We start from the raw sequence: 282,975 nt of genomic DNA, 5'->3' as shown, positions 1-282,975 counted from the left end.
TCTGGGTTTCTAGGACCTAGCTGTCTGGGTTTCTAGTACCTAGCTGTCAGGGTTTCTAGTACCTAGCTGTCTGGGTTTCTAGTACCTAGCTGTCTGGGTTTCTAGTGCCTAGTTGTCTGGGTTTCTAGTATCTAGCTGTCTGGGTTTCTAGTTCCTAGTTGTCTGGGTTTCTAGTGCCTAGCTGTCTGTGTTTCTAGTGCCTAGCTGTCTGTGTATCTAGTACTTAGATGTATGTGTTTCTAGTGCCTAGCTGTCTGGGTTTCTAGGACCTAGCTGTCTGGGTTTCTAGGACCTAGCTGTCTGGGTTTCTAGGACCTAGCTGTCTGGGTTTCTAGGACCTAGCCCTCTGGGTTTCTAGTACCTAGCTGTCTGGGTATCTAGTACCTAGCTGTCTGGGTTTCTAGTACCTAGCTGCCTGGGTTTCTAGTACCTAGCTGTCTGGGTTTCTAGTACCTAGCTGTCTGGGTTTCTAGGGCCTAGCTTTCAGGGTATCTAGTGCCTAGTTGTCTGGGTATCTAGTACCTAGCTGTCTGGGTATCTAGTACCTAGCTGTCTGGGTTTCTAGTGCCTAGCTGTCTGGGTATCTAGTACCTAGCTGTCTGGGTATCTAGTACCTAGCTGTCTGGGTTTCTAGTACCTAGCTGTCTGTGTATCTAGTACTTAGATGTATGTGTTTCTAGTGCCTAGCTGTCTGGGTTTCTAGTTCCTAGCTGTCTGGGTTTCTAGGACCTAGCTGTCTGGGTTTCTAGGACCTAGCTGTCTGGGTTTCTAGGACCTAGCTGTCTGGGTTTCTAGTACCTAGCTGTCTGGGTTTCTAGTGCCTAGCTGTCTGGGTTTCTAGTGCCTAGCTGTCTGGGTTTCTAGTACCTAGCTGTCTGGGTTTCTAGTACCTAGCTGTCTGGGTTTCTAGGACCTAGCTGTCTGGGTTTCTAAGACCTCGCTGTCTGGGTTTCTAGGACCTAGCTGTCTGGGTTTCTAGGACCTAGCTGTCTGGGTATCTAGTACCCAGCTGTCTGGGTTTCTAGTACCTAGCTGTCTGGGTTTCTAGTACCTAGCTGTCTGGGTTTCTAGTACCTAGCTGTCTGTCTATCTAGTACTTAGATGTATGTGTTTCTAGTGCCTAGCTGTCTGGGTTTCTAGTGCCTAGTTGTCTGGGTTTCTAGTGCCTAGCTGTCTGGGTTTCTAGTGCCTAGTTGTCTGGGTTTCTAGTGCCTAGTTGTCTGGGTTTCTAGTACCTAGCTGTCTGGGTTTCTAGGACCTAGCTGTCTGTGTATCTAGTACTTAGATGTATGTGTTTCTAGTGCCTAGCTGTCTGGGTATCTAGTACCTAGTTGTCTGGGTTTCTAGTGCCTAGTTGTCTGGGTTTCCGGGGCCTAGTTGTCTGGGTTTCTAGTGCCTAGTTGTCTGGGTATCTAGTGCCTAGCTGTCTGGGTTTCTAGTACCTAGCTGTCTAGGTTTCTAGTGCCTAGCTGTCTGGGTTTCTAGTGCCTAGTCGTCTGGGTTTCTAGTGCCTAGTTGTCTGGGTTTCTAGTGCCTAGCTGTCTGGGTTTCTAGTGCCTAGTTGTCTGGGTTTCTAGTACCTAGCTGTCTAGCTTTCTAGTGCCTAGTTGTCTGGGTTTCTAGTACCTAGCTGTCTGGGTATCTAGTACCTAGCTGTCTGGGTTTCTAGTACCTAGCAGTCTGGGTTTCTAGTACCTAGCTGTCTGGGTTTCTAGTACCTAGCTGTCTGGGTATCTAGTACCTAGCTGTCTGGGTTTCTAGTGCCTAGTTGTCTGGGTTTCTAGTACCTAGCTGTCTGGGTTTCTAGTACCTAGCTGTCTGGGTTTCTAGGACCTAGCTGTCTGGGTTTCTAGGACCTAGCTGTCTGGGTTTCTAGAACCTAGCTGTCTGGGTTTCTAGTACCTAACTGTCTATGTATCTAGTACTTAGATGTATGTGTTTCTAGTGCCTAGCTGTCTGGGTTTCTAGGACCTAGCTGTCTGGGTTTCTAGGACCTAGCTGTCTGGGTTTCTAGGACCTAGCTGTCTGGGTTTCTAGGACCTAGCTGTCTGGGTTTCTAGTACCTAGCTGTCAGGGTTTCTAGTACCTAGCTGTCTGGGTTTCTAGTACCTAGCTGTCTGGGTTTCTAGTGCCTAGTTGTCTGGGTTTCTAGTATCTAGCTGTCTGGGTTTCTAGTTCCTAGTTGTCTGGGTTTCTAGTGCCTAGCTGTCTGTGTTTCTAGTGCCTAGCTGTCTGTGTATCTAGTACTTAGATGTATGTGTTTCTAGTGCCTAGCTGTCTGTGTTTCTAGTGCCTAGCTGTCTGGGTTTCTAGTACCTAGCTGTCTGAGTTTCTAGTGCCTAGTTGTCTGGGTTTCTAGTGCCTAGTTGTCTGGGTTTCTAGTGCCTAGCTGTCTGAGTTTCTAGTACCTAGCTGTCTGGGTTTCTAGTGCCTAGTTGTTTGGGTTTCTAGTGCCTAGTTGTCTGGGTTTCTAGTACCTAGCTGTCTGGGTATCTAGTACCTAGCTGTGTGGGTTTCTAGTACCTAGCTGTCTGGGTTTCTAGTACCTAGCTGTCTGGGTTTCTAGTACCTAGCTGTCTGGGTTTCTAGTACCTAGCTGTCTGGGTATCTAGTACCTAGCTGTCTGGGTTTCTAGGACCTAGCTGCCTGGGTTTCTAGTACCTAGCTGTCTGGGTTTCTAGTACCTAGCTGTCTGGGTTTCTAGTGCCTAGCTTTCAGGGTATCTAGTGCCTAGCTGTCTGGGTATCTAGTACCTAGCTGTCTGGGTATCTAGTGCCTAGTTGTCTGGGTTTCTAGTGCCTAGTTGTCTGGGTTTCTAGTACCTAGCTGTCTGGGTATCTAGTACCTAGCTGTGTGGGTTTCTAGTACCTAGCTGTCTGGGTTTCTAGTACCTAGCTGTATGGGTTTCTAGTACCTAGCCCTCTGGGTTTCTAGTACCTAGCTGTCTGGGTATCTAGTACCTAGCTGTCTGGGTTTCTAGTACCTAGCTGCCTGGGTTTCTAGTACCTAGCTGTCTGGGTTTCTAGTACCTAGCTGTCTGGGTTTCTAGGGCCTAGCTTTCAGGGTATCAAGGGCCTAGTTGTCTGGGTATCTAGTACCTAGCTGTCTGGGTATCTAGTACCTAGCTGTCTGGGTTTCTAGTGCCTAGCTGTCTGGGTATCTAGTACCTAGCTGTCTGGGTATCTAGTACCTAGCTGTCTGGGTTTCTAGTACCTAGCTGTCTGTGTATCTAGTACTTAGATGTATGTGTTTCTAGTGCCTAGCTGTCTGGGTTTCTAGTTCCTAGCTGTCTGGGTTTCTAGGACCTAGCTGTCTGGGTTTCTAGGACCTAGCTGTCTGGGTTTCTAGGACCTAGCTGTCTCGGTTTCTAGTACCTAGCTGTCTGGGTTTCTAGTGCCTAGCTGTCTGGGTTTCTAGTGCCTAGCTGTCTGGGTTTCTAGTACCTAGCTGTCTGGGTTTCTAGTACCTAGCTGTCTGGGTTTCTAGGACCTAGCTGTCTGGGTTTCTAAGACCTCGCTGTCTGGGTTTCTAGGACCTAGCTGTCTGGGTTTCTAGGACCTAGATGTCTGGGTATCTAGTACCCAGCTGTCTGGGTTTCTAGTACCTAGCTGTCTGGGTTTCTAGTACCTAGCTGTCTGGGTTTCTAGTACCTAGCTGTCTGTCTATCTAGTACTTAGATGTATGTGTTTCTAGTGCCTAGCTGTCTGGGTTTCTAGTGCCTAGTTGTCTGGGTTTCTAGTGCCTAGCTGTCTGGGTTTCTAGTGCCTAGTTGTCTGGGTTTCTAGTGCCTAGTTGTCTGGGTTTCTAGTACCTAGCTGTCTGGGTTTCTAGGACCTAGCTGTCTGTGTATCTAGTACTTAGATGTATGTGTTTCTAGTGCCTAGCTGTCTGGGTATCTAGTACCTAGTTGTCTGGGTTTCTAGTGCCTAGTTGTCTGGGTTTCCGGGGCCTAGTTGTCTGGGTTTCTAGTGCCTAGTTGTCTGGGTATCTAGTGCCTAGCTGTCTGGGTTTCTAGTACCTAGCTGTCTAGGTTTCTAGTGCCTAGTTGTCTGGGTTTCTAGTGCATAGTTGTCTGGGTTTCTAGTACCTAGCTGTCTGGGTTTCTAGGACCTAACTGTCTGGGTTTCTAGTACCTAGCTGTCTGGGTTTCTAGTACCTAGCTGTCTGGGTTTCTAGTGCCTAGTTGTCTGGGTTTCTAGTACCTAGCTGTCTAGGTTTCTAGTGCCTAGTTGTCTGGGTTTGTAGTACCTAGCTGTCTGGGTATCTGGTACCTAGCTGTCTGGGTTTCTAGTACCTAGCAGTCTGGGTTTCTAGTACCTAGCTGTCTGGGTTTCTAGTACCTAGCTGTCTGGGTATCTAGTACCTAGCTGTCTGGGTTTCTAGTGCCTAGTTGTCTGGGTTTCTAGTACCTAGCTGTCTGGGTTTCTAGGACCTAGCTGTCTGGGTTTCTAGGACCTAGCTGTCTGGGTTTCTAGGACCTAGCTGTCTGGGTTTCTAGTACCTAGCTGTCTGGGTTTCTAGTACCTAGCTGTCTGGGTTTCTAGTGCCTAGTTGTCTGGGTTTCTAGTACCTAGCTGTCTGGGTTTCTTTTGCCTAGTTGTCTGGGTTTCTAGTGCCTAGCTGTCTGTGTTTCTAGTGCCTAGCTGTCTGTGTATCTAGTACTTAGATGTATGTGTTTCTAGTGCCTAGCTGTCTGGGTTTCTAGTGCCTAGCTGTCTGGGTTTCTAGTGCCTATTTGTCTGGGTTTCTAGTGCCTAGCTGTCTGGGTTTCTTGTACCTAGCTGTCTGGGTATCTAGTACCTAGCTGTGTGGGTTTCTAGTACCTAGCTGCCTGGGTTTCTAGTACCTAGCTGTCTGGGTATCCAGTACCTAGCTGTGTGGGTTTCTAGTACCTAGCTGTCTGGGTTTCTAGTACCTAGCTGTCTGGGTTTCTAGTACCTAAATGTATGTGTTTCTAGTGCCTAGCTGTCTGGGTTTCTAGTGCCTAGTTGTCTGGGTTTCTAGTGCCTAGTTGTCTGGGTTTCTAGTGCCTAGCTGTCTGGGTTTCTAGTGCCTAGCTGTCTAGGTTTCTAGGACCTAGCTGTCTGGGTTTCTAGGACCTGGTTGTCTGGGTTTCTAGTGCCTAGTTGTCTGGGTATCTAGTATCTAGCTGTCTGGGTTTCTAGTACCTAGCTGTCTGGGTTTCTAGTACCTAAATGTATGTGTTTCTAGTGCCTAGCTGTCTGGCTATCTAGTACCCAGCTGTCTGGGTTTCTAGTGCATAGCTGTCTGTGTATCTAGTACCTAGATGTATGTGTTTCTAGTGCCTAGCTGTCTGGGTTTCTAGTGCCTAGTTGTCTGGGTTTCTAGTGCCTAGTTGTCTGGGTTTCTAGTGCCTAGCTGTCTGGGTTTCTAGTGCCTAGTTGTCTGGGTTTCTAGTACCTAGCTGTCTAGCTTTCTAGTGCCTAGTTGTCTGGGTTTCTAGTACCTAGCTGTCTGGGTATCTAGTACCTAGCTGTCTGGGTTTCTAGTACCTAGCAGTCTGGGTTTCTAGTACCTAGCTGTCTGGGTTTCTAGTACCTAGCTGTCTGGGTATCTACTACCTAGCTGTCTGGGTTTCTAGTGCCTAGTTGTCTGGGTTTCTAGTACCTAGCTGTCTGGGTTTCTAGTACCTAGCTGTCTGGGTTTCTAGGACCTAGCTGTCTGGGTTTCTAGAACCTAGCTGTCTGGGTTTCTAGTACCTAACTGTCTATGTATCTAGTACTTAGATGTATGTGTTTCTAGTGCCTAGCTGTCTGGGTTTCTAGGACCTAGCTGTCTGGGTTTCTAGGACCTAGCTGTCTGGGTTTCTAGGACCTAGCTGTCTGGGTTTCTAGGACCTAGCTGTCTGGGTTTCTAGTACCTAGCTGTCTGGGTTTCTAGTACCTAGCTGTCTGGGTTTCTAGTACCTAGCTGTCTGGGTTTCTAGTGCCTAGTTGTCTGGGTTTCTAGTATCTAGCTGTCTGGGTTTCTAGTTCCTAGTTGTCTGGGTTTCTAATGCCTAGCTGTCTGTGTTTCTAGTGCCTAGCTGTCTGTGTATCTAGTACTTAGATGTATGTGTTTCTAGTGCCTAGGTTTCTGGGTTTCTAGTGCCTAGCTGTCTGAGTTTCTAGTACCTAGCTGTCTGAGTTTCTAGTGCCTAGTTGTCTGGGTTTCTAGTGCCTAGTTGTCTGGGTTTCTAGTGCCTAGCTGTCTGGGTTTCTAGTACCTAGCTGTCTGGGTTTCTAGTGCCTAGTTGTTTGGGTTTCTAGTGCCTAGTTGTCTGGGTTTCTAGTACCTAGCTGTCTGGGTATCTAGTACCTAGCTGTGTGGGTTTCTAGTACCTAGCTGTCTGGGTTTCTAGTACCTAGCTTTCTGGGTTTCTAGTGCCTAGCTGTCTGGGTTTCTAGTACCTAGCTGTCTGGGTATCTAGTACCTAGCTGTCTGGGTTTCTAGTACCTAGCTGCCTGGGTTTCTAGTACCTAGCTGTCTGGGTTTCTAGTACCTAGCTGTCTGGGTTTCGAGTGCCTAGCTTTCAGGGTATCTAGTGCCTAGCTGTCTGGGTATCTAGTACCTAGCTGTCTGGGTATCTAGTGCCTAGTTGTCTGGGTTTCTAGTGCCTAGTTGTCTGGGTTTCTAGTACCTAGCTGTCTGGGTATCTAGTACCTAGCTGTGTGGGTTTCTAGTACCTAGCTGTCTGGGTTTCTAGTACCTAGCTGTCTGGGTTTCTAGTACCTAGCTGTCTGGGTTTCTAGTACCTAGCTGTCTGGGTATCTAGTACCTAGCTGTCTGGGTTTCTAGTACCTAGCTGCCTGGGTTTCTAGTACCTAGCTGTCTGGGTTTCTAGTACCTAGCTGTCTGGGTTTCTAGTACCTAGCTGTCTGGGTTTCTAGTACCTACCTGTCTGGGTATCTAGTACCTAGCTGTCTGTGTTTCTAGTACCTAGCTGCCTGGGTTTCTAGTACCTAGCTGTCTGGGTTTCTAGTACCTAGCTGTCTGGGTTTCTAGTGCCTAGCTTTCAGGGTATCTAGTGCCTAGCTGTCTGGGTATCTAGTAGCTAGCTGTCTGGGTATCTAGTGCCTAGTTGTCTGGGTTTCTAGTGCCTAGTTGTCTGGGTTTCTAGTACCTAGCTGTCTGGGTATCTAGTATCTAGCTGTCTGGGTTTCTAGTACCTAGTTGTCTGGGTTTCTAGTGCCTAGCTGTCTGTGTATCTAGTACCTAGATGTATGTGTTTCTAGTGCCTAGCTGTCTGGGTTTCTAGGACCTAGCTGTCTGGGTTTCTAGGACCTAGCTGTCTGGGTTTCTAGGACCTAGCTGTCTGGGTTTCTAGGACCTAGCTGTCTGGGTTTCTAGTACCTAGCTGTCTGGGTTTCTAGTACCTAGCTGTCTGGGTTTCTAGTACCTAGCTGTCTGGGTTTCTAGTGCCTAGTTGTCTGGGTTTCTAGTATCTAGCTGTCTGGGTTTCTAGTTCCTAGTTGTCTGGGTTTCTAGTGCCTAGCTGTCTGTGTTTCTAGTGCCTAGCTGTCTGTGTATCTAGTACTTAGATGTATGTGTTTCTAGTGCCTAGCTGTCTGGGTTTCTAGTGCCTAGCTGTCTGGGTTTCTAGTACCTAGCTGTCTGAGTTTCTAGTGCCTAGTTGTCTGGGTTTCTAGTGCCTAGTTGTCTGGGTTTCTAGTGCCTAGCTGTCTGGGTTTCTAGTACCTAGCTGTCTGGGTTTCTAGTGCCTAGTTGTTTGGGTTTCTAGTGCCTAGTTGTCTGGGTTTCTAGTACCTAGCTGTCTGGGTATCTAGTACCTAGCTGTGTGGGTTTCTAGTACCTAGCTGTCTGGGTTTCTAGTACCTAGCTGTCTGGGTTTCTAGTACCTAGCTGTCTGGGTTTCTTGTACCTAGCTGTCTGGGTATCTAGTACCTAGCTGTCTGGGTTTCTAGTACCTAGCTGCCTGGGTTTCTAGTACCTAGCTGTCTGGGTTTCTAGTACCTAGCTGTCTGGGTTTCGAGTGCCTAGCTTTCAGGGTATCTAGTGCCTAGCTGTCTGGGTATCTAGTACCTAGCTGTCTGGGTATCTAGTGCCTAGTTGTCTGGGTTTCTAGTGCCTAGTTGTCTGGGTCTCTAGTACCTAGCTGTCTGGGTATCTAGTACCTAGCTGTGTGGGTTTCTAGTACCTAGCTGTCTGGGTTTCTAGTACCTAGCTGTCTGGGTTTCTAGTACCTAGCTGTCTGGGTTTCTAGTACCTAGCTGTCTGGGTATCTAGTACCTAGCTGTCTGGGTTTCTAGTACCTAGCTGCCTGGGTTTCTAGTACCTAGCTGTCTGGGTTTCTAGTACCTAGCTGTCTGGGTTTCTAGTACCTAGCTGTCTGGGTTTCTAGTACCTAGCTGTCTGGGTATCTAGTACCTAGCTGTCTGTGTTTCTAGTACCTAGCTGCCTGGGTTTCTAGTACCTAGCTGTCTGGGTTTCTAGTACATAGCTGTCTGGGTTTCTAGTGACTAGCTTTCAGGGTATCTAGTGCCTAGCTGTCTGGGTATCTAGTAGCTAGCTGTCTGGGTATCTAGTGCCTAGTTGTCTGGGTTTCTAGTGCCTAGTTGTCTGGCTTTCTAGTACCTAGCTGTCTGGGTATCTAGTATCTAGCTGTCTGGGTTTTTAGTACCTTGTTGTCTGGGTTTCTAGTGCCTAGCTGTCTGTGTATCTAGTACCTAGATGTATGTGTTTCTAGTGCCTAGCTGTCTGGGTTTCTAGTGCCTAGTTGTCTGGGTTTCTAGTGCCTAGTTGTCTGCGTTTCTAGTGCCTAGCTGTCTAGGTTTCTAGGACCTAGCTGTCTGGGTTTCTAGGACCTAGTTGTCTGGGTTTCTAGTGCCTAGTTGTCTGGGTATCTAGTATCTAGCTGTCTGGGTTTCTAGTACCTAGTTGTCTGGGTTTCTAGTGCCTAGCTGTCTGTGTATCTAGTACCTAGATGTATGTGTTTCTAGTGCCTAGCTGTCTGGGTTTCTAGTGCCTAGTTGTCTGGGTTTCTAGTGCCTAGTTGTCTGGGTTTCTAGTGCCTAGCTGTCTGGGTTTCTAGTGCCTAGTTGTCTGGGTTTCTAGTACCTAGCTGTCTAGCTTTCTAGTGCTTAGTTGTCTGGGTTTCTAGTACCTAGCTGTCTGGGTATCTAGTACCTAGCTGTCTGGGTTTCTAGTACCTAGCAGTCTGGGTTTCTAGTACCTAGCTGTCTGGGTTTCTAGTACCTAGCTGTCTGGGTATCTAGTACCTAGCTGTCTGGGTTTCTAGTGCCTAGTTGTCTGGGTTTCTAGTACCTAGCTGTCTGGGTTTCTAGTACCTAGCTGTCTGGGTTTCTAGGACCTAGCTGTCTGGGTTTCTAGAACCTAGCTGTCTGGGTTTCTAGTACCTAACTGTCTATGTATCTAGTACTTAGATGTATGTGTTTCTAGTGCCTAGCTGTCTGGGTTCCTAGGACCTAGCTGTCTGGGTTTCTAGGACCTAGCTGTCTGGGTTTCTAGGACCTAGCTGTCTGGGTTTCTAGGACCTAGCTGTCTGGGTTTCTAGTACCTAGCTGTCTGGGTTTCTAGTACCTAGCTGTCTGGGTTTCTAGTGCCTAGCTGTCTGGGTTTCTAGTGCCTAGTTGTCTGGGTTTCTAGTATCTAGCTGTCTGGGTTTCTAGTGCTTTTTTGTCTGGGTTTCTAGTGCCTAGCTGTCTGTGTTTCTAGTGCCTATCTGTCTGTGTATCTAGTACTTAGATGTATGTGTTTCTAGTGCCTAGCTGTCTGGGTTTCTAGTGCCTAGCTGTCTGAGTTTCTAGTACCTAGCTGTCTGAGTTTCTAGTGCCTAGTTGTCTGGGTTTCTAGTGCCTAGCTGTCTGGGTTTCTAGTACCTAGCTGTCTGGGTTTCTAGTGCCTAGTTGTTTGGGTTTCTAGTGCCTAGTTGTCTGGGTTTCTAGTGCCTAGCTGTCTGGGTATCTAGTACCTAGCTGTGTGGGTTTCTAGTACCTAGCTGTCTGGGTTTCTAGTACCTAGCTGTCTGGGTTTCTAGTACCTAGCTGTCTGGGTTTCTAGTACCTAGCTGTCTGGGTATCTAGTGCCTAGTTGTCTGGGTTTCTAGTACCTAGCTGTCTGGGTTTCTAGTGCCTAGTTGTTTGGGTTTCTAGTGCCTAGTTGTCTGGGTTTCTAGTACCTAGCTGTCTGGCTATCTAGTACCTAGCTGTGTGGGTTTCTAGTACCTAGCTGTCTGGGTTTCTAGTACCTAGCTGTCTGGGTTTCTAGTGCCTAGCTTTCAGGGTATCTAGTGCCTAGCTGTCTGGGTATCTAGTACCTAGCTGTCTGGGTATCTAGTGCCTAGTTGTCTGGGTTTCTAGTGCCTAGTTGTCTGGGTTTCTAGTACCTAGCTGTCTGGGTATCTAGTAACTAGCTGTGTGGGTTTCTAGTACCTAGCTGTCTGGGTTTCTAGTACCTAGCTGTCTGGGTTTCTAGTACCTAGCTGTCTGGGTTTCTAGTACCTAGCTGTCTGGGTATCTAGTACCTAGCTGTCTGGGTTTCTAGTACCTAGCTGCCTGGGTTTCTAGTACCTAGCTGTCTGGGTTTCTAGTACCTAGCTGTCTGGGTTTCTAGTACCTAGCTGTCTGAGTTTCTAGTACCTAGCTGTCTGGGTATCTAGTACCTAGCTGTCTGGGTTTCTAGTAACTAGCTGCCTGGGTTTCTAGTACCTAGCTGTCTGGGTTTCTAGTACCTAGCTGTCTGGGTTTCTAGTGCCTAGCTTTCAGGGTATCTAGTGCCTAGCTGTCTGGGTATCTAGTACCTAGCTGTCTGGGTATCTAGTGCCTAGTTGTCTGGGTTTCTAGTGCCTAGTTGTCTGGGTTTCTAGTACCTAGCTGTCTGGGTATCTAGTATCTAGCTGTCTGGGTTTCTAGTACCTAGTTGTCTGGGTTTCTAGTGCCTAGCTGTCTGTGTATCTAGTACCTAGATGTATGTGTTTCTAGTGCCTAGCTGTCTGGGTTTCTAGTGCCTAGTTGTCTGGGTTTCTAGTGCCTAGTTGTCTGGGTTTCTAGTGCCTAGCTATCTGGGTTTCTAGTGCCTAGTTGTCTGGGTTTCTAGTACCTAGCTGTCTAGCTTTCTAGTGCCTTGTTGTCTGGGTTTCTAGTACCTAGCTGTCTGGGTATCTAGTACATAGCTGTCTGGGTATCTAGTACCTAGCAGTCTGGGTTTCTAGTACCTAGCTGTCTGGGTTTCTAGTACCTAGCTGTCTGGGTATCTAGTACCTAGCTGTCTGGGTTTCTAGTGCCTAGTTGTCTGGGTTTCTAGTACCTAGCTGTCTGGGTTTCTAGTACCTAGCTGTCTGGGTTTCTAGGACCTAGCTGTCTGGCTTTCTAGAACCTAGCTGTCTGGGTTTCTAGTACCTAACTGTCTATGTATCTAGTACTTAGATGTATGTGTTTCTAGTGCCTAGCTGTCTGGGTTTCTAGGACCTAGCTGTCTGGGTTTCTAGGACCTAGCTGTCTGGGTTTCTAGGACCTAGCTGTCTGGGTTTCTAGGACCTAGCTGTCTGGGTTTCTAGTACCTAGCTGTCTGGGTTTCTAGTACCTAGCTGTCTGGGTTTCTAGTACCTAGCTGTCTGGGTTTCTAGTGCCTAGTTGTCTGGGTTTCTAGTATCTAGCTGTCTGGGTTTCTAGTGCCTAGTTGTCTGGGTTTCTAGTGCCTAGCTGTCTGTGTATCTAGTACTTAGATGTATGTGTTTCTAGTGCCTAGCTGTCTGGGTTTCTAGTGCCTAGCTGTCTGGGTTTCTAGTACCTAGCTGTCTCAGTTTCTAGTGCCTAGTTGTCTGGGTTTCTAGTGCCTAGTTGTCTGGGTTTCTAGTGCCTAGCTGTCTGGGTTTCTAGTACCTAGCTGTCTGGGTTTCTAGTGCCTAGTTGTCTGGGTTTCTAGTATCTAGCTGTCTGGGTTTCTAGTGCCTAGTTGTCTGTGTTTCTAGTGCCTAGCTGTCTGTGTATCTAGTACTTAGATGTATGTGTTTCTAGTGCCTAGCTGTCTGGGTTTCTAGTACCTAGTTGTCTGGGTTTCTAGTGCCTAGTTGTCTGGGTTTCTAGTGCCTAGCTGTCTGGGTTTCTAGTGCCTAGTTGTCTGGGTTTCTAGTACCTAGCTGTCTAGCTTTCTAGTGCTTAGTTGTCTGGGTTTCTAGTACCTAGCTGTCTGGGTATCTAGTACCTAGCTGTCTGGGTTTCTAGTACCTAGCAGTCTGGGTTTCTAGTACCTAGCTGTCTGGGTTTCTAGTACCTAGCTGTCTGGGTATCTAGTACCTAGCTGTCTGGGTTTCTAGTGCCTAGTTGTCTGGGTTTCTAGTACCTAGCTGTCTGGGTTTCTAGTACCTAGCTGTCTGGGTTTCTAGGACCTAGCTGTCTGGGTTTCTAGAACCTAGCTGTCTGGGTTTCTAGTACCTAACTGTCTATGTATCTAGTACTTAGATGTATGTGTTTCTAGTGCCTAGCTGTCTGGGTTCCTAGGACCTAGCTGTCTGGGTTTCTAGGACCTAGCTGTCTGGGTTTCTAGGACCTAGCTGTCTGGGTTTCTAGGACCTAGCTGTCTGGGTTTCTAGTACCTAGCTGTCTGGGTTTCTAGTACCTAGCTGTCTGGGTTTCTAGTACCTAGCTGTCTGGGTTTCTAGTGCCTAGTTGTCTGGGTTTCTAGTATCTAGCTGTCTGGGTTTCTAGTGCCTAGTTGTCTGGGTTTCTAGTGCCTAGCTGTCTGTGTTTCTAGTGCCTATCTGTCTGTGTATCTAGTACTTAGATGTATGTGTTTCTAGTGCCTAGCTGTCTGGGTTTCTAGTGCCTAGCTGTCTGGGTTTCTAGTACCTAGCTGTCTGAGTTTCTAGTGCCTAGTTGTCTGGGTTTCTAGTGCCTAGCTGTCTGGGTTTCTAGTACCTAGCTGTCTGGGTTTCTAGTGCCTAGTTGTTTGGGTTTCTAGTGCCTAGTTGTCTGGGTTTCTAGTGCCTAGCTGTCTGGGTATCTAGTACCTAGCTGTGTGGGTTTCTAGTACCTAGCTGTCTGGGTTTCTAGTACCTAGCTGTCTGGGTTTCTAGTACCTAGCTGTCTGGGTTTCTAGTACCTAGCTGTCTGGGTATCTAGTGCCTAGTTGTCTGGGTTTCTAGTGCCTAGCTGTCTGGGTTTCTAGTACCTAGCTGTCTGGGTTTCTAGTGCCTAGTTGTTTGGGTTTCTAGTGCCTAGTTGTCTGGGTTTCTAGTACCTAGCTGTCTGGCTATCTAGTACCTAGCTGTGTGGGTTTCTAGTACCTAGCTGTCTGGGTTTCTAGTACCTAGCTGTCTGGGTTTCTAGTGCCTAGCTTTCAGGGTATCTAGTGCCTAGCTGTCTGGGTATCTAGTACCTAGCTGTCTGGGTATCTAGTGCCTAGTTGTCTGGGTTTCTAGTGCCTAGTTGTCTGGGTTTCTAGTACCTAGCTGTCTGGGTATCTAGTAACTAGCTGTGTGGGTTTCTAGTACCTAGCTGTCTGGGTTTCTAGTACCTAGCTGTCTGGGTTTCTAGTACCTAGCTGTCTGGGTTTCTAGTACCTAGCTGTCTGGGTATCTAGTACCTAGCTGTCTGGGTTTCTAGTACCTAGCTGCCTGGGTTTCTAGTACCTAGCTGTCTGGGTTTCTAGTACCTAGCTGTCTGGGTTTCTAGTACCTAGCTGTCTGAGTTTCTAGTACCTAGCTGTCTGGGTATCTAGTACCTAGCTGTCTGGGTTTCTAGTAACTAGCTGCCTGGGTTTCTAGTACCTAGCTGTCTGGGTTTCTAGTACCTAGCTGTCTGGGTTTCTAGTGCCTAGCTTTCAGGGTATCTAGTGCCTAGCTGTCTGGGTATCTAGTACCTAGCTGTCTGGGTATCTAGTGCCTAGTTGTCTGGGTTTCTAGTGCCTAGTTGTCTGGGTTTCTAGTACCTAGCTGTCTGGGTATCTAGTATCTAGCTGTCTGGGTTTCTAGTACCTAGTTGTCTGGGTTTCTAGTGCCTAGCTGTCTGTGTATCTAGTACCTAGATGTATGTGTTTCTAGTGCCTAGCTGTCTGGGTTTCTAGTGCCTAGTTGTCTGGGTTTCTAGTGCCTAGTTGTCTGGGTTTCTAGTGCCTAGCTATCTGGGTTTCTAGTGCCTAGTTGTCTGGGTTTCTAGTACCTAGCTGTCTAGCTTTCTAGTGCCTTGTTGTCTGGGTTTCTAGTACCTAGCTGTCTGGGTATCTAGTACATAGCTGTCTGGGTATCTAGTACCTAGCAGTCTGGGTTTCTAGTACCTAGCTGTCTGGGTTTCTAGTACCTAGCTGTCTGGGTATCTAGTACCTAGCTGTCTGGGTTTCTAGTGCCTAGTTGTCTGGGTTTCTAGTACCTAGCTGTCTGGGTTTCTAGTACCTAGCTGTCTGGGTTTCTAGGACCTAGCTGTCTGGCTTTCTAGAACCTAGCTGTCTGGGTTTCTAGTACCTAACTGTCTATGTATCTAGTACTTAGATGTATGTGTTTCTAGTGCCTAGCTGTCTGGGTTTCTAGGACCTAGCTGTCTGGGTTTCTAGGACCTAGCTGTCTGGGTTTCTAGGACCTAGCTGTCTGGGTTTCTAGGACCTAGCTGTCTGGGTTTCTAGTACCTAGCTGTCTGGGTTTCTAGTACCTAGCTGTCTGGGTTTCTAGTACCTAGCTGTCTGGGTTTCTAGTGCCTAGTTGTCTGGGTTTCTAGTATCTAGCTGTCTGGGTTTCTAGTGCCTAGTTGTCTGGGTTTCTAGTGCCTAGCTGTCTGTGTATCTAGTACTTAGATGTATGTGTTTCTAGTGCCTAGCTGTCTGGGTTTCTAGTGCCTAGCTGTCTGGGTTTCTAGTACCTAGCTGTCTCAGTTTCTAGTGCCTAGTTGTCTGGGTTTCTAGTGCCTAGTTGTCTGGGTTTCTAGTGCCTAGCTGTCTGGGTTTCTAGTACCTAGCTGTCTGGGTTTCTAGTGCCTAGTTGTCTGGGTTTCTAGTATCTAGCTGTCTGGGTTTCTAGTGCCTAGTTGTCTGTGTTTCTAGTGCCTAGCTGTCTGTGTATCTAGTACTTAGATGTATGTGTTTCTAGTGCCTAGCTGTCTGGGTTTCTAGTGCCTAGCTGTCTGGGTTTCTAGTACCTAGCTGTCTGAGTTTCTAGTGCCTAGTTGTCTGGGTTTCTAGTGCCTAGTTGTCTGGGTTTCTAGTGCCTAGCTGTCTGGGTTTCTAGTACCTAGCTGTCTGGGTTTCTAGTGCCTAGTTGTTTGGGTTTCTAGTGCCTAGTTGTCTGGGTTTCTTGTACCTAGCTGTCTGGGTATCTAGTACCTAGCTGTGTGGGTTTCTAGTACCTAGCTGTCTGGGTTTCTAGTACCTAGCTGTCTGGGTTTCTAGTACCTAGCTGTCTGGGTTTCTAGTACCTAGCTGTCTGGGTATCTAGTACCTAGCTGTCTGGGTTTCTAGTACCTTGCTGCCTGGGTTTCTAGTACCTAGCTGTCTGGGTTTCTAGTACCTAGCTGTCTGGGTTTCTAGTGCCTAGCTTTCAGGGTATCTAGTGCCTAGCTGTCTGGGTATCTAGTACCTAGCTGTCTGGGTAACTAGTGCCTAGTTGTTTGGGTTTCTAGTGCCTAGTTGTCTGGGTTTCTAGTACCTAGCTGTCTGGGTATCTAGTACCTAGCTGTGTGGGTTTCTAGTACCTAGCTGTCTGGGTTTCTAGTACCTAGCTGTCTGGGTTTCTAGTAACTAGCTGTCTGGGTTTCTAGTACCTAGCTGTCTGGGTATCTAGTACCTAGCTGTCTGGGTTTCTAGTACCTAGCTGCCTGGGTTTCTAGTACCTAGCTGTCTGGGTTTCTAGTACCTAGCTGTCTGGGTTTCTAGTACCTAGCTGTCTGGGTTTCTAGTACCTAGCTGTCTGGGTATCTAGTACCTAGCTGTCTGGGTTTCTAGTACCTAGCTGCCTGGGTTTCTAGTACCTAGCTGTCTGGGTTTCTAGTACCTAGCTGTCTGGGTTTCTAGTGCCTAGCTTTCAGGGTATCTAGTGCCTAGCTGTCTGGGTATCTAGTACCTAGCTGTCTGGGTATCTAGTGCCTAGTTGTCTGGGTTTCTAGTGCCTAGTTGTCTGGGTTGCTAGTACCTAGCTGTCTGGGTATCTAGTACCTAGCTGTGTGGGTTTCTAGTACCTAGATGTCTGGGTTTCTAGTACCTAGCTGTCTGGGTTTCTAGTACCTAGCTGTCTGGGTTTCTAGTACCTAGCTGTCTGGGTATCTAGTACCTAGCTGTCTGGGTTTCTAGTACCTAGCTGCCTGGGTTTCTAGTACCTAGCTGTCTGGGTTTCTAGTACCTAGCTGTCTGGGTTTCTAGTGCCTAGCTTTCAGGCTATCTAGTGCCTAGCTGTCTGGGTATCTAGTACCTAGCTGTCTGGGTATCTAGTACCTAGCTGTCTGGGTTTCTAGTACCTAGCTGTCTGGGTATCTAGTACCTAGCTGTCTGGGTATCTAGTACCTAGCTGTCTGGGTTTCTAGTACCTAGCTGTCTGTGTATCTAGTACTTAGATGTATGTGTTTCTAGTGCCTAGCTGTCTGGGTTTCTAGTGCCTAGCTGTCTGGGTTTCTAGGACCTAGCTGTCTGGGTTTCTAGTGCCTAGCTGTCTGGGTTTCTAGTACCTAGCTGTCTGGGTTTCTAGTGCCTAGTTGTTTGGGTTTCTAGTGCCTAGTTTTCTGGGTTTCTAGTACCTAGCTGTCTGGGTATCGAGTACCTAGCTGTGTGGGTTTCTAGTACCTAGCTGTCTGGGTTTCTAGTACCTAGCTGTCTGGGTTTCTAGTACCTAGCTGTCTGGGTTTCTAGTACCTAGCTGTCTGGGTATCTAGTACCTAGCTGTCTGGGTTTCTAGTACCTAGCTGCCTGGGTTTCTAGTACCTAGCTGTCTGGGTTTCTAGTACCTAGCTGTCTGGGTTTCTAGTGCCTAGCTTTCAGGGTATCTAGTGCCTAGCTGTCTGGGTATCTAGTACCTAGCTGTCTGGGTAACTAGTGCCTAGTTGTTTGGGTTTCTAGTGCCTAGTTGTCTGGGTTTCTAGTACCTAGCTGTCTGGGTATCTAGTACCTAGCTGTGTGGGTTTCTAGTACCTAGCTGTCTGGGTTTCTAGTACCTAGCTGTCTGGGTTTCTAGTAACTAGCTGTCTGGGTTTCTAGTACCTAGCTGTCTGGGTATCTAGTACCTAGCTGTCTGGGTTTCTAGTACCTAGCTGCCTGGGTTTCTAGTACCTAGCTGTCTGGGTTTCTAGTACCTAGCTGTCTGGGTTTCTAGTACCTAGCTGTCTGGGTTTCTAGTACCTAGCTGTCTGGGTATCTAGTACCTAGCTGTCTGGGTTTCTAGTACCTAGCTGCCTGGGTTTCTAGTACCTAGCTGTCTGGGTTTCTAGTACCTAGCTGTCTGGGTTTCTAGTGCCTAGCTTTCAGGGTATCTAGTGCCTAGCTGTCTGGGTATCTAGTACCTAGCTGTCTGGGTATCTAGTGCCTAGTTGTCTGGGTTTCTAGTGCCTAGTTGTCTGGGTTGCTAGTACCTAGCTGTCTGGGTATCTAGTACCTAGCTGTGTGGGTTTCTAGTACCTAGCTGTCTGGGTTTCTAGTACCTAGCTGTCTGGGTATCTAGTACCTAGCTGTCTGGGTTTCTAGTACCTAGCTGTCTGGGTATCTAGTACCTAGCTGTCTGGGTTTCTAATACCTAGCTGCCTGGGTTTCTAGTACCTAGCTGTCTGGGTTTCTAGTACCTAGCTGTCTGGGTTTCTAGTGCCTAGCTTTCAGGGTATCTAGTGCCTAGCTGTCTGGGTATCTAGTACCTAGCTGTCTGGGTATCTAGTACCTAGCTGTCTGGGTTTCTAGTGCCTAGCTGTCTGGGTATCTAGTACCTAGCTGTCTGGGTATCTAGTACCTAGCTGTCTGGGTTTCTAGTACCTAGCTGTCTGTGTATCTAGTACTTAGATGTATGTGTTTCTAGTGCCTAGCTGTCTGGGTTTCTAGTGCCTAGCTGTCTGGGTTTCTAGGACCTAGCTGTCTGGGTTTCTAGGACCTAGCTGTCTGGGTTTCTAGGACCTAGCTGTCTGTGTATCTAGTACTTAGATGTATGTGTTTCTAGTGCCTAGCTGTCTGGGTTTCTAGTGCCTAGCTGTCTGGGTTTCTAGGACCTAGCTGTCTGGGTTTCTAGGACCTAGCTGTCTGGGTTTCTAGGACCTAGCTGTCTGGGTTTCTAGTACCTAGGTGTCTGGGTTTCTAGTGCCTAGCTGTCTGGGTTTCTAGTGCCTAGCTGTCTGGGTTTCTAGTACCTAGCTGTCTGGGTTTCTAGTACCTAGCTGTCTGGGTTTCTAGGACCTAGCTGTCTGGGTTTCTAAGACCTAGCTGTCTGGGTTTCTAGGACCTAGCTGTCTGGGTTTCTAGGACCTAGCTGTCTGGGTATCTAGTACCCAGCTGTCTGGGTTTCTAGTCCCTAGCTGTCTGGGTTTCTAGTACCTAGCTGTCTGGGTTTCTAGGACCTAGCTGTCTGTCTATCTAGTACTTAGATGTATGTGTTTCTAGTGCCTAGCTGTCTGGGTTTCTAGTGCCTAGTTGTCTGGGTTTCTAGTGCCTAGCTGTCTGGGTTTCTAGTGCCTAGTTGTCTGGGTTTCTAGTGCCTAGTTGTCTGGGTTTCTAGTACCTAGCTGTCTGGGTTTCTAGGACCTAGCTGTCTGTGTATCTAGTACTTAGATGTATGTGTTTCTAGTGCCTAGCTGTCTGGGTTTCTAGTACCTAGTTGTCTGGGTTTCTAATGCCTAGTTGTCTGGGTTTCCGGGGCCTAGTTGTCTGGGTTTCTAGTGCCTAGTTGTCTGGGTATCTAGTACCTAGCTGTCTGGGTTTCTAGTACATAGCTGTCTAGGTTTCTAGTGCCTAGTTGTCTGGGTTTCTAGTACCTAGCTGTCTGGGTATCTAGTACCTAGCTGTGTGGGTTTCTAGTACCTAGCTGTCTGGGTTTCTAGTACCTAGCTGTCTGGGTTTCTAGTAACTAGCTGTCTGGGTTTCTAGTACCTAGCTGTCTGGGTATCTAGTACCTAGCTGTCTGGGTTTCTAGTACCTAGCTGCCTGGGTTTCTAGTACCTAGCTGTCTGGGTTTCTAGTACCTAGCTGTCTGGGTTTCTAGTACCTAGCTGTCTGGGTTTCTAGTACCTAGCTGTCTGGGTATCTAGTACCTAGCTGTCTGGGTTTCTAGTACCTAGCTGCCTGGGTTTCTAGTACCTAAATGTCTGGGTTTCTAGTACCTAGCTGTCTGGGTTTCTAGTGCCTAGCTTTCAGGGTATCTAGTGCCTAGCTGTCTGGGTATCTAGTACCTAGCTGTCTGGGTATCTAGTGCCTAGTTGTCTGGGTTTCTAGTGCCTAGTTGTCTGGGTTGCTAGTACCTAGCTGTCTGGGTATCTAGTACCTAGCTGTGTGGGTTTCTAGTACCTAGCTGTCTGGGTTTCTAGTACCTAGCTGTCTGGGTATCTAGTACCTAGCTGTCTGGGTTTCTAGTACCTAGCTGTCTGGGTATCTAGTACCTAGCTGTCTGGGTTTCTAGTACCTAGCTGCCTGGGTTTCTAGTACCTAGCTGTCTGGGTTTCTAGTACCTAGCTGTCTGGGTTTCTAGTGCCTAGCTTTCAGGGTATCTAGTGCCTAGCTGTCTGGGTATCTAGTACCTAGCTGTCTGGGTATCTAGTACCTAGCTGTCTGGGTTTCTAGTTCCTAGCTGTCTGGGTATCTAGTACCTAGCTGTCTGGGTATCTAGTACCTAGCTGTCTGGGTTTCTAGTACCTAGCTGTCTGTGTATCTAGTACTTAGATGTATGTGTTTCTAGTGCCTAGCTGTCTGGGTTTCTAGTGCCTAGCTGTCTGGGTTTCTAGGACCTAGCTGTCTGGGTTTCTAGGACCTAGCTGTCTGGGTTTCTAGGACCTAGCTGTCTGTGTATCTAGTACTTAGATGTATGTGTTTCTAGTGCCTAGCTGTCTGGGTTTCTAGTGCCTAGCTGTCTGGGTTTCTAGGACCTAGCTGTCTGGGTTTCTAGGACCTAGCTGTCTGGGTTTCTAGGACCTAGCTGTCTGGGTTTCTAGTACCTAGTTGTCTGGGTTTCTAGTGCCTAGCTGTCTGGGTTTCTAGTGCCTAGCTGTCTGGGTTTCTAGTACCTAGCTGTCTGGGTTTCTAGTACCTAGCTGTCTGGGTTTCTAGGACCTAGCTGTCTGGGTTTCTAAGACCTAGCTGTCTGGGTTTCTAGGACCTAGCTGTCTGGGTTTCTAGGACCTAGCTGTCTGGGTATCTAGTACCCAGCTGTCTGGGTTTCTAGTACCTAGCTGTCTGGGTTTCTAGTACCTAGCTGTCTGGGTTTCTAGGACCTAGCTGTCTGTCTATCTAGTACTTAGATGTATGTGTTTCTAGTGCCTAGCTGTCTGGGTTTCTAGTGCCTAGTTGTCTGGGTTTCTAGTGCCTAGCTGTCTGGGTTTCTAGTGCCTAGTTGTCTGGGTTTCTAGTGCCTAGTTGTCTGGGTTTCTAGTACCTAGCTGTCTGGGTTTCTAGGACCTAGCTGTCTGTGTATCTAGTACTTAGATGTATGTGTTTCTAGTGCCTAGCTGTCTGGGTTTCTAGTACCTAGTTGTCTGGGTTTCTAATGCCTAGTTTTCTGGGTTTCCGGGGCCTAGTTGTCTGGGTTTCTAGTGCCTAGTTGTCTGGGTATCTAGTACCTAGCTGTCTGGGTTTCTAGTACCTAGCTGTCTAGGTTTCTAGTGCCTAGTTGTCTGGGTTTCTAGTGCCTAGTTGTCTGGGTTTCTAGTACCTAGCTGTCTGGGTTTCTAGGACCTAACTGTCTGGGTTTCTAGTACCTAGCTGTCTAGGTTTCTAGTGCCTAGTTGTCTGGGTTTCTAGTGCCTAGTTGTCTGGGTTTCTAGTACCTAGCTGTCTGGGTTTCTAGTCTCTAGTTGTCTGGGTTTCTAGTGCCTAGTTGTCTGGGTTTCTAGTGCCTAGCTGTCTGGGTTTCTAGTGCCTAGCTGTCTAGGTTTCTAGGACCTAGCTGTCTGGGTTTCTAGGACCTAGGTGTCTGGGTTTCTAGTGCCTAGTTGTCTGGGTATCTAGTACTTAGCTGTCTGGGTTTCTAGTGCCTAGTTGTCTGGGTTTCTAGTACCTAGCTGTCTGGGTTTCTAGTACCTAGCTGTCTGGGTTTCTAGGACCTAGCTGTCTGGGTTTCTAGAACCTAGCTGTCTGGGTTTCTCGTACCTAACTGTCTATGTATCTAGTACTTAGATGTATGTGTTTCTAGTGCCTAGCTGTCTGGGTTTCTAGGACCTAGCTGTCTGGGTTTCTAGGACCTAGCTGTCTGGGTTTCTAGGACCTAGCTGTCTGGGTTTCTAGGACCTAGCTGTCTGGGTTTCTAGTACCTAGCTGTCTGGGTTTCTAGTACCTAGCTGTCTGGGTTTCTAGTACCTAGCTGTCTGGGTTTCTAGTGCCTAGTTGTCTGGGTTTCTAGTATCTAGCTGTCTGGGTTTCTAGTGCCTAGTTGTCTGGGTTTCTAGTGCCTAGCTGTCTGTGTATCTAGTACTTAGATGTATGTGTTTCTAGTGCCTAGCTGTCTGGGTTTCTATTGCCTAGCTGTCTGGGTTTCTAGTACCTAGCTGTCTGAGTTTCTAGTGCCTAGTTGTCTGGGTTTCTAGTGCCTAGTTGTCTGGGTTTCTAGTGCCTAGCTGTCTGGGTTTCTAGTACCTAGCTGTCTGGGTTTCTAGTGCCTAGTTGTCTGGGTTTCTAGTATCTAGCTGTCTGGGTTTCTAGTGCCTAGTTGTCTGTGTTTCTAGTGCCTAGCTGTCTGTGTATCTAGTACTTAGATGTATGTGTTTCTAGTGCCTAGCTGTCTGGGTTTCTAGTGCCTAGCTGTCTGGGTTTCTAGTACCTAGCTGTCTGAGTTTCTAGTGCCTAGTTGTCTGGGTTTCTAGTGCCTAGTTGTCTGGGTTTCTAGTGCCTAGCTGTCTGGGTTTCTAGTACCTAGCTGTCTGGGTTTCTAGTGCCTAGTTGTTTGGGTTTCTAGTGCCTAGTTGTCTGGGTTTCTAGTACCTAGCTGTCTGGGTATCTAGTACCTAGCTGTGTGGGTTTCTAGTACCTAGCTGTCTGGGTTTCTAGTACCTAGCTGTCTGGGTTTCTAGTACCTAGCTGTCTGGGTTTCTAGTACCTAGCTGTCTGGGTATCTAGTACCTAGCTGTCTGGGTTTCTAGTACCTAGCTGCCTGGGTTTCTAGTACCTAGCTGTCTGGGTTTCTAGTACCTAGCTGTCTGGGTTTCTAGTGCCTAGCTTTCAGGGTATCTAGTGCCTAGCTGTCTGGGTAACTAGTGCCTAGTTGTTTGGGTTTCTAGTGCCTAGTTGTCTGGGTTTCTAGTACCTAGCTGTCTGGGTATCTAGTACCTAGCTGTGTGGGTTTCTAGTACCTAGCTGTCTGGGTTTCTAGTACCTAGCTGTCTGGGTTTCTAGTAACTAGCTGTCTGGGTTTCTAGTACCTAGCTGTCTGGGTATCTAGTACCTAGCTGTCTGGGTTTCTAGTACCTAGCTGCCTGGGTTTCTAGTACCTAGCTGTCTGGGTTTCTAGTACCTAGCTGTCTGGGTTTCTAGTACCTAGCTGTCTGGGTTTCTAGTACCTAGCTGTCTGGGTATCTAGTACCTAGCTGTCTGGGTTTCTAGTACCTAGCTGCCTGGGTTTCTAGTACCTAGCTGTCTGGGTTTCTAGTACCTAGCTGTCTGGGTTTCTAGTGCCTAGCTTTCAGGGTATCTAGTGCCTAGCTGTCTGGGTATCTAGTACCTAGCTGTCTGGGTATCTAGTGCCTAGTTGTCTAGGTTTCTAGTGCCTAGTTGTCTGGGTTTCTAGTACCTAGCTGTCTGGGTATCTAGTACCTAGCTGTCTGGGTATCTAGTACCTAGCTGTCTGGGTTTCTAGTGCCTAGCTGTCTGGGTATCTAGTACCTAGCTGTCTGGGTATCTAGTACCTAGCTGTCTGGGTTTCTAGTACCTAGCTGTCTGTGTATCTAGTACTTAGATGTATGTGTTTCTAGTGCCTAGCTGTCTGGGTTTCTAGTGCCTAGCTGTCTGGGTTTCTAGGACCTAGCTGTCTGGGTTTCTAGGACCTAGCTGTCTGGGTTTCTAGGACCTAGCTGTCTGTGTATCTAGTCCTTAGATGTATGTGTTTCTAGTGCCTAGCTGTCTGGGTTTCTAGTACCTAGCTGTCTGGGTTTCTAGTGCCTAGCTGTCTGGGTTTCTAGGACCTAGCTGTCTGGGTTTCTAGGACCTAGCTGTCTGGGTTTCTAGTACCTAGCTGTCTGGGTTTCTAGTGCCTAGCTGTCTGGGTTTCTAGTGCCTAGCTGTCTGGGTTTCTAGTACCTAGCTGTCTGGGTTTCTAGTACCTAGCTGTCTGGGTTTCTAGGACCTAGCTGTCTGGGGTTCTAAGACCTAGCTGTCTGGGTTTCTAGGACCTAGCTGTCTGGGTTTCTAGGACCTAGCTGTCTGCGTTTCTAGTACCCAGCTGTCTGGGTTTCTAGTACCTAGCTGTCTGGGTTTCTAGTACCTAGCTGTCTGGGTTTCTAGTACCTAGCTGTCTGTCTATCTAGTACTTAGATGTATGTGTTTCTAGTGCCTAGCTGTCTGGGTTTCTAGTGCCTAGTTGTCTGGGTTTCTAGTGCCTAGCTGTCTGGGTTTCTAGTGCCTAGTTGTCTGGGTTTCTAGTGCCTAGTTGTCTGGGTTTCTAGTACCTAGCTGTCTGGGTTTCTAGGACCTAGCTGTCTGTGTATCTAGTACTTAGATGTATGTGTTTCTAGTGCCTAGATGTCTGGGTTTCTAGTACCTAGTTGTCTGGGTTTCCAGTGCCTAGTTGTCTGGGTTTCCGGGGCCTAGTTGTCTGGGTTTCTGGTGCCTAGTTGTCTGGGTATCTAGTACCTAGCTGTCTGGGTTTCTAGTACCTAGCTGTCTAGGTTTCTAGTGCCTAGTTGTCTGGGTTTCTAGTGCCTAGTTGTCTGGGTTATTAGTACCTAACTGTCTGGGTTTCTAGTACCTAGCTGTCTAGGTTTCTAGTGCCTAGTTGTCTGGGTTTCTAGTACCTAGCTGTCTGGGTTTCTAGTACCTAGCTGTCTGGGTTTCTAGTACCTAGCTGTCTGGGTTTCTAGTACCTAGCTGTCTGGGTTTCTAGTACCTAGCTGTCTGGGTTTCTAGTACCTAGCAGTCTGGGTTTCTAGTGCCTAGTTGTCTGGGTTTCTAGTGCCTAGTTGTCTGGGTTTCTAGTGCCTAGTTGTCTGGGTTTCTAGTACCTAGCTGTCTGGGTTTCTAGTTTCTAGTTGTCTGGGTTTCTAGTACCTAGCAGTCTGGGTTTCTAGTGCCTAGCTGTCTGGGTTTCTAGTGCCTAGTTGTCTGGGTTTCTAGTGCCTAGTTGTCTGGGTTTCTAGTACCTAGCTGTCTGGGTTTCTAGTCTCTAGTTGTCTGGGTTTCTAGTTTCTAGTTGTCTGGGTTTCTAGTGCCTAGTTGTCTAGGTTTCTAGTGCCTAGTTGTCTGGGTTTCTAGTACCTAGCTGTCTGGGTATCTGGTACCTAGCTGTGTGGGTTTCTAGTACCTAGCTGTCTGGGTTTCTAGTACCTAGCTGTCTGGGTTTCTAGTACCTAGCTGTCTGGGTTTCTAGTACCTAGCTGTCTGGGTATCTAGTACCTAGCTGTCTGGGTTTCTAGTACCTAGCTGCCTGGGTTTCTAGTACCTAGCTGCCTGGGTTTCTAGTACCTAGCTGTCTGGGTTTCTAGTGCCTAGCTTTCAGGGTATCTAGTGCCTAGCTGTCTGGGTATCTAGTACCTAGCTGTCTGGGTATCTAGTACCTAGCTGTCTGGGTTTCTAGTGCCTAGCTGTCTGGGTATCTAGTACCTAGCTGTCTGGGTATCTAGTACCTAGCTGTCTGGGTTTCTAGTACCTAGCTGTGTGTGTATCTAGTACTTAGATGTATGTGTTTCTAGTGCCTAGCTGTCTGGGTTTCTAGTGCCTAGCTGTCTGGGTTTCTAGGACCTAGCTGTCTGGGTTTCTAGGACCTAGCTGTCTGGGTTTCTAGGACCTAGCTGTCTGTGTATCTAGTACTTAGATGTATGTGTTTCTAGTGCCTAGCTGTCTGGGTTTCTAGTACCTAGCTGTCTGGGTTTCTAGGACCTAGCTGTCTGGGTTTCTAGGACCTAGCTGTCTGGGTTTCTAGGACCTAGCTGTCTGGGTTTTTAGTACCTAGTTGTCTGGGTTTCTAGTGCCTAGCTGTCTGGGTTTCTAGTGCCTAGCTGTCTGGGTTTCTAGTACCTAGCTGTCTGGGTTTCTAGGACCTAGCTGTCTGTGTATCTAGTACTTAGATGTATGTGTTTCTAGTGCCTAGCTGTCTGGGTTTCTAGTACCTAGTTGTCTGTGTATCTAGTACTTAGATGTATGTGTTTCTAGTGCCTAGCTGTCTGGGTTTCTAGGACCTAGCTGTCTGTGTATCTAGTACTTAGATGTATGTGTTTCTAGTGCCTAGCTGTCTGGGTTTCTAGTACCTAGTTGTCTGGGTTTCTAATGCCTAGTTTTCTGGGTTTCCGGGGCCTAGTTGTCTGGGTTTCTAGTGCCTAGTTGTCTGGGTATCTAGTACCTAGCTGTCTGGGTTTCTAGTACCTAGCTGTCTAGGTTTCTAGTGCCTAGTTGTCTGGGTTTCTAGTGCCTAGTTGTCTGGGTTTCTAGTACCTAGCTGTCTGGGTTTCTAGGACCTAACTGTCTGGGTTTCTAGTACCTAGCTGTCTAGGTTTCTAGTGCCTAGTTGTCTGGGTTTCTAGTGCCTAGTTGTCTGGGTTTCTAGTACCTAGCTGTCTGGGTTTCTAGTCTCTAGTTGTCTGGGTTTCTAGTGCCTAGTTGTCTGGGTTTCTAGTGCCTAGCTGTCTGGGTTTCTAGTGCCTAGCTGTCTAGGTTTCTAGGACCTAGCTGTCTGGGTTTCTAGGACCTAGGTGTCTGGGTTTCTAGTGCCTAGTTGTCTGGGTATCTAGTACCTAGCTGTCTGGGTTTCTAGTGCCTAGTTGTCTGGGTTTCTAGTACCTAGCTGTCTGGGTTTCTAGTACCTAGCTGTCTGGGTTTCTAGGACCTAGCTGTCTGGGTTTCTAGAACCTAGCTGTCTGGGTTTCTCGTACCTAACTGTCTATGTATCTAGTACTTAGATGTATGTGTTTCTAGTGCCTAGCTGTCTGGGTTTCTAGGACCTAGCTGTCTGGGTTTCTAGGACCTAGCTGTCTGGGTTTCTAGGACCTAGCTGTCTGGGTTTCTAGGACCTAGCTGTCTGGGTTTCTAGTACCTAGCTGTCTGGGTTTCTAGTACCTAGCTGTCTGGGTTTCTAGTACCTAGCTGTCTGGGTTTCTAGTGCCTAGTTGTCTGGGTTTCTAGTATCTAGCTGTCTGGGTTTCTAGTGCCTAGTTGTCTGGGTTTCTAGTGCCTAGCTGTCTGTGTATCTAGTACTTAGATGTATGTGTTTCTAGTGCCTAGCTGTCTGGGTTTCTATTGCCTAGCTGTCTGGGTTTCTAGTACCTAGCTGTCTGAGTTTCTAGTGCCTAGTTGTCTGGGTTTCTAGTGCCTAGTTGTCTGGGTTTCTAGTGCCTAGCTGTCTGGGTTTCTAGTACCTAGCTGTCTGGGTTTCTAGTGCCTAGTTGTCTGGGTTTCTAGTATCTAGCTGTCTGGGTTTCTAGTGCCTAGTTGTCTGTGTTTCTAGTGCCTAGCTGTCTGTGTATCTAGTACTTAGATGTATGTGTTTCTAGTGCCTAGCTGTCTGGGTTTCTAGTGCCTAGCTGTCTGGGTTTCTAGTACCTAGCTGTCTGAGTTTCTAGTGCCTAGTTGTCTGGGTTTCTAGTGCCTAGTTGTCTGGGTTTCTAGTGCCTAGCTGTCTGGGTTTCTAGTACCTAGCTGTCTGGGTTTCTAGTGCCTAGTTGTTTGGGTTTCTAGTGCCTAGTTGTCTGGGTTTCTAGTACCTAGCTGTCTGGGTATCTAGTACCTAGCTGTGTGGGTTTCTAGTACCTAGCTGTCTGGGTTTCTAGTACCTAGCTGTCTGGGTTTCTAGTACCTAGCTGTCTGGGTTTCTAGTACCTAGCTGTCTGGGTATCTAGTACCTAGCTGTCTGGGTTTCTAGTACCTAGCTGCCTGGGTTTCTAGTACCTAGCTGTCTGGGTTTCTAGTACCTAGCTGTCTGGGTTTCTAGTGCCTAGCTTTCAGGGTATCTAGTGCCTAGCTGTCTGGGTAACTAGTGCCTAGTTGTTTGGGTTTCTAGTGCCTAGTTGTCTGGGTTTCTAGTACCTAGCTGTCTGGGTATCTAGTACCTAGCTGTGTGGGTTTCTAGTACCTAGCTGTCTGGGTTTCTAGTACCTAGCTGTCTGGGTTTCTAGTAACTAGCTGTCTGGGTTTCTAGTACCTAGCTGTCTGGGTATCTAGTACCTAGCTGTCTGGGTTTCTAGTACCTAGCTGCCTGGGTTTCTAGTACCTAGCTGTCTGGGTTTCTAGTACCTAGCTGTCTGGGTTTCTAGTACCTAGCTGTCTGGGTTTCTAGTACCTAGCTGTCTGGGTATCTAGTACCTAGCTGTCTGGGTTTCTAGTACCTAGCTGCCTGGGTTTCTAGTACCTAGCTGTCTGGGTTTCTAGTACCTAGCTGTCTGGGTTTCTAGTGCCTAGCTTTCAGGGTATCTAGTGCCTAGCTGTCTGGGTATCTAGTACCTAGCTGTCTGGGTATCTAGTGCCTAGTTGTCTAGGTTTCTAGTGCCTAGTTGTCTGGGTTTCTAGTACCTAGCTGTCTGGGTATCTAGTACCTAGCTGTCTGGGTATCTAGTACCTAGCTGTGTGGGTTTCTAGTACCTAGCTGTCTGGGTTTCTAGTACCTAGCTGTCTGGGTTTCTAGTACCTAGCTGTCTGGGTTTCTAGTACCTAGCTGTATGGGTATCTAGTACCTAGCTGTCTGGGTTTCTAGTACCTAGCTGCCTGGGTTTCTAGTACCTAGCTGTCTGGGTTTCTAGTACCTAGCTGTCTGGGTTTCTAGTGCCTAGCTTTCAGGGTATCTAGTGCCTAGCTGTCTGGGTATCTAGTACCTAGCTGTCTGGGTATCTAGTACCTAGCTGTCTGGGTTTCTAGTGCCTAGCTGTCTGGGTATCTAGTACCTAGCTGTCTGGGTATCTAGTACCTAGCTGTCTGGGTTTCTAGTACCTAGCTGTCTGTGTATCTAGTACTTAGATGTATGTGTTTCTAGTGCCTAGCTGTCTGGGTTTCTAGTGCCTAGCTGTCTGGGTTTCTAGGACCTAGCTGTCTGGGTTTCTAGGACCTAGCTGTCTGGGTTTCTAGGACCTAGCTGTCTGTGTATCTAGTCCTTAGATGTATGTGTTTCTAGTGCCTAGCTGTCTGGGTTTCTAGTACCTAGCTGTCTGGGTTTCTAGTGCCTAGCTGTCTGGGTTTCTAGGACCTAGCTGTCTGGGTTTCTAGGACCTAGCTGTCTGGGTTTCTAGTACCTAGCTGTCTGGGTTTCTAGTGCCTAGCTGTCTGGGTTTCTAGTGCCTAGCTGTCTGGGTTTCTAGTACCTAGCTGTCTGGGTTTCTAGTACCTAGCTGTCTGGGTTTCTAGGACCTAGCTGTCTGGGGTTCTAAGACCTAGCTGTCTGGGTTTCTAGGACCTAGCTGTCTGGGTTTCTAGGACCTAGCTGTCTGGGTTTCTAGTACCCAGCTGTCTGGGTTTCTAGTACCTAGCTGTCTGGGTTTCTAGTACCTAGCTGTCTGGGTTTCTAGTACCTAGCTGTCTGTCTATCTAGTACTTAGATGTATGTGTTTCTAGTGCCTAGCTGTCTGGGTTTCTAGTGCCTAGTTGTCTGGGTTTCTAGTGCCTAGCTGTCTGGGTTTCTAGTGCCTAGTTGTCTGGGTTTCTAGTGCCTAGTTGTCTGGGTTTCTAGTACCTAGCTGTCTGGGTTTCTAGGACCTAGCTGTCTGTGTATCTAGTACTTAGATGTATGTGTTTCTAGTGCCTAGATGTCTGGGTTTCTAGTACCTAGTTGTCTGGGTTTCCAGTGCCTAGTTGTCTGGGTTTCCGGGGCCTAGTTGTCTGGGTTTCTGGTGCCTAGTTGTCTGGGTATCTAGTACCTAGCTGTCTGGGTTTCTAGTACCTAGCTGTCTAGGTTTCTAGTGCCTAGTTGTCTGGGTTTCTAGTGCCTAGTTGTCTGGGTTATTAGTACCTAACTGTCTGGGTTTCTAGTACCTAGCTGTCTAGGTTTCTAGTGCCTAGTTGTCTGGGTTTCTAGTACCTAGCTGTCTGGGTTTCTAGTACCTAGCTGTCTGGGTTTCTAGTACCTAGCTGTCTGGGTTTCTAGTACCTAGCTGTCTGGGTTTCTAGTACCTAGCTGTCTGGGTTTCTAGTACCTAGCAGTCTGGGTTTCTAGTGCCTAGTTGTCTGGGTTTCTAGTGCCTAGTTGTCTGGGTTTCTAGTGCCTAGTTGTCTGGGTTTCTAGTACCTAGCTGTCTGGGTTTCTAGTTTCTAGTTGTCTGGGTTTCTAGTACCTAGCAGTCTGGGTTTCTAGTGCCTAGCTGTCTGGGTTTCTAGTGCCTAGTTGTCTGGGTTTCTAGTGCCTAGTTGTCTGGGTTTCTAGTACCTAGCTGTCTGGGTTTCTAGTCTCTAGTTGTCTGGGTTTCTAGTTTCTAGTTGTCTGGGTTTCTAGTGCCTAGTTGTCTAGGTTTCTAGTGCCTAGTTGTCTGGGTTTCTAGTACCTAGCTGTCTGGGTATCTGGTACCTAGCTGTGTGGGTTTCTAGTACCTAGCTGTCTGGGTTTCTAGTACCTAGCTGTCTGGGTTTCTAGTACCTAGCTGTCTGGGTTTCTAGTACCTAGCTGTCTGGGTATCTAGTACCTAGCTGTCTGGGTTTCTAGTACCTAGCTGCCTGGGTTTCTAGTACCTAGCTGCCTGGGTTTCTAGGACCTAGCTGTCTGGGTTTCTAGTGCCTAGCTTTCAGGGTATCTAGTGCCTAGCTGTCTGGGTATCTAGTACCTAGCTGTCTGGGTATCTAGTACCTAGCTGTCTGGGTTTCTAGTGCCTAGCTGTCTGGGTATCTAGTACCTAGCTGTCTGGGTATCTAGTACCTAGCTGTCTGGGTTTCTAGTACCTAGCTGTCTGTGTATCTAGTACTTAGATGTATGTGTTTCTAGTGCCTAGCTGTCTGGGTTTCTAGTGCCTAGCTGTCTGGGTTTCTAGGACCTAGCTGTCTGGGTTTCTAGGACCTAGCTGTCTGGGTTTCTAGGACCTAGCTGTCTGTGTATCTAGTACTTAGATGTATGTGTTTCTAGTGCCTAGCTGTCTGGGTTTCTAGTACCTAGCTGTCTGGGTTTCTAGGACCTAGCTGTCTGGGTTTCTAGGACCTAGCTGTCTGGGTTTCTAGGACCTAGCTGTCTGGGTTTTTAGTACCTAGTTGTCTGGGTTTCTAGTGCCTAGCTGTCTGGGTTTCTAGTGCCTAGCTGTCTGGGTTTCTAGTACCTAGCTGTCTGGGTTTCTAGTACCTAGCTGTCTGGGTTTCTAGGACCTAGCTGTCTGGGGTTCTAAGACCTAGCTGTCTGGGTTTCTAGGACCTAGCTGTCTGGGTTTCTAGGACCTAGCTGTCTGGGTATCTAGTACCCAGCTGTCTGGGTTTCTAGTACCTAGCTGTCTGGGTTTCTAGTACCTAGCTGTCTGGGTTTCTAGTACCTAGCTGTCTGTCTATCTAGTACTTAGATGTATGTGTTTCTAGTGCCTAGCTGTCTGGGTTTCTAGTGCCTAGTTGTCTGGGTTTCTAGTGCCTAGCTGTCTGGGTTTCTAGTGCCTAGTTGTCTGGGTTTCTAGTGCCTAGTTGTCTGGGTTTCTAGTACCTAGCTGTCTGGGTTTCTAGGACCTAGCTGTCTGTGTATCTAGTACTTAGATGTATGCGTTTCTAGTGCCTAGCTGTCTGGGTTTCTAGTACCTAGTTGTCTGGGTTTCTAGTGCCTAGTTGTCTGGGTTTCCGGGGCCTAGTTGTCTGGGTTTCTAGTGCCTAGTTGTCTGGGTATCTAATACCTAGCTGTCTGGGTTTCTAGTACCTAGCTGTCTAGGTTTCTAGTGCCTAGTTGTCTGGGTTTCTAGTGCCTAGTTGTCTGGGTTTCTAGTACCTAACTGTCTGGGTTTCTAGTACCTAGCTGTCTAGGTTTCTAGTGCCTAGTTGTCTGGGTTTCTAGTACCTAGCTGTCTGGGTTTCTAGTGCCTAGTTGTCTGGGTTTCTAGTACCTAGCTGTCTGGGTTTCTAGTACCTAGTTGTCTGGGTTTCTAGTACCTAGCAGTCTGGGTTTCTAGTGCCTAGTTGTCTGGGTTTCTAGTGCCTAGTTGTCTGGGTTTCTAGTGCCTAGTTGTCTGGGTTTCTAGTACCTAGCTGTCTGGGTTTCTAGTCTCTAGTTGTCTGGGTTTCTAGTTTCTAGTTGTCTGGGTTTCTAGTGCCTAGCTGTCTGGGTTTCTAGTGCCTAGCTGTCTAGGTTTCTAGGACCTAGCTGTCTGGGTTTCTAGGACCTAGTTTTCTGGGTTTCTAGTGCCTAGTTGTCTGGGTATCTAGTACCTAGCTGTCTGGGTTTCTAGTGCCCAGTTGTCTGGGTTTCTAGTGCCTAGCTGTCTGTGTATCTAGTACCTAGATGTATGTGTTTCTAGTGCCTAGCTGTCTGGGTTTCTAGTGCCTAATTGTCTGGGTTTCTAGTGCCTAGTTGTCTGGGTTTCTAGTGCCTAGCTGTCTGGGTTTCTAGTGCCTAGTTGTCTCGGTTTCTAGTACCTAGCTGTCTGGGTTTCTAGTACCTAGCTGTCTGGGTTTCTAGTGCCTAGCTGTCTAGGTTTCTAGGACATAGCTGTCTGGGTTTCTAGGACCTAGTTGTCTGGGTTTCTAGTGCCTAGTTGTCTGGGTCTCTAGTGCCTAGCTGTCTGGGTTTCTAGTCTCTAGTTGTCTGGGTTTCTAGTTTCTAGTTGTCTGGGTTTCTAGTGCCTAGCTGTCTGGGTTTCTAGTGCCTAGCTGTCTAGGTTTCTAGGACAAAGCTGTCTGGGTTTCTTGGACCTAGTTGTCTGGGTTTCCGGGGCCTAGTTGTCTGGGTTTCTAGTGCCTAGTTGTCTGGGTATCTAATACCTAGCTGTCTGGGTTTCTAGTACCTAGCTGTCTAGGTTTCTAGTGCCTAGTTGTCTGGGTTTCTAGTGCCTAGTTGTCTGGGTTTCTAGTACCTAACTGTCTGGGTTTCTAGTACCTAGCTGTCTAGGTTTCTAGTGCCTAGTTGTCTGGGTTTCTAGTACCTAGCTGTCTGGGTTTCTAGTGCCTAGTTGTCTGGGTTTCTAGTACCTAGCTGTCTGGGTTTCTAGTACCTAGTTGTCTGGGTTTCTAGTACCTAGCAGTCTGGGTTTCTAGTGCCTAGTTGTCTGGGTTTCTAGTGCCTAGTTGTCTGGGTTTCTAGTGCCTAGTTGTCTGGGTTTCTAGTACCTAGCTGTCTGGGTTTCTAGTCTCTAGTTGTCTGGGTTTCTAGTTTCTAGTTGTCTGGGTTTCTAGTGCCTAGCTGTCTGGGTTTCTAGTGCCTAGCTGTCTAGGTTTCTAGGACCTAGCTGTCTGGGTTTCTAGGACCTAGTTGTCTGGGTTTCTAGTGCCTAGTTGTCTGGGTATCTAGTACCTAGCTGTCTGGGTTTCTAGTGCCAAGTTGTCTGGGTTTCTAGTGCCTAGCTGTCTGTGTATCTAGTACCTAGATGTATGTGTTTCTAGTGCCTAGCTGTCTGGGTTTCTAGTGCCTAATTGTCTGGGTTTCTAGTGCCTAGTTGTCTGGGTTTCTAGTGCCTAGCTGTCTGGGTTTCTAGTGCCTAGTTGTCTCGGTTTCTAGTACCTAGCTGTCTGGGTTTCTAGTACCTAGCTGTCTGGGTTTCTAGTGCCTAGCTGTCTAGGTTTCTAGGACATAGCTGTCTGGGTTTCTAGGACCTAGTTGTCTGGGTTTCTAGTGCCTAGTTGTCTGGGTCTCTAGTGCGTAGCTGTCTGGGTTTCTAGTCTCTAGTTGTCTGGGTTTCTAGTTTCTAGTTGTCTGGGTTTCTAGTGCCTAGCTGTCTGGGTTTCTAGTGCCTAGCTGTCTAGGTTTCTAGGACCTAGCTGTCTGGGTTTCTTGGACCTAGTTGTCTGGGTTTCTAGTGCCTAGTTGTCTGGGTATCTAGTACCTAGCTGTCTGGGTTTCTAGTGCCTAGTTGTCTGGGTTTCTAGTGCCTAGCTGTCTGTGTATCTAGTACCTAGATGTATGTGTTTCTAGTGCCTAGCTGTCTGGGTTTCTAGTGCCTAATTGTCTGGGTTTCTAGTGCCTAGTTGTCTGGGTTTCTAGTGCCTAGCTGTCTGGGTTTCTAGTGCCTAGTTGTCTCGGTTTCTAGTACCTAGCTGTCTGGGTTTCTAGTACCTAGCTGTCTGGGTTTCTAGTGCCTAGCTGTCTAGGTTTCTAGGACATAGCTGTCTGGGTTTCTAGGACCTAGTTGTCTGGGTTTCTAGTGCCTAGTTGTCTGGGTTTCTAGTGCCTAGCTGTCTGGGTATCTAGTACCTAGCTGTCTGGGTATCTAGTACCTAGCTGTCTGGGTTTCTAGTACCTAGCTGTCTGTGTATCTAGTACTTAGATGTATGTGTTTCTAGTGCCTAGCTGTCTGGGTTTCTAGTGCCTAGCTGTCTGGGTTTCTAGGACCTAGCTGTCTGGGTTTCTAGGACCTAGCTGTCTGGGTTTCTAGGACCTAGCTGTCTGTGTATCTAGTACTTAGATGTATGTGTTTCTAGTGCCTAGCTGTCTGGGTTTCTAGTACCTAGCTGTCTGGGTTTCTAGGACCTAGCTGTCTGGGTTTCTAGGACCTAGCTGTCTGGGTTTCTAGGACCTAGCTGTCTGGGTTTCTAGTACCTAGTTGTCTGGGTTTCTAGTGCCTAGCTGTCTGGGTTTCTAGTGCCTAGCTGTCTGGGTTTCTAGTACCTAGCTGTCTGGGTTTCTAGTACCTAGCTGTCTGGGTTTCTAGGACCTAGCTGTCTGGGGTTCTAAGACCTAGCTGTCTGGGTTTCTAGGACCTAGCTGTCTGGGTTTCTAGGACCTAGCTGTCTGGGTATCTAGTACCCAGCTGTCTGGGTTTCTAGTACCTAGCTGTCTGGGTTTCTAGTACCTAGCTGTCTGGGTTTCTAGTACCTAGCTGTCTGTCTATCTAGTACTTAGATGTATGTGTTTCTAGTGCCTAGCTGTCTGGGTTTCTAGTGCCTAGTTGTCTGGGTTTCTAGTGCCTAGCTGTCTGGGTTTCTAGTGCCTAGTTGTCTGGGTTTCTAGTGCCTAGTTGTCTGGGTTTCTAGTACCTAGCTGTCTGGGTTTCTAGGACCTAGCTGTCTGTGTATCTAGTACTTAGATGTATGTGTTTCTAGTGCCTAGCTGTCTGGGTTTCTAGTACCTAGTTGTCTGGGTTTCTAGTGCCTAGTTGTCTGGGTTTCCGGGGCCTAGTTGTCTGGGTTTCTAGTGCCTAGTTGTCTGGGTATCTAATACCTAGCTGTCTGGGTTTCTAGTACCTAGCTGTCTAGGTTTCTAGTGCCTAGTTGTCTGGGTTTCTAGTGCCTAGTTGTCTGGGTTTCTAGTACCTAACTGTCTGGGTTTCTAGTACCTAGCTGTCTAGGTTTCTAGTGCCTAGTTGTCTGGGTTTCTAGTACCTAGCTGTCTGGGTTTCTAGTACCTAGTTGTCTGGGTTTCTAGTACCTAGCTGTCTAGGTTTCTAGTGCCTAGTTGTCTGGGTTTCTAGTACCTAGCTGTCTGGGTTTCTAGTACCTAGTTGTCTGGGTTTCTAGTACCTAGCAGTCTGGGTTTCTAGTGCCTAGTTGTCTGGGTTTCTAGTGCCTAGTTGTCTGGGTTTCTAGTGCCTAGTTGTCTGGGTTTCTAGTACCTAGCTGTCTGGGTTTCTAGTCTCTAGTTGTCTGGGTATCTAGTACCTAGCTGTCTGGGTATCTAGTACCTAGCTGTCTGGGTTTCTAGTGCCTAGCTGTCTGGGTATCTAGTACCTAGCTGTCTGGGTATCTAGTACCTAGCTGTCTGGGTTTCTAGTACCTAGCTGTCTGTGTATCTAGTACTTAGATGTATGTGTTTCTAGTGCCTAGCTGTCTGGGTTTCTAGTGCCTAGCTGTCTGGGTTTCTAGGACCTAGCTGTCTGGGTTTCTAGGACCTAGCTGTCTGGGTTTCTAGGACCTAGCTGTCTGTGTATCTAGTACTTAGATGTATGTGTTTCTAGTGCCTAGCTGTCTGGGTTTCTAGTACCTAGCTGTCTGGGTTTCTAGGACCTAGCTGTCTGGGTTTCTAGGACCTAGCTGTCTGGGTTTCTAGGACCTAGCTGTCTGGGTTTTTAGTACCTAGTTGTCTGGGTTTCTAGTGCCTAGCTGTCTGGGTTTCTAGTGCCTAGCTGTCTGGGTTTCTAGTACCTAGCTGTCTGGGTTTCTAGTACCTAGCTGTCTGGGTTTCTAGGACCTAGCTGTCTGGGGTTCTAAGACCTAGCTGTCTGGGTTTCTAGGACCTAGCTGTCTGGGTTTCTAGGACCTAGCTGTCTGGGTATCTAGTACCCAGCTGTCTGGGTTTCTAGTACCTAGCTGTCTGGGTTTCTAGTACCTAGCTGTCTGGGTTTCTAGTACCTAGCTGTCTGTCTATCTAGTACTTAGATGTATGTGTTTCTAGTGCCTAGCTGTCTGGGTTTCTAGTGCCTAGTTGTCTGGGTTTCTAGTGCCTAGCTGTCTGGGTTTCTAGTGCCTAGTTGTCTGGGTTTCTAGTGCCTAGTTGTCTGGGTTTCTAGTACCTAGCTGTCTGGGTTTCTAGGACCTAGCTGTCTGTGTATCTAGTACTTAGATGTATGTGTTTCTAGTGCCTAGCTGTCTGGGTTTCTAGTACCTAGTTGTCTGGGTTTCTAGTGCCTAGTTGTCTGGGTTTCCGGGGCCTAGTTGTCTGGGTTTCTAGTGCCTAGTTGTCTGGGTATCTAATACCTAGCTGTCTGGGTTTCTAGTACCTAGCTGTCTAGGTTTCTAGTGCCTAGTTGTCTGGGTTTCTAGTGCCTAGTTGTCTGGGTTTCTAGTACCTAACTGTCTGGGTTTCTAGTACCTAGCTGTCTAGGTTTCTAGTGCCTAGTTGTCTGGGTTTCTAGTACCTAGCTGTCTGGGTTTCTAGTACCTAGTTGTCTGGGTTTCTAGTACCTAGCTGTCTAGGTTTCTAGTGCCTAGTTGTCTGGGTTTCTAGTACCTAGCTGTCTGGGTTTCTAGTACCTAGTTGTCTGGGTTTCTAGTACCTAGCAGTCTGGGTTTCTAGTGCCTAGTTGTCTGGGTTTCTAGTGCCTAGTTGTCTGGGTTTCTAGTGCCTAGTTGTCTGGGTTTCTAGTACCTAGCTGTCTGGGTTTCTAGTCTCTAGTTGTCTGGGTTTCTAGTTTCTAGTTGTCTGGGTTTCTAGTGCCTAGCTGTCTGGGTTTCTAGTGCCTAGCTGTCTAGGTTTCTAGGACCTAGCTGTCTGGGTTTCTTGGACCTAGTTGTCTGGGTTTCTAGTGCCTAGTTGTCTGGGTATCTAGTACCTAGCTGTCTGGGTTTCTAGTGCCCAGTTGTCTGGGTTTCTAGTGCCTAGCTGTCTGTGTATCTAGTACCTAGATGTATGTGTTTCTAGTGCCTAGCTGTCTGGGTTTCTAGTGCCTAATTGTCTGGGTTTCTAGTGCCTAGTTGTCTGGGTTTCTAGTGCCTAGCTGTCTGGGTTTCTAGTGCCTAGTTGTCTCGGTTTCTAGTACCTAGCTGTCTGGGTTTCTAGTACCTAGCTGTCTGGGTTTCTAGTGCCTAGCTGTCTAGGTTTCTAGGACATAGCTGTCTGGGTTTCTAGGACCTAGTTGTCTGGGTTTCTAGTGCCTAGTTGTCTGGGTCTCTAGTGCCTAGCTGTCTGGGTTTCTAGTCTCTAGTCGTCTGGGTTTCTAGTTTCTAGTTGTCTGGGTTTCTAGTGCCTAGCTGTCTGGGTTTCTAGTGCCTAGCTGTCTAGGTTTCTAGGACCTAGCTGTCTGGGTTTCTTGGACCTAGTTGTCTGGGTTTCTAGTGCCTAGTTGTCTGGGTATCTAGTACCTAGCTGTCTGGGTTTCTAGTGCCTAGTTGTCTGGGTTTCTAGTGCCTAGCTGTCTGTGTATCTAGTACCTAGATGTATGTGTTTCTAGTGCCTAGCTGTCTGGGTTTCTAGTGCCTAATTGTCTGGGTTTCTAGTGCCTAGTTGTCTGGGTTTCTAGTGCCTAGCTGTCTGGGTTTCTAGTGCCTAGTTGTCTCGGTTTCTAGTACCTAGCTGTCTGGGTTTCTAGTACCTAGCTGTCTGGGTTTCTAGTGCCTAGCTGTCTAGGTTTCTAGGACATAGCTGTCTGGGTTTCTAGGACCTAGTTGTCTGGGTTTCTAGTGCCTAGTTGTCTGGGTTTCTAGTGCCTAGCTGTCTGGGTATCTAGTACCTAGCTGTCTGGGTATCTAGTACCTAGCTGTCTGGGTTTCTAGTACCTAGCTGTCTGTGTATCTAGTACTTAGATGTATGTGTTTCTAGTGCCTAGCTGTCTGGGTTTCTAGTGCCTAGCTGTCTGGGTTTCTAGGACCTAGCTGTCTGGGTTTCTAGGACCTAGCTGTCTGGGTTTCTAGGACCTAGCTGTCTGTGTATCTAGTACTTAGATGTATGTGTTTCTAGTGCCTAGCTGTCTGGGTTTCTAGTACCTAGCTGTCTGGGTTTCTAGGACCTAGCTGTCTGGGTTTCTAGGACCTAGCTGTCTGGGTTTCTAGGACCTAGCTGTCTGGGTTTCTAGTACCTAGTTGTCTGGGTTTCTAGTGCCTAGCTGTCTGGGTTTCTAGTGCCTAGCTGTCTGGGTTTCTAGTACCTAGCTGTCTGGGTTTCTAGTACCTAGCTGTCTGGGTTTCTAGGACCTAGCTGTCTGGGGTTCTAAGACCTAGCTGTCTGGGTTTCTAGGACCTAGCTGTCTGGGTTTCTAGGACCTAGCTGTCTGGGTATCTAGTACCCAGCTGTCTGGGTTTCTAGTACCTAGCTGTCTGGGTTTCTAGTACCTAGCTGTCTGGGTTTCTAGTACCTAGCTGTCTGTCTATCTAGTACTTAGATGTATGTGTTTCTAGTGCCTAGCTGTCTGGGTTTCTAGTGCCTAGTTGTCTGGGTTTATAGTGCTTATCTGTCTGGGTTTCTAGTGCCTAGTTGTCTGGGTTTCTAGTGCCTAGTTGTCTGGGTTTCTAGTACCTAGCTGTCTGGGTTTCTAGGACCTAGCTGTCTGTGTATCTAGTACTTAGATGTATGTGTTTCTAGTGCCTAGCTGTCTGGGTTTCTAGTACCTAGTTGTCTGGGTTTCTAGTGCCTAGTTGTCTGGGTTTCCGGGGCCTAGTTTTCTGGGTTTCTAGTGCCTAGTTGTCTGGGTATCTAATACCTAGCTGTCTGGGTTTCTAGTACCTAGCTGTCTAGGTTTCTAGTGCCTAGTTGTCTGGGTTTCTAGTGCCTAGTTGTCTGGGTTTCTAGTACCTAACTGTCTGGGTTTCTAGTACCTAGCTGTCTAGGTTTCTAGTGCCTAGTTGTCTGGGTTTCTAGTACCTAGCTGTCTGGGTTTCTAGTACCTAGTTGTCTGGGTTTCTAGTACCTAGCTGTCTGGGTTTCTAGTGCCCAGTTGTCTGGGTTTCTAGTGCCTAGCTGTCTGTGTATCTAGTACCTAGATGTATGTGTTTCTAGTGCCTAGCTGTCTGGGTTTCTAGTGCCTAATTGTCTGGGTTTCTAGTGCCTAGTTGTCTGGGTTTCTAGTGCCTAGCTGTCTGGGTTTCTAGTGCCTAGTTGTCTCGGTTTCTAGTACCTAGCTGTCTGGGTTTCTAGTACCTAGCTGTCTGGGTTTCTAGTGCCTAGCTGTCTAGGTTTCTAGGACATAGCTGTCTGGGTTTCTAGGACCTAGTTGTCTGGGTTTCTAGTGCCTAGTTGTCTGGGTCTCTAGTGCCTAGCTGTCTGGGTTTCTAGTCTCTAGTTGTCTGGGTTTCTAGTTTCTAGTTGTCTGGGTTTCTAGTGCCTAGCTGTCTGGGTTTCTAGTGCCTAGCTGTCTAGGTTTCTAGGACCTAGCTGTCTGGGTTTCTTGGACCTAGTTGTCTGGGTTTCTAGTGCCTAGTTGTCTGGGTATCTAGTACCTAGCTGTCTGGGTTTCTAGTGCCTAGTTGTCTGGGTTTCTAGTGCCTAGCTGTCTGTGTATCTAGTACCTAGATGTATGTGTTTCTAGTGCCTAGCTGTCTGGGTTTCTAGTGCCTAATTGTCTGGGTTTCTAGTGCCTAGTTGTCTGGGTTTCTAGTGCCTAGCTGTCTGGGTTTCTAGTGCCTAGTTGTCTCGGTTTCTAGTACCTAGCTGTCTGGGTTTCTAGTACCTAGCTGTCTGGGTTTCTAGTGCCTAGCTGTCTAGGTTTCTAGGACATAGCTGTCTGGGTTTCTAGGACCTAGTTGTCTGGGTTTCTAGTGCCTAGTTGTCTGGGTTTCTAGTGCCTAGCTGTCTGGGTATCTAGTACCTAGCTGTCTGGGTATCTAGTACCTAGCTGTCTGGGTTTCTAGTACCTAGCTGTCTGTGTATCTAGTACTTAGATGTATGTGTTTCTAGTGCCTAGCTGTCTGGGTTTCTAGTGCCTAGCTGTCTGGGTTTCTAGGACCTAGCTGTCTGGGTTTCTAGGACCTAGCTGTCTGGGTTTCTAGGACCTAGCTGTCTGTGTATCTAGTACTTAGATGTATGTGTTTCTAGTGCCTAGCTTTCTGGGTTTCTAGTACCTAGCTGTCTGGGTTTCTAGGACCTAGCTGTCTGGGTTTCTAGGACCTAGCTGTCTGGGTTTCTAGGACCTAGCTGTCTGGGTTTCTAGTACCTAGTTGTCTGGGTTTCTAGTGCCTAGCTGTCTGGGTTTCTAGTGCCTAGCTGTCTGGGTTTCTAGTACCTAGCTGTCTGGGTTTCTAGTACCTAGCTGTCTGGGTTTCTAGGACCTAGCTGTCTGGGGTTCTAAGACCTAGCTGTCTGGGTTTCTAGGACCTAGCTGTCTGGGTTTCTAGGACCTAGCTGTCTGGGTATCTAGTACCCAGCTGTCTGGGTTTCTAGTACCTAGCTGTCTGGGTTTCTAGTACCTAGCTGTCTGGGTTTCTAGTACCTAGCTGTCTGTCTATCTAGTACTTAGATGTATGTGTTTCTAGTGCCTAGCTGTCTGGGTTTCTAGTGCCTAGTTGTCTGGGTTTCTAGTGCCTAGCTGTCTGGGTTTCTAGTGCCTAGTTGTCTGGGTTTCTAGTGCCTAGTTGTCTGGGTTTCTAGTACCTAGCTGTCTGGGTTTCTAGGACCTAGCTGTCTGTGTATCTAGTACTTAGATGTATGTGTTTCTAGTGCCTAGCTGTCTGGGTTTCTAGTACCTAGTTGTCTGGGTTTCTAGTGCCTAGTTGTCTGGGTTTCCGGGGCCTAGTTTTCTGGGTTTCTAGTGCCTAGTTGTCTGGGTATCTAATACCTAGCTGTCTGGGTTTCTAGTACCTAGCTGTCTAGGTTTCTAGTGCCTAGTTGTCTGGGTTTCTAGTGCCTAGTTGTCTGGGTTTCTAGTACCTAACTGTCTGGGTTTCTAGTACCTAGCTGTCTAGGTTTCTAGTGCCTAGTTGTCTGGGTTTCTAGTACCTAGCTGTCTGGGTTTCTAGTACCTAGTTGTCTGGGTTTCTAGTACCTAGCTGTCTAGGTTTCTAGTGCCTAGTTGTCTGGGTTTCTAGTACCTAGCTGTCTGGGTTTCTAGTACCTAGTTGTCTGGGTTTCTAGTACCTAGCAGTCTGGGTTTCTAGTGCCTAGTTGTCTGGGTTTCTAGTGCCTAGTTGTCTGGGTTTCTAGTGCCTAGTTGTCTGGGTTTCTAGTATCTAGCTGTCTGGGTTTCTAGTCTCTAGTTGTCTGGGTTTCTAGTTTCTAGTTGTCTGGGTTTCTAGTGCCTAGCTGTCTGGGTTTCTAGTGCCTAGCTGTCTAGGTTTCTAGGACCTAGCTGTCTGGGTTTCTTGGACCTAGTTGTCTGGGTTTCTAGTGCCTAGTTGTCTGGGTATCTAGTACCTAGCTGTCTGGGTTTCTAGTGCCTAGTTGTCTGGGTTTCTAGTGCCTAGCTGTCTGTGTATCTAGTACCTAGATGTATGTGTTTCTAGTTTCTAGTTGTCTGGGTTTCTAGTGCCTAGCTGTCTGGGTTTCTAGTGCCTAGCTGTCTGGGTTTCTAGGACCTAGCTGTCTGGGTTTCTAGGACCTAGCTGTCTGGGTTTCTAGGACCTAGCTGTCTGTGTATCTAGTACTTAGATGTATGTGTTTTGTAGTGCCTAGCTGTCTGGGTTTCTAGTACCTAGCTGTCTGGGTTTCTAGGACCTAGCTGTCTGGGTTTCTAGGACCTAGCTGTCTGGGTTTCTAGGACCTAGCTGTCTGGGTTTCTAGTACCTAGTTGTCTGGGTTTCTAGTGCCTAGCTGTCTGGGTTTCTAGTGCCTAGCTGTCTGGGTTTCTAGTACCTAGTTGTCTGGGTTTCTAGTGCCTAGTTGTCTGGGTTTCTAGTACCTAGCTGTCTGGGTTTCTAGGACCTAGCTGTCTGTGTATCTAGTACTTAGATGTATGTGTTTCTAGTGCCTAGCTGTCTGGGTTTCTAGTACCTAGTTGTCTGGGTTTCTAGTGCCTAGTTGTCTGGGTTTCCGGGGCCTAGTTTTCTGGGTTTCTAGTGCCTAGTTGTCTGGGTATCTAATACCTAGCTGTCTGGGTTTCTAGTACCTAGCTGTCTAGGTTTCTAGTGCCTAGTTGTCTGGGTTTCTAGTGCCTAGTTGTCTGGGTTTCTAGTACCTAACTGTCTGGGTTTCTAGTACCTAGCTGTCTAGGTTTCTAGTGCCTAGTTGTCTGGGTTTCTAGTACCTAGCTGTCTGGGTTTCTAGTACCTAGTTGTCTGGGTTTCTAGTACCTAGCTGTCTGGGTTTCTAGTGCCCAGTTGTCTGGGTTTCTAGTGCCTAGCTGTCTGTGTATCTAGTACCTAGATGTATGTGTATCTAGTGCCTAGCTGTCTGGGTTTCTAGTGCCTAATTGTCTGGGTTTCTAGTGCCTAGTTGTCTGGGTTTCTAGTGCCTAGCTGTCTGGGTTTCTAGTGCCTAGTTGTCTCGGTTTCTAGTACCTAGCTGTCTGGGTTTCTAGTACCTAGCTGTCTGGGTTTCTAGTGCCTAGCTGTCTAGGTTTCTAGGACATAGCTGTCTGGGTTTCTAGGACCTAGTTGTCTGGGTTTCTAGTGCCTAGTTGTCTGGGTCTCTAGTGCCTAGCTGTCTGGGTTTCTAGTCTCTAGTTGTCTGGGTTTCTAGTTTCTAGTTGTCTGGGTTTCTAGTGCCTAGCTGTCTGGGTTTCTAGTGCCTAGCTGTCTAGGTTTCTAGGACCTAGCTGTCTGGGTTTCTTGGACCTAGTTGTCTGGGTTTCTAGTGCCTAGTTGTCTGGGTATCTAGTACCTAGCTGTCTGGGTTTCTAGTGCCTAGTTGTCTGGGTTTCTAGTGCCTAGCTGTCTGTGTATCTAGTACCTAGATGTATGTGTTTCTAGTGCCTAGCTGTCTGGGTTTCAAGTGCCTAATTGTCTTGGTTTCTAGTGCCTAGTTGTCTGGGTTTCTAGTGTCTAGCTGTCTGGGTTTCTAGTGCCTAGTTGTCTCGGTTTCTAGTACCTAGCTGTCTGGGTTTCTAGTACCTAGCTGTCTGGGTTTCTAGTGCCTAGCTGTCTAGGTTTCTAGGACATAGCTGTCTGGGTTTCTAGGACCTAGTTGTCTGGGTTTCTAGTGCCTAGTTGTCTGGGTTTCTAGTGCCTAGCTGTCTGGGTATCTAGTACCTAGCTGTCTGGGTATCTAGTACCTAGCTGTCTGGGTTTCTAGTACCTAGCTGTCTGTGTATCTAGTACTTAGATGTATGTGTTTCTAGTGCCTAGCTGTCTGGGTTTCTAGTGCCTAGCTGTCTGGGTTTCTAGGACCTAGCTGTCTGGGTTTCTAGGACCTAGCTGTCTGGGTTTCTAGGACCTAGCTGTCTGTGTATCTAGTACTTAGATGTATGTGTTTCTAGTGCCTAGCTGTCTGGGTTTCTAGTACCTAGCTGTCTGGGTTTCTAGGACCTAGCTGTCTGGGTTTCTAGGACCTAGCTGTCTGGGTTTCTAGGACCTAGCTGTCTGGGTTTCTAGTACCTAGTTGTCTGGGTTTCTAGTGCCTAGCTGTCTGGGTTTCTAGTGCCTAGCTGTCTGGGTTTCTAGTACCTAGCTGTCTGGGTTTCTAGTACCTAGCTGTCTGGGTTTCTAGGACCTAGCTGTCTGGGGTTCTAAGACCTAGCTGTCTGGGTTTCTAGGACCTAGCTGTCTGGGTTTCTAGGACCTAGCTGTCTGGGTATCTAGTACCCAGCTGTCTGGGTTTCTAGTACCTAGCTGTCTGGGTTTCTAGTACCTAGCTGTCTGGGTTTCTAGTACCTAGCTGTCTGTCTATCTAGTACTTAGATGTATGTGTTTCTAGTGCCTAGCTGTCTGGGTTTCTAGTGCCTAGTTGTCTGGGTTTCTAGTGCCTAGCTGTCTGGGTTTCTAGTGCCTAGTTGTCTGGGTTTCTAGTGCCTAGTTGTCTGGGTTTCTAGTACCTAGCTGTCTGGGTTTCTAGGACCTAGCTGTCTGTGTATCTAGTACTTAGATGTATGTGTTTCTAGTGCCTAGCTGTCTGGGTTTCTAGTACCTAGTTGTCTGGGTTTCTAGTGCCTAGTTGTCTGGGTTTCCGGGGCCTAGTTTTCTGGGTTTCTAGTGCCTAGTTGTCTGGGTATCTAATACCTAGCTGTCTGGGTTTCTAGTACCTAGCTGTCTAGGTTTCTAGTGCCTAGTTGTCTGGGTTTCTAGTGCCTAGTTGTCTGGGTTTCTAGTACCTAACTGTCTGGGTTTCTAGTACCTAGCTGTCTAGGTTTCTAGTGCCTAGTTGTCTGGGTTTCTAGTACCTAGCTGTCTGGGTTTCTAGTACCTAGTTGTCTGGGTTTCTAGTACCTAGCTGTCTAGGTTTCTAGTGCCTAGTTGTCTGGGTTTCTAGTACCTAGCTGTCTGGGTTTCTAGTACCTAGTTGTCTGGGTTTCTAGTACCTAGCAGTCTGGGTTTCTAGTGCCTAGTTGTCTGGGTTTCTAGTGCCTAGTTGTCTGGGTTTCTAGTGCCTAGTTGTCTGGGTTTCTAGTACCTAGCTGTCTGGGTTTCTAGTCTCTAGTTGTCTGGGTTTCTAGTTTCTAGTTGTCTGGGTTTCTAGTGCCTAGCTGTCTGGGTTTCTAGTGCCTAGCTGTCTAGGTTTCTAGGACCTAGCTGTCTGGGTTTCTTGGACCTAGTTGTCTGGGTTTCTAGTGCCTAGTTGTCTGGGTATCTAGTACCTAGCTGTCTGGGTTTCTAGTGCCTAGTTGTCTGGGTTTCTAGTGCCTAGCTGTCTGTGTATCTAGTACCTAGATGTATGTGTTTCTAGTTTCTAGTTGTCTGGGTTTCTAGTGCCTAGCTGTCTGGGTTTCTAGTGCCTAGCTGTCTAGGTTTCTAGGACCTAGCTGTCTGGGTTTCTTGGACCTAGTTGTCTGGGTTTCTAGTGCCTAGTTGTCTGGGTATCTAGTACCTAGCTGTCTGGGTTTCTAGTGCCTAGTTGTCTGGGTTTCTAGTGCCTAGCTGTCTGTGTATCTAGTACCTAGATGTATGTGTTTCTAGTGCCTAGCTGTCTGGGTTTCTAGTGCCTAATTGTCTGGGTTTCTAGTGCCTAGTTGTCTGGGTTTCTAGTGCCTAGCTGTCTGGGTTTCTAGTGCCTAGTTGTCTCGGTTTCTAGTACCTAGCTGTCTGGGTTTCTAGTACCTAGCTGTCTGGGTTTCTAGTGCCTAGCTGTCTAGGTTTCTAGGACATAGCTGTCTGGGTTTCTAGGACCTAGTTGTCTGGGTTTCTAGTTCCTAGTTGTCTGGGTCTCTAGTGCCTAGCTGTCTGGGTTTCTAGTCTCTAGTTGTCTGGGTTTCTAGTTTCTAGTTGTCTGGGTTTCTAGTGCCTAGCTGTCTGGGTTTCTAGTGCCTAGCTGTCTAGGTTTCTAGGACCTAGCTGTCTGGGTTTCTTGGACCTAGTTGTCTGGGTTTCTAGTGCCTAGTTGTCTGGGTATCTAGTACCTAGCTGTCTGGGTTTCTAGTGCCTAGTTGTCTGGGTTTCTAGTGCCTAGCTGTCTGTGTATCTAGTACCTAGATGTATGTGTTTCTAGTGCCTAGCTGTCTGGGTTTCTAGTGCCTAATTGTCTGGGTTTCTAGTGCCTAGTTGTCTGGGTTTCTAGTGCCTAGCTGTCTGGGTTTCTAGTGCCTAGTTGTCTCGGTTTCTAGTACCTAGCTGTCTGGGTTTCTAGTACCTAGCTGTCTCGGTTTCTAGTGCCTAGCTGTCTAGGTTTCTAGGACATAGCTGTCTGGGTTTCTAGGACCTAGTTGTCTGGGTTTCTAGTGCCTAGCTGTTAGGGTTTCTAGTGCCTAGCTGTCTGTGTATCTAGTACCTAGATGTATGTGTTTCTAGTGCCTAGCTGTCTGGGTTTCTAGTGCCTAGTTGTCTGGGTTTCTAGTGCCTAGCTGTGTGGGTTTCTAGTGCCTAGTTGTCTGTGTTTCTAGTACCTAGCTGTCTGGGTTTCTAGTACCTAGCTGTCTAGGTTTCTAGTGCCTAGTTGTCTGGGTTTCTAGTACCTAGCTGTCTGGGTTTCTAGTACCTAGTTGTCTGGGTTTCTAGTACCTAGCTGTCTGGGTTTCTAGTGCCTAGTTGTCTGGGTTTCTAGTACCTAGTTGTCTGGGTTTCTAGTGCCTAGTTGTCTGGGTTTCTAGTGCCTAGTTGTCTGGGTTTCTAGTGCCTAGTTGTCTGGGTTTCTAGTACCTAGCTGTCTGGGTTTCTAGTCTCTAGTTGTCTGGGTTTCTAGTGCCTAGTTGTCTGGGTTTCTAGTGCCTAGCTGTCTGGGTTTCTAGTGCCTAGCTGTCTAGGTTTCTAGGACCTAGCTGTCTGGGTTTCTAGGACCTAGTTGTCTGGGTTTCTAGTGCCTAGTTGTCTGGGTATCTAGTACCTAGCTGTCTGGGTTTCTAGTGCCTAGTTGTCTGGGTTTCTAGTACCTAGCTGTCTGGGTTTCTAGTACCTAGCTGTCTGGGTTTCTAGGACCTAGCTGTCTGGGTTTCTAGAACCTAGCTGTCTGGGTTTCTAGTACCTAACTGTCTATGTATCTAGTTCTTAGATGTATGTGTTTCTAGTGCCTAGCTGTCTGGGTTTCTAGGACCTAGCTGTCTGGGTTTCTAGGACCTAGCTGTCTGGGTTTCTAGGACCTAGCTGTCTGGGTTTCTAGGACCTAGCTGTCTGGGTTTCTAGTACCTAGCTGTCTGGGTTTCTAGTACCTAGCTGTCTGGGTTTCTAGTACCTAGCTGTCTGGGTTTCTAGTGCCTAGTTGTCTGGGTTTCTAGTATCTAGCTGTCTGGGTTTCTAGTGCCTAGTTGTCTGGGTTTCTAGTGCCTAGCTGTCTGTGTATCTAGTACTTAGATGTATGTGTTTCTAGTGCCTAGCTGTCTGGGTTTCTAGTGCCTAGCTGTCTGGGTTTCTAGTACCTAGCTGTCTGAGTTTCTAGTGCCTAGTTGTCTGGGTTTCTAGTGCCTAGTTGTCTGGGTTTCTAGTGCCTAGCTGTCTGGGTTTCTAGTACCTAGCTGTCTGGGTTTCTAGTGCCTAGTTGTCTGGGTTTCTAGTATCTAGCTGTCTGGGTTTCTAGTGCCTAGTTGTCTGGGTTTCTAGTGCCTAGCTGTCTGGGTTTCTAGTACCTAGCTGTCTGTGTATCTAGTACCTAGCTGTCTGGGTTTCTAGTATCTAGCTGTCTGGGTTTCTAGTGCCTAGTTGTCTGGGTTTCTAGTACCTAGCTGTCTGGGTTTCTAGTGCCTAGTTGTCTGGGTTTCTAGTACCTAGCTGTCTGGGTTTCTAGTGCCTAGTTGTCTGGGTTTCTAGTATCTAGCTGTCTGGGTTTCTAGTGCCTAGTTGTCTGTGTTTCTAGTGCCTAGCTGCCTGGGTTTCTAGTACCTAGCTGTCTGGGTTTCTAGTACCTAGCTGTCTGGGTTTCTAGTACCTAGCTGTCTGTCTATCTAGTACTTAGATGTATGTGTTTCTAGTGCCTAGCTGTCTGGGTTTCTAGTGCCTAGTTGTCTGGGTTTCTAGTGCCTAGCTGTCTGGGTTTCTAGTGCCTAGTTGTCTGGGTTTCTAGTGCCTAGTTGTCTGGGTTTCTAGTACCTAGCTGTCTGGGTTTCTAGGACCTAGCTGTCTGTGTATCTAGTACTTAGATGTATGTGTTTCTAGTGCCTAGCTGTCTGGGTTTCTAGTACCTAGTTGTCTGGGTTTCTAGTGCCTAGTTGTCTGGGTTTCCGGGGCCTAGTTTTCTGGGTTTCTAGTGCCTAGTTGTCTGGGTATCTAATACCTAGCTGTCTGGGTTTCTAGTACCTAGCTGTCTAGGTTTCTAGTGCCTAGTTGTCTGGGTTTCTAGTGCCTAGTTGTCTGGGTTTCTAGTACCTAACTGTCTGGGTTTCTAGTACCTAGCTGTCTAGGTTTCTAGTGCCTAGTTGTCTGGGTTTCTAGTACCTAGCTGTCTGGGTTTCTAGTACCTAGTTGTCTGGGTTTCTAGTACCTAGCTGTCTGGGTTTCTAGTGCCCAGTTGTCTGGGTTTCTAGTGCCTAGCTGTCTGTGTATCTAGTACCTAGATGTATGTGTTTCTAGTGCCTAGCTGTCTGGGTTTCTAGTGCCTAATTGTCTGGGTTTCTAGTGCCTAGTTGTCTGGGTTTCTAGTGCCTAGCTGTCTGGGTTTCTAGTGCCTAGTTGTCTCGGTTTCTAGTACCTAGCTGTCTGGGTTTCTAGTACCTAGCTGTCTGGGTTTCTAGTGCCTAGCTGTCTAGGTTTCTAGGACATAGCTGTCTGGGTTTCTAGGACCTAGTTGTCTGGGTTTCTAGTGCCTAGTTGTCTGGGTCTCTAGTGCCTAGCTGTCTGGGTTTCTAGTCTCTAGTTGTCTGGGTTTCTAGTTTCTAGTTGTCTGGGTTTCTAGTGCCTAGCTGTCTGGGTTTCTAGTGCCTAGCTGTCTAGGTTTCTAGGACCTAGCTGTCTGGGTTTCTTGGACCTAGTTGTCTGGGTTTCTAGTGCCTAGTTGTCTGGGTATCTAGTACCTAGCTGTCTGGGTTTCTAGTGCCTAGTTGTCTGGGTTTCTAGTGCCTAGCTGTCTGTGTATCTAGTACCTAGATGTATGTGTTTCTAGTGCCTAGCTGTCTGGGTTTCTAGTGCCTAATTGTCTGGGTTTCTAGTGCCTAGTTGTCTGGGTTTCTAGTGCCTAGCTGTCTGGGTTTCTAGTGCCTAGTTGTCTCGGTTTCTAGTACCTAGCTGTCTGGGTTTCTAGTACCTAGCTGTCTGGGTTTCTAGTGCCTAGCTGTCTAGGTTTCTAGGACATAGCTGTCTGGGTTTCTAGGACCTAGTTGTCTGGGTTTCTAGTGCCTAGTTGTCTGGGTTTCTAGTGCCTAGCTGTCTGGGTATCTAGTACCTAGCTGTCTGGGTATCTAGTACCTAGCTGTCTGGGTTTCTAGTACCTAGCTGTCTGTGTATCTAGTACTTAGATGTATGTGTTTCTAGTGCCTAGCTGTCTGGGTTTCTAGTGCCTAGCTGTCTGGGTTTCTAGGACCTAGCTGTCTGGGTTTCTAGGACCTAGCTGTCTGGGTTTCTAGGACCTAGCTGTCTGTGTATCTAGTACTTAGATGTATGTGTTTCTAGTGCCTAGCTGTCTGGGTTTCTAGTACCTAGCTGTCTGGGTTTCTAGGACCTAGCTGTCTGGGTTTCTAGGACCTAGCTGTCTGGGTTTCTAGTACCTAGCTGTCTGGGTTTCTAGGACCTAGCTGTCTGGGGTTCTAAGACCTAGCTGTCTGGGTTTCTAGGACCTAGCTGTCTGGGTTTCTAGGACCTAGCTGTCTGGGTATCTAGTACCCAGCTGTCTGGGTTTCTAGTACCTAGCTGTCTGGGTTTCTAGTACCTAGCTGTCTGGGTTTCTAGTACCTAGCTGTCTGTCTATCTAGTACTTAGATGTATGTGTTTCTAGTGCCTAGCTGTCTGGGTTTCTAGTGCCTAGTTGTCTGGGTTTCTAGTGCCTAGCTGTCTGGGTTTCTAGTGCCTAGTTGTCTGGGTTTCTAGTGCCTAGTTGTCTGGGTTTCTAGTACCTAGCTGTCTGGGTTTCTAGGACCTAGCTGTCTGTGTATCTAGTACTTAGATGTATGTGTTTCTAGTGCCTAGCTGTCTGGGTTTCTAGTACCTAGTTGTCTGGGTTTCTAGTGCCTAGTTGTCTGGGTTTCCGGGGCCTAGTTTTCTGGGTTTCTAGTGCCTAGTTGTCTGGGTATCTAATACCTAGCTGTCTGGGTTTCTAGTACCTAGCTGTCTAGGTTTCTAGTGCCTAGTTGTCTGGGTTTCTAGTGCCTAGTTGTCTGGGTTTCTAGTACCTAACTGTCTGGGTTTCTAGTACCTAGCTGTCTAGGTTTCTAGTGCCTAGTTGTCTGGGTTTCTAGTACCTAGCTGTCTGGGTTTCTAGTACCTAGTTGTCTGGGTTTCTAGTACCTAGCTGTCTAGGTTTCTAGTGCCTAGTTGTCTGGGTTTCTAGTACCTAGCTGTCTGGGTTTCTAGTACCTAGTTGTCTGGGTTTCTAGTACCTAGCAGTCTGGGTTTCTAGTGCCTAGTTGTCTGGGTTTCTAGTGCCTAGTTGTCTGGGTTTCTAGTGCCTAGTTGTCTGGGTTTCTAGTACCTAGCTGTCTGGGTTTCTAGTCTCTAGTTGTCTGGGTTTCTAGTTTCTAGTTGTCTGGGTTTCTAGTGCCTAGCTGTCTGGGTTTCTAGTGCCTAGCTGTCTAGGTTTCTAGGACCTAGCTGTCTGGGTTTCTTGGACCTAGTTGTCTGGGTTTCTAGTGCCTAGTTGTCTGGGTATCTAGTACCTAGCTGTCTGGGTTTCTAGTGCCTAGTTGTCTGGGTTTCTAGTGCCTAGCTGTCTGTGTATCTAGTACCTAGATGTATGTGTTTCTAGTTTCTAGTTGTCTGGGTTTCTAGTGCCTAGCTGTCTGGGTTTCTAGTGCCTAGCTGTCTAGGTTTCTAGGACCTAGCTGTCTGGGTTTCTTGGACCTAGTTGTCTGGGTTTCTAGTGCCTAGTTGTCTGGGTATCTAGTACCTAGCTGTCTGGGTTTCTAGTGCCTAGTTGTCTGGGTTTCTAGTGCCTAGCTGTCTGTGTATCTAGTACCTAGATGTATGTGTTTCTAGTGCCTAGCTGTCTGGGTTTCTAGTGCCTAATTGTCTGGGTTTCTAGTGCCTAGTTGTCTGGGTTTCTAGTGCCTAGCTGTCTGGGTTTCTAGTGCCTAGTTGTCTCGGTTTCTAGTACCTAGCTGTCTGGGTTTCTAGTACCTAGCTGTCTGGGTTTCTAGTGCCTAGCTGTCTAGGTTTCTAGGACATAGCTGTCTGGGTTTCTAGGACCTAGTTGTCTGGGTTTCTAGTGCCTAGTTGTCTGGGTCTCTAGTGCCTAGCTGTCTGGGTTTCTAGTCTCTAGTTGTCTGGGTTTCTAGTTTCTAGTTGTCTGGGTTTCTAGTGCCTAGCTGTCTGGGTTTCTAGTGCCTAGCTGTCTAGGTTTCTAGGACCTAGCTGTCTGGGTTTCTTGGACCTAGTTGTCTGGGTTTCTAGTGCCTAGTTGTCTGGGTATCTAGTACCTAGCTGTCTGGGTTTCTAGTGCCTAGTTGTCTGGGTTTCTAGTGCCTAGCTGTCTGTGTATCTAGTACCTAGATGTATGTGTTTCTAGTGCCTAGCTGTCTGGGTTTCTAGTGCCTAATTGTCTGGGTTTCTAGTGCCTAGTTGTCTGGGTTTCTAGTGCCTAGCTGTCTGGGTTTCTAGTGCCTAGTTGTCTCGGTTTCTAGTACCTAGCTGTCTGGGTTTCTAGTACCTAGCTGTCTCGGTTTCTAGTGCCTAGCTGTCTAGGTTTCTAGGACATAGCTGTCTGGGTTTCTAGGACCTAGTTGTCTGGGTTTCTAGTGCCTAGCTGTTAGGGTTTCTAGTGCCTAGCTGTCTGTGTATCTAGTACCTAGATGTATGTGTTTCTAGTGCCTAGCTGTCTGGGTTTCTAGTGCCTAGTTGTCTGGGTTTCTAGTGCCTAGCTGTGTGGGTTTCTAGTGCCTAGTTGTCTGTGTTTCTAGTACCTAGCTGTCTGGGTTTCTAGTACCTAGCTGTCTAGGTTTCTAGTGCCTAGTTGTCTGGGTTTCTAGTACCTAGCTGTCTGGGTTTCTAGTACCTAGTTGTCTGGGTTTCTAGTACCTAGCTGTCTGGGTTTCTAGTGCCTAGTTGTCTGGGTTTCTAGTACCTAGTTGTCTGGGTTTCTAGTGCCTAGTTGTCTGGGTTTCTAGTGCCTAGTTGTCTGGGTTTCTAGTGCCTAGTTGTCTGGGTTTCTAGTACCTAGCTGTCTGGGTTTCTAGTCTCTAGTTGTCTGGGTTTCTAGTGCCTAGTTGTCTGGGTTTCTAGTGCCTAGCTGTCTGGGTTTCTAGTGCCTAGCTGTCTAGGTTTCTAGGACCTAGCTGTCTGGGTTTCTAGGACCTAGTTGTCTGGGTTTCTAGTGCCTAGTTGTCTGGGTATCTAGTACCTAGCTGTCTGGGTTTCTAGTGCCTAGTTGTCTGGGTTTCTAGTACCTAGCTGTCTGGGTTTCTAGTACCTAGCTGTCTGGGTTTCTAGGACCTAGCTGTCTGGGTTTCTAGAACCTAGCTGTCTGGGTTTCTAGTACCTAACTGTCTATGTATCTAGTTCTTAGATGTATGTGTTTCTAGTGCCTAGCTGTCTGGGTTTCTAGGACCTAGCTGTCTGGGTTTCTAGGACCTAGCTGTCTGGGTTTCTAGGACCTAGCTGTCTGGGTTTCTAGGACCTAGCTGTCTGGGTTTCTAGTACCTAGCTGTCTGGGTTTCTAGTACCTAGCTGTCTGGGTTTCTAGTACCTAGCTGTCTGGGTTTCTAGTGCCTAGTTGTCTGGGTTTCTAGTATCTAGCTGTCTGGGTTTCTAGTGCCTAGTTGTCTGGGTTTCTAGTGCCTAGCTGTCTGTGTATCTAGTACTTAGATGTATGTGTTTCTAGTGCCTAGCTGTCTGGGTTTCTAGTGCCTAGCTGTCTGGGTTTCTAGTACCTAGCTGTCTGAGTTTCTAGTGCCTAGTTGTCTGGGTTTCTAGTGCCTAGTTGTCTGGGTTTCTAGTGCCTAGCTGTCTGGGTTTCTAGTACCTAGCTGTCTGGGTTTCTAGTGCCTAGTTGTCTGGGTTTCTAGTATCTAGCTGTCTGGGTTTCTAGTGCCTAGTTGTCTGTGTTTCTAGTGCCTAGCTGTCTGTGTATCTAGTACTTAGATGTATGTGTTTCTAGTGCCTAGCTGTCTGGGTTTCTAGTGCCTAGCTGTCTGGGTTTCTAGTACCTAGCTGTCTGAGTTTCTAGTGCCTAGTTGTCTGGGTTTCTAGTGCCTAGTTGTCTGGGTTTCTAGTGCCTAGCTGTCTGGGTTTCTAGTACCTAGCTGTCTGGGTTTCTAGTGCCTAGTTGTTTGGGTTTCTAGTGCCTAGTTGTCTGGGTTTCTAGTACCTAGCTGTCTGGGTATCTAGTACCTAGCTGTGTGGGTTTCTAGTACCTAGCTGTCTGGGTTTCTAGTACCTAGCTGTCTGGGTTTCTAGTACATAGCTGTCTGGGTTTCTAGTACCTAGCTGTCTGGGTATCTAGTACCTAGCTGTCTGGGTTTCTAGTACCTAGCTGCCTGGGTTTCTAGTACCTAGCTGTCTGGGTTTCTAGTACCTAGCTGTCTGGGTTTCTAGTGCCTAGCTTTCAGGGTATCTAGTGCCTAGCTGTCTGGGTAACTAGTGCCTAGTTGTTTGGGTTTCTAGTGCCTAGTTGTCTGGGTTTCTAGTACCTAGATGTCTGGGTATCTAGTACCTAGCTGTGTGGGTTTCTAGTACCTAGCTGTCTGGGTTTCTAGTGCCTAGCTGTCTGGGTCTCTAGTAACTAGCTGTCTGGGTTTCTAGTACCTAGCTGTCTGGGTATCTAGTACCTAGCTGTCTGGGTTTCTAGTACCTAGCTGCCTGGGTTTCTAGTACCTAGCTGTCTGGGTTTCTAGTACCTAGCTGTCTGGGTTTCTAGTACCTAGCTGTCTGGGTTTCTAGTACCTAGCTGTCTGGGTATCTAGTACCTAGCTGTCTGGGTTTCTAGTACCTAGCTGCCTGGGTTTCTAGTACCTAGTTGTCTGGGTTTCTAGTGCCTAGTTGTCTGGGTTTCTAGTATCTAGCTGTCTGGGTTTCTAGTGCCTAGTTGTCTGTGTTTCTAGTGCCTAGCTGTCTGTGTATCTAGTACTTAGATGTATGTGTTTCTAGTGCCTAGCTGTCTGGGTTTCTAGTGCCTAGCTGTCTGGGTTTCTAGTACCTAGCTGTCTGAGTTTCTAGTGCCTAGTTGTCTGGGTTTCTAGTGCCTAGTTGTCTGGGTTTCTAGTGCCTAGCTGTCTGGGTTTCTAGTACCTAGCTGTCTGGGTTTCTAGTGCCTAGTTGTTTGGGTTTCTAGTGCCTAGTTGTCTGGGTTTCTTGTACCTATCTGTCTGGGTATCTAGTACCTAGCTGTGTGGGTTTCTAGTACCTAGCTGTCTGGGTTTCTAGTACCTAGCTGTCTGGGTTTCTAGTACCTAGCTGTCTGGGTTTCTAGTACCTAGCTGTCTGGGTATCTAGTACCTAGCTGTCTGGGTTTCTAGTACCTAGCTGCCTGGGTTTCTAGTACCTAGCTGTCTGGGTTTCTAGTACCTAGCTGTCTGGGTTTCTAGTGCCTAGCTTTCAGGGTATCTAGTGCCTAGCTGTCTGGGTATCTAGTACCTAGCTGTCTGGGTAACTAGTGCCTAGTTGTTTGGGTTTCTAGTGCCTAGTTGTCTGGGTTTCTAGTACCTAGCTGTCTGGGTATCTAGTACCTAGCTGTGTGGGTTTCTAGTACCTAGCTGTCTGGGTTTCTAGTACCTAGCTGTCTGGGTTTCTAGTAACTAGCTGTCTGGGTTTCTAGTACCTAGCTGTCTGGGTATCTAGTACCTAGCTGTCTGGGTTTCTAGTACCTAGCTGCCTAGGTTTCTAGTACCTAGCTGTCTGGGTTTCTAGTACCTAGCTGTCTGGGTTTCTAGTACCTAGCTGTCTGGGTTTCTAGTACCTAGCTGTCTGGGTATCTAGTACCTAGCTGTCTGGGTTTCTAGTACCTAGCTGCCTGGGTTTCTAGTACCTAGCTGTCTGGGTTTCTAGTACCTAGCTGTCTGGGTTTCTAGTGCCTAGCTTTCAGGGTATCTAGTGCCTAGCTGTCTGGGTATCTAGTACCTAGCTGTCTGGGTATCTAGTGCCTAGTTGTCTGGGTTTCTAGTGCCTAGTTGTCTGGGTTGCTAGTACCTAGCTGTCTGGGTATCTAGTACCTAGCTGTGTGGGTTTCTAGTACCTAGATGTCTGGGTTTCTAGTACCTAGCTGTCTGGGTTTCTAGTACCTAGCTGTCTGGGTTTCTAGTACCTAGCTGCCTGGGTTTCTAGTACCTAGCTGTCTGGGTTTCTAGTACCTAGCTGTCTGGGTATCTAGTACCTAGCTGTCTGGGTTTCTAGTACCTAGCTGCCTGGGTTTCTAGTACCTAGCTGTCTGGGTTTCTAGTACCTAGCTGTCTGGGTTTCTAGTACCTAGCTGTCTGGGTTTCTAGTACCTAGCTGTCTGGGTATCTAGTACCTAGCTGTCTGGGTTTCTAGTACCTAGCTGCCTGGGTTTCTAGTACCTAGCTGTCTGGGTTTCTAGTACCTAGCTGTCTGGGTTTCTAGTGCCTAGCTTTCAGGGTATCTAGTGCCTAGCTGTCTGGGTATCTAGTACCTAGCTGTCTGGGTATCTAGTGCCTAGTTGTCTAGGTTTCTAGTGCCTAGTTGTCTGGGTTTCTAGTACCTAGCTGTCTGGGTATCTAGTACCTAGCTGTGTGGGTTTCTAGTACCTAGCTGTCTGGGTTTCTAGTACCTAGCTGTCTGGGTTTCTAGTACCTAGCTGTCTGGGTTTCTAGCGCCTAGCTTTCATGGTATCTAGTGCCTAGCTGTCTGGGTATCTAGTACCTAGCTATCTGGGTATCTAGTACCTAGCTGTCTGGGTTTCTAGTGCCTAGCTGTCTGGTTATCTAGTACCTAGCTGTCTGGGTATCTAGTACCTAGCTGTCTGGGTATCTAGTGCCTAGTTGTCTAGGTTTCTAGTGCCTAGTTGTCTGGGTTTCTAGTACCTAGCTGTCTGGGTATCTAGTACCTAGCTGTGTGGGTTTCTAGTACCTAGCTGTCTGGGTTTCTAGTACCTAGCTGTCTGGGTTTCTAGTACCTAGCTGTCTGGGTTTCTAATACCTAGCTGTCTGGGTATCTAGTACCTAGCTGTCTGGGTTTCTAGTACCTAGCTGCCTGGGTTTCTAGTACCTAGCTGTCTGGGTTTCTAGTACCTAGCTGTCTGGGTTTCTAGTGCCTAGCTTTCAGGGTATCTAGTGCCTAGCTGTCTGGGTATCTAGTACCTAGCTGTCTGGGTATCTAGTACCTAGCTGTCTGGGTTTCTAGTGCCTAGCTGTCTGGGTATCTAGTACCTAGCTGTCTGGGTATCTAGTACCTAGCTGTCTGGGTTTCTAGTACCTAGCTGTCTGTGTATCTAGTACTTAGATGTATGTGTTTCTAGTGCCTAGCTGTCTGGGTTTCTAGTGCCTAGCTGTCTGGGTTTCTAGTACCTAGCTGTCTGGGTTTCTAGGACCTAGCTGTCTGGGTTTCTAGGACCTAGCTGTCTGGGTTTCTAGGACCTAGCTGTCTGGGTTTCTAGTACCTAGTTGTCTGGGTTTCTAGTGCCTAGCTGTCTGGGTTTCTAGTGCCTAGCTGTCTGGGTTTCTAGTACCTAGCTGTCTGGGTTTCTAGTACCTAGCTGTCTGGGTTTCTAGGACCTAGCTGTCTGGGTTTCTAAGACCTAGCTGTCTGGGTTTCTAGGACCTAGCTGTCTGGGTTTCTAGGACCTAGCTGTCTGGGTATCTAGTACCCAGCTGTCTGGGTTTCTAGTACCTAGCTGTCTGGGTTTCTAGTACCTAGCTGTCTGGGTTTCTAGTACCTAGCTGTCTGTCTATCTAGTACTTAGATGTATGTGTTTCTAGTGCCTAGCTGTCTGGGTTTCTAGTGCCTAGTTGTCTGGGTTTCTAGTGCCTAGCTGTCTGGGTTTCTAGTGCCTAGTTGTCTGGGTTTCTAGTGCCTAGTTTTCTGGGTTTCTAGTACCTAGCTGTCTGGGTTTCTAGGACCTAGCTGTCTGTGTATCTAGTACTTAGATGTATGTGTTTCTAGTGCCTAGCTGTCTGGGTTTCTAGTACCTAGTTGTCTGGGTTTCTAGTGCCTAGTTGTCTGGGTTTCCGGGGCCTAGTTGTCTGGGTTTCTAGTGCCTAGTTGTCTGGGTATCTAGTACCTAGCTGTCTGGGTTTCTAGTACCTAGCTGTCTAGGTTTCTAGTGCCTAGTTGTCTGGGTTTCTAGTGCCTATTTGTCTGGGTTTCTAGTACCTAGCTGTCTGGGTTTCTAGTACCTAGCTGTCTAGGTTTCTAGTGCCTAGTTGTCTGGGTTTCTAGTACCTAGCTGTCTGGGTTTCTAGTACCTAGTTGTCTGGGTTTCTAGTACCTAGCAGTCTGGGTTTCTAGTGCCTAGTTGTCTGGGTTTCTAGTGCCTAGTTGTCTGGGTTTCTAGTGCCTAGTTGTCTGGGTTTCTAGTACCTAGCTGTCTAGGTTTCTAGTGCCTAGTTATCTGGGTTTCTAGTGCCTAGTTGTCTGGGTTTCTAGTGCCTAGTTGTCTGGGTTTCTAGTACCTAGCTGTCTGGGTTTCTAGTATCTAGTTGTCTGGGCTTCTAGTGCCTAGTTGTCTGGGTTTCTAGTGCCTAGCTGTCTGGGTTTCTAGTGCCTAGCTGTCTAGGTTTCTAGGACCTAGCTGTCTGGGTTTCTAGGACCTAGTTGTCTGGGTTTCTAGTGCCTAGTTGTCTGGGTATCTAGTACCTAGCTGTCTGGGTTTCTAGTGCCTAGTTGTCTGGGTTTCTAGTGCCTAGCTGTCTGTGTATCTAGTACCTAGATGTATGTGTTTCTAGTGCCTAGCTGTCTGGGTTTCTAGTGCCTAATTGTCTGGGTTTCTAGTGCCTAGTTGTCTGGGTTTCTAGTGCCTAGCTGTCTGGGTTTCTAGTGCCTAGTTGTCTCGGTTTCTAGTACCTAGCTGTCTGGGTTTCTAGTGCCTAGCTGTCTAGGTTTCTAGGACATAGCTGTCTGGGTTTCTAGGACCTAGTTGTCTGGGTTTCTAGTGCCTAGTTGTCTGGGTTTCTAGTGCCTAGCTGTCTGGGTTTCTAGTGCCTAGCTGTCTGTGTATCTAGTACCTAGATGTATGTGTTTCTAATACCTAGCTGTCTGGGTTTCTAGGACCTAGCTGTCTGTGTATCTAGTACTTAGATGTATGTGTTTCTAGTGCCTAGCTGTCTGGGTTTCTAGTACCTAGTTGTCTGGGTTTCTAGTGCCTAGTTGTCTGGGTTTCTAGGACCTAGCTGTCTGGGTTTCAAGTACTTAGATGTATGTGTTTCTAGTGCCTAGCTGTCTGGGTTTCTAGTACCTAGTTGTCTGGGTTTCTAGTGCCTAGTTGTCTGGGTTTCCGGGGCCTAGTTGTCTGGGTTTCTAGTGCCTAGTTGTCTGGGTATCTAGCACCTAGCTGTCTGGGTTTCTAGTACCTAGCTGTCTAGGTTTCTAGTGCCTAGTTGTCTGGGTTTCTAGTGCCTAGTTGTCTGGGTTTCTAGTACCTAACTGTCTGGGTTTCTAGTACCTAGCTGTCTAGGTTTCTAGTGCCTAGTTGTCTGGGTTTCTAGTACCTAGCTGTCTGGGTTTCTAGTACCTACTTGTCTGGGTTTCTAGTACCTAGCTGTCTAGGTTTCTAGTGCCTAGTTGTCTGGGTTTCTAGTACCTAGCTGTCTGGGTTTCTAGTACCTAGTTGTCTGGGTTTCTAGTACCTAGCAGTCTGGGTTTCTAGTGCCTAGTTGTCTGGGTTTCTAGTGCCTAGTTGTCTGGGTTTCTAGTGCCTAGTTGTCTGGGTTTCTAGTACCTAGCTGTCTGGGTTTCTAGTCTCTAGTTGTCTGGGTTTCTAGTTTCTAGTTGTCTGGGTTTCTAGTGCCTAGCTGTCTGGGTTTCTAGTGCCTAGCTGTCTAGGTTTCTAGGACCTAGCTGTCTGGGTTTCTTGGACCTAGTTGTCTGGGTTTCTAGTGCCTAGTTGTCTGGGTATCTAGTACCTAGCTGTCTGGGTTTCTAGTGCCTAGTTGTCTGGGTTTCTAGTGCCTAGCTGTCTGTGTATCTAGTACCTAGATGTATGTGTTTCTAGTGCCTAGCTGTCTGGGTTTCTAGTGCCTAATTGTCTGGGTTTCTAGTGCCTAGTTGTCTGGGTTTCTAGTGCCTAGCTGTCTGGGTTTCTAGTGCCTAGTTGTCTCGGTTTCTAGTACCTAGCTGTCTGGGTTTCTAGTACCTAGCTGTCTGGGTTTCTAGTGCCTAGCTGTCTAGGTTTCTAGGACATAGCTGTCTGGGTTTCTAGGACCTAGTTGTCTGGGTTTCTAGTGCCTAGTTGTCTGGGTTTCTAGTGCCTAGCTGTCTGGGTTTCTAGTGCCTAGCTGTCTGTGTATCTAGTACCTAGATGTATGTGTTTCTAGTGCCTAGCTGTCTGGGTTTCTAGTGCCTAGTTGTCTGGGTTTCTAGTGCCTAGTTGTCTTGGTTTCTAGTGCCTAGCTGTCTGGGTTTCTAGTGCCTAGTTGTCTGTGTTTCTAGTACCTAGCTGTCTGGGTTTCTAGTACCTAGCTGTCTGGGTTTCTAGTACCTAGCTGTCTGGGTATCTAGTACCTAGCTGTCTGGGTTTCCAGGACCTAACTGTCTGGGTTTCTAGTACCTAGCTGTCTAGGTTTCTAGTGCCTAGTTGTCTGGGTTTCTAGTACCTAGCTGTCTGGGTTTCTAGTACCTAGTTGTCTGGGTTTCTAGTACCTAGCTGTCTGGGTTTCTAGTGCCTAGTTGTCTGGGTTTCTAGTACCTAGTTGTCTGGGTTTCTAGTGCCTAGTTGTCTGGGTTTCTAGTGCCTAGTTGTCTGGGTTTCTAGTGCCTAGTTGTCTGGGTTTCTAGTACCTAGCTGTCTGGGTTTCTAGTCTCTAGTTGTCTGGGTTTCTAGTGCCTAGTTGTCTGGGTTTCTAGTGCCTAGCTGTCTGGGTTTCTAGTGCCTAGCTGTCTAGGTTTCTAGGACCTAGCTGTCTGGGTTTCTAGGACCTGGTTGTCTGGGTTTCTAGTGCCTAGTTGTCTGGGTATCTAGTACCTAGCTGTCTGGGTTTCTAGTGCCTAGTTGTCTGGGTTTCTAGTACCTAGCTGTCTGGGTTTCTAGTACCTAGCTGTCTGGGTTTCTAGGACCTAGCTGTCTGGGTTTCTAGAACCTAGCTGTCTGGGTTTCTAGTACCTAACTGTCTATGTATCTAGTACTTAGATGTATGTGTTTCTAGTGCCTAGCTGTCTGGGTTTCTAGGACCTAGCTGTCTGGGTTTCTAGGACCTAGCTGTCTGGGTTTCTAGGACCTAGCTGTCTGGGTTTCTAGGACCTAGCTGTCTGGGTTTCTAGTACCTAGCTGTCTGGGTTTCTAGTACCTAGCTGTCTGGGTTTCTAGTACCTAGCTGTCTGGGTTTCTAGTGCCTAGTTGTCTGGGTTTCTAGTATCTAGCTGTCTGGGTTTCTAGTGCCTAGTTGTCTGGGTTTCTAGTGCCTAGCTGTCTGTGTATCTAGTACTTAGATGTATGTGTTTCTAGTGCCTAGCTGTCTGGGTTTCTAGTGCCTAGCTGTCTGGGTTTCTAGTACCTAGCTGTCTGAGTTTCTAGTGCCTAGTTGTCTGGGTTTCTAGTGCCTAGTTGTCTGGGTTTCTAGTGCCTAGCTGTCTGGGTTTCTAGTACCTAGCTGTCTGGGTTTCTAGTGCCTAGTTGTCTGGGTTTCTAGTATCTAGCTGTCTGGGTTTCTAGTGCCTAGTTGTCTGTGTTTCTAGTGCCTAGCTGTCTGTGTATCTAGTACTTAGATGTATGTGTTTCTAGTGCCTAGCTGTCTGGGTTTCTAGTGCCTAGCTGTCTGGGTTTCTAGTACCTAGCTGTCTGAGTTTCTAGTGCCTAGTTGTCTGGGTTTCTAGTGCCTAGTTGTCTGGGTTTCTAGTGCCTAGCTGTCTGGGTTTCTAGTACCTAGCTGTCTGGGTTTCTAGTGCCTAGTTGTTTGGGTTTCTAGTGCCTAGTTGTCTGGGTTTCTAGTACCTAGCTGTCTGGGTATCTAGTACCTAGCTGTGTGGGTTTCTAGTACCTAGCTGTCTGGGTTTCTAGTACCTAGCTGTCTGGGTTTCTAGTACCTAGCTGTCTGGGTTTCTAGTACCTAGCTGTCTGGGTATCTAGTACCTAGCTGTCTGGGTTTCTAGTAACTAGCTGTCTGGGTTTCTAGTACCTAGCTGTCTGGGTTTCTAGTACCTAGCTGTCTGGGTTTCTAGTGCCTAGCTTTCAGGGTATCTAGTGCCTAGCTGTCTGGGTAACTAGTGCCTAGTTGTTTGGGTTTCTAGTGCCTAGTTGTCTGGGTTTCTAGTACCTAGCTGTCTGGGTATCTAGTTCCTAGCTGTGTGGGTTTCTAGTACCTAGCTGTCTGGGTTTCTAGTACCTAGCTGTCTGGGTCTCTAGTAACTAGCTGTCTGGGTTTCTAGTACCTAGCTGTCTGGGTATCTAGTACCTAGCTGTGTGGGTTTCTAGTACCTAGCTGCCTGGGTTTCTAGTACCTAGCTGTCTGGGTTTCTAGTACCTAGCTGTCTGGGTTTCTAGTACCTAGCTGTCTGGGTTTCTAGTACCTAGCTGTCTGGGTATCTAGTACCTAGCTGTCTGGGTTTCTAGTACCTAGCTGCCTGGGTTTCTAGTACCTAGCTGTCTGGGTTTCTAGTAACTAGCTGTCTGGGTTTCTAGTACCTAGCTGTCTGGGTATCTAGTACCTAGCTGTCTGGGTTTCTAGTACCTAGCTGCCTGGGTTTCTAGTACCTAGCTGTCTGGGTTTCTAGTACCTAGCTGTCTGGGTTTCTAGTACCTAGCTGTCTGGGTTTCTAGTACCTAGCTGTCTGGGTATCTAGTACCTAGCTGTCTGGGTTTCTAGTACCTAGCTGCCTGGGTTTCTAGTACCTAGCTGTCTGGGTTTCTAGTACCTAGCTGTCTGGGTTTCTAGTGCCTAGCTTTCAGGGTATCTAGTGCCTAGCTGTCTGGGTATCTAGTACCTAGCTGTCTGGGTATCTAGTGCCTAGTTGTCTAGGTTTCTAGTGCCTAGTTGTCTGGGTTTCTAGTACCTAGCTGTCTGGGTATCTAGTACCTAGCTGTGTGGGTTTCTAGTACCTAGCTGTCTGGGTTTCTAGTACCTAGCTGTCTGGGTTTCTAGTACCTAGCTGTCTGGGTTTCTAGTACCTAGCTGTCTGGGTATCTAGTACCTAGCTGTCTGGGTTTCTAGTACCTAGCTGCCTGGGTTTCTAGTACCTAGCTGTCTGGGTTTCTAGTACCTAGCTGTCTGGGTTTCTAGTGCCTAGCTTTCATGGTATCTAGTGCCTAGCTGTCTGGGAATCTAGTACCTAGCTATCTGGGTATCTAGTACCTAGCTGTCTGGGTTTCTAGTGCCTAGCTGTCTGGGTATCTAGTACCTAGCTGTCTGGGTATCTAGTACCTAGCTGTCTGGGTTTCTAGTACCTAGCTGTCTGTGTATCTAGTACTTAGATGTATGTGTTTCTAGTGCCTAGCTGTCTGGGTTTCTAGTACCTAGCTGTCTGGGTTTCTAGGACCTAGCTGTCTGGGTTTCTAGGACCTAGCTGTCTGGGTTTCTAGTACCTAGCTGCCTGGGTTTCTAGTACCTAGCTGTCTGGGTTTCTAGTACCTAGCTGTCTGGGTTTCTAGTGCCTAGCTTTCATGGTATCTAGTGCCTAGTTGTCTGGGTATCTAGTACCTAGCTGTCTGGGTTTCTAGTGCCTAGTTGTCTGGGTTTCTAGTACCTAGCTGTCTGGGTTTCTAGTACCTAGCTGTCTGGGTTTCTAGGACCTAAGTGTCTGGGTTTCTAGAACCTAGCTGTCTGGGTTTCTAGTACCTAACTGTCTATGTATCTAGTACTTAGATGTATGTGTTTCTAGTGCCTAGCTGTCTGGGTTTCTAGGACCTAGCTGTCTGGGTTTCTAGGACCTAGCTGTCTGGGTTTCTAGGACCTAGCTGTCTGGGTTTCTAGGACCTAGCTGTCTGGGTTTCTAGTACCTAGCTGTCTGGGTTTCTAGTACCTAGCTGTCTGGGTTTCTAGTACCTAGCTGTCTGGGTTTCTAGTGCCTAGTTGTCTGGGTTTCTAGTATCTAGCTGTCTGGGTTTCTAGTGCCTAGTTGTCTGGGTTTCTAGTGCCTAGCTGTCTGTGTATCTAGTACTTAGATGTATGTGTTTCTAGTGCCTAGCTGTCTGGGTTTCTAGTGCCTAGCTGTCTGGGTTTCTAGTACCTAGCTGTCTGAGTTTCTAGTGCCTAGTTGTCTGGGTTTCTAGTGCCTAGTTGTCTGGGTTTCTAGTGCCTAGCTGTCTGGGTTTCTAGTACCTAGCTGTCTGGGTTTCTAGATTCTAGTTGTCTGGGTTTCTAGTATCTAGCTGTCTGGGTTTCTAGTGCCTAGTTGTCTGTGTTTCTAGTGCCTAGCTGTCTGTGTATCTACTACTTAGATGTATGTGTTTCTAGTGCCTAGCTGTCTGGGTTTCTAGTGCCTAGCTGTCTGGGTTTCTAGTACCTAGCTGTCTGAGTTTCTAGTGCCTAGTTGTCTGGGTTTCTAGTGCCTAGTTGTCTGGGTTTCTAGTGCCTAGCTGTCTGGGTTTCTAGTACCTAGCTGTCTGGGTTTCTAGTGCCTAGTTGTCTGGGTTTCTAGTACCTAGCTGTCTGGGTATCTAGTTCCTAGCTGTGTGGGTTTCTAGTACCTAGCTGTCTGGGTTTCTAGTACCTAGCTGTCTGGGTCTCTAGTAACTAGCTGTCTGGGTTTCTAGTACCTAGCTGTCTGGGTATCTAGTACCTAGCTGTGTGGGTTTCTAGTACCTAGCTGCCTGGGTTTCTAGTACCTAGCTGTCTGGGTTTCTAGTACCTAGCTGTCTGGGTTTCTAGTACCTAGCTGTCTGGGTTTCTAGTACCTAGCTGTCTGGGTATCTAGTACCTAGCTGTCTGGGTTTCTAGTACCTAGCTGCCTGGGTTTCTAGTACCTAGCTGTCTGGGTTTCTAGTAACTAGCTGTCTGGGTTTCTAGTACCTAGCTGTCTGGGTATCTAGTACCTAGCTGTCTGGGTTTCTAGTACCTAGCTGCCTGGGTTTCTAGTACCTAGCTGTCTGGGTTTCTAGTACCTAGCTGTCTGGGTTTCTAGTACCTAGCTGTCTGGGTTTCTAGTACCTAGCTGTCTGGGTATCTAGTACCTAGCTGTCTGGGTTTCTAGTACCTAGCTGCCTGGGTTTCTAGTACCTAGCTGTCTGGGTTTCTAGTACCTAGCTGTCTGGGTTTCTAGTGCCTAGCTTTCAGGGTATCTAGTGCCTAGCTGTCTGGGTATCTAGTACCTAGCTGTCTGGGTATCTAGTGCCTAGTTGTCTAGGTTTCTAGTGCCTAGTTGTCTGGGTTTCTAGTACCTAGCTGTCTGGGTATCTAGTACCTAGCTGTGTGGGTTTCTAGTACCTAGCTGTCTGGGTTTCTAGTACCTAGCTGTCTGGGTTTCTAGTACCTAGCTGTCTGGGTTTCTAGTACCTAGCTGTCTGGGTATCTAGTACCTAGCTGTCTGGGTTTCTAGTACCTAGCTGCCTGGGTTTCTAGTACCTAGCTGTCTGGGTTTCTAGTACCTAGCTGTCTGGGTTTCTAGTGCCTAGCTTTCATGGTATCTAGTGCCTAGCTGTCTGGGTATCTAGTACCTAGCTATCTGGGTATCTAGTACCTAGCTGTCTGGGTTTCTAGTGCCTAGCTGTCTGGGTATCTAGTACCTAGCTGTCTGGGTATCTAGTACCTAGCTGTCTGGGTTTCTAGTACCTAGCTGTCTGTGTATCTAGTACTTAGATGTATGTGTTTCTAGTGCCTAGCTGTCTGGGTTTCTAGTACCTAGCTGTCTGGGTTTCTAGGACCTAGCTGTCTGGGTTTCTAGGACCTAGCTGTCTGGGTTTCTAGTACCTAGCTGCCTGGGTTTCTAGTACCTAGCTGTCTGGGTTTCTAGTACCTAGCTGTCTGGGTTTCTAGTGCCTAGCTTTCATGGTATCTAGTGCCTAGTTGTCTGGGTATCTAGTACCTAGCTGTCTGGGTTTCTAGTGCCTAGTTGTCTGGGTTTCTAGTACCTAGCTGTCTGGGTTTCTAGTACCTAGCTGTCTGGGTTTCTAGGACCTAGCTGTCTGGGTTTCTAGAACCTAGCTGTCTGGGTTTCTAGTACCTAACTGTCTATGTATCTAGTACTTAGATGTATGTGTTTCTAGTGCCTAGCTGTCTGGGTTTCTAGGACCTAGCTGTCTGGGTTTCTAGGACCTAGCTGTCTGGGTTTCTAGGACCTAGCTGTCTGGGTTTCTAGGACCTAGCTGTCTGGGTTTCTAGTACCTAGCTGTCTGGGTTTCTAGTACCTAGCTGTCTGGGTTTCTAGTACCTAGCTGTCTGGGTTTCTAGTGCCTAGTTGTCTGGGTTTCTAGTATCTAGCTGTCTGGGTTTCTAGTGCCTAGTTGTCTGGGTTTCTAGTGCCTAGCTGTCTGTGTATCTAGTACTTAGATGTATGTGTTTCTAGTGCCTAGCTGTCTGGGTTTCTAGTGCCTAGCTGTCTGGGTTTCTAGTACCTAGCTGTCTGAGTTTCTAGTGCCTAGTTGTCTGGGTTTCTAGTGCCTAGTTGTCTGGGTTTCTAGTGCCTAGCTGTCTGGGTTTCTAGTACCTAGCTGTCTGGGTTTCTAGTGCCTAGTTGTCTGGGTTTCTAGTATCTAGCTGTCTGGGTTTCTAGTGCCTAGTTGTCTGTGTTTCTAGTGCCTAGCTGTCTGTGTATCTAGTACTTAGATGTATGTGTTTCTAGTGCCTAGCTGTCTGGGTTTCTAGTGCCTAGCTGTCTGGGTTTCTAGTACCTAGCTGTCTGAGTTTCTAGTGCCTAGTTGTCTGGGTTTCTAGTGCCTAGTTGTCTGGGTTTCTAGTACCTAGCTGTCTGGGTTTCTAGTACCTAGCTGTCTGGGTTTCTAGTGCCTAGTTGTTTGGGTTTCTAGTGCCTAGTTGTCTGGGTTTCTAGTACCTAGCTGTCTGGGTATCTAGTACCTAGCTGTGTGGGTTTCTAGTACCTAGCTGTCTGGGTTTCTAGTACCTAGCTGTCTGGGTTTCTAGTACCTAGCTGTCTGGGTTTCTAGTACCTAGCTGTCTGGGTATCTAGTACCTAGCTGTCTGGGTTTCTAGTACCTAGCTGCCTGGGTTTCTAGTACCTAGCTGTCTGGGTTTCTAGTACCTAGCTGTCTGGGTTTCTAGTGCCTAGCTTTTAGGGTTTCTAGTGCCTAGCTGTCTGGGTAACTAGTGCCTAGTTGTTTGGGTTTCTAGTGCCTAGTTGTCTGGGTTTCTAGTACCTAGCTGTCTGGGTATCTAGTTCCTAGCTGTGTGGGTTTCTAGTACCTAGCTGTCTGGGTTTCTAGTACCTAGCTGTCTGGGTCTCTAGTAACTAGCTGTCTGGGTTTCTAGTACCTAGCTGTCTGGGTATCTAGTACCTAGCTGTCTGGGTTTCTAGTACCTAGCTGCCTGGGTTTCTAGTACCTAGCTGTCTGGGTTTCTAGTACCTAGCTGTCTGGGTTTCTAGTACCTAGCTGTCTGGGTTTCTAGTACCTAGCTGTCTGGGTATCTAGTACCTAGCTGTCTGGGTTTCTAGTACCTAGCTGCCTGGGTTTCTAGTACCTAGCTGTCTGGGTTTCTAGTAACTAGCTGTCTGGGTTTCTAGTACCTAGCTGTCTGGGTATCTAGTACCTAGCTGTGTGGGTTTCTAGTACCTAGCTGTCTGTGTTTCTAGTACCTAGCTGTCTGGGTTTCTAGTACCTAGCTGTCTGGGTTTCTAGTACCTAGCTGTCTGGGTTTCTAGTACCTAGCTGTCTGGGTATCTAGTACCTAGCTGTCTGGGTTTCTAGTACCTAGCTGCCTGGGTTTCTAGTACCTAGCTGTCTGGGTTTCTAGTACCTAGCTGTCTGGGTTTCTAGTGCCTAGCTTTCAGGGTATCTAGTGCCTGGCTGTCTGGGTATCTAGTACCTAGCTGTCTGGGTATCTAGTGCCTAGTTGTCTAGGTTTCTAGTGCCTAGTTGTCTGGGTTTCTAGTACCTAGCTGTCTGGGTATCTAGTACCTAGCTGTGTGGGTTTCTAGTACCTAGCTGTCTGGGTTTCTAGTACCTAGCTGTCTGGGTTTCTAGTACCTAGCTGTCTGGGTTTCTAGTACCTAGCTGTCTGGGTATCTAGTACCTAGCTGTCTGGGTTTCTAGTACCTAGCTGCCTGGGTTTCTAGTACCTAGCTGTCTGGGTTTCTAGTACCTAGCTGTCTGGGTTTCTAGTGCCTAGCTTTCATGGTATCTAGTGCCTAGCTGTCTGGGTATCTAGTACCTAGCTATCTGGGTATCTAGTACATAGCTGTCTGGGTTTCTAGTGCCTAGCTGTCTGGGTATCTAGTACCTAGCTGTCTGAGTATCTAGTACCTAGCTGTCTGGGTTTCTAGTACCTAGCTGTCTGTGTATCTAGTACTTAGATGTATGTGTTTCTAGTGCCTAGCTGTCTGGGTTTCTAGTACCTATCTGTCTGGGTTTCTAGGACCTAGCTGTCTGGGTTTCTAGGACCTAGCTGTCTGGGTTTCTAGGACCTAGCTGTCTGGGGTTCTAGTACCTAGTTGTCTGTGTTTCTAGTGCCTAGCTGTCTGGGTTTCTAGTGCCTAGCTGTCTGGGTTTCTAGTACCTAGCTGTCTGGGTTTCTAGTACCTAGCTGTCTGGGTTTCTAGGACCTAGCTGTCTGGGTTTCTAAGACCTAGCTGTCTGGGTTTCTAGGACCTAGCTGTCTGGGTATCTAGTACCCAGCTGTCTGGGTTTCTAGTACCTAGCTGTCTGGGTTTCTAGTACCTAGCTGTCTGGGTTTCTAGTACCTAGCTGTCTGTCTGTCTAGTACTTAGATGTATGTGTTTCTAGTGCCTAGCTGTCTGGGTTTCTAGTGCCTAGTTGTCTGGGTTTCTAGTGCCTAGCTGTCTGGGTTTCTAGTGCCTAGTTGTCTGGGTTTCTAGTGCCTAGTTGTCTGGGTTTCTAGTACCTAGCTGTCTGGGTTTCTAGGACCTAGCTGTCTGTGTATCTAGTACTTAGATGTATGTGTTTCTAGTGCCTAGCTGTCTGGGTTTCTAGTACCTAGTTGTCTGGGTTTCTAGTGCCTAGTTGTCTGGGTTTCCGGGGCCTAGTTGTCTGGGTTTCTAGTGCCTAGTTGTCTGGGTATCTAGTACCTAGCTGTCTGGGTTTCTAGTACCTAGCTGTCTAGATTTCTAGTGCCTAGTTGTCTGGGTTTCTAGTGCCTAGTTGTCTGGGTTTCTAGTACCTAGCTGTCTGGGTTTCTAGGACCTAACTGTCTGGGTTTCTAGTACCTAGCTGTCTAGGTTTCTAGTGCCTAGTTGTCTGGGTTTCTAGTACCTAGCTGTCTGGGTTTCTAGTACCTAGTTGTCTGGGTTTCTAGTACCTAGCAGTCTGGGTTTCTAGTGCCTAGTTGTCTGGGTTTCTAGTGCCTAGTTGTCTGGGTTTCTAGTGCCTAGTTGTCTGGGTTTCTAGTACCTAGCTGTCTGGGTTTCTAGTCTCTAGTTGTCTGGGTTTCTAGTGCCTAGTTGTCTGGGTTTCTAGTGCCTAGCTGTCTGGGTTTCTAGTGCCTAGCTGTCTGGGTTTCTAGTGCCTAATTGTTTGGGTTTCTAGGACCTAGTTGTCTGGGTTTCTAGTGCCTAGTTGTCTGGGTATCTAGTACCTAGCTGTCTGGGTTTCTAGTGCCTAGTTTTCTGGGTTTCTAGTGCCTAGCTGTCTGTGTATCTAGTACCTAGATGTATGTGTTTCTAGTGCCTAGCTGTCTGGGTTTCTAGTGCCTAATTGTTTGGGTTTCTAGTGCCTAGTTGTCTGGGTTTCTAGTGCCTAGCTGTCTGGGTTTCTAGTGCCTAGTTGTCTCGGTTTCTAGTACCTAGCTGTCTGGGTTTCTAGTACCTAGCTGTCTGGGTTTCTAGTGCCTAGCTGTCTAGGTTTCTAGGACATAGCTGTCTGGGTTTCTAGGACCTAGTTGTCTGGGTTTCTAGTGCCTAGTTGTCTGGGTTTCTAGTGCCTAGCTGTCTGGGTTTCTAGTGCCTAGCTGTCTGTGTATCTAGTACCTAGATGTATGTGTTTCTAGTGCCTAGCTGTCTGGGTTTCTAGTGCCTAGTTGTCTGGGTTTCTAGTGCCTAGTTGTCTGGGTTTCTAGTGCCTAGCTGTCTGGGTTTCTAGTGCCTAGTTGTCTGTGTTTCTAGTACCTAGCTGTCTGGGTTTCTAGTACCTAGCTGTCTGGGTTTCTAGTACCTAGCTGTCTGGGTATCTAGTACCTAGCTGTCTGGGTTTCTAGGACCTAACTGTCTGGGTTTCTAGTACCTAGCTGTCTAGGTTTCTAGTGCCTAGTTGTCTGGGTTTCTAGTACCTAGCTGTCTGGGTTTCTAGTACCTAGTTGTCTGGGTTTCTAGTACCTAGCTGTCTGGGTTTCTAGTGCCTAGTTGTCTGGGTTTCTAGTACCTAGTTGTCTGGGTTTCTAGTGCCTAGTTGTCTGGGTTTCTAGTGCCTAGTTGTCTGGGTTTCTAGTGCCTAGTTGTCTGGGTTTCTAGTACCTAGCTGTCTGGGTTTCTAGTCTCTAGTTGTCTGGGTTTCTAGTGCCTAGTTGTCTGGGTTTCTAGTGCCTAGCTGTCTGGGTTTCTAGTGCCTAGTTGTCTGGGTTTCTAGTACCTAGTTGTCTGGGTTTCTAGTGCCTAGTTGTCTGGGTTTCTAGTGCCTAGTTGTCTGGGTTTCTAGTGCCTAGTTGTCTGGGTTTCTAGTACCTAGCTGTCTGGGTTTCTAGTCTCTAGTTGTCTGGGTTTCTAGTGCCTAGTTGTCTGGGTTTCTAGTGCCTAGCTGTCTGGGATTCTAGTACCTAACTGTCTATGTATCTAGTACTTAGATGTATGTGTTTCTAGTGCCTAGCTGTCTGGGTTTCTAGGACCTAGCTGTCTGGGTTTCTAGGACCTAGCTGTCTGGGTTTCTAGGACCTAGCTGTCTGGGTTTCTAGGACCTAGCTGTCTGGGTTTCTAGTACCTAGCTGTCTGGGTTTCTAGTACCTAGCTGTCTGGGTTTCTAGTACCTAGCTGTCTGGGTTTCTAGTGCCTAGTTGTCTGGGTTTCTAGTATCTAGCTGTCTGGGTTTCTAGTGCCTAGTTGTCTGGGTTTCTAGTGCCTAGCTGTCTGTGTATCTAGTACTTAGATGTATGTGTTTCTAGTGCCTAGCTGTCTGGGCTTCTAGTGCCTAGCTGTCTGGGTTTCTAGTACCTAGCTGTCTGAGTTTCTAGTGCCTAGTTGTCTGCGTTTCTAGTGCCTAGTTGTCTGGGTTTCTAGTGCCTAGCTGTCTGGGTTTCTAGTACCTAGCTGTCTGGGTTTCCAGTGCCTAGTTGTCTGGGTTTCTAGTATCTAGCTGTCTGGGTTTCTAGTGCCTAGTTGTCTGTGTTTCTAGTGCCTAGCTGTCTGTGTATCTAGTACTTAGATGTATGTGTTTCTAGTGCCTAGCTGTCTGGGTTTCTAGTGCCTAGCTGTCTGGGTTTCTAGTACCTAGCTGTCTGAGTTTCTAGTGCCTAGTTGTCTGGGTTTCTAGTGCCTAGTTGTCTGGGTTTCTAGTGCCTAGCTGTCTGGGTTTCTAGTACCTAGCTGTCTGGGTTTCTAGTGCCTAGTTGTTTGGGTTTCTAGTGCCTAGTTGTCTGGGTTTCTAGTACCTAGCTGTCTGGGTATCTAGTACCTAGCTGTGTGGGTTTCTAGTACCTAGCTGTCTGGGTTTCTAGTACCTAGCTGTCTGGGTTTCTAGTACCTAGCTGTCTGGGTTTCTAGTACCTAGCTGTCTGGGTATCTAATACCTAGCTGTCTGGGTTTCTAGTACCTAGCTGCCTGGGTTTCTAGTACCTAGCTGTCTGGGTTTCTAGTACCTAGCTGTCTGGGTTTCTAGTGCCTAGCTTTCAGGGTATCTAGTGCCTAGCTGTCTGGGTAACTAGTGCCTAGTTGTTTGGGTTTCTAGTGCCTAGTTGTCTGGGTTTCTAGTACCTAGCTGTCTGGGTTTCTAGTACCTAGCTGTCTGGGTATCTAGTACCTAGCTGTGTGGGTTTCTAGTACCTAGCTGTCTGGGTTTCTAGTACCTAGCTGTCTGGGTTTCTAGTAACTAGCTGTCTGGTCTTCTAGTACCTAGCTGTCTGGGTATCTAGTACCTAGCTGTCTGGGTTTCTAGTACCTAGCTGCCTGGGTTTCTAGTACCTAGCTGTCTGGGTTTCTAGTACCTAGCTGTCTGGGTTTCTAGTACCTAGCTGTCTGGGTTTCTAGTACCTAGCTGTCTGGGTATTTAGTACCTAGCTGTCTGGGTTTCTAGTACCTAGCTGCCTGGGTTTCTAGTACCTAGCTGTCTGGGTTTCTAGTACCTAGCTGTCTGGGTGTCTAGTGCCTAGCTTTCAGGGTATCTAGTGCCTAGCTGTCTGGGTATCTAGTACCTAGCTGTCTGGGTATCTAGTGCCTAGTTGTCTAGGTTTCTAGTGCCTAGTTGTCTGGGTTTCTAGTACCTAGCTGTCTGGGTATCTAGTACCTAGCTGTGTGGGTTTCTAGTACCTAGCTGTCTGGGTTTCTAGTACCTAGCTGTCTGTGTTTCTAGTACCTAGCTGTCTGGGTTTCTAATACCTAGCTGTCTGGGTATCTAGTACCTAGCTGTCTGGGTTTCTAGTACCTAGCTGCCTGGGTTTCTAGTACCTAGCTGTCTGGGTTTCTAGTACCTAGCTGTCTGGGTTTCTAGTGCCTAGCTTTCAGGGTATCTAGTGCCTAGCTGTCTGGGTATCTAGTACCTAGCTGTCTGGGTATCTAGTACCTAGCTGTCTGGGTTTCTAGTGCCTAGCTGTCTGGGTATCTAGTACCTAGCTGTCTGGGTATCTAGTACCTAGCTGTCTGGGTTTCTAGTACCTAGCTGTCTGTGTATCTAGTACTTAGATGTATGTGTTTCTAGTGCCTAGCTGTCTGGGTTTCTAGTGCCTAGCTGTCTGGGTTTCTAGGACCTAGCTGTCTGGGTTTCTAGGACCTAGCTGTCTGGGTTTCTAGGACCTAGCTGTCTGTGTATCTAGTACTTAGATGTATGTGTTTCTAGTGCCTAGCTGTCTGGGTTTCTAGTACCTAGCTGTCTGGGTTTCTAGGACCTAGCTGTCTGGGTTTCTAGTACCTAGTTGTCTGGGTTTCTAGTGCCTAGCTGTCTGGGTTTCTAGTGCCTAGCTGTCTGGGTTTCTAGTACCTAGCTGTCTGGGTTTCTAGTACCTAGCTGTCTGGGTTTCTAGGACCTAGCTGTCTGGGTTTCTAAGACCTAGCTGTCTGGGTTTCTAGGACCTAGCTGTCTGGGTTTCTAGGACCTAGCTGTCTGGGTATCTAGTACCCAGCTGTCTGGGTTTCTAGTACCTAGCTGTCTGGGTTTCTAGTACCTAGCTGTCTGGGTTTCTAGTACCTAGCTGTCTGTCTATCTAGTACTTAGATGTATGTGTTTCTAGTGCCTAGCTGTCTGGGTTTCTAGTGCCTAGTTGTCTGGGTTTCTAGTGCCTAGCTGTCTGGGTTTCTAGTGCCTAGTTGTCTGGGTTTCTAGTGCCTATTTGTCTGGGTTTCTAGTGCCTAGTTGTCTGGGTTTCTAGTGCCTAGTTGTCTGGGTTTCTAGTACCTAGCTGTCTGGGTTTCTAGTCTCTAGTTGTCTGGGTTTCTAGTGCCTAGTTGTCTGGGTTTCTAGTGCCTAGCTGTCTGGGTTTCTAGTGCCTAGTTGTCTGGGTTTCTAGTACCTAGTTGTCTGGGTTTCTAGTGCCTAGTTGTCTGGGTTTCTAGTGCCTAGTTGTCTGGGTTTCTAGTGCCTAGTTGTCTGGGTTTCTAGTACCTAGCTGTCTGGGTTTCTAGTCTCTAGTTGTCTGGGTTTCTAGTGCCTAGTTGTCTGGGTTTCTAGTGCCTAGCTGTCTGGGATTCTAGTACCTAACTGTCTATGTATCTAGTACTTAGATGTATGTGTTTCTAGTGCCTAGCTGTCTGGGTTTCTAGGACCTAGCTGTCTGGGTTTCTAGGACCTAGCTGTCTGGGTTTCTAGGACCTAGCTGTCTGGGTTTCTAGGACCTAGCTGTCTGGGTTTCTAGTACCTAGCTGTCTGGGTTTCTAGTACCTAGCTGTCTGGGTTTCTAGTACCTAGCTGTCTGGGTTTCTAGTGCCTAGTTGTCTGGGTTTCTAGTATCTAGCTGTCTGGGTTTCTAGTGCCTAGTTGTCTGGGTTTCTAGTGCCTAGCTGTCTGTGTATCTAGTACTTAGGTGTATGTGTTTCTAGTGCCTAGCTGTCTGGGCTTCTAGTGCCTAGCTGTCTGGGTTTCTAGTACCTAGCTGTCTGAGTTTCTAGTGCCTAGTTGTCTGGGTTTCTAGTGCCTAGTTGTCTGGGTTTCTAGTGCCTAGCTGTCTGGGTTTCTAGTACCTAGCTGTCTGGGTTTCTAGTGCCTAGTTGTCTGGGTTTCTAGTATCTAGCTGTCTGGGTTTCTAGTGCCTAGTTGTCTGTGTTTCTAGTGCCTAGCTGTCTGTGTATCTAGTACTTAGATGTATGTGTTTCTAGTGCCTAGCTGTCTGGGTTTCTAGTGCCTAGCTGTCTGGGTTTCTAGTACCTAGCTGTCTGAGTTTCTAGTGCCTAGTTGTCTGGGTTTCTAGTGCCTAGTTGTCTGGGTTTCTAGTGCCTAGCTGTCTGGGTTTCTAGTACCTAGCTGTCTGGGTTTCTAGTGCCTAGTTGTTTGGGTTTCTAGTGCCTAGTTGTCTGGGTTTCTAGTACCTAGCTGTCTGGGTATCTAGTACCTAGCTGTGTGGGTTTCTAGTACCTAGCTGTCTGGGTTTCTAGTACCTAGCTGTCTGGGTTTCTAGTACCTAGCTGTCTGGGTTTCTAGTACCTAGCTGTCTGGGTTTCTAGTACCTAGCTGTCTGGGTTTCTAGTACCTAGCTGCCTGGGTTTCTAGTACCTAGCTGTCTGGGTTTCTAGTACCTAGCTGTCTGGGTTTCTAGTGCCTAGCTTTCAGGGTATCTAGTGCCTAGCTGTCTGGGTAACTAGTGCCTAGTTGTTTGGGTTTCTAGTGCCTAGTTGTCTGGGTTTCTAGTACCTAGCTGTCTGGGTTTCTAGTACCTAGCTGTCTGGGTATCTAGTACCTAGCTGTGTGGGTTTCTAGTACCTAGCTGTCTGTGTTTCTAGTACCTAGCTGTCTGGGTTTCTAGTAACTAGCTGTCTGGGTTTCTAGTACCTAGCTGTCTGGGTATCTAGTACCTAGCTGTCTGGGTTTCTAGTACCTAGCTGCCTGGGTTTCTAGTACCTAGCTGTCTGGGTTTCTAGTACCTAGCTGTCTGGGTTTCTAGTACCTAGCTGTCTGGGTTTCTAGTACCTAGCTGTCTGGGTATTTAGTACCTAGCTGTCTGGGTTTCTAGTACCTAGCTGCCTGGGTTTCTAGTACCTAGCTGTCTGGGTTTCTAGTACCTAGCTGTCTGGGTTTCTAGTACCTAGCTGTCTGGGTTTCTAGTGCCTAGCTTTCAGGGTATCTAGTGCCTAGCTGTCTGGGTATCTAGTACCTAGCTGTCTGAGTATCTAGTGCCTAGTTGTCTAGGTTTCTAGTGCCTAGTTGTCTGGGTTTCTAGTACCTAGCTGTCTGGGTATCTAGTACCTAGCTGTGTGGGTTTCTAGTACCTAGCTGTCTGGGTTTCTAGTACCTAGCTGTCTGGGTTTCTAGTACCTAGCTGTCTGGGTTTCTAATACCTAGCTGTCTGGGTATCTAGTACCTAGCTGTCTGGGTTTCTAGTACCTAGCTGCCTGGGTTTCTAGTACCTAGCTGTCTGGGTTTCTAGTACCTAGCTGTCTGGGTTTCTAGTGCCTAGCTTTCAGGGTATCTAGTGCCTAGCTGTCTGGGTATCTAGTACCTAGCTGTCTGGGTATCTAGTACCTAGCTGTCTGGGTTTCTAGTGCCTAGCTGTCTGGGTATCTAGTACCTAGCTGTCTGGGTATCTAGTACCTAGCTGTCTGGGTTTCTAGTACCTAGCTGTCTGTGTATCTAGTACTTAGATGTATGTGTTTCTAGTGCCTAGCTGTCTGGGTTTCTAGTGCCTAGCTGTCTGGGTTTCTAGGACCTAGCTGTCTGGGTTTCTAGGACCTAGCTGTCTGGGTTTCTAGGACCTAGCTGTCTGTGTATCTAGTACTTAGATGTATGTGTTTCTAGTGCCTAGCTGTCTGGGTTTCTAGTACCTAGCTGTCTGGGTTTCTAGGACCTAGCTGTCTGGGTTTCTAGGACCTAGCTGTCTGGGTTTCTAGGACCTAGCTGTCTGGGTTTCTAGTACCTAGTTGTCTGGGTTTCTAGTGCCTAGCTGTCTGGGTTTCTAGTGCCTAGCTGTCTGGGTTTCTAGTACCTAGCTGTCTGGGTTTCTAGTACCTAGCTGTCTGGGTTTCTAGGACCTAGCTGTCTGGGTTTCTAAGACCTAGCTGTCTGGGTTTCTAGGACCTAGCTGTCTGGGTTTCTAGGACCTAGCTGTCTGGGTATCTAGTACCCAGCTGTCTGGGTTTCTAGTACCTAACTGTCTGGGTTTCTAGTACCTAGCTGTCTAGGTTTCTAGTGCCTAGTTGTCTGGGTTTCTAGTACCTAGCTGTCTGGGTTTCTAGTACCTAGTTGTCTGGGTTTCTAGTACCTAGCAGTCTGGGTTTCTAGTGCCTAGTTGTCTGGGTTTCTAGTGCCTAGTTGTCTGGGTTTCTAGTGCCTAGTTGTCTGGGTTTCTAGTACCTAGCTGTCTGGGTTTCTAGTACCTAGCTGTCTGGGTTTCTAGGACCTAGCTGTCTGGGTTTCTAAGACCTAGCTGTCTGGGTTTCTAGGACCTAGCTGTCTGGGTTTCTAGGACCTAGCTGTCTGGGTATCTAGTACCCAGCTGTCTGGGTTTCTAGTACCTAGCTGTCTGGGTTTCTAGTACCTAGCTGTCTGGGTTTCTAGTACCTAGCTGTCTGTCTATCTAGTACTTAGATGTATGTGTTTCTAGTGCCTAGCTGTCTGGGTTTCTAGTGCCTAGTTGTCTGGGTTTCTAGTGCCTAGCTGTCTGGGTTTCTAGTGCCTAGTTGTCTGGGTTTCTAGTGCCTATTTGTCTGGGTTTCTAGTGCCTAGTTGTCTGGGTTTCTAGTGCCTAGTTGTCTGGGTTTCTAGTACCTAGCTGTCTGGGTTTCTAGTCTCTAGTTGTCTGGGTTTCTAGTGCCTAGTTGTCTGGGTTTCTAGTGCCTAGCTGTCTGGGTTTCTAGTGCCTAGTTGTCTGGGTTTCTAGTACCTAGTTGTCTGGGTTTCTAGTGCCTAGTTGTCTGGGTTTCTAGTGCCTAGTTGTCTGGGTTTCTAGTGCCTAGTTGTCTGGGTTTCTAGTACCTAGCTGTCTGGGTTTCTAGTCTCTAGTTGTCTGGGTTTCTAGTGCCTAGTTGTCTGGGTTTCTAGTGCCTAGCTGTCTGGGATTCTAGTACCTAACTGTCTATGTATCTAGTACTTAGATGTATGTGTTTCTAGTGCCTAGCTGTCTGGGTTTCTAGGACCTAGCTGTCTGGGTTTCTAGGACCTAGCTGTCTGGGTTTCTAGGACCTAGCTGTCTGGGTTTCTAGGACCTAGCTGTCTGGGTTTCTAGTACCTAGCTGTCTGGGTTTCTAGTACCTAGCTGTCTGGGTTTCTAGTACCTAGCTGTCTGGGTTTCTAGTGCCTAGTTGTCTGGGTTTCTAGTATCTAGCTGTCTGGGTTTCTAGTGCCTAGTTGTCTGGGTTTCTAGTGCCTAGCTGTCTGTGTATCTAGTACTTAGGTGTATGTGTTTCTAGTGCCTAGCTGTCTGGGCTTCTAGTGCCTAGCTGTCTGGGTTTCTAGTACCTAGCTGTCTGAGTTTCTAGTGCCTAGTTGTCTGGGTTTCTAGTGCCTAGTTGTCTGGGTTTCTAGTGCCTAGCTGTCTGGGTTTCTAGTACCTAGCTGTCTGGGTTTCTAGTGCCTAGTTGTCTGGGTTTCTAGTATCTAGCTGTCTGGGTTTCTAGTGCCTAGTTGTCTGTGTTTCTAGTGCCTAGCTGTCTGTGTATCTAGTACTTAGATGTATGTGTTTCTAGTGCCTAGCTGTCTGGGTTTCTAGTGCCTAGCTGTCTGGGTTTCTAGTACCTAGCTGTCTGAGTTTCTAGTGCCTAGTTGTCTGGGTTTCTAGTGCCTAGTTGTCTGGGTTTCTAGTGCCTAGCTGTCTGGGTTTCTAGTACCTAGCTGTCTGGGTTTCTAGTGCCTAGTTGTTTGGGTTTCTAGTGCCTAGTTGTCTGGGTTTCTAGTACCTAGCTGTCTGGGTATCTAGTACCTAGCTGTGTGGGTTTCTAGTACCTAGCTGTCTGGGTTTCTAGTACCTAGCTGTCTGGGTTTCTAGTACCTAGCTGTCTGGGTTTCTAGTACCTAGCTGTCTGGGTTTCTAGTACCTAGCTGTCTGGGTTTCTAGTACCTAGCTGCCTGGGTTTCTAGTACCTAGCTGTCTGGGTTTCTAGTACCTAGCTGTCTGGGTTTCTAGTGCCTAGCTTTCAGGGTATCTAGTGCCTAGCTGTCTGGGTAACTAGTGCCTAGTTGTTTGGGTTTCTAGTGCCTAGTTGTCTGGGTTTCTAGTACCTAGCTGTCTGGGTTTCTAGTACCTAGCTGTCTGGGTATCTAGTACCTAGCTGTGTGGGTTTCTAGTACCTAGCTGTCTGTGTTTCTAGTACCTAGCTGTCTGGGTTTCTAGTAACTAGCTGTCTGGGTTTCTAGTACCTAGCTGTCTGGGTATCTAGTACCTAGCTGTCTGGGTTTCTAGTACCTAGCTGCCTGGGTTTCTAGTACCTAGCTGTCTGGGTTTCTAGTACCTAGCTGTCTGGGTTTCTAGTACCTAGCTGTCTGGGTTTCTAGTACCTAGCTGTCTGGGTATTTAGTACCTAGCTGTCTGGGTTTCTAGTACCTAGCTGCCTGGGTTTCTAGTACCTAGCTGTCTGGGTTTCTAGTACCTAGCTGTCTGGGTTTCTAGTACCTAGCTGTCTGGGTTTCTAGTGCCTAGCTTTCAGGGTATCTAGTGCCTAGCTGTCTGGGTATCTAGTACCTAGCTGTCTGAGTATCTAGTGCCTAGTTGTCTAGGTTTCTAGTGCCTAGTTGTCTGGGTTTCTAGTACCTAGCTGTCTGGGTATCTAGTACCTAGCTGTGTGGGTTTCTAGTACCTAGCTGTCTGGGTTTCTAGTACCTAGCTGTCTGGGTTTCTAGTACCTAGCTGTCTGGGTTTCTAATACCTAGCTGTCTGGGTATCTAGTACCTAGCTGTCTGGGTTTCTAGTACCTAGCTGCCTGGGTTTCTAGTACCTAGCTGTCTGGGTTTCTAGTACCTAGCTGTCTGGGTTTCTAGTGCCTAGCTTTCAGGGTATCTAGTGCCTAGCTGTCTGGGTATCTAGTACCTAGCTGTCTGGGTATCTAGTACCTAGCTGTCTGGGTTTCTAGTGCCTAGCTGTCTGGGTATCTAGTACCTAGCTGTCTGGGTATCTAGTACCTAGCTGTCTGGGTTTCTAGTACCTAGCTGTCTGTGTATCTAGTACTTAGATGTATGTGTTTCTAGTGCCTAGCTGTCTGGGTTTCTAGTGCCTAGCTGTCTGGGTTTCTAGGACCTAGCTGTCTGGGTTTCTAGGACCTAGCTGTCTGGGTTTCTAGGACCTAGCTGTCTGTGTATCTAGTACTTAGATGTATGTGTTTCTAGTGCCTAGCTGTCTGGGTTTCTAGTACCTAGCTGTCTGGGTTTCTAGGACCTAGCTGTCTGGGTTTCTAGGACCTAGCTGTCTGGGTTTCTAGGACCTAGCTGTCTGGGTTTCTAGTACCTAGTTGTCTGGGTTTCTAGTGCCTAGCTGTCTGGGTTTCTAGTGCCTAGCTGTCTGGGTTTCTAGTACCTAGCTGTCTGGGTTTCTAGTACCTAGCTGTCTGGGTTTCTAGGACCTAGCTGTCTGGGTTTCTAAGACCTAGCTGTCTGGGTTTCTAGGACCTAGCTGTCTGGGTTTCTAGGACCTAGCTGTCTGGGTATCTAGTACCCAGCTGTCTGGGTTTCTAGTACCTAGCTGTCTGGGTTTCTAGTACCTAGCTGTCTGGGTTTCTAGTACCTAGCTGTCTGTCTATCTAGTACTTAGATGTATGTGTTTCTAGTGCCTAGCTGTCTGGGTTTCTAGTGCCTAGTTGTCTGGGTTTCTAGTGCCTAGCTGTCTGGGTTTCTAATGCCTAGTTGTCTGGGTTTCTAGTGCCTAGTTGTCTGGGTTTCTAGTACCTAGCTGTCTGGGTTTCTAGGACCTAGCTGTCTGTGTATCTAGTACTTAGATGTATGTGTTTCTAGTGCCTAGCTGTCTGGGTTTCTAGTGCCTAGCTGTCTGGGTTTCTAGTGCCTAGTTGTCTGGGTTTCCGGGGCCTAGTTGTCTGGGTTTCTAGTGCCTAGTTGTCTGGGTATCTAGTACCTAGCTGTCTGGGTTTCTAGTACCTAGATGTCTAGGTTTCTAGTGCCTAGTTGTCTGGGTTTCTAGTGCCTAGTTGTCTGGGTTTCTAGTACCTAGCTGTCTGGGTTTCTAGTACCTAGCTGTCTGGGTTTCTAGGACCTAACTGTCTGGGTTTCTAGTACCTAGCTGTCTAGGTTTCTAGTGCCTACTTGTCTGGGTTTCTAGTACCTAGCTGTCTGGGTTTCTAGTACCTAGTTGTCTGGGTTTCTAGTACCTAGCAGTCTGGGTTTCTAGTGCCTAGTTGTCTGGGTTTCTAGTGCCTAGTTGTCTGGGTTTCTAGTGCCTAGTTGTCTGGGTTTCTAGTACCTAGCTGTCTGGGTTTCTAGTCTCTAGTTGTCTGGGCTTCTAGTGCCTAGTTGTCTGGGTTTCTAGTGCCTAGCTGTCTGGGTTTCTAGTGCCTAGCTGTCTAGGTTTCTAGGACCTAGCTGTCTGGGTTTCTAGGACCTAGTTGTCTGGGTTTCTAGTGCCTAGTTGTCTGGGTATCTAGTACCTAGCTGTCTGGGTTTCTAGTGCCTAGTTGTCTGGGTTTCTAGTGCCTAGCTGTCTGTGTATCTAGTACCTAGATGTATGTGTTTCTAGTGCCTAGCTGTCTGGGTTTCTAGTGCCTAATTGTCTGGGTTTCTAGTGCCTAGTTGTCTGGGTTTCTAGTGCCTAGCTGTCTGGGTTTCTAGTGCCTAGTTGTCTCGGTTTCTAGTACCTAGCTGTCTGGGTTTCTAGTACCTAGCTGTCTGGGTTTCTAGTGCCTAGCTGTCTAGGTTTCTAGGACATAGCTGTCTGGGTTTCTAGGACCTAGTTGTCTGGGTTTCTAGTGCCTAGTTGTCTGGGTTTCTAGTGCCTAGCTGTCTGGGTTTCTAGTGCCTAGCTGTCTGTGTATCTAGTACCTAGATGTATGTGTTTCTAGTGCCTAGCTGTCTGGGTTTCTAGTGCCTAGTTGTCTGGGTTTCTAGTGCCTAGTTGTCTGGGTTTCTAGTGCCTAGCTGTCTGGGTTTCTAGTGCCTAGTTGTCTGTGTTTCTAGGACCTAGCTGTCTGGGTTTCTAGTACCTAGCTGTCTGGGTTTCTAGTACCTAGCTGTCTGGGTATCTAGTACCTAGCTGTCTGGGTTTCTAGGACCTAACTGTCTGGGTTTCTAGTACCTAGCTGTCTAGGTTTCTAGTGCCTAGTTGTCTGGGTTTCTAGTACCTAGCTGTCTGGGTTTCTAGTACCTAGTTGTCTGGGTTTCTAGTACCTAGCAGTCTAGGTTTCTAGTGCCTAGTTGTCTGGGTTTCTAGTGCCTAGTTGTCTGGGTTTCTAGTGCCTAGTTGTCTGGGTTTCTAGTACCTAGCTGTCTGGGTTTCTAGTCTCTAGTTGTCTGGGTTTCTAGTGCCTAGTTGTCTGGGTTTCTAGTGCCTAGCTGTCTGGGTTTCTAGTGCCTAGCTGTCTAGGTTTCTAGGACCTAGCTGTCTGGTTTCTAGGACCTAGTTGTCTGGGTTTCTAGTGCCTAGTTGTCTGGGTATCTAGAACCTAGCTGTCTGGGTTTCTAGTGCCTAGTTGTCTGGGTTTCTAGTGCCTAGCTGTCTGGGTTTCTAGTGCCTAGTTGTCTGGGTTTCTAGTGCCTAGTTGTCTGGGTTTCTAGTGCCTAGCTGTCTGGGTTTCTAGTGCCTAGCTGTCTAGGTTTCTAGGACCTAGCTGTCTGGTTTCTAGGACCTAGTTGTCTGGGTTTCTAGTGCCTAGTTGTCTGGGTATCTAGAACCTAGCTGTCTGGGTTTCTAGTGCCTAGTTGTCTGGGTTTCTAGTGCCTAGCTGTCTGGGTTTCTAGTGCCTAGTTGTCTCGGTTTCTAGTACCTAGCTGTCTGGGTTTCTAGTACCTAGCTGTCTGGGTTTCTAGTACCTAGCTGTCTGGGTTTCTAGGACCTAGCTGTCTGGGTTTCTAAGACCTAGCTGTCTGGGTTTCTAGGACCTAGCTGTCTGGGTTTCTAGGACCTAGCTGTCTGGGTATCTAGTACCCAGCTGTCTGGGTTTCTAGTACCTAGCTGTCTGGGTTTCTAGTACCTAGCTGTCTGGGTTTCTAGTACCTAGCTGTCTGTCTATCTAGTACTTAGATGTATGTGTTTCTAGTGCCTAGCTGTCTGGGTTTCTAGTGCCTAGTTGTCTGGGTTTCTAGTGCCTAGCTGTCTGGGTTTCTAATGCCTAGTTGTCTGGGTTTCTAGTGCCTAGTTGTCTGGGTTTCTAGTACCTAGCTGTCTGGGTTTCTAGGACCTAGCTGTCTGTGTATCTAGTACTTAGATGTATGTGTTTCTAGTGCCTAGCTGTCTGGGTTTCTAGTACCTAGTTGTCTGGGTTTCTAGTGCCTAGTTGTCTGGGTTTCCGGGGCCTAGTTGTCTGGGTTTCTAGTGCCTAGTTGTCTGGGTATCTAGTACCTAGCTGTCTGGGTTTCTAGTACCTAGCTGTCTAGGTTTCTAGTGCCTAGTTGTCTGGGTTTCTAGTGCCTAGTTGTCTGGGTTTCTAGTACCTAGCTGTCTGGGTTTCTAGTACCTAGCTGTCTGGGTTTCTAGGACCTAACTGTCTGGGTTTCTAGTACCTAGCTGTCTAGGTTTCTAGTGCCTAGTTGTCTGGGTTTCTAGTACCTAGCTGTCTGGGTTTCTAGTACCTAGTTGTCTGGGTTTCTAGTACCTAGCAGTCTGGGTTTCTAGTGCCTAGTTGTCTGGGTTTCTAGTGCCTAGTTGTCTGGGTTTCTAGTGCCTAGTTGTCTGGGTTTCTAGTACCTAGCTGTCTGGGTTTCTAGTCTCTAGTTGTCTGGGCTTCTAGTGCCTAGTTGTCTGGGTTTCTAGTGCCTAGCTGTCTGGGTTTCTAGTGCCTAGCTGTCTAGGTTTCTAGGACCTAGCTGTCTGGGTTTCTAGGACCTAGTTGTCTGGGTTTCTAGTGCCTAGTTGTCTGGGTATCTAGTACCTAGCTGTCTGGGTTTCTAGTGCCTAGTTGTCTGGGTTTCTAGTGCCTAGCTGTCTGTGTATCTAGTACCTAGATGTATGTGTTTCTAGTGCCTAGCTGTCTGGGTTTCTAGTGCCTAATTGTCTGGGTTTCTAGTGCCTAGTTGTCTGGGTTTCTAGTGCCTAGCTGTCTGGGTTTCTAGTGCCTAGTTGTCTCGGTTTCTAGTACCTAGCTGTCTGGGTTTCTAGTACCTAGCTGTCTGGGTTTCTAGTGCCTAGCTGTCTAGGTTTCTAGGACATAGCTGTCTGGGTTTCTAGGACCTAGTTGTCTGGGTTTCTAGTGCCTAGTTGTCTGGGTTTCTAGTGCCTAGCTGTCTGGGTTTCTAGTGCCTAGCTGTCTGTGTATCTAGTACCTAGATGTATGTGTTTCTAGTGCCTAGCTGTCTGGGTTTCTAGTGCCTAGTTGTCTGGGTTTCTAGTGCCTAGTTGTCTGGGTTTCTAGTGCCTAGCTGTCTGGGTTTCTAGTGCCTAGTTGTCTGTGTTTCTAGGACCTAGCTGTCTGGGTTTCTAGTACCTAGCTGTCTGGGTTTCTAGTACCTAGCTGTCTGGGTATCTAGTACCTAGCTGTCTGGGTTTCTAGGACCTAACTGTCTGGGTTTCTAGTACCTAGCTGTCTAGGTTTCTAGTGCCTAGTTGTCTGGGTTTCTAGTACCTAGCTGTCTGGGTTTCTAGTACCTAGTTGTCTGGGTTTCTAGTACCTAGCAGTCTAGGTTTCTAGTGCCTAGTTGTCTGGGTTTCTAGTGCCTAGTTGTCTGGGTTTCTAGTGCCTAGTTGTCTGGGTTTCTAGTACCTAGCTGTCTGGGTTTCTAGTCTCTAGTTGTCTGGGTTTCTAGTGCCTAGTTGTCTGGGTTTCTAGTGCCTAGCTGTCTGGGTTTCTAGTGCCTAGCTGTCTAGGTTTCTAGGACCTAGCTGTCTGGTTTCTAGGACCTAGTTGTCTGGGTTTCTAGTGCCTAGTTGTCTGGGTATCTAGAACCTAGCTGTCTGGGTTTCTAGTGCCTAGTTGTCTGGGTTTCTAGTGCCTAGCTGTCTGGGTTTCTAGTGCCTAGTTGTCTCGGTTTCTAGTACCTAGCTGTCTGGGTTTCTAGTACCTAGCTGTCTGGGTTTCTAGTGCCTAGCTGTCTAGGTTTCTAGGACATAGCTGTCTGGGTTTCTAGGACCTAGTTGTCTGGGTTTCTAGTGCCTAGTTGTCTGGGTTTCTAGTGCCTAGCTGTCTGGGTTTCTAGTGCCTAGCTGTCTGTGTATCTAGTACCTAGATGTATGTGTTTCTAGTGCCTAGCTGTCTGGGTTTCTAGTGCCTAGTTGTCTGGGTTTCTAGTGCCTAGTTGTCTGGGTTTCTAGTGCCTAGCTGTCTGGTTTTCTAGTGCCTAGCTGTCTGGGTTTCTAGTACCTAGCTGTCTGGGTTTCTAGTACCTAGCTGTCTGGGTTTCTAGTACCTAGCTGTCTGGGTATCTAGTACCTAGCTGTCTGGGTTTCTAGTGCCTAGTTGTCTGGGTTTCTAGTACCTAGATGTATGTGTTTCTAGTGCCTAGCTGTCTGGGTTTCTAGTGCCTAGTTGTCTGGGTTTCTAGTGCCTAGTTGTCTGGGTTTCTAGTGCCTAGCTGTCTGGGTTTCTAGTGCCTAGTTGTCTGTGTTTCTAGTACCTAGCTGTCTGGGTTTCTAGTACCTAGCTGTCTGGGTTTCTAGTACCTAGCTGTCTGGGTTTCTAGGACCTAGCTGTCTGGGTTTCTAGTGCCTAGTTGTCTGGGTTTCTAGTACCTAGCTGTCTGGGTTTCTAGTACCTAGCTGTCTGGGTTTCTAGTACCTAGCTGTCTGGGTTTCTAGGACCTAGCTGTCTGGGTTTCTAGAACCTAGCTGTCTGGGTTTCTAGTACCTAGCTGTCTGTGTATCTAGTACTTAGATGTATGTGTTTCTAGTGCCTAGCTGTCTGGGTTTCTAGTGCCTAGCTGTCTGTGTTTCTAGTGCCTAGCTGTCTGTGTATCTAGTACTTAGATGTATGTGTTTCTAGTGCCTAGCTGTCTGGGTTTCTAGTGCCTAGCTGTCTGGGTTTCTAGTGCCTAGTTGTCTGGGTTTCTAGTGCCTAGCTGTCTGGGTTTCTTGTACCTAGCTGTCTGGGTATCTAGTACCTAGCTGTGTGGGTTTCTAGTACCTAGCTGTCTGGGTTTCTAGTACCTAGCTGTCTGGGTATCCAGTACCTAGCTGTGTGGGTTTCTAGTACCTAGCTGTCTGGGTTTCTAGTACCTAGATGTATGTGTTTCTAGTGCCTAGCTGTCTGGGTTTCTAGTGCCTAGTTGTCTGGGTTTCTAGTGCCTAGTTGTCTGGGTTTCTAGTGCCTAGCTGTCTGGGTTTCTAGTGCCTAGCTGTCTAGGTTTCTAGGACCTAGCTGTCTGGGTTTCTAGGACCTAGTTGTCTGGGTTTCTAGTGCCTAGTTGTCTGGGTATCTAGTACCTAGCTGTCTGGGTTTCTAGTACCTAGTTGTCTGGGTTTCTAGTGCCTAGCTGTCTGTGTATCTAGTACCCAGATGTATGTGTTTCTAGTGCCTAGCTGTCTGGGTTTCTAGTGCCTAGTTGTCTGGGTTTCTAGTGCCTAGTTGTCTGGGTTTCTAGTGCCTAGCTGTCTGGGTTTCTAGTGCCTAGTTGTCTGGGTTTCTAGTACCTAGCTGTCTAGCTTTCTAGTGCCTAGTTGTCTGGGTTTCTAGTACCTAGCTGTCTGTGTATCTAGTACCTAGTTGTCTGGGTTTCTAGTACCTAGCAGTCTGGGTTTCTAGTACCTAGCTGTCTGGGTTTCTAGTACCTAGCTGTCTGGGTATCTAGTACCTAGCTGTCTGGGTTTCTAGTCCCTAGTTGTCTGGGTTTCTAGTACCTAGCTGTCTGGCTTTCCGGTACCTAGCTGTCGGGGTTTCTAGGACCTATTTGTCTGGGTTTCAGAACCTAGCTGTCTGGGTTTCTAGTACCTAGCTGTCTATGTATCTAGTACTTAGATGTATGTGTTTCTAGTGCCTAGCTGTCTGGGTTTCTAGGACCTAGCTGTCTGGGTTTCTAGGACCTAGCTGTCTGGGTTTCTAGGACCTAGCTGTCTGGGTTTCTAGTACCTAACTGTCTGGGTTTCTAGTACCTAGCTGTCTGGGTTTCTAGTACCTAGCTGTCTGGGTTTCTAGTGCCTAGTTGTCTGGGTTTCTAGTATCTAGCTGTCTGGGTTTCTAGTGCCTAGTTGTCTGGGTTTCTAGTGCCTAGCTGTCTGTGTTTCTAGTGCCTAGCTGTCTGTGTATCTAGTACTTAGATGTATGTGTTTCTAGTGCCTAGCTGTCTGGGTTTCTAGTGCCTAGCTGTCTGGGTTTCTAGTACCTAGCTGTCTGGGTTTCTAGTGCCTAGTTGTCTGGGTTTCTAGTGCCTAGTTGTCTGGGTTTCTAGTGCCTAGCTGTCTGGGTTTCTAGTACCTAGTTGTCTGGGTTTCTAGTGCTTAGTTGTCTGGGTTTCTAGTACCTAGCTGTCTGGGTATCTAGTTCCTAGCTGTGTGGGTTTCTAGTACCTAGCTGTCTGGGTTTCTAGTACCTAGCTGTCTGGGTTTCTAGTACCTAGCTGTCTGGGTTTCTAGTACCTAGCTGTCTGGGTATCTAGTACCTAGCTGTCTGGGTTTCTAGTACCTAGCTGCCTGGGTTTCTAGTACCTAGCTGTCTGGGTTTCTAGTACCTAGCTGTCTGGGTTTCTAGTGCCTAGCTTTCAGGGTATCTAGTGCCTAGCTGTCTGGGTATCTAGTACCTAGCTGTCTGGGTATCTAGTGCCTAGTTGTCTGGGTTTCTAGTGCCTAGTTGTCTGGGTTTCTAGTACCTAGCTGTCTGGGTATCTAGTACCTAGCTGTCTGCGTTTCTAGTACCTAGCTGTCTGGGTTTCTAGTACCTAGCTGTCTGGGTTTCTAGTACCTAGCTGTCTGGGTTTCTAGTACCTAGCTGTCTGGGTATCTAGTACCTAGCTGTCTGGGTTTCTAGTGCCTAGCTTTCAGGGTATCTAGTGCCTAGCTGTCTGGGTATCTAGTACCTAGCTGTCTGGGTATCTAGTACCTAGCTGTCTGGGTTTCTAGTGCCTAGCTGTCTGGGTTTCTAGTACCTAGCTGCCTGGGTTTCTAGTACCTAGCTGTCTGGGTTTCTAGTACCTAGCTGTCTGGGTTTCTAGTGCCTAGCTTTCAGGGTATCTAGTGCCTAGCTGTCTGGGTATCTAGTACCTAGCTGTCTGGGTTTCTAGTACCTAGCTGTCTGGGTTTCTAGTACCTAGCTGTCTGGGTATCTAGTACCTAGCTGTCTGTGTATCTAGTACTTAGATATATGTGTTTCTAGTTCTTAGATGTATGTGTTTCTAGGACCTAGCTGTCTGGGTTTCTAGGACCTAGCTGTCTGGGTTTCTAGGACCTAGCTGTCTGAGTATCTAGTACCTAGCTGTCTGGGTTTCTAGTACCTAGCTGTCTGAGTATCTAGTACCTAGCTGTCTGGGTTTCTAGTACTTAGCTGTCTGGGTTTCTAGTACCTAGCTGTCTGGGTTTCTAGTACTTAGCTGCTTGGGTATCTAGTACCTAGCTGTCTGGTTATCTAGTACCTAGCTATCTGGGTATCTAGTACCTAGCTGCCTGGGTATCTGGTACCTAGCTGTCTGGGTATCTAGTACCTAGCTGTCTGGGTATCTAGTACCTAGCTGCCTGGGTATCTAGTACTTAGTTGTCTTTGTTTCTAAGGAGAGAAAAAAATACATCAGGAATGTTGAAATTGCACAAATGAAAATACATCATTACAAAATAATAATGACAAAATAGCTCTGTTATTCTCATGAGAACAGGTGAAGAGGATTTACATGATTATCACAGAGGCAGACTATAAAAATGTCACTCTGTTCAGGTCTGAGCTTGTTCCCTTTACCTGTGGAACTCCTCCGTATTCTCTCAGTAGTCACACTGCAGCGACGACAGTGGAGTAGTATGGTGAATATCGACCAGAGGAGGAGTGGAAGAGGGCGGTCAAAGGGGGAGAGGGAAAGGTAGAGGAGGTGACAGAAGGGGTCAGATCCTCAGCGACCCAGCAGGTTATGATGGGTTCGGGTCTCAGAGACCCAGCAGGTTATGATGGGTTCGGGTCTCAGCGACCCAGCAGGTGATGATGGGTTCGGGTCTCAGAGACCCAGCAGGTTATGATGGGTTCGGGTCTCAGCGACCCAGCAGGTTATGATGGGTTCGGGTCTCAGAGACCCAGCAGGTTATGATGGGTTCGGGTCTCAGCGACCCAGCAGGTTATGATGGGTTCGGGTCTCAGAGACCCAGCAGGTTATGATGGGTTCGGGTCTCAGCGACCCAGCAGGTTATGATGGGTTCGGGTCTCAGCGACCCAGCAGGTTATGATGGGTTCGGGTCTCAGAGACCCAGCAGGTTATGATTGGTTCGGGTCTCAGAGACCCAGCAGGTTATGATGGGTTCGGGTCTCAGCGACCCAGCAGGTTATGATGGGTTCGGGTCTCAGAGACCCAGCAGGTTATGATGGGTTCGGGTCTCAGAGACCCAGCAGGTTATGATGGGTTCGGGTCTCAGAGACCCAGCAGGTTATGATGGGTTCGGGTCTCAGAGACCCAGCAGGTTATGATGGGTTCGGGTCTCAGAGACCCAGCAGGTTATGATGGGTTCGGGTCTCAGAGACCCAGCAGGTAATGATGGGTTCGGGTCTCAGAGACCCAGCAGGTTATGATGGGTTCGGGTCTCAGCGACCCAGCAGGTTATGATGGGTTCGGGTCTCAGCGACCCAGCAGGTTATGATGGGTTCGGGTCTCAGAGACCCAGCAGGTTATGATGGGTTCGGGTCTCAGCGACCCAGCAGGTTATGATGGGTTCGGGTCTCAGAGACCCAGCAGGTTATGATGGGTTCGGGTCTCAGAGACCCAGCAGGTTATGATGGGTTCGGGTCTCAGCGACCCAGCAGGTTATGATGGGTTCGGGTCTCAGCGACCCAGCAGGTTATGATGGGTTCGGGTCTCAGCGACCCAGCAGGTTATGATGGGTTCGGGTCTCAGAGACCCAGCAGGTTATGATGGGTTCGGGTCTCAGCGACCCAGCAGGTTACGATGGGTTCGGGTCTCAGAGACCCAGCAGGTTACGATGGGTTCGGGTCTCAGCGACCCAGCAGGTTATGATGGGTTCGGGTCTCAGAGACCCAGCAGGTTACGATGGGTTCGGGTCTCAGAGACCCAGCAGGTTATGATTGCTTCGGGTCTCAGCGACCCAGCAGGTTACGATGGGTTCGGGTCTCAGAGACCCAGCAGGTTATGATGGGTTCGGGTCTCAGAGACCCAGCAGGTTATGATGGGTTCGGGTCTCAGAGACCCAGCAGGTTATGATTGCTTCGGGTCTCAGCGACCCAGCAGGTTGTGATGGGTTCGGGTCTCAGAGACCCAGCAGGTTATGATGGGTTCGGGTCTCAGAGACCCAGCAGGTTATGATGGGTTCGGGTCTCAGAGACCCAGAGCGACCAAAACTCTCCTGATAAACACTCAGTCATGACCAGAGGGCAGAGGAGAGGAGTGAGAAGCTTTGCGCGTGTGTGTGTGTGTGTGTGTGTGTGTGTATTATGCGTATTCTGTAGCTGTAGGCATACTACAGGTTTTTCCTATTGATGTCATCTTATTGTAGCTTAGCCTTAGAGTGTTATACCATTTTTATGAGATTTTTATACACAACCATACATCACCAAACTCAAACTTTCCATAAACAAGTTAGAGAATGACTGATGCAACATATTGCTGAATGGTGGAATTTTCCCCCCTATATAATCATACTAGTTTTGGCACCGAGGTGAAAGCTACTTGTCCTTAATTTTACCCAAGGGGCCGAGCTGCAGCTGACAGAGTCTGTCTCTTTGTATATTTCCTTTCTGAGTGTGTCTGTGCGTGTGCGTGTGCGTGTGCGTCTGTGTCTGTGTCTGTGTGTGTGTCTGTGTGTGTGTGTGTGTGTGTCTGTGCGGTGACAGTCAGCCCTCTGTTGTTGTGTGGAAAACAAACCTTCGGTCCTATTCTCTGGCTGCAGACACAACTGAGAGGAAACAATTCAAATTGTTTTAAAATAATAAGTTCTGCTAATATCTGTTGTAAATAAATATACATATCTCTGTGTCTATAGCTGTTATCTTCTTTTTTAGAATAATAAAATATAATGCTTTGATTTTCAGACATTAAATGGACAACACGTATTCTACTGCAGCGCTCTCCAACCCTGTATAAGGGCTCAGGGCCAGACCCAGATGCAGACACGGGAGGAAGATGGTTTGAGTGTTTGATATTTATTAGTACCAAAAGGGGAAGGCAAGAGAATGGTCGTGGACAGGCAAAAGATCAAAACCAGATCAGAGTCCAGGAGGGACAGAGGGGCAGGCAGGCTAGAGGTCAGGGCAGGCAGACTGGTCAGGCAGGCTAGAGGTCAGGGCAGGCAGACTGGTCAGGCAGGCTCGAGGTCAGGGCAGGCAGACTGGTCAGACAGGCTCGAGGTCAGGGCAGGCAGACTGGTCAGGCAGGCTCGAGGTCAGGGCAGGCAGACTGGTCAGGCAGGCTCGAGGTCAGGGCAGGCAGACTGGTCAGGCAGGCTCGAGGTCAGGGCAGGCAGACTGGTCAGGCAGGCTCGAGGTCAGGGCAGGCAGACTGGTCAGGCAGGCTCGAGGTCAGGGCAGGCAGACTGGTCAGGCAGGCTCGAGGTCAGGGCAGGCAGACTGGTCAGGCAGGCTCGAGGTCAGGGCAGGCAGACTGGTCAGGCAGGCTCGAGGTCAGGGCAGGCAGACTGGTCAGGCAGGCTCGAGGTCAGGGCAGGCAGACTGGTCAGGCAGGCTAGAGGTCAGGGCAGGCAGACTGGTCAGGCAGGCTAGAGGTCAGGGCAGGCAGACTGGTCAGGCAGGCTCGAGGTCAGGGCAGGCAGACTGGTCAGGCAGGCGGGTACAGAGTCTAGAAAACAGGCAAGGGTCATCCCGGAAGGACTAGAAAAAGAGAGAATAGCAAAGCAGGAGCACAGGAAAAACACGCTGGTTGACTAGAAACAGACAAGACGAACTTTCACAGAGAGACAGGAAACACAGGGATAAATACACCAGGGAAAATAAGCGACACCTTGAGGGGGTGGAGACAATCACAAGGACAGGTGAAACAGATCAGGGCGTGACACCCTGATCCTGGAGAGATCCCTTCCTGTAGGTTTTGCTCCATCCCCAGTTGTAACTACCTTGATTCAGCTTATCAACCAACTAATTATTAGAATCAGGTGCGCTAAATTAGGGTTGGAGTGAAAACCTACAGGATGGTATCTCTCCAGGAACAGGGTTGGAGAGCCTTGATCTTCATCACACAGTGTGGCTAGACGTTATACGACTCACGGTTCACTGGGAGAGAATGGTGAACACCGCCCCTAGTGGCAAAGGCTGCAACTGCAGTAACTCTAGACAAAGGCCAGCCTGGGTACCTGGCTGTCTGTTCCTGTTCAGCTTTGACCCATGTTACACTGTTGCCTTGCCAACAACAAGCTGGCGACAGCACAGAAAGGTGGCAGTCTATACAGACACAAAAGTCTAACAAAAGCTTGTATAAAGTTTACAGAAAACTCTGCAACTGGATCCTGGACTTCCTGGCGGCCAGACCCAGATGGTGATGGTAGGCAACAACACCTCCGCCAAGCTGATCCTCAACATGGGGGCCCTTCAGATGTCTGTGCTTTGTCCCCTCCTGTACTTCCTGTTAACCCATGACTGGGTGGCCACGCATGACTCCAACACCATCATCAAGTTTGCTGATGACATGATGGTGGTAGGCCTGATCACCAATGGCAATGAGACAGCCTACAGAAAGGAGGCCGGAGACTTAGCAGTGTGGTGCCAGGACAACAGCCTTTCCCTCAACATCAGTAAGACCAAGGAGCTGATTGTGGACTATTGGAGAAAGAGGGGAGAGCATGCCCCCATCCACGTCGACAAGGCTGTAGTGGAGCGGGCCGAGTGCTTCAAGTTCCTTGGCGTCCACATCACTAAGGACTTAACATGGTCGACACACACCCGCACAGTCGTGAAGAGGACACGACAGTACCTCCTCTCCCTCAGGAGGATGAAAGGATTTGGCATTGGCCCTCGGATCCTCAAAAAGTTCTACAGCTGCACCATCAAGAGCATCTCGACTGCAAAGCTCTATAGAGGGTGGTGCAGACAGCCCAATACATCACTGGGGCAGAGCTCCCTGCCGTCCAGGATCTCTATATCAGGCGGTGTCAGAGGAAAGACCAAAAAATTGCCAAAGTCTTCAGCCACCCGAGCCATAGACTGTTCACTCTGCTACAGTCCGGCAAACGGTACCAGAGCATCGGCTCTCGGACCAACAGGTTCTGAGACAGCTTCTACCCCAAGCCATAAGACTGCTAAATAGTTAATTAAAATGGTTACCTGGACTATGTGCATTAACCATATCTTGCACTGACTTTATGCACACTCACAAGACTGTATATACACACTATGCCTTCAGAAAGTATTCACACTCCTGTTACGCACGCCTCTGAGAAGAGGGAACGCAACTCCCTGCTACAACTCAACTCTCTGAAGTGCAAGAGGTATGGACCATAGGTGCGAGTAAGGATGACACAAAAGCAGAATTTACCGTTTACTAGAATTTATTTTCTTACACGGTAATATGGGGAAAAGGGGCTGGACGGAACCAAAGCAAAGAAAGTAAATATCAAAGTTCCCCCTCTCCTATCTAACCTGCCTACCCACTTAACTTACCTAACTCAACACCGCCTGGTGCCCTAACCAAAATACAGGGGGTGGTCCGCCCAGGTCTTACCTAGTGTGCCTAGACAGTAAATATACTACGGGTATATGTATGCCCTCGGGCCTCTTGCCTAAGCACTCCCAAAGTGCCTTCTCCTCCCCCCCCCCTGGGAACAAACGAAACAGAGTAATTATTAACGATTTCACAAACACTCACAAACACCGGACATAGAAAAACTGCTACCAACAACAACAGAACTACTACCAACAACAACAGTACATACCACACTTTATGATACACAACCAACACTATATCACAATCTAATTTTTCTCTCTCTCAATCTCCAAATCTCTACTCCTTATCTCATCTCTCTCCTCTCTCAATCTCTACTCTCTTGGGCAGAACACTGGCTTTTATCTTCAGGTGGCAATGGTGATTAGAGTCAGCTGCTTCTTGACGAGGGGGCGGGGTCAGCTCCAATCACCAATTAGCCTGGGGTTGACCAATCAGCTGGTTGGGGAGTACTTCAGGAAGCCATCTCCTGAAACACACACTCAAATACAAAACAGAACACAGAAACTGGGGAACGTAACAACTCCTTTAACTGTTCCACATGTTGTTGTTACAGATTGAATATATAATGGCTTCAATTGAGATTTTGTGTCACTGATCTACACACAGTACCCCATAATGTCAGTGGAATTTTGTTTGTAAATATTTTTTTATTAATAATGTAACACAACAAAATGTGGAATATGTCAAGGTGCACAAATGATTTCTGAAGGCACTGTACACACACTCACTCACAAACACTACACTGACACAAAAAAAACACACACATTGACATACACTACATACGTACACACACACACACATTCAGGCTCATATGCTGCAACTACTCTGTTCTTTATTTGACTCTTATTACTATCTATCCTGATGCAGAGTCACTTTACCTCGCCTTCATGTGCATATCTACCTCAGATACTGTACCTTGTACCCTGCACATTGATCTGCTACTGGTACTCTTGTGTATTTTATTCCTCTTATTTTAGGTTATGACTCCTAGTTTGTCTGGGTCGCGTGGGGACAGAGCGCTTCATTACTGAAGAGGACACAGAGACAGAGACAGGGTCCTTGAACGTCCTGCTGAAATAACTTCCATCAGAAAATGTTCCCACATACTTTTATTTCTCAAGTCTCTCACACACAGTTATGCCTTCAATGGTTCAATGGTCTAAAGGTATTCCAGTTCATTCGTGGGTAGACCAATTTTCACACATTTCACTGCACCTTAAGTGCCTTCAGAAAATATTCACACCCCTTAACTTAAAAATGTAATAAAAATCAGCCATTGAAAATCCCTTTGAGCATGGTGGAGTTATTCATTACAATTTGGATGGTGTATCATACACCCACCCACTACAAAGATAAAGGCATCCTTCCTAACTCAGTTGCCAGAGAGGAAGGAAACCGCTAAGGGATTTCACCATGACGTTGTGGCGACTTTAAAACAGTTACAGAGTTGAATGGCTGTGATAAGAGTAAACTGTGATAGGAAGACACTAAAATATATTCCGAAACATGCATCGTGTTGGCAACTAAAGCAATAATGCAAAAAAATTGAATACAAAGTGTTATGTTTGGGGCAAGCTCTTCGAGGCTTACCCAGGAAGACTCACAGCTGTAATCACTGCCAAATGTGATTCTAACATGTACTGCATACTTATCTAATCAATATACACTGCTCAAAAAAATAAAGGGAACACTAAAATAACACATCCTAGATCTGAATGAATGAAATATTCTTATTAAATACTTTTTTCTTTACATAGTTGAATGTGCTGACAACAAAATCACACAAAAATTATCAATGGAAATCAAATTTATCAACCCATGGAAGTCTGGATTTGGAGTCACACTCAAAATTAAAGTGGAAAACCACACTACAGGCTGATCCAACTTTGATGTAATGTCATTAAAACAATTCAAAATGAGGCTCAGTAGTGTGTGTGGCCTCCACGTGCCTGTATGACCTCCCTACAACACCTGGGCATGCTCCTGATGAGGTGGCGGATGGTCTCCTGAGGGATCTCCTCCCAGACCTGGACTAAAGCATCCGCCAACTCCTGGACAGTCTGTGGTGCAACGTGGCGTTGGTGGATGGAGCGAGACATGATGTCCCAGATGTGCTCAATTGGATTCAGGTCTGGGGAACGGGCGGGCCAGTCCATAGCATCAATGCCTTCCTCTTGCAGGAACTGCTGACACACTCCAGCCACATGAGGTCTAGCATTGTCTTGCATTAGGAGGAACCCAGGGCCAACCGCACCAGCATATGGTTTCACAAGGGGTCTGAGGATCTCATCTCGGTACCTAATGGCAGTCAGGCTACCTCCACATGGAGGGCTGTGCGGCCCCCCAAAGAAATGCCACCCCACACCATGACTGACCCACCGCCAAACCGGTCATGCTGGAGGATGTTGCAGGCAGCAGAACGTTCTCCACGGCGTCTCCAGACTCTGTCACGTCTGTCACATGTGCTCAGTGTGAACCTGCTTTCATCTGTGAAGAGCACAGGGCGCCAGTGGCGAATTTGCCAATCTTGGTGTTCTCTGGCAAATGCCAAACGTCCTGCACGGTGTTGGGCTGTAAGCACAACCCCCACCTGTGGACGTCGGGCCCTCATACCACCCTCATGGAGTCTGTTTCTGACCGTTTGAGCAGACACATGCACATTTGTGGCCTGCTGGAGGTCATTTTGCAGGGCTCTGGCAGTGCTCCTCCTGCTCCTCCTTGCACAAAGGCGGAGGTAGCGGTCCTGCTGCTGGGTTGTTGCCCTCCTACGGCCTCCTCCATGTCTCCTGATGTATTGGCCTGTCTCCTGGTAGCGCCTCCATGCTCTGGACACTACCCTGACAGACACAGCAAACCTTCATGCCACAGCTCGCATTGATGTGCCATCCTGGATGAGCTGCACTACCTGAGCCACTTGTGTGGGTTGTAGACTCCGTCTCATGCTACCACTAGAGTGAAAGCACCGCCAGCATTCAAAAGTAACCAAAACATCAGCCAGGAAGCATAGGAACTGAGAAGTGGTCTGTGGTCACCACCTGCAGAACTACTCCTTTATTGGGGGTGTCTTGCTAATTGCCTATAATTTCCACCTGTTGTCTATTCCATTTGCACAACAGCATGTGAAATTTATTATCAATCAGTGTTGCTTCCTAAGTGGACAGTTTGATTTCATAGAAGTGTGATTGACTTGGAGTTACATTGTGTTGTGTAAGTGTTCCCTTTATTTTTTTGAGCGGTGTATATTAACTAGCAACAGAAAGCATTTATATACTGGCTATCTCTGAACCTCACTTAGATTATTATTTTGATGATACAGTGGTAGCAATATATGGTTATAACATCTACAGAAGAGACAGGAATGCAAATGGAGAAGTTATTGCTGTTTATATTCAGAGTCATATTCCTGTAAAGCATAGAGAGGATCTCATGTCAAATGCTGTAGAATTAATATGGCTACAGGTCACCTGCCTCACCTAAAGCATATTCTTGTGGGAAGTTGCTATAGTCCACCAAGTGCTAACAGTCAATATCTGGATAATATGTGTGAAATGCTTGATAATGTATGTGACATCAACAGAGAGGTATATTTTCTGGGTGACCTTAATATTGACTGGCTATCATCAAGCTGTTCACTCAAGAAAAAGCTTCAAACTGTAACTAGTGCCTGTAACCTGGTTCAGGTTATCAGTCAAAATGGCAGGGTATTTACAAACAGAACAGGAACTAAATCGTCCACTTGTATTGACCACATCTTTACTAATGCTGCAGAAATATGCTCTAAAGCAGTATCCACACCCATCGGATGTAGTGATCATATTATAATAGCCAAAACTGAAAGCACGAACCACGGCAAGGTGACTGGGAATATGGTCAAATACGAACAGTGTAGTTATTCCGTCTGAAAGGCAATTAAACAGCCAAAACATCAGAACAAAAACAAAGTGGAGTCGTAATTCAACAGCTCAGACATGAGACGTATGTGGCAGGGTCTACAGACAACCACGGATTACAAAGGGAAAACCAGCCATGTTGCGGACACCAACGCATTGATCCCGGACAAGCTAAACGCCTTCTTCGCCCGCTTTGAGAATAACACAGTGCCACTGACGCAACCCGCTCCCAAGGACTGTGGGCTCTCGTTCTCCTTGGCTGAAGTGTGTAAGACATTTAAGCGTGTTAACCCTCGCAAGGCTGCCAGCCCAGATGTTATTCCTAGCCGCGCCCTTAGAGTATGCGAGTATGCGCCCTTAGAGTATCGCCCCGAAGCACTCACTTCTGTCATCATGAAGTTCTTTGAAAGAATAGTTAAGGAACATATCAACTCTACCTTACCTGACACCATAGACCCAACTTCAATTTGCATACCGCCCCAATAGATCCACAGACGATGCAATTGCCATCGCACTGCACACTGCTCTATCCCATCTGGACAAGAGGAATACCTATGTAAGAATGATGTTCATTAACTATAGCTCAGCTTTCAACACCATAGTACCCTCCAAGCTCATCATTAAGCTCAGGGCCCTGGGTCTCAACCCCGCCCTGTGCAACTGGGTCCTGGACTTCCTGACGGACGCCCCCAGGTGGTGAAGGTGTGAAACAACACCTCTACTACGCTGATCCTCAACACAGGGGCCCCACAAGGGTGCGTGCTCAGCCCCCTCCTGTACTCCCTGTTCACCTATGACTGCTTGGCTACGCACACCTCCAACGCAATCATCAAGTTTGCGGACGACACAGCAGTAATAGGCCTGATTACCACAGCGAGGAGGTAAGGAACCTGGCGGAAAATATACCTTTCCCTCAACGTCAACAAAACAAAGGAGTTGATCGTGGACTGATGTGGATAGGGAGCACGCCCCTATCCACATCGGATGGACCGCTGCGGGAGAAGGTGAAAAGCTTCAAGTTTCTCGGTGTACACATCACTGACAAACTGTCATGGTCCACCACACAGACAGTGGATGCTGAAGACATTTGGGTGACACATAGGATGAAGATGTTAAAGAGTACCGGTGCCAGCACACACCTCTGCCTCACACCGATGCTTACTCCAAAGGGCACTGACTACTGCCTTCCTATGGCCACCCGAGCCACCATCCCATCATGGAACTGGCAAAGGATGTTGACAAATTTGCCTGGACAGCTAAATTTGAGTAGAATGCCCCATAGTAGTTTCCAATTTAGCTTGGCCCCTAAGACCCTCACAAACCTTTACAGATGCACAATTGAAAGCATCCTGTCGGGCTGTATCACCGCCTGGTACGGTAACTGCACCATCCACAACCACAGGGCTCTCCAGAGGGTGTTGGGTCTGCCCAAAGCATCACCAGGGGCAGACTGCCTGCCCTCCAGTACACCTACAGCACCCGATGTCACAGGAAGGCCAAAAAGATCCTCAAGGACTTCAACCACCGAGCCTGTTCAACCCGTTATCATCCAGAAGGCATAGTCAGTACAGGTGCATCAAAGCTGGGACCGAGAGACCGAAAAACAGCTTCTATCTCAAGGCCATCTGACTGTTAAATAGCCCTCACTAGCCGGCTACCACCCGGTTACTCAACCCTGCACCTTAGAGGCTGCTGCCCTATGTACATAGATATGGAATCACTGGTCACTTTAATAATGTTTACATATTGCTTTACTCATTTCATATGTACATACTGTATTCTACTGTATTTCAGTCAATGCCACTCCGACATTGCTTGTCCTAATATTTATATATTTCTTAATTCCATTATTTTACTTTTAGATTTGTGTGTATTGTTGTGAATTGTTAAATACTACTGCACTGATGAAGCTAGGGACACAAGCATTTCGCTACACCCGCAATAACATCTGCTAAATATGTGAATGTGAACAATACCATTTAATTTAATTTGATATTTAGGAAAACCATAGTTCCAAAGACTGGACCTAAAATAGTGTTGAAGCGATCATACAAGAGGTTTTGCAATGATTCCTACAGTATGTTGAAGAAGTGAAAACTATTTGTTGGTCTGTGTAATGAGGAACATCCTGACGCTGCACTTGAAACATTTATGAAATAACTTCTTCAGGTTCCTGACAAGCATGCGCCCACACAGAAACTGACTGTTAAAACTGCCAAATCCCCCTAACCAAGTGGCGCAATGGTCTAAGGCACTGCATCACAGTGCTTTAGGTGTCAGTACAGACCCGGGTTCGACCCCAGGCTGTGTCACAGACCCATGAGGCGGCGCACAATTGGCCCAGCGTCGTCGTCCGGGTTAGGGGAGGGATTGGCCCAGCATCGTCTGGGTTAGGACAGGGTTTGGCCCAGCATCGTCCGGGTTAGGCCCAGCGTCGTCTGGGTTAGGGAAGAGTTTGGCCGGCCGGGATTTCCTTGTCCCATAGCGCTCTAGCAGCTCCTTGTGGTGGGCCATGCGCCTGCAAGCTGACTTTTGGTCGCCAATTGGACGGTGTTTCCTCCGACACATTGGTGCGGCTGGCTTCTGGGTTAAGCGAGCAGTGTGTCAAGAAGCAGTCCGGCTTGGCAGGGTCATGCTTTGGAGGATGCTTCGCCTCTCCCGAGTCCATAGGGGAGTTGCAGCGATGGGACAAGACTGTAAGTTTGGCAACACAGCAGATTTGCAAACATACAGAAATCACATAACTAAACTAAACAAAAAGAAGGAGAAATTATATTATGGAACAAAGATAAATGATACAAAGCATGATAGTAAAAAGCTCTGGAGTACATTAAATGAAGTTCTAGGCAGAAAAGCGAACTCAGCTCCATCCTTCACTGAGGCTGATTGCTCATTCAGAACAAAAGCCTTTGATATTGTCAACCACTTAAATACATTTTTTGTTGACAAGATTAGCAAACTTAGGCATGACATGCAAACAACAAATGTTGAGCCTTCAAATTCATGCATAACGGACCAAATAATGAAAGACAAGCACTGTAGCTTTGAATTTCGCAAAGTTAGTGTTGAATAGGTGAAAAAATGATTGCTATCTATAAATAAGGACAAACCACCTGGAACCGACAACTTGTATTACTGAGGTTGGTAGCGGATTAGATTGATAAGAGCTGGGCAATATGGACAACAATGTATATCGCAATAAATTGCCTGAATTGATGCAATAATGATAAATAGAACGACAAGTTTATAATAATGTGCACCACAGTTTTTTTGTATTATCCTTTACTACTACGAATAGTTTGATGGTTGTAGCCATCCATTTTCCCATTAACAATCACCCATATTAACACATGTATTCCATTTCAAAAGTCACATTTCTCTATTAAAGGCTACTTATTATAATGAATGATATCAGAAAAATGCCTGCGGTAAGTGATTGGTATGGTCGGTGTCTATACATTTTGGTTTATCGTCCCAGGTCTATACATTGCTACTCCTATTTGCCACATCTTCAATCTAAGCCTAGAAAACGGAGTGTGCCCTCAGGGCTGAAGAGGCCAAGGTCATTCCGCTGCCCAAAAGTAGAAAACAGCAGATCAATTAGCCTTTTACTGGTGCATAGCAAACTTTTGGAAAAAATGACTGATGATTGGCTGAAAGAAATTGATAATAAGAACTGTTTTGTTAGACTTCAATGTAGCCTTTGATATCATTGATCAGAACATATTGCTGAAAAAATGTAGGTGTTATGGATTAACATCCTCTGCCTTATTATGGATGGACAGTTACCTTCCAATAGAACACAGAGGGTTTTCTTTAATGGAAGCCTCTCCAATGCGTACCGCAGAGAAGCCAGCTTGGACCATTATTGTTTTCTGTGTTTGCTAATGACCTTCCACTGACCTTGAATAAAGCCTGTGTGTCTGTGTACGCTGACGACTCAACAGTATACACGTTGGCTGCAACAGTAAGATAAATGATTGACATTCTTCACATAGAGCTCCAGTCAGTTTTAGAATGGGTAACTAGCAATAGGTTGGTACTAAATAGATATATCAAAAAACTAAAAGCTTAATTTTTGGGACAAATCCCTCACTCAACCCTAATCTGGATCTATTATTGAATACTGTGGCAATTGAGGAAGTTTTCATTTGACCTTTATATAAGAACAAATTCTTATTTACAATGACGGTCTAGGAACAGTGGGTTAACTGACTTGTTCAGGGGCAGAACAACAGATTTTTACTTTGTCAGCTTGGGGGTTTGATCTTGCAACCTTTTGGTTACGGCCCAACACTCTAACCAGTAGCCTACCTGCCGCCCAGGATGAAGAGACTAAACTGCTGGGTGTCACCCTAGATACAAAGCTATCATGGTCAAAACATATAGATTACTAAGATGGTTACTAAAATGGGAGGAGGTCTGTCCATGATAAGGCGTTGTCTCAGTCAACTAGACAGGTCCTACAGGCCCTAATTTTGTCGCACCTGGACTACTGTCCCGTTATGCGGTCAGGTGCGGCAAAGAAGGACAGAGGCAAATTGCAGTTGGTCCAGAACAGAGCAGCATGTATTGCACTTGGATGTACACGGAGGGCGAATGTCAATGACATGCATGTCAATCTCTCCTGGCTCAAAGTTGAGGAGAGATTGACTGCATCGCTATTGGTCTTGGTGGAAGGTGTTGAAGGTACCAAAATGTCTGTTCAAGCAGTTGCCACAAAGTTCGGACACTCATAGGCATCACACAAGACATGCAACCAGAGGTCTCTTCACACTACCCAGGTCCTGAACAGAGGCTGGGAAACGACAGTATTAAATAAAGCCATGAGTACATGGAACTCTCTGCCACACCAGGTAACTCAAACTAGCAATAAAATCTGATTAAAAAAAACAGATAAAAGAAAACCTTACGGCATGATGGGAAGTGTGAAGAAACAGACATTTTTATGCATTTTGTATTGTATTTTGCATTGTATGTATTTTGTATTATGTATGTGATACTTGGTTGGGATGCGACCATGATATGTGGTTGTCTTGCCTGACTATCTTAAGATGTATACACCAGAAGAAGTGTCTTAGAGGAGGAAGGGGAGGACCATCCTCCTCAGGGAAATAAAAATAGTGAAACATCAAAAAAGTTAGCCTTTTTAGATTAAAACTACACAAAATATATTAATGTCACCAAATAATTGGTTAAAATACACTGTTTTGCAATGAAGGTCTACAGTAACTACCAACAGCTAGCTTCCTTCCTCCTCTGTCTACATTGACTTCAATACAAAACCTAGGAGGCTGGTAGGCCTCACCCCCTTCCATACATGGTAATAATGACCACTTCCGGAGGACGTCCTCCAACCAATCAAAGCTTTTGCAGAATGAACTTGTTATGCTGGTGAATGAGGACCCAAAAGCGACTTAACAAAAACAGAGTCTTTATTCCAGTCTTAAACAAAACGGTACTCCAGGATATATCTTAGATGACACCTGCTCACACGCAGCATCTGATGAAGGCAAAAACACGACAGGGTGGAACCAGGACACAGAACAGCAAACATCAAACAAGAATCCGACAAAGACAGAAGCAGAAAACAGAGGGAGAAATAGGGACTCAAATCAGAGGGCAAAATAGGGGACAGGTGTGAAAGAGTAAATGAGGTCGTTAGGAGAAAGAGAAACAGCTGGGAGCAGGAACGGAACGATAGAGAGAGAGAGCGGGGGAGGGAGAGAGGGAGGAGGAGAGAGAGGAATAGAAAGAGGGAAAGAACCTAATAAGACCAGCAGAGGGAAGCACAGGGACAAGACATGAAGATCAAAGACAAAACATGACAGTACCCCCCCACTCACCAAGCGCCTCCTGGCGCACTCGAGGAGGAACCCTGGCGGCGACGAAGGAAATCATCAATCAACGAACGGTCCAGCACGTCCCGAGATGGAACCCAACTCCTCTCCTCAGGACCGAAACCCTCCCCATCCACTAAGTACTGTTGACCACGTCCCTGAGAACGCATGTCCATGATCCTCCGTTCCTTGTAAATAGGTGCGCCCTCGACAAGGACGGGAGGGGGGGAGGGAAGACGAACGGGGGCGCGAAGAAAAGGCTTGATACAAGAGACATGGAAGACAGGGTGGACGCGACGAAGATGTCGCGGAAGAAGCAGTCGCACAGCGACAGGATTAACGACCTGAGAGACACGAAACGGACCAATGAACCGCGGAATCAACTTGCGAGAAGCTGTCGTAAGGGAAAGGTTACGAGTGGAAAGCCACACTCTCTGACCGCGACAATACCTAGGACTCTTAATCCTACGTTTATTGGCAGCTCTCACAGTCCTCCCCGCAGACGAAGGCAGACCGGTACTAAAGTCTAAGGCGATCTGAGACCATGGTCGAGAAGGAATGGGAAGCGGTCTAAGACGACCGGCATGAGGAGAGTTACCTGACTTAGTCTGCGCGCAATCCGAACAAGCAGCCACGAAACGGCGCGTGTCCCGCTCCTGAGTAGGCCACCAAAACCGCTGGCGAATAGAAGCAAGCGTACCCCGAACACCGGGGTGACCAGCTAACTTGGCAGAATGAGCCCACTGAAGAACAGCCAGACGAGTAGAGACAGGAACGAACAGAAGGTTACTAGGACAAGCGCGCGGCGACGCAGTGTGAGTGAGTGCTTGCTCTACCTGTCTCTCAATTCCCCAGACAGTCAACCCGACAACACGCCCTTCAGGGAGAATCCCCTCGGGTTCGGTAGAAACCACAGGAGAACTAAAGAGACGGGATAAAGCATCAGGCTTGGTGTTCTTATTTCCCGGACGATAGGAAATCTCGAACTCGAAACGAGCGAAAAACAATGCCCAACGAGCTTGACGTGCATTAAGTCGTTTGGCAGAACGAATGTACTCAAGGTTCTTATGGTCAGTCCAAACGACAAAAAGAACGGTCGCCCCCTCCAACCACTGTCGCCATTCGCCTAAGGCTAAGCGGATGGCGAGCAGTTCACGGTTACCCACATCATAGTTGCGTTCCGATGGCGACAAGCGATGAGAAAAGTAAGCGCAAGGATGGACCTTATCGTCAGACTGGAAGCGCTGGGACAGAATGGCTCCCACGCCCACCTCTGAAGCGTCAACCTCGACAATGAATTGTCTTGTGACGTCAGGAGTAACAAGGATAGGGGCGGATGTAAAACGCTTCTTGAGGAGATCAAAAGCTCCCTGGGCGGAACCGGACCACTTAAAGCAAGACTTGACAGAAGTCAAAGCTGTGAGAGGGGCAGCCACTTGACCGAAATTACGAATGAAACGCCGATAGAAATTAGCGAAACCGAGAAAGCGCAGTAACTCGACACGTGACTTAGGAACGGGCCAATCGCTGACATCCTGGACCTTAGCGGGATCCATCTGAATGCCTTCAGCAGACAGATAATCATCGAGAGCCTTACGTTCGGGAGCCGACAGAGAGAATAATCTACCCCGAGGAGAAGTGGTCCCCGGAAGGAGATCAATACAACAATCATACGACCGGTGAGGAGGAAGAGAGTTGGCTCTGGACCGACTGAAGACCGTGCGTAGATCATGATGTTCCTCCGGCACTCCTGTCACATCACCAGGCTCCTCCTGAGTAGAGGGGACAGAAGAAACAGGAGGAATAGCAGACATTAAACACTTCACATGACAAGAAACGTTCCAGGATAGGATAGAATTACTAGACCAATTAATAGAAGGATTATGACATACTAGCCAGGGATGACCCAAAACAACAGGTGTAACAGGTGAACAAAAAATCAAAAAAGAAATGGTCTCACTGTGGTTACCAGATACTGTGAGGGTTAAAGGTAGTGTCTCATATCTGATACTGGGGAGAGGACTACCATCTAAGGCGAACATGGGTGTGATCCTCCCTAACTCTCTGAGAGGAATGTCATGTTTCTGAGCCCATGCTTCGTCCATAAAACAACCCTCAGCCCCAGAGTCTATCAAGGCACTGCAGGAAGCAGCCGACCCGGTCCAGCGTAGATGGACCGACAAGGTAGTACAGGATCTTGATGGAAAGACCTGAGTAGTAGCGCTCACCAGTAGCCCTCCGCTTACTAATGATCTCTGACCTTTAACTGGACATGACATGACAAAATGTCCAGCAGAACCGCAATAGAAGCAAAGGCGGTTGGTGATTCTCCGTTCCCTCTCCTTAGTCGAGATGTGAACACCTCCCAGCTGCATGGGCTCAGTCTCTGAGCCGATGGAAGGAGATGGTCGAGATGCGGAGAATGGAAGCCCCGCTAACGCGAGCTCTCTTCCACGAGCTCGGTGACGAAGATCTACCCGTCGTTCTATGCGGATGGCGAGTGCAATCAACGAGTCCACGCTGGAAGGAACCTCCCGGGAGAGAATCTCATCCTTAACCTCAGCGTGGAGTCCCTCCAGAAAACGAGCGAGCAACGCCGGCTCGTTCCAGTCACTGGATGCAGCAAGAGTACGAAACTCTATAGAGTAATCCGTTATGGATCGATCACCTTGACATAGGGAAGCCAGACCCCTGGAAGCCTCCTTCCCAAAAACTGAACGATCAAAGACCCGTATCATCTCCTCCTTAAAGTTCTGATAAACGTCAGAACACTCAGCCCTTGCCTCCCAGATAGCTGTGCCCCACTCCCGAGCCCGCCCAGTAAGGAGTGATATGACGTAAGCGATCCGAGCTCTCTCTCCAGAGTATGTGTTGGGCTGGAGAGAGAACACAATATCACACTGGGTGAGAAAGGAGCGACACTCAGTGGGCTGTCCAGAGTAACATGGTGGATTATTAACCCTGGGTTCCGGAGACTCGGAAGACCAGGAAGTAGCTTGTGGTACGAGACGAAGACTCTGAAACTGTCCTGAGAGATCGGAAACCTGAGCGGCCAGGGTCTCAACGGCATGACGAGCAGCAGACAATTCCTGCTCGTGTCTGCCGAGCATTGCTCCCTGGAACTTGACGGTAGTGTAGAGAGAATCCGTAGTCGCTGGGTCCATTCTTGGTCGGATTCTTCTGTTATGCTGGTGAATGAGGACCCAAAAGCGACTTAACAAAAACAGAGTCTTTATTCCAGTCTTAAACAAAACGGTACTCCAGGATATATCTTAGATGACACCTGCTCACACGCAGCATCTGATGAAGGCAAAAACACGACAGGGTGGAACCAGGACACAGAACAGCAAACATCAAACAAGAATCCGACAAAGACAGAAGCAGAAAACAGAGGGAGAAATAGGGACTCAAATCAGAGGGCAAAATAGGGGACAGGTGTGAAAGAGTAAATGAGGTCGTTAGGAGAAAGAGAAACAGCTGGGAGCAGGAACGGAACGATAGAGAGAGAGAGCGGGGGAGGGAGAGAGGGAGGAGGAGAGAGAGGAATAGAAAGAGGGAAAGAACCTAATAAGACCAGCAGAGGGAAGCACAGGGACAAGACATGAAGATCAAAGACAAAACATGACAGAACTGACATGTTGTCCATCCAATCATAGATGTAGGATCGGAGAACGAAGTGTGTTGTATTGGGATTGTACACAGAGCATTATGGGGGGTTCTTTTAGAAACGTGGTGGCATTGTTGGATAGAGATTAAGAGTGAAGAGTGATAGTTGAGCTCTTTGGGGACATTATTCCATTCAAATTCGTTTTTTCAAATTACAGGAGATGGAGGAGGTATACTATAAATTGCTTCTTGGGTTTAGAACTTTATTTTTGTGTCCAGTTAGTGCAATTTATTTAAAGTTGCCTTGCTAGCATCAGTTTTGGTGACAAAACAGATGGCACTGTGATAGACTGCATCCGATTTGCTGAGTAGAGTGTTGGAGGCTATTTTGTAAATTACATCACCGAAGTCAAGGATCGGTAGGATAGTCAGTTTTACGAGGGTCGTTTGGCAGCATGAGTGAAGGATGCTTTTCTGCGAAATAGGAAGGTGACTCTAGATTTCATTTTGGATTGGAGATGCTTAATGTGAGTCTGGAAGGAGATACAGAGAAGAGAGTCGGCCCGAGGATTGAACCCTGTGGCACCCCCATAGAGACTGCCAGAGGTCCGAACAACAGGTCCTTCGATTTGACACACTGAACTCTGTCTGAGAAGTAGTTGGTGAACCAGGCGAGGCAGTCATTTGAAAAACCAAGGCTGTTGAGTCTGCCGATAAGATTGCGGTGATTGACAGAGTCGAAAGCCTTGGCCAGGTCGATGAAGACGGCTTCACAGTATTGTCTTTTATCGATGGCGGTTATATCGTTTAGGACTGAGGTGCAGGTGCACCCATGACCAGCTCGGAAACCAGATTGCATAGCAGAGAAGGTACGGTTGGATTTGAAATGGATGGTGATCTGTTTGTTAACTTGGCTTTCTAAGACCTTGGAAAGACAGGGTAGGATAGATATAGGTCTGTAACAGTTTGGGTCTAGAGTGTCACCCCCTTTGAAGAGGGGGAGGACCGCGTCAGCTTTCCAATCTTTGGGGATCTCAGACGATACGAAAGAAAGTTTGAACAGGCTAGTAATAGGGCTTGTAAAAATAGCGGAGGATAATTTAAAAAAGAGAGGGTCCAGATTGTCTAGCCCAGCTCATTTGTAGGGGTCCCTATTTTGCAGCTCTTTCAGAACATCAGCTATCTGGATTTGGGTGAAGGAGAAATGGGGGAGGCTTGGGCAAGTTGCTGTGGGGGGTGCAGAGCTGTTGACCAGGGTAGGAGTTGCCAGGTGAAAAGCATGGCCAAAAATTCTTATTGAAATTCTTGATTATCATAGATTTATCAGTGGTGACAGTGTTTCCTAGCCTCAGTGTAGTGGGCAGCTGGGAGGAGGTGCTCTTAGTCTCCATGGACTTTACAGTGTCCCAGAACTTTTGAGTTTGTGCTACAGGATGCAAATTTCTGTTTGAAAAAGCTAGCCTTGCTTTCCTAACTGCCTGTGTATATTGGATTCAGAGATTAACAGAGAGCCTATGAAAACTAGACTATTTTTTCCATCTGATCAACTGCAGGCTACTAATAATAGCAGCTGCATACAGCCTGTGCGCCCTGTCCATCTGGTCAGGGTAAACTAATTGGTAACGTTATGTCTTTATAGTCCATTTGTGTGTCAGGAGAAAATTTGAATTTGATCAAATTCAGATTATATTCAAAATTGGGCTGGTTAGGCTGCCTATACGTTTTTAATCTGAAAATTATTACATGGAATGAATCAATCAACATAATAGTGATGGCAGATGTGAGTAATGTTTTTTACAAGGCCTGCATGATGCAAATATGCATAAAGCAAGCTCGGCCCTGTGAGTTCTATTGTCTATCACTTGTTGTCTGTGTCTGGGTAGAGGAAACCCAACCTAATCTAGTGTAAATATAATTGATATGAACAAGTAGAAGGTAGCTGCAGTTTGACGGGTTTTCATCCCCCCAGGGCCAGGAGGTTTTTTCAGGAGTTTTTTAAAAACCATGTGACTTGATTAGGACAAACTGGTCCCATCATAGCCCATATAAAACCTTTTACAACTGATTAATCACTGTCATACCTTATAGGGCCCAGAGTTTTCCTAGTGTAACAGTATAACTTTAAACCGTCCCCTCGCCCCGACACGGGCGCAAACCAGGGACCCTCTGCACACATCAACAACTGACACCCACGAAGCGTTGTTACCCATCGCTCCACAAAAGCCACGGCCCTTGCAGAGCAAGGGGCAACCCTACTTGAAGTCTCAGAGCAAGTGACGTAACTGATTGAAATGCTACTAGCGCGTACCCGCTAACTAGCTAGCCATTTCACATCCGTTACACTAGCTAGATTAACATATAAGGAAAAACTCCAGGCCCCAGGGGGGTAAACATTGCCCTGCCGCTCTGGGCCCTATGGTGCCACCAGTCTGCTTGCAGTTGTCAGTTATCATCAGGTATGTGGATGATCAGGGCTTTATTCAGGGCTACTTTGATGTGTCAAGTGTGCGAGATGTGCAGTCTGTGTTTGACTTTTTGAATTTTGAGATGTCTGAGTTCAAGTTCATAGAGAAACTCATTGTCCAAACCTACGATGGCGCAGCTGTAATGGAATGTATCTGCTATTTGTATTTACAGCTAAGTCCCTCTCCTGTTCCCTGATTAAGAGGTGATGACTACTCCACTCCACTACCATTGTCAACTTTCTCCTGACATGAACTGAAGCCACGACGTCTCAGATGCCCGCTCATCCATTGACACATTGAATGTTTCATTTTACATTTACATTTAAGTCATTTAGCAGACGCTCTTATCCAGAGCGACTTACAAATTGGAAAGTTCATACATATTCATCCTGGTCCCCCCGTGGGGAATGAACCCACAACCCTGGCGTTGCAAGCGCCATGCTCTACCAACTGAGCCACACGGGACCGTGTGGCTCAGTGTGGCTCCCCTCCAAACACTGTGAATACCCCTATCAATTTTCTCTCATTAGTGTATGTAGAGTCAATCACATACACAATCACATTATTACACATCAAAGATTTTACTCCTTGCTTAGACTAACTCATTCTTAGCTCTTTTGTCTAACTCTGTAGTGTCTTGTGTTATTGTTTCTTGTCTTCCCAGTAAAATCCTGTCCTCCACTGGTGAAGCCTCTGAACACCTCAACTCATGCCTCATATCCTCATTCAATCACTGCTGTGATCCCTTCCCAACACTGTGTAAGTAGCCCTCTCATTCCCATTCCCCATAACATTGTACTATAAATGTCTTTATTAAATGCTTTAGATCAAATTAATTAGTCTTTTGATGATTTTTAAAACACACTTTGTGGCCTCCGTGCGTTCCGCGCCTATACCGTGGGTCTCCCATCCACCTCAATTTTCAAGTCACCAGCCTCCACTGGAATACACAAGCAATGGGTTGCTCTGGATGGGAGCATCTACTAAATGGCTAAATTGTACTGTAAATGTAGTGCTATGTAAGTATATTTATGTACATTATATTATGTATTTTATTTGTGTTTCCTGTTCGGACCCCAGGAAGATTTAGCTGTTGCCTCGGTTTTATTTTTCATACATATTTTACAAGTGTTAGAAATGTTTTTCTCCACTTTGACATTAGAGAGTATTTTGTGAAAACCGTTGTCAAAAAAGGACGATGAAATCCATTTTAATCCCACTTTGTTACACAACAGAATTTTGGAAAAATCAAGGGGTGTGAATACTTTCTGATGGCACTGTATCCCTTGTGTTAAAAAAAAAAAACATTCCCAGCCAGTGCAAGCCATACTCGTCGCCAAACCCATTGGTTCCAGGTCATCTACAAGACCCTGCTAGGTAAAGTCCCCCCTTATCTCAGCTCGCTGGTCACCATAGCAGCACCTACCCGTAGCACGCGCTCCAGCAGGTATATCTCTCTAGTCACCCCCAAAACCAATTCTTCCTTTGGACGCCTCTCCTTCCAGTTCTCTGCTGCCAATGACTGGAACGAACTACAAAAATCTCTGAAACTGGAAACACCTATCTCCCTCACTAGCTTTAAGCACCAGCTGTCAGAGCAGCTCATAGATTACTGCACCTGTACATAACCCATCTACAATTTAGCCCAAACAACTACCTCTTTACCTACTGTATTTATTTATTAATTTATTTTGCTCCTTTGCACCCCATTATTTCTGTCTCTACTTTGCACTTTCTTCCAATGCAAACCAACCATTCCAGTGTTTTTTTAGTTTTTATTTTACTTGCTGTGTTGTACTCACTTCGCCTCCATGGCCTTTTTATATTTTTATTTATTTATACATATATCTGTTTGCCTTCACCTCCCTTATCTCACCTCACTTGCTCACATTGTATATAGACTTATTTATTTATTTTTTTCACTGTATTATTGACTATATGTTTGTTTTTACTCCATGTGTAACTATGTGTTGTTGTATGTGTCGAACTGCTTTGCTTTATCTTGGCCAGGTCGCAATTGTAAATGAGAACGTGTTCTCAATTTGCCTACCTGGTTAAATAAAGGTTAAATAAAAATAAATAAAAATGGGATTATACCCTGTACCCACCAGAGGGCAGCAATGGTGTACAGGAAATGAAGATGACTTCTCACTGAATCACTATAGAGTAGGACTGACTGCTGAGGGGCGGGTGTGTTTATGTGTAGTTTCTACATGAAGCCTTTACAGTAAGCAAGAGTTAGACAGTAAGAGAATGGAAGGCAGTGTGACTAAGCATAAAATAGCCTGGTCAAAGTTTTGTTGTATCAGGAGTCATGACAAATAGCAAAGTTAACCATTAACAATGCAAGAGCTCGACATGAGTTCACCTTTTAGCTTGATAGTGGAGGAGGGCTAGCTAGAGGACAATGAGATCATTGTTCAATGGAGAGATTAAGGAAATTAAGCTTTGACTACCTGCAGAGTCAGTGAACATAGCCATGCTATTGAGAAAGGCCGCCGTAGGCAGACCTGGCTCTCAAGAGAAGACAGGCTATGTGCACACTGCCATCAAAATGAGGTGGAATCTGTGCTGCCCTTCCTAACCTCCTGCCAAATGTATGACCATATTAGAGACACATATTTCCCTCAGATTACACAGACCCACAAGGAATTAGAAAACGAATCTAATTTTGATAAACTCCCATATCTATTGGGTGAAATACCACAGTGTGCCATCACAGCAGAAATATTTGTGACCTGTTGCCACCATGTAAATACAATACAATATGTAAATATTTATGTTTATTCATTTTCCCTTTTGTACTTGAACTATTTTCAAATCGTTACAACACTGTATATATGCATAATGACATTTGAAATTCCTTTATTATCTTGGAACTTTTGTGAGTGTAAAGTTAAATGTTCATTTCACTTTTGTTTATTATTTATTTCACTTGCTTTGTCAATATAAACATATGTTTCCCATGCCAATAAAACCCCTGAAATTGAAATTGAATTGAGAGAGAGAGGACCGAACTCTCCAGAGAGACATTTTATCAGCCAACCAGGGGGCAGCATTAACACAGAACACAGACATGTTTGAGAAGAAAGTTGAGGAGTTAACAGTTGCTCATCATGAGTGAAACATTGACATGCAGTTAGTTAACATAGTTATAAGAGCTTATACATGGTCATAAGGACTCATAAGGAGTTAATGCATGTTCGTAAGACATTCATGAATCATAGGGCTATATGTTTGTCAAACATTCAAGGTTTACTTCATCGTAAAACAGCATTAGACTTTTCCTTCCTCAAGAGGGTCGAGATAGTATCTCTACCCCCCCTCCTCCTCCTGTACTCAACCTCTGTCCAAACACTCCTCTTCCCTCTCGCTCTATCTACAAACAGCTAATAACTCCTCAGATTTCATAAACCACTTTTCTCCCAGAACTAACAGAACAGAAGTCACTTGTTTTTAAGAGGCCACTTCCATTCTCTCTCTCTTCCCCATTCTCTCTCTCTTCCCCTCTCTCTCTCTCTCTTCACCTTTCTCTCTCTTTCACTCTCTCTCTCTTTCACTCTCTCTGTCTTCCCCTTTCTCCCTCTCTCTTCCACCCACTCTCCTTTTCACTCTCTCTCCACTCTCTCTCTCTACTATCACTCTCTCTCTCTTCCACTCTCTCTCTCTCTTCCACTTTCTCTCTCTTCCACTCTCTCTCTCTCTTCCACTCTCTCTCTTCCACTCTCTCTCTCTCTCTTCCACTCTCTCTTCCACTCTCTCTTCCCCTTTGTCTCTCTCTTTCTTTTTCTCTTTCCGCTCTCTCTCCGACTGACAGAGAATCAGATTCCTTGCGTGAGACCATGGCATGAGGTCCAGTTGATTGTGATATAAAATTTCTCTATTTTCCTTTAAATGAATCCCTCATTCAGCCAGACCAATGGAGCTGCTCTATGGAGACAGGTAAGGTTACAGTCCTGGATTTACACTCACGCTTCAAAACATGCATCTCTTTTGGCACATTTTCCACCACAGAAGATTCCTGGTTTCGTGTTCCATCAGGTGACTGCTCATTTAGTCAGAACTCATTGGTAGTTTTAACCCAGAGGAAACTTCTCAACATAACTGTACTGTACTGCAGTTCTGATAAATGTAAGCTACGAGAAATCAAAATGAAAGCTTAATGTAAGAAATACAGGAAAAAGGAAAGAAATGAAGACAGAAAGAAAACAAACAAACAAGAGAAAGAAAGAAAACAAGGAAAAAATAAATAACAGCGAATCACATGGCTCTCTAGACCAAGGGGGTAGACTAGAGGACGAGTTTCTTAACAAACTGATCTAACTCCATTTGACATCCAGTAACATTAACCAAATGTATTTGACTTGTTTTACATTCTAGTTATTTTTCCATTTGATTGTCAAACTTTGGAGAATTTGAACCTGATCCTGTATGGAGTTAGGTAGATCCAAGTGGATTTCAATACTTAACTTCTAAGGAGGACCCCACTGAACCAAAACCTCCTCTTAACTACTAACCAAACTTCTAAACTAAAACATGAAGCTGCAACCTGAACTCCAAGGCTAGAAGTAACATAGTAAATCCGGGACACTCCAGTTAGTATGATATGTTACGTTTCGTATGGTAGGTATCAATTTATGGATGTCCATCATCCATTTCATATGATATGTTAAGAATTGCAATTCGTACAATATATTAGGAATTTGCAAAACTTGTGATATGTTACTAATTACAATTTGTTGTGGCTAACGTTAGCTAGGTGGCCAACGCTAACATTAGCTAGGTGGATAATTATAGCTAGGCTAGGGGTCAGGGGTTAAGGTTTGGGTTAGGAGTTAGGTTAAAAGGGTTAGCGCAGGGTATTCCCAAACTTTATTGACCCATGACTCCATTTTGATATCTGCATTTTTTATTTGGGGCTATGGCAGTCAATTCAAAAACATTCTAACGGTATTTTTGATTGTCTTCTCAACTCACCATCACATACTTTTAATGTGGGTCTATGACAGTCAATTGAAAATTAGTCTGACATAACGTCTCTTATCTCAACACCACTAATGAGATTGGTGTGCTTGATGCATGTTGGGTTGGACCTTCTCAAAGTCAGGGGGCGTGGTAGACAGTATCTGCTGTCACATCCAACCTGGATTGATATTTGGTTTTAATGCAGACGAGAGCACTGAATCCAGCTTCACACAGATGTGCTTTCAAGACACCTGGGAACTTAGAAAAATACAAGGTCAAATCATGACATCAGGGATCTTTAGGTCGGAAAGTCTGAGCTATAGAAAGAGCCCTGAGTTCTCGAGTTAGAATTCAGAGTCTGATAACTGTTAAAAATGATTTTTCCCATTCGGAGTTTGTTTCTTTCCGAGTTCCCAGTTCCGAGTTCCGAGTTCCCAGTTGTTCTGAATGCGACATTAATGCTCAGAGGGAGACGTCAGAAACCAAAACTACTCCGTAGAGACCCGTGAATGCGCTGTCTGCAGCATTCGGTCACATGACAGCTCAATCAGCTGTTAGTTTTGATTTACCAGCATATAAACTGAGCCAGGATCACAGTCAAACGGATTAGGAAGTAGGTCCCAAAATTGGAGGTGAGCAGTCATCACTCGTGTGGTACACTTACTGATGCTGTTTCCTGTTATTTTCTTTTCATTACACAGAGTCAACAAAGTCAGTTTTTTTTTTACATCCATTGAGAATGACAACAGTTCCTCTCTTAATTTGAAAAATCTTTCCAACACTAGCCACCAAAGCCTCAGTGTAAATCCACAGTTTTGAGAACAGGCATGCGCGTCGTGAACTTCTTTGATGTAGTTTACAATCGAAGTTACCTGCTGTAGTGTATCTCAGTTCTGTGCTCATCTCTTTTGCCGCCAGTTGATCTCAGTGTATGATACAATGGGAGAGGGAGACACATTCAAAACTAGAGTGCAGAGGCCTGCCCGCCGTCCCGCCATAGATGGAGCTCCATCTGTGCAAAAGCCCACCGTTCGATCCCATGGAATCTGTTCTTCATCAATATAACCATGCAGCACACTGAACATCCCCTGTGCCTTTTCATGCTCAGGAATCGTGAGAGAGAACAATATGTCCTTGTGAATAGCATCCCTCGACATGTATAGTAAACGAAAGTCAATGCATCTCGGCCCTCACAGCTAAAGTCCATTTGGTGAGTATAAGCTGAGGAGTTTTTGAGTCGTTCAATCAAAGGATGAATTCTTCGTTTAACAGTGTTATCTGAAAAAAGCTATTGATGTGACTTTCTTGTGCCTCTGCTTCCCCACACAGTGTTTTCACCGTATCAATTGCGGCCGGTAATATCAAAGTCTCTGCAATAGTGTAAGGTTTCATAGCGTACTGGGCCTAAACATTCACTGTGGGAATAATTAAAGTGCAACAGTCAAGTGCGGCCAATTCCCATGATCTAAGGGCGCTATCTTGTTGAATTTGATCTTTCAGATTTGAATAATTTAAATCTTTAAGGTTAACCACATTACAATGCTTTTGAGACACAAAGACGGTATTGTAATGTATATATAACGTTACACTACCGGTCAAAAGTTTGGACACACCTACTCATTCAAGGGTTTTTCTTTATTTTTAATATTATCTACATTGTAGAATAATAGTGATGCCATCAACACTATGAAATAACACATATGGAATCATGTAGTAACCAAAAAAGTGTTAAACAAATCAAAATATGTTTTATATTTGAGATTCTTCAAAGTAGCCACCCTTTGCCTTGATAGCTTTGCACACTCTTGGCATTCTCTCAACCAGCTTCATTTTTTATTTATTTTTTATTTAAACGAGGTTGGCTAGTTGAGAACAAGTTCTCATTTGCAACTGCGACCTGGCCAAGATAAAGCATAGCAATTCGACACATACAACAACACAGAGTTACACGTGGAATAAACAAAACATACAGTCAATAATACAGTAGAAATATAAGTCTATGTACAATGTGAGCAAATGAGGTGAGAGAATGGAGTTAAAGGCAAAAAAAAGGCCACGGTGGTGAGGTAAATACAATATAGCAAGTAAAACACTGGAATGGTAGATTTGCAGAGGAAGAATGTGCAAAGTAGAAAGGAGAAAAAGGGGTGCTAAGGAGCAAAATAAATAAATAAATACAATAGGGGAGAGGTAGTTGTTTGGGCTAAATTATAGATGGGCTATGTACAGGTGCAGTAATCTGTGAGCTGCTCTGACAGCTGGTGCTTAAAGCTAGTGAGGGAGATAAGTGTTTCCAGCTTCAGAGATTTTTGCAGTTCATTCCAGTTATTGGCAGCAGAGAACTGGAAGGAAAAACGACCAAAGGAGGAATTGACTTTGGGGGTGACCAGTGAGATATACCTGCTGGAGCGCGTGCTACGAGTGGGTGCTGCTATGTTGACCAGTGAGCTGAGATAAGGCGGGGATTTACCTAACAGAGACTTGTAGATAACCTGTAGCCAGTGGGTTTGGCGACGAGTATGAAGCGAGGGCCAACCAACGAGAGCGTACAGGTCGCAATGGTGGGTAGTGTATGGGGCTTTGGTGACAAAACAGATGGCACTGTGGTAGACTGCATCCAGTTTTTTGAGTAGAGTGTTGGAGGCTATTTTATAGATGACATCACCAAAGTCAAGGATCGGTAGGATGGTCAGTTTTACGAGGGTATGTTTGGCAGCATGAGTGAAGGATGCTTTGTTGCGATATAGGAAGCTGATTCTAGATTTAATTTTGGATTGGAGATGCTTAATGTGAGTCTGGAAGGAGAGTTTACAGTCTAACCAGACACCTAGGTATTTGTAGTTGTCCACGTATTCTAAGTCCGAGCCGTCCAGAGTAGTGATGCTGGACGGGCGAGCAGGTGCGGGCAGTGATCGAGTTGAATAGCATTCATTTAGTTTTACTTGCGTTTAAGAGCAGTTGGATGCCAGTTGTATGGCATTGAAGCTCGTTTGGAGGTTAGTTAACACAGTGTCCAAAGAGGGGCCAGAAGTATACAGAATGGTGTCGTCTGCGTAGAGGTGTATCAGAGAATCACCAGCAGCAAGAGCAACATCATTGATGTTTACAGAGAAGAGAGTCGGCCCGAGGATTGAACCATGTGGCACCCCCATAGAGACTGCCAGAGGTCCGGACTATAGGCCCTCCGATTTGACACACTGAACTCTATCAGAGAAGTAGTTGGTAAACCAGGCAAGGCAATCATTTGAGAAACCAAGGCTGTCGAGTCTGCCAATAAGAATGTGGTGATTGACAGAGTCGAAAGCCTTGGCCAGGTCGATGAATACGGCTGCGCAGTAATGTATCTTATCGATGGCGGTTATGTCGTTTAGGACCTTGAGCGTCGCTGAGGTGCACCCATGACCAGCTCTGAAACCAGATTGCACAGCGGAGAAGGTACGGTGGGATTCGAAATGGTCGGTAATCTGTTTGTTTACTTGGCTTTCGAAGACCTTGGAAAGACAGGGTAGGATAGATATAGGTCTGTAGCAGTTTGGGTCTAGAGTGTCACCGCGGCAGCTTTTCAATCTTTGGGAATCTCAGACGATACGAAAGAGAGGTTGAACAGGCTAGTAATAGGGGTTGCAACAATTTCGGCAGATAATTTTAGAAAGAGAGGGTCCAGATTGTCTAGCCCGGCTGATTTGTAGGGGTCCAGATTTTGCAGCTCTTTCAGAACATCAGCTATCTGGATTTGGGTGAAGGAGAAATGGTGGGGGCTTTGGCGGGTTGCTGTGGAGGGCAGTCGACCGGGGTAGGGGTAGCCAGGTGGAAAGCATGGCCAGCCGTAGAGAAATGCTTATTGAAATTCTCAATTATAGTGGATTTATTGGCGGTGACAGTGTTTCCTAGCCTCAGAGCAGTGAGGTAGTCACCTGGAAGGCATTTCAATTAACAGGTGTGCCTTGTTAAAAGTTAATTTGTTGAATTTCTTTCCTTCTTAACGCCTTTCTTAGGGCTATGCCCCATTTTTCTCCACTTCCGGACATGCCCAAAGTAAACTGCCTGTAGCTCAGGCCCTGAAGCCAGGATATGCATATAATTAGTACCATTGGAAAGATAACACTTTGAAGTTTGTAGAAATGTTCAAATAATGTAGGAGAATAGAGATGCAAGAGTAAGGTCATATTGAAAAGGAGCTCCCTGGATGCAATTCCTATGGTTTCCACAGGCTTCCACAGGGTGTCAGCAGTCTATGTTCAGGGTTTCAGGCTTGTAACTTCAAAAACGAATAAGAAATATCAGTTTTAGCAAAAGGACACAGTCTTAGAAATTCGTGTTTGTGCGAGCCATGAAGACAATACGCACCTGCTAAAATCGATTTCCTATTGAACATACTTCTTTCCGTAAGAAATATTATAGTTTGATTACATTTTAGGGTATCTAAGAGGTTTATAGAAACGTATTTTGACTTGACGAAACAAAGTTTAGGGGTAGATTTTCGGATTCCTTTCTCTGCATGTTGAACGAGTGGATTACTCAAATCGATGGCGCCAACTAAACTGACTTTTTGGGATATAAAGAAGGATTTTAACAAAACGACTCTAAGTGTTATAGCTGGGACCCTTTGAATGACAAATCAGAGGAAGATTTTCAAAAAGAAAGTGAATATTTAATCGTTATTTGTGAATGTATGAAACCTGTGCCGGTTGAAAAATAATTTGATGAGTGGCGCCGTCCTGAAACAATCGCATGGCATGTTTTTGCTGTATTAGCTACTGTAAATCGGACAGTGCAGTTAGATTAACAAGAATTTAAGCTTTCAGCCGATATAAGACACTTATATGTACATAAATGTTTAAAATCCATAATATTTATAGGGCCTCCCGGGTGGCGCAGTGGTCTAGGGCACTGCATCGCAGCGCTAGCTGCGCCACCAGAGTCTCTGGGTTCGCGCCCAGGCTCTGTCGCAGCCGGCCGCGACCGGAAGGTCCGTGGGGCGACGCGCAATTGGCCTAGCGTCTTCCGGGTTAGGGAGGGTTTGGCCGGTAGGGATATCCTTGTTTCATCAGGCTCCAGCGACTCCTGTGGCAGGCCGGGCAAAGTGCGCGCTAACCAAGGGGGCCAGGTGCACGGTGTTTCCTCCGACACATTGGTGCGGCTGGCTTCCGGGTTAGAGGCGCGCTGTGTTAAGAAGCAGTGCAGCTTGGTTGGGTTGTGCTTCAGAGGACGCATGGCTTTCGACCTTCGTCTCTCCCGAGCCCGTACGGGAGTTGTAGTGATGAGACAAGATAGTAATTACTAGCGATTGGATACCACGAGAAGGGGGTAAAATGTATTATTATTATTTTTTTTAAATCCATAATATTTATGATTATTTATTTGAATTGCGCACCCTCCAGTTTCACCAGAAGTTGTCCCGCTAGCGGGACTCTTATCCCTAAGAAGTTTTAATGCCTTTTAGCCAATCAGTTGTGTTGTGACAAGGTAGGGGTGATATACAGAAGATATTCCTATTTGGTAAAAGACCAAGTCCATATTATGGCAAGAACAGCTCAAATAAGCAAAGAGAAATGACAGTCCATCATTACTTTAAGACATGAAGGTCAGTCAATCCGGAACATTTCAAGAACTTTGAAAGTTTCTTCAAGTGCAGTTGCAAAAACCATCAAGCGCTATGATGAAACTGGATCTCATGAGGACCAACACAGGAAAGGAAGACCCAGAGTTACCTCTGCTGCAGAGGATACGTACATTAGAGTTAACTGCACCTCCGATTGCAGCCCAAATAAATGCTTCACAGAGGTCAAGTACCAGCCACATCTTAACATCAACTATTCAGAGGAGACTGTGTGAATCAGGCCTTCATGGTCAAATTGCTGCAAAGAAACCAGTACTAAAGGACACCAATAATAAGAAGAGACTTGCTTGGGCCAAGAAACACATCCAATGGGCATTTGACCAGTGGAAATCTGTCCTTTAGTCTGATCAGTCCAAAGTTGCTATTTTTGGTTCCAACTGCTGTCTTTGTGAGACGCAGAGTAGGTGAACGGATGATTTCTGCATGTGTGGGTCCCACCTGAAGCATGGAGAAGGTGTGATGGTGTAGGGGTGCTTGCTGGTGACACTGTCAGTGATTTATTTAGTATTCATGGCACACTTAACCAGCATGGCTACCACAGCATTCTGCAGAGATACACCATCGCATCTGGATTGTGTTTAGTGGGACTATCATTTGTTTATCAACAGGACAATGACCCAAAACACCTCCAGGCTGTGTAAGGGCTATTTGACCAAGGAGAGTGATGAGTGTTGCATCAGATGACCTGGCCTCTACAATCACCCAACCGCAACCCAATTGAGATGGTTTGGGATGACTTGGACCGCAGAGTGAAGGAAAAGCAACCAACAAGTGCTCAGCATATGGGAACTCATTGGACTCCTTGGAGACTGTTGGAAAAGCATTCCTCATGAAGCAGGTTGAGAGAATGCCAAGCGTGTGCAAAGCTGTCAAGGCAAATGGTTACTACTTTGAAGAATCTAAAATATATTTGTATTTGTTTACCACTTATTAGGTTACTACATGATTCCATGTGTGTTATTTCATAGTTTTGATGTATTCACTATTATTCTACAATGTAGAAAATAGTGAAAATAAAGAAAAACCCTTGAATGAGTAGGTATGTCCAAACTTTTGACTGGTACTGTGTATATATTTATATTCATCCGTATTTTGGAAATTCTCCCGACCCCTAGTTTGGGAACCGCCCGCTGGTTTAGGGGAAGGGTTGGCTAACATGCTAAGTAATTGTAAAGTTGTTTAAAAGTATTAAGTAGTTGCAACGTTTTTAATTAGCTAAAATGCTAAAGTTGTCTGTGATGAGATACAAACACGCAACCTTTGGTTGCTAAACGTTAGCGTTATACGTCCATCCATCCTACTTTTGTTTTTGCATTAAGTAAACTCTGTCTTATGTAACCATACCAAACGTAACATATCATACTAAAGAGTGTCGGATTTACATTTACTATGTTTCGTCTAACCTCTTACTCTAACCATGAACCTATATCCTAATCTTAGACATAACCCTAGATGTAGATTCAGAGCAGATAGCTCATGTACGATCTCAACAGGTCTTGTGAAATAGCTGATGTTGTCATTTCTGGCCATCTAGTGATTTCCATCTCTCCCTCCTCCACTTACAAGGGCTCTGATGGCAGCCATGTTTACTCTGTCAGAGCCAATCAGAGACGAGGCCAGGAGCGCGCTCTGAGGACACAGACACTGATAGTGGATGGGTAAGGGGCGAGAGAGAGAGAGAGAGAGAGAGTAATGCAGGCAGTTACATAAGGGTGTTGTGGGAACAGAGTCTCCTGAGAAAGAGTGATGAGGGAGAAGGAAGAGAAAAGAAAACAAACAGTGGAAACATGCTAACTAACCAGTATCAGCACTCTGGATGTGTCACGAACGTCGTAGTGAGGAGACCAAGGCGCAGCGTGATTATAATACATACTTCTTTTAATAAAGAAATATACTGAACAAACTAATACAAAATTACCGTGTCCACTATAAACACTGAGTGCAAACATGCAACATCACATAGACAATAACCCACAAACCAAACTGGAAAATGGCAACCTAAATAGGATCCCCAATCAGAGACGACGATAAACAGCTGTCTCTGATTGGGAACCTCTGATTGGCCACCATAGACCTACATATGCCTAGACTAACTACACACACCTAGACATACAGAAACCCTAGACAATACCAAAACCCCATAGATATATAAAATCCCCTAGACAAGACAAAACCACACATACCACCCTCGTCACACCCTGGCCTAACCAAAATAATAAAGAAATCAAAGATAACCAAGGTCAGGGCGTGACAGGATGCAAGTCAGTTAGTGTTAAAGTGGTCAGTGTTAAAGTGGCTGAAAGTTGGTCAGTGTTAAATCAAATCAAATGTTATTTGTCACAAATGCCAAATACAACAGGTAACAACCTTACAGTGAAATACTTACTTACAAGCCCTTAACCAACAATGCAATTTTAAGAAAAATATGTGTTAAGTAAAAAATAGATAAGTAAAAAATAAGAAAGAAAAGTAACAAATAATTAAATAGCAGCAGTAGATAACAATAGCGAGGCTATATGCAGGTGGTTCAGGTACAGAGTCAATGTGCATGGCCACCGGTTAGTCGAGGTAATATGTACATGTAGGTAGAGTTAAAGTGACTATGCATAGATAATAAACAGAGAATAGCAGCAGCGTAAAAGAGGGGATGGGGGGGTACAATGCAAATAGTCTGGGTGGCCATTTGATTAGCTGTTCAGGAGTCTTATGGCTTGGGGGTAGAAGCTGTTGAGAAGCCTTTTGGACCTATACATGGCGCTCTGGTACCGCTTGCCGTGCCATAGCAGAGAGAAGTCTATGACTAAGTGGCTGGAGTCTTGGACCATTTTTAGGGCCTTCCTCTGACACCGCCTGATATAGAGGTCCTGGATGGCAGGAAGCTTGGTCCCAGTGATGTACTGGCCATACGCACTACCCTCTGTAGTGCCTAGTGGTCGAAGGCCGAGCAGTTGCCATACCAGGCAATGATGCAACCAGTCAGGATGCTCTCGATGGTGCAGCTGTAGAACTTTTTGAGGATCTGAGGACCAATGCCAAACCTTTTAAGTCTCCTGAGGGGGGATAGGTTTTATCTTGCCCTCTTCACGACTGTCTCGGTGTGCTTGGACCATGATAGTTTGTTGGTGATGTGGACACCAAGGAACTTGAAACTCTCGACCTGCTCCACTACAGCCCCGTCGATGTTAATGGGGGCTTGTTCAGTTCTCCTTTTCCTGTAGTCCACAATCAACTCCTTTGTCTTGATCATGTTTAGGGAGATGTTGTTGTCCTGGCACCACACGGCCAGGTCTCTGACCTCCTCCCTATAGGCTGTCTCATCGTTGTCGGTGATCAGGCCTACCACTGTTGTGTCATCTGCAAACTTAATGATGGTGTTGGAGTCGTGCCTGGCCATGCAGTCATGAGTGAACCTTGGAGTACAGAAGGGGACTGAGCACGCACCCCTGAGGGGTCCCCGTGTTGAGGATCAGCATGGCGGATGTGTTGTTACCTACCCTTACCACCTGGGAGCGGCCCGTCAGGAAGTCCAGGATCCATTTGCAGAGGGAGGCGTTTAGTCTCAGGGTCCTTAGCTTAGTGATGAGCTTTGAGGCACTATGGTGTTGAATGCAAAGCGGTAGTCAATGAATAGCATTCTCACATAGGTGTTCCTTATGTCCAAGTGTGAAAGGGCAGTGTGGAGTGCAATAGAGATTGCATCATCTGTGGATCTGTTGGGGCAGTATGCAAATTGGAGTGTGTCTAGGGTTTCTGGGATAATGGTGTTGATGTGGGCCATGACCAGCCTTTCAAAGCACTTCATGGCTACAGACGTGAATGCTACGGGTCGGTAGTCATTTAGGCAGGTTACCTTCGTGTTCTTGGGCACAGAGATTATGGTGTTCTGCTTGAAACATGTTGGTATTACAGACTCAGACAGGGAAAGGATGAAAATGTCAGTGAAGACACTTGCCAGTTGGTCAGCGCATGCTCAGAGTACACGTCCTGGTAATCCATCTGGCCCTGCGGCCTTGTGAATGTTGACCTGTCTAGAAGGTCTTACTCACATCGGCTATGGATTCCTTGATCACACAGTCATCCGGAACAGCTGATGCTCTCATGCATGTTTCATTGTTACTTGCCTCGAAGCCAGCATAGAAGTAATTTAGCTCGTCTGGTAGGCTTGTGTCACTGGGCAGTTCGCGGCTGTGCTTCCCTTTGTAGTCTGTAATAGTTTGAAAGCCCTGCCACACACTGTAGTTGAAAGTTGAAAATTGGTCATTGTCAAAGTGGTCAGTGTTTAAGTCGTTGAAAGTTAGTCAGTGTTAAAGTTGGTCATTGTTAAAGTTGGTGGGTTTTAAAGTTGCTAAAATCAGTGTTAAAGTCGCTGAAAGTTGGTCAGTGTTAAAACCTCTGAAAGTTGGTCAGTGTTAAAGTAGTGGAAAGTTGGTCAGTGTTAAAGTAGTGGAAAGTTGGTCAGTGTTAAAATCTCTGAAAGTTGGTCAGTGTTAAAGTAGTGGAAAGTTGGTCAGTGTTAAAGTAGTGGAAAGTTGGTCAGTGTTAAAGTCACTGAAAGTTGGTCAGTGTTAAAGTCACTGAAAGTTGGTCAGTGTTAAAGTCACTGAAAGTTGGTCAGTGTTAAAATCTCTGAAAGTTGGTCAGTGTTAAAGTCACTGAAAGTTGGTCAGTGTTAAAGTAGTGGAAAGTTGGTCAGTGTTAAAGTAGTGGAAAGTTGGTCTGTGTTAAAGTCACTGAAAGTTGGTCAGTGTTAAAGTCACTGAAAGTTGGTCAGTGTTAAAGTAGTGGAAAGTTGGTCAGTGTTAAAGTAGTTGAAAGTTGGTCTGTGTTAAAGTCACTGAAAGTTGGTCAGTGTTAAAGTCGCTGGGTGTGAAAGTCACTGAAAGTTGGTCAGTGTTAAAGTCATTGAACGTTGGTCAGTGTTAAAGTGGTCACTGTTTAAGTTGATGAAAGTTGGTTAGTGTTAAATTCACTGAAAGTTGGTCAGTGCTAAAGTCATTGAAAGTTGGTCAGTGTTAAAGTCACTGAAAGTTGGTCAGTATTAAAGTGGTCACTGTTTAAGTTGATGAAAGTTGGTCAATATTAAAGTAGTTGAAAGTTGGTCAGTGTGATGTATTGTTGTCTCTACCTTCTTGCCCTTTGTGCTGTTGTCTGTGCCCAACAATGTTTGTACCCTGTTTTGTGCTGCTACCATGTTGTCCTGCTGCCATGTTGTGCTGCTACCATGCTGTGTTGTCATGTGTTGCTGAAGTGCTATGTTGTTGTCTTAGGTCTCTCTTTATGTAGTGTTGTGTTGTCTCTCATGTCGTGATGTGTGTTTTGTCCTATAACAACACTTCACTTCTCTAACCTGTCCTAAACAACACTTCTCTGACCTGTCCTGAAATAACTCTACATTTAAATTTTTAGTCCCAGCCCCTAAAAAAAGTCGGTCAGCGTGTCACGTCTACTCCTGCTCCTCCCCTCTGGCATTCTGTGATTCTGGGGTGCGTGCTGGTGGCAGGAAAGTCAGGCGCAGGGGAATGAAATTGGTATAAACGGAGTTATTTAATAAATGCTTACAAACTCCGAAAACCAACATACAAAATAAAGAAAGTGGGTAAAAACCCGTCGCAAACCATAACATACTTGGCACCAATACATACAACAAACAGTTCCCGACAAGGACATGGGGGAAAACAGAGGGAAAATATACAACATGTAATTTAGGGAATTGAAACCAGGTGAGTGTGAAAACAAGACAAAACAAATGGAACATGAAAAATGGATCGGCGATGGCTAGAAGACCTGTGACGTCGACTGCCGAACACCGCCCGAACAAGGAGAGGAACCGACTTCGGCAGAAGTCGTGACACATATTACTTCGCCAGAGTACCAACCACCGGTCCTGGGATTCATCGTTACGCACACCTGTGAGTCATTATGATTCACACCTGGACTCCATTACCTTCATAATTTCCTCCCCTTTATGTCACTCTCCCATGTTCACTCATCAGTTGGTATTGTTCTTGTGTATCGGCGTACTGCCTTATGTTAGTGTCGTGTTCTTGGTTTTATTAAAACGTTTCACCTGCACCTGCTTCTGACTCACCGCCCCATTCCACAGTGTTAAAGTCGCTGAAAGTTGGTCAGTGTTGGTCAATGTTACCTGTCTGTTGTAGCTGAAATACTTAAAGCCAAAATAGTAGAGTGTATATATTTTATCTCCAAATGAATTATACTTGTCACCAAAGGTAACATTTGGTACATAAGGGAGACAAAGTTGTATTGTTTAACACAGAAGCTTGGATAATCATCAAGTGGCATAATAATATGGCAATGGTGATCGCTACTATCTTTTACCATATGGTCAGCGTTAAAGTTAGTCGATGTTAATTGAAAGTTGGTCAGTCTTAAAGTATAATATGGTGATCACTATATTTAAGCATTTTTGTATATAGTCTGAGTACACATTTGCTCTAGTTAATATTATAGGATTAAGACAACAGTTAAGGCAACACACAAAACAAAAGGAAAGCAATTTGATTACATACAGCTGAGATGCAAGTCATTTCACATAACAGAACGTTTGCAAACATATGTGCATGAACATTATTTACCTGCTTCTCTGACCTGTCCTGAACAACACTTCACTTCTCTAATCTGTCCCGAACAACACTTCTCTGACCTACCCTGAACAACACTTCACTTCTCTAATCTGTCCTGAACAACACTTCTCTGACCTACCCTGAACAACACTTCACTTCTCTAATCTGTCCTGAACAACACTTCTCTGACCTACCCTGAACAACACTTCACTTCTCTAATCTGTCCTGAACAACACTTCTCTGACCTACCCTGAACAACACTTCACTTCTCTAATCTGTCCTGAACAACACTTCTCTAACCTGTCCTAAACAACACTTCACTTCTCTGATCTGTCCTAAACAACACTTCACTTCTCTAATCTGTCCTAAACAACACTTCTCTGACCTGTCCTGAACAACACTTCACTTCTCTAACCTGTCCTAAACAACACTTCACTTCTCTAACCTGTCCTAAACAACACTTCTCTGACATGTCCTGAACAACACTTCACTTCTCTAATCTGTCCTAAACAACACTTCACTTCTCTAACCTGTCCTAAACAACACTTCACTTCTCTAACCTGTCCTAAACAACACTTCACATCTCTAATCTGTCCTAAACAACACTTCACTTCTCTAACCTGTCCTAAACAACACTTCTCTGACATGTCCTGAACAACACTTCACTTCTCTAATCTGTCCTAAACAACACTTCACTTCTCTAACCTGTCCTGAACAACACTTCACTTCTCTAACCCGTCCTAAACAACACTTCACTTCTCTAATCTGTCCTAAACAACACTTCTCTGACCTGTCCTGAACAACACTTCACTTCTCTAATCTGTCCTAAACAACACTTCACTTCTCTGGACCGAGCCAGTTGGAGTAGAACTAGATTGCCTCTTGTCGCTGATCTAGGATCTGCTTTGACATCCCTACTTATGGTTAATGTTGGTATTTGGGGGAGTGGAGGCTGATCCTATATCTGTACTAAAGAGGCAACTTCGAGCCAGCCAGCACCAGCTACCCTCTGGATGACCATAACAAACAAAAAAACAACAGTGAATGAAAAATAAATGACAAATAATTTTAATTAATCACATCCAAGATAAATGATTAAATCTCATTCTCAGCCCTGAAGACAATGTTTACTGCATTTCCCATTTGTTTGGCAACACTAGGTTAGAGGGCAAAATTATATCAATGTGGAACATTTTCTAGTCTATCTTTTCAATGCACAAAGCCAGTCATATTGACAAGTCGTTACTGTAGTATCCTATTAGGCTCTTTTAAGGGCTGGATGAGTGAGACACACAAAGCAACATATTCTAAAGTGTTTCAGATATTATTTAGAAGTACATAGTCACTAGTTTGTCAAAACTGACAAAATGCAAACAATATGTGACAAAAAGAGCTACACAATGGTTATTTTCTACCCCTCTGCTCACCAGGGTTCCAATATAACATATCAAACTACCCCTCCTCTGCTCACCAGGGTTCCAATATAACATATCAAACTACCCCTCCTCTGCTACCCCTCCTCTGCTCACCAGGGTTCCAATATAACATATCAAACTACCCCTCCTCTGCTCACCAGGGTTCCAATATAACATATCAAACTACCCCTCCTCTGCTCACCAGGGTTCCAATATAACATATCAAACTACCCCTCCTCTGCTAACCAGGGTTCCAATATAACATATCAAACTACCCCTCCTCTGCTCACCAGGGTTCCAATATAACATATCAAACTACCCCTCCTCTGCTCACCAGGGTTCCAATATAACATATCAAACTAACCCTCCTCTGCTCACCAGGGTTCCAATATAACATATCAAACTACCCCTCCTCTGCTAACCAGGGTTCCAATATAACATATCAAACTACCCCTCCTCTGCTACCCCTCCTCTGCTCACCAGGGTTCCAATATAACATATCAAACTACCCCTCCTCTGCTCACCAGGGTTCCAATATAACATATCAAACTACCCCTCCTCTGCTCACCAGGGTTCCAATATAACATATCAAACTACCCCTCCTCTGCTCACCAGGGTTCCAATATAACATATCAAACTACCCCTCCTCTGCTCACCAGGGTTCCAATATAACATATCAAACTACCCCTCCTCTGCTCACCAAGGTTCCAATATAACATATCGAACTACCCCCCTCCTCTGCTCACCAGGGTTCCAATATAACATATCAAACTACCCCTCCTCTGCTCACCAGGGTTCCAATATAACATATCAAACTACCCCCCTCCTCTGCTCACCAGGGTTCCAATATAACATATCAAACTACACCCCTCCTCTGCTCACCAGGGTTCCAATATAACATATCGAACTACCCCCCTCCTCTGCTCACCAGGGTTCCAATATAACATATCGAACTACCCCCCTCCTCTGCTCACCAGGGTTCCAATATAACATATCGAACTACCCCCCTCCTCTGCTCACCAGGGATCCAATATAACATATCAAACTACCCCTCCTCTGCTCACCAGGGTTCCAATATAACATATCAAACTACCCCTCCTCTGCTCACCAGGGTTCCAATATAACATATCAAACTACCCCTCCTCTGCTACCCCTCCTCTGCTCACCAGGGTTCCAATATAACATATCAAACTACCCCTCCTCTGCTCACCAAGGTTCCAATATAACATATCAAACTAACCCTCCTCTGCTCACCAGGGTTCCAATTTAACATATCAAACTACCCCTCCTCTGCTCACCAAGGTTCCAATATAACATATCGAACTACCCCCCTCCTCTGCTCACCAGGGATCCAATATAACATATCAAACTACCCCTCCTCTGCTCACCAGGGTTCCAATATAACATATCAAACTACCCCTCCTCTGCTCACCAGGGTTCCAATATAACATATCAAACTACCCCTCCTCTGCTCACCAGGGTTCCAATATAACATATCAAACTACCCCTCCTCTGCTCACCAGGGTTCCAATATAACATATCAAATTACCCCTCCTCTGCTAACCAGGGTTCCAATATAACATATCAAACTACACCCCTCCTCTGCTCACCAGGGTTCCAATATAACATATCGAACTACCCCCCTCCTCTGCTCACCAGGGTTCCAATATAACATATCGAACATATCTTTTTACAATAATGCAGGATACTGTGATCAACCAGCATCCAGGGATGAAGGGGATATATAGTTGATGTGTCAGATACAGTAGAAAGTCCTCTAACTCCTATGACTACTGGACATTAGTACTGTTTATTTCAAAATACAGAGTGCGGATCTGGGCTGGTGTCTTCAAAACAGCTTCGTGCAACTTTTATAAAAATCTCAAAATGATCACCAAATGTACAAATTGTTTACTTAGTGAATAGCTAGAAACCTGTCCAACCATTCATAACCTCCAGTATTCATATACAGTATGTTACACATTTAATGTTATACATACTTATCGTATAAGTCAATTACAAGTTAAGCATGATTTGTTGGGTATTTGTAAATGGTTACACATGTAAAACAATCATAATGTAATAAAGTCAATGGTTGACCAATTAAGTGCTATATGTGATCTCTAACATATTGGGACAGTCTATGGCTAAGGCACAAGCAGCAGGCAGGCTGTTTCCTGGTAGTGCTGATGTTTTAGGGCTACAGGCCAGTCAGCTAAAGCTTGAACAGAAACAATAATATCAACACAATAAGATGTCTTTGAAGACCACAACAATATGACACCAAACACGTTAAAAACAAACAACCAACACAATGCACTCCTTTTGATGCTTATCCTATCAACATGGACACTCAATCATACTCAAACTGCTCTATGTGGGTTTAAAACATTTTTTAAAAGCCTTTGCAACTTCCAAAAAACATTACCTCGCGTCTGTCTTTAAAGCTAGAGGTTCAGCCATCTTGTTTCTTGGAATGGAAACAGACAAAAAAGAAAACATGATGAGAAGTGCACAAGAAACTCAAGTTGAGCTGACAGAATGGCCAGGCTAGTGTGGGAGAGAAAATGACTTTGAAAACACAGACAGATCCTGCTAAAACAGATGTTGTGTTGATAAATTCACATTGTCATGTGGTGGGGAGAGTGAAGTCCTTTGTATCGATGATGAAATTTCATATATGTAGACATCTTCTGTCCATCTGAATGGACCCTCAGCTGCAGTCACTATGCCACTAACACAGAGTCTGAACTAGGGCTGTGGCGGTCATGACATTTTGTCAGCCGGTGATTGTCAAGCAAATAACTGGCGGTCTCACGGTAATTTACCGTAATTAACATAAACATACTTAGTATCACCTGGCTTCCACACATAGCCTACAAGCCACTTATGCAGAATTTTGGAACTACATTTTTTTTTAAGTATAATAAATCAATGTAATATAGCCTACACCTTCACAATAAATAATGTTTTTATTTTAGACAGGTCTAAAGAAACATCAAGAAAATGTAGTCTATTTCAGAAGAACAGAATAGCATACTCTGAGTTGTTCTTATGTTAGGTCCTGTGTTGATTGGTTAACAAAGAAACTGGTCCTCCTATATGCTTCATTTAGAGTTATGAAACTTTAGTTGTGATACAAACGCTGGGCTATATGGTTAGACTTTTATACATTCTAAGACTACATGATGCAACTAATGATGATTTGAAAAAGTTGTATGAAACATTAGCTTTTTTTTTGTAAAAAAAAATTGTATTAAAAAAATAAAATCAAAAAAATTATTCAGGGCCTCCCGGGTGGCGCAGTGGTCTAGGGCACTGCATCGCAGTGCTAACTGCGCCACCAGAGTCTCTGGGTTCGCGCCCAGGCTCTGTCGCAGCCGGCCGCGACCGGGAGGTCCGTGGGGCGAAGCACAATTGGCATAGCATCGTCCGGGTTAGGGAGGGTTTGGCCGGTAGGGATATCCTTGTCTCATCGCGCTCCAGCGACTCCTGTGGTGGGCCGGGCGCAGTACGCGCTAACCAAGGGGGCCAGGTACACTGTGTTTCCTCCGACACATTGGTGCGGCTGGCTTCCGGGTTGGAGGCGCGCTGTGTTAAGAAGCAGTGCGGCTTGGTTGGGTTGGGCTTCGGAGGACGCATGGCTTTCGACCTTCGTCTCTCCCGAGCCAGTACGGGAGTTGTAGCGATGAGACAAGATAGTAATTACTAGCGATTGGATACCACGAAAATTGGGGAGAAAATGGGATAAAAAAATTAAATAAAAAATAATAATAATAATAAAAATAAAAATAAATATTCCCAATTTCATGGTATCCAATTGCCAGTTATAGTCTTGTCTCATTACTGCAACTCCCGTATGGACTCGGGAAAGGCGAAGGTTGAGAGCCGTGCGTCCCCAACCAAGCCACACTGCTTCTTCACACAATGCCCACTTAACCCGGAAGCCAGCTGCACCAATGTGTCGGAGGAAACACCGTACACCTGGTGACCTGGTCAGCATGCACTGCGCCCAGCCCGCCACAGGAGTCGCTTGTGCGCGATGTGACAAGGACATCCCTGCCGGCCCAACCCTCCCCTAACCCGGACGACGCTAGGCAAATTATGCGCCGCCCCATGGGTCTCCCGCGGCCGGCTGAGACAAAGCCTGGACTCGAACCCGGAATCTCTAGTGGCACAGCTAGCACTGCAATGCAATGTCCTGTCTTATCCGGTGTCCTGTGTGAATTTAAGTATGCTCTCTCTAATTCTCTCTTTCTCTCTCTCGGAGGACCTGAGCCCTAGGACCATGCCTCAGGACGACCTGGCATGATGACTCCTTGCTGTCCCCAGTCCACCTGGCCGTGGTGCTGCTCCAGTTTCAACTGTTCTGCCTGCGGCTATGGAACCCTGACCTGTTCACCGGACGTTCTACCTGTCCCAGACCTGCTGTTTTCAACTCTCTAGAGACCGCAGGAGCGGTAGAGATACTCTTAATGATCGGCTATGAAAAGCCAACTGACATTTACTCCTGAGGTGCTGACTTGCTGCACCCTCGACAACTACTGTGATTATTATTATTTGACCATGCTGGTCATTTATGAACATTTGAACATCTTGGCCATGTTCTGTTATAATCTACACCGGGCACAGCCAGAAGAGGACTGGCCACCCCTCATAGCCTGGTTCCTCTCTAGGTTTCTTCCTAGGTTTTGGCCTTTCTAGGGAGTTTTTCCTAGCCACTGTGCTTCTACACCTGCATTGCTTGCTGTTTGGGGTTTTGGGCTGGGTTTCTGTACAGCACTTTGAGATATCAGCTGATGTACGAAGGGCTATATAAATAAATTTGATCTCTCAATCACATGGCTCTCTCAGATATATCAATTCTTATTAGGCAATGCCCGTCACGGTGATCGGGTCCTTCTCACAGGCATCTCAGCTCTGAAGTAGGCTACAAGTGAAGACAGACATATTGAGGACGCAACTGAGTGCTTCCTTCTCATCAAATCCCAGGCCCATTTTGAAGATGTTAGAAGAACTGTCCACATTGACTTTTCATCAGCAAACAAGATGAGTTGTCCTAACCAACAGCAAAACCACTAGCCTATGTCAACCTACTATCCCCCATAGTACAGAAGTTGACCTATTCTATTCTACCTATTCTGTGTGAGAAAGAAATATTCAAAGCATGGTCTGGGACAGTTGTGAGATGCGCTAGATCCCAAATCAATAAAACATTTTAAAAGCAATGAGGCTGATGCAACAGATCAGAAAGTTTAGCTTAAAATGTTGATAAACTATTAGGCTATTTCTTCACATTATAAGAACAGCAATGCGCACACGGCAGTACGCTATAAGCATGAACGCTATAAGCATGAATTCCAAAATGAAATCAATTAACAAGAAAACACAATTCTAAAAAGTGACCTCAAAAGTGATTACGCCTGTAATGCTTTATTATTAAAGTGCATTTTATGGGGGAAAATTATCTTCCACAAACTTGAAACTCATGTGCCGCCTATGTATGCCAGTGCCGCCTATGTATTCCATGTATGCTCTACACCAGTTGTTAAGCGGATTAATGTTCTTCATTTTAAGAAGTTATTTGGCCACTTTAGTTGTGATACAAACCCTTTCAACATATATAGGCCTATGGGCTAGGCTACATGAGGTGTGTGCCTAGGATTTGAAAAAGTCAACAACAAAAAAGGAATGCGCTGTTTGTTGCCTTACTACACCTGCTGGGCATCATTCACAAGTGAAAGGCTAATATTCAGACTATTCTTAATTTAATATTGTCTTTACATATACTAAATAATATATGTGTGAAATTAGTTTGGATTTAGAATGGACCATGATCATGCACCTGTCTCGGAACAGGGGCAGGGGGAAAAAATACATGTCATCTACGCACTTAAATAGCGAATGGAAGACTCTTTTACGTGGTTCATTTTCATGCCAGCCAGGTAGGCTATACTCCTGTTGTAAAGCGAAGCAATGTGCTTAATATTAGGAAAGTTGAAAAATAGAAAGCTGATGGGATCCTCCTCTTTTTAATAGAGGCCATCACTCTGTTTTCTCTCGCAATTCCACAGCTCATGAAGTGTTTGATTTGATTTTCAATTACATTTGCATTGATGCCAGAGTGATTAGAGGGACAATAGAGTGCTGAGTGCCAAGCAGTTATGACCATCAGCAGCATCAGAGCTGGGAGAAGCCTAGTTAGCGTGACTAAATGGTCACATGGAAATTGACTGCGGTCATGACTAGTGACTGCCGGTCTGGCAGTAATACGGTCACCGTGGCAGTAATACGGTCACCGTAACAGCCCTAGTCTGAACATTAAACCGGTGGCTGTCCATGGCTGGAAAGCAGCACCCTTCAACTGGACAAGGAAATTAAATATAATATAGAATATTATCCAGCTCCAACAGTCTTCAATAGAGGTGCTGGTTTTTGTACAGTTGTATTCTTCCAGAAGATGTTGGTGGTTCCAAGGTAGGTCCTAGAGTCCAAAAGATGTTGGTGGTTCCAAGGTAGGTCCTAGAGTCCAAAAGATATTGGTGGTTCCAAGGTAGGTCCTAGAGTCCAAAAGATGTTGGTGGTTCCATTGTGGAGATGGTTACTTGTAGGTTCCTCTTAGTCCTAGAGAATCTAGGAGATGTTGCCAGTAAAGAGAAAAGGATCCACATCACCATCAGGACCGGCAGGGACCTATGGAAGGACAGATGAGTTAAAGACGCATCACCATCAGGACCGGTAGGGACCTATGGAAGGACAGATAAGTTAAAGACGCATCACCATCAGGACCGGTAGGGACCTATGGAAGGACAGATGACTTCAAGACACATCACCATCAGGACCGGTAGGGACCTATGGAAGGACAGATGACTTCAAGACGCATCACCATCAGGACCGGTAGGGACCTATGGAAGGACAGATGACTTCAAGACACATCACCATTAGGACCGGTAGGGACCTATGGAAGGACAGATAAGTTAAAGACGCATCACCATCAGGACCGGTAGGGACCTATGGAAGGACAGATGACTTCAAGACACATCACCATCAGGACCGGTAGGGACCTATGGAAGGACAGATGACTTCAAGACACATCACCATCAGGACCGGTAGGGACCTATGGAAGGACAGATGACTTCAAGACAGATCACATTGGAGGGTCATTTTAGGTCACATTCCAGTATCTAAACTTGTGAGGATGGGAGGCCCCCAGAATATTGCTAAAACAGTAGTGAGATGAAGTTTGGCACTGTCTCACCTGTGTTTGTCCATTCCAGTAGAATAAAGATGACTCTACAGATCCGTTCTCAGGAGGAAATCCTGGCGTCGGACCTCCAGGAAGGAGGCTTTCTTCCAACCCCCTCTGACCCAGCATCAAGCTTCTTTCACTGGGATCACTACAGCTGCCATTTCCCCATGTGCTCTGGGGAACCTGCTTGGGGCTGGGAAAGGGGCCTGGGAGCTGCTTCATGCCCAGGTACGGAGCCCCAGACCAGGCAGGGATAGCTCCTGTGTCCTTATCCGTCTGAGCCCCTCTGGATAGGGCGGGGATGGGGGTGGGGATGGGGGTGGGGATGGAGGCTGGGGGGTAGGTTAGGTTAGGAATGGAGTCTTGGGGATAAGAGTTGGTAGCTCTTGGGATTATGGACGCTTGAGGGTAAGTCATAAAGACTTTGGGGGCCTGGGTTGAGGAGCTGGTTCTACAGTAATTGGAAAGAGTGGGAGAGGGTCTGGGTCCATTGTAGTGAGTGGGAGCAGGTATGAGATCGTGTGATCTGCTTGGGGCAGTTGTAAGGGGGCTGGAGGGATTGGAGACATTTGGAGCTGTCTTGTCAAACATACAGCTGCCTGAGGGTGTGTGTGTGGTGTGTGTGAGTGTTTGAGTTCTGGATGCGTTATTGGACGGTATGTGTGTGAGTGTTTGAGTTCTGGATGCGTTATTGGACGGTATGTGTGTGAGTGTTTGAGTTCTGGATGCGTTATTGGACGGTATGTGTGTGAGTGTTTGAGTTCTGGATGCGTTATTGGACGGTATGTGTGTGAGTGTTTGAGTTCTGGATGCGTTATTGAACGGTATGTGTGTGAGTGTTTGAGTTCTGGATGCGTTATTGGACGGTATGTGTGTGCTGTGTTTGGGGTGTGTGTGACGATGTCTGTTTACCGGCTTTGCAGGAAAACCCTGTGGTATCTGCCGTGGTTGCCATTGTGTGTGTTGCCGTGGCTGTTGCCAAGACTGCCTTGGGTCCTGATATGACAGACCTGGATAGGGCTGCCCTGAGAACTGCCTGTTTGCATCTCCAGTCTCAGAGTGGTATAACTCCAGGCTGGGCTGCATGGTTTGGTCAAAGGCCTCAGGGAGATTGTTGTTAAAGTTTGGGAGAGGGACAGGGAGAGAGGTGTGGTTATTATGATATATATTTTGGATGGAGGGTATCCAGGACTCTGGTTGGTTGATAGTATGAGAAGGTTGTGGGACAATTTGGTTGCCATGGAGATCCGCACCGCTTCCTTGAGTCCATTGCCCTGCAACGGTCTGAGCAGCTCTGGGTAGTGTGTTTGTGTTTACAGTCCTCCGTGGCTCTCTCACAGTCCCAGGACTACACCCCAGCCCTTGCTCCACACCACCAACAACTCCATTTCCTAGCAACCTCTGCTCTCCAAAGCTGTTGAGGTTAGAGGTCATGTGTGGACCAGCCAAATGCCATGTGTTCTCACTGTGGGAGCCGTTCCCGCCATTGAACCCCTGGTTTCCTGGCAATATGGAACTCTGGGAGTGAGGGAACCCACGTAGTATGTTTTGATTGGCAGTGATGTGAGCAGAAAGTCTGTTGATTGGCTCAGTGCCCTGTCCCAAGCTGCCCTTCACACATCCTTCATCACGCTCTCTCATCAGAGCCTCCTCCACGTAGGAGAACACATCATTGGCTAAGATATCATACAGCTCCCCCGTCACATCCTGCTGTTCCATGTTGATCCTGAGGAGAGTGCTCTCCCAGTCCCTCAGCTCTGTCTCCTCCACCTCCAGCCCCTCCAAGCCCCCCGCCCCCATCTCCCCCAGGATCTCCCCCAGAGAGTCCATCATGGCCTGCGCTGTGGGGTCTCCCCTGCTGGGCCTCTGGGGCCCCTGGAGCTCCCCAGGGACACTCAGCAGAGCGTGGCTGTCCAGGAAGGCTCTCTCCAGGCCTGGGTCCTGGTCCTGGGGGAAGGCTGTGTCTAGGTTGGGGGAAAAGACCTGGAGGTCCAGGTTAGGTTTAGCGTCCTGGGGCTGAGTATAAACAGAGCGGTCCTGACTGAGTAGGGACCCCAGGAGAGACGCAGGGTCCAGGGGCTTGTCCTCAGGGCTGTAGCCTGGGGGAGTGAGACCAGGGGGGATGGGTGGCCCTGGAGGCACAATGGCAGTATTCAGAGAGGGACAGGACTCATACAGCAGAGCCTCCCCAGTGGCAAAGTTGAAGGGAAGCTCCATTCTCCGCTTATGCAGGTGCTCCTCGCCCTCTTTGTTTCTGTAGATGGGTGACAAAGGTCAAAGGTCACTAAAACATACCGTATGTACGTGTATATAAATACCATGGAATGATACAACTATAACTGTTGGGGGGAGTAAATCGTAATATCAACAGTGGACTCACGTTAGGGCTTTCTGTCGAGCGATGATGAAGTCGGGTCTCCCTGCCTTGAAGACGACCCTGGCGTTGGCCTGAACCCACACCCACACACCTGCCTTAGTCAGCAGCCTGAAGATGGTGAAACCAGTCTCTCCTGTCTTTATCACTACAGAGAGATAGAGGAGAGAGAGCAAGAGAGAGAGATAGTAGTCAGAGTCTGCATCATAGTGAATGTTCGCTAGCGAAATACCAGATCGAAGCATTAATAAGATAAGACTTAGATGTGTGTGTGTGTGTGTGTGTGTGTGTGTGTGTGTGTGTGTGTGTGTGTGTGTGTGTGTGTGTGTGTGTGTGTGTGTGTGTGTGTGTGTGTGTGTGTGTGTGTGTGTGTATATGTGTAATGAGTAACTATAGTGTAACTCACTTTTGATGTGGTTGTCTGCGCAGTACATCATGTCAGCAGCATGGATGAACTGGTAACCTGAGCCTGGAGTGACCAACTCTGTCTCAGAGTAACCCAGCACCACTTTACCTCTGGAGGGGAGAGAACAGACACACAGACAGACAAACGTGCACACACACACCACACACACACACAGCAAAAATATCTCTCAGGGAACAAACATTTGTCCTCTCAGGTTCCCTCTTTATAAGACCCTGGGAGGGTACTGTGTTCCCAGTGGTGCTATGAGATGTGATGAAGGAGTACATTCACAGTTTCCCTGTCGTAATGGTACCTAGTATCTATGCCCATGGGGGCGAAGTCGAGTCTGTGTTTGGTCTGGAAAATGAGTGTCTTGGTCCTGATCTCCATGACAGCTGGGGTCTGCATGGGTGTGGCGATGGCAAACAGGGCCAGCTGAGCGGGGACCGAGGCCCCGTCATCCCCCAGCCTTCCCTGGCCTCGAACATACTTCAGACGTCCCTGGAAGTTCAACGCCTAGAGGGAGAGTGTTGTATACAATTAATAATTTGAATAGCTTTTGGGAGAGTAGATTATGGATAATGTCCATGTCATTTATGGATTAAATGGACAATGTATTTATGTAATATATGGATCTATGGATTATATTTGATATATTAGTCATATCCATTTATTTTCATGCTGTCCTACCAGGAAGCCGGAGGAGTTGTCTAGGAGACAGCGGAAGCGACAGCAGAAGCTTCTCTCTAGGAAGGACCTGTTCTCTTCAGGGATGTGCTGGGTCAGGTAGCTCATAGACTCACTGTGGGGCCTGCTGCTAGACTGGATGGCTGCATAGGACAGATGACATTACCATCAGATACATGTTTGAGATCTTTGGACTGTTTAATCAATAAATGACCAATCACTAAAAGAAACAGCATATTAAGAGGGCTGTGGCAAAAAGCTTGGCATACGCATACTCAGGCTGACTGGCTCTCGTCCAGGCAAATGAGAAATAAGTGCACTCAGGCTATCCGGAAGGCCAAAGGTAGTTACTTTAAGGAGCAGTTCTCTCTCTGTGGGTCTAACCCCAAGAAGTTCTGGAAAACGGTTAAAAACCTGGAGAATAAACCCTCCTCCTCACAGCTGCCCATGTACCGTAATGCTGATAATGTGGTTGTTACTGACAAGCAGCACATGGCTGAGCTCTTTAATCACCACTTCATTAAGTCTGGATTCCTATTTGACTCAGCCATGCCTCCTTGCCCGTCCAACATTCCCTCATCTCCCACCCCTTCTAATGCGACTAGCCCCGACGCTTCTCCCTCTTTTTCCTCTGCACCGCAACAAAGTTTCTCCCTGCAGGCGGTCACTGAGTCCAAGGTGCTAAAGGAGATCCTGAAACTTGACCACAAAAAAACATCTGGGTCAGATGGTTTAGACCCTTTCTTCTTTAAGGTTGCTGCCCCGATCATCGTCAAGCCAATCTCTCCTTTTTGGGGAGGTTCCCATTGCTTGGAAGGCAGCCACGGTTGTCCTTTATTTAACTTCTCTAGGCTAGGGGGCGGTATTTTCACGTCCGGATGAAAAGCGTGCCCAAAGTAAACTGCCTGCTACTCAGGCCCAGAAGCTAGGATATGCATATTATTAGTAGATTTGGATTGAACACTCTGAAGTTTCTAAAACTGTTTGAATGATGTCTGTGAGTATAACAGAACTTATTTGGCAGGCGAAACCCCGAGGACAAACCATCCAGGATTTTTGTTGTTGTTGAGGTGACAGTATTTTCAATGGGTTTTCTATGTGGATCTAGATTTCTAAGGGCCTTGCTTGCAGTTCCTATCGCTTCCACTGGATGTCAACAGTCTTTAGAAATTGATTTATGTTTTTCCTTTGTGTAATGAATGTTCAGAACGAGGGTCGAGTCTAGTGTACTGTTGTGGTTGGGGTGCGCGACCTGAAACCTCGCTCCACTTTGTTTGTATCCGCTATTTAACGCAGTTTATGACGTCTTAAATTTTATCGATTATTTACATAAAAAAATACGTAAAGTTGTATTAGGAAAGTTGTTTGAAATGTTTTGACAAAGATTACAGGTAACTTATTAGATACTTTGTCGTTATGTTGCGCGAGTTGGAACCGGTGTTTTGCTGGATCAAGCGCGCCAAATAAATTGACATTTTGGAGATATAACGACGGAATTAATCGAACAAAAGGACCATTTGTGATGTTTATGGGACATATTGGAGTGCCAACAGAAGAAGCTCTTCAAAGGTAAGGCATGAATTATATCGTTATTTCTTAGTTTTGTGTCGCGCCTGGCGGGATGAAATATGACTGTCTGTGTTTGTTTGATGGGGTGTTGTCCTCAGATAATCACATGGTTTGCTTTTTGAACTCTAACACCGTGGCTGGATTAACAAGAAGTTCATCTTTATTTTGGCATATTGCATGTGTATTTTCAAGAATGTTAAATATTTACAATTCTGTAGTTTGAATTTGGCGCCCTGCACTTTCACTGGATGTTGGTCAGGTGGGACGGTAGCGTCCCATCTAGCCTAGAGAGGTTAAAGGGGGAGATCAAGCTGATCTTAACAGTTATAGGCCTATTTATATTTTGACATGTTTATCTAAAATGTTGGAAAAACTTGTCAATAATCAACTGACTGGCTTTCTTGATAGTATTATAGCATTCCTTCTGGTATGTAATCTGGTTTACACTCAGGTTATGGATGTGTTATCCCAGAAACTCTAGACCCACTCCAATTTGCATACCGCACCAACAGATCCACAGATGATGCAATCTCTATTGCACTCCACACTGCCCTTTCCCACATGGAAAAAAAGTACACCTATGCGAGAATGCTATTCATTAAATACAGCTCAGTGTTCAACCCCATAGTTCCCTCAAAGCTCATCACTAAGCTAAGGACCCTGGGACTAAACACCTCCTTCTACAGCTGGATCCTGGAGTTCCTGACGGGCCGCCCCCAGCTGGTAAGGGTAGGTAACAACACATTCGCCATGCTGATCCTCAACATGGGGGCCCCTCAGGGGTGCGTGCTCAGTCTCCTCCTGTACTCCCTGTTCACTCATGACTGCACGGCCAGGCACAACTCCAACACCATCATTAAGTTTACTGATGACACAACAGTGGTAGGCCTGATCACCGACAACGATGAGACAGCCTATAGGGAGGTCAAAGACCTGACCGTGTGGTGCCAGGACAAAAACCTCTCCCTCAACGTGATCAAGACAAAGGAGATGATTGTGGACTACAGGAAAAGGAGGACCGAGCATGCCCCCATTCTCATCGACAGGTCTGCAGTGGAGCAGGTTGAGAGCTTCAAGTTCCTTGGTGTCCACATCACCAACAAACTAACATGGTACAAGCACACCAAGACGATCGTGAAGAGGGAACAACAAAAACCTATCCCCCCTCAGGAGACTGAAAAGATTTGGCATGGGTTCTCAGATCCTCAAAAGGTTTTACAGCTGCACCATTGAGAGCATCCTGATGGGTTGCATCACTGCCTGGCATGGCAACTGCTCGGCCTCTGACCGCAAGGCACTACAGAGGGTGGTGCGTACAGCCCAGTACATCACCAGGGCCAAGCTTCCTACCATCCAGGACCTCTGTACCAGGCGATGTCAGAGGAAGGCCCTAAAATTGTCAAGTACTCCAGCCACCCTAGTAATTGTCTGTTCTTTCTGCTACCGCACGGCATGCAGTACCGAAGCGCCAAGTCTAGGTCCAAGAGGCTTCTAAACAGTTCTACCCCCAATCCATAAGACTCCTGAACAGCTAATCAAATGGCTAAACAGAATATTTGTTATTTGCCCGTTGCACTTGATTCTAAGCAACGTTGTGCTGCTGTTTTTATTGACTTGGCCAAAGCTTTTGATACGGTAGACCATTCCATTCTTATGGGCTGGCTAAGGAGTATTAGTGTCTCTAAGGTGTCTTTGGCCTGGTTTGCTAACTACCTCTCTCAAAAGAGTGCAGTGTATAAAGTCAGAACATCTGCTGTCTCAGCCACTGCCTGTCACCAAAGGAGTACCAAGGCTCGATCCTAGGCCCCCACGCTCTTCTCAATTTACATCAACAACATAGCTCAGGCTCAGGTTCAGGAATGGTTAAAAAAAAATCTAACATGGTCCAAGTCTGGTTCATCCTTGGGAGCAATTTCCAAACGCCTGAAGGTACCATGTTCATCTGTACAAACAATAGTACGCAAGTATAAACACCATGGGACCATGCAGCCGTTATACCACTCAGGAAGGAGACGCATTCTGTCTCCTAGAGATGAATGTACTTTTGTGCGAAAAGTGCAAATCAATCCCAGAACAACAGCAAAGGACCTTGTGAAGTTCCTGGAGGAAACAGGTACAAAAGTATCTATATCCACAGTAGAACGAGTTATATATCGACATAACCTGAAATGCTGCTCAGCAAGGAAGAAGCCACTGCTCCAAAACCGCCATAAAAAAGCCAGACTACGGTTTGCAACTGCACATGGGGACAAAGATCATACCTTTTGGAGAAATGTCCTCTGGTCTGATGAAACAAAAATATAACTTTTTGGAAAAAGGGGGAGGCTTGCAAGCCTAAGAACACCATCCCAACTGTGAAGCACGGGGGTGCTTTGCTGCAGCATCATGTTCAGCATCATGTTGTGGGGGTGCTTTGCTGCAGGAGGGACTGGTGCACTTCACAAAATAGATGGCATCATGAGGGGGAAAATGTCAGGAATTGTGAAAAACTGAGTTTAAATGTACTTGGCCAAGGTGTATGTAAACTTCCGACTTCAACTGTATATATTTATATATACACTGCTCAAAAAAATCAAGGGAACACTTAAACAACACAATGTAACTCCAAATCAATCACACTTCTGTGAAATCAAACTGTCCACTTAGGAAGCAACACTGATTGACAATAAATTTCACATGCTGTTGTGCAAATGGAATAGACAAAAGGTGGAAATTATAGGCAATTAGCAAGACACCCCCCAAAACAGGAGTGATTCTGCAGGTGGTGACTACAGACCACTTCTCGGTCCTATGCTTCCTGGCTGATGCCAAACGTCCTGCACGGTGTTGGGCTGTAAGCACAACCCCCACCTGTGGACGTCGGGCCCTCATACCACCCTCATGGAGTCTGTTTCTGACCGTTTGAGCAGACACATGCACATTTGTGGCCTGCTGGAGGTCATTTTGCAGGGCTCTGGTAGTGCACCTCCTTGCACTAAGGCGGAGGTACCGGTCCTGCTGCTGGGTTGTTGCCCTCCTACGGCCTCCTCCACGTCTCCTGATGTACTGGCCTGTCTCCTGGTAGCGCCTGCATGCTCTGGACACTACGCTGACAGACACAGCAAACCTTCTTGCCACAGTTCGCATTGATGTGCCATCCTGGATGAACTGCACTACCTGAGCCACTTGTGTGGGTTGTAGACTCCGTCTCATGCTACCACTAGAGTGAGAGCACCGCCAGCATTCAAAAGTGACCAAAACATCAGCCAGGAAGCATAGGAACTGAGAAGTGGTCTGTGGTCACCACCTGCAGAATCACTCCTGTTTTGGGGGGTGTCTTGCTAATTGCCTATAATTTCCACCTTTTGTCTATTCCATTTGCACAACAGCATGTGAAATTTATTGTCAATCAGTGTTGCTTCCTAAGTGGACAGTTTGATTTCACAGAAGTGTGATTGACTTGGAGTTACATTGTGTTGTTTAAGTGTTCCCTTTATTTTTTTGAGCAGTGTATATATATATATATATATATATATATATTGTTTTATCCCCGTCCCCGCAGGAGGCCTTTTGCTAGGCTGTCATTGTAAATAATAATTTGTTCTTAACTGACTTGCCAAGTTAAATAAAGGTTAAATAAAATAAATAAATATACTGAACATACCATCTGGTCCGGCCTCTGAGTCGGTCTGATTGGGCTTGAGGGCGAAGTGAAGCTGACACCTGAACATGGCTCTGTCATCCATGTGTATCAGCTCATACACACTCTGGTGCACCACATCAGACTGGACAGAAATATACAGTACCAGTAAAACGTTTCGACACACCTACTCATTCAAGGGTTTTTCTTTATTTTTACTATTTTCTACATTGTAGAATAATAGTGAAGACATCAACACTATGAAATAACAATTATGAAATCATGTAGTAACCAAAAGTGTTAGTGTTAAACAAATCAAAACATGTTTTATATTTGAGATTCTTCAAAGTAGCCACCATTTGCCTTGATGACAGCTTTGCACACTCTTGGCATTCTCTCAACCAGCTTCATTAGGAATACTTTTCCAACAGTCTTGAAGGAGTTCCCACATATGATGAGCACTTTTTGGCTGCTTTTCCTTCACTCTGCGGTCCAACTCATTCCAAACCATCTCAATTGGGTTGAGGTCGGGTGATTGTGGAGGCCAGGTCATCTGATATAGCACTCCATCACTCTCCTTCTTGGTCAAATAGCCCTCAAATAGCCCTTACACAGCCTGGAGGTGTGTTGGGTCATTGTCCTGTTGAAAAACAAATGATAGTCCTACTAAGCGCAAACCAGATGGGATGGCGTATCGCTGCAGAATGCTGTGGTAGCCATGCTGGTTAAGTGTGCTTTGAATTCTAAATAAATCACTGACAGTGTCACCAGCAAAGCACCCCCACACCATCACACCTCCTCCTCCATGCTTCACAGTGGGAACCACACATGCAGATATAATCTGTTCACCTACTCTGCATCTCACAAAGATACGGAGGTTGGAACCAAAAATCTTAAATTTGGACTCATCAGACCAAAGAACAGATTTCCACCGGTCTAATTTCCATTTCTCGTGTTTCTTAGCCCAAGCAAGTCTCTTCTTATTATTGGTGTCCTTTAGTAGTGGTTTCTTTGCAGCAATTCGACCATGAAGGCCTGATTGACGCAGTCTCCTCTGAACAGTTGATGTTGAGATGTGTCTGTTACTTGAACTCAATGAAGCATTTATTTGGGCTGCAATTTCTGATGCTGGAAACTCTAATGAACTTATCCTCTGCAGCAGAAGTAAATCTGGGTCTTCCTTTCCTGTGGTGGTCCTCATGTGAGCCAGTTTCTTCATAGCGCTTGATGGTTTTTGCGACTGCACTTGAAGAAAATGTAAAAGTTCTTGAGATTTTCCGGATTGATTGACCTTCATGTCTTAAAGTAATGATGGACTGTCGTTTCTCTTTGCTTATTTGAGCTGTTCTTGCCATAATATGGATTTGGTCTTTTACCAAATAGGGCTATCTTCTGTATACCACCCCTACCTTGTCACAACACAACTGATTGTCTCAAATGCATTAAAGAAGAAAATTACACAAATGGACTTTTAACAAGTCTTTTAACAAGTTAACAAGTCACCTGTTAATTGAAATGCATACCACCTTATGAATCTGGTTGAGAGAATGCCAATAGTGTGCAAAGCTGTCATCAAGGCAAAGGGTGGCTACTTTGAAGAATATAAAATATATTTTGATTTGTTTAATACTTTTTTGGTTACTACATGATTCCATATGTGTTATTTCATAGTGTTGATGTCTTCACTATTATTCTACAATGTAGAAAATAGTACAAATAAAGAAAAACCCTTGAATGAGTAGGTGTGTCCAGACGTTTGACTGCTACTGTGTACATTACTAAACACATTAATACCCGGAGTGATATTCAGAATCCTCAAAGTACAGTTAGTCCTAAATAATGAGATAGAAAGCAGCCTGAGTTGTCAAAATCCTATAATCAATAATCCTACGGTGCATTCGTAAAGTTTTCAGACCCCTTGACTTTTACCACATTTTGTACGTTACAACCTCATTCTAAAATGGATTAAATCAATTGTTCTTCATCAATCTACACACAATACCCATAAGGACAAATCGAAAACAGGTTTTTATAAAAAATAAAAACATAGAAATACCTTAGGTACATAAGTATTCAGACCCTTTGCTATGACACTCGAAATTGAGCTCAGGTGCATCCTGTTTCCATTGATCATCCTTTAGATGTTTCTACAACTTGATTGGAGTCCACGTGTAGTAAATAAATTAATTTGATTGGATATGATTTGGAAAGGCACACACTTGTCTATATAAGGTCCCACAGTTAACAGTGCGTGTCAGAGTAAAAACCAAGCCATGAGGTCGAAGGAATTGTCCGTAGAGCTCCGAGACAGGATTGTGTCGAGGCACAGATCTATGGAACGGTACCAAAACATTTCTTCAGCATTAAAAGTCCCCAAGATCACAGTGGCCTACATCATTCTTTAATGGAAGAAGTTTGGGACCACCAAGACCAAGCTGGCCGCCGGGCCAAACTGAGCAATTGAGGGAGAAGGGCCTTGGTCAGGGAGGTGACCAAAAACCTGATGGTCACTCTGACAGAGCTCCAGAGTTCCTCTGTGTAGATGCAAGAACCTTCCAGAAGGGCAACCATCTCTGCAGCACTTCACCAATCAGGCCTTTATGGTGGAATGGCCAGACGGAAGCCACTCCTCAATAAAAGGCACATGACAGCCCTCTTAGAGTTTTCCAAAAAGCACCTAATGGACTCTCAGACTATGAGAAACAAGATTCTCTGGTCTGATGAACCCGCGATTGAACTCTTTGGCCTGAATGCCAACCATCACGTCTGGAGGAAACCTGGCACCATGAAACATGATAGTGGCAGCATCATGCTGAGGGGATGTTTTTCAGCGGCAGGGACTGGGAGACTAGTCAGGGTCGAGGGAAAGATGAACGGAGTAAAGTACAGAGAGATCCTTCATGAAAACCTGCTCCAGTGCGCTCAGGACCTCAGACTGGGGCAAAGGTTCACCTTCCAAAAGGACAATGACCCTAAGCACACAGCCAAGACAACGCAGGAGTGGCTTCGGGACAAGTCTATGAATGTCCTTGAGTGGCCCAGCCAGAGCCCGGAATTGAACCCGATCAAACATCTCTGGAGAGAACTGAAAATAGCTTTGCAGCAACACTCCCCATCCAACCTGACAGCTTGAGAGGATCTGCAGAGAAGAATGGGAGAAACTCCCCAAAAAGAAGACTCGAGGCTGTAATCGCTGCCAAAGGTGCTTCAACAAAGTACTGAGTAAAGGGTCTAAATACTTATATAAATGTGATATTTCAGTTTTTAATTTTTTATGTAAAAAAATGTGCTTTGTCATTATGGGGTATTGTGTGTATATTGATATTTAATCAATTTTAGAATAAAGCTGTAATGTAACAACATTTGGAAAAGGTCAAGAGGTCTGAATACTTTCTGAATGCACTGTATAAGCATAATCAATAAGTAATAATCATGTTGTACCTGGTGGAAGCCCAGGTAGTCCTGGATGGTTGGAGAGGTGTAGAAGATAGAGCCATCAGTGGTGACCACCAAGACAAAACCATTCAGAGCCTACACAGAGAGAGAGCACATGAGAAACCCACACACACACACATATATTCATGCACACATACGCACGTACACACACACCACACATACACACACAAGCATGGACACACACAACCATTGTAATCCTAGGGCGGACCGCCTAAGCATTTTTTGGGGTCGCCAAAGTTCAAACAGTGTAAAACGTTTGGTAAAAAGCTTTCAGTGTAAACTTAAATGAATAAAATCAGATATAAAATATGTGGAACACATAATGGACCTACATATATTTTTATAATATAATCTTTGTGAACTAACAATCACCAAAATAAAATACAAGTCAGGGAAAATTGAAAATGATCAAAACAATTAATTTAGCAGTACTAATTTTGTTATTATGTTTGAGCAGAAGAACACAGCAATAGCCACGGCAAAATGCATAAAATTGCAGGAAATTACCTTTAAAACTGCAAAATCCTCTCTCAGCATCATGGCAAAATCCGTCAAATGACAGGAAATGACCTTTTCTCAGCTGCATAGCAAAATATGTAGAATTGTAGGAAATATGCTTTAAAATGCAAAGACTTCTCTACACCGCCAAGATGGGCGCCTCTAAAATGCTCTACAATTTAGCCGTACCGACAGCCAACTGCACTCATTGCCACGTCCCCTGTCACGCACACCACCTAAGCCCCTTTTTGATGCAGAAAAACCCTACACACAGACTGTATACCTGCAGCAGTAGGTTTCCCTCGGAGAGGCTGACTCCGTCTATAGAAGTGGCTGTCCGTCCGTTCCTCCAGTTCCCACTGAGAGGGGGGGCCGGCCACTCACACTTCTTCTGGAGGGTCGCTGGAACACAGGAGAGGAGAACATGGCTTCGTTCTTAGTCCTTAGATTCACTTCTTAGTCCTTAGATGTACTTCTTGGTTCTTAGATTTCACTTCTTAGTCCTTAGATTTACTTATTTGTTCTTAGTCCTTAAACTTAGTTTTTAGATTTAGTTCTTAGTCCTTAGCAGTGTTTCCGCTGCAATCAATGCCGCCACGCCCCGAAAATATGTAACATTAAAAAAATAGTACCTCTTATAACAGCTAATGGACAATGCCATGGCGATGGTAACTGGACTAATCTAATTTCACAGAAAATGTAACTGAAAAAGCGATTGTGTATTTTTGAAGATGCTGGAACAGTTCACATTTACTTTTCCTCTGCAAACAAAACAAGTAATGAATATAAAAATCAGACAACCCCATAGTAGAATAGTTTATCTATTTACCTAATCGGCGTGTTGTTGTGTGTTCTATGCAAGATAAATATTCCTCTCGATGGCACATTTAAGTTACGAGTGGCATAGGGAGAGAATTCCCAGAATCGAATTTAGTCTGATCAAGACGAAGGAGATGATTGTAGACTACAGGAGAAGGAGGACCGAGCACGCCCCCATTCTCATCGACGGGGCTGCAGTGGAGCAGGTTAAGGGCTTCAAGTTCCTTGGTGTCCACATCACCAACAAACTATCATGGTCCAAACAGACTAAGACAGTCGTGAAGAGGGCACGACATAGCCTATTTGGCATGGGTCCTCAGATCCTCAAAAGGTTCTACAGCTGCACCATCGAGAGCATCCTGACTGGTTGCATCACTGCCTGGTATGGCAACTGCTCGGCCTCCGTACATCACTGGGGCCAAGCTTCCTGCCATCCAGGAGCTCTATACCAGGCGGTGCCACCCTAGTCATGCACTGTTCTCTCTGTACCGCACGGCAAGCGTTATCGGAGCGCCAAGTCTAGGTCACTGCCAAGTGTAAGAGGAGACCTTGAAAATTTTAGCCCTTCGGCTGCTGCCATTGAAGTGCCCATCCATGAAGGCTCAAGGTCATTGGCCACAGACAAAATGACATCAAATCACATTATATGTACAGTAGCTTTGATTGGACTGATCATGTCAACATCATACTTCCACAATCTTAGCTAGCAGTCATCATCATGAATCAGGTCGACAATCTACTGGCAAATACTTTTTAATCCTTGTCATATGAAGAGAAATAATGAAGGGAAATTATAGGAAATTATAAAAACATATTGGTGCTCATCGGCCATTGGACATAAACATTACACAACAAGTTGGAAATTCAACGAGTGGTTTGGAAGGAATCAGCGAAAGTGGCTCTTTGGTTCCAAGTCTGGGATTAAGGGGCTTTTTTGAAATTTAAAATGATAAAACATTCAACATTGGACATGCTGTCAATGAAGCATGATTTGTGCCGCACTCAAAACAACTGTTAACTCGGAGGACCACCGCGCCACCTTCCTGTTCAAGTGAGCACAGCATGAACAATGTGAGTCCAAAGATTTATTGTTTGCTGCTTCATAAATGATGTAATATGCCAGGGAGATATATATACTGTATATACAGTATATACTGTAGCTAAGAAAGTAATACTAAGTGTATGTTGTGTAGAAAGATGTTAGTAGCCCATGTGCCTCACCTTAATAATTTGGTCTATTTACCCCTCTTAGTTTTCACCTACTGTTCTAACTGTTCTACTGTAGCCTATAACTTGTTTTAGAGAAATGTAATCATCGAATATTGTAAGAGCTTTCATTGTCTGCTTATATGCCCCCTTTATTTATCCTATGGTTCTGACTTGGTGTACAGGGAGAATGCTATAAGAATGGCCCATGTTCTGAATTCGTTTCCCTGTACATTTCAAAAGTGCTAAACAAATAGTTATATTGACTAACGTTACATCCGTCCTAGCTCACTCATTAATTAATGTCTTAATCAAAATTACGGATTGCCTCTTATCCGCTCGTTGTCCCCCTGTGCCATAGTTTGTACATCTCAATTGTCATTCGAAACCACATTTATTTAAGCTAGTCAGCCATATCAGATATGTTTTTAAAAGGCAGTAAATGAGGCTGAATGAACTGTTGATAGCCAGGTGTAGCAGTGGTAAGATGTTGGAGCAGCTTTATGTAGGCCTTACCAGTTTGTGGGCACCGCTTGTCACCGTTATAGTGCAATTAATGTATTGTTTAGTGTTGTGTTGTGTAGGGGCTTTGCTGGCATGCATCCCACTTTTTAATCTTTTGCCCCACCAATATTTATATGCTAAAATCGCCACTGGCTACATTTATTAAGTAGGCTACTCAAACTTTACCAGCCGCATCGGTTTACACTTTATATGGCCTGCGTATGGTCAAATGAACGAAAGACTCAAATAATTAACTGAAAGGGCCTCGCGGGTGGCGCAGTGGTCAAGGGAACTGCATCGCAGCGCTAGCTGTGCCACCAGAGACTCTGGGTTCGCGCCCAGGCTCTGTCGTAGCCAGCCGCGACCGGGAGGTCCGTGGGGCGACGCACAATTGGCCTAGCGTCGTCCGGGTTAGGGAGGGTTTGGCCGGTAGGGATATACTTGTCTCATCGCGCACCAGTGACCCCTGTGGCGGGCCGGGCGCAGTGCGCGCTAACCAAGGTAGCCAGCGGCACGGTGTTTCCTCCGACACATTGGTGCGGCTGGCTTCCGGGTTGGAGGTGAGCTGTTTTAAGAAGCAGTGCGGCTTGGTTGGGTTGTGTTTCGGAGGACGCATGGTTTTCGACCTTCGTCTCTCCCGAGCCCGTACGGGAGTTGTAGCGATGAGACAAGATAGTAATTACTAACAATTGGATACCACGAAATTGGGGAGAAAAAAAGGGATAAAATGAAAAAAAATATGTTTTAAAAATGAAAAAAAATATTATAATAATTAACTGAATTATCTAAAACAAATAGGCCTACCTGCTTGCACTATGTGCAGGGTGTGTAACCATCTACCCCGTTGTTGTCCTTCCAAACTGGGGATTGCCCTCGCGCAGCACCTATTGCCACAATGATGTTGTAGCCTCTTCACTGATCATAACCTTTATTTTCATTTCTCCGGTAAGGCCTACTTTTGCCATTTTAGTGTGAGCCAGGCTATCCAGTGAAGTTGGCCATTTTAGCGTGAGCTAGGCTATCCAGTGAAGTTGTCCATTTTAGCGTGAGCTAGGCTATCCAGTGAAGTTGGCCATTTTAGAGTGAGCTAGGCTATCCAGTGAAAGTGAACTTGGCAACATGTCTTATTTTCACGTGGGGAGAGGGAACATAAGCTCTGCGCGTGGACAAATTGGAACGTTTTAGCACCACACAAATAAGGGACAGTTCACGGCTCCACACACTCACTCTTAATGCATGTGTGGCTGGTAGCCTTAGGTCTGCCTCACCGCTCACAGAATGGAATTCGCAACACAACAAGCTCCTGGGTTATTAAAAAGTGTATTATCTTGATTTAATCATTTTACACATTTACAAATAATTGTACCAATATGTTACACTGCTCATTTCTGGAGGTGGAAATTATGTCAGCATAATTTTATTTTGGAGTAAAATGTCCTTTTAAAAAGTCACCAGAACTCAATCCTTCTACATAATAATTATCCGAGGGGGGGACTTGAACCCCCCCACCCGCAACCTTTTCCCCACATGGCCAATTGTTTTTCCCAGAGGAAACACTGGTCCTCAGATTTAGTTCTTAGTCCTCCGATTTAGTTGCAGTGTACAATCCACACCATAGACAGAGAGGAGACAGGACTGTCTGGAGCCTTTGTGAGTCAGACCAAGACCCAACTCATGACAGCAAAATGTACGGTTACCCAGAACAACACCAAGGCCTGCCAAAGACTGGGATGATCATTTCCACAGTCTTTAATAAATGTACTACAACTGAGAGCTACTGTGATGTACAGCTTGGCATAAGCTCTATACTGTACATACATTTCACATCAAAGTGACAAGTCAATCATCATCAATTATCCTACATAACATTCTGCCAAGTCCTGAGAGACACAGACTTTATGGTTTTCTCATCAACAAACCACCCACACAGTCTACTCTACACAGACTGTAGGATAGATCCACAAACAGTAAGAATGTCATTACATTAACTCAACTAATCTCCACTGACTGAACAAACCTTCAACAGACAGACTCTATATGAGATTTTTAACGTAAGGTGTCCCGATGAGAGTGGATATGTGCTAGATGTCTCCACAGCCACATTCTAGATTCCATGTTTCTGCTATTCTTAGGATGGTCGCTAACTACAGAGTACAAACAGTACACTGATAATCATTATCATTGCATCCCTGATCATGGTTCACTGGGCTATTTCTGGAACAAACAGAGTATCAGTGACTTCCTACAGGGCTAACACAAACATGTGTGCATGTACACACGCGCATACACACACACACAGACACACACAAACACCTGCAGTGATTCCATTTGTAAGTAGGACAAAAGGACACAAAAGAAAGCAGAGAAAATGGTCAACGCTTCATATCAGCCGTGTGTATGTATGTATGTATGTATGTATGTATGTATGTATGTATGTATGTTTGTATGTATGTATGTATGTATGTATGTATGTATGTATGTATGTATGTATGTATGTATGCATGTATGTATGTATGCATGTATGTACAGTTGAAGTCGGAAGTTTACATACACCGTAGCCAAATACATTTAAACTCAGTTTTTTCACAATTCTTGACATTTATTCCAAGTAAGAATTCCCTGTCTTAGGTCAGTTAGGATCACCACTTTATTTTTAAAATGTCAGAATAATAGTAGAGATAATTATTTATTTCAGCTTTTATTTCTTTCATCACATTCCCAGTGGGTCAGAAGTTTACATAGACTCAATTAATATTTGGTAGCATTGCCTTTAAATTGTTTAACTTGGGTCAAAAGTTTCAGGTAGCCTTCCACAAGCTTCCCACAATAAGTTGGGTGAATTTTAGCCCATTCCTCCTGACAGAGCTGGTGTAACTGAGTCAGGTTTGTAGGCCTCCTTGCTCGCACACGCTTTTTCAGTTCTGCCCACAAATGTTCTATAGGACTGAGGTCAGGGCTTTGTGATGGCCACTCTAATACCTTGACATTGTTGTCCTCAAGCCATTTTGCCACAACTTTGGAAGTATGCTTGGGGTCATTGTCCATTTGGAAGACCCATTTGCGAACAAGCTTTAACTTCCTGACTGATGTCTTGAGATGATGTGGATATATTGAAGCAACATTTCCCTTCCTTATGGTGCCATCTAGTTTGTGAAGTGCACCAGTCCCTCCTGCAGCAAAGCACCCCCAAAACATGATGCTGTACCCCCGTTCTTCACGGTTGGGATGGTATTTTTCGGGCTTGCAAGCCACCCCCTTTTTCCTTCAAACATAACGATGGTCATTATGGCCGAACAGTGATATTTTTGTTTCATCAGACCAGAGGACATTTCCCCAAAAAGTACGATCTTTGTCCCCATGTGCAGTTTCAAACCGTAGTCTGGCTTTTTTATGCCGGTTTGGGAGCCATGGCATCTTCCTTGCTGAGTGGCATTTCAGGTTATGTCGACATAGGACTCATTTTACTGTGGATATACAGTGGGGCAAAAAAGTATTTAGTCAGCCACCAATTGTGCAAGTTCTCCCACTTAAAAAGATGAGAGAGGCCTGTAAATTTTCATCATAGGTACACTTCAACTATGACAGACAAAAGGAGAAAAAATAATCTAGAAAATCACATTGTAGGATTTTTTATGAATTTATTTGCAAATTATGGTGGAAAATAAGTATTTGGTCAATAACAAAAGTTTATCTCAATACTTTGTTATATACACTTTGTTGGCAATGACAGAGGTCAAAAGTTTTCTGTAAGTCTTCACAAGGTTTTCACACACTGTTGCTGGTATTTTGGCCCATTCCTCCATGCAGATCTCCTCTAGAGCAGTGATGTTTTGGGGCTGTTGCTGGGCAACACGGACTTTCAACTCCCTCCAAAGATTTTCTATGGGGTTGAGATCTGGAGACTGGCTAGGCCACTCCAGGACCTTGAAATGCTTCTTATGAAGCCACTCCTTCGTTGCCCGGGCGGTGTGTTCGGGATCATTGTCATGCTGAAAGACCCAGCCACGTTTCATCTTCAATGCCCTTGCTGATGGAAGAAGGTTTTCACTCAAAATCTCACGATACATGGCCCCATTCATTCTTTCCTTTACACGGATCAGTCGTCCTGGTCCGTTTGCAGAAAAACAGCCCCAAACCATGATGTTTCCACCCCCATGCTTCACAGTAGGTATGGTGTTCTTTGGATGCAACTCAGCATTCTTTGCCCTCCAAACACGACGAGTTGAGTTTTTACCAAAAAGTTCTATTTTGGTTTCATCTGACCATATGACATTCTCCCAATCTTCCTCTGGTTCATCCAAATGCTCTCTAGCAAACTTCAGACGGGCCTGGAATTGTACTGGCTTAAGCAGGGGGACACGTCTGGCACTGCAGGATTTGAATCTCTGGCGGCGTAGTGTGTTACTGATGGTAGGCTTTGTTACTTTGGTCCCAGCTCTCTGCAGGTCATTCACTAGGTCCCCCCGTGTGGTTCTGGGATTTTTGCTCACCGTTCTTGTGATCATTTTGACCCCACGGGGTGAGATCTTGCGTGGAGCCCCAGATCGAGGGAGATTATCAGTGGTCTTGTATGTCTTCCATTTCCTAATAATTGCTCCCACAGTTGATTTCTTCAAACCAAGCTGCTTACCTATTGCAGAATCAGTCTTCCCAGCCTGGTGCAGGTCTACAATTTTGTTTCTGGTGTCCTATGACAGCTCTTTGGTCTTGGCCATAGTGGAGTTCGGAGTGTGACTGTTTGAGGTTGTGGACAGGTGTCTTTTATACTGATAACAAGTTCAAACAGGTGCCATTAATACAGGTAACGAGTGGAGGACAGAGGAGCCTCTTAAAGAAGAAGTTACAGGTCTGTGAGAGTCAGAAATCTTGCTTGTTTGTAGGTGACCAAATACTTAATTTCCACCATAATTTGCAAATAAATTCATAAAAAATCCTACAATGAGATTTTTGGGATTTTCTCATTTTGTCTGTCATAGTTGAAGTGGACCTATGATGAAAATTACAGGCCTCTCTCATCTTTTTAAGTGTGAAAACTTGCACAATTGGTGGCTGACTAAATACTTTTTTGCCCCACTGTAGATACTTTTTACCGGTTTCCTCCAGCATCTTCACAAGGTCCTTTGCTGTTGTTCTGGGATTGATTTACACTTTTTGTACGTTCATCTCCAGGAGACAGAACACATATTCTTCCCTGAGCAGTATGACAGCTGTGTGGTCCCATGGTGTTTATACTTGTGTACTATTGTTTGTACAGATGAACGTGGTACCTTCAGGCATTTGGAAATTGCTCCCAAGGATGAACCAGACTCAACAATTTTTTCTGAGGTCTTGGCTGATTTCTTTTGATTTTCCCATGATGTCAAGCAAAGAAGCACTGAGTTTGAAGGTAGGCCTTGAAATACATCCACAGGTACACCTCCAATTGACTCAAATTATGTCAATTAGCCTATCAGAAGCTTCTGAAGCCATGACATCATTTTCTGGAATTTCCCAAGCTGTTTAAAGGCACAGTCAACTTAGTGTATGTAAACGTCTGACCCACTGGAATTGGGATACAGTGAATTATAAGTGAAATCATTTGTCTGTAAACAATTGTTGGAAAAATTACTTGTGGCATACACAAAGTAGATGTCCTAACCGACTTGCCAAAACTCTAGTTTGTTAACAAGAAATTTGTGGAGTGGTTGAAAATCAAGTTTAAATGACTCATACCTCAGTGTATGTAAACTTCTGACTTCAACTGTATATATAAACTCAGTAAAAAAAGAAACTTCCTCTCACTGTCAACTGCGTTAATTTTCAGCAAACTTAAAACCTCTCTTGGGTACGTGAGACGTTAGCACCCCACCTCTTCAACAGCCAGTGAAACTGTTGGGCGCCAAATTCAAATACAGAAATACTCATTATAAAAATTCAGAAAACAAAACATATTTTACATAGGTTTAAAGATTAACTTCTTGTGAATCCAACCACGGTGTCAGATTTTAAAAATGCTTTACGGCAAAAGCATACCTTACGATTATTTGAGAACATAGCCCAGCAGACAAATAATTACAAACAGTAACCAGCCAAGTAGAACAGTTACACAAGTCAGAAAGAGATAAAATGAATCCCTTACCTTTGATGATCTTCATATGGTTGCACTCAGCAGACATTCATTTACTCAATAAATGTTCCTTTTGTTCGATAAAGTCTCTTTATATCCAAAAACCTCAGTTTTGTTAGCGCGTTTTCTTCAGTAATCCACAGGCTCAAACGCAGTCAAAACAGGCAGACAAAAAAATCCAAATTGTATCCGAAAAGTTCATAGAAACATGTCAAACGATGTTTATATTCAATCCTCAGGTTGTTTTTAGCCTAAATAATCGATAATATTTCAACCGGACAATAACGTTGTCAATATGAAAGGTAAACAAGAAAGGCACTCTCTCGGTCTCGCGCATGAAAAAGCTCTGTGACACTTTAGGGTCCACTCATTCAGACTGCTCTTACTTCCTCATTTTTCAGAATACAAGCCTGAAACAATTTCTAAAGACTGTTGACATCTAGTGGAAGGCATAGGAACTGCAATTTGAGTCCTAAGTAAATGGATACTGTAATGGCATTGAATAGAAAACTATAAAACCAAAAAATAAACTACTTCCCGAATGGATTCCCGAATGGATTCCCGAATAGATTTTTCTCAGGGTTTTGCCTGCCAAATCAGTTCTGTTATACTCACAGACACTATTTTAACAGTTTTGGAAACTTTAGAGTGTTTTCTATCCAAATATTCTGGGCCCGGGAAGCAGGCAGTTTAATTTGGGCATGCTTTCATCCAAAATTCCGAAAGCTGCCCCCTACCCTAGAGAAGTTTAACATGTGTAAATATTTGTATGAACATAACAAGATTCAACAACTGAGACATAAACTGAACAAGTTCCACAGACATGTGACTAACATAAATTGAATAATGTGTCCCTGAACAAAGGGGGGATCAAAATCAAAAGTAACAGTCAGTATCTGGTGTGGCCACCAGCTGCATTAAATACTGCAATGCATCTCCTCCTCATGGACTGCACCAGATTTGCCAGTTCTTGCTGTGAGATGTTAACGCACTCGTCCACCAAGGCACCTGCAAGTTCCCGGACATTTCTGGGGGGAATAGCCCGAGCCCTCCGATCCAACAGGTCCCAGACGTGCTCAATGGGATTGAGATCCTGGCTCATCGCTGGCCATGGCAGAACCCTGACATTCCTGTCTTGCAGGAAATCACGCACAGAACGAGCAGTATGGCTGGTGGAATTTTCATGCTGGAGGGTAATGTCAGGATGAGCCTGCAGGAAAGGTACCACATGAGGGAGGAGGATGTCTTCCCTGTAACGCACAGAGTTGAGATTGCCTGCAATGACAACAAGCTCGGTCCGATGATGCTGTGACACACCACCCCAGACCATGGCGGCCCCTCCACCTCCAAATCGATCCAGCTACAGAGTACAGGCCTAGGTGTAACGCTCATTCCTTCAACGATAAACGCAAATCCGACCATCACCCCTGTTGAGACAAAACCGCGACTCGTCAGTGAAGAGCACTTTTGCCAATCCTTTTGTGCGTTCCTTGTTTAACTCAGGCAGTTGTTGTTGCCATCCTGTACCTGTCCTGCAGGTGTGATGTTCGGATGTACCGATCCTGTGCAGGTGTTGTTACACGTGGTCTGTCACTGCGAGGATGATCAACTGTCCGTCCTGTCTCCCTGTAGCGCTTAAAAATAAAGAAAAACCCTGGAATGAGTAGGTGTGTCCAAACTTTTGACTGGTACTGTACCTTATTTACAAGTATTCGGACCCTTTGCTATGAGACTCGAAATTGAGCTCAGGTGCATCCTGTTTCCATTGATCATCCTTGAGATGATTCTACAACTTGATTGGAGTCCACCTGTGGTAAACTCAAAAGTATTCAGACCCCTTGACATTTTCCTATTTTGTTACATTGATTAAATAGTTTTTTTCCCTCATTAATCTACACACAATACCCCATAATGACAAAGCAAAAACAAGTTTTTAGAAATGTTCGCTAATTTATATATATACACAAAAACATATATATAGATAACATTTACATAAGTATTCAGACCCTTTACTCGGTACTTTATTTAAGCACCTTTGGCAGCGATTACAGCCTCGAGTCTTCTTGGGTATGATGCTACAAGCTTAGCACACCTGCAATTGGGAGTTTCTCCCATTCTTCTCTGCAGATCCTCTGTCAGGTTGGATGGGGAGCTGTTCGATGGGGTTCGGGCTCTGGCTGGGCCACTCAAGGACATTCAGAGACTTGTCTCGAAGCCACTCCTGCATTGTCTTGACTGTGTGCTTAGGGTCGTTGTCCTGTCCTTCGCCCCAGTCTGAGGTCCTAAGCGCTCCGGAGAAGGTTTTCATGAAGGATCTCTCCATTCATCTTTTCCTTGATCCTGACCAGTCTCCCAGTCCCTGCCGCTGAAAAACATCCCCACAGCATGATGCTGCCACCACCATACTTCACCGTAGGGATGGTGCCAGGTTTCCTCCAGACGTGATGCTTGGCAATCAGGCCAAAGAGTTGATCTTGGTTTCATCAGACCAGAGAATCTTGTTTCTCATGGTCTGAGAGTCTTTAGTTACCTTTTGGCAAACTCCCAAGTGGGCTGTCAGGTGCCATTTACTGAGGAGTGGCTTCCGTCTGGCCACTCTACCATAAAAGCCTGATTGGTGGAGTGCTGCAGAGATGGTTGTCCTTTTGGAAGGTTCTCCTATCTCCACAGAGGAACTCTAGAGCTCTGTCAGAGTGACGATCAGGTCTTGTTGGTTCCAAACTTATTCCATTTAAGAATGATGGAGGCCACTGTGCTCTTGAGGACTTTCAATGCTGCAGACATGTTTTGGTACCCTTCCCCAGATCTGTGCCTGGACACAATCCTGTCTCAGAGCTCTAAGGACAATTCCTTCAACCTCATGGCTTGGTTATTGCTCTGACATGCACTGTCAATTGTGGAAGTTTATATAGACAGGTGTGTGCCATTCCAAATCATATCTAATCAATTGAATTTACCACAAGTGGACTCCAATCAAGCTGTAGGAACATCTCAAGGATGATCAATGGAAACAGGATGCACCTGAGCTCAATTTCGTGTCTCATATCAAAGGGTCTGAATACTTATGTAAATAAGGTATTTCTATTTTTATTTTTTAATAAATTAGCAAACCATTCTAAAAACCTGTTTTCGCTTTGGCATTATGGGGTAATGTGTGAAGATTGCTGAGGATTTTATATTTATGTAATACATTTTAGTATAAGGCTGTAACGTAATGAAATGTGGAAAAAGTCAAAGTCTGAATGCTTTCTGAAGGCATGGTATATATTTACATTCTGGACTCGTACATTGCTCATTCTAATATTTATATATTTCTTAATCCCTTCTTTTTATTTATTTGATTTGTGTTTATTGGTTTGTATTGTTAGGTATTACTGCACTGTTGGAACTAGGAACATAAGCATTTTGCTACACCCACGATGACATCTGCAAAATATGTGTACGCGACCAATAAAATTTGATTTGATTTGTAGGCTAACTTAACTTTCCTTTCTAGCTGACTGCTAAAGCTAACATAAATTCACTAACCTTGTGCTTTGTCTGTGATAATATGAACACCATAAAGGCAAAATATGCTGATTGCAAAGCTGATTGCCATCCAAAACTTTATTAATTCACTTATTTGGTCTCTCACGTCTCTCCCAAAGATTATATATTGCCTCAGGAAACTGACAGCCTCGTGAATGATGTTATTAGTCTCGAGGTTTTGCTCGCCTGAGGTAAAATATCTCATTATAAGCTGTAGACCACACTATCTACCTAGAAGGTTTTCATCTGTATTTTTTGTAGCTGTCTACATACCACCACAGATTGATGCTGGCAATAAGACTGCACTCAATGAGCTGTATTCCGCCATACGCAAACAGGAAAACGCTCATCCAGAAGTGGCGCTCCTAGTGGCTGGAAACTTAAATCCGTTTTACCAAATTTCTATCAGCATGTAAAATGTGCAATCAGAGGGAAAAAAACTAGAGGCCACCTTTACTCCACACACAGTACAAAGCTCTCCCTCGCACTCCATTTGGCAAATCTGACCAAAATTCTATCCTCCTGAATCCTGCTTACAAGCAAAAATTAAAGCAGGAAGCACCAGTGACTAGATCAATAAAAAAGTGGTCAGATGAAGCAGATGGCATTGAGGAGTACACCACATCAGTCATTGGCTTCATAAATAAGTGCATCGATGACGTCCCCAAAGTGATCGTACGTACATACCCCAACCTGAAGCCATGGATTACAGGCAACATCCGCACTGAGCTAAAGGCTAAAGCTACTGCTGTCAATGAGCAGGACTCTAACCCGGAAGCTTACAAGAAATCCCGCTATCCCCTCCGACAAACCATCAAACAGGCAAAGCATCAATACAGGACTAAGATCGAATCGTACTACATCAGCTCCGACGCTTGTTGGATGTGGTAGGGCTTGCAAACCATTACAAACTACAAAGGGAAGCACAGCCGAGAGCTGCCCAGTGACACAAGCCTACCAGACAAGCTAAACTACTTCTATGCTCGCTTCGAGGCAAATAACACGGAAACATGCATGAGAGCACCAGCTGTTCTGAACGACTGTTTGATCACGCTCTCTGCAGCAGATGCGAGTAAGACCTTTAAACAGGTCAACATTCACAAGGACGCAGAGCCAGACGGATTACCAGGACGTGTACTGCGAGCATGCGCTGACCAACTGGCAAGTGTCTTCACTGACATTTTCAACCTCTCCCTTTCTGAGACTACCATAGTCCCTGTGTCCAAGAACACTGCCTAAATGACTACCGACCAGTAGCACTCACATCAGTAGCCATGAAGTGCTTTGAAAGGCTGGTCATGGCTAACATCAACACCATTATCCCAGAAACCCTAGACCCACTCCAATTTGCATACCGTCCTAACAGGTCCACAGATGATGCAATCTCTATTGCACTCCACACTGCCCTTTCCCACCTGGACAAAAGGAACACCTACATGAGAATCCTCCATGACGGTCCGCCTCCAGGTGGTAAGGGTAGGTAACATCACATCCGCCACACTGATCCTCAACACAGGGGCCCCTCGGGGGTGCGTGCTCAGTCCCCTCCTGTACTCCCTGTTCACTCATGACTGCATGCCCAGGCATGACTCCAACACCATCATTAAGTTTGCTGATGACACAACAGTGGTAGGCCTGGTCACCGACAACGACGAGATAGCCTATACGGAGGAGGTCAGAGACCTGGCCGAGTGGTGCCAGGACAAAAATCTCTCCCTCAACATGATCAAGACAAAGGAGATGATTGTGGACGACAGGAAAAGGAGGACCAAGCACGACCCCATTCTCATTGACGGGGCTGTAGGGAAGCAGGTTGAGAGCTTCAAGTTCCTTGGTGTCCACATCACCAACAAACTAACATGGTCCAAGCACACCAAGACAGTTGTGAAGAGGGTACGACAAAACCTATTCCCCCTTAGGAGACTGAAAAGATTTGGCATGGGTCCTCAGATCCTCAAAAGGTTCTACAGCTGCACCATCGATAGCATCCTGACTGGTTGCATCACTGCCTGTTATGGCAACTGCTCGGCCTCCGACCGCAAGGCACTAGAGAGGGTAGTGCATACAACCTAGTACATCACTGGGGCCAAGCTTCCTGCCATCCAGGACCTCTATACCAGGCGGTGTCAGAGGAAGGCCCTAAAAATTGTCATAGACTCCAGCCACCCTAGTCATAGACTGTTCTCTCTGCTACCAAACAGCAAGCAGTACCAGAGAGCCAAGTCTAGTTCCAAGAAGCTTCCAAACAGCTTCTACCCCCAAGCCATAAGACTCCTGAACATCTAATCAAATGGCTACCCTGACTATTTGCATTGCCCACCCCATCTTTTACACCGCTGCTACTCTCTGTTATTATCTATGCATAGTCACTTTAATAACTCTACCTACATGTACATATTACCTCAATTACCTCGACTAACCGGTGCCCCCGCACATTGACTCTTTCCTGTACTCCCTGTATATAGTTTCGCTATTGCTATTTTACTGCTGCTCTTTAATTACCTGTTCCTTTTATTTACTGTAGTCTCCCCCTAATGTGTTAGTGTTGTCACAATACCAGCATTTTGACTTCGATACCAGGTTTAGTATGTGTGTGTGTATATAAACTGCTGTGTGTGTGTGTGTGTGTGTGTGTGTGTGTGTGTGTGTGTGTGTGTGTGTGTGTGTGTGTGTGTGTGTATTTTTATAAACTATTTACATGTGTAAATATTTGTATGAACATAACAAGATTCAACAACTGAGACATAAACTGAACAAGTTCCACAGACATGTGACTAACAGAAATTGAATATTGTGTCTGTAACGTTCCTGACCTGTTTTATGTTGTTTTTGTATGTGTATATGGTCAGGGCGTGAGTTTTGGGTGGGCAGTCTATGTTTTCTGTTTCTATGTTGGTTTTGGGTTGCCTGGTATGGCTCTTAATTAGAGGCAGGTGTTTTGCGTTTTCCTCTAATTGAGAGTCATATTTAGGTAGGGTGTTCTCACTGTTTGTTTGTGGGTGATTGTCTCCTGTTTCGTCCATGTCTGTACCATACGGGACTGTTTGGCTGTTCGTTCGTTTTGATGTAGTCTGTTCCTGTCCGTGAGTTCTACGTTTAGTTATGTAAGTTCATGTTCAGGTTTCGTCTACGTCGTTTTCTTGTTTTGTAATTTTGTAAGTGTTTTGTTTTCGTGTTGCCGTCGTATTAAATAAAGAGATGGCTTATTTCCCTACTGCTGCGTATTGGTCCACTGATCCTTCTCTCCTCTCCTCGTCCGAGGAAGAGGAGGACAACAGCCCTTACAGAATCACCCACCACGCTAGGACCAAGCGGCAAGGGAAAGCTCAACAGAGCAACCAGGACTTCTGGACTTGGGAGGAGATCCTGGACGGTAGAGGACCCTGGGCTCAGCCAGGGGAATATCGCCGTCCCAAGGAGGAGTTGGAAGCAGCGAAGGCAGAGAGGCGCTGGTATGAGGAGTCAGCGCGGCGACGCGGTTGGGAGCCCGTGAGTCAGACCCAAAAATTTCTTGGGGGGCGCACACGAGGAGTGTGGCAAAGCCGGGTAGGATACCTGAGCCAACTCCCCGTGCTTACCGTGGAGGTAGAAGGCGTCGTACTGGTAAGACACCGTGTTATGCGGTAAAGCGCACGGTGTCCCCAGTACGCGTGCTTAGCCCAGTGCGGGCTATTCCACCTTGCCGCACTGGGAGGGCTAAGTTGGGCATCGAGCTGGATGTCATGAAGCCGGCCCAACGCATCTGGCCACCAGTGCGTCTCCTCGGGCCGGCATACATGGCACCAGCCTTACAAATGGTGTCCCCGGTTTGCCAGTATAGCCCAGTGCGGGCTATTCCACCTCGCCGCACTGGCAGGGCTACGGGCACCATTCAACCTGGTAAGGTTGGGCAGGCTCGTGCTCAAGAGCACGTGTCCTCCTTCACGGTCCGGTATACCCGGTGCCACCTCCATGTACCAGTCCTCCGGTGGCAGCCCCCCGTACCAGGCTGTCTCTCCGGGTTCTCTCTCCAGCTGTTTCCTCCTCTCCAGCGCAGCCAGTGCCTATACCACGCACCAGGCTGTCTCTCCGTCTCCTCCCTACAGAGCCGTCCTGCCATGACCAGCCAGAGCCGTCCTGCCATGACCAGCCAGAGCCGTCCTGCCATGACCAGCCAGAGCCGTCCTGCCATGACCAGCCAGAGCCGTCCTGCCATGACCAGCCAGAGCCGTCCTGCCATGACCAGCCAGAGCCGTCCTGCCATGACCAGCCAGAGCCGTCCTGCCATGACCAGCCAGAGCCGTCCTGCCATGACCAGCCAGAGCCGTCCTGCCATGACCTGCCAGAGCCGTCCTGCCATGACCTGCCAGAGCCGTCCTGCCATGACCTGCCAGAGCCGTCCTGCCATGACCTGCCAGAGCCGTCCTGCCATGACCTGCCAGAGCCGTCCAGCCAGGACCTGCCAGAGCCGTCCAGCCAGGACCTGCCAGAGCCGTCCAGCCAGGACCTGCCAGAGTCCCTCAGCCAGGACCTGCCAGTCCCTCAGCCAGGACCTGCCAGAGTCCCTCAGCCAGGACCTGCCAGAGTCTCCTCAGCCAGGACCTGCCAGAGTCCCTCAGCCAGGACCTGCCAGAGTCCCTCAGCCAGGACCTGCCAGAGTCCCTCAGCCAGGATCTGCCAGAGTCTCTCAGCCGGGACCTGCCGTCCCTTATCCCGGTGCTGCCCCTTGTCCCGGTGCTGCCCCTTGTTCCGGTGCTGCCCCTTGTCCCGGTGCTGCCCCTTATCCCGGTGCTGCCCCTTGTCCCGGTGCTGCCCCTTATCCCGGTGCTGCCCCTTATCCCGGTGCTGCCCCTTATCCCGGTGCTGCCCCTTATCCCGGTGCTGCCCCTTGTCCCGGTGCTGCCCCCTTGTCCCGGTGCTGCCCCCTTGTCCCGGTGCTGCCCCCTTGTCCCGGTGCTGCCCCCTTGTCCCGGTGCTGCCCCCTTGTCCCGGTGCTGCCCCTTGTCCCGGTGCTGCCCCTTGTCCCGGTGCTGCCCCTTGTCCCGGTGCTGCCCCTTGTCCCGGTGCTGCCCCTTCTCCCGGTGCTGCCCCTTATCCCGGTGTTGGCTGTTCATTTAGGGGATGTTAGTTTGAGGGTGGTCATTGGGAGGGGAAGACAGAAGCGGGGAGTGACTATGGTGGTGTGGGGACAGCGTCCGGAGCCTGAGCCACCACCGTGGTCAACTGCCCACCCAGACCCTCCCCTGGACTTTGTGCTGGTGCGCCCGGCGTTCGCACCTTGAGGGGGGGGTTCTGTAACGTTCCTGACCTGTTTTATGTTGTTTTTGTATGTGTATATGGTCAGGGCGTGAGTTTTGGGTGGGCAGTCTATGTTTTCTGTTTCTATGTTGGTTTTGGGTTGCCTGGTATGGCTCTTAATTAGAGGCAGGTGTTTTGCGTTTTCCTCTAATTGAGAGTCATATTTAGGTAGGGTGTTCTCACTGTTTGTTTGTGGGTGATTGTCTCCTGTTTCGTCCATGTCTGTACCATACGGGACTGTTTGGCTGTTCGTTCGTTTTGATGTAGTTTGTTCCTGTCCGTGAGTTCTACGTTTAGTTATGTAAGTTCATGTTCAGGTTTCGTCTACGTCGTTTTGTAATTTTGTAAGTGTTTTGTTTTCGTGTTGCCGTCGTATTAAATAAAGAGATGGCTTATTTCCCTACTGCTGCGTATTGGTCCACTGATCCTTCTCTCCTCTCCTCGTCCGAGGAAGAGGAGGACAACAGCCCTTACAGTGTCGCTGAACAAAGGGAGGGGTCAAATCACGCACAGAACGAGCAGTATGGCTGGTGGCATTGTCGATAAGAAACAATATTGTGCAGCCGTATTCATTGACCTTGCCAAGGCTTTCGACTCTGTCAATCCCCACATCCTCATCGGCAGACTCGATAGCCTTGGTTTCTCAAATGATTGCCTCGCCTGGTTCACCAACTACTTCTCTGATAGTGTTCAGTGTGTCAAATCGGAGGGCCTGTTGTCCGGGCCTCTGGCAGTCTCTATGGGGGTGCCACAGGGTTCAATTCTTGGACCGACTCTCTTCTCTGTATACATCAATGATGTCGCTCTTGCTGCTGGTGAGTCTCTGATCCACCTCTACGCAGAAGACACCATTCTGTATACTTCTGGCCCTTCTTTGGACACTGTGTTAACAACCCTCCAGACGAGCTTCAATGCCATACAACTCTCCTTCCGTGGCCTCCAATTGCTCTTAAATACAAGTAAAACTAAATGCATGCTCTTCAACCGATCGCTGCCTGCACCTGCCCGCCCGTCCAACATCACTACTCAGGGACGGTTCTGACTTAGAATATGTGGACAACTACAAATACTTAGGTGTCTGGTTAGACTGTAAACTCTCCTTCCAGACTCACATCAAACATCTCCAATCTAAAGTTAAATCTAGAATTGGCTTCCTATTTCGCAACAAAGCATTCTTCACTCATGTTGCCAAACGTACCCTTGTAAAACTGACCATCCTACCGATCCTCGACTTCGGCGATGTCATTTTCAAAATAGCGTCCAATACCCTACTCAATAAATTGGATGCAGTCTATCACAGTGCCATCCGTTTTGTCACCAAAGCGCTGTATACTACCCACCACTGTGACCTGTACGCTCTCGTTGGCTGGCCCTCGCTTCATACTCGTCGCCAAACCTACTGGCTCCAGGTCATTTACAAGACTCTGCTAGGTAAAGTTCCCCCTTATCTCAGCTCGCTGGTCACCATAGCAGCACCCACCTGTAGCACGCGCTCCAGCAGGTATATCTCTCTGGTCACCCACAAAACCAATTCTTCCTTTGGCCGCCACTCCTTCCAGTTCTCTGCTGCCAATGACTGGAATGAACTATAAAAATCGCTGATACTGGAAACACTTATCTCCCCCACTAGCTTTAAGCACCAGCTGTCAGAGCAGCTCACAGATTACCGCACCTGTACATAGCCCATCAATAATTTAGCCCAAACAACTACCTCTCCCCCTACTGTATTTATTTATTTTGCTCCTTTGCACCCCATTATTTCTATCTCTACTTTGCACATTCTTCCACTGCAAATCTACTATTCCAGTGTTTTACTTGCTATATTGTATTTACTTCGCCACCATGGCCTTTTTTTAACCTTTACCTCCCTTATCTCACCTCATTTGCTCACATTGTATATATACTTATTTTTCTACTGTATTATTGACTGTATGTTTGTTTTACTCCATGTGTAACTCTGTGTTGTTGTATGTGTCAAACTGCTTTGCTTTATCTTGGCCAGCTCGCAATTGTAAATGAGAACTTGTTCTCAACTTGCCTACCTGGTTAAATAATGGTGAAAATTTTTTTTTTTTTAAATGCTGGAGGGTCATGTCAGGATGAGCCTGCAGGAAGGGTACCACGAGGGAGGAGGATGTCTTCCCTGTAACGCACAGAGGTGAGATTGCCTGCAATGACAACAAGCTTAGTCCGTTGATGCTGTGACACACCGCCCCAGACCATGACGGACCCTCCACCTCCAAATTGATCACGCTACACTCATTCCTTCAATGATAAACGCGAATCCGACCATCACCCCTGGTGAGACAAAACCGCAAATTGTCAGTGAAGATCACTTTTTGCCAGTCCTGTCTGGTCCAGCGACGGTGGGTTTGTGCCCATAGGCGACGTTGTTGCTGTTGATGTCTGGTGAGGACCTGTCTTACAACAGGCCTACAGGCCCTCAGTCCAGCCTCTCTCAGCCTATTGCGGACAGTCTGAGCACTGATGGAGGGATTGTGCATTCCTGGTGTAACTCGGGCAGTTGTTGTTGCCATCCTGTACCTGTCCCGCAGGTGTGATGTTCGGATGTACCGATCCTGTACAGGTGTTGTTACACGTGGTCTGCCACTGCGAGGACGATCAGTTGTCCGTCCTGTCTCCCTGTAGAGCTGTCTTAGGCGTACAGACATTGCAATTTATTGCCCTGGACAGAACTGCAGTCCTCATGCCTCCTTGCAGCATGCCTAAGGCACGTTCACGAAGATGAGCAGGGACCCTGGGCATCTTTCTTGTGGTGTTTTTCAGAGTCAGTAGAAAGGCCTCTTTAGTGTCCTAAGTTTTCATAACTGTGACCTTAATTGCCTACCGCCTGTAAGCTGTTAGTGTCTTAACGACCGTTCCACAGGTGCATGTTCATTAATTGTTTATGGTTCACTGAACAAGCATGGGAAAGAGTGTTTAAACCCTTTACAATGAAGATCTGTGAAGTTATTTGGATTTGTACAAATTATCTTTGAAAGACAGGGTCCTGAAAAAGGGACGTTTCTTTTTTTGCTGAGTTTACATAGGCGTACAGAGGCCCATTGTCAGCAACCATCACTCCTGTGTTCCAATGGCACGTTGTGTTAGCTAATCCAAGTTTAGCATTTTTAAAGTCTAATTGATCATTAGAAAAACCTTTTGCAATTATGTTAGCACAGCTGAAAACTATTGTTCTGATTAAAGAAGCAATAAAACTGGCCTTCTTTAGACTAGTTGAATATCTGGAGCATCAGCATTTGTGGGTTCGATTACAGGCTCAAAATGGCCAGAAACAAAAACCTTTTTTCTGAAACTCGTCAGTCTATTCTTGTTCTGAGAAATGAAGGCTATTCCATGCCAGAAATTGCCAAGAAACTGAAGATCTCGTACAACGCTGTGTATTGCTCCCTTCACAGAACAGCTCAAACTGGCGCTAACCAGAATAGGAAGAGGAGTGAGAGGCCCCGACGGAGAATAAGACGGAGAATCGTTATTGTCTTTACCGGAGAAAAATTCCAAACAACGCGCTCTCATTCACGCGCTTGGAAACACTACCGCCAAAATGTGAGCCACCTAGAAAAACTACAATTTCTGGCTCATTTTTCCAAAAACCAGCCTGAAACTCTTTCTAAAGTCTGTTGACATCTAGTGGAAGCCCTAGGAACTGCAATCAGGCACGATTTCGCCCTATTATAAAAGTGCCAGCCATTGAAATCAGTGGTAGGATGACATTTTTTGGGGGGGGCTGATTTGTCCTCGGGGTTTCGCCTGCAATTTCAGTTCTGTTATACTCACGGACATTATTTTAAAAGTTTTAGAAACTTTTGTGTTTTCTATCCAAATGTACCAACTATATGCATATCCTAGCTTCTGGGCCTGAGTTGCAGGCAGTTTACTTTGGGCACGCTTTTCATCCGGACGTCAAAATACCGCCCCCTATCCCAAAGAAGTTAAGGCAGTTACTGTATATAAATGTAAGCAAGGTTTGAAATGATGTTTTAGTCAAATATTATTTCTGTTTGGGCTTCTTGCAGTCAATTTGCAGTCTACAAATTATTTGTAGTTATGTTCCTGGCCCCCTGACCATCCGCTCAAGCTGAATCTAGTTGATGATCCCTGCTGTAGAGCATGTTAATAGCCTGTGCATTACTTTCCAACAGTGAGTTTAACGATAAACGTAGTGTGTGTGTGTGCGTGCCTGTATGTATGTATGGTGTGTGCGTGTGTGTGTGTGCCCCTCCAAATTCCACTCACCATGGAAGAAGCTCTTGACCTTGACGTATCCCACGCTGAGCCGCAGGACGGACAATTTGTCCAACCTACCCCTGACCTCTGGGGAGAAGGGCAGCAGGCTGGTCAGCCGGTCCAGCTCCCCGTTCAGACGGTTCCGGTGACGTTTTGAAGGGTTGGTCTTTACCACACCGTCACCTGGAGCATGCGTCAGACTGGGGACAGGAGAGGAGGGGAGAGGAGAGGGGGGGAATTAGTAATCTACTGTACAGAGCTGAACTGCAGCTGATTGTCAGAGGCTTTAGCGCAGAGGTAAACAAACCAGAGAGGACAAGGGAAGGTTAGGAATCTACTGAACACAGACTTTGGACTACTAGAGTATTTGATTGTCAGTAGCAAGCTAACACAGTCTTATGGCGAACAGACAACCTAGGTTCAAAACCAGTCAGTCACATTGGTGCCATGATACAAATTATGTCAGGTAATGCCTATCAGCTGCTGGGGTCATTCCGGAGAGGAGGTGGTCAAAGGAAGTGAAGTTTAATAGATTGGATACCTGGTCAGTCACACTTACAGTACCAGTCCAAAGTTTGGGCACACCTACTCATTCAAGGGTTTTTCTTTATTTTGACTATTTTCTACATTGGAGAATAATAGTGAAGACATCAAAACAATGAAATAGCACATGTAGTAACCCAAAAAGTTTTAAACAAATCAAAATATATTTTATATTTGAGATTCCTCAAAGTAGCCACCATTTGCCTTGATGACAGCTTTGCACACTCTTGGCATTCTCTCAACCAGCTTCACCTGAAATGCTTTTCCAACCGTCTTGAAGGCGTTCCCACATATGCTAAGCACTTTTTGGCTGCTTTTCCTTCACTCTGCAGTCCAAGTCATACCAAACCATCTCAACTGGGTGATTGTGGAGGCCAGGTCATCTGATGCAGCACTCCATCACTCTCCTTCTTGGTCAAATAGCCCTTACACAGCCTGGAGGTGTGTTGGGTCATTGTTCTGTTGAAAAACAAATTATAGTCCCACTAAGCACAAACCAGATGGGATAGCGTATTGCTGCAGAATGCTGTCGTAGTCATGCTGGTTAAGTGTGCCTTGAATGAATAAAAAATCACAGAAATATCACCAGCAAAGTACCCCCCCACCATCACATCTCCTGCTTCATAGTGGGAAACACACATGCAGGGATCATCCGTTCACCTACTCGGTGTCTCAAAAAGACACGGTGGTTGGATCCAAAAATCTCACATTTGGACTCATCAGACCAAAGGACAGATTTCCACTGGTCTAATCTTCATTATTCATTCATTATTTATTGATGTGTCTGTGTCTGGAACTCTGTGAAGAATTTATTTGGGCTGCAATTTCTGAGGCTGGTAACTCTAATGAACTTAGGTAATGCTGGGTCTTCCTTTCCTGTGGCGGTCCTCATGAGAGCCAGTTTTATCCTCGCGCTTGATGATTTTTGCGACTGCACTTGAAGAAACTTTCAAAGTTCTTGAAATTTCCCGGATTGACTGACCTTCATGTCTTAAAGTAATGATGGACTGTCTTTGCTTATTTGAGCTATTCTTGCCATAATATGGACTTGGTCTTTTACCAAATAGGGCTATCTTCTGTATACCACCCCTACCTTGTCACAGCACAACTGATTGGCTCAAACGCATTAAGAAGGAAAGAAATTCAACAAATTAATTTTGAAAGGCACATCTGTTAATTGAAATACATTCCAGGTGACTACCTTATGAAGCTGGTTGAGAGAATGTCAAGAGTGTGCAAAGCTGTCATCAAGGCAAAGGGTGGATACTTTGAAGAAAATATATTTTGATTTGTTTAACACTCTTTTGGTTACTACATGATTCCATGTGTTATTTCATAGTTTTGATGCCTAAAAATAAAGAAAAACACTTGAATAAGTAGGTGTGTCCAAACTTTTGAATGGTACTGTATGTAATCTGTCCTGAAATGCCCTGCCCCTGTAGTCAACAGATGGCTGAGAATAAGTAGCTGTTTCAAGTCCATTTCTCAACACCAGTTCCATGAATAGACAACAAAGACTCACTTCTATAAGCATATCAGGACATGTAAAATGAACACAGTAACAGATGTTTGGGAAACAGAGTCCATTCTTCATGACAGGTCAGGTTGTCACACCTGCTCCCGCTCCCCTGTCACCATCACTACGTGTGTCAGCGCAATATTGGACTCACCTGGACTCCTTCACTTTGTTGATTGCCCCTCTTTATCTGTCTGTTCCTCAGTTTGTTCTCAGTGTCAAGATTGATGTTGTTTTTCCCCTGTCCACGCGCTGTCCGTGTTCTGTTTCATGTCCGTTGCTTATTAAATGTTCACTCCCTGTACTTGCTTCTCGTCTCCCAGCGTCTGTCTTTACACTGGTAATCATCTGGCTATTGCTGTCACTTACAATATGTTTTCAGGGGCTTGAAAGAGGCAAGCCCCTTTAGACTATAAAATTGAGGGAGAGGAGAGAAAAGGACTTTCCATTATAGAGATGCAGCCTGTGTGATGTCTAATCCAGAGGCCATCCTGTAGTCTGCAGCCCCAGGCAGCATAGCATAAGGACAAACAGGATTTCAGTTCCACTGCTGCTGCCCCAGAGGACAGAGTGACTGGCTGGCTCCTCTATACCTTGGGGAGGAGGCATGGTTACTGAACCCATGGTCTGTCCTTTGGGAAACACATGGAACTCACACTCCGGTTGGTTCTGAATTACAGGATGATTTATTTCAGCATAACATTTCACGATCGTTAACCAGTGATGCCTTCTAGAGTCCCAATTAAGGTCAATTTCAAAGACATCTGACAGGGCCAATACAATTTCAAGAGGGGGAAAGTACACAAAAAAAATGTATTTAACCTTTTATTTAACTAGACAAGTCAGTTAAGAACAAATTCTTATTTACAATGACAGCCTACACCGGCCAAACCTGGACGACGCTGGGTTAATTGTGTGCCGCCCTATGGGACTGCTAATCACGGCCAGTTGTGATACAGCCTGGAATCGAACCAGGGTGTCTGTAGTGACGCCTCAAGGATTGAGATGCAGTGCCTTAGACAAGGGCTTTTCTTTCGAAGCATTGATTGTGCACTAAAGAAACCATAAAAACATTCTAAAAAGGAGTGATGCAGCATCATGAGGTTTACCGGGGCTCTGCCAGTGTAACTACAACACATTACAGCAGGATTACTCTGCTAGAACAGGCCTGGACACGACACACAGTCTGCCAAAACTCCCTCCCATAACACACACACATAGAGAGAGAGACACACACAGAGAGAGAGAGAGAAACACACAGAGAGAGAGAGAGAAACACACAGAGAGAGAGAGAGAGAGAGAGAGAGAGAGAGAGAGAGAGAGAGAGAGAGAGAGAGAGAGAGAGAGAGAGAGAGAGAGAGAGAGAGAGAGAGAGAGAGAGAGAGAGAGAGAGAGAGAGAGAGAGAGAGAGAGAGAGAGAGAGAGAGAGAGAGAAGAGATATAGGAAAGAGAAGATACGGGAATAATGAAATACAAAGGAGAGAGAAAGCAGGACCTGGAGAACATGGAATAAAAGCACGAGGATAGGCTGTGTGTGCATTGTGAATTATACCAGATAGATCAACACTGGTTGGATCATTTTCTGGAGCTTCCATTCTCTAACAGTGGTTAATGTCCTTAGTAAAGCTAGGCAATCGGGCCACATTGCATTCCTTTGGAAGAAAGAGGAGAGAGCAAACTACCCTAGAGAGTAAACTATAGTAGACTCCAGTAAACTTTACTGTCCTTCAAACAACCTCACAGTCCACTCTGCCATCACTATACCGCATTAGTGCACAATAACCAAACAAAACTATGTTTCCCATAACAGTTGAGTCTTACTGTAAATTGTGGCTTACTGTAAATTAATGTGAAATGGCTAGCTACTAGCGTTTCAATCAGTTACGTCACTTGCTCTGAAACCTACAAGTAGTGTTGCCCCTTGCTCTGCAAGGGCCGTGGCTTTTGTGGAGCGATGGGTAACGATGCTTCGTGGGTGTCAGTTGTTGATGTGTGCAGAAGGACCCTGGTTCGCGCCCGTGTCGGGGCGAGGGGACGTACTAAAGTTATACTGTTACACCAGCCCCCTGAGCTATTCAGTGTGAAGTTTCCGCCTGTCTGTCTGTCATGTCTGTCTGCCCTCTTGCCGGTCTGTCTGTCTTTTTGCCTGAATCGCTGTCATGTCTGTCTGTCTGCAAGTCAAGTCTGTGTGTGAGGAAGCCAGCCAGGTAAACATCATCACACTCATACAGATGTTAAAATCCCTCCTTGGAGTCACTTTAAATGTTTGTTTGGGGGGGAACAGCAGAGGCTGTGTTCTAATGTCAACGCACTCCTCTCATTCTCATCAGATGAAAGTTATTTTAACACACTACAGTGACTTTTTAATAGTCTACTTTGCAGTGTTATTACTGTAAAAAAAATAAAAAAATAAGTTGGCCTGAAGATGTTGTATGTCCATGTACTCCCAGTCAGCAGCCTGTACTCTGGGCGGAAAACCATGTGCCCCCTCTGCTCTGCTGTAGTAAACTACACTTTGGTCCAGCTTGTTTCTAGCAAATCGAGCGACCAGTTATTCAAAATCAACTCTGCCTCGATGCAAGAGAACAGAGTTGAGCTTCCTCAACTAGGTAGACTATTGACTTTGGACCAAATCTAGAAGACGGGAATTGGGATAGTGCTTGTGGTCGAGGGATGATCTGGTCCCCAACCAAGGAGGGCCTACAGCAGCACCTAGATCTTCTGCACAGATTCTGTCAGACCTGGACCCTGACAATAAATCTCAGTAAGACAATAATAATGGTGTTCCCGAAAAAGGTCCAGTTCCCAGGACCACGAATACAAATTCCATCTAGACACCGTTGCCCGAGAGCACACAAAAAACTATACATACCTCGGCCTAAACATATGATCTATTTCACTTGCTTTGGCAGTGAAAACATACGTTTCCCTTGCCAATAAAGCCCTTAAATTGAATTGTTTACGATGCGGTGTTGATGTTGTACACCCTCCTCCCACCATCACACCCACTACTATTATATAAGAAAAGGCATACATTCACAGAAGCAGAAAGCAGTGAAGACATCTTAGCCTACAAAATATTATTACCTTTTCTGGATGGGTTTCTTCCTCTTCTTCGCTGCATAGATCCCCTCATTCCCCAACATAATTACTTTGACTTTAAAAAAAAAAATACAAATAAATCTAGTTTAAGTTTCCCTCCCCCGATTACCCACGAACTTCAAAAAAATCATACGCATAACAAGCATGAATAACAGTTCCAAATGCGAACAGAGAAGTTAGCATGCTTGCTGCTGGTCCAAAGAGACCCTTGCCTTCTGCTCTGCTATTCCGAGGTCGATAAAACGTTGGTCGGGGCGTGGGGTCCGAGGTCCTACAAAGTCACGAAAACTCCACTTGAGGCCAGTCCCAAACCACGTTTATCACTACCCTCGTTCATCGAAATGCAATGTGAAAGTTGTCCCTCCTGTTCCTCAAAGTAAACTCGACCTGATTACGTAAGAAGTCTTCTTTCTCCCAATAGGTTTCAACCAATCGATATCACTGTAACATAGAGCGCTCTGTCACACCGAATAGTATAGGTGTACGTTCACTAACATTGGGGGGGATTCTATTCATGCCCCGGGTGAACCGGGTGTTGATTGCATACAATGAAAACTAGTTTTAAAATATATGTATTTTTCCTGCGTGATGCAGCATGATGTAATGTTTACAATATGAACGAGTGGCGCAGATTATCGTTCGATTTGATCGATCAGGGCGCGCCTCCCTCACCGGCCTCCCCATGTCACGTTCATGGCAATAGCCCCGTTCATGTTAATATAACTCCCCCATTACCATCTTTCATAAGCAACAGAAAGAGACAACTTCAAAGAATTCTGAAACAGTCGACCCGAATCAGATGTTTGACATGTTTCGACAAAGTATCAAACCATGCAATATCATCAAACAGGGAACTTTTATCTAACACTTCTGCGTCTAGTTTTTTTATTTTATTTTATTATTTGTATACTGGTTGACATTTTTACTGCATTGTTATGAGCGAGTAACAAGCTTTTCGCAATATCTGCTATAACACCTGCTAAACCATAGTAACGCCTCGATCACACCGACAGTCTTTTTACAAAACACCACCTGCTGGAGAAGACAGATTTTAGGCGCAGTTATCCCTCTGGCTTCGCCTCATAAGCCTCAATCACACTGACAGTCATTGCATTTTGGTACACCAGAAGTACATTCATTTCCAATGGAATGCTGTGTTTGCCTTGCAGCATTGCAGAGGCAGTTGCAGTGTGTTCTGTGTGGTGCATATGTAACGGATGTGAAATGGCTAGCTAGTTAGCGGGTACGCGCTAGTAGCGTTTCAATCAGTTACGTCACTTGCTCTGAAACCTAGATGTAGTGTTGCCCCTTGCTCTGCAAGGGCCGTGGAGCGATGGGTAACGATGCTTCGTGGGTGACTGTTGTTGATGTGTGCAGAGGGTCCCTGGTTCGCGCCCGTGTCGGGGCGAGGGGACGGTTTAAAGTTATACTGTTGCATTGATGCTGTTGACCCGGATCACTGGTTGCTGCGGAAAAGGAGGAGGTTGAAAGGGGGGTGAGTGTAACGGATGTGAAATGGCTAGCTAGTTAGCGGGTACGCGCTAGTAGCGTTTCAATCAGTTACGTCACTTGCTCTGAAACCTAGAAGTAGTGTTGCACCTTGCTCTGCAAGGGCCACGGCTTTTGTGGAGCGATGGGTAACAACGCTTCGCGGGTGACTGTTGTTGATGTGTGCAGAGGGTCCCTGGTTCGCGCCCGTGTCGGGGCGAGGGGACGGTTTAAAGTTATACTGTTGCATTGATGCTGTTGACCCGGATCACTGGTTGCTGCGGAAAAGGAGGAGGTTGAAAGGGGGGTGAGTGTAACGGATGTGAAATGGCTAGCTAGTTAGCGGGTACGCGCTAGTAGCGTTTCAATCAGTTACGTCACTTGCTCTGAAACCTAGAAGTAGTGTTGCACCTTGCTCTGCAAGGGCCACGGCTTTTGTGGAGCGATGGGTAACAACGCTTCGCGGGTGACTGTTGTTGATGTGTGCAGAGGGTCCCTGGTTCGCGCCCGTGTCGGGGCGAGGGGACGGTTTAAAGTTATACTGTTACACATACCAGTGGAGGCTGCTGAGGGGAGGACAGCTCAAAATAATGGCTGGAACTGAGCGAATGGAATGGCATCAAACACCTAGAAACCATGTGTTTGATGTATTTGATACAAATCCACTGATTCTGCTCAAGCCATTACCATGAGCCCGTCCTCCCCAATTAAGGTGCCACCAACCTCCTGTGGTGCATAGTTGGATTTATCGAACAAAAACTGTGTAAACAGCTTGACAGAAATGGTAGCAGAAGGTGAATGTTACATTTTTGTTGCACACATTCAGATGCTGCATAACATTACGCAAAATGGTACGCAGCATCATCTGAACATTCATCTTCTGCTGCCATTTCTGTCAAGCATACGTTTGATAAATACAACGTATGCACCACACAGAACCCACTGCAACTGCCTCTGCAACGCAATGCTGACGCAACGTTCCATTGGAAATTAATATACACTATCGGTGTGCGAGGTGTAAGAGGCGAAGCAGAGGGATAACTGCATAAAATCTGTCTCCTCCAGCACGTAGTGTTTTGTCAGTTTTTTTCTCCGCTCACCAAGCAAGGACTTTTTGTATGGAGGTCAATGAGTGTCGAATTCGGTTAAGAAAAAATGTAAAGGCTTATTTTCTATATTGGGCTTATTTGATAGAATAGAAGTTGCGTAATGCTTAGTTTGTTAGTGTACTGATATAAGCAGGACACGTGACATCCCTGAAAAAACACTATATATCGGAGTTGTGCCTGTTCTTTACAAGCATATCTGCCCTCTCATTGGCTAGAATGGTCCCATCTGACCTTGCCTGCTCCCGACTCGATTGCCTTCCATTTTTGAAGACATTTATTTTTCATTGTTAGAGTGGCCACTTGAGCATCTGGTTAATATAATGGATAATCTGTTACGGACCAATACACTTTGATTTATACTTTTTTCTCTCCCTCCCGGATGCCGTTGCGTAATCAACAGATTATTACTTCCCTCTAGCGGTAATGGTGAATATTGCGCCTTTCACTTTTCTGGAGGCCATTACAAACCTTAAATATATTACACAACCAAGTGTCACACAGTGTTGCTGAAACGTCAATTTATATTTTCAGTAAGATAAAAGATAGAATTTGGCCCATGATTCACAGTTGACAATTACATGTTCAATCATAAAGAGAAAGGCTTTACACTTTTTATCTGATAGTGTTATTTTTCAGTCAGATTTACAAAAAACAGCCAGGTGATAAGAGTGGTTGTTTCCATCAGAACTGCAGTGGCTTGGGCTTCTCCCAGGGGAACTCGTCCCGGCCGAAGTGTCCATAGCAGGCAGTGGACTGGTAGATAGGCCGCTTCAGACCCAGCTCTCTGGAGAAGAGGGAACATGTTAACACGTCAGAATGTGCCATAAATTAGCCTGCAGCATAAGTTTCTCCACCTCTCTTTGGCATAATCGTTGTGATTCCCAAATGTCCCAAAGCAGAAGCAGCTCATCAGCAAGATCAATGTGTCAAATATCTTAGTATCTCAATTTGATAAAAAGCCACAACACAGTATTGTTAGACCTCTAGATTACAAGACAGTGATATTGTACTTACTTGACAATTACCCCAGGCCTGAGGTCAAAGTTGTTGTTGACGATCTGCAGCAGTTCATCCTCCTGCCTGGTGGACGTTCCATAGTGGAACACAGAGATGGACAGAGGGTGAGCCACACCGATGGCATACGAAACCTGGGACAGCAGAAACAGAAGATTCACACCCCCAGAAAAGATTAACAAGGTTTAAAAAAAAGTCCCACACTATTCTTATTATTCTTATTACTATACTGCCAGATATTGAATGCAGAATTTTAGTACATACTTTTAAGGATTTTGACTGACCTGAACCAAGGCTCTCCGGCAGAGCTTGGCTTTCACCAGAGATTTGGCCACCCAGCGGGCTGCATAAGCCCCAGAGCGGTCCACTTTAGAGTAGTCCTTTCCAGAGAAGGCCCCTCCACCATGCCCTCCCCACCCTCCATAGGTGTCCACTATGATCTTACGACCTGTCAGTCCTGCATCACTCTGTCCAGAAGAGTACAAAAACAAAACATAAAATACACACACATCTAATTGCCTGGGAGATGATCCATACATTGTAAAACCGGCACTCCTGCAAGGAAACACCTTATAACACTATATATATCCTTGAATTGATAAGAATCTATAAACAAAATAAGTTACAGTATGTGTACATATCGACAAATTAGCATCTCCACATGTATAAACGTTTACAAGCATTTAAACCATGTATAAGGCATTTGATTTGGTTAGGCAATTAATTTGTATTTAATTTAACTAGGCAAGTTGGTTAGGGAATAATGGTGTATTATTTGAAAGCCCCATTCTTACCTGAGGTCCGCCCAGAAGGAACTTCCCACTTGGCAGCAGGTGGTAGATGGTCTTGTCGTCTAGGTAACGGGCAGGGATGACCTTCCGGACCACGCTGTCCATCAGGCTACGGCGTATCTCTTCCAGACTGACATCAGGGCTGTGCTGCACAGAGATGACCACTGTATGGACTCGCACCGGCTCCATGGCCCCACTGTTATCACGGTACTCCACTGTAACCTTGGAGACAGAGGGACAGTTCAAAGGTCAGCATTTGGTCATAACTGACAAGAGGACAAGACAGAAGTTATCTGAAGAAATATTTTTGAAGTTGTATGCTAAAATATTATGCAAAAAATATTCAAAAACATTTAATGATTCATGTTTAGTTGTATTAGTACAGCGGTTCCCAAAATAGGGGTCACAACTGATAAGAAATCGCTAGGCCTTCTACGCTTTGGACCACACAGAGACTTTGATTTCACCGGCCACAATTGATATGATGAAGACAATATGTGGGGAGGCAGAGGCACAGAAACTCACATCAATACCTTTGTCAGATAACACTGTGAAACTAAGAATTGATGCTATCGCTGGCAATCAAGAGGAAAATGACTGAACCTAGCCTATTTGAGAAACTGAACAAACTGAATACAAGTGAAATACAAAAAAAAATTGATAAGATGAGTGACCAAATCAGCAAAATCTGTTTTGACTGTGATCCTGGCTCAGTTGACATGCTGGTAAGTGAAATCAAACAGCTGATGGAGCTGTCATGTGACCAAATGCTGCAGACAACGCATTCACGGGTCACTATGGAGGAGTTTTGGTTCCTGACTCAAAAGGGAATACTGTGCCATCTCCCTTCAAGCATTAAAAAAAACTCATGGTACGCTGATTCAGTGCTCTCCTCTGCAATAAAAACAAATATCGATCCAAGTTGGATGTGATAGGAGAGATGAGGTACGCACTGTCGACCACGCCCCCTGACTTTGAGAAGCTCCGACACAACATGCATCAAGCACACCCATCTCATTAGTGGTGGTGAAATATAATACATTATGTCAGACCCCTGTATTAGTATTTCATCTGATCTGAAACTCATTTCAAACCAATTTAATCTTGGGGATAAATATGCATCACCTCCATCTGTCTCCAATCCACTTGTATTTCTGTCGTTACATGATTTGTGCAGAATTGGGGACATTCAATAACTAAGTTCTACGTCATTCATTCTGATAGACCGACCTCATCACTAGAGGGCTCACCTGAGTTTTAGAGTCCGGTCTGATCCAAGGACACTCCCCGTTGGCAGACAGCTCCTTTATCTTGTGATTGAGTTTGTGGGCCAGTAGGATGGTGAGAGGCATACACTCCTCTGTCTCATCTGTAGCATAGCCAAACATCAGGCCCTGGCAGGACCACAGGCTATATCATTAGACATTCACTTAAGCCAAGGCAGTGTGTGCATGCACGTGTGTGTAAATGGGTTGTTCCGCGTGTATCCCTTTGATATTTTAAGTAGGATTTGTGTACCTATATAGAATTTTAAGCCGGTTATTTAAATGAAGAAACCTTCAAATTTAATTTAATTTTTCATCTTTATTTAACCAGGAAGGCCAGTTGAGAACAAGTTCTTATTTACAACTGCGACCTGGCCAAGATAAAGCAAAGCAGTGCGACAAAAAACAACAGAGTTACAAGTGGGATAAACAAAAGTACAGTCAATAACACAAAAGAAAATTCTATATACAGTGTGTGCAAATGGAGTAAGGAGGTCAGGCAATAAATAGGCCATAGTAGCGAAATAATTACAATTTAGCAAATTAATACTGGAGTGATAGATGTGCAGATGATGATGTGCCAGTAGAAATACTGGTGTGCAAAAGAGCAACAAAAAAAAGTAAATAAAAACAATATGGGGGATGAGGTAGGTAGTTGGATGGGCTATTACAGATGGGCTGTGTACAGCTGCAGCGATCGGTAAGCTGCTCAGATAGCTGATGCTTAAAGTTAGTGAGGGAGATATAAGTCTCCAACTTCAGTGATTTTTTGCAATTCGTTCCAGTCATTGGCAGCAGAGAACTGGGGAAAAAGGCAGCCAAAGGAGGTGTTGGCTTTTGGGATGACCACTGAGATATACCTGCTGGGGTGCGTGCTACGTGTGGGTGTTGTTATGGTGACCAGTGAGCTGAGATAAGGAGGAGCTTTACCTAGCAAAGACTTATAGATGACCTGGAGCCAGTGGGTCTGGCAACGAATATATAGCGAGGGCCAGCCGACGAGAGCATACAGGTCGCAGTGGTGGGTAGTGTATGGGGCTTTGGTGACAAAACGGATGGCACTGTGATAGACTGCATCCAGTTTGAGTAGAGTGTTGGAGGCTATTTTGTAAATGACATCGCCAAAGTCGAGGATCGGTAGGATAGTCAGTTTTACGAAGGTATGTTTGGCAGCGTGAGTGAAGGAGGCTTTGTTGCAAAATAGGAAGCTGATTTTAGATTTCATTTTGGATTGGAGATGCTTAATATGAGTCTGGAAGGAGAATGTACAGTCTAGCCAGACACCTAGGTATTTGTAGTTGTCCACATATTCTAAGTCAGAACTGTCCAGAGTAGTGATGCTAGTCGGGCGGGTGGTTGCGAGCAGCGATCGGTTGAAGAGCATGCATTTCGTTTTACTAGCGTTTAAGAGCAGTTGGAGGCCACAGAAGGAGTGTTGTATGGCATTGAAGCTCATTTGGAGGTTTGTTAACACAGTGTCCAAAGAAGTGCCAGAAGTATACAGAATGGTGTCGTCTGGGTAGAGGTGGATCAGAGACTCACCAGCAGCAAGCAAGCAACACCATTGATGTATACAGAGAAAAGAGTCGGCCCGAGAATTGAACCCTGTGGCACCCCCATAGAGACTGCCAGAGGTCCGGACAACAGGCCCTCCGATTTGACACACTGAACACTATCTGAGAAGTAGCTGGTGAACCAGGTGAAGCAGTCATTTGAGAAACCAAGGCTGCTGAGTCTGCCGATAAGAATGTGGTGATTGACAGAGTCGACAGCCTTGGCCAGGTCGATGAAGACGGCTGCACAGTACTGTCTTTTATCGATGGCGGTTATGATATCATTTAGTACCTTGTGCGTGGCTGAGGTGCCCCCGTGACCAGCTCGGAAACCAGATTGCACAGCGCAGAAGGTACGGTGGGATTCGAAATGGTCAGTGATCTGGTTGTTAACTTGGCTTTCGAAGACTTTAGAAAGGCAGGGCAGGATGGATATAGGTCTGTAACAGTTTGGGTCTAGAGTGTCACCCCCTTTGAAGAGGGGGATGACCGCGGCAGCTTTCCAATCTTTAGGAATCTCGGACGGTATGAAAGAGAGGATGAACAGACTAGTAATAGGGGTTGCAACAATGGCGGTGGATAATTTTAGAAAGAAAGGGTCCAGATTGTCTAGCCCAGCTGATTTGTACAGGTCCAGGTTTTGCAGCTCTTTCAGAACATCTTCTATTAATACCACATGGTATGAATAAAGACTTGCTAAATTGCCAAAATTCAGCATTTTGACATGCCCCTTTGTGCACCCTCTGACTTCTAAGATTTTAACCCACATAACCAAATTTCACTGAGTTTTCACCATCATTGTAAAGCTAGTTATCTTGCTGCTTTGAGAAAGTCATTTCTGAATATTATTTCTTTTATGTGATAAGTAATTCACATACGTTTGTCCCTCATTTTAAGGTCAACCCTGTTACGTGAACTGAACTCTCATTTTAATAAGGTTAAACTGTCCCTTTTTTCTAAAGAACATCTAATAGTCAAATCATAGAGTAAAAGCAAGTGAGCTGGTTCTACTCTTTTATGTCGTTTTCTGGTGTTATGTGATGGAAAACTGAGTGGGTCGGTAGAGAATAACATGTTAACCCTGTTACCCATAGATAGACTAGAATGTTTTTAACAAAAACATTTTTGGGGTGAAGCTTGCATTCAACTGCCGCACCGTGTTGCACACGTAAAGCTGCCATTCGGAGGTTGACGTTTATTGTCACGAGGCTTGTCCTGGAGGCAGAACTGAGCGAATTGGATAGGCCAGCTGCAAAGTCAAAATTGGGTGCATTGTAAAAATTTATGAATATTATTATTTATTTTTTTACTTTTTTAGCCTTAATTTAAGGTTAGGCATAAGGGTGAGCAGTGGGGTTCATGTTGGGTGCCAGCTAGTGACCACTCTGCAGAGTTGCCAGATTCATAGTGAAAAACGCTATCTTCCTTCCATTCCCTGTCACAAGGGGATTTTTGTCCGATTTAAGATAAAATCTTAAATTCAACCATGTTACTTTATTTGCCACTCAATAGGCACTTAATATAGTATTTCTTTTATTTAACCTCTTGAGATGGGAAAACTAGTTTTTTTTAATGAAGTTGAAAATGTGTCTCTATGACAATGTTAAAATTAGTTGAAATCAAACATTTTATTTTACAAAGTTACATTTCTCAAAAGGCGCTGAATTGATGGAACTGTTTTTAAGTGTACCTGATCTCCGGCTCCGATGTCATCCTGATCCTTGCCTTCAAACACACATACTGATATCTCCTCTGCCTGGGGCTCTAGGGCCACCAGCACGTTACACGTCTTATAGTCAAACCCTGTAGAAAGACAGTTACAGCGCCTTCAGAAAGTATTCAAACCCCTTGACTTATTCCACATTGTTATGTTACAGCCTGAAATTGACTAAATGGTTTTTATCCTACCTCTCACACAGCTACACACAATACAAAGTGATAACATGGTTTTAGACATTTTTGCAAATGCATTGAAAATTAAAAACAGAAACATCTCATTTAGTGTCTTAAAATATTCAGACCTCTTGACTTTTTCAAACTTTAAGTTACAGCCTTATTCTAAAATAGATGAAATAAAGTAAGAAAGGAGCACGTGATGCCGCGGAGCTGAGCAGACGTTGACAAACCGAGCTCTTCAAAGTTATTCTATTATTACATAAACAACAACGTTGAAACAATATTCTAACATCGGCTGATAAATTGTCAAGTACTTACCTTCCCAAAGAGCCATGGACCTCCGACCGAGAGGCAAGAAGGACGACCAAAACGTTGTTGATTCCCAAGATAACGATAACGCTACAGCTAGCAAGATTAGCATTAGCCCTCATAACTCAGACGACAGTTCCAGACTGTTACTCTCGGCAGCCTCGCAATGGCTACTCTCCTCCGGGAAATTCAGGATGGTAACAAAGGTCTTTCTATGAAAATTGACAAGAAATCGGCTGAACTCCATTCTTGCATTGACGACCTGAAATCCTCCATGAATGATCTCCTTTTGAGAACGACTGAGGCTGAGTTGTCCATTAGCACAGTTGAAGATACCATCGCTCGACATGACCAGGTTCTGATACAACTGCAGAAGGACATTGCCTACCTCAAAAACAAGGTAGACCAGATGGAGAACCAGAGCAGACGTAGTAATATCCGTGTGGTGGGATTGAAAGAGGACAGCGAGGGCCGTGACCCGGTCCGTTTCTTCACTCAATGGATCCCGGATGTCCTAGGCATAATCAACTTCACCAAGCCGCTGGAAATCGAACGCGCCCACAGAACATCAGTGCCGAAACCCCGGCCAGATGAGCCCCCACGGGCCGTCCTGATCAGGTTCCTCCGTTTCCAAGACAGAGAGAAGATACTGCAACTCGCAAGAGCCAAAGGGAACATCACCATCGATGGCAAGAGGGTCAGCCTTTTCCCGGATAGAGTGCGGATCTCGCCAGACGTCGCAAGCAGTTCAGACCTGCCGCCAAAGCACTGAAGGAGAACATCACCGGCTACCTCATCCACCCTGTGCGGATGAAAGTTCAGTACAAAGGCCGAAGCTATCTCTTCAACACACCGGGAGAAGTGTTCACTTTTCTCAAAGAACTGAACCGCGTCTGAACCGGTCTCTCTGGGGGATAAGATGCAGTTTGTTTGTTTTCTCTTATCCGGACTGAACTGCTGATATCTTCTTGGAATTTGGATCCGTTTACCCCGCTATCCGGTCGCTATAAATGATTTGTACATTTTCAACTAACCGTTTTTTCCCCGGGGTGAGTTCTATTACATTTACAGGAGAGTATATTTTGGTTTAGTCAATATCCACTGGGCGAAGCAAGTAAGTGGGCTTAGGCCCACTGCTTTCCCCCCCATTTATGTTTCTCTTCCGAAAAGAGACTCAAGCAGCCCTTACCGTGGGCAGTAAATATTCAGCCATAAATGTCTATTCACAATGTTTGTTTTCAACTTAGAGAGCTCACAGGTTTTAGTTTACGCCAAGGTTTAGCTAGTAAGAACAAGATGGAAAGCGAGCAGCAACGTCTCTCAACAAGTGTATTCATGTTTGACTGTTAGGATTGTTGTTTTAGTCTGACAATCGGGGTGGGTGAGATTTTGTTTTTCTTTCTTTCTATGTTTATTGTTGTTTCCTTCCAAAAGAGACACATAGGTCACTTCTGTGTTCAAACCAAAGTTGAAACATTTCCTGACTATTTACATATGAGAGATTTTTTTCCATTCGGTTACATATTTGAAACCCAACATATGCTTAATCCACTAAAATATGTTACATTCAACGTAAAAGTTCTTAACAGCCCGATTAAAAGGAAAAGAGTCTATACATACCTTAAGAAATTAAAGGCTGACATTGTGTTTTTACAAGAACACATCTTACAGCTAGTGAACACAAGAAATTGAAGAGGGAATGGGTAGGACAAGTTTTTGCGTCCTCTTTTAACTCCAAAGCAAGAGGAACTGCAATTTTGATAAGCAGACACATCCCCTTCTGCGTCAACAACACCATCTCAGATCCCTCGGGCAGGTTTGTTTTGGTGCAGAGGCATATGTTTTCAGAGTCTTGGACCCTATTGAATATTTATGCTCCTAACTTCGATGACCATATGTTTATACAGAATGTCTTCCTTCAGGTTGCTCAAGCACCACCAGGATGGCTACTGGTTGGAGGATATTTAATATTTTGTTTAGATACAGTTCTTGATGGGTCCTCTGATAAACCCTCACTTCTTACCAAAGCCGGCAAGCTCACCATGTCATTCATGAAAGATCTCAATTTACTAGACATCTGGAGACAGTTGCACCCACAGGATAGGGACTACTCTTTTTATTCACACCCACACAAGACACACACACGCATAGATCACTTTTTACTATCGACCCAACTGTTTCATAGAGTGTTAGATATCGAGTATCTCCCCAGATTGCTTAGTGACCATTCTCCTCTGGTATTATCATTCTCCATTCCTACCAAGGTAAATGGAGCATATAGATGGAGACTAAATTCTACACTCCTAAAGCAACCTGAATTTTGTGCATTCATCAAAGAGCAGATCAATATTTTACTTTGACAAACAAACCCTCCGTTCCTGACAGTTTCATTCTTTGGGACACATTGAAAGCCAATCTGAGGGGACAGATCATTTCCTATACTAAAGGGCTGAAGAGAAAACACTGTGTGGAACTGAGTGCCCTTGAATCTGAAATCTCTAAGCTAGAGAAAACCTACCAAAGAGGCCCGACTAAAGATCTATACAGGCTTTTGGTAAATAAAAAACGGAAATATAATATTCTGAACACATATCAAGCTGAGAGGGCAGGGCCATCACTAAATCAAAACAGTGTTATTACGAGCTTGGAGAGAATGCTCACAAAGTATTGGCATGGCAACTGAAAGCAGAGGAAAATAAGAGGACAATTAATGCTATAGAAACTCTTACTAATGAGATATTATTCGACCTTACTGAAATTAATAATACTTTTAAGAAATACTATGAAGCCCTCTACACTTCCCAATCAAGCGATGATCTATCAGAGATCGACTCCTTTCTCTCCTCTCTCAACCTCCCATGCCTGTCAGAGGAAGACAGAGAGCGCCTGAGTGAACACTTCTCAGTTCCTGAATTGTTGGAGGCCATTAAATCATTACCTTCTAATAAATCTCCTGGGGAGGATGGCTTCCCTCCAGAGTTCTATAAAGAATTGATGGAGCTGTTGGTCCCCTACCTTATGGAGGTACTTAAAAAAGCTGGGGAAGACAACTGCTTTCCAGAGTCTTTCTCTCAAGCAGTGATTACTGTAATCCACAAGAAAGGGAAAAACCTGCTAAAGTGCGCCTCCTATAGACCAGTCTCTCTCCTTAACACAGATTGTAAACTGGTCACCAAGATGCTATCTAAGAGACTGGAGTCATGTCTTCCCCTGTTGGTCAACCCAGATCCGACTGGCTTCATAATTAATAGATTGTCCTCCAATAATCTCAGAAGGTTCTTTGATATAATTCACCTTGCTAACAAAAACAAAATACCTAGTTTCGCAGTCTCCCTCGACGCTGAAAAGACCTTTGATAGGGTTGAATGGCCATACCTCTTTCGCGTCTTGGAAAGGTTTGGTTTAGGTACCGTGTTTGTAAATTTGATAAAATCACTCTACAAATCTCCTAAAGCTAGGATTGCAACCAACTTCCTCTTTCCCTCTCTATAGGGGGAACAGACAAGGTTGCCATCAAACCGTTGGCTGAGGCTATTAGAACGTGCCCTGACATACATGGCTTTGAGGTGGGCCCCCTTACCCATAAGTTATCACTCTTTGTGGACGACCTTATCTTATTACTAACAAACCCAGAACACTCCCTCTCTCACTTGCAGATCCTACTACAGTGTTATAGTTCTTTCTCTGGATAGAATGTCAATTTTGATAAAAGCGAAATCTTACCATTGTCTTTGACCATCATACCATCAAGCTCAAGTTTCCTTTTAGATGGTTGCCTATGGGCTTCACATATTTGGGCATAATGGTGGATGGTAATCTGAACAACCTCTATAAACTCAATCTGGCCAGTTTGTTGCAAAAGGTGGAGGGTGACCTTTGTAAATGGATGGACTTACCTCTCACTCTACTGTGTAGAATAAATGTAATTAAAATGAATGTCCTGCCCAGATTTCTATATCTGTTTCTCTCTCTCCCTATCCCTGTTCCCGCAGCATTCTTTTCCTCTCTCGACAAGCTGACCAGACGGTTTATCTGGCACGGCAAAACCCCTAGGGTTGGCCTGGATAAACTGACCCTTGATGACGGTCAAGGGGGCTTAAACCTCCCCAATTTTAGAATGTGCTACTGGGCAGCACAGTCTAGGTTTCTGGCTCAGAGGTTTGACAAGGGTCCCTCTCCCTCATGGTTGAACATTGAAAAGCTTGAGGTAAATGATGACACTGGGGCAGAATTGTTTTACAAATGGGACAGAAAATCTATAAAAACCATCACAGACAACCCTTTAATCATACATTCTGTCCTGGCATGGTGCAAACTGCGTGAGCTGTTCAGACAAGGGGGATTCCTTTCCCCTAAAACCCCTTTACAGAACAATAGATTGATCCCTATGTTTTTCCAGAATAGTAACTTTAGACCATGGTCTGATAAGGGTATCACTCTTCTGGAACATTGTTATGTAGTAAATGATAAATGACAAAGAATGATAGTAAAAAGGCAAACTCAGCTCCATCATTAGTACATGATAAATGACAAAGAATGATAGTAAAAAGGCAAACTCAGCTCCATCATTAGTACATGATAAATGACAACGAATGATAGTAAAAAGGCAAACTCAGCTCCATCATTCATTGAATCAGATGGCTCATTCATCACAAAACCAACTGATATTTCCAACTACTTTAATTATTTTTTTCATTGGCAAGATTAGCAAACTTAGGCGTAACATGCCAGCAACAAACGATGACACTACACATCCAGATAGATAGATATCTATCTATATGACCAAATTATGAAAGACAAGCATTGTAATTTTGCCTTCTATAAAGTGAGTCTGGAAGAGGTGAGAAAATTATTGGTGTTTATCAACAATGACAAGCCACTGGGGTCTGACAACTTGAATGGAAAATTACTGGGGATAATAGCGGACGATATTGCCATTCATACAGTATTTGACATATTTTCAATTTAAGCCTACTAGAATGTGTGTACCCCCAGGCTTGGAGGGAAGCAAAAGTCATTCCGCTACCCAAGAATAGTAAAGCCCCCTTTACTGGCTCAAATAGTCGACCAATCAGCCTGTTCCCAACCCTTAGTAAACTTTTGGAAAAAATGGTGTTTTAAAAATGCTATTTTACAATGAACAAATTGACAAACTTTCACCATGCTTATGGGGAAGGGCATTCAACAAGCACAGCACTGATGATTGGCTTAGAGAAATTGATGATAAAATTGTGGGGGCTGTTTTGTTCGACTTCAGTGCGGCTTCTGACATTATTGATCATAGTCTGCTGGAAAACCTTGTGTGTTATGGCTTTACACCCCCTGCTATATTGTGGATAAAGAGTTACCAGTCTAACAGAACACAGCGGGTGTCGTACCCACAGCAACGATTAAAACATTCCCAAACCAGAAACCGTGGATTGATGGCAGAATTCGTGTGAAACTGAAAGCGTGAACCACTGCTTTTAACCAGGGCAAGGTGACCGGAAACATGACCGAATACAAACAGTGTAGCTATTCCCTCCGCAAGGCAATCAAACAAGCTAAGTCCCAGTATAGAGACAAAGTAGAGTCGCAATTCAGCAGCTCAGACACAAGAGGTATGTGGCAGGGTCTACAGTCAATCACGGATTACAAAAAGAAAACCAGCCCCATCGCGGACCAGGATGTCTTGCTCCCAGATAGACTAAATAACTTTTTTGCTCGCTTTGAGGACAATACAGTGCCACTGACACGGCCCGCTACCAAAACCTGCGGGCTCTCCTTCACTGCAGCCGAGGTGAGTAAAACATTTAAACATGTTAACCCTCGCAAGGCTGCAGGCCCAGACGGCATTCCCAGCCGCGTCCTCAGAGCATGCGCAGACCAGCTGGCTGGTGTGTTTAAGGACATATTCAATCAATCCTTATCCCAGTCTGCTGTTCCCACATGCTTCAAGAGGGCCACCATTGTTCCTGTTCCCAAGAAAGCTAAGGTAACTGAGCTAAACGACTACCGCCCCGTAGCACTCACTTCCGTCATCATGAAGTGCTTTGAGAGACTAGTCAAGGACCATATCACCTCCACCCTACCTGACAACCTAGACCCACTCCAATTTGCTTACCGACCCAATAGGTCCACAGACGACGCAATCGCAACCACACTGCACACTGCCCTAACCCATCTGGACAAGAGGAATACCTATGTGAGAATGCTGTTCATCGACTACAGCTCACCATTTAACACCATAGTACCCTCCAAACTCGTCATCAAGCTCGAGACCCTGGGTCTCGACCCCGCCCTGTGCAACTGGGTCCTGGACTTTCTGACGGGCCGCCCCCAGGTGGTGAGGGTAGGTAACAACATCTCCCCCCCGCTGATCCTCAACACTGGGGCCCCACAAGGGTGCGTTCTGAGCCCTCTCCTGTACTTCCTGTTCACCCACGAGGCCATGCACGCCTCAAACTCAATCATCAAGTTTGCGGACGACACTAGGCTTGATTAGTAGGCTGGTGGTAGGCTTGATTACCAACAACGACGAGACGGCCTACAGGGAGGAGGTGAGGGCCCTCGGAGTGTGGTGTCAGGAAAATAACCTCACACTCAACGTCAACAAAACAAAGGAGATGATTGTGGACTTCAGGAAACAACAGAGGGAGCACCCACCTATCCACATCGACGGGACAGTAGTGGAGAAGGTGGAAAGTTAAGTTCCTCGGTGTACACATCACGGACAAACTGAATTGGTCCACCCACACAGACAGCGTTGTGAAGAAGGCGCAGCAGCGCATCTTCAACCTCAGGAGGCTGAATAAATTCGGCTTGCCACCAAAAACACTCACAAACTTCTACAGATGCACAATCGAGAGCATCCTGTATCACCGCCTGGTACGGCAACTGCTCCGCCCACAACCGTAAGGCTCTCCAGAGGGTAGTGAGGTCTGCACAACGCATCACCGGGGGCAAACTACCTGCCCTCCAGGACACCTACACCACCCGATGTCACAGGAAGGCCATAAAGATCATCAAGGACAACAACCACCCGAGCCACTGCCTGTTCACCCCGCTATCATCCAGAAGGCGAGGTCAGTACAGGTGCATCAAAGCGGGGACCGAGAGACTGAAAAACAGCTTCTATCTCAACGCCATCAGACTGTTAAACAGCCACCACTAACATTTAGTGGCCGCTGCCAACATACTGACTCAACTCCAGCCACTTTAATAATGGGAATTGATGGAAATTATGTAAAAATGTATCACTAGCTACTTTAAACAATGCCACTTAATATAATGTTTACATATCCTACATTACTCATCTCATATGTATATGTATATACTGTACTCTATATCATCTACTGCATCTTGCCATCTTTATGTAATACATGTATCACTAGCCACTTTAAACTATGCCACTTTATGTTTATATACCCTACATTACTCATCTCATATGTATTTACTGTACTCGATACCATCTACTGCATCTTGCCTATGCCGTTCTGTACCATCACTCATTCATATATCTTTATGTACATATTCTTTATCCCTTTAAATTTTTTTTCATTTTTTTTTGTTTTATTTAACCTTTATTTAACCAGGTAGGCAAATTGAGAACACGTTCTCATTTACAATTGCACTTGTGTGTATAAGGTAGTAGTTGTGGAATTGTTAGGTTAGATTACTTGTTGGTTATTACTGCATTGTCGGAACTAGAACTAGAAGCACAAGCATTTCGCGACACTCAAATTAACATCTGCTAACCATGTGTATGTGACAAATAAATTTGATTTGATTTGGGTGTTCTTTAATGGAAGCCTTTCCAACATAATCCAGGTAGAATCAGAAATTCCCCAGGGCAGCTGTCTAGGCCCCTTACTTTTTTCAATCTTTACTAATGACATGCCACTGGCTTTCAGTAAACTACTGTTCAGTTGTGTGGTCAGGTGCCACAAAAAATGACTTATGAAAGTTGCAATTGGCTCAGAACAGGGCAGTACGGCTGGCCCTTAAATGTACACAGAGAGCAAATATTAATAATATGCATGTCAATCTCTCCTGGCTCAAAGTGGAGGAGAGATTGACTTCATCACTACTTGTTTTTATGAGAGGTATTGACATGTTGAATGCACCGAGCTGTCTGTTTAAACTGCTGGCGCACAGCTCGGACACCCATGTATACCCCACAAGACATGTCACAAGAGGTCTCTTCAGTCACCAAGTCCAGAACAGACTATGGGAGGCGCACAGTACTACATAGATCCATGACTACATGGAACTCCATTTCACATCAAGTAACTGATGCAAGCAGTAAAATTTGATTTAAAATATAAAAATACACCTTATGGACAGTGGTGGAAACAGTACCCAACTGTCATACTTGAGTAAAAGTAAAGATACTTAATAGAAAATGACTCAAGTAAAAGTCACCCAATAAAATTCTACTTGAGTAAAAGTCTTAAAGTATTTGGTTTCAAATATACTTAAGTATCAAAAGTAAAAGTATGAATCATTTCAAATTCCTTATATTAAGCAAACCAGATGGCACCATTTTCTTGTTTTTTAAATTTACGGACAGCCACGGGCACACTCCATTCACATTCACTCCATTCACACTCAACTCAACTTCAGACATCATTTACAAACCAATCATGTATATTTAGTGAGTCTGCCAGATCAGAGACAGTAGGGATGACCAGGGATGTTCTCTTGATAAGTACGTGAATTGGACTATTTTCCTGTCTTGCTAAGCCTTCAAAATGTAACGAGTACTTTTGGGTGTCAAGGAAAATGTATGGAGTAAAAAGTACAATATTTTCTTCAGGAATGTAGTTAAGTAAAAGTAGTCAAACATAAATAGTAAAGTACAGATAACACAAAAGACTACTTAAGTAGTACTTCTACACCACTGCTTATAGAACAACGTGGACTGTGAAGCAACACAAACATAGGCACATACACATGCATACGCATACGCACACACGATAACATCGATTAGTACTGTAGATATGTGGTAGTGGTGCAGTAGGGGCCTGAGGAAACACAGTGTTTTGTGAAATCTGTGAATGTATTGTTATGTTTTGAAAATTGCATCAGTTTTTTCCTGTCACAGCCATTAAAATCTAACTGCATTAAAGTCACCATTGGCCTCATGGTGAAATCCCTGAGCGGTTTCCTTTCTCTCCGGCAACTGAGTTAGGAACTATGCCTGTATCTTTGTAGTGAGTAGGTGTATTGATACACCATCCAAAGTGTAATTACAAACTTCACCATGCTCAAATGGATATTTAATGTCTGCTTTTTGTATTGTCAGTCATCTACCAATAGGTGCCCTACTTTGCAAGGCATTGAAAAACCTCCCTAGTCTTTGTGGTTGAATCTGTGTTTGAAATTCACTGCTCGACTGAGGGACCTTACAGATAATTGTATGAGTGGGGTACAGAGATGAAGTAGTCACTGAAAAATCATGTTAAACCCTATTATTGCACACACAGTGAGTCCATGCAACTTATTCTGTGACTTGTTAAGCAAATTGTTACTCCTGAACTAATTACGGCTTGCCATAACAAAGGGGTTAATACTTATTGACTCGACATTTCAGCTTTTCATTTTTTATGAATTTGTTAAATTATTAAATCATAATTCCACTTTGTCGTTATGAGGTATTATGTGTAGGCCAGTGACACTTGTTTTTCAATTTAAATTCAGGTTGTAAATTTTTTTTTTGTTGAAAAAGTCAAGGGGTGCGTGTACATTCTGAAGACACTGTATACAGTTACACATCATAGTAATAACCAGTAGAAACAGACAGGCAAGCTTATATTTTCACATACAAAGGAGTCATGGCAAACTTGCAGCGACTTGTGAACTTCTGGCAAAAAATCCTGGGAAATTGTGCAAAATTGCTGTAAACTCCTTATGAATATGCTAATGTTACTTTTTTAGTTACTTTGTGTTTAACGTTGAAATGCCATATCTACATAAACCAATTCATATATAACTTGGAATTATCTTGCTTCTCACCAAAAACTAAACTAAACATACAAAATGTACTAAACATTCAATGTCATAACAGAACAAAATAAATCCAATACAACTTAAAATCATCAGCATGCTAATGAAGAAAAGAGCAAAGACTGAATATTTCCCAAATAAATGGTTTATTTAATTCTCATGTAGCAACAACTTTTACATGAGAAAAATGTGAACACTATGAGGATGTTGACCTGGGGAAACTACAGAATTTACATGAGCCAAGTGATAACTGAGCAATTAGCCATTAACCAATTGAAGTTTAAAAGAGATGTGAATGTGAATTAAAACTAAAAATCTAACTTGGTTCAGAACAATTGCCTTTTTGAGTGAACTTTGTAGATGTGGAAGTGGAAGTCCGTCGTCCAAAGATTTTTTAATACATGCACTGAAACAATCAGAAAACACAAAACAAAAATCAACATTATGGTTATTGAAAGCATTTTCTATTTTGGCATCTTAAAAGGTACTCAGTGGCTAATGGTCAGGTTATGGCTTTGGAAAAATGGGGTCAACTGTTACAAAGTTACCTTGATGTTGCTATGCTTCTCACTGCTTTGATGTTGCTATGCTTCTCACTGCTTTGATGTTGCTATGCTTCTCACTGAAACTGGCATTATACAGTTGAAGACGGAAGTTAACATACACCTTAGCCAAATACATTTAAACTCAGTTTCACAATTCCTGACATTTAATCCTAGTAAAAATTCCCTGTCTTAGGTCAGTTAGGATCACCACTTTATTTTAAGAATGTGAAATGTCAGAATAATAGTAGAGAGAATTGATTTAATTCAGCTTTTATTTCTTTCATCACATTCCCTGTCGGTCAGAAGTTTACATACACTCAATTAGTATTTGGTAGCAATGCCTTTAAATTGTTTAACTTGGGTCAAACGCTCCAGGTAGCCTTCCACAAGCTTCCCACAATAAGTTGGGTGAATTTTGGCCCATTCCTCCTGACAGAGCTGGTGTAACTGAGTCAGGTTTGTAGGCCTCCTTGCTCACACACGCTTTTTCAGTTCTGCCCACAAATTATCTATAGGATTGGGGTCAGGGCTTTGTGATGGCCACTGAAATACATCGACTTTGTTGTCCTTAAGCCATTTTGCCACAACTTTGGAAGTATGCTTGGGGTCATTGTCCATTTGGAAGACCCATTTACGACCAAGCTTTAACTTCCTGACTGATGTCTTGAGATGTTGCTTCAATATATCCACAATTTCCCTTCCTCATGGTGCCATCTATTTTGTGAAGTACACCAGTCCCTCCTGCAGCAAAGCCACCCCACAACATGATGCTGCCACCCCCGTGCTTCATGGTTGGGATGGTGATCTTCGGCTTGCAAGCCTCCCCCTTTCTTCCTTCAAACATAACAATGGTCATTATGGCCAAACAGTTCTATTTTGTTTCATCAAACCAGAGGACATTTCTCTAAAAAGTACGATCTTTGTCCCCATGTGCAGTTGCAAACCGTAGTCTGGCTTTTTTATGGCGGTTTTGGAGCAGTGGCTTCTTCCTTGCTGAGCGGCCTTTCAGGTTATGTCGATATAGGACTCGTTTGACTGTGGATATAGATACTTTTGTACCTGTTTCCTCCAGCATCTTCACAAGGTCCTTTGCTGTTGTTCTGAGATTGATTTGTACTTTTCGCAACAATGTATGTTCATCTCTAGGAGACAGAAAGCGTCTCCTTCCTGAGCGGCATGATGGCTGTCTGTAAACAATTGTTGGAAAAATGACTTGTACAAAGTAGAACCAACTTGCCAAAACTATAGTTTGTTAACAAGAAATTTAAGGAGTGGTTGAAAAACTAGTTTTAATGACTCCAACCTACGTGTATGTAAACCTCTGACTTCAACTGTATATACAGTATTTTTCAGCAAGGAAACAATGTTTCTGCCAGTTATAAATGCTATATAAAAACAAATGATGTAGCTAGCATCAAGTGAATGTATGGCAAACTGTTCCGAGAGCAGGGGTTCCCCAACCCCACCCCCCCCCCCACCTTTTAACATTTGAAAAATGTCATGTTTTGAAGCCCATTTCCTGCAATTCTATTTAATAAAAAACAATACTAACAATAAGAAAGAAAGAAAATCTACACACGATTTCCCCAAATTAACTGTAATTCCACTACCAAATATGTTTTATTATGATAATTTATATGAACTCTCAATTTAATAATACATATTCTCTAACATAAAGTGAGTCAATGTGTGGCACCAGTTATTTGAGGTAATATGTACATGTAGGTAAAGTTATTAAAGCGACTAAACATAGATAACAACAAAGAGTGGCAGCACTGTAAAAGAGGAGGGGGGGGGGGGCAATGCAAATAGTCTGGGTAGCCATTTGATTAGATGTTCAGGAGTCTTATGGCTTGGGGGTAGAAGCTGTTTAGAAGCCTCTTGGACCTAGACTTGGCACTCCGGTAGTGCTTGACGTGCGGTAGCAGAGAGAACAGTCTATGACTAGGGTGGCTGGAGTCTGACAATTTTTAGGGCCTTCCTCTGACACCGCCTGGTATAGAGGTCCTGGATGGCAGGAAGCTTGGCCCCAGTGATGTACTGGGCCGTTCGCACTACCGTCTGTAGTGCCTTGCGGTTGGAGGCTGAGCAGTTGCTATACCAGGCAGTGATGCAACCAGTCAGGATGCTCTCGATGGTGCAGCTGTAGAACCTTTTCAGGATCTGAGGACCCATGCCAAATCTTTTCAGTCTCCTAAGGGGGAATAGGTTGTCGTGCCCTTTTCACGACTGTCTTGGTGTACTTGGACCATGTTAGTTTGTTGGTGATGTGGACACCAAGGAACTTGAAGCTCTCAACCTGCTCCACTGCAGCCCCGTCAATGAGAATGGTGGCGTGCTCGGTTCTCTTTTTCCTGTAGTCCACATTCATCTCCTTTGTCTTGATCACGTTGAGGGAGAGGTTGTTGTCCTGGCACCACACGGCCAGGTCTCTGACCTCCTCCCTACAGGCTCTCCTCATTGTCGGTGATCAGGCCTACCACTGTTGTGTCATCGGCAAAAGTAATGATGGTGTTGGAGTCATGCCTGGCCGTGCAGTCATGAGTGAAGAGGGAGTACACAGAAGGGGACTGAGCACGCACCCCTGAGGGGACCCTGTGTTAAGGAGCAGTATGGCAGATGTGTTGTTGCCTACCCTTACCACCTGGGGGCGGCCCGTCAGGAAGTCCAGGATCCAGTTGCAAAGGGAGGTGTTTAGTCCCAGGGTCCTTCAATTATTGATGAGCTTTGAGGGCACTATGGTGTTGAACACTGAGCTGTAGTCAATGAATAACATTCTCACATTGGTGTTCCTTTTGTCCAGGTGGGAGAGGGCAGTGTGGAGTGCAATAGAGATCGCATCATCTGTGGATCTGTTGGGACAGTATGCAAATTGGAGAGCCGTCTAGGGTTCTGGGATAATGATGTTGCTGTGAGCCATGATCAGCCTTTCAAAGCACTTCATGGCTACAGACGTGAATGCTACAGGTCGGTAGTCATTTAGGCAGGTTACCTTAGTGTATTTGGGCACAGGCACTATGGTGGTCTGCTTAAAACATGTTGGTATTACAGACTCGGACATGGAGAGGTTTAAAATGTCAGTGAAGACATTTGCTAGTTGGTCAGCACAGGCTCGCAGTACATGTTCCTGGCAATCTGTCTGGCCCTGCGGCCTTGTGAATGCTGACCTGTTTAAAAGGTCTTACATCAGCTGCGGAGAGTGTCATCACACAGTCTTCCGGAACAGCTGGTGCTCTCATGCATGTTTCAGTGTTATTTGCCTCGAAGCGAGCATAGAAGTAGTTTAGCTCATCTGGTAGGCTTGTGTCACTGGACAGCTGTTGGCTGTGCTTCCCTTTGTAGTCTGTCATGGTTTGCAAGCCCTGCCACATCCGATGAGCATCAGAGCCGGTGTAGTACGATTCAATCTTAGTCCTGTATTGAAGCCTTGCCTGTCTGATGGTTCGTCAGAGGGCATAGCGGGATTTCTTATAAGCTTCTGGGTTCGAGTCCTGCTCCTTGAAAGCGGCAGCTCTAGCCTTTAGCTCAGTGCGGATGTTGCCTGTAATCCATGGCTTCTGGTTGGGGTATGTACGTACGGTCACTGTGGGGATCACGTCATTGATGAAGCCAATGACTGATGTGGTGTACTTATTTTCGGTCATAAGAGATGGTAGCGGTAACATTACATACAAAATATGTTTTAAAAAGTTACAAACAACACAAATAAACGAACAAAAAACAAAATCGGTTGGGGACACGTAAAACGTCTGCCTTCTTCTCCAGTACCATGTTTAATACAGATCAATCAAACAATTGATAGCGACAGTCACACATTGTATAAGTACAATTTCCTTGACTCCTCGATTTCGGAAGGTCTTACCTCAGCTTCTGAATGTCAGAGACAAACCAAAGATATTCCCATGTGCAGAGTCACATCTTCCTCAGGCATTTAACCACTTGTTTTCAGCCTAAAGCATAGCGGATTTATGCATTGTTTTAAAAATCGGTATAACCAAAACGTAAATTATTCTTAAAAATTGTTCCCTCAAATCAGGGAAGGTCCCGCACCCTCCCACGAAACATTGGTGCCCCCTGTCTTAGAGAGCCACATACAATATTTTTCTACAGCCAAGCCTCAACACAATTGATTCAAACTAATCAACTAATTATGATCTTCAATCTAGACTTAATCATTAAGAGCCAGTCGTCTACTAGTATTCTCTTCTTCCTGACTAAGGTGTATGAGGCTTGGGCAGAATAAATAATATGGCAATTCATATTATTTTTCCAAAAAGAATTAAAGATGACTTACATCTAAAAGTGATGCATGCAAGAAACCTTGACCCGGTGCACACATATTTCTCTGTCCTCAGTTTGATTGAAGGCCTTAATCTGTATTTTTGACTTGTAACTGATGGCTTCTAGAAAGAAAGAAGGAACAACACATGATCAGGATGAGCTAGCTACTAGTTTAAAGCAATGAAAGATCCAGTTGTTACAAATTAATATATAGACTACATTTATGAGAATAATACATGCATTTCTACATAATAATACATATAATACATACATGCTTACCTTATCAACCTTGAAGATGATACTCATTAATCACTCAAAAACATGTTATGAGTGAGTGCACCCCAAACATCTTTCCAGGGTGTTGATGTATCCTTTTCCCACACCACGGGTAGTGAAAGGGTATCCATCTGCAAAAGTGAAGTTTTGCTTTGATGTCAAGTCAGCTCATATTGTTGTGCTAACATGCTTCTGAACAGTTACACTAGCATATTGACAGCATGTTATTGGTACAGCAACTTATTCACCCCAAAAATATAGCTAAGTGTTTAGGCAAATCATTAGTTAGCTAGCTAGTTAAAGTTATATCTCACTTTTCGACTTTAAGTTACTAGCTACATCAAACCAATGAGAATGCCGAAGTCATATCAGAAAATGTTTTGCCGGGGTGTGATGTAATATGGAGGACCCGGCAAGCCAGCCTATTCCCTATAATGTAAACAGAAATAACTTCAAAATGTATAACTTCAAATTAAACCAAATTGTCTGTACTCATGACTACTGGTTTCAATTACATTTTCTGCCAACTTATAAGCAAAGACTTTATGAATTTATTTACAAATCAACTTGCAAGGTTGCTAGCAACTAGCCTGCTAACGTTAGTCCTACTGACCTGCTAACGTTAGCCCTACCAGTCTGCTAATGTTACGTTACCACTGCATAAGTCAGCCAGTTAATATCAACAGCTAGCTTAAAGCTACATTAAAGTAAACCAAAGTTTTGGAAATACATAATGCCATTAACCAGTTATCAAAGAATGATCGCTATATGAAGTTATCTTAGCCAGCAAGCTATCCAGCCAGCTACCGTTAGCCATTTAGACAACTAGCTATTAGCCTAGCCAACCACCACGGTTTTGGTCGGCAAGCCAGGGCCCAACAACTGGAGACCAGCTGGAACACAACTAAAACATGACCGCAGATCAAAAGCAAAGAGAGAGCAGAGACTTACAGATTGATGGCTGGGTCCCATCCGATGGGGAAACTTTTTTTAAAAGAGTGCAGGACGAGTTAGCTACCAAAGCAAGGGGGAGGCGGCCAATTCACCGGGTTGAGGGAGAATGAGGAAAATCTAATAGCTATAGCGAGAAAAATCTAAAATAGATAGATTCCAGATGTCAGATATCTCGCATGCTAATACTAACTAAGCCAAGGTGGAAAAAGAAACAGTCCAGTAGCCTACCTCAGAGAAAATGCAGAAAAGTTGACAAAACAAAAAGGAGAACAGACGAGGTTCTACACAATTACAGCAAGCAGGTATGATTTTCTCCTTCATTTTGTGCCCACGGCAAGAAGGCCCCAGAGCCTGACGTGCTAACACAGACACAAAGTTTGATAAGCATGAGGATGCTGCATGTCTTTCCCCCCCCAAAAATTCTGCGTCATTGGTCAACAGCATTAGAGCGGTGACTGGATGGATTCAGAGAGCCTCAGCCTGTCAAAAGACAGGCGCTTGCGGTGAAGGTGCGTATCGGAAAAGCAGTTTGAAACTGCTAGTGAGTTGGGTGAAGAAAATAGCAGAGTGAGAGAATGAGTGTGTTACCATGGCGAAGAAAGGAAATGAGAAGTAAAGTTGTGGTGGAAACTAGGTAACCCCTACACTCGTTTTTAGTCGGGGGGTGAGGATGTTGGACCAATGCTACCTGAAAAATCTGTTTAATGTCTCGAGGAAAATCGGGAATGTGTTGGAAGAAAGTGTGGAGTCGATGAGAGTCAAAAGAAGTGGTCTTTAGATTTGTGTGTCTGCGGCGCAGAAGAAACATGTTTTAAGACAAAAAGATATCAGAGTGGAATGTTTACCGTTTGGATTTTCAAAGCATGGCGCCTATCAAAGGGGTTATTTCTGGGGTGGCGCAAGAAATATGTGGACACCCCTTCAAATTAGTGGATTTGGCTATTTCATCAACACCGTTGCTGACAGGTGTATAAAATCGAGTACACAGCCATTAATCTCCATAGACAAACAATGGCAGCAGAATGGCCTTACTGAAGAGTTCAGTGACCTTCAACGTGTTTCCGTCATGAAATGCCACCTTTTCAACAAGTTAGTTTGTCAAATTTCTGCCCTGCTAGAGCTGTCACGGTCAACTGTTAGTGCTGTTATTGGGAAGTGGAAACCTCTAGGCGAAACAACGGCTCAGCCGCGAAGTGGTAGGCCACACAAGCTCACAGAACGGGACCGTAGAGTGCTGAATAGTCTATCCTCGGTCGTAACACTCAATACCAAGTGGCCGAGCAACCGCACACAAGCCTAAGATTACCATGCGCGATGCCAAGTGTCGGCTGGAGTGTTGTAAAGCTCGCCACCATGATGAATCACGCTTCACCATCTGGCAGTCGGACGGACGGCAGGAGAACGGTACCTGCCCCAATGCATAGTGTCAACTGTAAAGTTTGGTGTAGGAGGGATAATGGTCTGGGGCTGTTTATGGTTCGGGCTAGGCCCCTTAGTTGGTAGTAGAGCCCAGTGGAGGCTCCTTAGAGGAGGAAGGGGAGGACCATCCTACTCAGTGAATTTCAGAAGAATAAAAATTGTGAAACATAAAAATAAAAAGTTATAATTTTAAGATAAAAACTATGGTAAGTATATTCAAATGTATTTTAAATTGATAAAACATTGTTTTGCAATGAAGGTCTACAGTAGTCTCAACAGCACTCTCTGGTGTAGCACCATGGTAAGCTACAGCTAGATAGCACTGTAGTGCATAAAACGTGGTGAGTAGTTGACTAAACTGCTTGCTGTACACTGTATTGCATGATTGTAGAGGGTTGACTAGCGCGTTAGTTCTAGTAGCTATGTTGACTATGACGTTAGCTAATATGGTGACAATTACATTTTTTTTTTGCCTGGTCACAGACAACTGTTGTATTGTGCACTGAACTCCACAAGCATAGGGAAAAAAGTGAGAGGGCGTAGATGCGAAAAGGAATTATATATACACACAATGAGCAAAGTGATCATTCTGTTTGTATGTGACTGCTAGTTCTGTGTTTGTGTGTGATCAGGGGTATATTCATTCCAACGATTCTGTTGAAAAATGTTTCTTAAAACAGAAGCAAACGGAAGGAAAGGGGATAAACATACCTGAATTTGTCCACTAGGAACTCTTGTTTGTAACTGTTGGACTAAGGATTACAACCTAGATCAGCTAGATGCAGGCAAGAGTGTGCAAGGCGCTATTTAATATGTCACTGTCTGTCACCTTGATTACTCAATTTTCTCAACCTGTGCACCTAAATTGTAAACTGTCATTCGTGGGATAGATTGTAGCAACCTCATGATGGGTATAGGGAAAATTTGAGTATCATGTAGTACCCTAAACATATTGACGTTACATTGAGCTGGGTGAATGGAATATGAATGACAGTCATCCAATAAGTTGTAATAGAAATAAGGCCAGGCTAAAAAAGAAAAAGTCCTTCTCATCTTAAAAGGGCACGGACCGCCACTGATAGAGCCACCACGACCAGTGAAGGTTTTTCATCAACCGAGGGACTGTGAAATGTTGCATGTTAACAAGGTGGACCTTGTATTATTCATTGCAATGGTGAAACTGTACAGCACAAGCAGAGAAATTAGAATAATTGTGAATGCAGCTGAACGTTTCTTGATTTCACAGCAGATGCCTTGCAAGAAATCCTGTCGCTGAATGTTCCGCCCTCACAGACCCCTTAACCTGTGTAGGGATGTATTTTGGAATGGACTGATTGAATAAGTGTGATGGGTTGTGTTTGCTAACATGTCTACTATTTTTGTATGATGTCGTTTTCCCTCTCTCCCACAATGGATTTTTATTTTCTTGTTCAATACTCCGTCCAGCTGGTGGCGGTAATGCACCATTAATATTTGATGCCAACTGCCATTAAACCCCATCAAAGAAGAAGGTGCGTGCTGAGACTGGCATCAAAATACTGGAGAAAATGCAATTTAACTAATTCAAGTACCCACATTTATGTTAGAGGTTTTAGCTTTTAATTTGGCTTATTATTGTTTGGAAATGTACAAACATAATGTGTGGTAACTTTATGACTGGCTTGAAAAACACACTGAGTGTGTTACATAGAGCCATCATCGTGCACAACATGAGTGCCATGCACAAACATAACATTAACTTCTAAAGGCTTTCCCCCAAAACTTCCCCAATTAAATGTTGACTGCAAAGAAAGCATACCTAGCAGAATGATATGATGGTTTATATCAATCGCGTGGGCGTTCGTTTGTTTTGCAAAGTCTCCCATCACATGTCTAGTAGCCTACAGAAACAACCTAGCCAAACACAATGGTTAATTGAGAGGTGGGAAGTTGAATTGAAGGGGAACTACACCAATTTTTATAAATGTTTTACTGATGTGGTTTAAGAATTGTTGTGGATACAGAACAACCAATGTTCTAGTTTTTAGATAAAAAATAGTGTGAGAGTGAAAACCTGAAAAAATAAATTGAACATTTTCTAAAATCTGCAGTTTTCCCTATAGGTCTACTCGTTGTCCTTTATGATGAATCTATATGACAACATTATTTTAAATAGCCTGACAGAAGTTACAGTTAGACAGCTCTAAAATACACTTTTTATTGCATTTGATGTAATTGTGTATGGTATTTACAATCAAATTTAATTTAGATTTTTACAGATTCAAAGTTCAAAAAGTTGCAGAATGGCCCCCTGAAAAATGCTGTACATGCTACACATAAGATGCAATAAGGTAGACGAACGAGTCCCATCCTCTCCGAAAATAAATAGTGGAACTAGAAAGCCAAGTTGGAGTACCAGCATGAAGATTAAAGACCCTAAAAATGTTGAAATATTAAACAAAGGACAAAACAGACATGAGATATCTCTTGCTGATAGTATCCTAAAAAAGAGGAACATTCATGCAAAGAAAGGGAGAAGGCAGAAAAGCCTTTCACAGAGAATGCGGAAGATGAGAGCAAAGCGAAGAGAGGAAGAGAAACCAGAAATGTGTTAAGAAAACTCTTAACAGAATAGCAGAAAAAGAAGATGCAAAGACGGCTTTAAAAAAAAATGTGAACAGAGAGCAGCTAGGTCAAAAGAGGAGCATGTAAGAGAAATCAAAAAGAGGAGAAATATGGTCAGAACAAAGAACAGGCAAAGCAGGTGAAAGCACAAGAGAAATTGGAGGCAGAGAGGATTCGTCTCAAGGAACTAGAGAATAAATTAGAAGAACAGAGAAAGCAACTTGAACATTCTAAAAGAGCCTTGCAGACAGCAGAGCAAGATGTACGGGGTCCATCTGCCAGAGGGATAAGCCTTCAAAAGGGCTAAAGCCTGTATGCCAAAACAGGCAGCACAGTATGTCACTACTCCATGGACCCTTATTGACAAAGCAGCTATTTTCTGTCAGAAAAACATCGGAACCACAACAGAGGGGAAGTTGGAAGTGGTAGTTGTTGAAGCAGTAGCCAATGGCCTATCAAAGTCCAGACAATCTCCAACTCGAAAGGCTTTGGCTTGTTCACTGAATATGATTTTGAAATACAAAACTACAGAGACAGTTTGCAAAATGATTTGGGGTCAGTAGAAAACTTTAAAAGGTAAGCTTAAAAAAACAAGAGATTGACATAGATTATCTCAATGTCGTCTCAGCAGTGGAACAATGATACGAAGCAGTTTCAAAGTGCCAGATAAGAAAAAGGTGAGCAAGAAGACTGGGGAGGCAGCCAGCTTTCTTGACCTCTCCACTGCACTAAAAATGTCTCAAAGCCAACCATGGTATCTCAATAGGAGCTGCTATATTTCACAGATTAGGACCAAGAACCATTAAGCCACAGAGAAGTGCAACACTTGTGGATTGCCTCTATGAATACTGTGAAAATATCCAAACTGAAATGACAGACAGCGAATGGCCACCTGGTGAGCAGACATTCATCAACCATAAAAGGGGTGTAAGCATTCAGCAGTGTCATTATGTGTGATTACTACAGGGAATGATTCCCACTATCCTAAGTGTATCAGTGCAAGGATTGTGGTGTCCATACAGCAGAGCCATTTATTGCCCCCTCCTAAAAAAGAAGGACACTGATGTAGAGTGGAAAAGATAGAAGATTGTCAGACAAAAAGTAACAAATGGAAACAAGAGTATACTATAAAAAAAGTGATATTTAGTATGAAAGTGTGGATCTATGAAGATGCTTATTGATTAACTGAAACAAGAGGCTCAAGCTTTTTCAGAACACTTGTTTATCAAGGACTGGCAGAACAACCAATTAGCAAAAGTGAAAGCCAACCTCCCAGAACACACAGTATTGGGTATCCTGAACTTTGCCAAGAACTACACTTGCAGATACCAGCAAGAGGCCCAGGGGGCTTACTGGACCCACGAGAGTGTTACACAACACCCAGTGAGGTCATTGAAAGAAACCAAAGTCACCATAGTCTGAAGCAAGTGCCTGACACCATGAAGTTGCTTTGCATCAAAACAGTCAAGGGCGGGGTAGTGGCAACCAGAAACCTCAGCTGCTTCTGGGATTCTTGTCTCCATGGGATTGGAGTCAGTGAGAATGGATTATGTGTTGATTAATGGAGAGGTAAAACGTCATAGTCTGCATTGTAAGTAACACAATGCTTACATAATGTAAATCATGTTTGATATTAAATGACATCTCAATAACCTCATGTGATTCTTCGTTTCCTTACCAGAACTTAGAAAGAGATGCCAGAGATGAGATGGATGACAGCATCACACACACACACACACACACACACACACACACACACACACACACACACACACACACACACACACACACACAGCTGGAGGAGTATTGATAATGGTGGTGTCAGAGATCTAATGATGTCATAAATCTAGAGAACGTGCTGTAAGTGAAAATAGGGTATACAGTATAACACACACACACACAATACGTGAAGCGTTTACTGATTATATTAATTTCACTTTTGATTATTATTGTCAATGATTTGACAGAACCCATTGTAATATTACAACTATTAAAAAATATTGAAATGCTGTTGTTTATCTTTTTCACTATTCAGGAAGGTTCAACATGGCTATAAATGATAGGGAAGTTGACAAAAGTATAAATAGATTTGGTTTCTATGCATGACAATTAAACATGCAGTGTCAATGTTTCCTGTGCCACTTTGAATGACATGTAGATGTTTTGTTGATGCTAGGTGGTTATGGTATCATTGTGCCTATCTAGACAAATGTAACTGTAATATTATGTAGAAAGGTTTACCAAACTTGTAGTTGTGTGTGATCAAACCTACCACAACGGTAGGTAGGAGTATAGAGGTAGGAGTATAGAGAGCAGCTGAGTCCACAATTGGAGAGACTGGTTTCAGACTAAGGCACAATCCAAAATGGACCCCCAGACCATATAAACTTGACAGGTGCAATCAATATGATAATGTTTCCCCCTTGCTGTCCTCTGATAGGCAAAGTTGAAGCTTCACCATATTGCTTATACCAATCAAAAACTCACAGAGCTCCACAAGTGCATAGGGTCTAGGTGTTCATTTGAGATTGGGCCTAGCTGGTCATGGGTGCACCTCAGCCACGCTCAAGGTCGTAAACCGCCATCGATAAAAGACAGTACTGTGCAGCCGTCTTCATCGACCTGGCCAATTCTTTCGACTCTGTCAATCATCGCATTCTTATCGGCAGACTCAACAGCCTTGGTTTCTCTAATGACTGCCTCTCCTGGTTCACCAACTACTTCTCAGACAGAGTTCAGTGTGTCAAATCAGAGGGCCTGTTGTCCGGACCTCTGGTAGTCTATGGGGGTGCCACAGGGTTCAATTCTTAGGCTGACTCTTTTCTCTGTATATATCAACGATGTCGCTCTTGCTGCTGGTGATTCTCTGATCCACCTCTACGCAGACGACACCATTCTGTATAATGGTGTTTGACCGCGGACCCATTACGGATGCAGGCAATGATCGCTGAGATCCTGGTTAAAGACAGCAGAGGTGTTTTTAGAGGGCAAGTTGGTCAGGATGATATCTATGAGGGTGCCCATGTTTACAGATTTAGGGTTGTACCTGGTAGGTTCCTTGATAATTTGTGTGAGATTGAGGGCATCAAGCTTAGATTGTAGGACGGCCGGGGTGTTAAGCATATCCCAGTTTAGGTCACCTAACAGAACAAACTCTGAAGAGGACGTTTGTACTGCTTCTGTGGTGTGGGCCAATGGGTGTCTTTCTAACAGCTTCCAACAACAAACGCAAGCTGCACTTGTGCAACTCCAACCGTGTCAGTTCGTAAACAGTGAGTGTGACAAACTAACAAAATAGGTCAGGGATCATCAACTAGATTCAGCCGTGGGACTATTTTTTTTTTCTTCAGAGGATAGTCAAGGGGCCGGAACAGAATTTAAAATAATTTGTATTCTACAAATTGACCACAAGATGATAATCAATAATTATTATTTTCAAACCTTGCTTATATTTGTACATAATCACATATACAGTGCCTTAAGAAAGTATTCATACCCCTTGACATATTCCACATTTTGCTGTTACAGCCTGAATTCAAAATCTACACACAATACCCCATAATGACAATAATTCACACCACTGAGTCAATACTTTGTAGAAGCACCTTTGGCAGCGATTACAGCTGTGAGTCTTTCTGGGTAAATTTCAAAGAGCTTTCCACACCTGGATTGTGCAACATTTGCCCAGGAACATTTACGGTCTTCTTGGCAAGCAAGTCCAGTGTAGATTTGGCCTTGTGTTTAAGGTTATTGTTCTGCTGAAAGGTAAATGAATCTCCCAATGTCTGCTGGAAAGCAGACTGAAGCACGTTTTCTTCTAGGATTTTACCTGTGCTCATTTTTTATCCTGGAAAACTCCCCAGTCCTTAACAATTACAAGCATACCCATAACATTATTCAGCCACCACTATTCTGGAAAATATGGCGAGTGGTACTCAGTAAAGTGTTGTATTGGATTTGCCGCAAACACAACACTGTGTATTCAGGACAAAAAGTTAATTGCTTTGCCACATTTTTTACATTATTACTTTAGTGCCTTGTTGCAAACAGGATGCATGTTTTTGAATATTGTTTATGTCTTCTTTTCACTCTGTCAATTAGGTCAGTATTGTGGAGTAATAACTACAATGTTGTTGATCCATCCTCAGTTCTCCTATCACAGCCATTAAACTCTGTTTTAAACTCACCATTGGCCTCACGGTGAAATCCCTGAGTGGTTTCCTTCCTCTCCGGCAAGAGTTGTATTTTTACTCATCTACCAATAGGTGTCCTTTGTGAAGCAATGGAAAACCTCCCTTGTCTTTGTGGTTAAAATTCACTGCTTGACTGAGGGACCTTACAGATAATTGTAAGTGTGAGGTCTAAAGATGAGGTACTCATTCAAAAAGTTAAGACTTTTTTTGCTGTAACAGCAAAATGTGGAATATGTCAAGGGGTATGACTACTTTCAAGACTTTTCAGCTTTTCATTTTTTTATTAAAATGTTAACCATTTCGAAAAACATAATTCTACTTTGACATTATTGGGTATTGTGTGTAGGCCAGTGACAAAAAATCAATATAATCCATTTTAAATTCAGGCTGTAACAACAAAATGTGGAAAAAGTCAAGGGGTGTGAACAGTTTCTGAAGGAACTGTATCTCTAATATGCGTGGGAATCATTTGGAACATATTTCCTCAATTAAAATCACTTAGAGCTGATTTGCTAGTGTTTTTACAGTATTTTATGTTCAACAATATAAAAACAAAAAATAAATAATTGTATATATTTTTTGCTCAGAATATTTGGAGGACCAAATAAAATCACTGTGGGCTGCTAGTTGGGGAACCCTGGTCTATAATCTAGATATGTAGAGATGATTAGATTATTAATCTGTTAACGAACCGTTTGCAAGGTCCTCTTGTTGAAGTCATTGCGTCACCTAAACTGTAGCTGTATATATTCAATAATAAATAAAACAAATGTTATACCTTATAATACTCTTTCATAATGCAAATAAGTAACATAGCTGTGGTAATGGTAAGGTAAAAAAGGACTGCATCAAACTTGTTACTACTTCAGTCACCAGCTGGGGTGTGACATCACCAAATTGTCCAGATGCTGATGAATTATTCAAATGGTGATATGAAACTCTTCAAACCAGTTGCATGTTTTCATTGTGAAACGCTTAAATAGATTAATAAATCAAATAATAAGATTACATTCTGTATTGTCACCTCATATGCATCATGGTGTCTGTGTTCTCACTCACCATCTAAAGACTGACTGAGCTGTCTCAGTGGCTGTTCTCACTCACTGACTGGGCTGTTCTCACCCTCTAGTGACTGACTGCGCTGTCTCAGTGGCTGCAGAAAATACAGAGGTATTACTGCTGTAAGAGATATTTAATCAACTTCAGCAATCTCAGCAAGCCTCCTCCCTAAGTTTGTTTTGTTCACTGCTTTAGCACACTCTACCAACCCGGATGTTTTAGCCGTGTCTGAATCCTGGCTTAGAAAGACCACCAAAAATTCAGACATTTTTATCCCCAATTACAATATTTTCAGACAAGATAGAACGGCCAAAGGGGGCGGTGTTGCAATCTACTGCAAAGACTGCCTGCAGAGTTCTGTTATACTATCCAGGTCTGTTCCCAAACAATTTGAACTTCTACTTTTAAAAATCCACCTCTCTAAAAACAAGTCTCTCACCGTTGCCGCCTGCTATAGACCACCCTCTGCCCCCAGCTGTGCTCTGGACACTATATGTGAACTGATTGCCCCCCATCTATCTTCAGAGCTCGTGCTGCTAGGCGACCTAAATTTGAACATGCTCAACACCCCAGCCACCCTACAATCTAAGCTTGATGCCCTCAATCTCACACAAATTATCAATGAACCTACCAGGTACCACCCCAATTCCGTAAACACGGGTACCCTCATAGATATCATCCTAACAAACTTGCCCTCCAAATACACCTCTGCTGTTTTCAACCAAGATCTCAGCGATCACTGCCTCATTGCCTGCATCCGTAATGGGTCAGCGGTCAAACGACCTCCACTCATCACTGTCAAACGCTCCCTGAAACACTTCAGCGAGCAGGCCTTCCTAATCGACCTGGCCGGGGTATCCTGGAAGGATATTGATCTCATCCCGTCAGTAGAGGATGCCTGGTCATTTTTTAAAAATGCCTTCCTCACCATCTTGAATAAGCATGCCCCATTCAAGAAATTTAGAACCAGGAACAGATATAGCCCTTGGTTCTCTCCTGACCTGACTGCCCTTAACCATCAGAAAAACATCCTATGGCGTTCTGCATTAGCATCGAACAGCCCCCGTGATATGCAACTTTTCAGGGAAGCCAGAAACCAATATACACAGGCAGTTAGAACAGCCAAGGCTAGCTTTTTCAAGCAGAAATTTGCTTCCTGCAACACAAATTCAAAAAAGTTCTGGGACACCGTAAAGTCCATGGAGAATAAGAACACCTCCTCCCAGCTTCCAACCGCTCTGAAGATAGGAAACACTGTCACCACCGACAAATCCACTATAATTGAGAATTTCAATAAGCATTTTTCTACGGCTGGCAATGCTTTCCACCTGGCTACCCCTACCCCGGACAACAGCACTGCCCTCCCCTCTGCTACTCGCCCAAGCCTTCCCCATTTCTCTTTCTCCCAAATACAGTCAGCTGATGTTCTTAATGAGCTGCAAAATCTGGACCCTTACAAATCAGCCGGGCTAGATAATCTGGACCCTTTCTTTCTAAAACTATCTGCTGAAATTGTTGCCACCCCTATTACTAGCCTCTTCAACCTCTCTTTCGTGTCGTCTGAGATCCCCAAAGATTGGAAAGCAGCTGCGGTTATCCCCCTCTTCAAAGGGGGGGACACCCTTGACCCTAACTGCTACAGACCTATATCTATCCTACCCTGCCTTTCTAAGGTCTTCGAAAGCCAAGTCAACAAACAGATTACCGACCATTTCGAATCACACCACACCTTCTCCGCTATGCAATCTGGTTTCAGAGCTGGTCATGGGTGCACCTCAGCCACGCTCAAGGTCATAAACGATATCGTAACCGCCATCGATAGGAAACAATACTGTGCAGCCGTATTCATTGACCTGGCCAAGGCTTTTGACTCTGTCAATCACCACATCCTCATTGGCAGACTCGACAGCCTTGGTTTCTCTAATGATTGCCTCGCCTGGTTCACCAACTACTTCTCTGATAGAGTTCAGTGTGTCAAATCGGAGGGTCTGTTGTCCGGGCCTCTGGTAGTCTCTATGGGGGTGCCACAGGGTTCAATTCTTGGACCGACTCTCTTCTCTGTTTACATCAATGATGTCGCTCTTGCTGCTGGTGATTCTCTGATCCACCTCTACGCAGACGACACTATTCTGTATACTTCTGGCCCTTCTTTTGACACTGTGTTAACAACCCTCCAGGCGAGCTTCAATGCCATACAACTCTCCTTCCGTGGCCTCCAACTGCTCTTAAATACAAGTAAAACCAAATGCATGCTCTTCAACCGATCGCTGCCTGCTCCTGCCCGCCTGTCCAACATCACTACTTTGGACGGCTCTGACTTAGAATATGTGGACAACTACAAATACCTAGGTGTCTGGTTAGACTGTAAACTCTCCTTCCAGACCCACATCAAACATCTCCAATCCAAAGTCAAATCTAGAATTGGCTTCCTATTCCGCAACAAAGCATCCTTTACTCATGCTGCCAAACATACCCTTGTAAAACTGACCATCCTACCAATCCTCGACTTCGGTGATGTCATTTACAAAATAGCCTCCAAAACCCTACTCAATAAATTGGATGCAGTCTATCACAGTGCCATCCGTTTTGTCACCAAAGCCCCATATACTACCCACCACTGCGACCTGTACACTCTCGTTGGCTGGCCCTCGCTTCATACTCGTCGCCAAACCCACTGGTTCCAGGTCATCTACAAGACCCTGCTAGGTAAAGTCCCCCCTTATCTCAGCTCGCTGGTCACCATAGCAGCACCTACCTGTAGCACGCGCTCCAGCAGGTATATCTCTCTAGTCACCCCCAAAACCAATTCTTCCTTTGGACGCCTCTCCTTCCAGTTCTCTGCTGCCAATGACTGGAACGAACTACAAAAATCTCTGAAACTGGAAACACCTATCTCCCTCACTAGCTTTAAGCACCAGCTGTCAGAGCAGCTCATAGATTACTGCACCTGTACATAACCCATCTACAATTTAGCCCAAACAACTACCTCTTTACCTACTGTATTTATTTATTAATTTATTTTGCTCCTTTGCACCCCATTATTTCTGTCTCTACTTTGCACTTTCTTCCAATGCAAACCAACCATTCCAGTGTTTTTTAGTTTTTATTTTACTTGCTGTGTTGTACTCACTTCGCCTCCATGGCCTTTTTATATTTTATTTATTTATACATATATCTGTTTGCCTTCACCTCCCTTATCTCACCTCACTTGCTCACATTGTATATAGACTTATTTTTTTTTCACTGTATTATTGACTATATGTTTGTTTTTACTCCATGTGTAACTATGTGTTGTTGTATGTGTCGAACTGCTTTGCTTTATCTTGGCCAGGTCGCAATTGTAAATGAGAACGTGTTCTCAATTTGCCTACCTGGTTAAATAAAGGTTAAATAAAATAAAATAAAATAAATAAAAATCTGCTTTGGTACATCAAATATTCACATGAAAATGATTGTGTAACCATAAACAACAATAAAATTGCCACCATTTTACCTCCTGTTGTCTTCAGCAACTCATCCCCCATCTCTAATGTTGTCAGGAGGAAGTTGCTGGACAGGCATTTGTATATCTGGACCACAGCAGCCTGGTGTCTGCATGGAGCTCCCGTGAGCCCTACTGGACAAATGCATGTCCACAGTATAGGTCTGGCCTGGTGTGGTGCCCTTCACCCTGTACTGCTTCTCCCCACACCTGACAGACATTAGGAGATAGAAGATAGACAACTTATAATAGACGATACAACAAATAATAAAAGACTACATAATATTTAAAAAATCTATTACAAACCTGTATTCATCACTATTTACCTGCTCGATGTCAGATGGGTTGATGCTACTATCCTGGGCCAGAAGATGTGAGTGCTGGAACGTTTCCCAGCGGCCAAGGACAACGTCAGTCATCCGTGCCTCAGAAAGCCTCCAGGCGCAGGGAGATTTAACACTTTTGGCCTCTGGAGGATTTTACCCTGAAGGTTTTGCATGCTGCCTTATTGGTGTCACTCCCTCAGGTTGGCAGATCCTCCCGATAGCTGACTGCCCAACACTCTAGACGACTGAACAGTTGATGGAAGTAGGTCGTGAATTTCTTGTACCTGTAATTTGAGTAAAATATGTACTTGAACTATCACATACTGGTTACAAACTATAAAAGGGAAAATGTATCCCAAATAACAACATATCCCAAACAAGGACTGGGTAAATTTCAATTAGAAAATACTAAAACTGAAAAGTTACTGAGAATAAAGCATAAGTTAATAGACTACACCTCATTATACTGTTATACTACACTAACCTAGCTACAAAAGTGTTTTGATCTGCCTGCTGATAGAGGGGCTCAACCATCTCTTCCCTGTCATACATGATGTCTTTGGGACAGCGAAGAGGGTCTGCCTGTCTCTCAGGTCTACTCCTCTCTCCACAGCCACACTGCCTGGAGTAGGTGGAAGGTGCAGAGGAGCAGTTTGAACCCTGGAAATGGCCTCCCTAATGCTCCCCTCTCTGCCTTGCAGTCATCTGTAATGAAGCGAGGATCAGCCTGACCACTCCCTGCAAATGCATTCTCCCTAAGGATGTCCTTCAACAGTTCAAGGCACTCCAGGAGGATTGTGGCCTCATCCTCAGACTGAATCAGGATAACCCCAAGGGGGAGACCGCCAGCACAGATGTGGGTAAGAGAAAAAAAGAAAAAAAACTCTGCAGTTCTCTTGTTCCATGTTCCCAGAGAAATCAATAAAGCAGAGCTTCTCACTGTGTCTGTCCTGATGAACACGCTTCATCAGTGGGGAGTAGATAGCCACGCGAGGGGTTCCTACAGAGCTTCTCACTGTGTCTGGCCTGATGAACACGCTTCATCAGTGGGGAGTAGATAGCCACGCGAGGGGTTCCTACAGAGCTTCTCACTGTGTCTGGCCTGATGAACACGCTTCATCAGTGGGGAGTAGATAGCCACGCGAGGGGTTCCTACAGAGCTTCTCACTGTGTCTGGCCTGATGAACACGCTTCATCAGTGGGGAGTAGATAGCCACGCGAGGGGTTCCTACAGAGCTTCTCACTGTGTCTGGCCTGATGAACACGCTTCATCAGTGGGGAGTAGATAGCCACGCGAGGGGTTCCTACAGAGCTTCTCACTGTGTCTGGCCTGATGAACACGCTTCATCAGTGGGGAGTAGATAGCCACGCGAGGGGTTCCTACAGAGCTTCTCACTGTGTCTGGCCTGATGAACACGCTTCATCAGTGGGGAGTAGATAGCCACGCGAGGGGTTCCTACAGAGCTTCTCACTATGTCTGGCCTGATGAACACGCTTCATCAGTGGGGAGTAGATAGCCACGCGAGGGGTTCCTACAGAGCTTCTCACTGTGTCTGGCCTGATGAACACGCTTCATCAGTGGGGAGTAGATAGCCACGCGAGGGGTTCCTACAGAGCTTCTCACTATGTCTGGCCTGATGAACACGCTTCATCAGTGGGGAGTAGATAGCCACGCGAGGGGTTCCTACAGAGCTTCTCACTGTGTCTGGCCTGATGAACACGCTTCATCAGTGGGGAGTAGATAGCCACGCAAGGGGTTCCTACAGAGCTTCTCACTATGTCTGGCCTGATGAACACGCTTCATCAGTGGGGAGTAGATAGCCACGCGAGGGGTTCCTACAGAGCTTCTCACTATGTCTGGCCTGATGAACACGCTTCATCAGTGGGGAGTAGATAGCCACGCGAGGGGTTCCTACAGAGCTTCTCACTATGTCTGGCCTGATGAACACGCTTCATCAGTGGGGAGTAGATAGCCACGCGAGGGGTTCCTACAGAGCTTCTCACTGTGTCTGGCCTGATGAACACGCTTCATCAGTGGGGAGTAGATAGCCACGCGAGGGGTTCCTACAGAGCTTCTCACTATGTCTGGCCTGATGAACACGCTTCATCAGTGGGGAGTAGATAGCCACGCGAGGGGTTCCTACAGAGGTTCTCACTATGTCTGGCCTGATGAACACGCTTCATCAGTGGGGAGTAGATAGCCACGCGAGGGGTTCCTACAGAGGTTCTCAATCTTGGCGCAGATATCGCCAGCACCTAAGATTATACTCCTCAACATGCCTCTCAGGCCCATTCTGTTCCCCATATGCCTGCCTGAACACACTGTGGTACAATCTGTGCAAAAGCTAAAAGTAGCACAACGATGTGTCCATAACTTCCTACACCGGTTCACTACTAATACTGTAAAACTTACCACGATACAAAAGGAAATTATGATAATCATCATAACACAACTGTCCTGAATTCTAAAAATATCACCCAGTTTCTTAGGCACCTTCCCTAACTTACCGGTAACAGAACTGAAGGTCTGGACAGAGGGATCTGTTTGCCGTGGTGAAGATGTAGTCCTCTCTGTCGTTCGTCAGGACTGTCAGGGCAGACCCCGATTGTAATTTACTGTATTGGCTGATGTAACTGGATGAAGTTGATGATCTGCTCAGATGCCGTCTGTCCTTTTGCAGGCCCCCCCCACCACACACATATACACACACATTATCAGCATTGACTGTAGCTAACTGGATATAGTTGTATTGAATGTGTAAGAAATAGCTATGCAAAGGGCCAGATGGGTAACCATTCACAATAACTGCAGTTCATTATTAGTCTACTCAGTCAATAAGCACCAGCCAGACAGACTATCTAGCTAAATTAGCTACAGAAAGTACTGTAGAAATCTCACCTTTCTGCAGCAGGTACCTCTGGCCGGGCAGTTTCATCTTGTAGCTGGTCGAGAGACTAACTTACTTCCACTAGCTACTACTAGCGAGCATGACTATAGCCAGTAGCCAGGTAGGGCTAGCTAGCCAGCCTGCTACTAGTCAGCAGTAACGTTAGCCGGCTAACGCTAGCTATCCAGGTGGTGCAAGCCAACTATGTTCAGTTGTTGTGGAGTTCATCCTATTGGCATGCTAACTTCATGATAAGTTAAGCATCTTAGCTACCATTCCAAGTTGTATCTTCCTGGCTGTCACAAAATTGTTTAATCCTTTCTCTGTCCTGCCCGAAACGTCTTCTACGGCATTTTGGCGACCACACAATTTAATGTGCAATCCCGACACCAACTACACGGGATGGAAACAGGATTCCCCCCCCAAATAATAAAATATAACAACTTTTCTGTTAAAAATAAATTAATGAAACAGATCTGATCCCTACACAGGCTCAAGGGGAACAGGTCTTCCCGCGCCAGTACCAGGGCAGGTCTTCCCGCGCCAGTACCTCTTGCAAGTCTTCAATGTAAAATCCTTGAGTCCCAAAAACTTTTCTGCCACAGCCACAATAATGTCCAGTTTTTTTGAGTTCTTTATGACTTGTGCTCTACAGTTTCTAACTGTGACAATGAATGCCAAAAAAAATCTCCTTTTTAAAGACACACAGGTTTTATTCTGTCTGGCAGCAAACATTTACTTCAGGCTGTGGTGTATCCACTACTATATCTTCACTAGCATCACTTGTTTCTCAATTATTTTAATCGCCTCCGCATAAGCGATTTGACTGCTTTAACTTCGTTGGGACTGGGGGGCCAGTATTGAGTAGCTTGGATAATAAGGTGCCCAGAGTAAACTGCCTGCTACTCAGGCCCAAAAGCTAGAATATGCATATAATTAGTAGATTTTGATAGAAAACACTCAGAAGTTTCTAAAACTGTTTGAATGATGTCTGTGAGTATAACTGAACTCATATGGCAGGCAAAAACCTGAGAAGAAATCCAACCAGGAAGTGGGAAATCTGAGGTTTGTAGTTTTTCAAGTCATTGCCTATCGAATATACAGTGTCTATGGGGTCCTATTGCACTTCCTAAGGCTTCCACTAGATGTCAAGAGTCTTTAGAACCTTGTTTCAGGCTTCTACTGTGACGGGGGAGAGAATAAGAGCTGTTTGAGTCAGGTGTCTGGCAGAATGCCATGAGCTCAGTCAGGCGCCCGCCCGTGAGAGTTAGCTGCGTTCCTTTTCCTTTCTAAAGACAGAGGAATTGTCCGGTTGAAACATTATTGAAGATTTATGATAAAAACATCCTAAAGATTGATTCTATACATCGTTTGACATGTTTCTACGAACTGTTATATAACTTTTTTAACTTTGTCTGAACTAAGCGATCGTGCATTGAGCATTTGGATTACTGGGCTAAATGCACGAACAAAAAGGAGGTATTTGGACATAAATGATGGACTTTATTGAACAAAACAAACATTTATTGTGGAACTGGGATTCCTGGGAGTGCATTCCGATGAAGATCATCAAAGGTAAGTGAATATTTATAACGCTATTTCTGACTTTTGTGACACCTCTCCTTCTTTGGAAAATGGCTGTATGTTTTTCTGTGGCTAGGTGCTGACCTAAAATAATCGCAAGGTGTGCTTTCGCCGTAAAGCCTATTTGAAATCTGACACAGCGGTTGCATTAAGGAGAAGTTTATCTATAATTCCATGCATAACACTTGTATCTTTTATCAATGTTCATTTTGAGTATTTCTGTAATTTGATGTGGCTCTCTGCACTTTCACCAGATGTTTGTTTGAGACAATGCATTTCTGAACATAACACACCAATTTCAAATGAGGTTTTTGGACATAAAGATTAACTTTATTAAACAAAACACACATGTATTGTGTAACATGAAGTCCTGTGAGTGCCATCTGATGAAGATCATCAAAGGTTAGTGATTCATTTAATCGCTATTTCTGACTTTTGTGAGCCCTCTCCTTGGCTGGAAAATGGCTGTATGGTTTTCTGTGACTAGGTGCTGACCTAACATAATCGTTTGGTGTGTTTTCGCCGTAAAGCCTATTTGAAATTGGACACTGTGGTTGGATTTACAAAAAGTTTATCTTTAAAATGGTGTATAATACTTGTATGTTTGATTTTAATTATGGTATTTCTGTTGTTTTGAATTTGGCGCCCTGCAATTTCACTGGCTGTTGTTGAGGTGGGACGCTAGCATCCCACATATCTCAGAGTTTTAACATTTGCCACCTCAATTTCCTTCACCCTTACAGGGCACTCCAGGAACATGATCCCTACCACAATTGCAACACCGTTCTCCTTCTACACACCGTTCTTCACTATACTCTGTTCGTCTGCACACACTTGAAACATGGCCAAATCCTTTACAATTCTTACACCACAGTGGTTTTTGGACGAAAGTTCTTACGGCGTATCTTACATAATCAAGCTTCACATGCGTAGGTATTTGCTCTTTATCAAAAAAACAACAGGACCGACAGACTTCCTTCTTTTTCCCCATTCACCCAGCAGGTCAGACACCGGGCACCAACCACACCAGGAATTCTCTTCATGTATTCAACATCCGTCGTCACCCTTGAGCTGACTCCTTTGACGAGCGCTCTACTCCTGCTTCTTCTTCTGTGGATTTTATATGGCGGTTGGCAACAAACTTTCAGGTGCATTAGCGCCACCCAATTGACTGGAGTGTGGACCAGAGACAGTGAAGGTCTAAATCATACCCAATAATCTCATCTCCCTAAGGAAATTAAATACTACAGCCCCTGAAGAGTTCCCCAGTTCACTTAACCCTGTTATACCTCAAATCTAATAACAATCACTCCCTTTCCCTCACATATTCCTTGCACTGAAACTGAACATGTTCAACTGTCTCCATCTCCTCCTGACAATGATCACACACCCCAGTCGAATGTTTCCCTGCGAATTTCAATGTACTATTTAGCCTTGTGTGTCCCAGTCTCAGCCTTGTGACTATACTTTCCTCCCTTCTCTCTCGGCCTGAGGACCTACCTGTCCACACCTTGTCCTGGATCTTATACAGGTGTCTTCCCTTTCTCTCCCTGTTCCTGGATCTTATACAGGGGTCTTCCCTTACTCTCCCTGTTCCTGGATCTTATACAGGGGTCTTCCCTTACTCTCCCTGTTCCTGGATCTTATACAGGGGTCTTCCCTTACTCTCCCTGTTCCTGGATCTTATACAGGTATCTTCCCTTTCTCTCCCTGTTCCTGGATCTTATACAGGGGTCTTCCCTTACTCTCCCTGTTCCTGGATCTTATACAGGTGTCTTCCCTTTCTCTCCATGTTCCTGGATCTTATACAGGGGTCTTCCCTTACTCTCCCTGTTCCTGGATCTTATACAGGGGTCTTCCCCTTTCTCTCCCTGTTCCTGGGTCTTATACAGGGGTCTTCCCTTACTCTCCCTGTTCCTGGATCTTATACAGGTATCTTCCCTTTCTCTCCCTGTTCCTGGATCTTATACAGGGGTCTTCCCTTACTCTCCCTGTTCCTGGATCTTATACAGGTGTCCTCCCTTTCTCTCCCTGTTCCTGGATCTTATACAGGGGTCTTCCCTTTCTCTCCCTGTTCCTGGATCTTATACAGGGGTCTTCCCTTACTCTCCCTGTTCCTGGATCTTATACAGGTGTCCTCCCTTTCTCTCCCTGTTCCTGGATCTTATACAGGTGTCCTCCCTTTCTCTCCCTGTTCCTGGATCTTATACAGGTGTCCTCCCTTTCTCTCCCTGTTCCTGGATCTTATACAGGTGTCCTCCCTTTCTCTCCCTGTTCCTGGATCTTATACAGGTGTCCTCCCTTTCTCTCCCTGTTCCTGGATCTTATACAGGGGTCTTCCCTTACTCTCCCTGTTCCTGGATCTTATACAGGTGTCTTCCCTTTCTCTCCCTGTTCCTGGATCTTATACAGGTGTCCTCCCTTTCTCTCCCTGTTCCTGGATCTTATACAGGTGTCCTCCCTTTCTCTCCCTGTTCCTGGATCTTATACAGGGGTCTTCCCTTACTCTCCCTGTTCCTGGATCTTATACAGGTGTCTTCCCTTTCTCTCCCTGTTCCTGGATCTTATACAGGTGTCTTCCCTTTCTCTCCCTGTTCCTGGATCTTATACAGGTGTCTTCCCTTTCTCTCCCTGTTCCTGGATCTTATACAGGGGTCTTCCCCTTTCTCTCCCTGTTCCTGGATCTTATACAGGGGTCTTCCCTTTCTCTCCCTGTTCCTGGATCTTATACAGGTGTCTTCCCTTTCTCTCTCTGTTCCTGGATCTTATACAGGGGTCTTCCCTTTCTCTCCCTGTTCCTGGATCTTATACAGGGGTCTTCCCTTACTCTCCCTGTTCCTGGATCTTATACAGGTGTCCTCCCTTTCTCTCCCTGTTCCTGGATCTTATACAGGGGTCTTCCCTTTCTCTCCCTGATTCCACAACTCTTGCCATTTGTTTTTAACCACTGTTCTTATTAACCTTTTGGCTTCTGCTTTACTGATTGACAATTCCATCTCAACATTAGGATCTTTAAGAGCCTACTTAGTGATAACATCCACCTCCTCATTCCCCTCTACTCCCATATGAGCTGGTACCCAGAGGAACATCACAAATACCACGATCTGTCTCACCCTATACAAGCACTGCAAAACCTCATACAACACATCCTGTCTGCTCTGAGACACAAATTAATTTATGCTCATCAGTGCTGCACAGGAGTCAGAGCAGATGACTACCCTGTCTGGCCTCACCTCCTCCACCCACTCTGCAGCCAATAGTATGGCCAACAACTCCAATGTGTAAACAGATAAATGATCCGTGGCTCTTTTTGTCACTGCCACCTTAAACTCAGGAACACTACAAGCTGCACCTGTCCTCCCTGTTTTAGGGTCCTTAGATCCATCTGTGAATATATTCAAGAAAGCATAGTACTGTGTTCTTAAATGTTCACTTACAACTGAATCTACTCCTTCCTCAACAGCTCTTAGCCTCTCAAGCAACCCTAGATATATCACAGGCTGAGGGAGAAACCAAGGTAGAATAGCAGGAAGAACCACTGAGAGGATAAACTCCCTCCCAAACAACCCCAATCTCTCTTGCCATGCCATTGCCTATCCACCCAAAGCTTGTATTCAGATTTTGTTCGTCCCCAGCACTCTGCTGCCGACACTGCAGCTCAACCCAGACTAAGCAAACACCTGCTATGCACTGTGAATATTATATTAGGCAGCGTGTACTTCCAGGTATGAATTAAATGAAAAATTGGATAAATGTTGTTATTTGTTTTCTGTTACTCGATGACGAATTTGGACACCATAAACGAGAAAATAAGCTGATATCCGATTTCAACTAGAAGGATTAATTTCCTTGTTTGGCCTTGACAATCTCAAGCCTTGACAAGATAAAAATAAATAGGAATGATCCATTAGCACATGGACCTTACAGATGTACTATCTTCATTAGATCACTCTTTTGTTGCTGAAAACTTGTAGTGTATTTTAGCTTTAAAAAAGGTTCTAAAGTTTTAATTTCCACTTTCAAAATTTCAGAATTGATTTTCCCTGACGAAAAATTTATCAACACCTACAAAAATATACATTAATTATATTCCACATAATAATTCACATTTCTTGTTGCTGCAGGACAATTTTATTGCTGTAGCAAATTTCCTCAAATTAAGATCCTACACTGTAAGTCACAACATGTAGTGTAGGAGACAGTAGTCAAATAGAAGCAGACAGTTACACAGTTGCATCTTATCGTCAAATCATGGAAGAAACACCGGCCTTACATATAAATCGCTTTCACTTAGTCATTCACCTCATGCTGTATCAGTCAAAACCAATTTACTGTATTTTCTAATTAAATTGTGGATGTTTTCTTGCACAGATTAGATGTACCACTGCTAAATGCATGAACAGGCTGGTAACCATGGCTGAGGCTAAATCTGCTCTGTGAGTGACTGTACCTTTGGAGGAGTGATCGTAACCAATCTTCTTAACGGTGTTCCTGACCACCTCCACGAGGTCCACTACACCCTTGGAGGTGACCTCTCCACACAGCATGATCATACCCGTCTTCGTAACAGTTTCTAGTGCAGAAAGAGTTCAGTAATGTTGAGGTGAAAGGTCATTTAGATATGAAACAATGAAAAACAACGATTGTTAAAGTCTTGTTTGTCTATTAACATATAAGAGCTTTAGAGAATGTAAAACTGGACAAACTTACCACAAGCCACTTTGGAGTCAGGGTCCAGAGTTAGGTATGCATCAAGGACAGCATCACTTATTTGATCACACATTTTGTCTGGGGAAAAATTATATGGTTTAATAAATATTGATATCATAAGTGCTAAAAATATATATATATATATTCTGTGTGACAGTAATTAATGTAAAGTCATTTGCAATCATACAAAGCTACTTGAGAGCTCGCCAGTTTGTAGTCCTAAAAAACAGAAATTAGTTACCTCTGGTTCGTTCAGCCATTCCTCTGGGGGAAATTAATGGGGCAAGAATGGGATAAATGCCGAAAATTAGGTCTGAGGTTCACACAGGCTTATGAGATCTACATTTTGTTCTATGAGATCATATCAGTCAGTTAACACGACCTTAATAAACTATGAAGCCTTTATGTGCTTGTTTTGATTGAATAAATGCTTCAAAATGCACAAAAAAGGGACATTAGCTGATGAAGATTAGCTCATGGAACAAAACGTATAAGATCTCCTAAGCCTGTGCTTACCACAGACCTTATTTTGGGAGTTTATCCCAAAATCCCATTAATTTCTCCATAGGCTTTGGGCAACAAGACGTGAAGGAGTTAGTGCCTACAAAAATACACCATTACTATGGCTCTCTATAGCAGGGCCGGCTCCAGGCGTAAGCGCCATAAGCAGTCGCTTAGGGCCCTAGGCCATTAGGGGGGCCCTCTAACCAAAAAACAAATCACATATTTGTTTGTTTTTTAGGAACTCAGTCAGGGTCTCAACTTACTGTTGAGAGTTAGAATAGTAGAATACACAAGGTGCAAGTTCGAAATGTAGTTGTGCATCAGCAATTTTTCTCTTGTTATTTTAGTCACTGACATTCACTCAATTAGCATCGTCAGCTAAGCAATTTTTTTATTTATTGGTAAATTTGTCTAGCCAGCTATCTAAACTTGTAGTAATCATGGCCAAATACCAACCAGGCAAGCAGGACAGGTGCCCAGGGGCCCTGACCTCCATGGGGCCCCCATTGATTTTGCTAGTCACTCTCACTCTGGCATAAGTCATGACAAAATGTGTAGAATTGCAGGAAGTTAGCTTTAAAACTATTGTGAATCCACCCAAAACTGAAGGGTCCATGCTATCTGGGAACCTTAGGACAGCCCTACCCCATTGAAGTTGACATTTAAAATGGTTAAGGTTGGGTAAGGGTAGGGTTAAGGTTAGGATTTAGGGTAGGGACGTCCCAAGGTTCCCGGATAGTATGGACCTAGAATGAGGTGGGTGGACAGACATTTTTCCAAAGCCCTGCAGATGATGTAACATAGTACAATCATCTGAAAGTCTTGCGAGCTTACTACTGCAGATGCGCATGTAGAAGTGAAAGTTTACACGAGAAACACTCGCTTCACGACACTTCGATACAGCTACGACCGGAAGTGACTTTTTCGTAGCAGGTTAGGTGAATTTACACAGCAGGTTAGGGTTATTAGGTTCAAGGTTAGCAATAATCCTCCATAACCTCCAACGAAAATCACGTCCGGTCGTAGCTGTATCGAGGTGGCGTGGAAAGAGTGTGTCCCAGTTTAAACAGTAAGCACGATCGGACAATAAAAACAGACACTACTATCCATGCTTAACAGTATGCAATGCTGGTATTAGCCCTCAAACTGACATCCATAACAGAGAAAGAGCACATGTCATGCACGAGTAAAGCTACGTGTGATAGTTCAGTAGGCTAAAGGTGCTACACTCGTACAACATCAGATACAATATAGACTATAAACCCATGGAAAGTAACCACCAACCAGAATGTCCCTCTCCAACTGACTCCGATGTAAAAAGGAATGTTTTCCCACTGGGTCTGTTGCCGCTGGGATTCATCTTCAGTTGGTCGGTTGAACAAGTGCTACAATCAAAAGCTTGTTGAATTTGAAGTTAGAACTGAAACAGATGCTATATATATAGGCTACTTACTATCGTATCGACTAATGATTAATCTACAGTAGGCGACAATATTTTAAGTTTTGCTTCTGATTTAGCGCCGCCTACTGGAAATGTATAGTGATGCACGACTCCAGGATTGTTAGAGTCGATTCCGACTCCTGTGGTTGGAGTCGAAGGAATCGACTCTTGCCCGACTCCCAAAACACGCTGAAACGGTTGTGCAAACACGTACACACCACTTCATTATTGCTGAGTCCTACTAGGAAGACTACATATTTGAGTTCTAGAGGACTGACATGTGCATAATGCTGCCCATTTGCTCATCAATTTAGTCTATAAAAGGCCTATCCTGTTTGAATATAGAAGGTGATGTGTAAGAACTACAATATCTCAGTTATATTCCTGCTGTTCAGCCTTGACTGATCCCACGGCGCACTCCACGCTGCCTATTGTGTGCCATGTTATAGCCCTATTGGAAGGGTAATACTAGAGATGTTGGTTATGTAATAATTATAAACTGGGTGGTTCAAGTCCTGAATGCTGATTGGCCGACAGCGTGGTATATCAGACCATATAACATGTGTATGACAAAACATGTATTTTTACTGCTTTGATGGGGGGGGGGGGGGGGATTGTGGTATATTTTATTTATTTAACATTTATGGCCAATATACCACTGCTAATGGCTGTATCCAGACACTCCGTGTCATGCAGAAGAACAGCCCTCAGCCATGGTATATTGGCCATATACCACACCCCCTCGGGCCTTATCGCTTAATTATCCAAGCGTGTGCGTTATTCCAGAAGATGATTCACACATGAATAGTTTTTCCAAGTTGCTCCCTGTAATTCGGATTTTAAAAAATTGAATTGACTATTATGATGGACGCCTGGAGGTTTTATTCTAGGCGTTAAGATATTTCACGGTTTGACGATAATAGCCTATACTGACAACTCGTGCTTGGCTGCCAAACGTATAGGTGTCCCCATAATATTTAAATTGATGAAGTGTGATCAAAATAATTATTGTAGTGTGGTAGACGTCCTTCTTAATAACAATGTCCGCATTCTGCTGATTTGAGCTGCTGAACCGTATTTGCACTTGAGATGCATTTATGGATGAGAAAGTGAACTAGCCGTTTTCAAAAAGTTTAGCTGGTATGCCCTGCTTTGCATCAACTCTGTTTGTGTAGAGCCACAATCCTGTAGGTTTTCACTCCAACTCTAATCTAGTGCATCTGGTTAGATAATTAGCCGGTTGATAAACTGAGTCAGGTTAGTTACAACTGGGGTTGGAGCCGAAAACCTACAGGAAGGTATTTCTCCCGGAAAAGGATTTGAGAACCCTGACTGACCTAAGACATCAACAGCCAGCCAGGGTTTAACGGCCTAGCCATTTTGCTAGCTAACACAATGTAGGCTACAATAATGTTTTAAAACTGTTTATAAATAGCTTTTCTAATCCAACATAGGTCTAGATGTATTGAGTTGTCACAAAGTAGCAGTGACAGGCACAGTTGTTCAAGGTAGGGGCAACATTGTATCAGATGGACAAAGATAACTGCAGTGACAGTGAAATGAGTGAACTGGCTGCAAACTGATGCTACATAATACGAGGTTAGTTCATCATCTCACAAAGCAAGCAATAATTCCCCTCGAAAATGGACAGTTATCCAAACAAGAAGAACACTACAGCACAGATTAAGAATTTATTTTATTCAATCAATCAAATGTATTTATAAAGCCCTTCTTACATCAACTGATGTCACAAAATGCTGTACAGAAACCCAGCCTAAAACCCCAAACAGCAAGCAATACAGGTGTAGAAGCACGGTGGCTTGGAAAAATTCCCTAGAAAGGCCAGAACCTAGGAAGAAACTTAGAGAGGAACCAGGCTATAGGGGGTGGCCAGTCCTCTTCTAGCTGTGCCGGGTGGAGATTATAACAGAACATGGCCAAGATGTTCAAATGTTCATAGATGACCAGTAGGGTCAAATATTAATAATAACAGGTCAGCACCTCAGGAGTAAATGTTAGTTGGCTTTTCATAGCCGATCATTCAGAGTTTCTCTACCGCTCCTGCTGTCTCCAGAGAGTTGAAAACAGCAGGTCTGGGACAGGTAGCACGTCCGGTGAACAGGTCAGGGTTCTATAGCCGCAGGCAGACAGTTGAAACTGGAGCAGCAGCACGACCAGGTGGACTGGGGACAGCAAGGAGTCATCAGGCCAGGTAGTCCTGAGGCATGGTCCTAGGGCTCAGGTCCTCCGAGAGAGAGAGAAAGAAAGAAAGAGAGACATATTTAGAGAGTATACTTAAATTCACACAGGACACCGGATAGACAGGAGAAATACTCCAGATATAACAGACTGACCCTTGCCCCCCGAAACAAACTATTGCAGCATAAATACGGCAGTTTTAACTTGTTGTAGCCTATCAACCAAGACCATGCCAATAGTGTACTACATTGTAGCAAGAAGCTAGATCATCCTTGCTGACCTTGCTGTCAGAGGTGCAAGATTTCATGTAGGCTAGTGTATGTGTGTGTGTGTGTGTGTGTGTGTGTGTGTGTGTGTGTGAGAGAGAGAGGGGGGGGGGGGGGGGGCAGGGGTAAATTATTCTGAACCCAACTGCCGTTTGGAGCTCTGTATCGAAGAATCATTCCATTGGATGGATGAGCAAACTATTACTACACTACAGTATGTGTAATTCCATGTGCTGGCATTCAGGTTCAGATACCACATCCTGTCAGAGGATGGGGTGTCCTAAATCTGTGTCACAGAGCTCAGCTACAGTATGAGTCCAGTAGGCCCATCAATTCCTTAACAATATCCATTTACAACCTTATACTGTACTGGATTAGATGGAGTTACAAGGACAGATTTCACCACAAATAAAGGGGATATCATATGGGTTACACATACCTACAGTAGTCTTTTCCTACTGTTTGATGGCCAAAGAAAGGGGAACGTTTCATATGAAATTGTTTCTTTATTTTTTTTCAAGTTATACCCTATTTAGAGAAGAAAAGTGACTAAGTTTTACTATGAAATAGAGTAACACTCAAACATGTCAAAACAATTAGACTGCTTTGAGTGAGGAAATATCTGTCTCTTTAGAATAACAAGAGTAGAGCTTATTTCCATAAATAAAGTGTATGCCCTCCTCTTCCTGGTACTAGCCTCATGTTTGGAACAGAGAGATCTGAACAACATGGCCAGCCATGGAAATCAAATCAAATTGTATTAGTCACATGCTTCATAAATAACAAGTGTGGACTAACAGTGAAATGCTTACTGACGGGCCCTTCCCAACATTGCAGAGAGAAAGAAAATAATCAAATAAAACACGTAATAATACAAGTAATAATAGATACACAATGAGGAACGATAACGTGGCTATACAGTACAGGGGATACCAGTACCGAGTCAATGTGCAAGGGTACAAGGTACATCATTGAGGTAGATATGTGCATATGAATAGGAATAAAGTAACAGATAGTAGACAGTAGCAGCAGAGTATGTGATTAATCAAAAAAGTTAGAGCAAAAAGAGTCCATGCAGATAGTCCGGGTAACTATTTAACTAACTATTTAGCATTCTTATGAAATCAGATGTAGCTTATGTAGCAAGCAAGTGACTTCACTTTTTATTGCCTTCCAGATCTGCAGTTCCTTTGCTAACAGCCCCTTGAAAAATAAAGTGACCTTTGCCCAGCGCTGACCTGCATCAGGTGCTAGGACAGCTGATGGTATGTCCCAAAGACACATAGAATCAGAATAGGTAGAATGGGCATTCAAATTCAGAAGATCAGCTTGTCACGTAATTTCTCCAAATCTTGTTTCTATCTCAAGTGCTATACGTGCACTATGGGGTGGACCATGGACATCTGGGGGGTTTCAGAGCAATCTCAATTCTACTAATCCTAGTTCTATGTAAAGAGATGAGTGACTAACGTCGGGCCAATGGTAGAGCTCCAGTGCAGCAGAAGTAGTTAATGTGTAACTACAGGGAGGGGCAGCGCTGTGTGGAACCTGTGTCTGTACCTGCCTGTTCGTCTGTGTCTCAACCTACAGCTGTCTGAAGCAGACTTTACTTGTCTCTACTTTATTTACTATGCTAGTAATTTGTCTGGATAATACATCTTTGTGAAACATTTACCCTCTGAAGTGGAGTAGTTCTTTGTTTTGTGGATAAATTAATTTGTTCTGACATGGTAAGTGTATTTACTTTTGTCATGTGGAAGCTGTGAATGTGAGGCAGTCATATGCCTTAAGGGCACACTAATGATCTGAACTATAAGCACTAAGGTGAGTAGAGCAGTGGTATTAAAGGAACAAAGACTATAAACAACAGGGTCAGGCAGGCTAGGCTGTGAATATAGTTATTTACATGCGACTTCCGTGTAAGTAAATGTCTGACAGTCCAATAACTTTGGGACTAAAGAAAGCAGTGACCTAGCTGTTTTGTAGGAAGTGAAAAAAACTGTCTAGTCGGGAGAGTGTCAATACAGGAATGGCTGAGGCTGAGCGATAGAGCAATATTTGCTTGGCCTGCTTTCAGATATGTTCAAATTATACTGTATATCCCAGTGTTATTGAATTGCATTCTGCCCTGTGTATTGGCTCCTGTATTTGTGTGAATTGATATGGATGAGTCTTGTTTTTTTTGCGAAGTCAGATTAACATTTCACCACTGGACAACACAGGTTTTCCATTCTCTTCATCTGTGTGATGATCTGTGGTGAAATGGATCATAAAAATGTCTATCATACAGTAGCAAAGTGTCATGTTATTCTGAAAACTATGGTTACAGTATGTCATACCTAATATATTGATAATATTCAGAGCAGATTCTCTCCTCTTCCTCTCTGTAGGCTGACTACAGTTCTCAACAGCCAGCCTCCTCTAAGATGGACTCGGTGCAGGGCCAAGTCAATGAAGTTAAAGTTATACTCAAAGACAACATCAACAAAGTACTGGAGAGGGGAGAGAGGTTAGATGACTTGGTTGACAAGACACATGACCTACAAGCAACCGTAAGTATTGTAAGAGAAAGACAATAGTATTTTTTTAATCCTTTATCCTGGTGAGGTGATAAGTAGTGGTTCCTCTAGTCTAGAGAAAGGTGTTGAACAGCCAATATGATTCTGGTTCGCCTGTCTGTTTCTGCTTAAACTTGCTTGAAACCCAATTATATTTGACTTAACCTTCCATAATTCCTTGAATTTTCAGGCAGACTCCTTTCAGAGGACATCTACACGGGTAGCCCGGAAGTACTGGTGGAAGAACGCCAAGATGATGATCATCATTGGAGTGATAGTTCTGATCATCCTCATCCTCATCATCCTGTTTGCTACAGGTGTCATCCCCAGTTAAATTGCCTCACAGACTCCTACAGTACTACATTCTCGCTAAAAGGAATAGGATGAACCACGATCACCAACAGTCATGTTTTGAATTTGATGAAACTGTGGTTTCATTCTGGTCTTCTCCCCAAGGCTCAAGGTGGATTGTGTATAGTAACGTGACGAAATATAACATTTCACATTATGACTTCTGTAAATAAGCATCCTGGAATGTGTTTGATTGTTTTTAGATTATATCTGTTAATTTGATGTTTAATAACATACATTTCATAATTTTTGTAGATACATTTGATTGTGTATTTTTGTCACGAGAAATAATACAGGTAAGGGGCCTCTTCCCACAGCATTAGGGTGCATTGAATGCTTTATATTTTTGCTTAAATGGGCAATCTGCAGTTGCTACATACATTTTTCTGATTTATACCCATTGAGTCTTGAAGAATATAACTTATAAATGCCTCATGAGCTTAGTTCAACCATCAGAACCCAAGATATAAGCTTGTTTTACTTCAATGTTTGTAAACAAAGTAAATGTAAACAAACACTATATCCTCAAACCATGGTTAAAACTACAAATGCTATATCATGGAAAGTCAGTCCTTTCATCAATCGCACTGTCTATGAATTTGAGTAGTTACATTTCTCCAACCCCATCCCTCAACTTTTAACCGAAACAGGGGCGGGGAGTCGCTTTGTTATTGTTTCAACTGGTGATTGCTGCTTTAGAAATGGTGGCCACAATAGTTCACTTCATTGCAGTATACAGTTACACTCCACTAGCAATATAATACTGTCCACGGGTAAAGCTTAATGTAACAAACAGTTCACACTGTAAAAAAACAATCCATTTCAATTTCAGATACGTTTTTTTATTTAAATGTTTTGATGATTTCTGAATGTTCTATATTTCTGTGTACCATGTCAAATATATATTAACAAAATGTTTACTTGTGATAACTACGATAAAGGATATAGATTTATTTAAGGGCCCATTTGCATTTGCTTTTGACCGCAATATAAATCATTTATTTTCTGGCCCTGACCAATCCAATTTTATTTATCGAAGACAAATTTCCACTTCGGGAACAATTAAGTATCCTAATCCTATTTGGGTTTCAATAAAGGTAATTTATGCCTTAACAAAAAGCAATTTACATAGAATATTATACACATTTAACAAAAGGGATAACACTGAGCGTAAGTGAATAATCAACTCTTAAATATAATTCTGCATATATTCCTTTCACACAGTGTAACTCAATACAAGACGAATAGGAAACTTTTAAAAGCTTTGCAAGAAGAAACAACGAAATACAACACTGAACATAAATTCAATGTGCGTAGATCAACTGAATACTCTGACTGTGTCCTGTCTCAAGCCGTCCATAATAAAGGAAACTCTTGACTGAAACCTGTCACTTCGTCTGCCAACGCTCCTTCACAAGATATCCTTCAATCTTCCATCCTGGAAAAGACAAAACAAGTCAAACTGTTAATGATGAAGGTTACTGCACACTAGTAGGGCTACAACTAAATGTCAAAGGAATCCCGTCTTTACCATTTCCATTAAGAAAACACAATACAATAGATAAAAATATGTCTTACAATTAAGAATTAAAAACAAGTTAGTCCATAAGCTAGAAATCCTGAAGTGTGACAAATTAAAGAGTTCAAAGCCCAAATACAAAACCAATGAGTAAAGCCTTCAATTGGTCAAAAAGATACACATTAAAGAAATCATTACATGCAAATTTCCAGGAAACGTAGATACTTTGATACTTTCTCAAAAGGTTAAAAAGAGAATTTTGTTAGAGGAAAATTAACGTTTAAAGGAGAAGTTTTCCCACCGCTGTCAGTAACACAAGCAAACAATACAAGTACAAAAATAACGCACTTCTCCAACGCAGTAGCATCCAAGTACAAACCAGGTTTTAGCTCATGGACTACTGGCTATTACTGCTACAAGAGCTAAATAAAGAAAAGCAAGAATTACAGGTATGATTAGGAATGAAAAAGACACTGGAAAGTCCAGAGAAAGCCGTGTCCTTTGAAAAGTAAATAGTTATTTTCTCAGTATCATGTTGTAATTTACCATTACTTGACGGGGGAGTAAGGGCCTGTAAAAAATGGCATTAAAATTACATAATTTGTATTTAAGTTTTACATTACAAAAAAACACATTACAGAAATTAAACAAATGAAAATTAAAAAAGTGGACAAAGCCGGACATGTCCCACTTAGTTTTTATTTACAATGCTGAGACAGGATGTTGGAAGACCATACCAAATGGCAGCATTCGAGAGCGTACGCCTCTCGTACCCGGTCCGCATTGAGCGGGCCAGAGAGTACCGGGGAGGTCAGCTCATGGCCTGCAAGGAAGCTCCGCTGGCAGGTACAAACAAGGTATATGTCAGAGTTAGGAGACAACATTATTATTTTCTCTCTTTCACTCTCTTTTCCCTTGTAAATCCTTAACTCTTGGTATCCATTTTACTGTAGTAATAGTAGTACTATACCTGTTAACTTTACAGTTACAAAATGGCTCATAAGAGGCAGCAGAAATAATTCACCAAAAAAAGACTGTAGCCTCTATGTTAAGACTACTGTAAAGCACTTTTCAGGTGCTGTGAAAAATTATAAAGAGAAAAACATTATGAGGGTTTATTATTATTATTATACAGAGGTAGATACATTGCACTTTTTCTAGGTTTGTTGTAGCTGATTTATAAAACATACCTGTCTGCGTGTGTGGAACTTATGTTACATCAATACGGCTTGTAATTGTTTTGGTGACCACCTCGCCTGGGGGACTTCCCATAACCACCCTGCTGGTCTGCTGATTGGACACAAACACACACAGAAAAAAACATAATTATATGAGTAAATGATAGTTCTAGCTCTTAGATAAGATAGTAGTACATATTCAAGCTCTTAGATAAGATAGTAGTACATATTCAAAATCTGTGATTTTCATGACATATTTCCTTTGTTGTGTTGAATATTTAGTAATTTAGGAAACGGAAAACAATGAATAAAAGTAATGCGTTTTTAACAATATTGTTGGTTTTAATGTCATTTTTTTATATTTATTTACAGCATGTACAGCATGATGGAATTTCACTCAAATATAACCCATACAGTTAATCAATAAGATTAAAGAGAAAAAAAGTCCATTGTCAAATTATCCATACATACACATTATTTACATACTTAATAAGTACATTGTTTTCTTAGTGTGTCTTCACCAAAAAGATTACATACTGCTGTAGTCACCATATCCGCCGTAATAGTTGTTGTAACCAGAGTAATCATAGCCACCGTAGCCTTGGTTGTTGTAGCCATAATTGCCGTAGTTGTTGCCGTAACCTTGGTTCCAGTAGTTGCCATATCCCTGGTTCCAATTCTGATTGGGTCCTGAAATACAACAAATTGTCCATTTGGTATTATTGAATTGACCAAAAACATATGATTTAACAAACAACATCATACATATCATTACTCAAATGTAATACAGTACTACTAAATATATGCAAAGTATTGGTGCAGGAAACGACCTATTCTATCCAGCCAACTTACCCTGTCTGCCGGGAGGCCTGGAGGGGTATCCCCCCCTGCCTCCTCCCCCCCAGTGCTGCTGCTGGTACTGCTCCTTGGACATGGCCACCTTAATCTCACACTGAAGACAGGAATGAAACATTTCAATAACCATGCTTTAAAGCGTCAAACTCTGACTGACATTACACTGCAGTGTATTCTCATTAATAATACTAATAGATCACCAACTGGACCTGGCAAGGAAATGCCATCGAAAAACATGCATTGAAGGCAATGTAAAACTTGTTTTGAGCTACCAAACATATTCTGTGGGTAGTATTAGCAGGGTAAGCCATGATGTTCTGTACCTTGCTTAATCCTATATTATGGTACTTTTTCTCCATGATCTTCTTCACTCTCTCCTCCTCTTTGAAGGTGATGAAGCAGAAGCCTCGTCTCTTGTTGGTTTTGGTTTCCATGGGGAGCTCAATGGACTCCACCTGTTCACACAGACAACACAGGAATATAATAACTTCTTATTCAGCAAGGTTTCAATGTTTAGAAGGCTTGTCAACTCGTGAGGAAACGAACACTCAATATCAGCTCGTTCCGCTAACTAGTTTGATCTGATCCGATCATTCAAAATGGCACCCAGGCTAGAAAACTCTACAGAACATCTGACAACGTAATATTAAACATTTTTAAAAAATGTAAGTCTACTGTAGTAGCCTACCTCTCCAAAGGCACCGAAATATTCTCTGATCTTCTCCTCTGGAGTGTCTGGAGAAAGACCTCCTACAAAGACCTTTCTGATGGGCTCCTTGTTCTTCATGGCCTTGGCCTTCTTAGGGTCGATCACCTTCCCATTCAGCTTGTGGTCCTTCTGTAAAACCACCTACCAGAGCCAAGCCAGAGATAAAACATCATTATAATAAAGAAACTGATAGGATGATTCCCATCCCATTGCTGCCATGCTATAGAGGTTAAGAGCGCTGGGACAGTAACCAGAACATTGCTAGTTCGAATCCGCGAGCATACTAGGTGAAAAATCTGTTGATGTGCCCTTGAGCACTTAATCCTAATTGCTCCTGTAAATCGCTCTGGATAACAGCTTCTGCTATTTGACTAAAATGTAAATGTAATACCATATTCACACTATATAAGAGAGATAGATATAAAATAATCTATCACAATCATCCAGCATGATCAATACCATTGAACACAATCAGGAATACCTTATCAACGCTGTTAGCTGCTTTAAACAGAACAAAGCCGAACCCTCGGGACCGGCCTGTCATGGGGTCAAGCTTCAGGGTGCAGTCTACCACCTCCCCAAACTTGGAGAAGTAATCCTTCAAATCCTTCTTTGTTGTGTCCCAGCTCAGACCACCAACAAACATTTTCCTGCATTTTGAGACAGATACGGATATTTCCATTCTGCATACAAATTCTCAGACTGCAGCTGTGTTCCAATTCTCTCTAATAATTTCCTTTTCTCATATGCTTTCCTTTCACCCATCAGTAGGAAAGAAGGAAAGGAAAGAAAGTGTTAAAGCCTTTAGAGAGGGAACATAGCCAAAGTCCTGGTTTAGGGTCAACGTTATCATTATAGCTATGATTATGACAATTAGCAAATACATCATCTGATAATGCAGTAGCTTTTACAAGCTGTATGTTTGTAGTCGATGATTTAACTAACATCTCCCAGGTCGTCACTAAAACGTACCTAGAGACAGCATCCCTAGGCCACCCCAGTATCTGCCTAGCAGTATCATATTTCTACATCCATTTCTCACATACACAACTCTAAATCCCGCAAGCACCGTCTGTCTATGTAAGCAAAATGGAAGGTTCTGGTCGCCTGAGAACTGAAGGATGACAGCCACAACAGGGAGACAGTGATGCTGCTGACCTGACTGACCTGCCCTGAAGGGATCATCCATCCCTCCATCATCAGCATTCTGTAATATTTAGGTATTGGCATTCAACTCAAGTTATTTCTCATTTAAGTTTGCCAACGATTCGAGGAAATGTCAAAATTATAACAATTAGCTACTTGTCCCTTCTTCAAAACTGAGCTAACTAGCTAGCCATATAGGGAACGACAGTTATCTAACGTTAGGCTAGTTAGTTAGCAGTCTCACTCACCCCTCATCCTCTTCGTTTTTGCTGGCATCAATCTTTGATCCCTCGGATTCTCCTGCCTGGCCGCCCTCTGCAACAGTTGGCGTCTGCTCTTCGGTGCTAGCCTCTCCGTCCTCCTCCATTTTCACCACAGTTGGATCTTCGCTGGTTTCAAGGTCCGACATTTTTTTTTATGTTGCACAAATTGCTAAAGGTAGCTAGCTAATCAGCTGCTGTCGAGGTTGCGTGCTAACGCGAGCGTACTACAGCTGCTGACTGTCTCTCGCCTGTCTTGTTTGTGTTCGAAATGGGACTCGTTCTATTTTGCCCCAGGTTAGTAGGTTGCTAAAGACTAGACTCTAGGCATAAAACAAATAGTCACAACAGATAACCACTCACTCTGCTTTTGCTGACAATTACCAACTGTACTACTTTATCTAGTATATGTTTGCAAGATACCAGCTGTTGGCAGCTTGCTATTTTGCTAGCCACCTACGTAAACATAATGGCGTCATGTATAAAACGGTGGGACTAGCTTCAGGGAGGTGTATTTCTAGACTATTAAAAGCAATTCTCAAATAGAACAACTTTTGCTATGCTTTGAAACGTATTGCACTGCAGTATGTTATATAACCGTCTGGTTTGTATGACAACAGGTTGATCTTTTTCGCACTGACTGAATTTGACAGGTTCCATACGCAATAATATCTCTAAACAGATCTATAAAATATGGCAGGGTTTATTCTCATGTCACGATAAACAAACTCTTAGTGTTGTGTGAATCAAGTTGTGTAACGATTACTGCACCTAGGCTGAAGTTGTACCTACAGGCCTAAATGTTCAAGTCAATGAATGACGCGGAAGCTATTGTTCGGTGTAATGAAATGCAAAACAGAATATCAAGTACTACAAAGTCAAGCTCTTGAGTTTTGTACCCTCTTTAATAATCCCTTTATCAAACAAAACGGCAGAAAATCCAAGTTTAAAAGAAAGGCAGGACAAATTGAAAATCAAGGTAATAAGAACACATTAAATCACGATGAAATGAACCCTAGACCTACAAGATAAAGGGAAGGGGGGGACTGGAACCAAAAAGCAGCAATCTCGCTATTTACAAAGTCAGACACGCTGCATGCCAGCTTCAACTCAGGGAGAGGACAACGGAATAAGGGCCTGGTGTTTAAAACATGAGCTGATCTGAGGACAGGACAGGATTCAGCCCCCAACGCTTCCATCTGGGTACAGGGTCATTCTCCAGCCAGCCCGTCTGCAAACAAGGACACAACACAACACAGATGTTACCAACTTTGGAGCTCTGCAGGGCACAGTGAACCTTGCACTTTTCACAGTTTAACTTCTGCTTGTGTCGTCAACTTAAACTATTAGTTTATTTTTCTCCATTCCGTTTTAAAGATCACGTGTAGAACTCAGCTTCACCAAGGTTCTGTAACCAGTCCTGTAACAGCTCACCGGCCAGCAAAAGCTTCAGCTCCAATGAATTGGTGGGTAAATTTCACCATTAAGGAGCCAGCCCAAATGTGACCCTAACTAAAAGATAACAAATTTGATGGACATTTAAAGCCAGATACACAAATAGCTCATAATATATTTTGAGTTGGCAGCTTTTTATGGCATCATAAAGCTGGTTTACATATGATCTTTAACACCTAAGTTAAAAAAAAAAAAAAAAAGTTTGAGTGTTTATCAAGTGAAGTTCTCTAAGGGCTATAAAGAAAAAGAAATCATTATGAGTTTTAGCAATTTAAGAAAGGGGTTAATTATAGAAAAAACACTGAAGGTCCAGAACTGAAAAGACCACTAAAATTAAGAGAATACACAAATACAAGTCAAAGTACATTTTTACACTTTCATATTAATATCCTGTAAAAAATCAATTTCAGACAAATCGTTATAGCAAACACTTTAAAAACTGAAAAGAGATTAATTTCCTTTCTCTTATGTTTCTTTTTGTTTATCGCTGGTTACAGGAAGTGTGAAGAGACCATACCACAGGACAGCGTTTTCTTGTGCATGCCGTGCTCTCTGCCCGCTATGTGCGTCGCCCAGAGATTGTCGTGATCAGGCGACACACGGCCTGCAATGAAGTCCCCGCTGGCAGGTACAAACAAGGTACAACATCAGAGTTAGGAAAAGGAAAACTAAGGATAGGTCCTTACTCTGTACCCTTAGCAGTACTTTACCTGTTAACAATGCTATCAAGTCTCTTTATGTTATTTCCTTATGAACACCTGTTAAAAAGCAAGGGAAAAAAAGGAGAATCTACAGAAAAAAAGCTTACGTTTTTTTCTGGAGAGCTTAATAAAAATAAAACGCTGCACAAGCATTTTTGCAATTAAAGATCTATAGACATTACTTTTTAGTTTTGTCAAAATGGGGGTGTGCATCGTAATAGTAACCACTTGCTTTCTCTCATGATAGGTTTTAGAGTAATTATTTAGTGTCTATTGATCTTTAAATTTTGAAGTTTAAATGTCAAGCCTTAGGTGGGAGTGTGGTCTTACCAGAATTCTAAGCAGGTCCTGTTGGATCAGATCAGCTCAGTAAGGCTGGTAGTTGTTCTGGTGGGTTGTGACCTCTCGAGAGACCTTCCCATAGCTGCTCTGCTGGCCTATGGGAAGGTCAAGGGTTAGAGGTCAGGAAGATGAGTGTCACAGGCTAACTAAACAAAAACGTAACAAAACGAAATCCTATCAAGGTTTTATCAATGGAGTTTAGTTGACATGGGAGTTTTTAAATTCACTTTAATTTTGGGGGGTAAATGGCAGCAGTAATCACATATCAGTAGGATGTAGTCTGCAGTGTTTGTTTACCCAGTTGTGTTATTTTTGCTTGGACTTTCAAATTGAATGTTATTGTATCAGTATTGATATGCAATCATGTGTCAAGACATATGTACCAAAAACTCTATACAGCTCAGCTGTGTTTTACTTTATATACCCAGGAATTGAACTACAAGTACTCTCAGAAGTGTGTGCAATACAAATGTAATCTTAGAACTTTACATGGGCTGAATGATTATTAATGTTGCAAGTGTTCCCCGTAAAATAAAAGTGCATTGCCTGGATATGGAGGACCCCTCACAAACATGCACCAGAGCAAAGAGACCCAAGGCAGGCAGCATTACAGACATCTGTTTTATTTTTTTCCAGAGCTATTGATTACATACAAGGATACTTTTTTCCACCTGTTGTCTTAGCTAGAAGTACATGAGTTGTTGTTGGGGGCTGAAAGGCACTGCTTGTTTCGATAGTTGGCATCAATAGTGTAGCTTACCATTGTAGTCGTCGTATCCCTGTCCATAACCATAACTATTATAGTTGTAGCCAGAGTAGTCATAGCCTGCGTAGCCATTGTAGCCCTGGTTGTATCCATTGCCGTAGCTACCATAGTTCTGGCTGTAGTAGCCGTTGTAACCTTGGTTGTAGTTACTCTGACCTGCACAGAGACAATGGAGAGGTTCAGTGTGACAAGCCTATATTGTAGTTTCAAAGACAATTGTATGTCTTGATTTTCTTTTCAATGTACTGTAATGCATGTTTTTTTTCAGGTGTCAGTACTGTTATTGTTGCATGTGTCAAATGCCACACAAGAAATTTCTTATTGGAAGAATAAATAATGATAGAGGGAAAAAAAGATTTGCATTCTTCAGTGTCATAGGGTAGATGTACCTCCTCGTCCCCGGCCCCTGTATCCTCCACCTCCTCTCCCTCCTTCGTAGCCTCCCCTCTCTCCTCTGTGTTGTTGCTGCTGTCTATACACTTCTTTGGGCTGGGCCACTTTGATTTCACACTGCAGAGAAATCAGCCCATTAACCAAGACACTTGTGGAAAACAGTGATGACACTTTCTTCAAGTACCTACAGTCACATGTTATTTGACTACCAACATTCTTCAAAATGGCTGTCTAAACTAAGTTGGTTCAATAGCATAGAAATAATAGCTTTGCCTATCAGCGCAAGATGTGTAACAACGTTCAAATGGTCATTGTGAATAAGCGGAATCCAGCTACCTTTCCACTCCCAACTTGGTGGTATCTGCACTCCAACAGCTTTTGAACAGGAGTCTCCTCACAGTAGGTCACGAAGCAAAACCCACGTCGCTCGTTGGTTTTGGTGTCCATGGGAAGCTCGATGCTGTCAATCTGGAAACAAAGTTTCTCTCAGTGGCTAATGAAGACAGTAATCATACAATTCTGCATATCTCTCAGTCTTTGTACCATGTGAAGGCGGTAAATTATACAATAGCATCAGCTCTAGCTCCATTGCCACACTCGCTCAGTGGACTTACAGCTTCCTAAAAGTGTGGGTTTACCATATCTAAAAACGTAGAATAAAACATACGAATACGTTGACAGTGCACTCATTCTGTCACTCTCTTACATCTCCAAAAGCGCCAAAGTAATCCCTGATTTCCTCTTCTGGGGTGTCTGGGCTGAGGCCTCCGACAAACACCTTCTTGGGCGGTTCCTTCCCCTTCATGGCTTTGGCCCTCTTTGGATCGATTAGCTTCCCGTCCAGCTTGTGCTCCTTCAGCTCCAACACCTGCATACAGAATAATGTGTCAGTGAAACAGGGTGTGTGTGAGATCGAGTGGATGCCAACTATGTATGTCTTGAAACTATTTTGTTCAGAATTAAGAGCGCAAGACAAGAAGAGACAGCCTGTCCTGTTCTCTGCTCAGTGAGTCTGTTCTAGTGCTTACCCGGTCTACACTCTCTGAGTCTCTGAAGAGAACAAAGCCGAAGCCTCGGGACCGGCCAGTCATCAGGTCTGTTTTGATGGTGCAGTCCAGAACCTCTCCAAACTTCGACAGGTAATCCGTGAGGTCTGTTTTGCTGGTGTCCCAACTGAGCCCTCCAATGAACATCTTGCTGTGAATGGAGAATCAAGGAGACAAATGCAGTCTATCAAACAGTCATAACTACATCCTTATTATACATCCCTAACAACCTGAGTCACTAGCTATGACTTTGTTCTTAACTGACTTGCCTAGTTATATAAATGACTCATTTACTTTAGGTCAAGCTGTTGTCACCAGCAAGCTGATTAGGCCTAACGATTCAAACTGTCTAGAACGGTTAGCTATAAATGGCAACAGCTAGATCAGTGAACTGTATCTAACTAGCTACTACACACCTGATTCTAGCTTGGGTGGCCACCGAGGACATGTACAGGACATGTGTAGCTATTGTTCTATCTGTCAGAATTCGAAAAACCATCAATAACGTTAACGTAGTGCAAGAGAAAAAAAGAGCGCCAATAACAAACACGACATCAATCTGATTTATAAACTAGTTAGCTACAAATAACGCGGTGACAACATGTTTCACAGCACATAGCCAACCCCGTTTGCCCACTTAGGGAACTTGGCCTGAATGACATGACGCCAGTTAGTTTGCTAACGTTAGCTAGCCATGCATGATCACAACAGGGACTGGCTAACATTGGCTAGTAACCTAATACACATTAGCGTGTTCCCACTCCAATAACACGCTACGTTTGAATCAAAGATGATGTAAGTTGTCTCCAGCTGGTAGAAATAACACTAGCTGGTTAGCTACACCTACTAGCTAGCTACTCTTGCTGAAAGTAGCTAGCTAGGCTAACGTCAAGCCGCTTACCCGTCATCCTGCAGGTTTTTGCTTGCATTTATCTTGGAGCCCTCTGGAAACTCGTCTGTACTGAAGTCAACCTGGCCTTCGGTCTCCATTTTCGAATGTTACCCGGTTGTTAAATAGAAATGTGTATTTAATGTTAGGCCTGATTGCTAAATACTTTTTGGGACGAATTCAGTCGCGATTGCTATGTAAAATGGCTGACATCAAGGGTGGACTGGGTGGCGGGGAGTGACGCAGATGATGTGGTTTGGTTGCGGCGGCTCAGTGCCCCCCACTGGGCGCTGTTGTCTTTCCTACAAGCACTTTTGACGTAAATTGCTGATTGGTAATGTTAAAGCTGATCACAGATTATCATCATTACAAAACAACTTCCTGGGTTTAATATTTTTTTTACCAATGGCATTTTATTCTAAAATCTCTGATTTTACTTTCTTCATTCTTGTTCGAAAATTAAAAGCAACACAGTAAATTACCTTTTTGTTGCCTCAAAACAAAATACTGCATATGATTTCCATTATTATCAACAAACACCAAAGAGACTGAACAGAGGTTTCAAACATCTCTGCAAACACTTCTGTTAGATACTGTAATATTTACCCAGGAGAGTATGATATCTGCTCAAACGCATGTGGCTCTGTCGCCATCTAGGTTTACTTTTCAGACAATGGCACTCGAAGCATCGTTGCCTATGGCTCCACCAAAGCCGCAAGGGAAACTACTTCAAGGTCTCAAGAGTGAGTGACGTCACCGATTTAAACGCTACTAACGAAGTTTTTTTATTTTTATAACGTATTACTAGCGCGCACCACTAACTAGCTAGCCATGCCACACCTGTCATACTCATACAGTACCAGCCAAAGATATCGAAAGCACTGTACACATGTTGTGCCCAAACACTGGCCTTATAATTAGCTACGACAGAGCAGAGAATCTCTTGATATGGTTATACAACGCTTCACACATTCTAGAATATGTGGAATGACTCATTCGACTGCGCATGGCCCATGCCTGTGCCCCACCCACCAGTAAATACAACTATTGTAGCGAAATTAGCAATGTTATGATATTTCAGCACACAGTGTCCTTTTTTTATTTTTCCTAACCTAGCTAAATGTTTGGTTTTGTCATTTAATATTTTATGTGTAGCATTCCATGGTGCTTTACCCTCGTGGTCGTCATTATCACGCCTTCCTGGAAACAGAAGACTTTCTTTGCTCTTATGCACGCTCTTCTTGAGCACGTTCAATGGGTCTGGCTGCTTTATGTGTGCTGACGAGTCTGCTCTACCCAACAATAGCTAATTGAAAAGTAACCTAAGAAATATATATTTGGAAAGGAATTGGTAGTCCCCTGTTAGGGTTTGCTCGCGTTTCTCCAGCCTGGGTAGCGTTAGATAGCTAAGCTAACAGTTAGCTACTAACTACAGTAGACGGCTTCAGACAGGAAAATGGCCAGTGTTTCAATCCCTGAAAACACTACCGCACTTTTGCTGGATATTGAAGGAACTACGACACCAATAACGTTTGTAAAGGTAGCTAGGACAACAAACCGAGACAAATGCATGGCTTTTGTGGTAGACTGATGGTTTGACTGCTAGTTAGCTACATGCTAACGGTGCTATTTCTCTACTATAGGACATTTTATTCCCATACATCAAAGATCATCTCGAGGAGTATCTGTCGGCGCACTGGGAAGAAGATGAATGCAAACAAGACGTGCATCTCCTTAAGAAACAGGTAACTGGTTTGCTGCAAACTGTGGACAATGATGACCAGTCAGCAGTGACTGACGGCACACAATCTCAGACAGAATATGCAACTCCCATGCATTAATTTAGGTTGAAAACCTGTACATTTTGATTTGTTGAACCAGTTAATGATTGCTTTTGTGGTATGATTAGTACAGATTAGTACATTAAACGACTCTGCTGTTCAGAGTTTGGTGTCAACAGCCATAGCAACCTCATCTCGTGTAGCTAACTATTATTGCCATCTGTTTTAACTGCATGGATTTACAGTGGAAAATATTTAAACAATGTTTTTATTTTCTTCTGAAGAGCTAGGCCTACATGGATTTTAGATTTCCTGTGTTTTCATTGTTTGCTGTAATCCAGTGGGTTTGGGTTTAGCACAAATATATATGTAGGTCACAGATAATGGGTGTATTTGATTAGCTACCGACCATAGAAGTCATATGGGATGATGTGAGTGCAGGAGACAAGCTTTTAGAGCTGCACTCATATTCACTGGATGCTGCTTTCTTTTCACCAGGGACTGGCAAACTAAGGTGGTTTAACTCCTTTTGAGGACAACTTGCCTAAAATCAAAACTTGCACTTGAAAGCTGACTAGATCGGTCATCTAAGGGACCAGAACCAGGGGGTTGATGGACACTGACATAGTTCATGGCACACTATCTACATTCATAGACAAACCGATTACAGTAAATTAGTTAACATTATTAGGTTCCTCAATAAGATATGAAGCCAGGAAGTCTGTGAATTGAGCTATGAGATCTTTTCTCCAATGAGCTTACTGAATTGTAGAAGGCCGAACAATAATCAGTTCTCATTATAGCATGGTGATTTCCATATGTAATTGACTGGAATGAACAGTTTCCTGTCTGCCAGGAGCTGCCTGTCTCCATCCTTGATGGGGGTGGTTTATGGAGGGCAGAGGCCAGCCTTGAAATATCAATGCACCAAACAAGCCCCGTAAATGTCAGTTAATATATCTATGTTGGACAACCCCAAGCGTTGTCAATGTGTAATCGAACCCTGCTTCCTAATGAACATGACCTGATTGACCATGTCCTGTGACGGTCATCATGTTAGGTTGAAGAGGACCTGCGTCTGCACCGAGCGTGTGCGCAGCACTCCCTGGACCAGTCTGGGCACACGGACGAGGAGAAAGCCATCAGGGAGGTGGTGGACAACGTGCTGTGGCAGATGGCTTCGGACAGGAAGTCCACGGCTCTGAAACAGCTGCAGGGACACATGTGGAGGGCGGCCTACGCTGCCGGGAGAATCAAAGGCGAGTAAGTAGCTGGGACTGTTCCTTCTATTGGACGGATGGGGCTGTGTGAGGGATGTAGGAGGTTACTGGCGGCAGGTAGCCTAGCGGTTAAGAGCGTTGGGCCTGTAACTTAAAGGTCGGTGGTTCGAAGCCCTGAGCCAACTAGGTGAAAAATCTGTCTGTGCCCTTGAGCAAGGCACTTAACCTAAGAGCGTCTGCTGAAAATGACTTAAGGTTACTACTGTCTAAGGGTACTATTGTAGGAGGGATGAATCCTTAATCGATCTTAGTGCAAATCTCCCATAGACCTCACTTCATGGTTAACATAAGTCAGAGATATGTGTGCACAGATTGCAAGATTAGATTCTTCCCTGCATGAATGTAGGCCTACAGGCTGTGAAGCCCTATGTTATTGTGCTCAAGGTGATGGCTTCTAAACCGCCTATGGGAGGATCAAGTCCTATTGTACTGTTGCATTTCTTCCAAATGTCACCTTCAAACCCGATGACTCATCCCGATGAAAAGACAGGATTACTAAGGTGTGTGTGTGTGTGTGTGAACCAGGGTGTACCAGGACGTGGTACCGTCCATCAGGAGGTGGAGACGGCAGGGCCTGAAGGTCTATATCTACTCCTCTGGCAGTGTGGAGGCTCAGAAACTACTGTTTGGATACTCTGTAGAGGGAGACGTACTAGATGTAAGGAAGTCTTCTCTTTTATACACCTGTTTAGAACACACACACACTAATCTACATTGTAATACACTCCCAGCTAAATTCAGATTTTCTCTATCCTTTCAGCTATTTGATGGCCACTTCGACACCAACATGGGCACAAAAGTAGAAAGTAAAAGCTATGTGAGGATTGCAGAGAGAATGGGCTGCCCGCCTGAAGAAATCATGTTCCTGACAGATGTCACACGAGGTAAGTGTTGTAGCAGGCGGATTAGTTTAACACAATGTCATTTACATAAATCAGACTGAGCCAGAGCCTTTCTATTTAGCAGGATCACCCTCCGAAGCCTTGCCAGCCTTAGCTGTTACCCTGAATTCAACAGTGGATTTTTCCACTAGCTAGTCAAAGGGCTTGTCCTGAACTACAACAACCCAGCCAGCATTAAGCCATAGGCATATTTGAACTTTTATTTATTTGAGTATATTATGAACTGTTTTATGTACACACATGTTCTCAATAACCTACTGGTTAACATGAAGGAAGATAAATAATACATTGACCAGATGTTTATATCCAAAGCCATGTAGCTAGCCCTGCACTAATCCAGAATAGCATTTGGAAAGGCTGTTGTATCAGAGTTAAATCAGTACTGTATTAGTGGTGCACTGCACTGCAGCGAGGGCCTCCCCCTGAGGGAATGCAGATGCCATCATGTTAGTGTAGCGGTGCGCTAACGCATAGAGAGTCACACAGTTACCTCAGGGGCTGGGACCACAACCACCATGAGGCCTCCATGTCACATGTTCTGCTTTCCTTTGATGTGTAGAATGTTAACTTAAAACCAAGGGTTAGGGCCTCTGTTGTTACACCATGACTGGGACTTGAGTAAGCCTGCTGTTGTGGGATCCTATTGTAGCTCAGGGAACATGGATGACTGAGAGGAGGCTATTTACAGTAGTGTGTTTTGTTCCTCCCTGCAGAGGCCAAGGCAGCGGAGGATGCTGGTGTGAACGTGGCTGTAGTGGTACGGCCAGGGAACATGGAGTTGACAGAGGAAGAAAGGTCTCACTATAACCTCATCACAACCTTCAGCCAACTGGAAGTGACAGGCAGCGCTTAACACTGGAGAAGAGGGGGAGGGAGAAGAGGGTAGGGGGAGGGGGTAGAGATGCTGCTGTCCGATTTTCCCCTTCACCTCCCCAAAGTGTATGCTCATTGACTCCCCCTTGTGGATATAGAAAAACTGATTGGTCTTCACATGGGAGTTTTCACCATAAATCTTACACCTTTGCATTGTTTTTAAATCTGAGGGGGAGTAACGAATGCACACTTCAGGGAGAAGAGTAGAGAAACAGAACACAACCACAGAGTGGGAGAACACACTCACTCACTGGCCCTGTTCTATCAAGTTCCTGCTTCCCCTAGCACCTGCTGCCCTTAGGTCTAATGAAAGGACTGGAACGGTAAAAGCGACGTGATGGACTCTCCTCTAAACCTATTGGAGAGCCAGGTGGAGCCATTGTCTTATTGCTTTCACCTATCTAGTCCTTTCAGAGGCTAAGGGAATGAGCTACTAACCGAACTGGAACCGGGCCACACATGAGAACTGTTTGTGGGAGGGGAATGGGATAGATCAAAGGACTTTGGAAGTACACTAAGAGGGGAGCCTGGGTGCCAGTCTTTCTGCTCTGGCCAGTGTAGCGTTGTTGAACACAGGAACTGTCGGGTATCCAGGCTACGCACAGGGTGGGTGGTGGGGAACAAGCACTAAGAGCCGTACCAGTTTGCAGACTGCACGTTTAAGGGACATGACAGGGTTTCTTCTTTTTTTTTTAAGCATTTTAAATAAAAACTATTTAAGTTAATCACTTTGTATTTCTTTAACTGAAATATGGTTAAATAGGCTCTTGGAAGTTGAGTGCTACATTACTTCACAGTGTTTTTTTTGTACAGTGAGTCACTTTGAAACATGTACAGGATTGGGCTATACTCAACAAGTCCATCAATCAGAATGCAAAGGCAAGTTTTATTGTAAAATATAATTGTAATGTTCTAACAAACAGCAGTACAACACTAAGATGCATTTGTCAGTTATGCTTGAATGGTAATGATAAAGCCTAGTGTTGTACTAAGAAATGTGAAATAGAGGGAACACTGAAAAGGGTTCCCGTGACTTGTGGTTAATGGGTGCAACAGCGATATGGTTCAAAATGGCATCATTGTACCTGGATGATAATACTACTGTACTACTCATCTTCACAGAGAAGCTGAGATCGGCTTCATCACAAACTGTTGTCTGTCTTAATTCAGGTTGAAAATAGAGGGAGGTAGACAAGACGGACAGGAAATAGAGAACGCAGCAGAACACCTCTATGTCGGTAGAATGAGAAGAGTCAAAATGGGAGTGGTGATGACTCCCATCACACATTCTATTAGGGATTTGGCTGCATTCATTTGAAAGGAAGGTCAGTGGGGTAGTGTCACTATCAATCTGAGATATGAGTTATCTATCCTTCTACAACTCAGCTACATAATAAACAGCCATCTTCATGCACATCCATCTTCAATTAAACCATTTAGCAACTTTTAGTGAACATCCCTTTTACTGTTGATGAGATGACGAAGGTAATGATGCCTTCTTTGTGCTCATGGAAAGAGTTTGTTGCTTTTGAAAGATCACCTCAAGGTACAGTAGTACTAGAAAGACAGTCGTTCACAGCTTATTGTGTTCAAACAGGCAGACATGCAGTAGTGTTTGACTAACTCTTCTTCAGTAACTAACAAGAGACAAACTGGAGCCCTTGACCCTTACAAATATCATGTTCATTTGTAAATTACCCCCAACTGACAACGACAGGCAACCTAACTGTTTTGTAGTACACCAAAGCTCTATAGCTGGTTCTGTCCTCTGGAGCCGCCCTATAGCTGGTCCGACTGGTACTCTGACACCTCGGAGAAGGTTTCTGACAGGCTAAGAGGCGGATCGCGGTCGTCGGTGCAGACAATCTCGAAGTGGTAGTGTCTGAACTCGATGGCAAAGGTGGCAAGGAAGCCCAGGAAGAACATGACCAGCGCCCATTGCGCCCGTGCTGCGTGCATGTGAAGACGTTGCGCCATCAAAGCAAAGTCTGAACGGGGGGGGGGTTAAGGGTCAAACAAACACTTTACAAAATGTACTTTCAAAATGCGTACTTCCTAGCTTCCTCTTTCATGGTAAACACTGATTTAACATGGCTGAATAAGTGAAAGAAAGGTTTCCACCACTACAGCTGTATCCAGCCAACATACCCATAGTAATGCCCTCACTGTACCGTAAGTCTCTTTGTTTAAAAGCGTCTGCTAAGTGACAGAGTGAGTCCCTGGTGCAAGCCAGAGGAAGGATACAGAGCAGCATGCAGGCGGTGACAGCCCCTGACAGTAGGAAGCGTGGGATGCCCGCCCTCCGGCCCTCGTTCTTCAGGTTGACCTTCAGGGTGATGACAGATTGCACCCAGCAGAACAACGTCCCCAGGCCAAACGTCATGGACGTCCCAATGTTGTGGAGCTCCTCGTCATTTGACAGCTGGACCAGACACATTACAGACAGACGACAGACATGGCTCTTGTGTTTCATTCCATTACTGTGACCCTGCTACACTCTGACAAAAATCTGATTATCGCTGCAAACCAAGTTGAGGTTTTCGTAGATTTTGTCAGTGGTTCTCAAATGTTTTGGGTCTGGATGTAGGGGCTAAGGGTTGTGTAAGACTAGTGACTCCTACGAAGTACGCCAGGGACAGTCTGGGGCAGGGCTTTCCAACCCTGTTCCTGGAGAGCCTACCTCCTTCGTGCCAACCCAAATTTAGCGCACCCAATTCTAATAATTAGCTGGTTGAAAAGCTGAATCAGGTTAGTTACAACTGGGGTTGGAGCGAAAACCTACAGGGTGGTAGCTCTCCGGGAACAGGGTTGGAGCGAAAACCTACAGGGGGTAGCTCTCCGGGAACAGGGTTGGAGTGAAAACCTACAGGGGGGTAGCTCTCCGGGAACAGGGTTGGAGAGGAAACCTACAGGGGGGTAGCTCTCCGGGAACAGGGTTGGAGAGCCCTGGTCTAGCGGTTAAGGTAGCGTTTCCCAAACTTGGTCCTGGGGCATGTTTAGGTTTTTGCCCTAGTACTACACAGTTGATTAAAATAATCAAAGCTTGGTGATTAGTTGATTGATTGAATCAGCTGTGTAGTGCTAGGGCAAAAAACTAAACGTGCACCCCTTTGGGTCCCAAGAACCAAGTTTGGGAAGGGGGAAGTTAGGGACTAGTGGAAGTGTCTAGGGGCTGAAGGTTTATTTTCTGGACAGAGCCAGTGACTCCTACCTGGAAGTTTCCCACCAAGGTCATGCCGAAGCAGGCCAGGGACAGGGCCACCAGACTGCCAATATTGAGCCAGGGTTTATGGACCCGGGGCTTCAGCTGCAGGTATCTGAGGACACCAATGATGAACCCTGAAAGGAGAAGACCCATAAGGGATCTCTCTGGTCTGGTAGTCTCTCTAACCATTTCATTCCTGGTACTGGGGACCCACAGGGTGTGCAGGCTTTTGTTTCTGCTCAATACTAACCTCATCAATGACTGTTTGTAATGAGCATTACATGTTCTGCCGCTGGAACTGCTGACTGTAAATCCATCCAAATCAATACACGGTACTTTCCCATTTTATAATATGCATCCTGTTGTTTCTATTCTTGTCTCTATCCTCCATCTCATATCCTGCATATATTATGGTACAATGTCCAATGTTGACTGTGTTTTCATGTACATGTAAACTTTATATGATAGAAGATAGGAGAACATGCATCAGGCTTACCTACGAAGGCAGCCAGGTTCATGACCTGGCTAAAAACACAGCTGGCCGGGGGAGCATTGCCTGCAATGCTGAGAGAGAGACAATTGTATTGACAGGAAGCACGAATCCTAGGTAAAGATCTCTAACCAATTAGGTTGGTACTCATAGGCTGTGTACCTTATATATGGAGGGGATTTAGTTCCAGATCGCCTGTGAAAAATTGCATCTAATGTTTAGAAATAGTGCATGGTCATAATAACTGGAATAACATATTTCTACTTTCTTCATTTATATTCCACCTTACTTGTATTCTGAACTCAGGGGTGTTATCTTCTCATCTTCAACAGCTATAAAATACCTGTAACCAAAGTAATTTAAGTTAAAGTCACACACAGCTGTAAAGCCGAATAGTGCGTGAGATAACTGAAAAGATCAGGAAAAATAAGACACTTACACAACCCAGAGTCCAGCGGCTGTGAAGAGAGAGTACATGATAGGGAGAAACGCCCAGGGACTGCACTTCCTCATGGTGTCTCCTGTAAACAAATACCATTTTAAACATCTCCATTCTCAGGAAATGGAAGGAGGTAGAACTGTTTTAGAACCACCTGAGGCAGAACATGTAAAGCCTGTCCTGAGATGTTTGAGGGAATTACTGTAACTCAAAATAGAAGTACAGGAATGCTGTTCTGTTCCAAGGCCACACTTACGAATGATAAGACCAAGCCAAAGTTAGGTCCGGGGGTTAATCTACAGAAGAAAAACACAATATTATGTTACCTGTTTTTACAATTTGAGACTGCCTCTTCCGGATTAACCTAACATTGAATGGCTAGTATCCTGCTAGCTGTTACAACAATCAGTTAACGTAAGGCTGTCGTAAATAATTGCACTTATAAAAGCCTTGAATTAACTGACATGTAAACATAAAGGTGTATGTATCTAGAGCCAGAATAATTTCAGCACTGGATAGTGTCGAAAAGCCCGTTGGGCCAATGTACTGCAGCCGTTGATTTCAGAACCACTGCTACTGGACAGCTCCCGTGTCTACAAAGCTGGGGAATGCAAATTGCCAATATTTATTACAACCACTCAGTACAACAACAGCAATCACTCACTGACTCAGTCAATTTGCACGTGCATCAGATTGAGCCAAGAAAATGTATATATTTGTGATGACTGCATAGATAGATGGTGAATGTGTTTGCCTAGTGCATAGCCTTGAATACAAACGATGTAGCTAGCATGTAGGCCTACATTTTACATTTTACATTCTATCGCGGGCCGGTTGGGTATTTAACACCTACCCTGTCAATACGTTATGTCATTTCTACCATGATAATTTCACAACAGCGACAGATTGACATGTAGGTCACTGATAACAGCTAACTTTCCCAAACAGTGTTTTACTGTATTGTTCCCCACAACCTATAAAATGGAGGATTCCTCCCCTTCCCTAACTGGCTTCCCCAGTCCCAATACCCTCACTCTATCAGTCTCTGATCAATCGTCAGACAGAAAAATGAAATACCTCGTTGCCAGCCAGCGCCTGTTGAATTTAGATTCCGTCTTCTTCTAATTTCATAATTGACTGAAAGACGCAGTTTTGTTATCAGTCGTAGTCACAAATGGTCATATTAACATGTGCCTGAGAGCACTAAATCCGGAGATAGTGAAATGGAGTGTGCAGTCGCGAACATGCACTGTGGTCATGGGCGAACCTTCTCTTTGCAGCACTGAATATTTAGGCGAGCGAGGAAAGAGCCTTCTCCCGTAGGAAAGAGCAATAGCAGTAAGCCTCGTTTCCAGCATGTAAACTGTCCTATCCTACACTATAACCTATGTGACATGATAGTAGGCCACCTGTAGCTGCTCTGCTGTGGACACTTCACAGTTGTCTAAGAGGTAGGGTGCATTCAGAAAGTATTCAGACCCCTTCACTTTTTCCAAATGTTGTTACTTTACAGCCTTATTTAAATTGTTTTTTCTCCCCGCATCATACTACACACAATATCCCATAGTGACAAAGCAAAAACAGTTTTTTAGACACTTTTGCAAATATCACATTTACATAAGTATTCAGACCCTTTACTCAGTACTTTGTTGAAGCACCGTTGGCAGCGATTACAGCCTTGAGTCTTCTTGGGTATGACACTACAAGCTTGGCACACCTGTATTTGGGGAGTTTCTCCCATTCTTCTCTGCAGATCCTCTCAAGCTATGTCATGTCGTATGGGGAGTGCACAGCTATTTTCAGGTCTCTCCAGAGATGTTAGATTGGGTTCAAGTCCGGGCTCTGGCTGGTCCACTCAAGGATATTCATAGACTTTTCCCGAAGCCACTCCTGCGTTGTCTTGGCTGTGTGCTTAGGGTCGTTGTCCTGTTGGAAGGCGTGCAGGTTTTAATCAAGGATCTCTCTGTACTTTGCTCCATTCATCTTTCCCTCGATCCTGACTAGTCTCCCAGTCCCTGGCACTGAAAAATATCCCCACAGCATGATGCTCCCACCACCATGCTTCCCACCACCATGCTTCATTCAGGGTCTGAATACTTTCCGAATGCACTGTATGTGGATTTCTGGTTTATTCAATTATGCTAATAAAATAATGCTACTAAAATAGCATCATGTTATGTTGGCATGTTGTTCATAGAAGAAAAACATAATGGATCTTCTGTGATTCAACTGAAAAAGAAAATGTACCTCCACCCTCACAGGACTTGGGATGAAAATCTGCTTATTTTCCAGGCAATAAACATAAACACAGAACTTTCATATCCAACAGTTTATTATTGAAAAAGCCCTCTCTAATGAATGGCACAAAGTCAACTAACACACACATGAAGTATATCTATTAGATAATTTGTCTTAGCTATAATAATGATGATTATACATTTACATTACATTTAAGTCATTTAGCAGACGCTCTTATCCAGAGCGACTTACAAATTGGTGCATTCACCTTATGACATCCAGTGGAACAGCCACTTTACAATAGTGCATCTAAATCTTTTAAGGGGGGGGGGGGGGGGTCAGAAGGATTACTTTATCCTATCCTAGGTATTCCTTAAAGAGGTGGGGTTTCAGGTGTCTCCGGAAGGTGGTGATTGACTCCGCTGTCCTGGCGTCGTGAGGGAGTTTGTTCCACCATTGGGGTGCCAGAGCAGTGAACAGTTTTGACTGGGCTGAGCGGGAACTGTACTTCCTCAGTGGTAGGGAGGCGAGCAGGCCAGAGGTGGATGAACGCAGTGCCCTTGTTTGGGTGTAGGGCCTGATCAGAGCCTGAAGGTACTGAGGTGCCGTTCCCCTCACAGCTCCGTAGGCAAGCACCATGGTCTTGTAGCGGATGCGAGCTTCAACTGGAAGCCAGTGGAGAGAGCGGAGGAGCAGGGTGACGTGAGAGAACTATACACATACGTACATATAGTTGAAGTCGGAAGTTAGGTTAGAGTCATTAAAACTCGTTTTTCAACCACTCCACAAATTTCTTGTGAACAAACTATAGTTTTGGCAAGTCGGTTAGGACATCTACTTTGTGCATGACACAAGTAAGTTTTCCAACAATTGTTTACAGACAGATTATTTCACTTTCACTGTGTCACAATTCCAGTGGTGTCAATGTCGTGTGTATAGGTGGCAGGGAAGTCAGGCGCAGGAGAGTTAAATGAAGTGTAAATGGAGACTTTTAATAAATGTCCACAAGACATGCTCCAAACACGAGAATATACATACATCAAATAAACATGGGTACGAGGACCCGTCGCGCACCTATACACCAAGAATAAACACTTGACATAAAACAATCTCTGACAAACACATGAGGGGAAACAGAGGGTTAAATACACAACAGGTAATGAATGGGATTGACAACAGGTGTGTGGGAAGACAAGACAAAACCAATGGAAAATGAAAAATGGATCGATGATGGCTAGAAGGCCGGTGAAGTCGACCGCCGAACACCGCCCGGACAAGGAGAGGCACCGACTTCGGCAGAAGTCGTGACATTACCCCCCCCCCTGACGCGCGTCGACACCGGCCTCGGGGACGACCCGGAGGGCGAGGTGCAGGGCGATCCGGATGGAGGCGGTAGAATTCTTTTAACATGGAAGGATCTAAAACGTCCTCCACCGGAACCCAGCATCTCTCCTCCGGCCCGTACCCCTCCCAGTCCACGAGGTACTGAAGGCCCCTCGCCCGACGTCTCGAATCCAAAATGGATCGAACAGAGTACGCCGGGACCCCCTCGATGTCTAGAGGAGGCGGAGGAACTTCACGCACTTCAGCCTCCTGGAGCGGGCCAGCCACCACCGGCCTGAGGAGAGACACATGGAACGAGGGGTTAATACGGTAATCAGTGGGCAGTTGTAACCTATAACATACCTCGTTCACTCTCCTCAGGACTTTAAACGGCCCCACAAACCGCGGACACAGCTTCCGGCAGAGCAGGCGGAGGGGCAGGTTTCGGGTCGAGAGCCAGACCCTGTCCCCTGGTACGAACACCGGGGCCTCACTGCGGCGACGGTCTGCGCCAATTTTCTGGCGCCTTATGGCACGCTGAAGGTGGACGTGGGCTGCCTCCCAGGTTTCCTCAGTGTGCCGAAACCAATTGTCCACCGCAGTAGCTTCGGTCTGACTCTGATGCCAAGGAGCCAGAACCGGCTGATACCCTAATACACATTGAAAAGGGGTAAGGTTAGTGGAGGAGTGACGTAGCGAGTTCTGGGCCATCTCTGCCCAGGGCACGAACTTCGCCCACTCCCCCGGCCGGTCCTGGCAATAGGACCGCAGAAACCTGCCCACATCCTGGTTAACTCTCTCCACCTGCCCATTACTCTCGGGGTGAAAACCTGAGGTAAGACAACCGAGATCCCCAGACGTTCCATGAACGCCTTCCAGACCCTTGACGTGAACTGGGGACCCCGATCAGACACTATATCCTCAGGCACCCCATAGTGCCGGAAAACATGTGTAAACAGGGCCTCTGCAGTTTGTAAGGCCGTAGGGAGACCGGGCAAAGGGAGAAGACGACAGGACTTAGAGAACCGATCCACAACGACCAGGATCGTGGTGTAACCCTGTGAAGGTGGAAGATCAGTCAAAAAATCCACTGACAGGTGCGACCACGGCCGTTGAGGAACGGGTAACAGGGCTCCGGGCAGCCGAGCGGAAATGGAGGAAAACTCGCCTCCCTGCGGACCTGGCATCCTTTCACTCCCTCCTCTCTACATTTTCCTCTTCTGTCTCTGCTGCTAAAGCCACTTTCTACCACTCTAAATTCCAAGCATCTGCCTCTAACCCTAGGAAGCTCTTTGCCACCTTCTCCTCCCTCCTGAATCCTCCTCCCCCTCCCCCCCCCCTCCTCCCTCTCTGCAGACGACTTCGTCAACCATTTCGAAAAGAAGGTCGACGACATCCGATCCTCGTTTGCTAAGTCAAACGCCACCGCTGGTTCTGCTCACACTGCCCTACCCTGTGCTCTGACCTCTTTCTCCCCTCTCTCTCCAGATGAAATCTCGCGTCTTGTGATGGCCGGCCGCCCAACAACCTGCCCGCTTGACCCTATCCCCTCCTCTCTTCTCCAGACCATTTCCGGAGACCTTCTCCCTTACCTCACCTCGCTCATCAACTCATCCTTGACCGCTGGCTACGTCCCTTCCGTCTTCAAGAGAGCGAGAGTTGCACCCCTTCTGAAAAAACCTACACTCGATCCCTCCGATGTCAACAACTACAGACCAGTATCCCTTCTTTCTTTTCTCTCCAAAACTCTTGAACGTGCCGTCCTTGGCCAGCTCTCCTGCTATCTCTCTCAGAATGACCTTCTTGATCCAAATCAGTCAGGTTTCAAGACTAGTCACTCAACTGAGACTGCTCTTCTCTGTATCACGGAGGCGCTCCGCACTGCTAAAGCTAACTCTCTCTCCTCTGCTCTCATCCTTCTAGACCTATCGGCTGCCTTCGATACTGTGAACCATCAGATGCTCCTCTCCACCCTCTCCGAGCTGGGCATCTCCGGCGCGGCCCACGCTTGGATTGCGTCCTACCTGACAGGTCGCTCCTACCAGGTGGCGTGGCGAGAATCTGTCTCCTCACCACGCGCTCTCACCACTGGTGTCCCCCAGGGCTCTGTTCTAGGCCCTCTCCTATTCTCTCTATACACCAAGTCACTTGGCTCTGTCATAACCTCACATGGTCTCTCCTATCATTGCTATGCAGACGACACACAATTAATCTTCTCCTTTCCCCCTTCTGATGACCAGGTGGCGAATCGCATCTCTGCATGTCTGGCAGACATATCAGTGTGGATGACGGATCACCACCTCAAGCTGAACCTCGGCAAGACGGAGCTGCTCTTCCTCCCGGGGAAGGACTGCCCGTTCCATGATCTCGCCATCACGGTTGACAACTCCATTGTGTCCTCCTCCCAGAGCGCTAAGAACCTTGGCGTGATCCTGGACAACACCCTGTCGTTCTCAACTAACATCAAGGCGGTGGCCCGTTCCTGTAGGTTCATGCTCTACAACATCCGCAGAGTACGACCCTGCCTCACACAGGAAGCGGCGCAGGTCCTAATCCAGGCACTTGTCATCTCCCGTCTGGATTACTGCAACTCGCTGTTGGCTGGGCTCCCTGCCTGTGCCATTAAACCCCTACAACTCATCCAGAACGCCGCAGCCCGTCTGGTGTTCAACCTTCCCAAGTTCTCTCACGTCACCCCGCTCCTCCGCTCTCTCCACTGGCTTCCAGTTGAAGCTCGCATCCGCTACAAGACCATGGTGCTTGCCTACGGAGCTGTGAGGGGAACGGCACCTCAGTACCTTCAGGCTCTGATCAGGCCCTACACCCAAACAAGGGCACTGCGTTCATCCACCTCTGGCCTGCTCGCCTCCCTACCACTGAGGAAGTACAGTTCCCGCTCAGCCCAGTCAAAACTGTTCGCTGCTCTGGCACCCCAATGGTGGAACAAACTCCCTCATGACGCCAGGACAGCGGAGTCAATCACCACCTTCCGGAGACACCTGAAACCCCACCTCTTCAAGGAATACCTAGGATAGGATAAAGCAATCCTTCTGCCCCCCCCCCCCCCCCTAAAAGATTTAGATGTACTATTGTAAAGTGGCTGTTCCACTGGATGTCTTAAGGTGAATGCACCAATTTGTAAGTCGCTCTGGATAAGAGCGTCTGCTAAATGACTTAAATGTAAAATGTAAATGGGTAAAGGTAGAAGCTTACCTCTAGGCAGGTGTCTAGGAGCCTTGCACTGGGCGCACACCGAACAGGAGGAAACATAAATCCTCACGTCCTTAGCTAAAGTGGGCCACCAGTACCTCCCATCAAGACAGCGCATCGTCCGACCTATCCCAGGATGACAAGAGGAGGGTGATGTGTGAGCCCAATAAATCAATCGGTCGCGGACAGCAGACGGAACGTACAGACGACCAGCTGGACACTCAGGAGGAGAGGGCTCTGCACGTGACGCCCGCTCAATGTCCGCGTCCAGCTCCCACACTACTGGCGCCACCAAACACGACTCTGGGAGTATGGGAGTGGGATCCATGGGCCACTCCTCTGTGTCATACAGCCGAGACAATGCGTCTGCCTTGACGTTCTGGGAGCCTGGTCTGTAAGTAAGCGTAAACACAAAACGAGTGAAAAACATGGCCCACCTTGCCTGGCGAGGATTTAGTCTCTTCGCCTGCCGGATGTACTCCAGATTGCGGTGGTCAGTCCAGATGAGAAAAGGGTGATTAGCCCCCTCAAGCCAATGCCTCCACACCTTCAAGGCTTTTACGACAGCTAATAGCTCTCGGTCCCCCACATCATAGTTTCGCTCCGCCGGGCTGAGCTTCTTCGAAAAGAAAGCACAGGGGCGAAGCTTCAGTCGCACACCCGAACGCTGAGAGAGCACTGCTCCTATCCCAGCTTCGGATGCGTCCACCTCTACTATGAATGGCAAAGAGGGATCCGGATGAGCCAACACAGGCGCCGAGGTAAACAGAGCCTTTAGTTGTCCAAAAGCCCTATTCGCCTCGGCCGACCACTGCAAGCGCACCGGTCCCCCCTTTAGCAGTGAGGTAATGGGAGCTGCAACCTGACCAAAACCCCGGATAAATCTCCGGTAGTAATTGGCAAACCCTAAAAAACGCTGCACCTTCTTTACCGTGGTTGGAGTCGGCCAATTACGCACGGCTGTAATGCGGTCGCTCTCCATTTCCACTCCTGAAGTGGAAATCTGATGCCCTAGGAAGGAGATGGATTGTTGGAAGAACAAGCATTTCTCAGCCTTGACATATAGATCATGCTCCAACAGGCGACCAAGCATCCTGCGCACCAGAGACACATGCTCGGCGCGTGTAGCGGAGTATATCAAAATATCATCGATATACACCACTACACCCTGCCCGTGCAGGTCCCTGAAGATCTCATCTACAAATGATTGGAAGACTGATGTAGCATTCATCAACCCATATGGCATGACCAGGTACTCATAATGACCTGAGGTGGTGCTAAATGCCGTCTTCCACTCATCACCCCTCCTAATACGCACCAGATTGTACGCACTCCTGAGATCCAATTTTGTGAAGAAGCGGCCCCGCGCATTGACTCCATTACTGTATTGATCAAAGGTAGCGGGTAACTATATTTTACCGTGATTTTATTGAGATCTCGATAATCAATGCACGGGCGTAAACCGCCATCCTTCTTCTTCACAAAAAAGAAACTCGAAGAGGCGGGTGAAATGGATGGCTGAATGAACCCCTGACGCAGCGATTCAGAGATATATGTATCCATAGCCACTGTCTCCGCTTGCGACAGGGGATACACGTGACTCCTGGGATATGCAGCGTCTACCAGGAGATCTATCGCACAATCCCCCCGTCGATGGGGTGGTAATTGAGTCGCCTAGTGCCAAATCGGCATATTCTGGGGGAATGCGCACGGTGGAGACCTGGTCTGGACTTTCCACCGTAGTAGCACCAACGGAAACCCCTACACACCTACCTGAGCACTCTCGCGACCACCCCGTGAGAGCCCTCTGTGGCCAAGAAACAGTGGGGTTATGATAAGTTAACCAGGGTAGGCCTAGCACCACAGAATACGCAGGGGAATCAATAAGGAAAAGACTAATCTTCTCCTTGTGACCCTCCTGCGTTATCATAGACAAAGGTGCGGTGACCTCCCTGATAAACCCTGACCCTATTGGTCGACTATCTAAGGCATGAATAGGGAAAGGCATATCCACAGAAACAATAGGAATCCCTAAACTATGAGCTAAATTTTTATTAATGAAATTCCCAGCCGCGCCTGAATCTACTAGCGCCTTATACTGGGAATGCAGGGAAAAATCCGGAAAAGTGACAGAGACAAACATAAGGGCAGCAGAGGGCTCTGGATGAGTATGGTGCCTACTCACCTGGGGTGATGCCAGAGTGCCCTGCCTGCCTTCTCTATTCCCAGAGGAACCAACCCGGCACCGATCAGCAGTGTGATCTCTGCGATCATAGATGGTGCTCGAGCGGGTACCCCCTCCGGTCTCCCTGCGCACCATCCCTCCCAATTCCATAGGTTCGGGAGAGAGAGTGCGGGAGGATGGAACAACCAGACCCCGATCTAGACGTCCCCGAGTAGCCAGCATGTTATCCAGCCTGATGGACATATCCACCAGCTGGTCGAAGTTGAGGGTGGTGTCTCTACAGGCCAGCTCCAAACGGACGTCCTCGCGTAGACTACAACGGTAGTGGTCGATCAGGGCCCTGTCGCTCCATCCAGCGCCGGCAGCCAAAGTCCTAAACTCTAAAGCGAACTCCTGAGCACTCCTCGTCCCCTGCCTCAGATGATAGAGGAGCTCACCTGCTGCTCTGCCTTCGGATGGGTGGTCGAATACCTTCCGGAAATGGCAGATGAACTCCTCAAAATGGTCCAACGCCGTATCCTCTCCACACACAGCGTTGGCCCACTCCAGGGCTTTCCCGGTGAGGCATGAGACGAGGGCGGAACTTTTCTCACGGTCTGATGGTACTGGAGAGACCGTGGCCAGATACAAGTTCAGTTTTAGGAGAAAACCCTGGCAGCTGGCAGTATCTCCATTGTATCCCGTGGGTAGGGATAAATGGATCCTGTTCTGTTCAGGAGGAGGAAAAGCGTTCAAAGGAATTCCAGGTGGTGGTGGTGGAGGTGCTGGAAAAGCTCCCTGTCTCTCCCAGCGGTCCATATTCTGGACAATGCGATCCATGGCAGCGCTCAGACTGTCAATCTCCTCCGCTTGTTCCATGACGCGTTCCTCTACCTCCATTAGCGAAATGCCTCCTCCTGCTGACTTCATTTTTATGGTCAGAGATTCTGTCAACGTCGTGTGTATAGGTGGCAGGGAAGTCAGGCGCAGGAGAGTTAAATGAAGTGTAAATGGAGACTTTTAATAAATGTCCACATGACATGCTCCAAACACGAGAATATACATACATCAAATAAACATGGGTACGAGGACCCGTCGCGCACCTATACACCAAGAATAAACACTTGACATAAAACAATCTCTGACAAACACATGAGGGGAAACAGAGGGTTAAATACACAACAGGTAATGAATGGGATTGACAACAGGTGTGTGGGAAGACAAGACAAAACCAATGGAAAATGAAAAATGGATCGATGATGGCTAGAAGGCCGGTGAAGTCGACCGCCGAACACCGCCCGGACAAGGAGAGGCACCGACTTCGGCAGAAGTCGTGACAAGTGGGTCAGAAGTTTACATACACTAAGTTGACTGTGACTTTAAACAGCTTGGAAAATTCCAGAAAATTATGTCATGGCTTTAGAAGCTTCTGATAGGCTAATTGACATAATTTGAGTCAATTGGAGGTGTACCTGTGGATGTATTTCAATTTGTATTCGTAGACCTCCACAAGTCTGGTTCATCCTTGGGAGCAATTTCCAAGCCGAAAAACACCATCTCAACTGTGAAGCACGGGGGTGGCAGCATCATGTTGTGGGGGTGCTTTGCTGCAGGAGGGACTGGTGCACTTCACAAAATAGATGGCATCATGAGGAAGGGAAATTATGTGGATATATTGTAGCAACATCTCAAGACATCAGTCAGGAAGTTAAAGCTTGGTCAAAAATGGATCTTCCAAATGGACAATGACCCCAAGCATACTTCCAAAGCTGTGGCAAAATGGCTTAAGGATAACAAAGTCAAGGTATTGCAGTGGCCATCACAAAGCCCTGACCTCAATCCTATAGAACATTTGTGGGCAGAACAGAAAAGGCGTGTGCGAGCAAGAAGGCCTACACACCTGACTCAGTTACACCAGCTATGTCAGGGTGAATGGGCCAAAATTCACCCAACTTATTGTGGGAAGCTTGTGGGAGGCTACCCCAAAAGTATGACCCAAGTTAAACAATTTAAAGGCAATGCTACAGTCAGGGTTGTGCGCAGAGAAGTAGCGGAGTCAAGCGCAGGACACAGGTGTTGAGCGAAACTACAGTGTTTACTCAAAAATTCAGCAAAATTCCTCAAATGGAATAATAACAAACACACACGTAATAACAACAACCACTAACGCAACAAACAATCACGGACAAAACAGAAATGAATGCCAGAGGGTTAAATAGGGAACATGATAGGGGAATTGAAACCAGGTGTGTATAATACAGACAAAACAAAACGAAACTGAAAAATGGATCGATGGTGACTAGAAAGCTGGTGACGTCGACCGCCGAACACCACCCGAACAAGGAGAAGGGCCGACTTCGGCGGAAGTCGTGACAGCTACCAAATACTAATTGAGTGTATGTAAACTTCTGACCCACTGGGAATGTGATGAAAGAAATAAAAGCTGAAATAAATCATTTTCTCTACTATTATTCTGACATTTCACATTTTTAAAATAAAGAGGTGATCCTAACTGGATGAAATGTCAGGAATTGTGAAAAACTGAGTTAAAATGTATTTGGCTAAGGTGTATGTAAAGTTCCGACTTCAACTGTACGTACATTTAGTTACCTACACATCAGATTAATCATATGTATCATCTCAGCCAGATCCAATCATTACAAAGGAAACTCCACCATACTCTTTGTGTGTCCCCAATAAGACAGTGTATTAACAACTAAACCAGAAATATACAGTTTAGGCTATTGATATAGACCCAGTATAAAGCCGCACAAGACAGGTACAGAATACAACCAAAACAAATACAGTCCTTCCACAACTGAGAGAGGAAAACACAAGCATATAACACAAGCTCGACTGTCAACGATACTCTTATATTAACACAGCACGGTTGTAATAGCTAGAATCACTATGGCAACGCTAACTCTCACTATACATAACAGTAGAGCGAAATTAATATTTCCAATGAATCAAATGGATAGATTCAAAGTTTGGTAGATGCTCTCATATCTCATATAGCTTTTTGTCACATTCTGTCTTGCATTTAATTAAATCTGAATTACTCCCACTATAAAGTACATCATGACAAAGTGACAGACACGGCTTCCTGAGAGTAGTGGTGCGGTTTTGTGTTATTCAAACAGGGGGAACCAAACTGATTCAAACAGGGAAACCAAACTGATTCAAATAGGGAAACCGTATTAACATTCTATTATATCAGTATGCATCATGAAGAGTTGGATAAAAACTAATTTACTGAGAATATTCCAAGTACACATGTAGCTTTTCAATCTAGACCCATTATGGCTGCGTTTACACAGGCAGACAAATTCAGATATTTTTTCCACTTGAAACAGGTTGACAACTTCACATTCTTAAATTCTTTGCACTAATTGGTATTTTTTGCAATCAGTTCAGCAATAGATCTGATGTGAAAAGATCTAATGTTATTGGACAAAATACCAATTAGTGCAAAGAATTTAAGAATGTGAAGTTGTCAACCTGTTTGTTTGAAGCTGAAGTAAATATGGAGAATGAATTTTCAGCATACAGAGTAGATAAACTAACTTATTTTCCATAATGAGGAGTGAAAGTACAACATCTATAAGTACAAGGGCACCTGTTCAAAATATTCATTTGAAAAATTATTGTTGGAGATGAATTCATCACCATCGAAGCAACAGGTACTCAACTACCCCTGCACATTGTAATTTTGGTACTGACACTGAGCCTGTATATACAGTGGCAAGAAAAAGTATGTGAACCCTTTGGAATTACTTGGATTTCTGCATAACATTTTTTCTGATCTTCATCTAAGTCACAATAACAAACACAGTCTGCTTAAACTAACAACACACAAACAATTACACGTTTTTATGTCTTTATTGAACACACTGTGTAAACATTCACAGTGTAGTGTGGAAAGTGTATGTGAACCATTGGATTTAATAGCTGGTTGACCCTCCTTTGGCAGCATTAACCTCAACCAAACATTTTCTGGAAGTTGCAGATCAGACCAGTACAACGGTCAAGAGGAATTGTGGACCATTCCCCTTTACAAAACTGTTACAGTTCAGCAATATTCTTAGGATGTCTAGTGTGAACTGCTCTCTTGAGGTCATGCCACAGCATCTCAAATCGGGTTGATGTCAGGACTCTGACTGGGCCACTCCAGAAGGTGTATTTTCTTCTGTTGAAGCCATTCTGTTGTTGATTTACTTCTGTGTTTTGGGTCGTTGTCCTGTTGCATCACCCAACTTCTGTTTAGATTCAATTGGCGGACAGATAGCCTTACATTCTCCTGCAAAATGTCTCGATAAACTTGGGAATTCATTTTTCCGTCGATGATAGCAAGCTGTCCAGGCCCTGAGGCAGCAAAGCAGCCCGAATCCATGATGCTCCCTCCAACATACTTTACAATTGGGGTGAGGTTTTGATGTTGGTGTGCTGTGCCTTTTTTTCTCCACACATAGTGTTGTGTGTTCCTTCCAAACAACTCAACTGTAGTTTCATCTGTCCACAGAATATTTTGCCAGAAGCCCTGTGGAACATCCAGGTGCTCTTTTGCGAGCTTCAGACGTGCAGCAATGTTTTGTTTGGACAGCAGTGGCTTCTTCCGTTGTGTCCTCCCATGAACACCATTATTGTGTAGTGTTTTACATATTGTAGACTCGTCAACATAGATGTTAGCATGTTCCAGAGATTTCTGTAAGTCTTTAGCTGACACTCTAGGATTCTTCTTAACCTCATTGAACATTCTGCACTGTGCTCTTGCAGTCATCTTTGCAAGATGGCCACTCCTAGGGAGAGTAGCAACAGTGCTGAACTTTCTCCATTTATAAACATTTTGTCTTACTGTGGACTGATGAACATCAAGGCTTTTAGAGATACTTTTGTAACCCTTTCCAGCTTTATGCAAGTCAACAATTCATAATTTTCTGAGATCTCTTTTGTTCGAGGCATGGTTCATATCAGGCAATGCTTCTTGTGAATAGCAAACTCAAATTTTGTAAGTGTTTTTTATAGGCCAGGGCAGCTCTAACCAACATCTCCAATCTCGTCTCATTTATTGGACTCCAGGTTAGCTGACTACTGACTCCAATTAGCTTTTGGAAAAGTCATTAGCCAAGGGGTTCACATACTTTCTCCAACCTACACTGTGAATGTTTAAAGGATGTATTCGATATAGACAAGAAAAATACAATAATGTGTGTGTTATTAGTTTAAGCAGACTATGTTTGTCTATTGTTGTGACTAAGATGAAAATCCAGGTAATTCCGAAGTGTTCACATTTTTTTTCTTGCCACTGTAGCTTGCGTTCTCATGTTTACTTTATACTATTACTTTATATTATTACTTTATACTATTACTTTATATTTTTACTTTATATAATTTCCTCTCACCTTGTAATTGAGTACTGCATTCATTGTTGGGAAAAGCTTGCATCCTTTGCACGTGACAAAGAAACGTTGAAACTTGAGCAGGTTGACAATTATTGGGACGAGTCCTGTCCTTGAGGCAGAACTGAGCAATTTCCATTAGATGGGCTAGCTGTAAAGTCAAAATTGCCAAATCAATCAAAAATTGCTTTTTAATGTAATGTTAGGGTAGGGCAGGGTTAGGCATTAGGGTTAGCAGTGTGGTTAAGTTGAGAGTTAGGTTTTAAATCATATTTTATTACTTTGTGGCTGTCCCAGCTAGTGACGAAAAAAAGTTATCCTGCAAAACTTAAAACTACAGTATGTCCTTGCTCTGAAGTACATATTGAATATCTGCCTACCACCTCTTCCACAGTCTGTTAGAATCTCTGAAAGCATAGAGTTCAACTCCTCTTATCATTCAAGACTGAATCAGTTAAAGACTAGTATTACTCATCCACACAGTCATCAGTCAGTCAGTCATCAGTCAGTCAGTCATCAGTCATCCACACAGTCATCAGTCAGTCAGTCAGTCAGTCAGTCAGTCAGTCCTCAATCAGTCAGTCATCAGTCAGTCATTCAGTCAGTCCTCAATCAGTCAATCAGTCATTCAGTCAGTCCTCAATCAGTCAGTCAGTCATTCAGTCAGTCAATCAGTCAATCAGTCATCAGTCAGTCAGTCAGTCAGTCAGTCAGTCAATCAGTCAGTCAATCAGTCAGTCAGTCCTCAATCAGTCAGTCCTCAGTCAGTCCTCAGTCATCAGTCAGTCAGTCAGTCCTCAGTCAGTCCTCAGTCATCAGTCAGTCAGTTCTTCCTCAGTCAGTGAGTCAGTCACTCAGTCAGAGTGCTGACACTAGCAATAAACTTATTTAGACGTTCATGTATTCTGTATGTCTGGGTCACTGATAGGCTGTACCCGGAACACATTTTTCACACCACCTAAGTTGATCTCTAGGTGTGATGAAGGATTGGAGGGGGTGGGGTGACTTGGTACAGGTGACAGGAGTAAACTCCCACACACCATTACCTCTGCATGTGACATTTACTGTCCACGTTTCATTCTGTGACCTTTTTCCAAGACATGACAACCAAAATGTTGACAATAAACAGCACGTGTATCCTGAATGCAGGAGTGATCATGTCTCACCACCAGTCACCCTGCAGTAGAAACCCTTCTCCACAGGGTATTGCACTGTAGAACCTAGCTTGTGGCAGCTCTTACAACAGGTAAGTATCAATGCTAGGATTTGATATTCTGATTTCAAAAGGTGTCTGGTTGTCTTGGTTTCCACATCAAACCTTGGATTAACTAACCAGTGGGTCAAAAACTACACCTTTGTGTCAGAACATAATATGCAATTGTGGGGACCAAAAAGAACAACGTAGAAAATATAGCAGGCAAATCATGATTAGAAATCATAATGCATGGCGGCATAATAAAATATTGACGTCTTCATCATGGACTTCTGAACCACAACTTGGTTCAGTGAGAACCACCACTCATGTTTCTTTCTCTTGTCTAGTGTTGACTGCCCCGTAGCTCCCCTCCCCTGTCCTTAGTTTCCTGGCCTGTATTATTTCCACGGATGCCTTCTTGCGGTTGCTGGCCAGGCCCATCCAGCACATGAGATCGATGAAGCATGTGGTGGGGTTGAAACGCAGCCCGAACTCACTGGTAGAGTAGTCAAAGGGGAATGTGTGATGAAAGTTATGGAAACCTTCACCTAGGGGGATGTGGATGGGGGATAGGTAGGGAGTGAAAGTACAAATGTTATATGCATTCTTTTGCATACAATTCCAATCATTTCAATCCATTAATTTGAATCTTACAATATCAGACAATACAAAGTAGAAGCAGTAAAGGAAGGACCTTAGATATAACAACATTATGAGACACTACAGTAGAATAAATTGTTTATGAGTTAATAACATGTTATAACAGGTCATAGCCAGACTCACCGATGGCTCCGAAGGTGACCCAGCGGTTCTCCCGGGGGCTGATGTTCTGGTCGTACGGTCGGTTCCCGTACATGTGGGCGGCGCTGTTCACCAGCCAGGTGACATTGAGCGAGACGGTGTAACGCAAGATGGACGCCAGGAAGTAGGAGTTCCATAGCGTCTCGCCCCAGAAGTACCAGGGAACCACGGTGGGAACCAGGAAGCACATTATCAGGACCGTGGTCTTATAGTACCTGGGATAGAATAGAGTCCAAAGAAAGGTAGAGGAGAGGAGAAGAGAGGAAAGAGAAGAAAGGAGAGTTGATGGAAGACAGGAGAGGAGAAGAGCAGAGATGAGCAGAGAGGAGAGGAGAGTATCTTATAGGGCTTATCCAGAGTCATTTATGACTTACAGAAGGGATCATCAATCAGATTCAGCCGTGGGATGATTTTTTCTTGAGCGGACAATCAGATGGCCGGAACATAATTACAAATCATTTGTAGACTGCAAATTGTCCGCAAGAAGCCCAAACAAATTTAATGTTTGACTAAAACATAATCATTTCAAACCTTGATTACATATGTATACAATCACGTCATGTCACTCTATTATGCGTGGGAATACTTGGAAACAGATTTCTTAAAGGAAAATCACCTGGTGATTTTTTTTGTCTTTTATGTCCAACAATGAAAATTCCACAAAAAACAACAACATTGGGGGGCCAAATAAAACCACCTGCGGGCCAGATGGGGAACCCTGACTTACAGGAAGACAAGTGCAAAGCTAGGGTGGTGTTGTATTCTGATCAATCAAACAGGGCTAGAGCTAGGGGTCAATGTGAAATGGGGCAGGGGACCCACTTTCTCTGAAACTGGACGACGGGATCAGCCAAGAGATCAGTGACGTCCAGCTCCCTTCTCGATGACATCACGGTGTTTACGCACAAATAGCCAGCCAATGTGAGCAAAGAAGAAGCCTCGTGTTGCATTGTGGGGGTCTGCATCTGTCTCTGAGAACTTGTGGTGCACACGGTGGTCTCTCGCCCACTCATAGATGTCATTCTGGGGAGGAGAGAGGAGGAAAAAGATATGTGGAAATGTGTGATGTGAATTTTTTAAATCCTGCAATCAGGCAAATTTACCATAAAGAGGACATTCATGATTTATTTGTGAAGAGAAGTCTCTCACAGTGCCCCTTGGTAGTCATGACAACACTACTATTCTTTCTGTCCAGCAGACTCCCCACAGCGGCCATCGTCTACCTGCGTTAGATGGCCCTATTGCTCTGTCATAATTAGAAACCAGTGGTGTAATATAGTTCAGGTCCTGGGACGAGACTGAGAGCACAGTGGTCAGCCACTTAATTAGAATCATTAACCTGAAACTCAAATCAAATGTTCCAGAGGGGTGGTTTGTCTATAGTTGTTGGTTTACAGGAATAGCCATAGTAGTATGGTGCCCCTGGAGCAAATGATGGTTAAGTACCTTGCTCAAGGGCACATCGACAGATTTTTCACCTTGTCGGCTCAGGTATTCGAACCCGCAACCTTTGGGTTACTGACCCAACGCTCGAACCACTAGGCTACCTGCCACCTCTCAGAGAGATTTTGGAAGAAATAGCTTTTGATTTGTAGAAGTACAAGTAAATAATTAATATCCACCTGTTTCTTTTATGTCTTTTATGTGTCTGAAAGGGCAGAAAGACCAGCGATACTACATTGAAGCTGTATCTTCATCCCTGTGCTTTATGAAGGTTCTCTATAGTGATTCCCACCTGGACTAATTAACAAATATCTTCAGAGGTTGTCAACAGCTGAGGGAGAGAGGGAAGGAGGACATTTCAACAGCTGAGGGAGAGAGGGATGGAGGACATTTCAACAGCTGAGGGAGAGAGGGATGGAGGACATTTCAACAGCTGAGGGAGAGAGGGATGGAGGACATTTCAACAGCTGAGGGAGAGAGGGATGGAGGACATTTCAACAGCTGAGGGAGAGAGGGATGGAGGACATTTCAACAGCTGAGGGAGAGAGGGATGGAGGACACTTCAACAGCTGAGGGAGAGAGGGATGGAGGACATTTCAACAGCTGAGGGAGAGAGGGATGGAGGACATTTCAACAGCTGAGGGAGAGAGGGACGGAGGACATTTCAACAGCTGAGGGAGAGAGGGACGGAGGACATTTCAACAGCTGAGGGAGAGAGGGATGGAGGACACTTCAACAGCTGAGGGAGAGAGGGATGGAGGACATTTCAACAGCTGAGGGAGAGAGGGATGGAGGACATTTCAACAGCTGAGGGAGAGAGGGATAGAGGACACTTCAACAGCTGAGGGAGAGAGGGATGGAGGACATTTCAACAGCTGAGGGAGAGAGGGATGGAGGACATTTCAACAGCTGAGGGAGAGAGGGATGGAGGACATTTCAACAGCTGAGGGAGAGAGGGATGGAGGACACTTCAACAGCTTAGGGAGAGAGGGATAGAGGACATTTCTACAGCTGAGGGAGAGAGGGATGGAGGACATTTCTACAGCTGAGGGAGAGAGGGATGGAGGACACTTCAACAGCTGAGGGAGAGAGGGATGGAGGACATTTCTACAGCTGAGGGAGAGAGGGATGGAGGACATTTCAACAGCTGAGGGAGAGAGGGATGGATGACATTTCAACAGCTGAGGGAGAGAGGGATGGAGGACATTTCAACAGCTGAGGGAGAGAGGGATGGAGGACATTTCAACAGCTGAGGGAGAGAGGGATGGAGGACATTTCAACAGCTGAGGGAGAGAGGGATGGATGACATTTCAACAGCTGAGGGAGAGAGGGATGGAGGACATTTCAACAGCTGAGGGAGAGAGGGATGGAGGACACTTCAACAGCTGAGGGAGAGAGGGATGGATGACACTTCAACAGCGGAGGGAGAGAGGGATGGAGGACATTTCAACAGCTGAGGGAGAGAGGGATAGAGGACATTTCAACAGCTGAGGGAGAGAGGGATGGAGGACATTTCAACAGCTGAGGGAGAGAGGGATGGAGGACATTTCAACAGCTGAGGGAGAGAGGGATGGATGACACTTCAACAGCGGAGGGAGAGAGGGATGGAGGACACTTCAACAGCTGAGGGAGAGAGGGATGGAGGACACTTCAACAGCTGAGGGAGAGAGGGATGGAGGACACTTCAACAGCTGAGGGAGAGAGGGATAGAGGACACTTCAACAGCTGAGGGAGAGAGGGATGGAGGACATTTCAACAGCTTAGGGAGAGAGGGATGGAGGACACTTCAACAGCTGAGGGAGAGAGGGATGGAGGACACTTCAACAGCTGAGGGAGAGAGGGATAGAGGACACTTCAACAGCGGAGGGAGAGAGGGATGGAGGACACTTCAACAGCTTAGGGAGAGAGGGATGGAGGACATTTCAACAGCTGAGGGAGAGAGGGATGGAGGACATTTCAACAGCTGAGGGAGAGAGGGATGGAGGACATTTCAACAGCTGAGGGAGAGAGGGATGGAGGACACTTCAACAGCTTAGGGAGAGAGGGATGGAGGACATTTCAACAGCTGAGGGAGAGAGGGATGGAGGACATTTCAACAGCTGAGGGAGAGAGGGATGGAGGACACTTCAACAGCTGAGGGAGAGAGGGATGGAGGACATTTCAACAGCTGAGGGAGAGAGGGATGGAGGACATTTCAACAGCTGAGGGAGAGAGGGATGGAGGACATTTCAACAGCTGAGGGAGAGAGGGATGGAGGACATTTCAACAGCTGAGGGAGAGAGGGATGGAGGACATTTCAACAGCTGAGGGAGAGAGGGATGGAGGACATTTCAACAGCTGAGGGAGAGAGGGATAGAGGACATTTCTACAGCTGAGAGAGAGGGATGGAGGACACTGCAACAGCTGAGGGAGAGGGATGGAGGACATTTCAACAGCTGAGGGAGAGGGATGGAGGACATTTCAACAGCTGAGGGAGAGAGGGATGGAGGACATTTCAACAGCTGAGGGAGAGAGGGATAGAGGACATTTCAACAGCTGAGGGAGAGAGGGATGGAGGACATTTCAACAGCTGAGGGAGAGAGGGATAGAGGACATTTCAACAGCTGAGGGAGAGAGGGATGGAGGACATTTCAACAGCTGAGGGAGAGAGGGATGGAGGACATTTCAACAGCTGAGGGAGAGAGGGATGGAGGACACTTCAACAGCTGAGGGAGAGAGGGATGGACATTTCAACAGCTGAGGGAGAGAGGGATGGAGGACATTTCAACAGCTGAGGGAGAGAGGGATGGAGGACATTTCAACAGCTGAGGGAGAGAGGGATGGACATTTCAACAGCTGAGGGAGAGAGGGATGGAGGACATTTCAACAGCTGAGGGAGAGAGGGATGGAGGACATTTCAACAGCTGAGGGAGAGAGGGATGGACATTTCAACAGCTGAGGGAGAGAGGGATGGAGGACATTTCAACAGCGGAGGGAGAGAGGGATGGAGAACATTTCAACAGCTGAGGGAGAGAGGGATGGAGGACATTTCTACAGCTGAGGGAGAGAGGGATGGAGGACATTTCAACAGCTGAGGGAGAGAGGGATGGAGGACATTTCAACAGCTGAGGGAGAGAGGGATGGAGGACATTTCAACAGCTGAGGGAGAGAGGGATGGACATTTCAACAGCTGAGGGAGAGAGGGATGGAGGACATTTCAACAGCGGAGGGAGAGAGGGATGGAGAACATTTCAACAGCTGAGGGAGAGAGGGATGGAGGACATTTCAACAGCTGAGGGAGAGAGGGATGGAGGACATTTCAACAGCTGAGGGAGAGAGGGATGGAGAACATTTCAACAGCTGAGGGAGAGAGGGATGGAGAACATTTCAACAGCTGAGGGAGAGAGGGATGGAGGACATTTCAACAGCTGAGGGAGAGAGGGATGGAGGACATTTCAACAGCTGAGGGAGAGAGGGATGGACATTTCAACAGCTGAGGGAGAGAGGGATGGAGGACATTTCAACAGCGGAGGGAGAGAGGGATGGAGAACATTTCAACAGCTGAGGGAGAGAGGGATGGAGGACATTTCTACAGCTGAGGGAGAGAGGGATGGAAGACATTTCAACAGCTGAGGGAGAGAGGGATGGAGGACATTTCAACAGCTGAGGGAGAGAGGGATGGAGGACACTTCAACAGCTGAGGGAGAGAGGGATGGAGGACATTTCAACAGCTGAGGGAGAGAGGGATAGAGGACATTTCAACAGCTGAGGGAGAGAGGGATAGAGGACATTTCAACAGCTGAGGGAGAGAGGGATGGAGGACATTTCAACAGCTGAGGGAGAGAGGGATGGACATTTCAACAGCTGAGGGAGAGAGGGATGGAGGACATTTCAACAGCTGAGGGAGAGAGGGATGGAGGACATTTCAACAGCTGAGGGAGAGAGGGATAGAGGACATTTCAACAGCTGAGGGAGAGAGGGATGGAGGACATTTCAACAGCTGAGGGAGAGAGGGATGGACATTTCAACAGCTGAGGGAGAGAGGGATGGAGGACATTTCAACAGCTGAGGGAGAGAGGGATGGAGGACATTTCAACAGCTGAGGGAGAGAGGGATGGAGGACATTTCAACAGCTGAGGGAGAGAGGGATGGAGGACATTTCAACAGCTGAGGGAGAGAGGGATGGAGGACATTTCAACAGCTGAGGGAGAGAGGGATGGAGGACATTTCAACAGCGGAGGGAGAGAGGGATGGAGGACATTTCAACAGCTGAGGGAGAGAGGGATGGAGGACATTTCAACAGCGGAGGGAGAGAGGGATGGAGGACATTTCAACAGCTGAGGGAGAGAGGGATGGAGGACACTTCAACAGCTGAGGGAGAGAGGGATGGAGGACACTTCAACAGCTGAGGGAGAGAGGGAAGGAGGACACTGCAACAGCTGAGGGAGAGAGGGATGGAGGACATTTCAACAGCTGAGGGAGAGAGGGACAGAGGACATTTCAACAGCTGAAGGAGAGAGGGATGGAGGACACTTCAACAGCTGAGGGAGAGAGGGAAGGAGGACACTGCAACAGCTGAGGGAGAGAGGGATGGAGGACATTTCAACAGCTGAGGGAGAGAGGGATAGAGGACACTTGAGAAAAGAGGAAGAGTAGAATAAAGGAGGAGGAGAGGTACTTTGACAGTATTTGATTTGGAAAACAATTGTCGATTAAGCCGATAAACCCTGTTGTTACATCCTGTTGTTATGGTTGGATGCTGAAGGGTTGCTAGGTTGCTGTTGTAGTTTTATTATTGTATGCATTCATCACTTAATGTGAATAAAAAATAACAATCAAATGAACTTGAACTAACCTGGAAGGACATGGAGTTGGCGGCTGCGAGGAAGACTCTGAGAGGGAGCTTGGCTCTGTAGGAGCGGTGGCTCCACAGCCGATGGGCCCCGGCTGTCACTCCCAGGGCTGTCACGATGAAACACACATAGGCTGTAACACACACACCAGAAAGCACAACAGAGCCATTTAAAAACTGAAAGGGTGAATACCAGCCTGTTACACACCAGAGGAAAAAATATATAAATATTCAGAAACATGGTTATGTATACAACAAGGCACTAAAGTAATACTGCAACAAAAAAAACACGGCTAGGGAATACACTTTTTGCCCTAAATAAAAAGCCTTATGTTTTGGGCAAGTCGAACACTACACGTCACTGAGTAATTTTCGAGCATGGTGGTGGCTGCATCATGGTATGGGTATACTTGACATCGGCAAAGACTGGGGAATTTTTCAGGAGGAAAAGAAACAGGATGGAGCTAAACACAAGCAGAATCCTAGAGGATAACCTGCTTCAGTCTGCTTTATACCAGACACTGGGAGAGGAATTCACCTTTCAGAAAGACAACAACCCACAACACATCTACACTGGATTCAGATTGACACTGTTTAATAGTCACATGTACAGTGAACATCTTAGGCTCTGAGCTCGAACATGCAGGACTAAGTGAAATAAAACAATTCAAATGTTAATTAAAAAACAACAATAGAAATAGCAGTATATACAGTACATAAGACAGTGAATCCTCCTGAGTTACCTAATTACATTTTTTATAAAATCTGCTTGAAAATCTATGGCAAGACTTGAAAATGGCTGTCTAGCCATGATCCCCAACACCTTGCCAGAGCTTTTTTACATAACACTATTTTTCTTTTTTTTCTTAACGGTAAAGCATTGTTCGTTAAGGTCTTGTAAGTAAGCATTTCCCTGTAAGGTCTACCTACACCTGTTGTATTCGGCGCATGTAACAAATAAAATGACATTTGATTTGATATGAATAATTTAGAAAATAATAATTGAGGAAACATTGAACAATCCAGGTGAGCAAAACAATTAGAGACTTACCCAGAAAGACTCAGCTATGATCGCTGTCAAACACTTACCCAGAAAGACTCAGCTATGATCGCTGTCAAACACTTACCCAGAAAGACTCAGCTATGATTGCTGTCAAACACTTACCCAGAAAGACTCAGCTATGATCGCTGTCAAACACTTACCCAGAAAGACTCAGCTATGATCGCTGTCAAAGACTTACCCAGAAAGACTTAGCTATGATCGCTGTCAAACACTTACCCAGAAAGACTCAGCTATGATCGCTGTCAAACACTTACCCAGAAAGACTCAGCTATGATCGCTGTCAAAGACTTACCCAGAAAGACTCAGCTATGATCGCTGTCAAACACTTACCCAGAAAGACTCAGCTATGATCGCTGTCAAAGACTTACCCAGAAAGACTCAGCAATGATCGTTGTCAAAGACTTACCCAGAAAGACTCAGCTATGATCGCTGTCAAAGACTTACCCAGAAAGACTCAGCTATGATCGCTGTCAAAGACTTACCCAGAAAGACTCAGCTATGATCGCTGTCAAACACTTACCCAGAAAGACTCAGCTATGATCGCTGTCAAACACTTACCCAGAAAGACTCAGCTATGATTGCTGTCAAACACTTACCCAGAAAGACTCAGCTATGATCGCTGTCAAACACTTACCCAGAAAGACTCAGCTATGATCGCTGTCAAAGACTTACCCAGAAAGACTTAGCTATGATCGCTGTCAAACACTTACCCAGAAAGACTCAGCTATGATCGCTGTCAAACACTTACCCAGAAAGACTCAGCTATGATCGCTGTCAAAGACTTACCCAGAAAGACTCAGCTATGATCGCTGTCAAACACTTACCCAGAAAGACTCAGCTATGATCGCTGTCAAAGACTTACCCAGAAAGACTCAGCAATGATCGTTGTCAAAGACTTACCCAGAAAGACTCAGCTATGATCGCTGTCAAAGACTTACCCAGAAAGACTCAGCTATGATCGCTGTCAAAGACTTACCCAGAAAGACTCAGCTATGATCGCTGTCAAACACTTACCCAGAAAGACTCAGCTATGATCGCTGTCAAAGACTTACCCAGAAAGACTCAGCTATGATCGCTGTCAAAGACTTACCCAGAAAGACTCAGCTATGATCGCTGTCAAAGACTTACCCAGAAAGACTCAGCTATGATCGCTGTCAAAGATTTACCCAGAAAGACTCAGCTATGATCGCTGTCAAAGACTTACCCAGAAAGACTCAGCTATGATCGCTGTCAAAGACTTACCCAGAAAGACTCAGCTATGATCGCTGTCAAAGACTTACCCAGAAAGACTCAGCTATGATCGCTGTCAAACACTTACCCAGAAAGACTCAGCTATGATCGCTGTCAAAGACTTACCCAGAAAGACTTAGCTATGATCGCTGTCAAAGACTTACCCAGAAAGACTCAGCTATGATCGCTGTCAAACACTTACCCAGAAAGACTCAGCTATGATCGCTGTCAAAGACTTACCCAGAAAGACTCAGCTATGATCGCTGTCAAACACTTACCCAGAAAGACTCAGCTATGATCGCTGTCAAAGACTTACCCAGAAAGACTCAGCTATGATCGCTGTCAAACACTTACCCAGAAAGACTCAGCTATGATCCCTGTCAAAGACTTACCCAGAAAGACTCAGCTATGATCGCTGTCAAACACTTACCCAGAAAGACTCAGCTATGATCGCTGTCAAAGACTTACCCAGAAAGACTCAGCTATGATCGCTGTCAAAGACTTACCCAGAAAGACTCAGCTATGATCGCTGTCAAAGACTTACCCAGAAAGACTCAGCTATGATCGCTGTCAAACACTTACCCAGAAAGACTCAGCTATGATCGCTGTCAAACACTTACCCAGAAAGACTCAGCTATGATTGCTGTCAAACACTTACCCAGAAAGACTCAGCTATGATCGCTGTCAAACACTTACCCAGAAAGACTCAGCTATGATCGCTGTCAAAGACTTACCCAGAAAGACTTAGCTATGATCGCTGTCAAACACTTACCCAGAAAGACTCAGCTATGATCGCTGTCAAACACTTACCCAGAAAGACTCAGCTATGATCGCTGTCAAAGACTTACCCAGAAAGACTCAGCTATGATCGCTGTCAAACACTTACCCAGAAAGACTCAGCTATGATCGCTGTCAAAGACTTACCCAGAAAGACTCAGCAATGATCGTTGTCAAAGACTTACCCAGAAAGACTCAGCTATGATCGCTGTCAAAGACTTACCCAGAAAGACTCAGCTATGATCGCTGTCAAAGACTTACCCAGAAAGACTCAGCTATGATCGCTGTCAAAGACTTACCCAGAAAGACTCAGCTATGATCGCTGTCAAAGACTTACCCAGAAAGACTCAGCTATGATCGCTGTCAAAGACTTACCCAGAAAGACTCAGCTATGATCGCTGTCAAAGACTTACCCAGAAAGACTCAGCTATGATCGCTGTCAAAGATTTACCCAGAAAGACTCAGCTATGATCGTTGTCAAAGACTTACCCAGAAAGACTCAGCTATGATCGCTGTCAAAGACTTACCCAGAAAGACTCAGCTATGATCGCTGTCAAAGACTTACCCAGAAAGACTCAGCTATGATCGCTGTCAAACACTTACCCAGAAAGACTCAGCTATGATCGCTGTCAAACACTTACCCAGAAAGACTCAGCTATGATTGCTGTCAAACACTTACCCAGAAAGACTCAGCTATGATCGCTGTCAAACACTTACCCAGAAAGACTCAGCTATGATCGCTGTCAAAGACTTACCCAGAAAGACTTAGCTATGATCGCTGTCAAACACTTACCCAGAAAGACTCAGCTATGATCGCTGTCAAACACTTACCCAGAAAGACTCAGCTATGATCGCTGTCAAAGACTTACCCAGAAAGACTCAGCTATGATCGCTGTCAAACACTTACCCAGAAAGACTCAGCTATGATCGCTGTCAAAGACTTACCCAGAAAGACTCAGCAATGATCGTTGTCAAAGACTTACCCAGAAAGACTCAGCTATGATCGCTGTCAAAGACTTACCCAGAAAGACTCAGCTATGATCGCTGTCAAAGACTTACCCAGAAAGACTCAGCTATGATCGCTGTCAAACACTTACCCAGAAAGACTCAGCTATGATCGCTGTCAAAGACTTACCCAGAAAGACTCAGCTATGATCGCTGTCAAAGACTTACCCAGAAAGACTCAGCTATGATCGCTGTCAAAGACTTACCCAGAAAGACTCAGCTATGATCGCTGTCAAAGATTTACCCAGAAAGACTCAGCTATGATCGCTGTCAAAGACTTACCCAGAAAGACTCAGCTATGATCGCTGTCAAAGACTTACCCAGAAAGACTCAGCTATGATCGCTGTCAAAGACTTACCCAGAAAGACTCAGCTATGATCGCTGTCAAACACTTACCCAGAAAGACTCAGCTATGATCGCTGTCAAAGACTTACCCAGAAAGACTTAGCTATGATCGCTGTCAAAGACTTACCCAGAAAGACTCAGCTATGATCGCTGTCAAACACTTACCCAGAAAGACTCAGCTATGATCGCTGTCAAAGACTTACCCAGAAAGACTCAGCTATGATCGCTGTCAAACACTTACCCAGAAAGACTCAGCTATGATCGCTGTCAAAGACTTACCCAGAAAGACTCAGCTATGATCGCTGTCAAACACTTACCCAGAAAGACTCAGCTATGATCCCTGTCAAAGACTTACCCAGAAAGACTCAGCTATGATCGCTGTCAAACACTTACCCAGAAAGACTCAGCTATGATCGCTGTCAAAGACTTACCCAGAAAGACTCAGCTATGATCGCTGTCAAAGACTTACCCAGAAAGACTCAGCTATGATCGCTGTCAAAGACTTACCCAGAAAGACTCAGCTATGATCGCTGTCAAACACTTACCCAGAAAGACTCAGCTATGATCGCTGTCAAACACTTACCCAGAAAGACTCAGCTATGATTGCTGTCAAACACTTACCCAGAAAGACTCAGCTATGATCGCTGTCAAACACTTACCAAGAAAGACTCAGCTATGATCGCTGTCAAAGACTTACCCAGAAAGACTTAGCTATGATCGCTGTCAAACACTTACCCAGAAAGACTCAGCTATGATCGCTGTCAAACACTTACCCAGAAAGACTCAGCTATGATCGCTGTCAAAGACTTACCCAGAAAGACTCAGCTATGATCGCTGTCAAACACTTACCCAGAAAGACTCAGCTATGATCGCTGTCAAAGACTTACCCAGAAAGACTCAGCAATGATCGTTGTCAAAGACTTACCCAGAAAGACTCAGCTATGATCGCTGTCAAAGACTTACCCAGAAAGACTCAGCTATGATCGCTGTCAAAGACTTACCCAGAAAGACTCAGCTATGATCGCTGTCAAAGACTTACCCAGAAAGACTCAGCTATGATCGCTGTCAAAGACTTACCCAGAAAGACTCAGCTATGATCGCTGTCAAAGACTTACCCAGAAAGACTCAGCTATGATCGCTGTCAAAGACTTACCCAGAAAGACTCAGCTATGATCGCTGTCAAAGATTTACCCAGAAAGACTCAGCTATGATCGCTGTCAAAGACTTACCCAGAAAGACTCAGCTATGATCGCTGTCAAACACTTACCCAGAAAGACTCAGCTATGATCGCTGTCAAAGACTTACCCAGAAAGACTCAGCTATGATCGCTGTCAAAGACTTACCCAGAAAGACTCAGCTATGATCGCTGTCAAACACTTACCCAGAAAGACTCAGCTATGATCGCTGTCAAAGACTTACCCAGAAAGACTCAGCTATGATCGCTGTCAAAGACTTACCCAGAAAGACTCAGCTATGATCGCTGTCAAAGACTTACCCAGAAAGACTCAGCTATGATCGCTGTCAAAGACTTACCCAGAAAGACTCAGCTATGATCGCTGTCAAAGACTTACCCAGAAAGACTCAGCTATGATCGCTGTCAAAGACTTACCCAGAAAGACTCAGCTATGATCGCTGTCAAAGACTTACCCAGAAAGACTCAGCTATGATCGCTGTCAAAGACTTACCCAGAAAGACTCAGCTATGATCGCTGTCAAAGACTTACCCAGAAAGACTCAGCTATGATCGCTGTCAAACACTTACCCAGAAAGACTCAGCTGTGATCGCTGTCAAAGACTTACCCAGAAAGACTCACAGCTATGATCGCTGTCAAACACTTACCCAGAAAGACTCAGCTGTGATTGCTGTCAAAGACTTACCCAGAAAGACTCAGCTATGATCGCTGTCAAACACTTACCCAGAAAGACTCAGCTATGATCGCTGTCAAAGACTTACCCAGAAAGACTCAGCTGTGATTGCTGTCAAAGACTTACCCAGAAAGACTCACAGCTATGATCGCTGTCAAAGACTTACCCAAAAAGACTCAGCTGTGATTGCTGTCAAAGACTTACCCAGAAAGACTCACAGCTATGATCGCTGTCAAAGGTGATTCTAACAGATATTGACTCGGGAGGAATATTATTGTTTCATTTTTATATTTAAAAAAGAAAATTTGACATCTGCTTTGATATTGCAAAATATTTTGTGCAGATTACTAACAAAAAAATCACATTGAAATCCATTTTAATCCCACTTTGTAACACAATGGGGAATAACATGTGAAGAAATCCAAGGGGGGGGTTAGACTTTCTATTTAGGCACTGTATCTATATCTATTGGACAAAAATATAAATGCAACATGCAACAATTTCAAAGATTTTACTGAGTTACAGTTCATATGAGGAAATCAATCAACTGAAAAAAATGTATTAGGACCTAATCTATGGATTTCACGACTGGGAATCCAGATAGGCATCTGTTGGTCACAGCTACCTTTAAAAAACGGGCCTCACAATGGGCCTCAGGATCTCTTCACGGTATTTCTGTGCATTCAAATTGCCATCAATAAAATGCAATTGTGTTCATTGTCTGTAGCTTATGACTGTCCATACCATAACCCCACCTCCACCATGGGGCATTCTGTTCACAACGTTGACATCAGCAAACCGCTTGCCCACACAATGCCATACACGTGGTCTGCGGTTGTAAGGCCAGTTGTATATGTACTGACAAATTCTCTAAAACGACGTTGGAGGCAGTTTATGGTAGAGAAATTAACAATCAATTCTCTGGCAACAGCTCTGGTGGACATTCCTGCAGTCAGCATGCCAATTGCACACTCCCTCAAAACTTGAGACATCTGTGGCATTGTGTTGTGTGACAAAACTGCACATTTTAGAGTGGTCTTTTATTGTCCTCAGCACAAGGTGCACTGGTGTAATGATCATGCTGATAATCAGCATTTTGATATGCCACACCTGTCAAATGGAAGGATTATCATGGCAAAGGAGCAATGCTTACTAACGTGGATGTAACCAAATTTGTGCACCAAATTTGAGAGAAATACACTTTTTGTGCGTATGTAACATTTCTGGGATCTTTGATTTCATCTCATGAAACATGGGACCAACACTTTACATGTTAAGTTTATATTTTTGTTCAGTGTTGATTAGTCTCACTGAGATTAAATCTCTTTTGCAAGAGAGGCAGGGTCAGCAGTGTAATACATGTTACAGGTGGATACCAGGCTGAGAGTTAAGGCTCAACCAAATCTCTCTGTCAGGCACACAGGTCACAAAAATAGGTGCTTTTGAATAATGTGGCCATAGATGGTTGATAAATGAAGATAGTTCACTCAGGCAGTTTGTAATTTAAAAAAAATGCTCGGTTCTGGTCTACTTGGGTGTCTTTATAGCAGCTGGGTCTGGTGTTCTTAGTTAACTGACATTCACTGAAACAGAAAAACAAATACAGCAAGTGGGGTGTCTCGCTTCCTCTTCCGTCGCTGATGTGGCCTCATATAGTGGAGGCTATGCAGCTAAAAATAGTGTCCCCTGTGTTCAAACGATTAATTACTAGACGAATGAAAAGGGTTCCACTTGGAAAGCTGTGCTGCCTGGTGTCTCATGGAATTGATTCCAGGAACTGTGCATCACTATGACTGACTGACTGGGGCCTGGGAAACACCACCCAGAGAGCGACCCAGACAGACACGGCCCTCTATCAAACTGTGATTGGTCCAGCTTCAACGCTTTCCAGGAAAATAAACAAATGACAGATTATGGTAATCCCTTAATATCTTAATAGTTCAAAATGAGGATGTAGCCAATAATAATAACATGTTAATTTGGCAGAAGATAACCCAACTTGATTTTAAATTAGTTTAAATTAGTTCTGGATATTGCCTACCATATATTCATATTTTAGGTAATCAATACACTTCCTCACTTTATCTTTTTAACAGGTTTAATTTAGAAATGCTTATAAAACAAGACCCTGGTTGTATAGTGAGTCCCCCAATTCAGATGCCCGCTGTTTCTGACATGGAGAGTACTTGATGCCATTACACTTTAAAGGCACAATCTGTTCAAGCTGTTCAATTGTCATCTGAAAAGCTCTCACAGCAAAAAAATATATACACCAATCCATCTACATATTTGTTGACATGGATGAAACATCTCTTACATGAGAATACCTTTTAGTTATGAAATCATAGGAATTACTGTATCTAAAAAAGCTGATAGTTACAGTGTAACAAAACAAAAAGCTGATAGGTGTAACAAAACAAAAAGCTGACAGTTACAGTGTTACAAAACAAAAAGCTGACAGTTACAGTGTAACAAAACAAAAAGCTGACAGTTACAGTGTAACAAAACAAAAAGCTGACAGTTATAGTGTAACAAAACAAAAAGCTGATAGGTGTAACAAAACAAAAAGCTGACAGTTACAGTGTAACAAAACAAAAAGCTGACAGTTATAGTGTAACAAAACAAAAAGCTGACAGTTACAGTGTAACAAAACAAAAAGCTGACAGTTATAGTGTAACAAAACAAAAAGCTGATAGGTGTAACAAAACAAAAAGCTGACAGTTACAGTGTAACAAAACAAAAAGCTGACAGTTATAGTGTAACAAAACAAAAAGCTGATAGGTGTAACAAAACAAAAAGCGGACAGTTACAGTGTTACAAAACAAAAAGCTGACAGTTACAGTGTAACAAAACAAAAAGCTGACAGTTATAGTGTAACAAAACAAAAAGCTGATAGGTGTAACAAAACAAAAAGCTGACAGTTACAGTGTTACAAAACAAAAAGCTGACAGTTACAGTGTAACAAAACAAAAAGCTGACAGTTATAGTGTAACAAAACAAAAAGCTGATAGGTGTAACAAAACAAAAAGCTGACAGTTACAGTGTAACAAAACAAAAAGCTGACAGTTACAGTGTAACAAAACAAAAAGCTGACAGTTACAGTGTAACAAAACAAAAAGCTGATAGGTTCAACAAAACAAAAAGCTGACAGTTATAGTGTAACAAAACAAAAAGCTGATAGGTGTAACAAAACAAAAAGCTGACAGTTACAGTGTTACAAAACAAAAAGCTGACAGTTACAGTGTAACAAAACAAAAAGCTGACAGTTACAGTGTAACAAAACAAAAAGCTGACAGTTATAGTGTAACAAAACAAAAAGCTGATAGGTGTAACAAAACAAAAAGCTGACAGTTACAGTGTAACAAAACAAAAAGCTGACAGTTATAGTGTAACAAAACAAAAAGCTGATAGGTGTAACAAAACAAAAAGCGGACAGTTACAGTGTTACAAAACAAAAAGCTGACAGTTACAGTGTAACAAAACAAAAAGCTGACAGTTATAGTGTAACAAAACAAAAAGCTGATAGGTGTAACAAAACAAAAAGCTGACAGTTACAGTGTTACAAAACAAAAAGCTGACAGTTACAGTGTAACAAAACAAAAAGCTGACAGTTACAGTGTAACAAAACAAAAAGCTGACAGTTATAGTGTAACAAAACAAAAAGCTGATAGGTGTAACAAAACAAAAAGCTGACAGTTACAGTGTAACAAAACAAAAAGCTGACAGTTACAGTGTAACAAAACAAAAAGCTGACAGTTACAGTGTAACAAAACAAAAAGCTGATAGGTGTAACAAAACAAAAAGCTGACAGTTACAGTGTAACAAAACAAATAGCTGATAGTTACAGTGTAACAAAACAGGTAACTTTGCACAATATTAATCACTATTTATAGTTATGGCATCTCCTTTGTTAAGCCTACTCATAAATATGTTAAAAAACAACATAAATAGGAAACTTTGGGAGTAGGGTATGTAAGCTACATACAATTGGCTATAGATACATCTATCACATCACGTATTCAGTGGCACGGCACCTGCTTGCACCGTCTGCTTGCAAGCTATGATACTTAAGTCAAAGTATTTGTCTCCGGCAGATAATACTTACACTATACCCAGGTAAGGGGCTTCGCTCTGGGGATAACAAGGAGGGAATATACCGCCCCGATGTGCAGAAGGGCCATGAGGATAACGTTTCTCCAGACGATTTCATTAGGCCTCCACCCATCAGCTTTCTCATCTCTAGCCCGGGACCGAGCTTCCATCACCGCATTTCTCTCCTCATGTCCCCTCGGTTCCCAGGCCACAGTCTCCCCGTCCTGATGAACACTTGCTCCCGGAACACTCACCATCTCCACAGACCAAAACGCAATTTGGGAATATAGTCTATGATCAATCCGACTAGGCTACAACGAAGTTACCTCAGTAGAAAATAGGAAGTTATATAAACGATGTAGCGAGAAATCTATAAATTTCCACTTTTCCAGGAAACAGCTCGCACACAGCGTATCTCTCGCCTTCTTCTGCTCTGACTCTGTGCCAGTGAGTATGAGAAGAAGCCCTGGATGGTTTAGAAAATTGAAACCCCTAATGTCGCGCGCACGGTAGCTGCAGTGGCGCAGGCAATAGTGTGCCGCAGCTGTGGTCCTGATGTATGAACACTGTGGAGTCAGAACCAGCTGGTGTGCGAGCCGGCCAGGATGATGATCTAAGAAAATAACTTCCAAAATCATATATTTTACTATTCTGCTTTTTAGCCACAGGTTTTGACGCAATAGGAATGTTTGTAGACGATGTTGCATGTTTGACATAAGAGGATTAAAGTAGGTGTTGTGAAAATATTATTCTGTAGGTGAAATGAAGAGGCCATCTGTACAGGCTTGACATTTTACAGTAATGTATCATGATAAAACATTGGAAATTTGAGGGAAAAGATCAGACTGGACATTACTGTCAAGTTTGCTGTTGATCATTGCTAGACAACCATTTTCAAGTCTTACAATCGATTTTCAAGCCGATTTAAGTCAAAATTGTAACTAGGAACATTCAATGTCATCTTCAACTCCAGTGTATATTTGGTATTGTGTTTTAGGTCATTGTCTTGGTGAAAGGTGAATTTATCTCACTGTGTCGTTTGAAAAGCAGACTGAAACAGGTTTTCCTCTAGGATTTTGCATTCCGTTTAGTTTTAGCCTAAAAAACTAGTCTTTTCCGATGACGAGCATACCGATAACATGATGCAGCCCCACCATGCTTGAAAATATGAAGAGTGGTACTCAGTGATGTGTTATGTTTGGGGCAAATCCAACACAACGCTTTGTATTCAGGATACAAAGTGCAGTTTTACTTTAGTGCCTTATTGCAAACAAATGTTTTGGAAGATGTTTATTCTGTACAGGCTTCCTTTTCACTCTGTCATTTATGTTAGTACTGTGGAGTAACTTCAATGTTGTTGATCCATCGTCAGTTCTCATATCACAGCCATTAAACTCTGTTTTAAACTCACCATTGGCTTCATGGTGAAATCCCTCAGCGGTTTCCGTCCTCTCCGGCAACCGCTTTCAGAAAGACGACTGTATATTTGTTTTGACTGGGTGTATTAATACACCATCCAAAGTGTAATTAATAACTTCACCATGCTCAAAGGGATATTCAATGTCTGCTTTATTACCCATTTGCCAATAGGTACCCTTCTTTGTGAGGCATTGGAAAACCTCCCTGGTCTTAGTGGTTGAATCTGTTTGAAATTCCCTGCCCGACTGAGGGACCTTATGGATAATTGTATGTGAGGGGTACAGAGTGAAAAAAAAAAATCATGTTAAACACAAATATTACACACAGTGAGTGCATTCAACTTATTATGTGACTTAAGGACATTTTTACTCCTGAACTTATTTAGGCTTGCCATAAAGGGGTGGAATACTTATTGACTCAAGACATTTCAGCTTTTCATTTTTAATTAATTTGATAAAAAATTCAAAAAAAAGAAATCCACTTTGACATAATGGGGTATTGTGTGTAGGCCAGTGACACAATCTCAATTTAATACATTTTAAATTCAGGCTGTAA

At 45.0% G+C, this 282,975-nt stretch overlaps 6 protein-coding genes, 1 long non-coding RNA gene and 2 pseudogenes across 20 annotated transcripts; 2 read left to right on the top strand and 7 right to left on the bottom strand.

Annotated features, from left to right (window-relative positions):
• Positions 1-125,670: 125,670 nt before the first annotated feature.
• On the bottom strand, positions 125,671-173,354 carry LOC129811922 (uncharacterized). 5 transcript variants are annotated; one of them, XR_008752954.1, is made up of 12 exons: positions 172,726-173,354; positions 167,589-167,779; positions 146,175-146,293; positions 145,379-145,468; positions 141,962-142,082; positions 136,753-136,892; positions 136,376-136,578; positions 136,063-136,172; positions 135,663-135,804; positions 133,292-135,536; positions 126,309-132,726; positions 125,671-126,266 (listed from the first exon to the last, which is right to left on the bottom strand). XR_008752954.1 is itself a non-coding variant. In XM_055863682.1 (11 exons), exons 1-11 carry the CDS (start codon positions 172,782-172,784, stop codon positions 132,667-132,669), a joined length of 3,480 nt encoding a protein of 1,159 aa, XP_055719657.1. In that variant the 5' UTR covers positions 172,785-173,354; the 3' UTR covers positions 125,671-132,666. The 5 variants fall into 5 exon arrangements, 1 of the variants encoding a protein (XP_055719657.1); XR_008752955.1 differs by having other exon boundaries at positions 125,671-126,354; positions 126,499-132,726; XR_008752957.1 differs by having other exon boundaries at positions 125,671-126,632; positions 126,675-132,726.
• Positions 173,355-175,840: 2,486 nt separating this feature from the next.
• On the bottom strand, positions 175,841-222,515 carry mat2al (methionine adenosyltransferase II, alpha-like). Of its 2 annotated transcripts, XM_055863714.1 has the most exons (9): positions 222,261-222,515; positions 220,473-220,550; positions 220,213-220,335; positions 181,651-181,763; positions 178,393-178,536; positions 177,146-177,364; positions 176,636-176,818; positions 176,352-176,485; positions 175,841-176,121 (listed from the first exon to the last, which is right to left on the bottom strand). In XM_055863714.1, the coding sequence occupies exons 1-9, from the start codon at positions 222,334-222,336 to the stop codon at positions 176,019-176,021; spliced, it is 1,173 nt and encodes a 390-aa protein (XP_055719689.1). In that variant the 5' UTR covers positions 222,337-222,515; the 3' UTR covers positions 175,841-176,018. The 2 variants fall into 2 exon arrangements, with proteins under 2 accessions (XP_055719689.1, XP_055719698.1); XM_055863723.1 differs by lacking the exon at positions 175,841-176,121 and having other exon boundaries at positions 176,348-176,485.
• LOC129811941 (uncharacterized) lies at positions 192,282-220,206 on the bottom strand. Its single transcript, XR_008752959.1, has 8 exons — positions 213,799-220,206; positions 211,291-211,574; positions 210,977-211,174; positions 197,258-197,385; positions 196,992-197,100; positions 196,560-196,647; positions 192,701-192,780; positions 192,282-192,558 (listed from the first exon to the last, which is right to left on the bottom strand). It is a non-coding gene; the product is annotated as an uncharacterized LOC129811941 (long non-coding RNA).
• Positions 222,516-226,454: 3,939 nt separating the features above from the next.
• Positions 226,455-228,113, top strand: LOC129811912 (vesicle-associated membrane protein 8-like). The gene is made up of 3 exons (XM_055863670.1): positions 226,455-226,612; positions 227,273-227,434; positions 227,631-228,113. Exons 1-3 carry the CDS (start codon positions 226,610-226,612, stop codon positions 227,772-227,774), a joined length of 309 nt encoding a protein of 102 aa, XP_055719645.1. The 5' UTR covers positions 226,455-226,609; the 3' UTR covers positions 227,775-228,113.
• Positions 228,114-228,611: 498 nt separating this feature from the next.
• hnrnpd (heterogeneous nuclear ribonucleoprotein D) lies at positions 228,612-233,942 on the bottom strand. 6 transcript variants are annotated; one of them, XR_008752950.1, is made up of 9 exons: positions 233,447-233,941; positions 232,534-232,702; positions 232,032-232,193; positions 231,667-231,798; positions 231,341-231,440; positions 231,026-231,178; positions 230,501-230,600; positions 230,048-230,149; positions 228,612-229,229 (listed from the first exon to the last, which is right to left on the bottom strand). XR_008752950.1 is itself a non-coding variant. In XM_055863572.1 (8 exons), exons 1-7 carry the CDS (start codon positions 233,605-233,607, stop codon positions 230,530-230,532), a joined length of 945 nt encoding a protein of 314 aa, XP_055719547.1. In that variant the 5' UTR covers positions 233,608-233,942; the 3' UTR covers positions 228,612-229,229; positions 230,501-230,529. The 6 variants fall into 6 exon arrangements, 4 of the variants coding, with proteins under 4 accessions (XP_055719547.1, XP_055719556.1, XP_055719565.1 ...); XR_008752949.1 differs by having other exon boundaries at positions 230,048-230,600; XM_055863572.1 differs by lacking the exon at positions 230,048-230,149 and having other exon boundaries at positions 230,501-230,597; positions 233,447-233,942.
• A 402-nt stretch (positions 233,943-234,344) lies between these two features.
• On the bottom strand, positions 234,345-239,739 carry LOC129811882 (heterogeneous nuclear ribonucleoprotein D-like). Of its 4 annotated transcripts, none has more exons than XM_055863621.1 (8): positions 239,063-239,739; positions 238,144-238,312; positions 237,822-237,983; positions 237,452-237,583; positions 237,112-237,232; positions 236,717-236,878; positions 235,945-236,051; positions 234,345-235,671 (listed from the first exon to the last, which is right to left on the bottom strand). In XM_055863621.1, exons 1-7 carry the CDS (start codon positions 239,149-239,151, stop codon positions 235,981-235,983), a joined length of 906 nt encoding a protein of 301 aa, XP_055719596.1. In that variant the 5' UTR covers positions 239,152-239,739; the 3' UTR covers positions 234,345-235,671; positions 235,945-235,980. The 4 variants fall into 4 exon arrangements, with proteins under 4 accessions (XP_055719596.1, XP_055719587.1, XP_055719606.1 ...); XM_055863612.1 differs by having other exon boundaries at positions 234,345-235,534; XM_055863631.1 differs by having other exon boundaries at positions 234,345-234,689.
• Positions 235,523-244,611, top strand: LOC129811902 (enolase-phosphatase E1-like; annotated as a pseudogene).
• Positions 244,612-244,752: 141 nt separating this feature from the next.
• On the bottom strand, positions 244,753-249,503 carry LOC129811909 (transmembrane protein 150C-like). The gene is made up of 9 exons (XM_055863656.1): positions 249,098-249,503; positions 248,277-248,316; positions 248,021-248,102; positions 247,871-247,924; positions 247,744-247,776; positions 247,588-247,655; positions 247,098-247,225; positions 246,131-246,308; positions 244,753-245,874 (listed from the first exon to the last, which is right to left on the bottom strand). The coding sequence occupies exons 3-9, from the start codon at positions 248,092-248,094 to the stop codon at positions 245,666-245,668; spliced, it is 744 nt and encodes a 247-aa protein (XP_055719631.1). The 5' UTR covers positions 248,095-248,102; positions 248,277-248,316; positions 249,098-249,503; the 3' UTR covers positions 244,753-245,665.
• Positions 249,504-257,955: 8,452 nt separating this feature from the next.
• On the bottom strand, positions 257,956-281,695 carry LOC129811858 (stearoyl-CoA desaturase 5-like; annotated as a pseudogene).
• Between the last annotated feature and the right edge of the window lie 1,280 nt (positions 281,696-282,975).

The sequence above is a fragment of the Salvelinus fontinalis genome, chromosome 2 (genome assembly GCF_029448725.1).
Source record: "Salvelinus fontinalis isolate EN_2023a chromosome 2, ASM2944872v1, whole genome shotgun sequence".
In the NCBI taxonomy this organism is placed as follows: Eukaryota; Metazoa; Chordata; class Actinopteri; order Salmoniformes; family Salmonidae; genus Salvelinus; species Salvelinus fontinalis.
Note: the sequence above shows the minus strand (reverse complement) of the source record. Positions and strands in the feature narration are given on the sequence as shown.

Coding starts and splice junctions, on each gene's coding strand:
- LOC129811922 (XM_055863682.1), bottom strand. CDS start 172,784: ATGTTGGGGAATGAGGGGATCTATGCAGCGAAGAAGAGGAAGAAACCC. Junction 167,780..172,725: donor AAGAAACCCATCCAGAAAAG/GTAATAATATTT, acceptor TCCTGTCCCCAG/TCTGACGCATGCTCCAGGTG. Junction 142,083..145,378: donor ACTACCTGGGCTTCCACCAG/GTACAACATGAT, acceptor ATTTCTGTCCAG/TCTGATGTGGTGCACCAGAG.
- mat2al (XM_055863714.1), bottom strand. CDS start 222,336: ATGAATCCCAGCGGCAACAGACCCAGTGGGAAAACATTCCTTTTTACA. Junction 220,336..220,472: donor TGACTCCAAAGTGGCTTGTG/GTAAGTTTGTCC, acceptor TTTCTGCACTAG/AAACTGTTACGAAGACGGGT. Junction 176,486..176,635: donor GCCGGAGAGCCTTGGTTCAG/GTCAGTCAAAAT, acceptor CTGCTGTCCCAG/GTTTCGTATGCCATCGGTGT.
- LOC129811912 (XM_055863670.1), top strand. Junction 227,435..227,630: donor CACATGACCTACAAGCAACC/GTAAGTATTGTA, acceptor TTGAATTTTCAG/GCAGACTCCTTTCAGAGGAC.
- hnrnpd (XM_055863554.1), bottom strand. CDS start 233,607: ATGTCGGACCTTGAAACCAGCGAAGATCCAACTGTGGTGAAAATGGAG. Junction 232,194..232,533: donor CAGCTAACAGCGTTGATAAG/GTATTCCTGATT, acceptor TGGCTCTGGTAG/GTGGTTTTACAGAAGGACCA. Junction 230,601..231,025: donor CGGATATGGTGACTACAGCA/GTATGTAATCTT, acceptor GTGTCCAATCAG/CAGACCAGCAGGGTGGTTAT.
- LOC129811882 (XM_055863621.1), bottom strand. CDS start 239,151: ATGGAGACCGAAGGCCAGGTTGACTTCAGTACAGACGAGTTTCCAGAG. Junction 238,313..239,062: donor AAAAACCTGCAGGATGACGG/GTAAGCGGCTTG, acceptor CTCCATTCACAG/CAAGATGTTCATTGGAGGGC. Junction 236,052..236,716: donor GGGATACGACGACTACAATG/GTAAGCTACACT, acceptor ACCTTCCCATAG/GCCAGCAGAGCAGCTATGGG.
- LOC129811909 (XM_055863656.1), bottom strand. CDS start 248,094: ATGAGGAAGTGCAGTCCCTGGGCGTTTCTCCCTATCATGTACTCTCTC. Junction 247,656..247,743: donor AAATCCCCTCCATATATAAG/GTACACAGCCTA, acceptor TCTCTCTCTCAG/CATTGCAGGCAATGCTCCCC. Junction 245,875..246,130: donor CACCGCCTGCATGCTGCTCT/GTATCCTTCCTC, acceptor CCCCCCGTTCAG/ACTTTGCTTTGATGGCGCAA.